Source organism: Mixophyes fleayi, chromosome 3 (assembly GCF_038048845.1).
Source record: "Mixophyes fleayi isolate aMixFle1 chromosome 3, aMixFle1.hap1, whole genome shotgun sequence".
Classification (NCBI taxonomy): Eukaryota; Metazoa; Chordata; class Amphibia; order Anura; family Limnodynastidae; genus Mixophyes; species Mixophyes fleayi.
This window is the reverse complement of record NC_134404.1, coordinates 133,034,157-133,322,514: the sequence shown is the minus strand read 5'-3', so window position 1 is coordinate 133,322,514 and position 288,358 is coordinate 133,034,157. Positions and strand designations below refer to the sequence as shown.

Sequence of the window (288,358 nt, the reverse complement as noted above, 5' to 3'; positions counted from 1 at the left end):
TTGCCAAGGTGAACACGTACCATGCTTGCCACAGAAGGAAATAAATAGGTGCCTTATACGATGCCTTCACAGGAGCCGGTGCCACAGTTGGGATGGTGGAAATAGCAGTCACAAACTGAGAAATAAGCTTTTGGTTATTGCTAATGAAATGATAGTTACAGAATGAGCCACTCCTTGCAGCTCCTCAAATGAACAAAGAGTCATCTGGGGGTAAATGTATCATAGTGCGGGTTGTACAAGTCACCGGAAATCAGCGAGATGACAGCTTAAATTTAAAGCTGCGCTGCCTTGTAAAGGGAAACTTTCCTTTACAAGGCAGCGCAGCTTTAAATTTAAGCTGTCATCTCGCCGATTTCCGGCGACTTGTACAACCCGCACTATGATACATTTACCCCCTGGTCTTATTTTCCGCAAACATTGATCATATGACCACTTTCACCAACCCCAGGTTAGAACAGCAGGCGAGTGCGGGAAGGTGGCTTATTATATGTACATATTAGCCACCTTCCCGAACTCATAACCAGTAACATCACCAGTGATTTCGCTGTACTTTACTTTTAACTTCCAACTCTTGCTTCAAATACTTTGTATGTTCTAGAATATGAGCTCTTGTGATCTTCTGATGAGACTTTATTTAGGATTTTATAGTGGCTTTTTTATTGTTACAACCAATATACTGTTATCTCTTAGCAGCACAGCAGAATATTTTACTGGTTTTTAAATAGAAGATAATAATGTTAGACCGCAGCCTGTTAATGACCCCGAGCACAATAAATGAACAGATGTGGACCATTGTGCTCTGGCATTCTGAGCTCAATGTGAATAAAGCGGTTTCATTTCGGGATCCTTCAACTGTCTACCAGTAAGATTTATTGTGGATAAATCCTGCACATTTCCACCAGTTGCAGTGTCCTCTGACATAAGGGAGACTATTCTTCCGTGGTCTGACACAGGGGATTCTGAACAGCATCTCTTTACAGAGAAGGATTGCTCTGTGCTACTCTTACCACTGTTAATACAACAACAGCACACCAGGAACAATGCGAGTTAGGATCAGCAGCTGCAATTATTATTTTAATGGTGCATGTTATGACCTGTATTATGAGACAACAAAACAATTCTTACTATTATTTGAAATGAGAAATAACCAAGGATGCTAAATCAATCCTTTATAAATAAATAGTAAGCCAATACACATACAGGCTTATTTAATACCATGGAATGTGCTGTAACCCATAGTAACCAATCAGATTATAGCTGTCAGTTTTCAAGCACCCTTTAGAAAAACACATCTGACTGTGGGTTACTTGTGCAAGTTGCACTAATAAATAAACCCTATGGAATAGGTTGAAGCGGTCTGCCCCAATATACACAGGATCTATATAAGACTAGACTACACATGTATTATTTTTGGAGATTCTTGATGAAGCTGTTTCCATATTGCTGTCAATTTATTATTGTTTAGTTCCTAAATCAAGTGTATCATTTAACATGCACTGTGTTCTGCACTACAACCAATTGCATAATTACCAACATTACCAACACATCCAGGGACACGTTGCTGTTGGGCAGGTGTTGTTAACACAACATGCATCTACTGACTTGGCAGACAATCTTGTACTACAATCCCCCTCATTACATGTCTTTTTTGATTTACAAATCCTTTTCAGTATAAATTAGCGTACAGAGCCCAGAGAATAGAGAGGTAGTGAGAATTGAATTACATATACAAAACAGAAATTTTAAGGAGCAGTAAGTCAGAGCTGAAAAATAAGGACATATCCAGGGACAAATCTTTAAAACCTGGGTTGTCCCTGGAAATTAGTAGCAGTTGCCATTTATTTAATCAATAAGGCTGTAAAAATAAAATCACAAGACCTCCTAACAACCGGATATCATTAAGAGTGAAAACCTTAGTTCAATAAACACTTGCTATGACGTGTTGTAGTTAGTATGTCCTAAAGATTAGAGTCTCCTGCTTGTCTTCTGGAGAGAAGTCATAAAATTGTTCCCTAACACACACATGGCCTGGGAAAGGATTTATATTCTGTGTGTCACTACTCCCATTCTTCTTGATTAGGGTCCATTTCCAGGAATTAATCACATTACCACTGTGCTGGGACAATTCTTCATTGCTCTGACAAATATGAGCTGTCTGACAAATTGAACAATAGGGGTACACTACATTATTGTACTATCGTTGAACTCATTTGTACTTTTTTTAAAAGTATTAAAAGTGTGCCTCAAAACAAAAAATGCCTACAGTTTTGCATTGAAAATAGGCATGTATGTTTGTGTGAAAAACTGAGAATTGCATGCCAGAGTACCTTTTTCATAAAGGTTAAATGCTAAGAACACAGGGAAGACATGATTACCTCGCCCCCTGAGTCTCTAACGTGGTTATAGTTCAATGCGTCAACTAAAGGACATTAATCTTGAAAGAGCAGAGTGCGTTACATACAGGTCATCTAGGGCTAATATGTCAAAGGAAAGAGAAACGACTAATCCACCCTATTGTCCGACTAACAAATGGAGCCCATATCCCTATGAGGTTGTCAATTGGAATTGCAGTTCTTAATTAGATCTTTTTGTTTTTATTCCTTTGCCAGACAATCACCAATCTATCACGTCTATGCTTTGTCCTTTACATGCAGAAATGCTCCTTAATGTTTGACATTATTTCTTAATTCAAATGTTAGTTACTTAGGGGTCTATTTATTAATATCTGGCGATAGGTGATTTTCTATCGCTGCGATAAGTGGCAATATCAAATCTACCCTATTGCTCTAATTTATTACTAAAAATGGACCAAGGTAGCTGTGCGATATATAGCCCCATCGGCACTACTATCCCGGAGCAATAAGGGTTAAATCACTGCATTGCCAGGCCAGTCTTGAGGCATATGCCCATGCATGACCCGGACAGAAGGTTCATGCATGTTCAGTGGGACTGAAAACCCAAACTTGGGCTGAGATGGAAGTAACAGAAGAAAGACTGCAGCGGTAAGCATGTCACAGCCACTCTTGTTAAATAGACTTCCCTATGGCATAGAATCTTAATGCCAGAAGGAGGTGACGTATTGATGTATAGGGCAAAGCCAGCTCTCTTGCGAAAAAACCCAGTTTTAATAAATAAACCTGTTAATAACAAGCTGCAGAAGAGAATTAATCCATAGCCAGTAAACACCGCTTACACAGTAAAGATTATTTACATTATACAAAGATAAAAGGTGAAAATTTGCACAAAAGTTATAACAAGCTGTCACTCACCGGACCGTGAGTGCCTCTTCCCGGACATTTAGGAACCGTGGTCGTCCACCATCCTGAGGGTCTGCGCATGCGCAGCCCTTTTCTATACTTCAGTGTATACCCCTTTAACTCAATTGGCAGATCAGGCAACCTCCCTATATTAAGCACCTGTGGTCAACACCACGTTGCCTGATCTTGGAGTCTCATTCCTCATGAGTCTCTGAAGGTGTTCCTGTATTCCTCGTGTATTCAGCGCTGCTGATTCCTGTGGTTTCCAAACCACTTCTATTCCTGTGGTTTCCATACCACTTCTACCATCAACTGTATCATCAGGACTGTTTGCTGATTCCTATCCGCTGCCTCCGTGCACTACAGTCTTCTAAACCACTTCAACGTTAGTTTATATCTATGTGACTGTTTACTCATTGCTATCTGCTGCCTCCGTGCACTCCAGCTTTTACTTCACTCACCTGCTTCTCATCAAGTCTGTTTGCTGATTCCTATCCGCTGCCTCGTGCACTACAGTCTCCTGCTTGCAACTCGCCTGTGTTCATCATCGTGACTGCCAGCTGCTACTATCCGCTGCCTCCGTGCACTACAGTCTCCTGCTTGCAACTCGCCTGTGTTCATCATCGTGACTGCCAGCTGCTACTATCCGCTGCCTCCGTGCACTACAGTCTCCTGCTTGCAACTCGCCTGTGTTCATCATCGTGACTGCCAGCTGCTACTATCCGCTGCCTCCGTGCACTACAGTCTCCTGCTTGCAACTCGCCTGTGTTCATCATCGTGACTGCCAGCTGCTACTATCCGCTGCCTCCGTGCACTACAGTCTCCTGCTTGCAACTCGCCTGTGTTCATCATCGTGACTGCCAGCTGCTACTATCCGCTGCCTCCGTGCACTACAGTCTCCTGCTTGCAACTCGCCTGTGTCCAACATCGTGACTGCCAGCTGATTACTATCCGCTGCCTCCGTGCACTACAGTCTCATTTCATCTTTGCTGTGACTTCCTCGAGACTGTCGCTTTCATGATCATCTGCTACACTTCGTGATCTACAGCTCCTGCCCTGCGCTGCACTCCTGTTTCCCATCGCTGTTGGTTCCTGTGGTTGCTACTGGTTACCTCCGTGGGCTGCTGAGTCCTGCCGCTGTGGTCAGCGCTATCGTCCATCTCCTGCTGATCCACTCTCCACGCCTTCACGTGTTCCACTGGTCTCTACCCTCCTGTCAGCATTGGATTTGTATCTCATCTACTACCCTCTGCTGGATCATCTCCATTCTCCTGGGTCCCCTATGAGTCCAGTCCCACGTGTTGCTGACTCCTGTGGATTCGTGTCCCTGTTGGTCTACTCACCTGTGCGCTGCACCTGCTAGACCGCTGCCTCACATATCCAGGGACTTCCTATCCGGTCGGTCTCCAGCCGCTCAGGTACTGCTGCAATCCCATCTGACTGCTACTGCTGAACCACGGTATGCATACTTCTCATTGACTGTGCTGTGTATTGCATATCTTGCTGGACTGTGTTTGGTTCTCTCTGGAGTCTGCTATCCGCTGAGTCTATTGCCATCATTGACTGTGTTATCATTGTGCTGGACTACTTCAAGAGACTTTCTAGATTGCAGACCTGCTCAGTCATTTATATATATATATATCTATATTGTGCATATTACTGTGGATCGTGTATAAGGTGCCTGTGTATATCCTGTGTTGCTGTCTTCCCCCGTGCACCTCCTCACATATATATTCAGTGGTACAACTTGCTACCGCAGACCACTGACTACCTGGATACCTCCACTTGGATTCCATTCCTTCACTCAGACAGCGGTACAACTTGCTACCCGCAGACCGCTGACTCTCACCACCTCCTTGTTTCTGTTGGACATTCCTCCTCACTATAGCAGTGGTACAACTTGCTATCGCAGACCACTGACTATATTCACGTGTTCTTGTCCATACAGTTCCTTGTGTATTATTATCTCATTATTACCAGTGTTGCTAGTCATAGACTTTCCTGAGCATCTCATCGGCCATCATTTCATGTTCCGTGATCACCCAGCTACCAGAGTACCCTATTACCATCTACATTGCTCTGGTAAGCCTACCATCTGGTGATCCCTGGGTAAAGACTCCTAGTGCCCGTGACAGTAAGATCAGGCCATGACAGATCCAGATACGGAACCTACAGCCAAAGAGATGCTGCGGCATCTGGTTACCCGTATTGAGCAACAGGAAGTTCGCCAACGGCATTTACTGCGGTGTTACCAGGCGTTAGCCTCCCAAAGACCGTCTGTGCAAGATGCCACAACTACTGTTGATGCTCCTGTGCCTTCCTCCGTTTCCCCAGTGCCATCCCAGGTGTTTACAGCTTCCACACTTCACCTGCCTACTCCGTCAAAATACGATGGAGACCCCAAAACTTGTAGGGGTTTTCTTACTCAATGCTCAGTTCATTTTGAGCTCCAACCTCAAAATTTTTCTACCCATCGTTCCAGAGTGGCCTATCTTATTTCATTGTTTTCTGGACAAGCTCTCGCATGGGCTTCCCCTCTGTGGGAAAGAAACGATCCATTGTTACAGGATAGTGCCGAGTTTATTTCCACGTTCCGAAGTGTATTCGATGAACCAGGTCGTGTTATTTCCGCTGCATCTAGCATTCTCCGTCTTCGCCAAGGATCTCGCACTGTGGCTCAGTACGTCATTCGATTTAGGATCTTAGCCTCTGAACTTCAGTGGAACACTGAAGCACTAGTTGCCGCCTTCTGGCAGGGGCTTTCCGATAAAATTAAAAACGCACTGACTTCACAAGAACTACCCTCCTCTTTAGAAGATTTGATCTCTCTTTGCCATCGGGTAGACCTGAGGTTTCGTGAAAGAGAACCTGAGAAAACAACTTCGGTTAAAACACCTCTTCTCTCAAATCCTCAAGTTCACCCAGCTTCATCTCCGGTGATACCCATGGAGATAGGTCGCTCCAAATTAACTTTAGAGGAGAGGGACCGAAGAATAAAGAATAGACTTTGTATCTATTGTGCCGATTCTACGCATATGCTCAATTCTTGTCCCAGGAAATGCCGGGCTCTAACCAATACTGGGGAGATAAGGTTAGGGTTCCTGGAGTCCTCTCCATCTTTTACGAAATTAAAAGCCTGCACTTTTGATGTTACGATTTCCTTTGCTACCAAAGCCTTTGAGTCACAGGCATTGATTGATTCCGGAGCAGCAGGAAATTTCATTTCCAAATCATTAGTGAATCAATGGTCCCTACCAGTGATTACTTTGAAAACACCGATTACTGTGACTGCTATGGATGGATCACGTCTCATCAATGGTCTCATCACCCAGAGTACGTCTCCAGTAACGCTTCAGATTGGTGGGCTTCACCATGAAGATATTTCGTTTTTAATTCTTCCTGTTACTACAAGTCCGATTGTCTTAGGCCTTCCATGGCTTCAGTGTCACTCTCCCCAGATTGACTGGCGCACTTCTCAAGTTACATCTTGGGGAGCTGAATGTCATCATCGTTGCCTCTCTCAAGTGGTTTCATTCAAAAGACAGCATTCGTCTATTCCACCAGGTCCTCCTCCACAGGATCCTTCATCTACGGATCTGTGTGATAAGGTTCAGTCTGAACGCCTTCCTCCTCATCGGGCGTTCGTGACGTCATCGGACGTTGAAGATGGATCTCAGGAGTCATCTTCAAAAAGTCAAGTGCTGGTGGTTCACGGTCACCATCCGTCTTTTCCGGAATTTCCTGCCCTCCCGCCCACCCAAGTTCCTGCGGTGGAGACTGTTTGTCAGACCTTTAAAAATATCTGGTCTCAGGTCAGAACCGGTTTAAAGAAGACATCTGTCAAATATAAATCTTTCGCTGATAAGAAGAGGCGGGCTATTCCACCACTAAAAATTGGAGATCGTGTCTGGTTATCCACAAAAAATATTCGTTTGAAGGTTCCATCCATGAAATTCGCCCCTCGTTTTATTGGTCCATATAGGATCATTCAAGTTATCAATCCAGTATGTGTGAAACTCCTTCTTCCTAAGAGTCTTCGGATTTCTAATGCCTTCCATGTATCTTTGCTCAAACCTCTTATTATCAACCGTTTTTCAACTCCTCCCTCAGCTCCGCAGCCAGTTCAAGTTCATCAGGAGGAGGATTTTGAGATTACCGAGGTACTAGATGCAAAAATTTCGCGAGGAGCCCTCCACTTCCTCGTTCATTGGAAGGGCTTTGGTCCTGAGGAGCGCTCTTGGATCAAAGCTGAAGATCTTAATGCTCCTGCCCTTTTGAAGAAGTTTTACTCCAAAAATCCGGACAAGCCCGGTTCCAGGCGTTCTGTGCCCACCTTTAAAAGGGGGGGTACTGTCACTCACCGGACCGTGAGTGCCTCTTCCCGGACATTTAGGAACCGTGGTCGTCCACCATCCTGAGGGTCTGCGCATGCGCAGCCCTTTTCTATACTTCAGTGTATACCCCTTTAACTCAATTGGCAGATCAGGCAACCTCCCTATATTAAGCACCTGTGGTCAACACCACGTTGCCTGATCTTGGAGTCTCATTCCTCATGAGTCTCTGAAGGTGTTCCTGTATTCCTCGTGTATTCAGCGCTGCTGATTCCTGTGGTTTCCAAACCACTTCTATTCCTGTGGTTTCCATACCACTTCTACCATCAACTGTATCATCAGGACTGTTTGCTGATTCCTATCCGCTGCCTCCGTGCACTACAGTCTTCTAAACCACTTCAACGTTAGTTTATATCTATGTGACTGTTTACTCATTGCTATCTGCTGCCTCCGTGCACTCCAGCTTTTACTTCACTCACCTGCTTCTCATCAAGTCTGTTTGCTGATTCCTATCCGCTGCCTCGTGCACTACAGTCTCCTGCTTGCAACTCGCCTGTGTTCATCATCGTGACTGCCAGCTGCTACTATCCGCTGCCTCCGTGCACTACAGTCTCCTGCTTGCAACTCGCCTGTGTTCATCATCGTGACTGCCAGCTGCTACTATCCGCTGCCTCCGTGCACTACAGTCTCCTGCTTGCAACTCGCCTGTGTTCATCATCGTGACTGCCAGCTGCTACTATCCGCTGCCTCCGTGCACTACAGTCTCCTGCTTGCAACTCGCCTGTGTTCATCATCGTGACTGCCAGCTGCTACTATCCGCTGCTTCCGTGCACTACAGTCTCCTGCTTGCAACTCGCCTGTGTCCAACATCGTGACTGCCAGCTGATTACTATCCGCTGCCTCCGTGCACTACAGTCTCATTTCATCTTTGCTGTGACTTCCTCGAGACTGTCGCTTTCATGATCATCTGCTACACTTCGTGATCTACAGCTCCTGCCCTGCGCTGCACTCCTGTTTCCCATCGCTGTTGGTTCCTGTGGTTGCTACTGGTTACCTCCGTGGGCTGCTGAGTCCTGCCGCTGTGGTCAGCGCTATCGTCCATCTCCTGCTGATCCACTCTCCACGCCTTCACGTGTTCCACTGGTCTCTACCCTCCTGTCAGCATTGGATTTGTATCTCATCTACTACCCTCTGCTGGATCATCTCCATTCTCCTGGGTCCCCTATGAGTCCAGTCCCACGTGTTGCTGACTCCTGTGGATTCGTGTCCCTGTTGGTCTACTCACCTGTGCGCTGCACCTGCTAGACCGCTGCCTCACATATCCAGGGACTTCCTATCCGGTCGGTCTCCAGCCGCTCAGGTACTGCTGCAATCCCATCTGACTGCTACTGCTGAACCACGGTATGCATACTTCTCATTGACTGTGCTGTGTATTGCATATCTTGCTGGACTGTGTTTGGTTCTCTCTGGAGTCTGCTATCCGCTGAGTCTATTGCCATCATTGACTGTGTTATCATTGTGCTGGACTACTTCAAGAGACTTTCTAGATTGCAGACCTGCTCAGTCATTTATATATATATATATCTATATTGTGCATATTACTGTGGATCGTGTATAAGGTGCCTGTGTATATCCTGTGTTGCTGTCTTCCCCCGTGCACCTCCTCACATATATATTCAGTGGTACAACTTGCTACCGCAGACCACTGACTACCTGGATACCTCCACTTGGATTCCATTCCTTCACTCAGACAGCGGTACAACTTGCTACCCGCAGACCGCTGACTCTCACCACCTCCTTGTTTCTGTTGGACATTCCTCCTCACTATAGCAGTGGTACAACTTGCTATCGCAGACCACTGACTATATTCACGTGTTCTTGTCCATACAGTTCCTTGTGTATTATTATCTCATTATTACCAGTGTTGCTAGTCATAGACTTTCCTGAGCATCTCATCGGCCATCATTTCATGTTCCGTGATCACCCAGCTACCAGAGTACCCTATTACCATCTACATTGCTCTGGTAAGCCTACCATCTGGTGATCCCTGGGTAAAGACTCCTAGTGCCCGTGACACAAGCATTCAGAAAAAAGTGAAAACCAAAAAAAGTGAAAGCACAAATGCTCTTTTGTGACATTACAGACCTATTTTTGCAAACATCTGGATTAAGGGGTACACACATGGAATTGTGGGTCAAGAATCCGGATGGGCTGTAGAAGTTTGCACTGGCCAGAGGGAGGAGTTTGACAGAGTGGGGCTTTCCTTGCTGAGTGCACAATAAGGACTTGAGTGTTCTCATTTTTCTACACACATTCAAAAATTAGATTTTATTGTGTGGGACGAAATCTATTAAAGATGCACTACCACTCAGATAAAATGTTTTACTAATGTGTCCTTCCCCCTAGTCAAAGCCCTGGGTACTGCTACATACAGACAGACAGGGATCTGATGGTTCTGTAATACAGAATCGGCAAATCAATTACACTAACCATTGTAAATGGTTGAGGCTTGTGATTGTTCCTCTCATGCAAACCACCCCTCCCCCACCCTCCTAGGGATGGGTGGGGGCAGTAAGAGGAACATATGAGCTCAGGAAAAAACAAAGGCATGGAGCAACCCTGGGAGGCTACGTTAAGGGAGATGCACCCCTTAACGGAGCAGTAAAATGTTTTAATAGGTGGTAGTGCAGCTCTACATGAGATAAAGCGGTGGACAGGATAGATTTAGGGAGCATTCCCAGTTTCTGGGAGCATGTACAGCTACTTTGTACCTGCAAAAGGAATTGAGTTTTCTACCACCTTTAAGTTGGCATGGCTGGCATCCTATACTTTTAATGGGTCATTTTATGAAATGTGCACTAATAAAAACATTCTAATAAGGTGCTATGCTAGGCACAAATTCATCTTTCGAGTGCAGTTTCATGTATCAGAAAGCAGTCATGCACTTTTAAATTCAATAGGAAGACAAGTAGGTGTTCTTGTGCTTATAAAGAAGCAGTGTGAGTCCGCATTTTATGTGGCTCATATGAGTCTTTGTGGTCTGTGACAGGATGGACCGCCTATGCCACCCTGTCTGTTGTTGCGAGGAACTGGCTGGGCTTACTTTGCCACCGTTCCCTCTAAGGATGAGCGGGCTCGGATTCCGCTAATCCGAGCCCACCCGAACAGTGCGGATCCGAGCACTGTTCGGGTGTTTCCGGCGCCAAAAAAATGAAACTGAGGCTCTGATGTCCAAGTCTCGCGTCGGATCTCGCGAGACTCGGATTGCATAAATTCCCCGCTAGTGGCCGCCATTTTCATTTGGGCTGTGATCAGGGTAGAGGGAGGTTGTAGGGTAGTGGTACTCCTGCGTGATCAGTCCAGTTGTGCTTTATGCTTTTGTCCAGTGCTCTGTCCTTGCTGAGTCCAGTGGTGCTTTATGCTTGTGTCCAGTGCTCTGTCCTTGCTGAGTCCAGTGGTCCTTTTCTCCTGTGCTCTGTCCTGCTGAGTCCAGTGGTGCTTTGGCCAGTGTCTGTCCTGCTGAGTCCAGTGGTGCTTTAGTCCTGTGCATTTTTGTGCTAAGTCCATAGTAATTGTCTAATTATTAAAAACTCCAAAAAAAATAAAAAATAAAAAAAAATTATACAAAAAAAAAGTTAAAAAAAATATGAAAAAATTATTTAAAAAGTATAAAAAAATTCTAGAGCAATATATTACTGCAGTCCTGAAATATTAGTACTGCAATACCTACATTCACTGTTTCTGCAGTCCAAAAAATAGGAACTGCAATCTATATTTCTACGTTCACTGTTTAAGCAGTCCAAAAAATAGGAACTGCAATCTATATTACTACGTTCACTGTTTCAGCAGTCCAAAAAATAGGAACTGCAATCTATATTACATTTACTACGTTCATTCTTTAAGCAGTTCCAGAGAATAGGTACTGCAATCTATATTACATTTAATACATTCAATTTTTAAGCAGTGCAAGAGAATAGGTACTGCAATCTATATTACATTTACTATGTTCATTCTTTAAGCAGTTCCAGAGAATAAGTACTGCAATCTATATTACATTTAATACGTTCAATTTTTAAGCCGTGCAAGAGAATAGGTATTGCAATCTATATTACATTTAATACATTCAATTTTTAAGCAGTGCAAGAGAATAGGTACTGCAATCTATATTACATTTAATACGTTCAATTTTTAAGCAGTGCAAGAGAATAGGTACTGCAATCTATATTACATTTAATACATTCAATTTTTAAGCAGTGCAAGAGAATAGGTACTGCAATCTACATTACATTTACTACGTTCAATTTTTAAGCTAAATTTACCAGTTGAGGGCTCAAACTCTTGACCGTGTGGGTATTTATTTACCAGAGCCTGTGGTGCTTTAGTCCTGTGCATTTTTGTGCTAAGTCCATAGTAATTGTCTAATTATTAAAAACTCCAAAAAAAATAAAAAATAAAAAAAAATTATACAAAAAAAAAAGTTAAAAAAAATATGAAAAAATTATTTAAAAAGTATAAAAAAATTCTAGAGCAATATATTACTGCAGTCCTGAAATATTAGTACTGCAATACCTACATTCACTGTTTCTGCAGTCCAAAAAATAGGAACTGCAATCTATATTTCTACGTTCACTGTTTAAGCAGTCCAAAAAATAGGAACTGCAATCTATATTACATTTAATACATTCAATTTTTAAGCAGTGCAAGAGAATAGGTACTGCAATCTATATTACATTTAATACGTTCAATTTTTAAGCAGTGCAAGAGAATAGGTACTGCAATCTATATTACATTTAATACATTCAATTTTTAAGCAGTGCAAGAGAATAGGTACTGCAATCTACATTACATTTACTACGTTCAATTTTTAAGCTAAATTTACCAGTTGAGGGCTCAAACTCTTGACCGTGTGGGTATTTATTTACCAGAGCCTGTGGTGCTTTAGTCCTGTGCATTTTTGTGCTAAGTCCATAGTAATTGTCTAATTATAAAAACTCCAAAAAAAATAAAAAATAAAAAAAAATTATACAAAAAAAAAGTTAAAAAAAATATGAAAAAATTATTTAAAAAGTATAAAAAAATTCTAGAGCAATATATTACTGCAGTCCTGAAATATTAGTACTGCAATACCTACATTCACTGTTTCTGCAGTCCAAAAAATAGGAACTGCAATCTATATTTCTACGTTCACTGTTTAAGCAGTCCAAAAAATAGGAACTGCAATCTATATTACTACGTTCACTGTTTCAGCAGTCCAAAAAATAGGAACTGCAATCTATATTACATTTACTACGTTCATTCTTTAAGCAGTTCCAGAGAATAGGTACTGCAATCTATATTACATTTAATACGTTCAATTTTTAAGCAGTGCAAGAGAATAGGTACTGCAATCTATATTACATTTACTACGTTCATTCTTTAAGCAGTTCCAGAGAATAGGTACTGCAATCTATATTACATTTAATACATTCAATTTTTAAGCAGTGCAAGAGAATAGGTACTGCAATCTATATTACATTTATTACTACGTTCACTGTTTCAGCAGTCCAAAAAATAGGAACTGCAATCTATATTACATTTACTACGTTCATTCTTTAAGCAGTTCCAGAGAATAGGTACTGCAATCTATATTACATTTAATACGTTCAATTTTTAAGCAGTGCAAGAGAATAGGAACTGCAATCTATATTACATTTACTACGTTCATTCTTTAAGCAGTTCCAGAGAATAGGTACTGCAATCTATATTACATTTAATACGTTCAATTTTTAAGCAGTGCAAGAGAATAGGTACTGCAATCTATATTACATTTACTATGTTCATTCTTTAAGCAGTTCCAGAGAATAGGTACTGCAATCTATATTACATTTAATACGTTCAATTTTTAAGCCGTGCAAGAGAATAGGTACTGCAATCTATATTACATTTAATACATTCAATTTTTAAGCAGTGCAAGAGAATAGGTACTGCAATTTATATTACATTTGATACGTTCAATTTTTAAGCAGTGCAAGAGAATAGGTACTGCAATCTATATTACATTTAATACATTCAATTTTTAAGCAGTGCAAGAGAATAGGTACTGCAATCTACATTACATTTACTACGTTCAATTTTTAAGCTAAATTTACCAGTTGAGGGCTCAAACTCTTGACCGTGTGGGTATTTATTTACCAGAGCCAGTGGTGCTTTAGTCCTGTGCATTTTTGTGCTAAGTCCATAGTAATTGTCTAATTATTAAAAACTCCAAAAAAACAAAAAAATAAAAAAAAATTATACAAAAAAAAAAGTTAAAAAAAATATGAAAAAATTATTTAAAAAGTATAAAAAAATTCTAGAGCAATATATTACTGCAGTCCTGAAATATTAGTACTGCAATACCTACATTCACTGTTTCTGCAGTCCAAAAAATAGGAACTGCAATCTATATTTCTACGTTCACTGTTTAAGCAGTCCAAAAAATAGGAACTGCAATCTATATTACTACGTTCACTGTTTCAGCAGTCCAAAAAATAGGAACTGCAATCTATATTACATTTACTACGTTCATTCTTTAAGCAGTTCCAGAGAATAGGTACTGCAATCTATATTACATTTAATACATTCAATTTTTAAGCAGTGCAAGAGAATAGGTACTGCAATCTATATTACATTTACTATGTTCATTCTTTAAGCAGTTCCAGAGAATAGGTACTGCAATCTATATTACATTTAATACGTTCAATTTTTAAGCCGTGCAAGAGAATAGGTACTGCAATCTATATTACATTTAATACATTCAATTTTTAAGCAGTGCAAGAGAATAGGTACTGCAATCTATATTACATTTAATACGTTCAATTTTTAAGCAGTGCAAGAGAATAGGTACTGCAATCTATATTACATTTAATACATTCAATTTTTAAGCAGTGCAAGAGAATAGGTACTGCAATCTACATTACATTTACTACGTTCAATTTTTAAGCTAAATTTACCAGTTGAGGGCTCAAACTCTTGACCGTGTGGGTATTTATTTACCAGAGCCTGTGTTTGGTCATGGACAATTGTATGTCGCATTTTCACGAGTACGGAGAAGCAGTGATGTGAAAGTGCAGGTTATGAATACTGCCCAAGGAAGACTGATTAAGCACAGGGATAAGGTGTTTAGCAGAAACGTTGTGTATCGAGAGGTTTTAGAACAGTAAGACGATGGAGATTAAAGATGTGGCGATGAAGATGAAGGATGAGGTGATGGAGAAGAATGATGAGGTGGTGACATGTGGAGAAAACCACGTTAAAAAAGGGCGCTTACGTCGGGAAGTAACGCTCTACCCCTGAGGAGGCCTGGCCTAGCCCCAAATGCATGACAAGAACCTTTTTAACACCTTAAGTAGCTTGATTTGACTGGAATGCATGAGTATCATGCACGGGTTAGCTTGTTACATAAATAAGTGCCCTGCGCTATTCGCTTTAAATACATTTTTACCCAAAGTTATTTCATAGAGATCCAGTCACAGGGTCTGTTTATAAAAGGGGACTGTTTTTGTATTTCTCAGGTGATAACAGAATAAAATGAAAGAGAAAAAAAATTAAGGAGCAAATGCTTTATATTTCAACAAAGCATTTTTTTTCAATCATCAATAGATTTTTATCTATTTTTTTGCGATTTATTTTATTATTTTTAATTAGCGGCACTAATTTCCACTGTGCATGTGTGAACCGGCTAGACTGACCCGGTGAAGAGGTAAGGCCCTTTTACTGTCTAATTTGCTGATTAATTTCTATGGTTTTAGTGCACATTTGTACCTTTCTGCAATGTTAGTTTAAGAAAAATGATTTCCCTATGGTCTAATAAAAACCCTCCAGTTCCTTTTATGTCTGTTATCTTATCCACATTGTGATGGTGCAGAGAAATTGATTTAAATAATTCCAGGGGTGACCATGCAAAATGCACTGGATGATTGCCAAGTAATTAGCAAATGTGTGGCTTACAACAAAAAATACATGAAGACAATATCCCTAATATTTCTGTAGGTCAATGACATGGGAAAATAGAACATTGCCTATGATTAAAAAAAAGTGTCTGATTATAAAACTAGATGATGTAATGCTTAGTCAGTGCTTTTTACAATAACACAACATGTTATTATGTTACGTCCACTGTTATAAAAAGACAACAATGACATTTACCAGACACAACTTGCAATTCACAATGATTGTGCCTCTGTGCTATTGTTGTCCTTCGATTAAGATGTCCAGACTATGACATCTGTATTTAGAAGGAGTGAGGCTCTTGTCTTATGCACCGAAGAGTGTGTTGTATAGAGAAAAACTAGTGGACTGTTCAGGCACACCTAAGTATTGAATGATGTGCAGGTGTAACTCAGTCAGTAGAGCTGCTGACATGCACAAAAAATGCAGACAGACGAAACACTGCAGTACAATTGCCTTCTTACATTTAAAAGTTGACTTTTAAATGTAGCATTAGCTGATCCTCTTAACAATGTAGTAGTTTCTTTGTGTAACATTTTTGATAAAAATACTGTTACATTCAATGGACAGAGTGATGTAGCATATGTAAGAAAAATAAAGAACATGCTGTAATGATTTGACAAGCTACCTTAGTTCCTTGATCTGCAATATGATCAGGTGTGACCTGAGTTTACCCCCTTTGCTCACCTTAGGTTAAGATCAAGAACCATATATGGTCATTGAACTTTAAAGTAACATGTAATATGTGTAAAATCCAAGTATATAGGTTAAGCATTTAAACATAGGACATGCCAGACATAGTTGATGTTTTCAGACACAGTTTCTCTGCTCTGCTGAGTATACAAACTAGTTTTTAGTGCCTGGATTACAGAAAGACAAAGTAATTTGACTATAGCTAGAATGAGCCGATGGTGGGATTCAAACCAAGGTTCCAGATGGTCTCTTAATGCCATTTTTCCCACTTACTTATGTATTTAGTCAATATTTGTCTGTCATGAGGATAAAATCAAACATCAACCATGGTCTTCCAAATCACTAGATCTAGATACAAGGGCTTTGTACTTTTATGAGAAATTGTGGAACATTTGATGTTTCCGCTAAATCATCAGCGTATTCCAAGAATAATTTAAAACTCTTCCAAACTCACAAGAAAACATAATTTCCCTACTATTTACCCATAAAACTGGCTAAATACCTTGCAATATTGAAAGCAATAAGGATAATTTTGGTCCGAAAACAAGATTGATGCCTGAAAAAAGAAAAAATCAAGGATCCATTTTGTATCTACTGTGAAAAGGTGGTGATGCTCTGATTTATTTAAGGTTACTGGAATTGGAGAATTAACAGTGAGCACAAAGCAGCCAGTATTTCCTGGCATTAAAAAAGAAAATTGCATTTGCACTACTTGCATCACAATATCGGTTGTCAAGGTGAAGATTCGCACCCTTCAGCTGTATTTGCTCCTAACTGTATATGAGACCCAATCTTTCTTACTAATGGTAAGGACCAATGGTAATAGATAAACTTTTAGAACCGAGATAAAGAGGTCTTCACCATTAGCAGCCGCCTTTCATCATCATCAGCTATTTATATAGCGCCACTAATTATGCAGCGCTGTACAGAGAACTCACTCACATCAGTCCCTGCCCCAATGGAGCTTACAACCTAAATTCCCTAACATACACACACTAGGGTCAATTTGATAGCATCCAATTAACCTACAAGTATGTTTTTGGAGTGTGGGAGGAAATCTGAGCACTCGGAGGAAACCCACGCAAACAGGGGAAGAACATATAAACTCCACACAGATAAGGCCATGGTCTGGAATCCAACTCATGACCCAAGTGCAGTGAGGCAGAAGTGCTAACCACTAACCCACCGTGCTGCCCATATATTTCCTGTAGAACTAGAATAATTCAGAGGTATTCGGATGCCCCCAGACTTAAACTCTAAGGTAGTAGAAGGCTTATCATTTTAGCTATAGTGCATGGAGTTGGAAAACCAGAAAACTGTAGGCAAGAACCAGGGATATGCCAAAGATTGTGAATCAGTAGCAAGCAGCATGGTCCAAAGACATGCCAGAGGTCATCACAGGCAGCAAACAGGGAAGTTCAGAAACAGGCAGAGGTCAAGGTTAACAGGCTTACAAACAGGGTCCAAATAAACTAGCCAAAAGGTCACAACAAGCAAGTATCTAGAGCCCAGCAGGTCAGCAATCAGAGCAGAACACTAACACTATAACCAGCAGGGAGGCTAAGCACTCCCTACCTTTTATACATGGGGGTCAATCAGAAGCAGAGGCACAGCAGACACAATCAGCCTCGGGGGCTGTAATAATTAAACTACTTGCACACGTGCCCGACTGCCCCTCATGCTGGGATGCAGATTTACACTGGAAGAGCGTCCCGGCCGTTACCTTGGTGATGGCCGGGACAAAGTGGAAGTGACGTCCCGGTGGTCATAGTGATGGTCGGGACAGAGCCCACAAGTAAACAATAAGCTTGGGGCCCCGCTGTGACTTGTACCACTAATATAGAGAACATCAACCATAAATGTAGAGTTGCTGACAAGTATTCACTGTGTGGCTGGAGCACTTGCTCCATAAACCTTTACAAAGTGGCTGGAGCCCCAGGTATATGTAGCCCCAATATTGAAATGGAGTAGCCTCATAGGAAATGCAAAATCAGTTTGGTATCTGCTAGTATCCATTTGTTAAATCCAGAGTGGTAATATGTCTGACATTTTCTAGCTAGTTCAACACTTTGTCTATCGGCATATACCTTTCTGAAATCTATGCAAGAGCAGTAGTACCATTGGCTTGGGAACTAAGAATATTGGGCTACTCCATTCGCTTTGTGAAGGCTCTTTGCTTCCTAACTTTAACATATCCCAAGTCTCATTGCTATACACATTATTGTAGGTATTTGATAAGGCCATTGGCCTACCACCTCAACATAATGTAATAGAAATTTGATGTAGTTGTTGCTTACTCTTTCTATGCCAACACTTTAATAGTTCTGGTCCTAAATATAAATTATTTGCAATAGACTTCATCAAAAATGTTTTTCACTCTTCCACTTTTGTAGCAAGTTTACCTTATAAATGTGTAGCACATTTTTCCGTGGATGCAAAATGTCATAAGCTACTTCCCCAACATGGCAGGCCACGTGATAAAGTCCTTGCCATTGTATCATTGACCTGCTTTCAAAGCTTTTAGTGGAAAGCATTATTATTAACACCATCTTCTTTCTCAGCTCTCTTTGCATATTGCTTGTAATAATAAGTTTAAGTTAACTTAAGTTTTATGTGCTTTACTGTGATTCTCATTACTTGGTTTATGGTTGCTAACTTTTCTCCTAATTTGATAACATATTGCAAAGCTCTTTTTGTTAGGAGCCTGAAGATCTAAGGTACTTTAATGTCCCATATAAATAAAGCTGCAGAAGAGAGTTGTCCTGTTAAATAACTCAACCTGCCCATCTGAGGAGCAGGGCCAGTGCTAACATTTCCAGTGCCCCAGCTGGAATATTTGTGCTTCCGCAATGAAGCCCCCTAGGGGCTTAACTTTGCGTGCACCTACAACAATCCCTGTTCTGTTCAGAGCGGGCCTTGGAGGCAAAGACGCAGGGGAGGGCTGGCAAATTTTAGCATGGGGGCTAAAATTTTAGCCTATTAGGAACATTTTAAAGGAAAAAAATGCAAGTGGCCCAGCCCAAGGTAGCTCACTATGGGAACGGCCTGGGGGACAGATGCCCCCCAGCCCAGCCAGCCACTGCTAAGATGGAAAGTGCACCAAATGAAAAACAAATTGTAGCACGGGTTGGTTGACTGCGTGGCATGGTAATCGAAGTGTCCCTCTGCCACACTTACCATGTTCCACTGGCCCTGATGATGAGCAAGTCTGATTGACTTAATTTTCAGGAAAACAAACATCTCAGAAAAAAAAAGTGCTTTGGTCCATCACGGTCTATCACTTTGGGTATACCACTGTAGTAAATCAGTATCCACTAAAATAAATAGCTTCTAATAGCATCTAATGTTGTTAAAATACACTGGTTCCCTGTGTCAATTTTGACTAATAGCCCCTACGAGGTTACCAGATTTAATTTTGTCACACTTGCACCCTTTTCATGCTGGATGGCCACCCGGAGGTACCTTATGTGCCACATGATGATACCTGGCACTTTCTAGGGGTTCTAAGGCACTAAGGCAACAGTTAGAAAGTACAACAGTACTTTTATTGTGCAAATACACAATTCCTAGAAAACCCAGAATTAAATAAATGCCAGTTTACCACATCCACTGTCCCTTACCCCACTAGCCAAAGGACTTTGCTCTCTTATCTCTTGGTCCCGGCCAATTGGCCCGATATTCTCCATCTTATACCAAGCCCAGAATGCTAAACTTCAATGCATAGATATCCTCAAGCAGAACATAGTCCCTCAGACTTGATGCTTCCTTTTAATATCCAGTTTGGTTCCCATGGGGCTGGGCTAGGGCAGTCTTACATCAGGAAGCTAACAGGGATTGGCAGCTGTCATAAAGGGGCTGTTACTGGGCTGACCTTTCCTTAACCCACACACCCACCTGCCTTACTGCTGGTATGACTCCAGAATGATTGGCTGGCTACATCCTGGAACAATTGTGTCCCACTTAGACTAACTTAGGAGCTGGGTCTGGAAAGACAGAGCAACTCCCAGTTTAACATCTTCCATTACTTTTCTGAGAATCTGGCTACCAGCGGATTAGGACTTCTGGTCTCCTGGTGGGACATGGCACTGCAGTTCCTATGCAGTATATTTGACAGGGACCCTCCCAACCATTGCCCTAGACCCACATGGTCACATGTAAGAATAGACAATTACAAAGTTATATCTCATACAATTAAATATAAAGGATACAATTTGGGGTACTTTGAACACAATGATACATACAATGCCCCCCATTCCCCTTAGAGTGGGAGAGAGGGTGTTCATTGGGTTATATTATTTAGTTGCACGGACAAGACCTCTGCTCTCAACATAGTCCTACTTTTCTTCCAAATTGAATATTAATAAATAGTAAAAGATGGGATCCAATTTTTCCTTGAGTGTGCTACAAGTTCACAGGCTGAACAGGAACTACATATGTTTGTTACATCCTTATACACACCAGGCCAATAGAATATTGGAAACACAATCTAAGAGACATCAGATGTAAGCTGGGATTGGTACACAGGACTGTAGATCAAGTATAAGTCACACTGAAGTGCAGCTCTGCTCTGGTTAGTAAACCACAATACTAAAGCATTTAGGCTATTTATAAGCTCAGACAGAAAACAGAGTAGCCACCAAGCAATGTATCATTTACCCTGTTGGAGTAGGGCAAAATTAATGAGCAAGGTAGCAGCCTTCAAATATTATGTGCTCTTTTCAATAATATCTTCTGAACAGTGCTCAACTAAGTTTGGATAGGTATAATATAACATACTTCATAACTATAGTTTGTGAAGATTATCCCCTGGTTCTCATGAGTTCTCTCCAGGGCCGCAGTCCTGCCACTGAATAAGGTACTGAAAGATTATTGGGTGCAATAAATTATTCATGTAAATCAACGGATAAAATCTGGAGAGATCTGCCAGGGAAAGGATTGAAAATATATTGTTTCAGAATAGCTTTGTGGAAGACTGGATGAATCTTCATAGGCTCAGTGCATCCTTGAAAGAAGAAACATTGAATTTTAAGCTCAAAGTCAAAATTCAAACTTCATCTTTTAGTAAAAACTGAAGGAGAGATCTACAGGAGTCTGCCTTCATTTCTTTTATATTTTTCCTGGGCTAAAATAAGGTCTTTTTCACATCTATAGGAAAACTTCAATCCCTGATCTGATAGCACATTGTTCAGGTACTACAGAAATTCCTGGCATTGCAAAGGTAGATGCTCCACTACTTTAGTAAACAGACAATGAGCTCATTACTTTTGGCAATTACTGTTCTAATTCATTCTTATGAGGATAGGTTTCTTATAAGAATATTATAGTCCTTGATTACCAGCTAATAGAATGATTATCTGTAGCTAACCTAGGAATTGCCAAGATGATAAGGAATTGTGGAAATTAAATAGATAAAAAAGGTAATAATGATGATTGGGTTCAATCACTATTCCAATGGCTCAGTTTCGTAAGTGACTGGACTAGAGTTCAAAGGTGAAGCAGAAAGTTTCCATTAGAACCAGTGGATGTGTCATGCGTGAAATTCTCGTTGGTTATCTTGAGCAAATTTAATTTCCATAAAATGTCCACTTGCCCAGTATCAAGCATTGCAGCAGTAGAAATCCAGTGAAAACCGACACAGCATTAATTTGAGATTACAAAATCTGAGAAATTATTGCCTTGGTTTTACTATCTTGAAGCTAGAGAGGAGAATTGCTGTGTTATCAGATTCAGTTAAAGAGGTGGATGAGATATTACAGATTCTTGATCAATCAGCTTCTGTTGAATCCCGGCCTGACACGGACACAATTACAAAGTCAAGTACTTCTCTTGAAACCTCTAAAGTGTATATTAAACTACTCCACCCCCCCCCCCCCCCATGTCCTTAATAACCACTCTACCCATTGTCTACTCACCCCCCCATAACTTGCCTGCAAGCTCTATCCTGGTTCATCTTCCATGTCTCGGGTCGGCTCCCTGATTTTCATCACAAGTTACTCGTGAACACATGTCTGTTTTTCCACAGTCACCTATTTCCCACCCCTGTTGTTTAGCAGGATAATAACAGTGTATTTAAATATTTTTGTTTTTATTTATTACTGACTGTAGAATTTGCTACATGTAAATCTCCAAAATTTATGTTAAAATAGGGTAATTTTATATACTCTGATAGAAAGTGTCCAGATTTACCACTATACAGGCATTATGTTTCCTGATGTCATTACAACATCTGTTAATGGCATTCACCTGCATAGGTTCAGACTCTTTTAACTACAGAATTTCTGGAATAGATTGGAGTTGATGGGTACTGTTAACTAGTATGAGTCCTTTTTGCAAAAGACAATTGTGCAGCAGTGTTCCATGTAGTGTCAACCGCCCTTCTGCAAAAGTCTGTTGCATATTCTACCACTGCACATTTTCCTCATTGTAGTTTTAGCAGTGCTGCTTTGTTGGTAGCAGTCTGCTTTGGCACTCCAGTTTGGATCATTAAAGATTTGATTAATTGATTTAAAAAAGGTATATAGGCATCCAGCCCTGCACCTTTTAGATACTACTCCAGAGTGAGACTAATTTTCGAGAAGGAGGCTCAGGAACCCAGTGATAGCAAGAAAAGGGCACAAGGCAAATGACAGTGTAGACTGTTGTTAGCCTGACCTGTCCAGGAGTCAAATAGTGTGAGCATGGAGGTTTGCTCAGGACGACCTCCTGCAGCTACATATAACCTCAATTTGCTCACTCAAAATGACAGAATATGGCAGAGAGAGCAATAAGTGTAGTCCTTGAGCTACGAAGAGAATGAAGAGAAAAGGAGAAAAGAGGAGGAAACCCAAGACAAGGTAAAAACCCACAAAACCCTGGGGGCACACCACTAATCAGGCCTTGATCCGAGGAAGAAATGGTAAAAATCCCTTCGCGCCCCCGCAAAGCGGCAAGCAGCAGAGTCCTGGGTCACTACCGAAAGAAAAGAGGAAGGGAGAGCACATATAAGAAGGCATTAACATACTACTTATCGGGCCTAATATATTTTTTATAAATGTCGGATTTCCACCGTCCTAGTGAATGTAATTCGTGGACTGTGGCCCCACCGGCGACCATTGCAGTGGCTGCCCCTATCCTAAACGAGTGGGGGCCATATAGAGTCGGGTCGAAATTCAGGTGTGCTAAAGAACGCTGTAATAGGAAACCAAATTGGAATTTAGTGAAAAAAGAGCCATCCTTGTGTATGAGCCATATGTCTGAAATATGAGAGCGTGCCTCAGCAAATTTCTGGCATAAAATAACAGGACAGATGTTCTGGTTGTGCTGAGCGGCCAGTGTGACCCAGAGACCTTTCCCCAATAGATCGGACTTGGAATGGGTTATTTTGCATTTTATATGTGTGGACTGGATTATGGTGTGTTTGGCCAGAAGTACGGTGTCTCTAATGTTACTGGATTGTGACACCAGCTCACTCACTCTGAAAGCTCCATGGTAAGCCATGGAAAAAGCCGTGCTAAAAAGCATGGCCTCGTTTGTGTCTTTGGCTACTTTAGGTAGGGCTGCTATCAACTGTGTCAATATGCTGAAATGTATACGACTGTCTGCTGCCACGGGATGAAGCTTTGCCCAACTTCTGAGTGCTTTAGCGATGATGAAAGACTTTGTGGGGTCTGGGAAACCATTGAATTTGGCCATGAATGAAATGCCCACTAACATGGAGGCCATTGAGGTTTTTGTGGTGCCCTCCTTATATCGCTCCCACATGAAACCCCTCATACCGTCATACATAGAGGAGGGGTTGAAGGGGTGCGTCGCTTGGAAATCTAACCATTATTGCCAGGAAGGTACGTTTTCCTAGTGGATGAGGCCAGGGACAATTCTGTCAAGGCCCTTATACTGGCTCTACCATCTGCCAAACATAAAGGGGACATATAAAACCGACAGGCTGAGCATGAAGGGCCAGGGTTCTAAATTGACGCCAGTTAAAACGTGAGAGCTCGTCAGCCAACCCGTTTTCCACCACGGGAATGTGGCGAGCCCGAAAATTGATGTCGTAGTCCAGACAACGAAGAACCAGGGCCTGGAAGAGGCACTCTGGCAGTTAATTGCCTGGACCACGCCAGGGTTATCGCACCAAAAAGCCACATTACCGCCGCTGAGACAGGGGCCCATAATTCCATGGAGACTATTATGGGGAAAAGCTCCAATGCCAGCAGGTTGCGCACTAACCCATTCTTCCTCCAAGACTGCGGCCAGGGGGAGGCGCACCAGTCCCCTTGAAAGAAAGCACCGAAACCTTTTGCTCCTGACGCATCTGTGTGCAGGTCTAGGGCCTTGTCGGATATTTTTGGGGAGGGCTATATTCTGCTACCATTAAAGTGACAGAGAAAACAAAGCCAGATGTTAAAATCGCCTTTAATTTCCATGCTTAAGTTAATGTGCACATGGGGGCTTTGGAAACTGGACGTGGCCATCTGGAGCTTCCTGCAGAACACCCTACCCATTGGTATTACTCTGCACGCAAAGTTAAGGGAACCCTGCAGGGATGTTATCCGACGCAGTGTGCTGGAATGAGAGGACATAATCTCAACGATAAGCGTTAGGAGCTTTTCAATTTTATCGGGAGATAATCTACAGCAACCCTCGACCGTATCTATTATGATGCCCATGAAAGACAGCGGAGTCAATAACCCTTCAAACTTGTCCTGTACAATGGGAATCCCCATTACCTGAAACAGAGATTGAGCCGCGAAAAGGGTATCCTGGCACTTATCTGATAACGCAGCACCCATGAACAGAAAGTCATCCAAATAGTGTGCAATCCCATGGTGGCCCGTTCCTGCTTGGATGCACTAGTGCAGGAAGGAGCTGAAGGTCTCAAAGAAAGCACACGAGACAGAGCAGCCCATGGGAAGGCACCTATCCACATAAAATCCTCTGTGTATTTTAAAACCCATATATTTAAAGGAGGGTGGGTGCAGTGGCAGCAGCCTAAAGGCAGACACTATATCTAATTTCGCCATAAGGGCTCCTGCCCTGAAATCTCGCAAGGCTTCATCGAAAGATTGATATACTATGGAGCTAACTTCTGGGTCTATGGCGTCATTGACCGAGCTACCTGAGGGGTGGGATAGATGCTGTATCAGCCGAAATTTACCCATGGTTTTCTTAGGCATGATGCCTACAGGAGATATCACTAAATCCGGGAGGGGGGATAGGGAAAGGGTACCGCTATGTGTCCCAAGAAAATCTCCTTGTTGACCCTTTCCAAAAGGATGTCCGAGTGAAGGTAGGCAGATTGTAAGTTTCTGACCGGGCCCGTTGTCACTCCCCCACTGATGGGCAACCGAAACCCATTCTGAAACCCTTCTAAAAGGAAAGTAGCCTGCTGTAATGCATGAGGGTACCACTGGAGTACTCTATTGAGGACTGATGGGATGATAGGCGAGCACGCTTTATGCATCACCTCCTGGGTTCCCGCATCCCCTCCCTGACACTGGCACATTTTTTGGGCAGTCCTTGAAGGGGTGTGCTCCACAACAGCTCGAGCATGTATGTCTGTATTTACAGTTCTCAACTACTGCTGCACGATGATTTATTACATGCAAAATTCTTCTGGAATTGGGGAGCGCCACGTCTCCCCGATGGGGGAAACCGAGTTGTCTGCACATTCTGCCCTTGTGGCCCTTTATTCCGGTTTATCTTCATCAAATTTACACATCTTTGAACGCCAAAGGCATGTCTACCCACCCGTTAATCTATTCACTCCCAGGAGAGCAGGGCAACCTCCCGGATCCCGGACAGTTTGGTAGATTAAATGGAGGGGGTGGGGCTTAGTGACGCAATTCACGTGTCAACGTGGCCCCACCCCCTGCTGGTATAGGGCAAAATGGTGGTGACAGCTTAGGAGGTAGGGCTTAGTGACGCAGTAGGCAAGTATGAGATGAGTCATGTTATAAAATGGAAGCAACCATCTCAAACATCTGATTGGATACTGTCCAATCCGTGGCAGCCGTTGGTTCCGTCCCTTCTCCCGCAGCGGCCGACGAAGGATGATCAGCCTCATGCTTGGCAGGTAACGTTGTCTGCGGCAATTCTGAAGACCGGTGAAGATCCCCGACTTGGCAAGCAAACTGGACCTGTGAAACTGTATGAGAAGACACGTTAGCATCCAAACCCATCATGGGGTAAGGACAAGGGATGAGAGGGGGAGGGAGATGTAAGGCGGTAAGCTCAGCGATGATAAGAAATCCGGGGCTGGACCCATTGCCCTACAATGGCTGCTGAGATCGAGGGGGCAAACCCTGACATCCGGAATCGTGCATTTACCTGGGCTTGGAAAGTGGAGGGTAGGGTGAATGTGAACGTACTGACCCTAGGGCGACAGATAAAGGGCGTTCCAAGAGGTATGAGGATGGTTAGTAACCATGGATTCGGGATAGGATAAAGTCCAGGCCATGGGTAGGGAGGATGTGGTATTAGGTTGTTGGAGTGCAGCCGGTGGGAAGGGCCAAGCGTTCGCTTGATCCGAGCTGCTGAAGGGGCGTGACATGTGACTGACGTTCAGGGCGCGATACGGGCCCCGATGCCAGACTGGAAGAGACGGCTGCCATGCCGGAAGTGCCAGGGACCGCTCCCTGACGATCTGCGGCACCTGGCCCAAACTCCTCCACTGTGGTGCGGATTGTCCCCTGGGGTGTTCTGGACGAAGGGGAGGGGTCAGCTGCGAGTATCTCGCTGGGGTAGTGCAGGTTCCCCAATGGTCACAGCATTTGGATTAGCTGTACGGGGAATGAGGAGTCAAGTGGCCGGTGGTTGAGCTAACAAGAAAAGAGGGGGGGTATAACGGAAGGGGGCGAAATGGAAGGGGAAGAGATTAGAGAAATTAGCTAAAATATGAGGGGAGATAGGTGCAGGAAAAATAACTGAGCAGGGATATGGGAGCTGACAAAGGAGATCTGATGGCGAAGGGGGAGTTTGTATGTTCTCCCCGTGTTTGTGTGGGTTTCCTCCGGGTGCTCCGGTTTCCTCCCACACTCCAAAAACATAGTGGTTGGTTAATTGGCTACTAACAAATTGACCCTAGTCTGTGTGTGTGTGTGTGTGTGTGTGTGTGTTAGGGAATTTAGACTGTAAGCCCCAACGGGGCAGGGACTGATGTGAGTGAGTTCTCTGTACAGCGCTGCCTGCGGAATTAGTTGCGCTATATAAATAAATGGTGATGATGATGATAATGAATAAGATGAGATTGAACAAAACGAGAGAGTGAAATAAATGTTTTTCTAGTTTAGATACTGAGCCTGAAATATTCTCCTGGAAATCGGATCACAGGAAAGAAGGCTATCTCCCAGGGATCACAGGATTATATAGAGCAAGCCTGGACACTCCCATTGGATCTTATTGGCTGTCTTTTCCAGAGCTTACCTCCATGAGGGTAAGTGCTATGACAGATACCAACGAATGATTTTAAATACGTTAAATACATTAAGTACTAGTCATACTTATAGAGCACTTTTTTTTATAACAAGCATAAGTGTGGATATATGAAGTAATTATCAATAATACTACCATTATTTGGCAGACTAGATGGGCCAAGGGGTTCTTATCTGCCGTCAAATTCTATGTTTCTATGTTTTACCAGGTACAAATGCAATATTTGTTGCTGTACAGTTCTTCCAGGTCTCCTGCTGTTACATTAATGCTATACATATATGCAAATAATGCTGTTTAATAGTGTGGAGGAGGGAGCTGTCATCTCAATGTCCTCAGAGTCACCAGAAAATGCAATGACCAATACTTCTCTTGAAAATGAGTGACAGGGGCTCACAGAGACCTATTTTATACCAGCTTGTAGCCTCTATCTATTATTCATTAGCATGAATGGATTTTTAATTGGAAAAAATGAATTGTATAAGGAGGCTATGATTGATGGTCGGCTCTCGCTTACTTATGTACAAATGAGAAGGGAGGGTAACAAGGAAGAGCAAAAAGGAAGGAATGGATATAACAAGACGAGTTGTCATTTTCCTGGACAACTGCCAATAGTTAATATATAGTTAATATGCAATCCTCATGTTCTTACAACCTGGACCTGAGTTCTTTACACGATCACCATCAAGTCTGCCATGTAGGGGTAAAATAAGGTAGAATAGGTATTTGCTACAGTAAACAGTGGATGAAGTTCTTGTTCTGTTGCAAATTTTCACTTCCTTAAGTAAAAATAATAGATTGGTATACAGTTGCTAATGTCTTATTAAATATGTTTATATATAAATATTTACTATAGATGTGTACAGCATATGTGTTTATGGCAGAAATCATGATGGAGTCCCCTTATTACAATTTCACATGCCCCATTGCCAGTCATATTGCACAGCCACATTGAATATACCACATAGTCATCTACATTAGAGAAATCCTGTTGCACAAAACACCCATCGTATTCACCCCCAATTATTTATTATTTTTAATTATTTTTAACCCTGCCCCCTCCATCACTGTTGTTGGATAGTAGTTATGCTGCCACATTAAAAATAAAAGATCAGCAACCCCCACTATAGATTAAACCTGCAAATTTTCAATAGTTTTTCATGAAGACAGCATTGCTATACAGTATATTCACTGAACCTGAGTTGACTGCATAAGCCCACGCAGCAGGTTTCAGATTCAGATCTGGTTCAGCAAGCAAATAGCATGTCAGGCGGGCTCCAGACACACTTAAATTATTACTATTATCCTGTACCAACAGGTTATGTAGAGGTGTACAATTTGCAAGAGGTACACAGACATTACATACTAAACAAGCTGGGCTTAACATATTTGTACAAAACCTAGATGGCAGCTCTGAAAGTTAGGAGCCATTATATACTGAGCAGTATCTGGTGTCAACAATAGTATGCTGAACCTTATCTAATAGCAAGTGTGAGGATGTGCGGTTTTTTTTTTAATCTCACTCAGACTGACACCAAGTATAAATCAAACAAGATTTTATTTAAGTGTTGAAGGTACACTCAGGGCTGCCATCAGGAGGGTACAGGGGGTACTCTTGTACCGGGCCCGGGCTCACCGGGGGGCCCGGTGGCACACACATACCAGGGGGCCCGCTGTCCTCCAGTCCCGGCGTCTCCGCTGCTGTCTTCAGCCTGGCTGTCACGGTGACAGCCAGGCTGAAGACAGCAGCGGAGACGCCGGGACTGGAGGACAGCGGGCCCCCTGGTAAGGAAGAATGCAGAATGCGATCGCAGGGGCGGAGCAATCATTTCCCTGCGATCATGTGATCTTCCTGTGACAGTCAGGCAGCTGTCAATCGTGATCGCAGGGGAATCATTGCTCCGTCCCTGCGATCATGTGATACTCCCTTCTCCTGTCGGTGAGTGATGTGTGGTGTGACCTGACGTCACACTGATGTTCCCGCCGCCGCTGAAGAAGGAGCAGCAGCTGCAACATCTTGGTAAGTATATTTTAAAGAAATGTTATTATCACCTTTTTTTGTTTATTTCAACTAATTATTAAAAACATTTTGAAAATACATTCGCTAAGTGGGTAACAGAGCCCTGCAACTGGCAGGTTACAGTTCCCAAAGTAGATGACTGGCCAAAAGCCCGGCAGCACCCAAATCTAACGGAGTCCTGGTGGAAAGTTTACACTAACCAGACCATTATCTCTTAGGTCAGTCTTTACCAAAACGAACACAGCTCTGGTCTCTCAGGTCTCCTTGTTATCCAACACTATGGGAACTGACCGCCCCAACTGCCATGAGGTATCCTCTGATAGGGCAAAACATGTTCCTGGCCAAATCTTCCCACCTCCCCCATGTGATATGGGCTAGGTACACCTCCACACACACACTTTTAGGACTCCTTGAAGGAACTTTCAGCTAATGGAGTCTAAATTATCATGTGGTTACAGGACATAATCCTGGCGTAATTTAAACATAACATTGTTATACACACAGAGTCTATAAGAGAAGTCTAGCAGGGCACAATTGCAATGGTCAACCTACTCTCTTGGTTCCTGACACCTCACTTCCCTCACACCAAGTATATAATACAGGAAAATATCTGGAGCAATGTATGTTATACAGAACCGTATCTAATGCAGATATACAAAGCTAAACCATAAGAGTGGCAATTATAAAGTGCTTATACATGTGTTGTGCCAAATATACAAATCTAAACTATGTCTAGCACCCAGTATAATGAGCTGAGTAATGCCTTGTACACAAATGTGCTGCCAAGTATAACATGCTCAGTTATATCTAATTCCAAGTCCACAAAGTTGAGCAATATTGGGTGCAAAGTATGAATTGCCCTGAACTTCCTACAAATAAGTTTTTGTGGATGAATATTAAAATGTAGTAAGTAATAATAAATTGCATAGAAAAGTTACATAATATATTATATTTGATGTTAATATGCTAGACATGTCAAATGTTCAATTTACAAATTGATTGTGTGTAATAAGTTGTATCATTTGATATATTACTATGTAAGTTGCTTCAATAACATCCGGGGCAGTCTGGGCTTGGGGGCAGGGGAGTATTTGCCGACAGGGATGGTCCCATAGTGGGCTACCATGGGATGGGTCACCTGCATTTTTTCCCCTTTAAAATGTTCCTAAAGGGCTGCTGAGTCGAGTCTTGCCCCCTGGGCTACAATTTGCCAGCCCTCCCCTAGTAACATCTGATAATCAGCAAAAGCAGAAAGTTATAGATGGACAGAGAGCTGACAGGAATCAGCTGTACAGAAATAAAGCTGACAAGAGTCTGTGATAAAAGGTTAAGAGAATCTCTACAGAGAAAGGAACAAAGCATAACCAGAGACTGATCCAGTATCTAAAGAAAAGGCATCTATATACATATAGTAGACAAGGATAGACTAGCCATATTGGTAAAACTGCACTACATAAAGAGACTGGGCTCAAAAGTGAAGGACCATACCTTCAAACTCCAGTTTATTTAGTAACAAAACAGAACTGTGATACTAAGGACTTAATTGTGTACTACAAGAAGTCCTACAATTCTGAATAGACAGTGATTATACCATTAAGAAATTACCTAATGTCATAGTTTGATTTGTTGTGATCATCTAAAGAAATCAACTTAGTTTAGATTAATGTTCAAATTGCATTGATTGCTTTATTGTTTGATTGCTTGATTAATTTATTGGGTAGTTTAAGAATACCACATTTTGTTTTTGTTTGTTTTTTTAAGCAACTTCAGCATACAACCTCAGATGGTGACATCACAGTAAACAATAGTCATGTGAGCAATGAAAGATAGTAAAAAAATACATAACATATATAACAATTAAAGCAGAAAAATAGACCAGGAACACAGAAATGTCATTGAACAATTACTTGGGGAACTAAAACAGTAAGTGCTAAACCATTTTTTTGGATAGAAGAAAAGAACAAAGGGGAAGGAGAAAGGAAGAAAAAAAGTGAGTTCAAGTAAGGAGGCAGTGTGGCTTACCGCCGAAAAGGAGAAATGAAAGGATAAAGAGAAAGAGAAAAAATAAAGCGAGAGAGGTGGAGTGCGGGTGAGGGGGTAGGGACCAGGCGGATTAGGACTAAGAAAGTAGAAGATTAAATGAAGAAGTGTATTTGAATATAGAAGCAAGAAACTCATGGTTCCCAAACTTTGTTAAACGATTTGGACGTGTTGTGAAGAGTGCTAGTCGTGTATTCCATTTTAGATGTATACAAGATTCTGGTAACGATTGTCTGCAATGTTGGGGCATGAGGTTGTTTACAGTCTGTAACTATTTGGCACAAGTTGGCCAAGACTATATGTCTGAACATTTTAATCTGGTGGGCAGTGGCAGATGGGATCCCAAGCGGCAGGAGGAAGAACCTGGGGAAGACGGGGATATCCAGCTGCAATAGCTGGAATGCAAATTCCTTAGCTCTAGCAAGAACTGCATTAGTTTGGGGCATCGCCACCATATATGAAGGAAGAATCCATCCTTCATATATGCTTTAGTCGAGCAACCCCTCCAGCATCTCCTGGATGAGTCAGGGAAAATTCTATTTAATTTAGTTGGAACGAAGAACCATCGATATTGAAGTTTATATGCCTTTTCTTTAATTTTACCACAAATAGAGCTAGAGGCATTGTTAGTTATTTATTTATTTTTTTATTTTATTTTTTCAAGGTTACATGAGAAATAGATTACAACTGACATTGGGCCGATTCATTAAGAAACTTAAGCAAGAAATTGAGTAAGTTTTCTTACTTAAGTTTTCTGGACAAAACCATGTTGCAATGCAAGGGGGTGTAAATTCATTTATTATTTTGCACATAAGTTAAATATTGGCTGTTTTTTCATGTAGCACACAAATACTTGATAGCTTATTTGTACACTGAAATTTAAAGTTGCCATTTGTGTGCTACATGAAAAAACAGCCAGTATTGGCACTGCGGTTCATCCCGCAGCACCAGTTCTGCTTACCAAAAGTGGCCCACTGGGCGCTCGCATTCCACCAAGAAGTGAGATCTAGCTTTATTTGGGCAAGAAGACATGGAAAATTTGCTTGAAAGAGGTGTTGTTAATGTTTAGTAATAAAGACCCCCAAATACTTAATTTTTTGGAGATGCCATTGAAATGGAAAGGAATGCTCCAGAAAGACCATGTAACCTACTGGGAAAAGTCCCAGTAGCCGATGGCCTTGGGAGGCCGACTGGTGTCTTTTTAGAGGTTTTTTTTTTAAATAAAAAAATAATGTGATGGGGATGGGGGCAGTGTGGTACTAAGTGGCTGGCCCCACCCCCTGACCAGCCACTCACCTTAATGTGGCCGCTGATCCCTCTGCCGATCAGTTCCTCCTCCTATCTGTGGCTGCATTCTCCTACACAGGTCACAAGGGACGTATCACATGACAGATGCCGTCCCATGTGTGCAGTGAGAGGAGTCTGCAGAAGGAACAAGGTGTGTGGCTGCTAAAGTGTGTGTATCTCTGCTAAAGTGTGTGTCTCTGCTAAAGTGTGTGTGGCTGCTAAAGTGTGTATGTGAGGGGGGCTGCTAAAGTGTGTGTGTAGGAAAGGAATGGGGGCTACTAAAGGGTGTGTAGGATAAGAGTGGGGGCTGATAAATGGTGTGTAGGATAGGAGTGGGTGCTGCTAAAGGGTGTGTAGGATAGGTGGGGGGCTGCTAAAGGGTATGTAGGATAGGAGGGGGGACTGCTAAAGGGTGACATGAGAGGGTCTTAATATATTGTGTGATATGAGGGAAGGGAGGGGGGCTGTCTTAATAGTTCATGGGTGGGAGATAGGGTATAAATTTAATGGTGGAGTTTAGGTTGGGGCTAATAATTTAATGGGTGCTATTATTTGTGGGGTGATGGTGGGGCAATTTATTTTATTGGTGGCCAATTTCATTTAATACTGGGGCCTATTAAATAAAAATGGAGTGAAGGGACCTTTAATTTAATGCTGGGACGGTTTGGGGCTATTAATTGAATGTGGGGCTGAGTTTGGGGAGGGGAGCTATTTATTAAGTGTGAATATTAATTATTTAATTCCGTGATATTTGTGGAAAATGGTTATATTAAATGTAAATGCTATTAATTATTGCTGGGGCTGTTTGGAGGAAGGGAAATAGGCCTAATTATTAAATGTGGGTGCTATTGATTAAATTCCAGAGATGGTTGGCGTTTTCTAAATTTCATGTACCCAATTTTTTTTCCAAATAGGGCCTCCAACATTCCAGGATCCAGAAAAGCAGCAACTGATCCAGCAGCCACAGGTGGTGAAAGTGACAAGAACAGGTAGGAGAGAGCCGGACAGCCTGCCAACTGTCCTGATTCTGATTGGGCAGTCCAGAATTTTGGTGACTGTCTCGCTTAGGATTTGGTACGACTGAAAGGACAGTTGGAAGGTATGTCCCACTTCACACTGTACTACTCGTGAATTGCTGAGCCTCCATGAGTCATAAAGACTGGGATGGGTAAACAGCATAGCCAAGGAGGTGGAATCTGGGAAGGACGGAGCGCCCCGGCAGGAGGAGGAGGGAGGAGACCTGTCCAGGACGAGATCAAGAATTACGTTGAAATCACCACCAATGATAATGTGACCCTGCGCCAACCACTCAATACATTTTAAAATTATGTTTCTGGTTTAGAGCATAAACTGAAATCAGAGTGAAAGGAGCAGAGCGAAGGATGCCACTCACCAACAGAAAGCAGCCCTCCAGGTCTGCATAAGTCTTGGAATGAAGAAAGGAGACTTTACAATGAATCAGAATAGCAATGCCACTTTTCTTGCAATCTGCTGAGGCAAATAAGGTCTGCGAAAACTGCTTGCCCTGAAGTTGAGAGTGGACTCCAGTGAGATGAGTTTGTTGTAGAAATATGATGTCAGCTCTCTCTCATCCACAGGTGCCCAAGAGAATTGTGGGCTCAAGTGGGGAGTTGAAGCCGATTATGTTGCCGGAAAAAAATTTCAAAGCCATGGCAGCGTTGAGGTGGGGTATCTCGAGTGAAACTAAGCACATACAAGAGGAATATAAACAATTAGATTGTCCCTGAGACAAATGGTGTAAGAACAAGTAGAGAGATGGATCATAGCCACTAGAAAGAGAGGAGGTAAGGAAAGGAAGAAATAGCCCAATTGGGAAAAGGGATGGTTAGTTCTTAATTCTTCTCAGTCGTCATCATCCATCGTCACCCTCAGGTCCTCCTCCCATTCCCGTATATGAGTCTTTCACATCCATGTTTGTGGTTTTAAGTTCCCAATAAAGAAGGGATGGGTGGTATGTATTTTCAGCTGCAATAATGCTGACAACAGTTAGCCCAACGTAAAAATTGCGATTGCTATAAGCTCGACAAGGAGGAAATAGGGACTTACCATATAGCGGTCATAGCTTTAAAACCGGCAATCTCACGCTGGCCATTGTAACTGATGTCATTTCTTGCTGGACACATCTTAAAAAGTCACATTTGACATGTGCCGGCGATTAAGCGTGTAGGGAAACTCCTGTGTCTGATATATATGGTAAGTCCCTATTTCCACCTTGTTGGACTTACAGTAATCGCAATTTTTGTGTCGGGCTAACTGTGGTCTGCATTATTGCAGGGGAAATACTGACTACCACCGGAAGGGATATGAGACCTTTTGTGGAGGACTGCCTAAGGGAAAGTGATTGAAAACAGGTCAATGGTCTGGTACATAGATTTGGTTTGTTGGTGGAATGGAAATTTCTTAGCTGTAAGTATTGAAAGAAGTATTTATTAGGTTTAATATATTTGGTTTTAAGGTAATCAAAAGAGGGAAAGCAGAGGTCTTTAGTGATGTTGTTTAAGTGTTGAATACCTATCGTCTTCCACAGTTCAATGATGTGAGAATGTGCTCGGGTGGACAATTGGGGTTATCAAAGAGTGGAATGACTGGACTGGTAAGTGGAGGCAAATTAAACATAGTATTTGTTAAGAAGGCCTCACAACCTTCTAGAGAGGGAGTTATGAAAAGAATTTGGCACACAGCATCAATGGAATATGTGACTAGTCTCCTCCATGACACAGTTCCCACGTTCCACAAAGTGTGCGACCCTTGGTATAGCTTTAACAACAGTACTATGCCAGGCCTCTCATAAGCCTAAGCTGCTTTTCCTTCCTTTTCTTTCTTCAATCTCTATAACTTTCTTTCTCCTATCCTCTGTGTGCTCCCTCTATCCATCTCTCCCCCTCTGTCCCTCCCCCTTCCTCCCTCCCCCTCGCACCTCCCCAAAAATAAAAAATCATAGCAGTGTGTTCTATTCGCTGGATATGCACAATGGTACAAGATGCACCTGTGGTATTGGGAAAAAAAAAATTCTATCTCAATTATTCATTTTGCAGATCCCTAACTCCCTGTTGGAATGTACATGGATGAGAAAAATGTATCTATATTTTGTCTGTTATCTTTTATGTATTTCTCAGTTTTCTTATCTGATGTCTTTACATTTAGTAATATTGGTACTTGGATAATATGTATGACCTGTACTATTGTGCTTTATACAAATATCTGCTGTTATAAATAAAAAGTTAAAAAAAAAAAAAAAACCATAGTATTTGTTCTGTCCCAAAGGATCAAGCTATGTGCAACCACTGGGTGATGTAGAGCCGACCATGAATGGCTAAGTCGAGGGGAGGCACAGGTGAGAGGAGACGGAAGAAATGCCCTAGCTTTCTGCCTGAATCGAGGACCAGGCTATAGTGGAACCAGAAGAGTTCCATAAGACACATTTGGCAAGTTGTGCTGCTAGGTAACAGTGCTTGAAATTGGGAACTCCTAGCCCTCCGCCATGTCCCGACCTCTGGAGGACACGAAGCTTAACTCTGGGTAGTTTTTGCTACATATGTATTACAATGTACAGTGCTGTAAAAAATTAAATACGTAGGGGGGATGCGAATTGGTAGAGCTTGTAACAGGTAAAGAAATCTAGGAATATGTTCATATGTTCATTTTAACTGCATTTATACATCCTATCCAGGTGAAGAGGTGTTGGTTCCAAGTTTTCACAACAATTTTAACCTGGGATAGCAGATTAGGATAATTAGCTTGGAAAAGATGGATATTATTTAGTAATGTGGAATCCTAAGTACTTAAATTTCTTTTGGCGCCATTTAAAGGGGAATTGTTGGGCGAGATTTGTGTTAATGGAGTCTGTGAGATATAAGTCTAGAATTTCTGTCTTTTGGGGGTTACTTTTGTACCCCTGAAAGATGGACTATATCATCTGTATACAAGGAAAGTTTATGGTGCGATTCCCCCACTTTGATAGCTCTATTGTACCATATTTTTGACAGGGGGCAGCACAATTAAAAATTAGAAAAGGGGGGGAAACAATGGCATTGATCAGTATTGTGGCCTTGGGGATTGATATAAAGCTAGTAGTCCATCTAAGAATTTTTCAGTAAAGCCCATTGACCTCAAAACCGTAGACATAAACGTCCACAAAATATGATCAAAGGCTTTTTCAGCCTCAAGCACCATAAGCAGGAATAAACAACAACAACAGAGTCTCTAGTGCACAAAAGTAATTAAGATCTATATAGATCCAATATGTCACAACCAATCTTAGGGGTGCCAATCCCTGAACAAAACAGAAGTGCTAGAAAATATATATAGCAAGGTACGCCAATCATGAAATAAGAAAAATTATGCATAAAAATATGGTGGAAATATAAACATTTATTGAAATATAATAACCAATAAAATGAGAATGCAAATGCAATTATAATGGTATAGCAAATAGTGCCTAATAAATACAATAAGAAATAATAAAATAGTAGTATTATAGTATAATACATACACTAGATATAAATAACATTATATTATATAATAATCGTCCTTTGCATATTGTTATTTATATCTAGTGTATGTAATACACTAGATATAAATAATAGATGGAATGAAGGAAGGAGCAGCTCTGGACAAATTTATTGTAAATGATGTATATAAAAAATGTAAAGAGTTTGTAAGTAAAGCTGGGTATAACGATTTTACCAACAACTGAAAGTCCCTATCAGCATGCTGGTTCATGCATACATACTTACAGGATTTACTGATCCATGATTTTCGTCTGCCATAACCATCGGCTCAAACTATCCTGAAATCCTTACACACTCTACAGATATCTGCTGTCCCTGCAGCAATATGCAAATATTATTTTAATACAGGACTGAACCTCAGTGCACACAACACCCACAAACATACATCCAGAAAGAAAAAATACCATCATTGCCATTCATTACTTTGTTCTGCTTTGTTCATAGTGTACATTTGGCAACTCTGTTCACAACTGTACACTTGTTACAATGTATTGTAATATAATGAGCTGCTTAAATAAGTGAAGAGCTTGTGATTTGTTGCTTATCGCCATGGCAGCAATGCTGCAAACACTGAACCATAGGGAAAGAAGAAATAAGAATTGGACTGGTTGCCGAGAGACTAATTTTCACATATGCCGCTGCTACAGGATATACGGAACAAGAATCCTGATGACTTCAGGTATTTCCTGTGGATGAATGATCCCACATTTTCACACTTTCGTCCACTTCATGCTAGGGGTGTGCACCGGCCACTTTTAGTGTTTTGTGTTTTGGGTTCTGATTAGCTTGAGGTTTTGGGTTCTGATTTGTTTTGCCAAAACACCTGACGAAAGGTTTTGGTTCTGATTTAGGGTTTTGGGTTCTGACTTATTTTTAAAAAAGCATAAAAAGCACTAAAATCCAGTTTTTTTGTTTTTTTACACTCCTACGCTATTATTAACTAGGGATGTGCATCGGCCACTTTTGGTGTCTCGTGTTTTGTGTTTTGGATTCGGATTTGCTTGAGGTTTTGGGTTCGGATTTGTTTCGCAAAACACCTGACGAAAGGTTTTGGTTCGGATTTAAGGTTTTGGATTCGGATTTATTTTGAAAAAAACATAAAAAGTGTTAAAATCAAGTTTTTTGGTTTATTTTCACTCCTACGCTACTATTAACCTCAATAACATTCAATAACAATCATTTCCACTAATTCCCAGTCTATTCTGCAGAATCAGTGAACTTTGTAATATAGCAGTACCACTGGACTTATACTGCTGAATCAGTGAACTTTGTAATATAGCAGTACCACTGGACTTATACTGCTGAATCAGTGAACTTTGTAATATAGCAGTACCAATGGACTTATACTGCAGGATTGTTTTTGGATATATTTTTTAATTTCTTTTTTTTATAATTATTTTTTTTATAACTTTTTTTGGACTGAGCACAGCACAGCACAGCACAGCACGAGATATAGCAGGACAGAGGACCACCTAACACAACCTCCCTCTACCCTGATCAATGCCCGAGTGAAGATGGCGGCGGCTAGCGGGGAATTTATAGAATACGAGTATCGCGAGATCCGACAGCGGGATTATGACTCAGAGCCTCGGTTTCAGTTTTGCAATTGGCGGGAATACCCGGATCTGTCTCAGATCCGGCTCGGATCGGCAACGTTCGGTTGGGCTCGGATTTCAGATATCCGAGCCCGCTCATCTCTATTATTAACCTCAATAACATGCAATAACAATCATTTCCACTCATTTCCAGTCTTTTCTGAACACCTTACACCTCACAATATTGTTTTTAGTCCAAAACATTGCACCGAGGTAGCTTTCTGGACTGCGTAGTGGAGTGGCCCCGGTACCAAATTGGGTACCGGGGCCACAATACCTCCTCCAACTGGTCTCAATTCCACTGCACATATGGCTGCTCCTCCATCCTCTGCAGCATATAGAGGGTGGAGTTCTAGCGTGTCAATACCTCTTGTTTTCGATCATGACAGTGCATTTTAATTATTTTTGGATTTGGCCCCAACACTGAATGTAGTTTAATATCTGATACGCAGCTATCTGGACTGCGTAGTGGAGTTGCCCCGGTACCCAATTTGGTACCGGGGCCACAATACCTCCTCTAACTGGCCTGAATTCCACTGCACAGATGTCTGCTCCTACCTCCTCCAACTGGTCTAAATTCCACTGCACAGATGGCGGACGTCTAACACCAACATAGCTGTTAAGGCCGCAATTCCTCTTTTTTGGAACTATAAAAACAAAGAACATAGTAATAGAAATGGCAGTTCCTCTTTTTTGGAACTACAGAAACAAAGAACGTAGTAATAGAAATGGCAGTTCCTCTTTTTTGGAACTACACAAACAATGACCGTAGTAATAGAACTGGCAGTTCCTATTTTTTGGAACTACAGAAAGAATGAACGTAGTAATAGAACTGGCAGTTCCTATTTTTTGGAACTACACAAACAATGACCGTAGTAATAGAACTGGCAGTTCCTTTTTTTGGGAACCACAGAAACAATGAATGTAGTAATAGAACTGGCAGTTCCTATTTTTTGGAACTACACAAACAATGACCGTAGTAATAGAACTGGCAGTTCCTATTTTTTGGAACTACAGAAAGAATGAACGTAGTAATAGAACTGGCAGTTCCTATTTTTTGGAACTACACAAACAATGACCGTAGTAATAGAACTGGCAGTTCCTATTTTTTGGGAACTACAGAAACAATGAACGTAGTAATAGAACTGGCAGTTCCTATTTTTTGGAACTACAGAAATAATGAACGTAGTAATAGAAATGGCAGGTCCTTTTTTTTTGGACTGCAAGAATATATTGCTCTATAATATTTTTTATACTTTTTCAATTATTTTTTTATATTTTTTAAATCTTTTTTTTTATATATTTTTTAGAGATTTTTTTTTTTTTTTTTTAAAAGATTTTTGGCTGATTAACAAATTGCTATGGACTTATCAGAAACAAATACAGGACAAAAGCCCCACTGGACTCAGCAGCACAGACACTGGCCAAAGCACCACTGGAATCAGCAGGAGAGAGCACTGGAAAAAGTACTACTGCACTCAGCAGGACAAAGCATCACTTGACTAAATAAATCATCAGGACAGAGCACTGGACAAAGTACTAATGCACTCAGCAGGACAAAGCACCACTTTAGTAAAGTTATCAGCAGGACAGAGCACATCAACCTCCCTCTTCACTAACCACAGGGAGAATGAAGATGGCGGCCGCGAGCGGGGCATTTATGAGTTCCGAGTCTAGCGAGACCCGACGTGAGACTTGGATGTCATAGCCTCGGTTTGGCTTCATTTGGCGCCCGGAAGTTCCCGAACAGTGCTCGGATCCCGTCGGATCCGCACTGTTCGGGTGGGCTCGGATTAGCGAAATCCGAGCCCGCTCATCTCTACTTCATGCTGTGGCACAGATGCAGGATGTACACAGGTGTACTGAACCTACGGACTTATCCATATGTTTAGGTCACGAAATTTAGCTTCAGAGTCAGGCCCGGTGCTAGGGTCCGTGGCACCCTAGGCACATTTTCAAAATCGGTCGCCGCACAGTTTTAAAGGAATTTTTCATCTGTGGCGCCCTCCAGAGCCCGGCGCCCTAGGCAACTGCCTAACCTTGCCTAATGGGAGTGCCGGGCCTGTTCAGAGTGAATATATATATATATATATATATATATATATATATATATATATTTATAATTGCAAAATACAAGATATCAAAGTGACGCTTCACCTAATATTTGGTAAAAGTCTTTATATCAGTTTATCTTGAGAACACCTCCTCATGCCCGACTGACAGCCAACCTCTAATGACCAGCTGGTTAGTCCTAACAAGTATCTAAAGGGATTTTCCGTTTCATTTAGTTAAAATAAATAGCTAGAAAAGAAAAAGAGAAAAATATGTTAAACAGTAAAAAAACAAAAAACTGAATAGGTAAAAATGTTTTGTTCAAAGAATAAAGCATGTTTTCATTAAGTCCATACCACCTGATCTTTACTTAGCACCTACTTTTAGCGATCTGTACAGCGTTTTGGTGACCAGAAACCATAAGTAAGGATGCCTGACCATTTCCCCGATACTTGTATGATTGACAGTCGGCTCTGTACATGGCCAATATTGAGAATACATAAAGGTATGCCTGCTCAGTCAGAGGCAGGCGCACCACGGAGATATACCAACAGAGGGTGGGAAGAGGGTTAAACCTTTATTGGTACCTTAACCAATCCATTTAGTTAATGTCACATTTATGCTATTTATTATCTGTTTGTGAATGTATTGTTAAGAAAAAAGTTAAATCTTTTGTCATCATTTTTTTGTAAAGAACTCCACTTTTACAAATAGTTTGCTTCATGAGTTCTTCTAGATTTATTGGGAGATTTACTGGATGATTTTCTGGGTCAAATAGAAAATTAGTGAAAGTTTTGTTATCCTTCCAAATTTAAATGTTTAGTTACCACCTGAACAACGACATCAACAACTGACAGATATGAGCAACACTTTTGTAGAATAGATGATCCTCTCATTTTAAGAAGGGAATTTACTGTGTGATTACACCCAATTACAGCTCTTGATTTAATATGCACGTCTTCTGAGGGAGATATTGCTCACTCCTGCCAGAGGACAAGTTCACAGGAAAGTTAATATAATGTGTTTGAGCTCTGAAGAGCCATGTAATGTAACAGGATGTCAGCTGCAATTAAATAGGATGATAAGGTAAGTGAAACCCCAGAAGGAAAAAAGACAATTGTGACACGATGACACATTTAATTGAAGTGATTGGTGTTTCTTTGTAAGCTGGGCAGGCAGTCTTTGTTGGCTGACAAGTACCTGATTATGAAGCAATGAGGAACATTTAGGAACACTAATCCCAATTTTTAAAGGTGTTACATATGATTTATCATGTGGAGTTAGAAAGTTACATATTTATATAAAAAATGTATATAAAGGCATTTGCACGCATAGGTGCACAAGTATGCATAGTTTTGCATTGAAATGGAATTTAATTTTGAGGGTTGCGATTATTGAAATCAGTTAAAGGAGCAGGTGCTTTTACAGGGGTATTCCCTGCTTTGTAGGTGGATTATAAACTTTTCCTCTTCCTCACATTCACTTTCCTGCACACAAAACAAATAAAAAAAATATAAAAACTTAAGGTAAGTGTTCCTTTAAACTATTTACAACCAGATCGTATAACAAAGTCTTGCTAAAAAAAAAACAATTGAGCTACAACTTAGTGGAAGAAGAAACATATCTTAAGTAATATGTAACCAATTACGTAACATACAACAATGATTGGAGCACATCTATCATGCAGAACCTCATATGTATTGAAGAGTCATTAGATTCTGTGTGTCAGAGGCAGGGTAACTGAGGGATGAGTCTTCTCTGATCACTTGCATGTAGACAAAGTGTGTGTGTGTGGTACCTGTTTGTCTGTTCCTTTGCAAATATCTTCCACAGCTCTCAAAGTAAATCTTACAATATTATTTAGTATGGAAAAAGTAACCTATCGGAACACATAGCAACAACGCGACAGAGCAACAAATATTGAAAATATAATTTCTTTGTTGTAAACAATTGTTTGACGGCTGGAAGGAAACCTCACAACAACACAACATCACTACAACACCACAAAGCAACAAATCTTATTTTCTAAATTGCATTTTAGGTCTACTTACCAAACAATTTGCTAATATATAAAAACAATTACATATTACAAGTCAGAGTCACGCAACACTGCTAAATTATATATATATATATATATATATATATATATATATATATAGTGGAAAGCAGTGTTACTTTATCTTTTCCAGGTCATGACAATGTTAAGAAGTACCATAAAGTGGGTTGGCTCTCTGTACCAGTCCAACAATGAGATCCAGTATGTTGGTGCCAGTGGTGTATCTGGCAGAAGAGGAACGACTGATGGCTTATCTCTGGGTGCAGATGCAGTTCTGTGATGTAGAATGCCTTTTCAGGAGTATCCTGGGCTGGGTCGGGTCAGCTGCCCAACCTGTGATTCATCCCGCCTCTCTCGCTAATGTGGAGTTTCCAGGAACACCTACAGCATCAATAATGGTATCTTCCTTACCAGAAATGGCATCAGCAGTCTCTGCAGAATAAGCTTCCACCTCTGCAGGGAAGTCAAGCTGGATAGTTGTCCTTTATGAAGGCTAAAGATCAGGTAGGGGAACTTCTTGGTATAGGGGTTTTGGGGTTTATGACAGGGTAGTGAGTGACTCACTGGCTGATCTATCGTGGTTTGGGATTAAGGGAGGTCTTCTAGCACATGAGGTAGGATGGACAACAGGACATTGAATCAGAATGGGGTAGGGTCTTAGTAGTCCATACAAGCTAGGAGAACTAGTGACAGAGTGTGGACCCTTGTGGATTGGGTACTACTAGGAAACTCATAGTTGGGTGACATGGTAGGGCAGACTGACATTCTGTTGAGAAGCTGCCGACAGCTCTGCTGGTAGCTCCTCATCTGGTGTTTCAGTAGCGAAGGCTTACTTGTCTGTAACCCTGGTTTAATGGACTCCAGTGGGTTTGCTCCTTTTCAGTACTTTTAAAGACAAATATGGGAAGGTGAGTATGTGGATAGTTTAGTGGTTTTACCAGATTATAGGGAGCACCCTAGTGAATAGGAATGAGGAGAAAGAGCCATCAGATACATAAATTGTTTATGGAGTCTATATAAACAATGGTAGAGTCAAGGCAAAAATTGAACAGTCTGTAGCAAACCTTTAGTTTAGACTCATCATTCTTTTATGATTAACTGGATGTTTCTAATGATAGCAAAGTTGTCCAAAATAGGTGAAGGATCTACCAATTTACTGAAGCCCAACCACACTGTTGCAAAACATGATGGAGCAATGCATTAAACAAACACAATCCAGGAATAATCATAACACAGTCCAGTTTTAACAAAATCTGGGAGTGGTTGGATAGAAATATACAGTCTCTGAGCATAAACTGGATAACAGGTAATTTGCAGGAATTTGAAAGAAGGAAACTTACAATGAAATAGATTACTAGGCATAGGCAAATGCTGGGAACCAGATGCTGAAGGTATATAGGTAAACAGGGCCGCCTTCAGAAATCATGGGGCCCAGTACGGGCCCAGGCAGATCACATGATCGCAGGGCGAATGATTCCTCCACCCCTGCGATCGCATTCTGGTACCTGGCTGTCACGGTGACAACCAGGCTGAAGTATGTGTTGCGCTGTTGTACCGGGCCCCCTGGTGAGCCCGGGCCCGTTACAACAGTACCCCCTGTACCCCCCTGATGGCGGCCCTGTAGGTAAACTGTGAGTGTGGAATGATGGTAGACGGTAGAGCCAAAGTTACACAGGAACAAACAAGCGAAATGTCCAGGGCAAAGGATAAGGTAAACAACAAACAATGACCAGCAAGCTGCATGTTGAGGGGCAGGAATAAATAGTCAGGGAAGCATGTGCAGGTGATCCAACAGAGGAAAAAGATTAACTCTTGCAAGTAAAGTCATAACAGCAGCACATCTGGTGATACAGAGTTACTGCAGTCCTGATATAGAATAAGGTCAGAGTCCTAACACTGGCATAGACAAGGAAATGGCAGAGAGGCTGACACAGAGAGGGAAAGTAATAGGGAATGGCATAGACAAGGGAATGGCAGAGAGGCTGACACAGAGAGGGGAAAGGCATAGGGAATGGCACAGACAAGGGAATGGCAGAGAGGCTGATACAGAGAGGGAAAGGCATAGGGAATGGCACAGACAAGGGAATGGCAGAGAGGTTGGCGCAGACAGGGGAAGGTTATAGGGAATAGCACAGACAGGTGAGAAGGTAAGAAAGACTGACACATAGAGGAGTGAGTGAGTGATAATCCATAGAAAGATGTGTCTATTCCGACATACTTACTGTATTTGCATTTAGTCCTTTCCTAATGTACAGGCGGGAGAAGGAGGAGTGCTCAGACATCATAAACCAGGAGAAGTAAATAGAGGTGGGGGACAGCAGCACATTTTGTGGCACTGGCTGACCCCTGACCCTCTCCAGATAAACAGTGCCAGACATAGGGCACCGGCGCGGAACAAAGCCACACCAGCACATAGCGTAATTTTTCAAAAATTTTAATTAAAACCTGAAGCATTGGGTTGCTGTATTTATCTTGTTTTAAGCAGTGTTCAGTACACATATTTTGGTAGGGCTAGGTTGCTGGCTATGGAGTGTGGTGTGGGGGCAGAATTGGCTAGAATGGATTTAGGCTCAGTATTTTGTTTGTTTCCTCTTCATCTTTCCTGTTTAATTCGCTAGGGTTTCCTTTAAGAGATCAGTTTTTTGTGTATCTGTGCCTGTTGATGGTGTGTTCAATTTCAAGTTTTGGGTTGAACCTATTAAACCTTTCTCATTAATGGGCTTTGGAAAGGACCCAGTGGTTGGTGGTAGAAGCCATGGAAATGAAAGTGATATAACACCCTGACCATGGTGGTGATGTTTAGAAAGAGAAAAATTTAACCAATCCGCTCCAAGGCCTGGACAAACCTCAATTAAATATGTTTAATTATAATACATGCTTTGAGGGGGTGCTCTCATAACTAGAGATATCTAGAGAGTATCAGATACAGGTGATAATAAATATCAACTGAACAAAGTAGTGTGTGAGGCACTCCTGTCCGAAAAAGAATTATTTAATATAAAATCAACTTTATTGATGTATACTTAAGAATGTTTGACATAGACAAATAACTAAATCCCACCTGGATCGGTGAATTAAAATATACAAGTGAATAGAGTTGAAAAATGTGTAAAGAGAATTAAAAAATGACCCGGAAAAAAGGGGGGATAGCCGATCAATATTTACAAATGACAGGCTAGTATTGCACTATAGTTGATATTTATAGTTGAGGTCTGGTCCTATATTTATATGTTCCTATTTTGGCAATTCATAAGACCATCAAGACCTGATATAAAATGTCTCTCCAGAAAAAGCCTAGGCAATTATCACTATGGCTAACATAAAGTGGTATGAAATCCACATAAATTGAGATCCGAGCGTGTCTTTATGTATGAAACGCTTCCATTATTTTGGAGTCTCTCATAATATATGGGTAAGTGGAAATACCAAGTATGTTGTACTAATATTTTAATTCAATAGTAATGGTAGTGGGCGATTTTGTTGGATTGGTATATCATCAGAGGGACATAGCATACAATACGATGCCTATATATAATTACTTCACATATAGTCCCACTCTAGATGTAAATAACCAAGCATTGAAATCTGTGTCTAAAATTGGTACACATGTCACAATGTATTTAAACCTTTATTATGTTAGTGGAATCGATCTAATTTATTGAACCATTGTTGCTAGATAGCTTAATAAGGCTGTGATCCACCAAGATAGTATCGGTATGTTTTCTCTCAAATGTATCTCTACGTGCATTGATAATGCACGTGACCAATATTATGAGTTCCAAGAGGTTCACATAAATTATATTGCAGGGATTCCTCTCGGATATATCCCTTCATGCAGCGGTATGGCTGTGTTATAATCCCCCATGGACTATCTAATATTGTGAGAGATAGTTATTTTATAAGCTAGCGACAACAGAACTGTGTAGTATAGCAGGTTGTATTGTGCAGTGCACTAGCAGACACATATGCTTGTGCAGGGGTATATATGAGCTGTCTGTTGGAAATCACACTAATTGTATGTGACTCCCATAGAGAAAGCCTGCGCTACCATTAGATAAAAATCGGCACTTTCCATAGGGACTAATGTTATCATTGATATCAGGCCTATGGTTGTGCCTGGATATATTGCCTACTGTTTAGCTTTGTAATATTCATCTGGATTAAGAGACACAATCGCGGAGAGTCCCGCTGATCGGCTCCCTATTTCCGGGTCTGTGACGTCATGCGTCACGTGCCCGACGTACGTTTCACCAATTAGGCTTAGTCATGGGAAATTACTCGTTTGAGATAGGACTGAATCTTTTATGTTCCCAGCGGCCAATCATCTCATCTTTGCCATGATTGATGTTTGTCTTGGCCAATCCGATGTTCGCCCATGTAAGAAGGGGATGAAATCATTCACAGGAGCAGTTATTCCTATGACAAGATTCTATATCCCTTCATAAGAGGATTATTATGTAAGAGGATTATTATGTGAGATAATATATCTAAGGTATGTATCAAATTCTGGCAATTATGTAGTATCCAAGTTGTTTTATGTGGAACATAAAGTGCCAAGGTCAGAGTTTGGAAAGTAAACATGGAAATGCATATATAATTCACACACACTACTTTGTTCAGTTGATATTTATTATCACCTGTATCTGATACTCTCATGGTGGTGATGTATAAGGAAGGCAAAGTTACCTGGCCTGGTTGGATGAGGGTTTGGAAGTTCAACTGGGTTGGGGAGGTTCTCATGACTTGGACTCTCACCAGCTAGGGGTGGGTGACCTCCTAGGTTTGTCTAGGGGCCTTCATTTGAATCTTGAATGGGCATGACCATGGCTACTATGGTAATCACAGAAACCTGGCTGGGTCCTCTGAGGTGTTATTAGCACAGTATTCTGCTGAGGTTTTGTAGGCATGATGTTTTTGCTGAGGTGTTGTAGGCACAGTGTTCTGCTTAGGTGTTGTAGGCACGGTGCTCTGCTGAGGTGTTGTAGGCATGGTGCTCTGCTGCAGTGTTCTGCTGAGGTGTTATAGGCATGGTGTTCTGCTGAGGTGTTGTAGCCACAGTGTTCTGCTGAGGTGTTGTAGGCCCCGTGTTCTGCTGAGGTGTTGTAGGCCCCGTGTTCTGCTGAGGTGTTGTAGGCAGTGTTCTGCTGAGGTGTTGTAGGCAGTGTTCTGCTGAGGTGTTGTTGGCCCCGTGTTCTGCTGAGGTGTTGTAGGCCCCATGTTCTGCTGAGATGTTGTAGGCCCCGTGTTCTGCTGAGGTGTTGTAGGCCCCGTGTTCTGCTGAGGTGTTGTAGGCAGTGTTCTGCTGAGGTGTTATAGGCAGTGTTCTGCTGAGGTGTTATAGGCAGTGTTCTGCTGAGGTGTTATAGACACAGCGTTCTGCCGAGGAGTTATAGGCCATGTTCTGCTGAGGTGTTATAGGCCCGATGTTCTGCTGAGAAAGCATTTTTATTTGCAGGTGGTCAGAGGTAAATGTAACTGATGAGGATGTCAAACACCTGACTCTTGAACTGCTTGTAATTAGAGGTTTGTGAATAATTCTGAGATTTTTATTAAGACTTTGGTCATAGATTAGGATTTGCCAAGCATTTTATAGCCAGTATAAAATCATTATTTTTTGTTTTGTTTTTGTCTGTTAGGAAGTTGTTCCTTCTGTATTAGCTATGTTATTGAAGTTCAAATGATGCTTCATAACAATTGCCTTTGTAACATAAAATAAAAGGTTTTTGTTCATGTTCGCAAGTAGGACATAAGTGTCTGAAGGGTGTGTCTGTTGTTACTTGAACGTATTTGCCATTCATTCAACTCTGAATACGCCATATATATTCATACATTTGCGTCTGCCTTTTTCAATCGCAAGTGACGATTGAGTTCCACTATGAATCAGGGCTTTTTTCTCCACTTGCTGCTTCCAGACAAGACTTACCAGTATAGCAGTAATCTTGGAAAATGCTGTGTACATGCACACCTTCTATGCTGATCTTATATGTGTTGTTAAATATATAGAGGCGGTATAAGTAAGGCTCCAGTCCTGTACTGAAATACATAATAAATAAAAATACGATGTGTAGATAGGATAGAGGTTTTTAAAATACATAAACCTTCATGATTTGATCTGTAAATCAGAGGGCAGTGATAGTGGAAAGCAGCCCAGGGGCTGCATGCACCCATCTTCAGCCACATTATTTTTCCATTTTGATATTAAACTACTTACTTACTTACTTCTCTGGTTGTGGGAAAATGATACTGGAATATTATCCTGGAATAGAAAAGACACAGGAATGGTTACTTTTAAATCTTTTGAAAATATAATGTTTCTAATCACTGTTATAGAGAAATAATATGTTTTTAACCAAAATATGGCTAATGACTGTGGTGTGATGGTGCCAGACAGTTCACCAAGATAATTTGTGTACTAATTATTGCATTATAAAATACATTTTCTCTTAGTGTTTATTGACGTGTACTGATTTTAGTTAGAGATGCTCTGGCTCGGTTTTCCGAAAACAGAGCCCACCCGTACATTGCAGATCCGAGGAATGTGCCGAGCTGGCTCGGTACTTTCGCGCGTACCCCAGAACTGAAAACGAGGCAAAATATCATTGTTGCATCGTCGGATCTCGCGAGTTTTTGATTCTATAAGTACCGCCCTCCACGGAGATCTAAATCTATTTCACAGAAACAGGAGGGGTGAAAGTGTACTTGGCAGTTGCCAGTGACATTGTACTGTGCCATAGCTCACACTGAAAGAGGAGGAAAGGCAGTGTTTTTTTTTTTCAGTCTCCAGTGACATATCTATGTGCTATTGCTCATAAATAGACAGGAGAGGTGGTATGTTCTTATAAGTCTCCAGTGACATTGCTCTGTGCCATAGCTCATACAGAAACAGAAGGCTTAGCAGTGTTCCTGTCAGTCTCCAGTCTCAGTGCCATTGGTAAAATAGAAACAGGGGTTGCAGTGTTCTTGTCAGTCTCCAGCCACATTGTTCTTGTCACTCTCCAATTTCAGTGCCATTGGTCACACAGAAACAGGGGTAGCAGTGTTCCTGTCAGTCTCCAGTCTCAGTGCCATTGGTCACACAGAAACAGGGGTAGCAGTGTTCCTGTCAGTCTCCAGTCTCAGTGCCATTGGTCAAACAGAAACAGGGGTAGCAGTGTTCTTGTCAGTCTCCAGCCACATTGTTCTTGTCACTCTCCAGTCTCAGTGCCATTGGTCACACAGAAACAGGGGTAGCAGTGTTCCTGTCAGTCTCCAGTCTCAGTGCCATTGGTCAAACAGAAACAGGGGTAGCAGTGTTCTTGTCAGTCTCCAGCCACATTGTTCTTGTCACTCTCCAGTCTCAGTGCCATTGGTCACACAGAAACAGGGGTAGCAGTGTTCTTCTCACTTTGCAGTCTCCAGTCACATTGCTCTGTGCCATTGATATGGTTTCACATCAGTCCACAGAAGCCCAGGAGCACCAAGCAAAAAAGTGGTGCCCAAATACTTTTATGTGTAAAAGCTGAGCTGGAAAAAAACAGTAAGGCATTAGAGGAAACGTATGTTCAGATTCAGAAATGACACAAATCCCTGAGGAGAGTCCATCCACGAGTGCTGTGTGTAAGCCTGACCTTTCTGATACTGTACTCATAGAAGCCTCCTTTCAGCATTTCTGTAGATGTGTGGATGAGCAGCCCAAGTGTAGCAGGTGATACAAAAATTGAGGATGTCACTTTGGAATTGCAACAGGATGAGGAGGATATTTTTGTAGCTGACATTGGCGCTAATGAGGATGTTGATGATGATGATGTTGTTTGTGTAAGTCCTGTATGCCTCAGAAGAACTTTTGGAGGTTAGTCCTGCTGCTGCTGCTGGGGGTGGATCTTCATCCCAAAAGCAGACCAAGAAGAAGACTACTAGTAGTTTACAACAATTGACTGTTAAACAATCCTTTGCAAAAGGAAGCAAGTATGAAAGCTGTCACCCAGTCGCAAAGCGGATCACAGATGCCATGGCGACTATGTATTAGTATTAGATATGTGTCTAATATCCACTATCAATACAGACAGTTAATTGAGGTCTTGTGTCCATGTTACCAAATACCATCACAACACCAGTTTACTAGAAAAGTTATTTCTCACCTCTACCAAAAGATTTTTTAAAAATGTAATTATTGGGCTACAAAATGCCATTCTACCCACTGTACACTTAACCACAGATATGTGGGCAAGCGGAACTGGGCAAACTAAAGCTTATATGAATGTGATAGCCCACTGGATTGGAGATTCTCCTTGACAAGCAGGAAAAACAGCAGCATGTACCCAGCAGCTGCAATAACAATTTAATTTGACCTGCCACCAACTGAAACAAGATGTGGTAACAAGGGGGAATTCCATCCTATATATGCTTCTGAGGATGGAGGAACAGCGAAAAGCCATCCACGCTTACTCCACAAGCCATGACATTTGGAAAGGAGGGGGAATGTATTTTAGTCCAGCGCAGTGGAGAATATTTTCTGTGTTGTGCAAGGTGCTGAAACCATTCGAAGTAGTCACCTGTGAAGGGAGTTCATTGCTAGCTTGAGCCAAGTGATTCCCTTAATTAGACTTTTGGAAAAGCAGCTTGAGAAACTGAAGGAGGAGATTAAACAAAGCAATTATGCCAAGTATGCCGGACTTGTAGATCAAGTACTTTATTCGCTTTGCCAGGATCCAAGAGTTAACAAAATCTTGAAATTGGATCACTACATTTTGGCGACTGTGCTTGATCCTAGGTTTAAGAGCTATGTCAGGAACCTTGTCAGCGATCGGTGCAGAAGGCTACTTCCTAAAAATGTGGAAAAAATGATGTTCATCAATATGAACTACAAATTCCACAAGGAAGGCCTTTACTGGCAATTACATAAAAGTACAGAGACTTCTCTATTGGTGGATTTCTGCGGGGATGAATTAATATTGTGTGAGGCTGATGTACACACTGATGAGGGTGAGGATGAGGACAACTTCATCTTGCCACTGTAGAGTTTATTGACAGCACTGCTAGTCTTAAGGCAGCTAAGCTATTGGCAGCTTGTTTTGTGGGGGTCCAAACAAACGAAGCACTTCAGCCACAAAATTGGCACTCCTTGTCACTGGAGTGCTTGGTTTGCTAACCAAGTTTGTTAGGATGGAAATTAGTGTTATTGATGTTAACAATAACGTAGAAGCAAAAAAAGTGCCAAATTATGTGATTTTAGCATATTTTAGCAATTTTCCCCCAAAAAAAACCAGACCAAAACATAAATACGCAAGGGCGGTTTTGCCAAAAGCAAAACACAAAGTTGATACAGATCCAAAACCAAAACAAAAACACGGGGGGGGGGGGGGTCAGATGAACATTTCTAATATTGGTATACCTCATAACTTTTGAACTTTGGGAATTGACACATTCTGCTCGAGCTGCAGCATGCGAGAAGGGGTGTGGCCACATCTCCCCAGGGGATGTGCCAGGGCTTCCAAGCACTAGCCAACCCCCAAACACCTTCAAAGCACCCTTTCAATGCCACGCACAGATGCTATGTAGAGCTTCGGTGAAGTTCCCCACTGTGGGATAAAGCTGTTTGCAGACCCCTCAAATCGGGTTTGTCTCATCTAAATCAGAGCGTTCTCTACCGTAGATATCAAACTGAGTGGCACATATGTAAATTCTTCGCTGAGTACTAGACAAATCTGTTTAAGATAAAGATGTTTTAGAAAGTAGGGGAAAACTATATAAAAAAAATACCAAAACACTTTAAAAAGCTATAAAAAACCACCCTTCTAGATTTTCTGTCAGAGTTGCCACATAATGCTAATGCACATGCAAATGTCTTAATGTACATTTTTGTTAAAAGCTTGGAGTCAGTCTCCACTTTTCGAATACATTTTTTGATTTACAATTACATTTTATTCATGTTAGAGCTCAGAATCATTAATTCACTATTTCAGAGGAATACAGTTGTTATAGTGTGCAGCTTCTCTCAGCACACTTACTATTTGGCCAAAACAAATGTGGATTCTGTAAATCACATGAGACAAATTCTAAGTCTTTATGTTCATAGGTTGTGCCATCATCATCATCATTTATTTATATAGCGCCAACATATTCCGTTGCGCTTTACAATTGGGGACAAACATAGTAAACTAATAAACTAATAAACAAACTGGGTAAAACAGACAGAGGTGAGAAGGCCCTGCTCGCAAGCTTACAATCCATGGGACAATGGGAGTTTGACACATGAGGTTAAGTCTACATTTTGCATTTCGGCCCAGCCAGACTGCAAGGGTAAAAGTGACTCATAAGCTAAATGATCCTGTCACATAACAATGTTGGTCAGGGGGTAGTTGTTATGTGTGAAATTGTGTAACGGGTGGTAATAGGGTAATGTAGTGAGGTTAAGAAGGTGGTTGAGGAATATTATACGCTTGTCTTAAGAGGTGGGTTTTCAGACAACGCTTGAAAGTTTGTAGACCAGAGGAGAGTCTTATTGTGCGAGGGTGAGAATTCCATAGAGTGGGTACAGCCTGAAAAAAGTCCTGTAACCGGGAATGGGAGGATGTATTGAGGGTGGATGAGCAACGCAGATCTTGTGCAGAACGGAGATGTCCAGTTGGGAGATATTTTGAGACAAGAGAGGAGATGTATGTTGGTGCAGTTTTGTTGATGGTCTTGTACGTTAGCAAAAGTATTTTATATTGGATTCGGCATAAAACAGGAAACTAGTGTAAAGACATACAGAGTGATTCAACAGAGGAATAACGATTTGCAAGGAAAATCAATCTTGCCGCAGTGTATAAAATAGATTGTAGGGGTTTGAGTCTGTTTTGGGGAAGACCAGTAAGGAGGGAATTGCAATAGTCAATGCGGGAGATGATAAGTGCATGAATTAAGGTTTTTGCAATGTCTTGCGTGAGATATGTGCAAATTCTGGAAATGTTTTTTAGATGTATGTAACATGATTTAGATATAGAGTCAATGTGGGGAACAAAGGATAGGTGTGAGTCAAGGATCACACCTAGGCAGCAAGCTTGTGGGGTGGGATTTATGATCATGTTATCAACAGAGATAGAAATGTCAGGTATGCGCTTGTTGGTGGGTGGGAATATTATTAACTCTGTTTAAGAAAGATTAAGTTTAAGTTGACGAGAGGACATCCATGATAAAATGGCAAAAAGACAGTCAGTTACACGGGACAAAACAGATGTCGAGAGATCAGGATAGGATAGATAAATTTGGGTATCATCCGCATAGAGATGATACTGAAATACAAAGGAACTTATTAGATTTCCAAGAGACGTGGTATAGATATAAAATAGCAGAGGACATAGCACTGACCATTGCGGTACTGCAACTGATAAAGGAAGCGGAGCAGAGGTGGCCCAAAAAGAAATTAACAGTGAAAGAGCGATTAGAAAGGTAGGATGAGAACCAGGATAGAACAGTAGGGATTGCAGCGTTTGTATCAGAAGAGAGTGGTCAACGGTGTCAAATTCAGCCGAGAAATCCAGTAGAATTAGGAGAGAGTAATGGCGTTTAGTTTTAGCAGTGATCAGATCATTGACAACCTTAGTCAACGCAGTCTCTGTGGAGTGTTGAGAACGAAAGCCAGACTGAAGGGGATCCAACAGGATGTTTGCAGAAAGGAAGCGTGTGAGGGGAGTGTAGGCGAGTCTCTCTAGAAACTTGGAGGGGTACGGGAGCTGAGAGATGGGACGGTAATTTGAGAGAGTTAGGGTCGGAATCTTGTTTTTTTAGGAGTAATCACTGCGTGCTTGTATAGTGATGGAAGGATGCCAGTAGAGAGCGAGAGATTACAGATTTTAGTTGGAGGTGAAATGCGCACAGGAGACAGGGATCTACCAATTTGCGAGGGAATAGAATCAAGAGGACAGGAATTAGAGTAGGAAGATAAGAAGAGAGTAGAAATTTCCTCTTAAATTTGTGGGGTCAAATGAAGAGAGGGTGTCAGAGGGTAGTAGGAAGGAATTGAGCCGATTGCTTGTCGAGGAAGAGGATACCATTTCTAGTCTGATCTTATCAATCTTGTCCTTGAAGTAGGAAACAAGATGATGGGCACTGATAGTAGACGGAGGGTTCGGGGTGGGAGGATTGAGAAGAGATTTAAAAGTATTGAAAAGGCGTTTGGGGTTAGAAGCATGAGCATAGATAAGAGATTGGAAGTATGTTTGTTTTGCAGTATCCAGAGCATTTCGATAGGAGCAGTAGATAGAAGTATATGTGAAGAAGTCATTAGAGGTGTGAGATTTACGCGAGTGACGTTTTGCTTTACGGGAAAGTTTTTGAAGATTTTGCGTTGCTGTGGTGTGCTACGGCTGACATCAAAGTCGACGTGTAGTATGTAGTGTCGCTGGAGCCACTTGCTCAAGGGCTGTTGCTAAGGTTTGGTGAAAATGAGGTACTGCCATCTCAGGGGAGGAGAATGTAGAGATAGGGGAGAGAAGGTGTTGGAGAGAGGTGGAAAGTTGTTGAAGATTAATAGAATTAAGATTTCTGCGGGTATGAGGAGGCTTGGTAGAGTTAGACAGTAGAGAGGTTAGAGCAGTGGGGGTGAGTGTGTAGCTGATAAGGTGAGGATCCAAGAGGGGGAAAGGTGTGTTAAGAAAATTAGAAACTAAGCATAGTCTTGAGAAAACAAGATCAAGGCAATGGACATCCTGATGAGTAGATGATTCAATCCCCTGGGAGAGGTCAGGTGAGTAGGTTAGAGAGAGTAGTTTGGAAGCAGTTTTGGAAGGTGGGTTATCAATGGGGATGTTGAAATCACCCAGAATGAGGGTGGGGATGTCTGAAGATAAGTGAGGGAGCCATGCAGAGAAATCCTCAATAAATTGTTGGTGTGCTCCAGGGGGACGATAGATCACTGCAACACGTAGAGAGAATGGATTAAAAATGTGAACGTGAGTGATGGGACATTTGGTAGAACTGTGAACGTGCACTGTGGGGAGAGAAGTAGTCCAACCCCACCTCCTTGTCTGCTTTCAGGTCTGGAGGTGTGGGTGAGATGGAGACCACCATGTGAAAGTGCTGCAGGTGAGGCAGTGTCTGATTGCATGAGCCATGTTTCTGTTATTGCCAGAAGGTTGAGTTTTTTTGAGAGGAAGAGATCAGGTAGATGGAGGTAAGTTTGTTACAAACAGAGCGTGCATTCCAAAGGGCACATTTAAAGGACTTTGGAAGAGAGGGGAAACAGGTGATGTGTTTGAGGTTTGCTATAGAGCGGTAGTGTTTTGATGTATGCGTGTGTGAGAAGTATTGGGGACCTAGATTAGGTGATATATCATTGGCTAATAGAAGCAGAGAGAGAGAAAGATAGGTAAAGGGATTGTAAGATGTGTGGCCTTTTATTTTCTGGCGACAGGTGGAGGCTGTGAGTGGAGTAATGCAGGTGCAATGTGGACAAATGTTTGTGTTGGTGGAGGGGTGAAAGATGATACAGTCCTAAAGATAATGCCATGAAAAGAGACCAAGAAAAGCAATTTGTTAAACATTTTGATAAAAGAGTAAAAGCAAAAAGTAGGGTTTTAAAGAATTACCTATTTGCAGTACAGATAGACAAGTATTGCAGAAATAGACTGTGTGCAGATGTAGCTTAATCCTGGAAGTACTCAAATGTTGTCCAATGTTTGTCTCCAACTGTGTTGTCTAACTGTGCATTTTCATACACTTTGTGAGAAAACTCACTTAGTGCAGGAAACACACATACGTCTCACCCCACATACGTCACCCCATAGACTGAAGCTAATATGTAGCCAGTGCCATTTCAATAAAGGAGCAAAAAGGGGGTTCACAAGGAGAGGAGCCCACCATTATGCTGTATTTCCTAGTAATGATACCTTGGTTGGAGAGATCCTACAACAAAATAACTCACTTCTGGTATTGGAATCGTAAAATATTAAATAAAGCTTTTCATTGCATCCCTGATAAGTGTTAGATGTTTGATTAAAGGTGACACAGATCAAACTCTGTGTGATGGTCTTGTCCTATAGTAAAATCTATTTTGGAGCAAGTCAGTAACTTAAGCTATACATTACTGCATCATGTTAGTCCATCTTTACAAATAAACAAACAAATCAATCAATATAAGCTGCATAGCCACTGGGTAAGTTATTGGTTCTTGCTGGAGCACAACCTGCATTTCTTGGTGAAAAAAATTAAGACAAACTGAAAATATATATTTAATGGAACACTAGATTGCAAATGATCAGGATCAATATAGTTATATAATTTTACAATAATATGACATCCATTAGATTAGTAAATATTGTTCTCGGATTGGTATTATTTTATGACTGAGATTTTGTGTTTTCTTCTGATTGCCTCAATGTTCTTAATGCATAGGTTATTATAATATATACATTGTTAAAATAAATTCACCTATATTTCTGTAAATCTTTGTAATTAATATGTCTGTAAATGTAATTGTACCACCTCTTCTACATGTACAATTATGCAACTGTCTCAGCTTCATAGTTTGCTAGGAAATCAAGAGACTCCTTGATTTAGTGTACTCTTCTCTTTCAAAACAAAGCTCAGGAAATGTAAGTTTTTTGTCAGGTAATTTCTTTTTAACATATTTCTTTTAATGAGAACGTATTATTGTTAAGGTGGTTTTATATGTATCCTCAATTCTAGAATATACTAGATGATATCTAGAATTTGACTAGCTGCTACCGTGTTTCCCCGATAATAAAACCTACCCCGATAATAAGACCTACCTTTACTTTCCCCGAACGGTCCTAAATAAGCCCTACCCCAAAAATAAGCCCTAGCTAAATCCCCATTTTGCCCGCTCCCTGTGCTACAATACAATGCCCCCAGGCCCGCCCCCCCCCCCCCCCCGCATGAAATGGATGCTCCTGTTAAAGATTTAACAGTGACATCCAATCACAGCTGCAGCGTCTCACGGTGAGCGCGCACCCTCTCCTCGTTTTCTGTGAATGACACTGGCGTGCGTGCCACAGTCATTTACAGCAACGCTGCGGAGGAGAGTACAGAAAAAGAGGAAAGTGAAGAAAAAAGAAAAACGGTAAGTACGGTAAAGTATATGTTAATTAAAATAAGCCCTACCCCGAAAATAAGCCCTAGGCAGTATTTTTGCCCCCCCAAAAAATAAGACAGTGTCTTATTATCGGGGAAATACAGTATGTGCAACACTTCCACATTTCCTTTTTAGAAGTGTGAGGAAACGGTGTCTACCAAGGCTGAAGAGCCTACCGTGTTCCCCTGTACCTGGGTAAATACTGACACCCAGGCAGATATCCAACTTAACAAATGGTAGCTTTTATCAATGGAACAGCAACAACAGGCACTAAACCAACATATGTACAGGAGTAACAATTACAGGTACATGAGAGTACATACAATAAAATACCGGTCCTATTATGGCCACCTTGGGAAATCCGAATATAGGCTTAGGCTTTCCTGGGAGTGCGAATCCCCAGTGACTTCCAGCAGGGCAGTGGTCCGGCTTCACTGTCATCTCACTTTTGGCAAACACAGAGATTCACAAGACTGGGGGTAACTTATCCAAAGGAAGAGGAACAAGGGTCCTCGCAGTCCTTCTCCCGATCTCCGTCAGCTGGCAGGAACCATTACCTCCTACACCAGCCTGATCTTTCCTCTATCAACCCCTCCTGACAGTCCACTGCTCTTTCATATACCATCAGAAAAGCCTCAGGCTATAGGGGTGTGTTGACTGTCTGCTGTGTCTTAGGATACTCAGGCATAGGAATACAATACACATTTCCTAATTAAGGTGCTTAAATCAGACACAGAAAGCCACCAGGTCTGGCTTGTGAATACACTACTAAACATTATCTTGTTTGCCTACAGATGTGGGTAAAAGTACAATATTACAGATTCTCATGTTTAGCCTGTAATGTGTGGTTAACTAGCAATGTAAATAGCAGGGCCAAATATACACAATCTATATAAATGGTTACAGCCTAATGTAATTGTGACTATTCACTCCATTGTGTTTTAAATGTAACACTTGTCTGACTAGATTTTAACAGAGGAGGGGACACTACCCCTAGATAGATCTCCTGTTTTAGGTAAACAAAAATAGTTTCTATTAAACAATAGTCTGGTCTACCTGATAATATAATTATTAATGTATTGTTTCTGCAAGCCTAGAATACACATAGACTTACTCTGTTAGCATTAATAAATAATAGGAAGCCTTAGGACTAGCATGAATACCTCACCTACAGTGTAATAGATAATATGACACAATCTCATATATTACCAATCTTAAAGTTAATATTCAAACACTGTATGGGGGTGAGCACAGACATGCTATGGGAATGAAAACACACATACTGAATACACAGTCATAATGTGCGCTAGAGCTAACACTCTAGGGGAACATGGGGATAGAAAGTACAGGTTCAACGGTATTGTGACAGAAAGGTTCAGTAAATTGACCCCCTGATGCAAGACTTATTCAAAAAGACTCACTGCTATAATAAAAGCAGAAGGTGCTGCTAGATGTTTAGGGGTATGTACACTTATGCATACAGGGTATTGTAGGTTTTTTATTTCACTTCTTTTTCCTAAAAATGTATTTGCTTTTTACTTGAATTTTGTTGCAAGGTCACATTAAAGATGGAAAAACGTCCCTTTACAAGGCAGCGCCGCTTTAAATTTAAGCGCTGAAGACGCTGAACTCGCCGGAGTTGAAGAATCCGGAGGTTTACCCCCAGGTGTTCAGACTCAGCATGTTTAGCAAATGTCTCACCCAAGATGGCAGCTTCTGGTAGTGCAGACAGAAGTCACGCTTGTCCCAGGATAGAACACTGCATTCGACCAGGAGGGAGATGTACGGTGATATGGTATCACCGAGTGGTGTAAACAGGACTAAGACCCCGATTCGTGAAATTATCCCTCACCGCGAAGGGTGGCCACTGGGCACCTAACATGGGGCTTAGCAGGAAATTTCTGATGGAATTTTCTGACTGAGGCGGGAGCATGAACTTCAGAGGATTTGATCCAAGACCTCTCCTCAGGGCCATAGCCCTTCCAATCGACAAGATATTGCAGATGATTATGTCGAAAGCGAGAGTCCACAATGACATTTTATCTCGTATTCCTGGCCTTGTTCAGTCAGAATGGAGGGTGAACCAGCTATAGGAGAAAAAAATCTGTTCAACACCAGTGGTTTTAGAAGGGAAATGTGAAAAGTGTTTGGTACCTTGAAATACTCGGGCAACTGAAGTTTGTAGGGATCAGGGCTGATTACTTTGGAGATTGTTTCAGAGACTGGAACAGAAGTTGCAGGTAACGGAGAAAATACTGGCACTCGAGGATGCAGTCCATAAACAGTAAAAAATGGAATTTCTGCCAAGGGAAGCAGAGCTGACCAATCGTTTTGAGAGGAGGACACATAGGGCTAGATTTACTAAGCAGTGGATTTGAAAAAGTGGGGATGTTGCCTATAGCAACCAATTAGATTTTGTAGAATGTACTAAATAAATGAAAGCTAGAATCTGATTGGTTGCTATAGGCAACATCCCCACTTTTTCAAACCTGCAGCTTAGTAAATCTAGCCCATAGAGTCATATAAAGGTTTTTAGATCCTGATTGACTCTTTCAGTCTGACCATTGGACTGTGGATGGTATGATGAAAATAAGTTTAGTTTAACTTGGAGGGCCTGACACAAAGAACGCCAGAATTTAGCTACAAACTAAACTCCTCGGTCAGATACGATCTCCTCATGACATCCATGTAAATGAAAGATCTCTTTGATGAAAAGCTGGGCAAGTGTAGGAGCAGCTGGAAGGTCATGGAGTGGGATGAATTGTGCCATTTTTGAAAGTCTGTCAACCACTACCCATATAGTGTTAAAGTTGTTAGAACTCGGTAGATCAGAAATGAAATCCATGGATATGTGAGTCCATGGACAAGAAGGAATCGGCAGGGGTAGTAGCAAACCGGCTGTAGCTTGCCTGAAACTCTTAAGTTGGGCACACTTAGAACATGCTGCGACAAACAGTTCAACATCTTTAAGAAGAGTAGGCCACCAATAACTCCTCTGTATAAAAGAGCATGGGTTTTCCGCACACCAGCATGTCCTGCAAACTTAGATCAATGCGCCCAGTGGAGACGTTTCTTGCGTAGAGGTTCTGCCACATAAGTTTTGCCATGAGGAGGAATTGGCTCAGGTTTGGTGGCAGTGATGCATGTAGGACTGATGATAGGTCATGGTTCAGAAGGATTGGGATCCTCATTCTCTACTATTGACTGTGACAGGGCATCTGCCTTACAGTTCTTAGAGCACGGATGGTAGGTAACATGAATGTCAAACCGAGAGAAAAACAGCATCCAGCAAGACTGATGGAGTTTCATACACTGTGCAGTCTTCAGGTACAACAAGTTCTTATGATCTGTATAATCTGTCACTGGATAGCGAGCCCCTTCCAGCAAATATTGCCATTCTTCTAGAGCCAACTTAATAGCGAGCAACTCTTTGTCTCCGATGGCATAAATCCGCTCAGCTGGGAGAAATTTCTTAGAGAAGAATCCACATGAATGCCATTGTTCATCATGAGACTTCTGGGAAAGTACGGCCCCTCCACCAACCGAGGAAGCATCAACCTCCAGATAGAATGGGCTGTTAATGTCAGGTTGCGCGAGGATAGGAGCCAAAACAAAGGCTTGTTTCAATTGCTGAAAATCTGTATGTGCTTCAAGAGACCACTTAGTAGGGTTGTAACCTTTTCGGGTTAAAACGGTAATAGGTGCTACTACCGTAGAGTAGCCTCAAATAAACTTTTGGCAATAATTAGCGAACCCAAAGAAACATTGTATTGCTCTCAAGGTGGTAGGTTCAGGGAAATTTATAATGGCTTGTACCTTGTCTGGATCCATACGAAGACCGGTTCCTGAGATGATATAACCCAGGATAGGAATGGAGTTAACCTCAAAGGTGCATTTTTCCAGCTTACAGTACAGCTTGTTCTTACGGAGACGTTGAAGAACCTCCTTGATAAGGGCTCTATGAGACTTGATATCTGGAGATAAAATAAGAGGGGCATAACGAGATATTCATAATGTCCATCCCTGGTGTTAAATGTTGTCTTCCACTCATCACCTTGTCTAATCCGGATCAAATTATAGGCGCCATGGAGATCCAGTTTGGTAATGATGGTAGCTTCCTTGACCCAATCATATAGAGTTCTGTGATGAGAGGCAGTGGATATCTTTTTTTGCAGTGATGTAGTTAAGTCCCTGATAGTCTATACAAAGACGAAGGCTGCCATCCTTTTTTTTTTAACAAATAAAAATCCGGCCCCAGCTGGTGAAGAAGATGAGCAAATGAAGCCCCTTTCTAAATTTTCCTTTATATATTCAGACATAGCCTGTGTCTCAGGAACAGAGAGTGGGTAAACCCGTCCACGGGGAGGAATCTTCCCTGGTATCAAGTCTAATGGGCAGTCCCAGACCCAGTGAGATGGCAAAGTTTCTCGGTAGGGCACAGGAATAACAGGAATCTCTTTGTTGGAGGTATTTCGATGAGGCAAAAATTTTTGAAGACAGGTTTTAGTGCACTACAGGCCCCTGGAGAGCACTTGGGGAGACAAGTTAATACGGGGGTTGTGGCATTGAAGCCACGGGAAACCAAGAACAACAGAAATTGGTGGGCTCGGGAATCACTAGGAATTTAATGATCTCAGAGTGCAGGACCCCTACCTGCAAGGTTACTGGAAATGTTAGGCAGGATATGGTGCCACTAGGGATACGACTCCCATCTACAGCTGTTAGAAAGATGGGTGGAGATATCTGGACCAGAGAAATGGCTAATTGCTTAGCTAACTGAGCTGACATGAAGTTGCCCGCAACTCCTGAGTCCAAGAGAGCAGAGATGTATACAGAATTTTGAGACAGTCTCAACATCACAGGGAGAACACAGTCTCTAGCTTGAGGAGGATGAACAGTAACTCCTAACCCAACCTCCTCACTGTTGGTTAGGAGGTGGCATTTTCCCGACCTGTTGGGACAAGATTTCAAATAGTGGCCAGAAGCACCACAGTAGATGCATAGTTTCTGCTTGACCCTCTGCTCACATTCAGTGAGCAAGAGCCGGGCCCTGTCCAATTGCATGGGTTCTTCTTGAGGGGGAGAAGGAGACCGGATTTGAGGTGTCTGACGTGGCTTGATATACTCTGAACCCCTTTTCTCTAAATTTCTTTCTCGGAACCTCAGATCAATCCGATTGCACAAAGTGTTCAGTTCATCCAGGTCAGTGAGCAAGTCTCGTGTGACTAACTCATCCTTAATGCGGTCGGAGAGACCTTGCCAAAAGGCTGCCACTAGTGTATCATTGTTCCTATTGAGTTCCGATGAAAGGATGATTGGCCCTGTTGCTGCCACAGGATGTCGGCAGTGGCAGATGATGATCTCCCAGACTCATCAAATATTCTCCAGAATAGGGTAAGGAACCCCTTGATGTTGGACAGAATGGGATCAGACTTCTCCCAGAGGGGAGATGCACAGGCTAAGGCTTTCCCTGATAGAAGGGAGATAATATAGGCAGTCTTAGTTCGACCTGTAGGAAAATTAGCCGGCTGTAGCTCAAAGTGAATACTGCATTGGTTCAGGAACCCTCTACAGTTCTTTGGGTCTCCATCGTATTTGGCTGGCATAGAGAGAACCAACCGAGGCGGTGGACCTGGTAGAACATTGGCACTGGTACTCTCAGAAGAGACTTGTGTAGGAGTCTGTCCTTGGGGTATGTTCCCCTGCCGGATCCATTGGGCCAATGCAAACTGTCACAGCAATAGGGTTTCTGGGATCCGTCTCGGGATCCTTGGGACTAGCTGTGGCAGGAGGGTAGTGGAAACTGGTAGGCCGGATGAATGCCTTGCTCATAGAGCTTGCTCTAATCCTGTGTACAGCATGTTAGGAGGGGGAACCACACAGAAGGTAACAGCTGGAATCTGTACACAAGCAGGTAGAATGAAGGTTAATCCACACGAGGAATAACCAAAGTATTTATTTCAGCAGGCAGAATGAATTCACGCAAGGGTTAATGGTTTTCAGTACATATAACAGCTACAAGATAAAGCAGCTGAATTCTCACAGAGGGTTATTGGTTTGCAGTTCATATAACAGCAACTAGATGAAGTTGAACTCAGACAGAGAAGTCCGTAACACAGCTGCAGGATGTCGCTGAATTCTCTCAGAGGATAAATGGTGGAGATCGGTATATAGCAAGAGGATTGAAGCAGCAAAACAAGCAACTGTGATGATCTGGAACCAGGATCTAGGAAAGTGTTGCGCTGGCAATTTGCTGAGAGTAGGAGGAGACTCATATAGTCTGCAGACGAAGCCAATTGGTGAATGAGATCAGGGGGTAAATGTATGAATCTCCGGATTCTTCATCTCCGGCGTGTTCAGCCTCTTCAGCGCTTAAATTTAAAGCGGCGCTGCATTGTAAAGGGAAACTTCCCTTTACAATGCAGCGCCGCTTTAAATTTAAGCGCTGAAGAGGCTGAACACGCCGGAGATGAAGAATCCGGAGATTCATACATTTACCCCCAGGTGTTCAGACTCAGCAGGATGTTTAGCAAATGTATCACCCAAGATGGCAGTCTCCAGTATTGCAGACAGAAGTCCAGCTTGTCCCAGGATAGAATGCTGCATTCAACCAGGAGAGAGATGTACGGTGATATGGTACCGTTGAGTGGTGTTAACAGAACTAAGACCCCGATTCATGACACACACTACATGGTTTTCAGCCAACCATCGGTCCAATCACACGATACACAACTGTTCGGCTCAATATCGTATTAGTGTGTACACTCCAATGATGAACGATTATCGTTCCAAAGCATATTGTATCGTTTCATTTGATTTTTAAACTGAACTAAAAATCTCATTCAGTGATGTAACAATGTTGTGCAGATTCTGCAATGTGTATGCACTCAGGACAGGCAGTGTCCATAAATATCTATGGAGTGTCACAATCTCTTCAGCCGATGGTTATGACAGATGCAGAGCACAGATCTGAAGGTAAATCTTGTACAATGTGTTTAGTGTGTACACATGAATCAGCATGCTGAACGGGACTTTTTTTTTCAGTCGTTTGTAAAATCGTTAACGATATCGCATTGGGAAAACTTTTCTGTAGTCTGTACCCAGCCTTAGGCTTCATATCCCATACACCTGTAATTAAGAGTGTTTATACTTTTTATATCCAATGTATATTCCCCAAGTCAATGAGAGGTTTTCAGGTGAAAGCTAGATTGATTGAAAACGTTATAAGCAACAACACAATTAATACGATATTTCTAATAGCAAATTGAAATATTCTAAGTACAGATCTGATCAAAATGTGTTTATGTATTTTATTGCAATATACATACTTCAATCAAAATGCAAATAATTCTACAAATAAGCAAGCAGTTTGTTTATGTTCAGTTAGAAATGTTTGCATTATTTCATTCATTTGATGTTTAAAGCTACACAAAAATATTTAAAGCTGTTTTGCACTTTTGTTGCACAATTTAGGAGTTTAGACCACAACATCATGATCTTGTGCAAAATCTGGTTATGACCAACTGGAGGTTTACTGAGTAAAACTCAGTAGGCCAGTAAACATGACAATATACTAAATAGACAATCAATCAAAGTTACAAACACAAAATAACAAAATCACTCACGTCATATGGAATATGCCTATTTAATAAGCAGTAATCAATATTATTCTAATTAATTATTTTATACTAATTAGGTTCCTATTTGATTCAGTTGCTTGTACTGAGGGCTAAATAACTGGCTGTTTTGAATTTGGTCATCTCCATATGTAGTCAGTTTATTGATTCAAATTATACTAGTCTTAAAGGATTTTGACATTTTTTCTTCAAGTCTTGAGATGAATGTGCAAATCCCACTTATGACTACCTTGTTATTCTGGGAAATGTTCCCAATAAAATAAAAAAATGACTTATGTAAGGCAAGAAATATACATTTTGATTTTAACATGTATATTGCTATTACAAACAACCCTACCATTAATTGTGTGGTTGCCCGAAGAATTTTTAATAAGGAAATAAATAAGATTTAGTATTAGGGAGAGTACTAAACGTTTCTATTCAACCAACAAGCAAATAGTGATTTACAGAGTGCAACAATTGCAGAGCTGCACTGGTTCTTTGTGTGTGCAAGTGAGCCCACCTGTTCGTCTAGCACATTTCAAGGTGCATGTCGTTTCCTGGTTCTTGGAACTGCTCCATGAAAATCAATCTGCCCCTAGTTTTATGGATGCACCTAAAAGTGCGCATAGTGGATAGAATGTCACTTCAAAGAACTGTAGGGCCACCCCAGTTGATAATTAAAAAATTTCATTTTCTCCTAAAATTCTATAGATGCTGCTATCTTTGCCTGCAAATCCATTGCAAATTACAGTATGAACGGGCCTATTTGTTTAAAAAAGCTGGTGTTTACTAGCACACATCGCTTTTATTGAACTTTATTAAAATATATAACAATTATTCTGCTTACATAGATAAAAAATTTAGCGACTATACAAATCCCTGAATCTTGAGACCATTGATATATATATAAATGTCTCTATTCTTTGGTACATTAAGTGAAATGATCCCACGCAGGGTTAATGAGAATCACAAACAGATGATTTCTGGTGTCAGAAAATGGAGGGAAGAAGGCAGAAAGTAGTTTGTTGGTGCAACTGTATTCCTGTGATTTCAAAGTTATAAAATAATTTAGTTGAGGACACAAAAGAAATTAAAGAAACTAAGTGAACATATTACCAAGGCTCGAATGAGAATGTAATTGGTCCATAAGGATTCAGTGACACCATCAGATTCAGTAAAAGATGAGTCTGTTGCAGGCATTACCCAAACTACACATCAATTCAGAATAAGGGTATGGGAGATGCATCTGTTTCACTGACACATCAGACCTTTTAGTTCAAAGAACATACACAGAGATCTAACACATTATTATTATTATTATTATTATTATTATTATTATTATTATACCATGGCTAGTAAAGGAGGATTTAAAGCTGCACACTCACAGTCTGTTTAACTATCATCTGACCCTTTCTGTAACTAAAGGATCATGGCTGATATTTCTGAACCAGTCACCTATGCTAAGAATTTCGCATCATAGAATTTACATAGAAACATAGAATTTGACGGCAGATAAGAACCGCTTGGCCCATCTAGTCTGCCCATCTGTGTATCAGTCCAAATGTAGAAATGTTCAAAAGAGATTTGGGGGTAAATTTACTAAAAATCATGTTTGGCGGCGGCTATAAACCACCGCACATCCTCGGCGGTGCTCCAAACCACCACATTTACTATAGGGCGGTTTGAGGCTGCTATGTAAAATGCCTGGCTATGTGCGATGGGTTGAAAACAGCTAAACCACCAGCAGTTTGGTCAAAATCGCCACAAATCCACCAGGAAAACGACAGGTTTTTCTATATCTGCTTCTGATTGGCTTGATAGCTCAAACATGCTGTTTGAATTATCTTGGCATTCAGAACATAAGTGGAGGCACAATTGGCATTTAAATTATGGGAGCAATCATTATTTATTGATTAAGGAGCAACATTTATTTCTTATTAATTTATGTGGGTAAATTTGTTTTTTCATTATATTAAGGGGATAATATTATTGTATTATTATATCATGGGGGCAATATGTAGTGCCACATGTGTGCATCATAAATAATTATTGCCACCATTAGCAATCAGATAGTTAATGTGAATATATATTTATATTTCCCCCTATAATAATACCATACATACAATAATAGTGTCCCCTTAGTATAATGAAAAATAAAATTTGCCCTATAAGTTAATTATAAAGTAATTTTGCCTCTTAATCAATAAATAATGATGCCCTCATAATTTGTAAGTCAATGGCGCTTCCTCTTATGTTCTAAATGGCAATATAGCTCAAACAGCATCCCACAATCATCTCTTTTTCTGTCTGTTTATGTCAGACAGCAGCTTAGTAAATCTATCTGTTTGTATTTTGATCATGTTAAAAATTAGGACGGCGATTTGCAAAGTGATGATTTGTAAAACTGTGATTTTCAGCCTTTTAACTGGCAGTTTGGCCTCTAGTAAATCCGGCAGTTTTAAAACAGCCGAAAACTGGCAGTTCATCAGACCACCCTTAGTAAATCTAGCCCTTGGACTCTCTCATTGGCCATGGACATCAACTAATGTGTTGAATGATCACTGGCCTCTAATACATTTTCACACTTATGAAAACCAAGATCAGGTGGCAAATCCATATCAACCTCCATCATATATACTTTCAAGATGTGTGGCCACAGTAGTACATTTACTTGTAAAATTGCTAAAATGTTTGGAGTCTATAAATTTGATGAGAAAGCTAGACTCAATCTTGAGGTAACCAAAAGCTAGCAATACCTAAAGTATCCTTATATCACAGTGACTGGCACCAGAATAAGACAAAATTGATCCTTCATTCATGTCAATGTTCATGCTTCAGACAATGTATAGTATATCTGCCTGTAATACAGTGTGGTAAGTCTCGGTTTCTTGGCAATGGTAGAAGTGCATGAATATAACTAGCTCCTCGTGTCTGAATAGTTTATATATCTGCTCTCCAGATGTTTCAGAGCTCAGTGCTTATGACAGGAGAGATCCCATGGATAAGCAGTGTGGGTCCCAAATTTCTGCTTATTTTCTCTACCTGGTGAAGGAACCTGTTATAGACCGCTGTGTCTGCAGGTGGACAGGGGAGATACAAGAACCTGACAGCTGGAGGAGACATAGGATTTTGCTCCAGAATCATTTGATTGACAGCTTCCAAATAGTCAGTTGATATCCTGATGGAGTTGTTTGGGAAATTCAAGTAAGTTTCTTCTGAGGTATCTGAATTTGTAGCTATCTGCTTATGCCAATGGAGAGCAACTACAGAGTCCCAATCTACTGTCTGGATAGAAGCCTTGATTCGAAGGTCTTTAAGTAGCTGTTTAAGTTTTACTTCTTGGCCACATAGCCCACCGTCTCTTTCTACACAAAGAAACAGACGTAACTTGGCTTTTTTCCAAGATCTCACCATGTTCAACACACATGCCATTTGAAGAAGAAATAAACTACAAGTGTTCACGTATGTAGCACTGTCTGGACGTAGAAGATTTAATGGCCAGACATCGATATAAGTCTCTTTACCCTGCAGGTTGCAGACAGAATTTCTGTCAAACTCTGAGAAGTACCTTGCTAGCACCACATTTTTGGACATCTTAATTGAATCTGATATGATGGCAACATATTCCCAAGGAGAAAAGTTCTGAGACGATGGCCTCCTGCCTGCTGAGTTATACACAAGTGGAGGAGATTTATCTTGGTCTTTTTCGAGTTCATTCTTTATAAACTCATCTGGTGAGGAGCGGGTGTAGAACCCCAGAATAACAGTGTTTGGCCTCATTCCACCTGCAAGACAGAATAATAATGCATAAAAAAAACACCCTGCACTCAATAACTATACAAATCTAAAGTATGTGTTTTAGAACTAGTGCAATTTCCACACAATGCTAGGTTATTACAGTAATCAGAATTCTGAGTGTAGGCAAGTTTTAAATTTAACAGTAAATGCAATTTTTAATGTCAAATGGTTGACTAAATCTACTAACTTTTATTATGATCTGGCAACCATTTGGCCTATTGCAGTTTAAATCAATGCATTTTGGTGAAACATAGTGGAAGAAAAGGTAGGTAGGTTACCGGCTTTTTTAAAAACCAAAAAAAACCAAAAACAATACCTTATGGAAAGACTTTCATGTCTACGGTTTCTATATTCTATTGTCTACAGAATCTCTTAAGGATTCTGTGAATGCAGAGACTCTTACCTAATCCAGAGATGAAGAGCAATTGCTGGGCCCCATATCTCACAGAGTCAGACAATGTTAAGTTGACAAAGGCCTTGATATTGAGCTTATCAACTAGCTCAAGCCAGGAGTCTGTCTGGGTTTGCAGAGGATCAGACGGCAGCACATCTGCAACAAAAAGAAGTCCCAGTAAGCATTACTATACAGAGGTATTGCTGCCATGCACTAATGGTCAGTGAAGGCAAGGATTTCAGAATGAGAACCGTAGTGATTTAAGTGTATGTATTGAATTTAGTAGATTTAATGTGGGAAAAATACAATGATTTCTATGCGCAACCAAAAATGTAAAAGTAATGAAAAAGTAAGTAACATGAGATATTGTACATCTACAACTTCTCATGCATGCGGAATCTTGGTTGTTTTTACACTAAGCTGGCCACAAATCCCTGGATATGTAGGTCCAAAAAAACTGGTGGAAGATATGGCTGGATATCCGTAATCTGACAGTGTGTAAAGACATCATGAATGACAATCATCTTTCTTGGTTGCCACGTACAGCTATACAAATATGTCTATTTTCACTAATCCTAATGTGTCCTAATGTATTAGGATCTGGTTTAAGTGAACATAATTTTGAATTAAAGATTGTCAGTGGCTGAAGCATGGACAGTCCTGGGACATGCAATTTCCTTCTTTTTTTTGCAATTTTTTGCTATTGTATGTTAGTAATATTGGGAGGACAGAAGAGACTAGTTTAGTACAACATATATTTTAGTATCTTAAAAAGTAAAGATGGCACCTTGTACTTCAGATTTGCAGAGATAAATGAAGTAAAATTACAAAAGTTAATTTGGTTCATTGCTATTAAAATACAGTAAACTATGCATATCCCTACTTGTTTTTTTCTATGTTACAATGTGTTTATTAAAGAGTGAAGAAGAAACATATACATTTGAAATGTTGATCATATAACATATTTGACATGAAATATAATAAAATATATACACATATATACATAAATGCTGTAAACTAATTCACGGTCTCTTCCTCATCATCATCATCAGCTATTTATTTATATAGTGCCACTACTTCTGCAGCGCTGTACAGAGAACTCATTCACATCAGTCTCTGCCCCATTGGAGATTACAATCTAAATCCCCTAACATACACACACACAGACCGAGGGAGGCTAAGGGCAATTTAATAGCAGCCAATTAACGTACCAGAATGTTTTTGGCGTGTGGGAGGAAACCGGAACACCTGAAGGAAATCCACGCAAACACGGGGAGAACATACAAACTCCACACAGATAAGGCCATGGTCAGGAATCAAACTCATGACCCCAGTGCTGTGAGGCAGAAGTGCTAACCACTAAGCCACTGTGCTGCCCACTCTTATGTTGTACTGTTTAAGGGGTACCCCCTTCACAACATCGATTACTGTGTCGCGGTTATCAGTGACGTCATCAGCTGCTGCCAGCTACTTCAGGGATCACCATGACTTCCAGTCGGTTTACACAGAAGTCGTCCTGCACACTGGTCGGGGGAGAAGCCCTACGGTCTCTCCACGTCGGGATAAGTAGTGTCGGAATAATGTGGATCATTATTTCGTACCCAATCTGTCTACCCAGTACCTTCTAGGATTCGAATAGTCACTCAGTCAAATGCAATTAAAAAAGTACATTTATTGTAACAAAAACAATCACTAGATTATTATGTACACACAATAAATAAATGCCAGGCAGGTTCACCACATCATCTGTCCCTTACCCCACTAGCTTAAGGAGTTACAGTCACCTGACTGTCCAGACTTGACGACCCATGGATCTGCCAATGTATTTCACTGGTAAAGCCACCAGCCACCCTGCAGCCATCAATTCCGAGAATGAACATCATCTCCCCACTCCCCTGGAGTGGCTCCTTATATCTAGAGTAAAATTTCCACAGTGCTTTCCCCTCCCTGGGCAAACCCCCGGGTCTCTACCTGTCAAACATTGGTGGGTCCTGGACTTGGAGAGTGGAGATGAGCTGTACTTCCAGAGAAACTCCTCTGCCAGATTGTAGACTAAACGTCTGGAGTAAGTCTTGTGAGAACAATGGATACTAATTAGCCTTCCCCCTCCCCAATATCTTGCAACCTGATCTCTACCCATAACCCACCTGGCTTTACTTTAAGGACAATGAATAACAACCTCACTGCCACATCATCAATATACAATAAAAAATATACTTATTTCCAATGAGCTACAATGTCCCCTTATCCACATGTAGTTAGACACTGCATTTGTACTGTGTTGAGCTGGAGAACAAAAGTATAATCTACATTTTGTGAGAAACAAGGGACAGGCTGTTTATCAAACTCATTTTGTCACACTATTCAATTTGCATTTGTCTGGTACCCTCTGGTCACTTATGCCCATTGACAAGGATCTAGGCAGGGCAGAGACAAAAGCACAAATGAAGAGGTGTATTACCTACCCATGCACCCCAAAATCATACACAGGGGGTTACATAAAAGTCCCCCCTTATTACAGCATTACGAGCACGTCAAAGCTACACTTAAATCTGAAGTATCATTCAGGTCAAAGACGTTCTGAAATGTTTGTTGTTTGTTTTGTTTCTATGGATTGAAATAAGTCATTTTGAAGTTTTCAATTATATGAAGGGTGTCATCTATTGGAAGGCCATTTAATTTAAACATAATCATGATTAGAACAGGTAATAACAGGAATATTAGTGGAGAGAATGTTTTGAAAGAAATCATGTACCGACAAGGATAATATCTATTATTGAGTAAGTATAGTGTGAGCGGGAAAGAAGTACATTCTGTTGGATGATGAATTCTTCAAACATTGTGAGGGTCATAGGGGTATATTTACTAAACTGCGGGTTTGACAAAGTTCAGATGTTGCCTATAGCAACCAATCAGATTCAAGTTGTCATTTTATAGAATGAACTAAATAAATCAAAGCTAGAATCTGATTGGTTGCTATAGGCAACATCTCGACTTTTTCAAACCCGCAGTTTAGTAAATATACTCCATAGTCTTTAAGCAAATTGTATAAGGGGATAGTTAATGAGATTTCCGATTGGATGAACCCAGAGAAGTACCATATTAAAGCCTCCTAAAAGTTAATGTTACTCGCCCTGTTTTGTTCTACTATGTTGAGTACCCTTTCTAAGTGAGTGTAATTGGGAAGCTATATATCAAATGTTTAACTTCATTAATGAAACAAAGAAGGATTATATTTCTTCAGTGTTGTGTAATAACAACATTTGTTGTAAAATAATATGGCTATTCTGTTTATATTATGGGCCACTGGACAGAAATATCTTAGGAAAGAATTTGCTAGGCAATGTTGGCGGGTTAGCAGCCTTAACATGAGTTTCTTGAATTGCTACTATGCCGACTTTTTACTTTTGGACAAAATGCAATCCCAGTAAACTTTTATTAGTGAATTAGGCAACTGGCACCGATAGATATTACATTGAGTGTCATGTGTTCATTATAGAGAGAGGCCTGCTGCATACTTGTTGTGATGACAGAAGTAAGTATTATCTTCATAAATCTAAATCTTATTTAATCAAAATAAATTAACTATATACATAGCCCACAAGTGCTGCATCACGCTAAATCACCTGAGCGAGACTATTGGTGAAGAAGAGCAAAGTAAGGAGGTAGGGGTGTAAAAGCAGGTATGGGAGCAAGAAAGACTCCTCAGGAATCCCAGGATTCAGTGTCCCCCATGTAAATTTCCTATCTATATTACAATAAGAATCAGTAGAGGTGTTACAACTAAAACTATGTTGGAAAATTAAAATTTTTAAAGATTACACAATCAGGGGCGCACGCAGGATTGTCAGGGGGTTTTCCCCCCCCTGACCCCAAAAAAAAAAAAAACACGAGAGAGAGCTGCTGCGCATGCACCCGCGCATGCGAAGCAGCTCCGTTTCGGCAGCGCTGTCCTATACTGCAGCCGCGGCGCTGTCAAAGAAGCATCCGCGGCGGTGCTGTATACAATACAGCACCTCCTCGGACGCTTCTTTGACAGCGCCGTGGCTGCTGTATAGGACAGTGCCGCTATGGTGGGCACTAAGTTAGCGCAGGGGGGGGGGTTTCTGGAGACTCAGAAACCCCCCTGCGTGCACCACTGACACTAATAATGTTTTTTATGCTTATCTTGGTGTCCTATTTATAAACCGTGTTCTGTGAAAGTGTGCTTTACTATTGTGCAGCAATGCTTGTGGATTTAGCATTAGAGTTAGAACCATAACACTAGTTTCTAGAATAATGTACAAAAGTCTCTTCGGCTGTTGTGGAATTCAGACGGTCATACCAAGGACACCTGATGTACCTGTCACTCCAGTGTTTTGGTACCTCCACACATTTATAGGAGAGCACAGCATTATCGGAACAATCTGTGTCCCTGTTCATTGAGTGAGCTCTTGGGAATCTGTTAAATAGTTGTTGTAATTTGCTCTCTTAAAGTGCCAACTCTGCCTAATGACAAGGTGAGTGTGATTGCAAAATGAAAAGCACTTTATGATATACCCTTTTAATGTTCTTTTTGAATTACACTGCTTATTAACCTTACAAGGTTGCTATGGCAACTTGGGAGATCAGAAATCTCTTTTTTTTCTGTGAGAATAAAAATGACTGTCCAACTCATATTCTCCGATATGGTAATTACTACAAGTCTGTAGTAGCTACATTTATTTGGAGCACATTCACTTTTGCATTTTTAAGCTGTTGTCCTTACTTGCAGATTAGCGATTGTAGGCAGTAATTTACTCCATTAAAAATAAACTAAAAATATCATGCTATTATGTAACGTTATATAATTCTTGGTGACTGATATTTTACCACTACAGCATAGCATATGGTGAAGGAAAACCATCTTTGAGCATCACACTTTCTAAAGTGGACAGTGAATGATTAGACCTGCACATCCAAAGAGAAGTGTGCTAATTGCTTACACAGCAATCCCACTGAGACAATCAGTAGTATCATGACAACAGGTTAGAATAGCTGTTCAGGATTTCATCAATCATACAAAAGTAATGTAATAGGAGTGAGAGTAAACAGGTTGGTCTGCACAGTACACTAACCTATATACTGTACAAAACAAGTGTTAATAAAAAAAAAAGTAAAGAATATCATGTTTGCATTTTAACTATTGACAGAATGCTACTGAATAACTAATGAAAGATGATCAGAAAACTAATTTTCTTAGAGTTCACTTACCCAACTGTTCCAAACTCACATGTCCCAGCACAAAAAGCCCACTTTTCTTCAGATCGTTTGCAAATGTGATAAGGTTTTTGTGGTTGTGTGGGTCGGAGACAAGCAAGAGAATCTGTGGACGCCAAAACTTGACGTGATCCTTACGTACATCCAGCATGAGCAAGTACTTCCTCACCTGAACAAAGGAGACGTTACATCTGTTTACATCACATGGAGAATTTTAGCAAACTCAGCAAAGCCAAAGAATCAAAGATAATAGACTTTGTATGAATTCTATTTCTCATTGTAACGTTTTTTTCTACTGTATCGCTATGTTAAGAATAATGAAACCAGGGCCGGATTAACCATAGGGCTAACTGGGCTACAGCCCAGGGGCCTATGGCATCCAGGGGGCCCTTGAAAGTGCTCAGCAACAGTATTGATCGGTCGGGGGCGGGGGCGATCAGTGCTGCTGAGCACTTTGACTGCAGTCCTTCTCCGGCGCGCTGTAGTCTCCTTACTGAGGAGATCTCGTGAGTCTCACTCTCACAAGATCTCCTCAGTAAAGAGAGTACAGCGCGCCGCAGGAGGTAAGTGCCGGGGGGGGGGGGGGGTGCGGGCAGCTCCGATCACGGGGGGGTGGGCCCTTACGGGGGAATGGAGGCCCCCTTAGCCCAGGGGCCTCCATTCCCTTAATCCGGCCCTGAATGGAACTGACAAGACATTACAGATAAAGAGAAGAAACTATATGCTTAACATATGCACAAAAAAAGATATCTGAAAAGACAAAATAGAACTAATAATATGCCATAGTTCCATATGGTTTATACTCTGTTCACCGGTTTTACACGCCAACATGAGGTATAGACAGATAAACAGTCCTCAGCTGTCAATATAGGCTCCTGATTGGTTGTGAATGATCATAGAAAATTAGTGTCATAGGATCTTCAGCCCACACCTAAGCTAACAGCTCATTGTTTTAAAATGTCTAAGAGAATTTTATTAGTAAGATAGAGAGGAAGAGGTTCAGTTTCCTAACTGGTTTCCATAAGAATGCTATTTGTATTAATAACTATATTGCAATTAAGCTTTTATTCATGCTGTACTTTTAATGTTAGATTTTTCACAACTGCATAAGTCTACTTTAAATACTGAAAGATGGATGGCATAATGCATTTGTGACCGTAAAAAGGACAAGTCTGTAGGCAGAGTGCTTTTATACAAGCAGTGGATCTCTGAGGTTAATTTAATATAGTTATTCAATCTGGAAGTGTTCTGTACTACGTATCAGAATTTATTTTATGTATATTTATGTATGCATTTGTACAGTTTGGGGCTGATGCAGAGATTGCAAAATTCGAGTGTAAATTACTCTTAAAAAAGTGCACGCAAAAGTAGTATATTTAAGTTCATATGCAGAGCTGTACACATCACGAGACGTGTCCATTTCTGCAATAGCAGCATATGTGCCTGCTTTACACCAAATCATCATCAGTGTATATTTGTACCTGTCCTCTAGCAGGTGCAAAAGAAACTCCTCCTAACAGGCGTATATGAGCCTTTGTACACCCTTCCCTCTCCAGTTGTAAGGAAGAGCAAGTGCCATATACGCGCATTGGTGCATATGCGCAGTTTACGCTACACAAACTGCCATATTGTCAGATCAGCATCAGGCCCTTCACATGTAATAACAAATTAATGAAAGTGTATACTACATTACAGAACACATTACATAGGAAAGATGATACACAGGGCAATTAAAACAAAAGTATAGGATGGACAGAAAGCTACATACTAAATCTAAGTGTCACAATGTGTATGAAAATGTCACACAATAGTGGTAAAAGGGAATTTGTCATGTATTGTGCTCTTTTTCGATGCTGTCAAACACAGCACAAGATCCGTGAGAACACCACGCTTGCTCTCTCCCTCTCAGGCTGGTGAGCTCAACCGCATGGACATAATTGCTGTTTTTATAAGTGGCAGTTTCTTTTGTACTTGATTATAGGTACAGGCACTCAGAGGAAATGATGAGCTATTAATAAAGGTTGTGCTTTGGCCTCATAGAGATGAATTGGGGACAGAGAGGAGGAGGCCAGCGTGTTGGAAGAGGGTGAGATTGTAGGTCACAGTTTGAAGGGCCACACTACATTCAAAGTAAAATAATAATCTTCCAGACAGAAAGTAGCATCGTTTTTTTTACCAAAGTTCTTCTAAAAGTATCCATCCATTATGATACTGTAAAGTATCACTTGCTGAAACCCTTCTCACATTACTTTTGCTAATTTTTTAAAGCAGCACTTCCAGATAATTGTGGGAGCTATTTCTGTTCAGCGCTTTAAAATGGCTGTGGTGGGGGATGAGAGCAGGTGGACCAATCAGAAGCCTTAATCTTATTGTTCCATGCAGTCACACCTCCCTCCGCAGCAACACAAAGCCCCGTTTTTCTTTAAACAGTGTTAAGGATGTGGGGCCTGATTCATTAAGGATCTTAACTTGAGAAACTTCTTATTTCAGTCTCCTGGACAAAACCATGTTACAATGCAAGGGGTGCAAATTAGTTTTCTGTTTTGCACATAAGTTAAGAACTGCCTGTTTTTTCATGTAGCACACAAATACTTGATAGCTTATTTGTACACTGAAATTTAAAGTTGATCTTTGTGTGCTACATGAAAAAACAGTCAGTATTTAACTTATGTGCAAAACAGAATACTAATTTGCACCCGTTGCATTGTAACATGGTTTTGTCCAGGAGACTGAAATAAAAAGTTTCTCAAGTTAAGATCCTTAATGAATCAGGCCTGTGATGTTTCTTTCTCATTTATACTACGTCACCTTACTGCATGTTGAGCACTCTTGCCTGCTTTTAATTAACTGTCCAACAGGGTCAGAGAGCAAATAAATTGAATGAATTTATCATTGGAATGAAGGAGACATTATAAATAAAAGCTGCTCTCTTGATGTCTGTTGTCAATAAAAACGTTCACACGTTCAGAGATGATTTAATTCCCTGACACGGCCCAGTTTTTTTTAACAATATCAATCATTACGTTTTAATCTACTATACTTAGAAGGAAAAACCAAACTGGAAAATATGGGCTATATCTGTGTAATTGTTTTAATAAATAGGTTTGTTTATGCTGTTTGTTAGTTTTTGCTGACCTTCTAAAGCACTGCTGGAAATAGGATCTCATATTATGGCATCAGAGCTGGAATCAGCAATACAAAGCAGAGCTGAGAGATGTTTGTTGTGTTAATAAAACTAGCTAAACTAATGTTGAGTGTGAGTACAACATTACAACTAGCATAGCAGAATACAGCAATCATTACATCTGTAGCTTTGAGACATCTACATCTGCTATAGACCTGTGATGATATTTCTAAAACTTTACATTAGTGAACCAAAGGCTTGGCTTGACTGTGGTAAAGTACAGACTGACCATTACATATATGTCATAACTGAATTGGCTTCAGCCATGATATAAGCATGGGATAGATGATATAATGACTGGGCTTTCTATGTTCTACCATTTGTTCAAACCTTACTGATGTGCCAGGTCTGTAGGATGGACCAATGAGAGCCAAGGTCAGAGATCCTGCCAGGATGTACAATTTGCTCCTGCACAGCACTGCATGTAACCAGATGCAGCACGTCACAGTGATGTCTACCCCATTAACTTATTTCATATGTCAGCCATATGATGGCTATATGGCTATTAGATAAAAAACATACATAGTAAGAGGAGGGAGGAGAAAGATGTTTGTTTTGTGCATGTAAATATCAAGCCTTTTCATCTTATTATTTTATTAGCAAAGCAAAGGATTAGACAATACTATTTACTTAAGTTTGTTATACACAGGGAACTGTCAACTAGTTATTTTCCCCATTTCTCTGTTGTATTAATCAATTGCACAAACGTGTGTTTCCAGCTTTAATTTATTAAACATTGTGCCCTAGTCTTATATGATTGCAATCAGGGGCTGGCTTGGCTGGGGGGTAGGGTGACATATGCCCTCCCACCTGGGTCGGGCCCATAGTGGGTTACCTTAGGCTGGTTCACTGAGCTACCTGCATTTTTATTCCTTTAAAATGTTCTTAATAGTCTGCTGAGCCGAGTCCCGCTTCCAAGCTAAACTTTGCCAGCCAGCCCCTGATTTAAATCCATTTATTGTTATAAAACTGTGTCAGAATCATCACATGTGTGAAAGCAAGTGCAGACAGCTGCAATATGGCCCTCCATCTGTGGGGCCAAACTGATCATAGATCCCACCACTCTCAGGTTAGCATAAGATAAAATCTTCTCCTTGTAAAGTAGGGGTGAGCGGGTTCGGATTTTTGAAATCCGAACACCCCCGAACAGTGCCGATCCGAGCCCGGATCCGAGCACTGTTCGGGGATTCCCGCCCGACGCAAAACTCAGAATGAGGCAAAACGTCATCATCCTGCCGTCGGATCTCGCGAGATCCGGATTCATATTATTCCCCGCTGCACTCCGCCATCTTCACTCGGGCACTGGAGAGGGAAGAGGGAGGGTGTGTGATGGTGTCCTCTGTTCTGCTCAGTCCAGCGGTGAAACACACAAGACGTCTAGCGCTGGGAAGACCTCACTTGATAACTGAACACTATAAAAAGGATATGATATGGCAACAATTCCAAAGTGCAAACAAAATTTATTAAAATAGGATGATCGCACGGTGTAATCCTTCTAATGTATCACATAGTATTGCACAATAGTCGACTGTATTAATTAAAAAGACAATTGATCCACATAAATGTATCCTATTGTCCTAATTCAAAACAAACCTGCACTACATATAACGTGGTCTCTGGGCCACTATGGAGAGAGGCAAACCATGAACAGGTCAGAGTAATGCCAGTAAAAAGGTGTACACTCTTAGAAAATACTAAAGTTCCTGGATGGCATAGAGATTGAATACATGCATGATTCAAAAAGGGGATCAATCTATTAATTTTACAGTCCAGTGGTGCTGTCCTGCTCAGTCCAGTGGTGCTGTCCTGTGCTCTGTCCTGCTCAGTCCAGTCCAGTGGTACTGCTGTTTAATTCCACTGATCCTGCCGTATAAGTCCAGTGGTACTGCCGTATAAGTCCACTGATCCTGCCGTATAAGTCCAGTGGTACTGCTGTTTAAGTCCACTGATCCTGTCGTATAAGTCCAGTGGTACTGCTGTTTAAGTCCACTGATCCTGCCGTATAAGTCCAGTGGTACTGCTGTATAAGTCCACTGATCCTGCCGTATAAGTCCAATGGTACTGCTGTTTAAGTCCACTGATCCTGCCGTATAAGTCCAGTGGTACTGCTGTATAAGTCCACTGATCCTGCCGTATAAGTCCAATGGTACTGCTGTATAAGTCCACTGATCCTGCCGTATAAGTCCAGTGGTACAGCCGTATAACTCCAGTCCAGTGGTACTCTCCTGTGCCGCATATAATTTTTAAAGGCTTTGCCGAGTGTGTATGGTTTAAGGGTACGCTCTCTTGTGCTGCATATAATGGAGAACAAAAATTTGGAGGATAAAGTAGGGAAAGATCAAGAACCACTTCCTCCTAATGCTGAAGCTGCTGCCACTAGTCATGACATAGACGAGGAAATGCTATCAACGTCGTCTGCCAAGGCCGATGCCCAATGTCATAGTAGAGGTCATGTAAAATCCAAAAAGCCAAAGTTCAATAAAATGATCCAAAAAAAGAAATTAAAATCATCTGAGGAGAGACGTAAACTTGCCAGTATGGCATTTACGACACGGAGTGGCAAGGAACGGCTTAGGCCCTGGCCCGTGTTCATGACAAGTGGTTCAGCTTCACCCAACTATCTAAGCCCTCCTCCTCCTCCCCCCTCTAGAAAATTTAAGAGAGTTAAGCTGTCATCAAAAACACAGCAAACTCTGCCTTCTAAAGACATGACATCACAAATCCCCAAGGAGAGTCCAATGGGGTTGGTGGTTGCGATGCCTGACCTTCCCAGCACTGTACGGGAAGAGGTGGCTCCATCCACCATTTGCAGCACGCCCTCTGCATATGCTGGAAGGATCACCCACAGTGCAGTTCCAGATTTTGATAATGAAGGTGTCAATGTTGTACACCAGGAGGAGGATATTGATGTAGCTGGTGCTGAGGAGGAAGTTGACGAGTAGAATGCTGATGTGGTTTTCTTAAATAAGGCACCAGGGGGGGGGAAACAGTTGTTGTCCATGGGATGAAAAAGCCCATCGTCATGCCTGGGCAGAAGACCAATAAATCCACCTCTTCGGTCTGGAATTATTTCTATCCCAATTCGGACAACAAATGTATTGCCATATGTAGCTTTTGTAAAGCTGCAATAAGCAGGGGTAAGGATCTTGGCCACCTAGGGACATCCTCCCTTATACGTCACCTGAAGACCCTTCATAATTCTGTGTTTAGTTCAGGAACTGTTGCTAGGACCGTGAGCAGTCCAGGGACACCTGAATCCCTTGGTGCCGTTGTATCCACACCAGCAACAACCTCCTTGTCAATTTCCTCCTCGATCTGGATCGGAGATAGTCCTGCAGGCCATGTCACCGGCATGACTGAGTCCTCTTCAATCCGAGATTCTTCCGGAGGATCCTGCAGCGGTACGCCTACTACTGCCGCTGCTGCTGTTGCTGCTGGGAGTCGGTCATCTTCGAAGTCGTAAGACCGCTACGTCTTTAACTAAGCAATTGACCGTACTACAGTCGTTTGCCATGAGTACGAAGTACGACAGCAGTCATCCTATGGCAAAGCGGATAACTGCGGCCTTGACAGCTATGTTGGTGTTAGACGTGCATCCGGTGTCCGCCATCAGTGGAGTGGGATTTAGACGGTTGATGGAGGTATTGTGTACCCGGTACCAAATCCCGTCTAGATTCCACTTCACTAGGCAGGCGATACCCGGGATGTACAGAGAAGTACGAAAAAGTGTCCTCAATGCTCTGAAAAATTCGGTTGTACCCACTGTCCACTTAACCACGGTCATGTGGACAAGTGGTTCAGGGCAAACTAAGGACTATATGACTGTGACAGCCCACTGGGTAGATGCATCGCCTTCCGCAGCAACAGCAGCAGCAGCATCAGTAGCAGCATCTCCGAAACGCCTGCTCGTTCCAAGGCATGGAACGTTGTGTATCACCGATTTCAGTAAGAGGCACAACGCCGACAACCTCTTAGAGAAACTGAGGGAAATCATCTCGCAGTGGCTTACCCCACTTAGACTCTCCTGGGGATTTGTGGTGTCGGACAACGCCAGTAACATTGTGCGGGCATTACATATGGGCAATATCCAACACGTGCCATGTTTTGCCCACACAATAAATTTGGTGGTGCAGCATTATCTTAAAAGTGACAGGGGCGTGCAGGATATGCTTGTGGTCGCCCGCAAAATTGCGGGACACTTTCGCCATTCTGCCACTGCCTACCGAAGACTGGAGCACCATCAAAAAAGCTTGAACCTGCCTTGCCATCACCTCAAACAAGAGGTTGTGACGCGCTGGAACGTCACTCTCTATATGCTATAGAGCAGGGGTGTCCAACCTTTTAGCTTCCCTGGGCCACATTTGAAGACGACGAGTTGGTTTGGGCCGCACATAAGATACACTAACAATAACGATAGCTGATAATCCAAAAAACCATAGAAAACATAGTTAACATATATATATATGAGAAAAAAGTGATATATATATATATATATATATATATATATATATATATATATATATTTATATTACTTTTTTTTCCAAATCCCCCTATACTTACCTTTCAATCACCCTGTTCAAAAAATCCTCTCTAGTTATTATACTATAATCACTTTTTGTATTGTTTCGATGCAATATCAATAAAGTGCATTTATGCCAGGCATTGTATATCAGGGTGCCCTGACCAGGCCTGCGGTACCTGACATATACATCACTGTGACCCCAAATTGTGACCTGTTTTGCTAATTACACCACTATGTTAGTTAAGGGATAACAACTTATAATGGGCCAAAGAGAATATTATATATAATGCCCCATTAGTATTACAAGTAGAAGTATGTAGCAGGGAGATAAGGTCCATGATGCTCCAGGACCAGGTGACTTTTATTCACTGGTCAGCGTCCCTTGAAATAATAAAAAAAAATCCCCCTTAACTTACCTGTTAATCGGCTTGTTCTCCTGTCCTCTTCTCTTCTTTTCTCTAATTCTGTGCTGCTGATTGTTCTTCTCGCGCGGGTGACTCCTCTGTGCTGCGCTCCGCAATGGATGTTGGGCGTGATGACATCACGCCCGACATTCACTGCGAGCACCGCACGGAGGAGGAGACAAGGGAGGGAGCCCAGGGCCCTCTTAACAACTTCTTGGGCCCCCGGGCACAGCAGTTAACCGGGTCCCCTATATACATATATATATATATATATATATATATATATATATAAAAAATAATTTATATATATGGGCCCTGCAGCCCAGGGGGGCCCGTCGGAGGCAGCAAAAAAAAAAAAAAAAAAAAAACTGGAAAAAAAAATTCAATACTTACCTTGCGGTCAGCTGGCTATCTGGCTCCCTCCATGGTCTCTACCGTCGCGCACCGCAATGGATCATGACATGAACAATGACATCACGCCCGACATGCACTGTGAGCGCGACGGAGGAGGAGACCATGGAGGGAGCCGGATCGCCAGCTGACCGCAAGGTAAGTATTGTCTTTTTTTTTTTTTCCAGGTTTTTTGGTTTTTTTTGCTGCCTCCGACGGGCTCCTGGGCACCTGCCCATTGTGCCCAATGGGAAAGACGGCCCTGAGGGAGCCTGAGTACCAGCTGATGTGACCGCAAGGTAAGTATTTTATTTTATTTTTTTTGCAGGATTTTTTTTTTCCATTAAAAGTGCTGCCCCCTTGCCACAACCAAAACTCCTTCTGGGCCACATTTACAGGCGTGCTGGGCCGCATGCGGCCCGCGGGCCGCGGATTGGACAACCCTGCTATAGAGGATGGAGGAGCAGCAAAAGGCCATTCAAGCCTATACAGCCACCTACGACATAGGCAAAGGAGTAGGGATGCACCTGAGTCAAGCACAGTGGAGACTGATTTCCGTGTTGTGCAAGGTTCTCCAGCCGTTTGAACTTGCCACACGAAAAGTCAGTTCCGACACTGCCAGCTTGAGTCAGGTGATTCCCCTGATCAGGCTGTTGCAGAAGCAGCTGGAGAAAGTGAGGGAGGAGCTGGTAAAGCATTGCGATTCCACAAAGCATGTAGCTCTTGTGTATGAAGCCCTTTGTACGCTTTGCCAGGATCCGAGGGTGGTCAGTCTTTTAAAGTCAGAGGAATACATTCTGGCCACCATGCTCGATCCTCGGTTTAAAGCATATGTTGTGTCTCTGTTTCCGGTGGACACAAGTCTACAGCGGTGCAAAGACCTGCTGATCAGGAGATTGTCATCTGAAGAGGACCGTGACATGGCAACAGCTCCTCCTTCATTTTCTTCCACACCTGTGGCTGCGTGGAAACAGCTGAGATTTCCTAAACGACCTGCTGGCGGGGATGCAGAGCAGGCAGGAGCGAATTTGAACATCTGGTCCGGACTGAAGGACCTGCCAACGATTGCTGGCATGTCTACTGTCACTGCATTGGATGCTGTCACCATTGAAAAAATGGTGGAGGATTACTTTGGTGACAGCATCCAAGTAGACATGTCAGACAGTCCTTACTTGCACTGGCAGGAAAAAAAGGCAGTTTGGAAGCTCCTGTACAATCTGGCTCTATTTTACCTGAGTTGTCCCCCCTCCAGTGTGTACTCCGAAAGAGTTTTTAGTGCAACGGGGAACCTGGTCAGTGAGCGGCGAAGGAGGTTGCTTCCGCAAAATGTGGAGAAGATGATGTTCATCAAAATGAATTATCAATTCTTCAATGAAGACCAGCAATGGCCTCCAGAGACTACAGAGGGACCTGTGATTGTGGAGTCCAGAGGGGACGAATTGATAATGTGTGAGGATGAGGAAGTACACACTGAAGGGGGTGAGGAATCAGAGGATGAGGATGAGGACGACATCTTGCGTCAGTAGAGCCAGTTTACTTTGTACAGGGAGAGATGAATTGCTTTTTTTGGGCCCAAACAAACCAATCATTTCAGCCACAGTAGTTTGGTAGGCCCTGTCGCTGAAATGATTGGTTTGTTAAAGTGTGCATGTCCTTTTTCCGCAACATAAGGGTGGGTGGGAGGCCCCAAGGACAATTTCATCTTGCACCTCTTTTTTTTCTTTGCCAGCTCGTTTTGTGGGGGTCCAAATGAACCAATCATTTCAGCCACAGTTTTGTAGGCCCTGTGGCTGAAATGATTGGTTTGTTAAAGTGCGCATGTCCTATTTACCCAACATAAAGGTGGGTGGGAGGGCCCAAGGACAATTCAATCTTGCACCTCTTTTTTTGGCATTATGTGCTCTTTGGGGCCTAGTTTTTCAAACTGCCATCCTGTCTGCCACTGCAGTGCCACTCCTAGATGGGCCACGTGTTTGTGCCACCCACTTGTGTCACTTAGCTTAGTCATCCAGCTACCTTGGTGCAACCTTTTGGCCTAAAAACAATATTGTGAGGTGTGAGGTGTTCAGAATAGACTGGAAATGAGTGGAAATGAATGTTATTGAGGTTAATAATAGCGTAGGAGTGAAAAAAAAATAAATCTGGATTTTAGCAGTTTTTATGCTTTTTAAAAAAAAAATCAGAACCCAAAACCCAAAACCTTGAGGGGGGTGTTTTGGCAAAACCCATTAGAACCCAAAACCTGAAGGTAATCAGAACCCAGAACCCAAAACCCAAAACGCGAAAAGTGGCTGGTGCACATCCCTATTGTAAAGACATTTATTCCAAGAACAAAATAATATAAATAAAGATATTTTACTTCAATTCAAATAATACAAAGAAGAATTACAGACATTTTTTATGTATCTATTTAAGTTGCCTTAGTTTCTACTAAAAGAATAAATCAATTAAACTACAGCTGCTTGGAAAAGACACCTGGAAATAAAAGAAACACAGGCATATAATACCAGACCTGAGGATTTACATAGAGGAACCTGTGTAAAGTGTTGTGGATGGGCTGGTAGTAAGCTGCTGCCGTGACTGCCTCGCTCTTAGATATCTTTTATTATTGTCTCTTTATTTAAAAGAGGAAACAATTACAATTCAAATGAAAAGAATAAAATTCATGCATTAAAAGGCTCTATATTTTACATCTCTCCTGTTAAACCTTGGATTAAAATTCCGTGCAGATGTTGAAGAGTTAACAAGCAAACATAAAATGACGAAATTCAGAATAAATGGACAGCTAACAAGCTATGTAAAAACAGCATTCTACCTGGTAAGTGTCAAAAGCTTTGTATTAAACAGAAAGCCGGCTATGAAAAGATAAGTGAGCTCAGTAATAATATTACATTTGAGTCTAATGCGTGTGATTTCACTGCAGAGATGGAACAGGTGGTGGGCTTTGTGTCTGCACAATGAGACCCCACTATCAGCAGCACAAAAAAAGAGAAGATATTATTCCCGATGGGATTTTGCAGACAAAGCATAAATTTGGTATAATTCATAGCAAATTCTATTACTCTACCAGTGCTGGCTGCATACATTGTAGGAAAGGCTTGTTATGTGTGTGTATATGTAGTTATATACGTTTTGCTATACTCCATGGCAGACACTTCATGTATTTAATCGCTCATGTATAAAATGCATTCGTTTACATTGGTCTCTTCTCACATAAGTTTTCTTATTACTATAGTCTTGTTTATGTTATTTTTGCTGCATGTACTATTCTTGTCCCAATATCCTTTTGTACTGTCCATATTACATTGCTCATTCCTTCTAAATCAGCCACACCCCACCACTCTCACTTCCCAAGTTTAAATTCCCATCCCCACTCTAAAGTGTTGGACATTTATGAAACTGAGTAAAGAAAACTGGAGAAACACAAGAGTTACTGACAGTTCCTGACAATTGAAAATTTGTTATGAAAGGATTCTCAAATAAACCAAAATTTTACTCCATTCTTCTTACTCCACTTCCAAAAATGCTTTTTCTTCAACTTGTACATTTCTCTTCCTCCCACTCCCTAATATTTGACACTTCTCCAGTCTATCCACTATCGTTATTATTAATGTTATGATGTTAGGTGATCTAGAGCTTATACAAGTATACAATGATACTTGCTTAAGTAAACATGCTGAACCGGGGAAGCTGGCCACAGTTATGAACTAGTAGTTGCCTATTTATTTTATACTACTTCAAACCTTTAAACATATTCTCATTACAGTCTGAACACAAGAACCTACCAATAGATTATAATGCGCAATAGACAGTATATATAAATATATCTCACCTGATGGAAGATGAGGGCCTGAGAGATAAAACCCCAACTATGACTGGGAGACAAGTAATGTAGGCACAGAAGTAGGATCAACATGAAGGCGACACTGGCAGAGGCATAGATAGGCTGGATAAGGAACATCATGGTCACACAACCCAAAATTCCCAAGACACAGGTGTGCCACGTGAAGTAGTGAAACGTTGGCCTGTGGGTGGAGAGAAAAGAACATGATGCATTGGGGTGGTCACAGACTACAACATTACAAAAGTATGATAGCATGTAACAGCCCTCTAATGATGCTGATTTCTCTTTATGTCAGAAATAGAAAACTGATGTTAGATTCAGGAGAAAGTCAACTGTAGGAGCCAGCAGGATCTTCTAAGGAACCAGGAAAGATCTGCATCCATTGATCTCAAAAGAAATTACTCCCAAAAGTTTGGCACCAGTAGTCATATTTTAGGCTCATTGGCTACCTTGCTCCTGGGATTTGTCCCACTTTGCTTTATTTTATACAGTAGTGTGTACAAAAACTTTTATTGCACTTACATAAGTGGTGAGGCAAGACACAGAAGCATAATAATGTAATTGGATGCACATTTCCTTTGTACCCTGCAATGCTAAGCATCACATAGGAAATCATCCCACACCACAATATTAATTTTATCTATTTGGGTGTGTGATGTATTCTTCCCTGTAAGAGAGTGCAAATCACTGCATTTAAGGCCATCCTGACGCATGTTGGAAATACGGCCACAAAGCAGTACTGACAGCTGATTTCAGTATAGGATTATATAAATTAAAAACAAGCATTTGGGAATGATTCATAATCACCTAAGGTGGCAGAAACACTAAATACAAATCTGATAGTTTCCCCCTAGGCATCGTTTTAATATATTAAGTTTCAGGGACACTTTGATGCTGGGAAAGTGCTTCTACTCTACACCCCGCCAATGTATATGATCGTAATACATTCCTATTGTAAATACCCTCTTGTTAATTAACAGTAACTTATATACCCCACTGGATAAGAATTCAAGCACACAGATGAACAGTGAATTACAAAGCAGAGAGACTCTCCTATGTGATCCCTGTGTACAAAACCATGACTTATTTCCCAAAGCGTTGCCTCAGATGCATCAGTGCTATATAAATATTGCACATGTATCACACACCCCTTTGCATGGATTTCTGGTACTAAATAAATAAAAGACTGAATTTTCCCTCACAAGTACATCACTGGTCTAAATGAGGAGCCGGCCGCAGCATGCATTTTTCCTGCAATAAGTAATAATACTGAACTTCACATGGAGTCTGATAATAAAAACTTGATTTGCATATTTTAGCACCAGCAGTGCCTGCAATAATCCCATGATTATATAATTAAGACCCATCTTTAAATGTTTTTTTTCTTTTCTCTTTTTGATTCAGATATAATTTGACCCTTTTGAATATTTGTTTCACAGCTTGGATGCTCAGAAAGAGAGATTTTTTTTTTATTTGCATAAAATTCTTCGTGTCCTTTTCAATACTCGTTCCAATGTCTGGTTGATGTAACTAATACTTACCAACTTTTATTTCCTCCCCTCCGGGGCACGGGGCAGAAGGAGACGGGGTGCCGTGAATCACATCATTTCATTGCGGGCCACAATGACGCGATTTGTGACGAATCGCATCATGGAGGCCCACATTCTGCCCACCTTACCAGGAAATTTGCATTGTGCGGGAGAATAGATTTCTCACCGGGAGTCGGGTAGACCTACTTGCAATTTGGGAGTTTTTTGACCATTCCGTGAGAGTGGGTAGGTATTATGTAAGCATGAAAGAAATCTCATTAGTATCTCATGCTACCAATGTCACAAAGGTTATTATGAATGCAGACAAAGTTGTACAACAGTTTCAATAACAAGTTAAAAGGATTAAAACAGATTGTCCTGCAATTAAGATTTTTTTGTACATTATACTAATGAATCATTATAAAATTGCTGATCATTGCTACGGTTATTTGGCATTATAGTCGAGTGACAGGATCTGTAGCAAGGTCATAATCAAATCACCAAAAAACCATTTGTTTGGTGGGGAAGTTACACAGTGTTTCCTGTCAGCTGACGACAGCACACGTAGGTCCATACAGCTGACAAGAAACACAATTATTTGCTTTCTGTATACTGAATGCAATTCTCCCTGTCTACTCTTATTCTGTAGGCTTTACATATTAATGCTTATTGTTATGGCGTATTATAAATGGCATTATAACCAAATTCCGTAAGAGGGGTCTGTATCATCAAGACAGTACGGTACTAAATGCATACTTGCCTACTTTCAGTAGGCGACGTCCGGGAGAGGGGCGTGACTAGAGGGCGGGAGGGGGCGGGGCACCTTGAATCGTGTAATTTTGGCCACGCCCCCATGAGGGAAATGACAGTTTGTCCCAGGGGCGGGGCCAAAATGGCGCGATTCTCAGTGAATCGCATCATTTTAGCAAGGGAATTGCGGGATGCGGGAGAAATGCCAGCTCTCCCGGGAGTCCACTCTCCCGGGAGTCCGGGAGTTGGCAAGTATGACTAAATGGCACTTATTTATTAAGCACACCCTAGGCCTTAGTTAGCGTTAGGAGTATGTCCAGCTAGGTGTAAGTTTGCACATTGGCAAAAACATGTTGCATTGCTGGGGTACAAATTTAAAATTAGCAAACAGATTTAGAGTTGGGAGGGGGTCACGTCCTAGCTCAGCTCTAAATGGCAGTGTAAGCAGAAATCTGCTCTGTCTTTGTGTGCTGCATGCACAATTCCCTGTTTGCACCAAAATGGTTTGTCGTGGTGAAAATCTATACTCTTTAGCTGTATTTGTTCCTTACTCTAATTGCGCTTTTCCACAGTAGTGCAAATTCCAGGAGAACCCAGAGGAGAGGTCCAAGTGAATAAGTGTAAGCGTGTGGTGGGGGGGGGCATGGTGATGAGATTCACATCATCATTGCCCTACCCCCCACTGTGCAATGAAACGTGGCATCACTTGATTTGCTGTGAATTGCCCACTTCCCTAAGGAGGGATCCGGAAGAGGGAAGTGTGGTTCTGGGAGTCTGGGAGAACTCACAGTAAATCGGGAGAGTCCCAGACATTATGGGAAAGTATGCTCCAAAGAGTGCCTCAGTCTGTTTGTGCTTAGTAAATGAGATCTAATGTATCATCACCAGTTATTTATATAGCGCCACTAATTCAGCAGCGCTGTGCAGAGAACTCATTTACATCAGTCCCAGCCCCATTGGAGCTTACAGTCTAAATTCCTAACACACACACACAGACTAGGGTCAATTTGTTAGCAGCCAATTAACCTAAATGTATTTAGGTTCTCTCATGCAGCATTACAGTATTCCTGGTAATGATTATAAATGTAATTACTATGGTAATTCATTATTTTGATGTTCCTATCACTGTTTATTTTAGTCCTATATAACTCTCTGAAACTGTTTGAAAAACATATGGACATATTTGTTCCTCAGGACACACTATGATCATATCCTAACCTGCAGCAAATAATACAGAGGGTTAGAATCCTATACCATCAGTAAGACACCAGCTGTCACTAGTGCAAACTAAAATAATGAAAGCTAATATGTGATTGTTGCTATGAGTTACTGTTCCCTGCACCATTCTAGTAGAGTACTGAACCAGCAATTGTACCACCCATATGGTCTTTACTAAGGTGAAATATTTTCTACACACAGAAATTCTCCACTGCAGTTTGAGTCATCTCTTAGTGAGAAGATTTCATTACACTGTACAAAACGAAAACAAGCGATTTACTTTCAGAGTATTACATGAGAATGCATTAACAAACTATCTCTGATGTCCTCTTTTAAGCTATGAGATCTGTATTACTCTAGATTACTCTTTCCTCATTTTCTATAATTGTGTTTTGTGCTTGTCCTATAATCATGAGTTTTTGTGATTCTCCTTCAAATTACGCAAAAATGTGTTTCTTCTAAAATGTCCAGTTTATTCCCTGATTGTTTGTGATACATGTATAGCTTAAACTCACACTGCATCAGGTGGCCATGGCAGTGCAGAGGTTAAGAGATCATAGCTCCTTGGAGTCAGGATTATGTGCAATTTTCAATCAGCATCCACACTAGACACTCTGATACCAAAGTCCAATACGAGGGGTGATGGATTGGGAAAGCTTTTAACAGACTTATGTCCTGTGGCTCTCACCTGTCCATAATCAAGAGTTCACTGGGATCTGACTGAGTATGATGTTACCCTGCTGGGGCTACATGCTGAGACAAGCCACAGCCAACCAGACTCTCTGGTAATGAGGATATAATGTACAAGGAAAAACCCAAACAGTCTGGGTGTTACATAATACATTTTGCTGGATTAACTCATTAGCAGTTAGTTAGGTACATTAACCTAAACATATTACACATAATTGATAAGCCAAGTGCTAAAATATCTTGGGTGGACTTATAAATGAAGGAACAGATATAATTCCAGATCACAACATGAACATTTTATTCTGCAGACCTGCCAACTTGTTTTTTTTTCACTGGGTGATAGCCATAAATAACAAAGCTGCAAAATGAATATGTTAAATTAGTGGCAAGATTTTAATTAACACACCATTAGAATGAAAATGATATAAGTAGAGCAAAATACACTGTAAAATGAATGTGCTATGAGCCTCGGTGAGATTCTAAATCAGAAAAAAGACATACTTATTGCAGCATATAAGTACATGCTTGGCTTTCTTGAAACCAAATAAAAACATATTGAAATAATCAAAAAAGTGAATGTTTAATTTACTCCATATTGCCTATATGCCTTTATATTATATATGATATTCCCTCGCAGCCCACTTGCAAGGTGAGGTCACAGTGTGATGTGTCTATGGGACCGATTGTACTGAATTCAGCTCCGTAGCTTGAAAACGAGCACTCCAACATCTTGACTTTGCAAATGCCAGAATTATTCTATGGCCTGTATGTTAACCATACCTCCATGTTATTGAGGAGCTTGTAGTACTATTATAATAATAATCACTTCACACACTACCAATTACCTTATAGCTTATAGCTGTTTGATTTGTCTAATAAGTAAAGCTACAGAATCTCATCCATAGAGGCCAAGGGATTAACCGCCGGGCCTCATACCTACCCTCTAAAATGCCTTACTCAAGTAAATTAAGGGGAAACAGGTGATGTTTGCCCTTAACTGTTCCAGAAACAACAACTTTACATTGTTATATATATATATATATATATATATATATATATATATATATATATATATATATATATATATATTGACCCTGCAGGCCTTTACAGCAAGACTTTCACATGAATACTAATGTCGTAGCATTGTTTCATTTCACTCAACAACAGAAGCCAGAGATGGAGTTGGTAAAGAAGAAGAGTTATTTTTAATTTCTGAGTTGCAGGGTCAATCACACCCTACAAAATACTGCTTCAGTCTCTGAGACAGTACAAGTATCATCTTGTCTCCCTCTATCTCCCTAGACTTAAGTGCATGGACATTCAGTTGCTACTAATCCCAGTCCTCATTCATTGTACACCTAATATTTTATAAAGTACAAGACTACATACAGTTTTTTTTCTCTTTACAATGAGAAAAACTACAGTGACAGAGAGATACACTTTGCATTCTTGAAGATGGACCATCTACAAAGCTGGTCACAATGAAGAGAAGCAGTGTAAGATAGCTGGCGAGGTTGGAGAAGTTCCTGTCAGGAAGGTCCATTGATAAGAGTGATAGACCAGGGAATGCTGAATGAGTATTGTGGAAATTGTAAGAAATAGATGGATAACAGCACAATACAACAATGAAGGCCGATATAGTTTTCTGGCCATTTCAGAGTTCTCCTCTAGCTATCTCTCAACACACTCATCCTCCAAGTTTACAATACAGCACTGTTAAAAATCCAGTTGACACTTTCTACCTGCCTACCCAGAACCGATGTCTCCCGTCATCTATATAGCGCTGGTCTTATCCATCCAGTATACATATCCCCCTACTCTATCTAGTGTCCATGCAGAACATAGGAGTCTCCCACCAATTTAGTGCAGACTTATTGCAAGTGTATAAGTTACATCTGCCTATTCAGTACTTGTCTGTCTGCCCAGCACTGAGCATCGTTCATAGATAATAACAGTATGTATATATTCAGTGTATAGCCCTAATCTTACTAGATCATGTTACACTAAGCTTATTAAGAACCCCACTTTCTGTGACTACTTCCCCTATAAAGCATCACCTATGATCTTGGCTGCATACCAACATGGTGTTTTGTATAACATGGTGTTTTGTGTACAATTTAAAAGAAAAAAAAAACCACTTAGCAAATGCAAATGACTATTGTTGTTTTTATCACCATTATTATTAATAGTTCTCTTTAGAACAATGGCATATAGAATAATGTGCTCCCCTTTATACTTTTCTTTCGCTCTTTTAGCGACAGCTCTTATTCTTCAGTATGACACCTCAGCTGGAGCCTGTGACATGGTGGCATGCAGGGGCTGGCTATTAGGAATGTAATTGCAGAGGAGGAAAGTGGCATTGTTACTAGTCTAAAGGAGGTCTCGCATGCAGGTGGGAATTATAGGGAGAAAAACACCGAAGCCAACACAACAATTTAACCATTTCAGTCACATAACAATGTGTGAGAGAAGCAAGTCTGAGACATGGCTGACACAGAGCTACAGGACTAAGAGAACCATTAGGATGCAGACAGAGGAGAGGTAAAGGGTTACTTCATAAAGGAACATAACAGCTGCCTTTCAATGGTAACTTAGATATTTTTGTAAATTGGTGTTGGGTTGTCAACTCTTCACATCCAACTCTGAATATCAGCTCTAGATGCAGGAGATGATAACAACTCCTGAAGTGGTGTATACAGTATTAAGGGTTTAAACTGATGTAGAGTAATAAGAGAGCAGGAGCCAGGTGTACTCTACTCCTGCATAGGAGAGTGTACTGGATATGTGGTGCAGTCAGATTACAGGAGACAGACGTGAACAAGGCACATTGTGGAGTGTGGAGAGAAGTCTAGGAGCAGACAGGGAAGAGAAATCAACAACATAAATGCTGACAGGGATCGTCCATTCACTCCCCCATTAAAACGCAGAAAGATAATTATGATTAAAGTCACATATCACTGCTAGTGCAGTATAATAACCAAAGGAGGCAAATCTCCATTATTAACGGAAATTATATGCTAAAAATTTGCTAGATTTAATTGCTTCTATAAATGATGACGACTTTCCTTTATTTTCCATACTGACAGCCAGTGAACATAATAGATGAAGCTGCAAAAAAGCAGGTCCACATTGCAGATGATATTTTGAGATTAAATCCCTATATTTGAACTGTTGTGAATGTTTGTAGTTTGCCGAGAAGTCTACGGCTGGTGCAAAATGTTGCTCTTTCTAAAAGAAGAGCTTGTCAGCTGGTAGTACTGCTTGCTCAGTGCGACCTAGCCAAAGCCAAGTATTGCTCCCACTTGCAAGAAATACACTTTATGTTGTGGGACAAGATATTTAAATGAGCTTTAAGGTGCATATTTTACAGTTTGTAACTGATTGGGTTTTTAATTTCATACTTCATATAGTGCATTTACAATTGTTAATATCTAATATCATTTCTGAGTTTTTCTGCTTTAATACTTTAAACCACTTTAAAATGTTTTATTTGGAAAACATTTTATCTATGTACTATTCAAAACGTAAATTATATTGTATTTGTATTCTTGTCCAAAAATAATAATAATACATGAAAACACAAACCCCCAACCCCATCTATATTGTTATAGCGGCTAAATCCCACATGAAGTTTAGCCACTACTAACCAATCAGAGCGGCTTTCTCACGACCAGTCAGAGTGAAGCTTTGTTTGGCTGGATACTGACAAGGAGGCTTGTCACTCACTTTGCGGCTCCTGGTGGAGCACTAGGTGTCATCTATTGGGGGGGGGGGGTTCTCAATTAGATTAAAAGCTGAAAGACAGAAGAAGACCCCATCTATGGATGTAGGGGTCTAATAAATTGGAATAAAAGGGGACTGTTATAGCCTAGTGCTGGTAGTGCGTTTTTTAAATATACATTAAAATGATTGCCATGATTGGCATCTCAAGAGCAACATGTTACACTTAAAGCATTTAACATACAACGCTGAGTCACACATATCTTAAGATATACAAATAATTGTCTTTTTGTATGCCTTTTAAACCTTGTATTTTAGGCACAAATATGTTTAAGCACCTGTGTTTTTTATGCTTTGGATATTATCCACTAGATATGGAATGTTCCTAAAGAAAGAGAGAAAGATCTTTGAAATTTGATGTTCTTTGAATGCTCCAACTCTGTGGGTGCTTAATCACCCCCAATATTTGTCTTGTTTGTGATGCCTCATCTTCTATCAGTTTCTAAGCAAGACATTTTTTTTAAACATCTGTTTTATTAAATGTTGTCAACAAAAGTACAGGGAAGGGATCAGCACCGAAAAAAAATAAAAATAAAATGCAAACAAAGAGTCACAATACAACAAACAGAAAGAACAGTAATCAGGCAACAACATCACTGTGTTGCAAACAAAGGTAATATGGCATGTTGCACATGACTGCCTACTCTTCCGGAATGTCAGGGAGACTCTTGCATACTGCTCACATTGTTGGTGAAGTGGGTGGGGACGGGGCTAATCATGGCATATTGGCCCCACCCCCTGCTGTAATAGGCTGAATTTGGTTCAGTTTAGCAGATAGGCGTGGCATAATGATGCGCTTAGCGTGGCCACGTTCCAAAGACATAGCATGGAGATCTCCCAGAGGCGGGATTTCCAAAGTTAATAAGTATGATGTTGCATTGGATTCTCAATCTAACACAGGCAATGTCTTTCCTACTGTAATTACAGATATCACAACTGGGAAAGAATTAAGATGGAAAGGCGTGAGGGAAATGCACCCATAAAGGGGGGAGGGTTGGAATACAAAACAAATTAAATAAGAAACAAAAAATGAAAAAGAAAAGCAACCACATTGACAGACATCAACTAATCACCCGACATTTCAACAAAAAAAGATCAAATGCAACTGTGTCTCAGCAACGCATACCCGGAATAAATTCTCAGGCTGCGCAATCTAAGGCGGGGGTAGGAAACACATATAGCAGAGCCACATGTTAATTATGTGTTAAAAACACCCAGATGACTATACAGATACCAAGTAGTGGATTCAAATATTTTCCTTATGTTATTTTGAAGATCATCCTCCAAGTTTTCAATAAAAGGGCCCCAATTTTCATAGAACGTGGCAACCCCTCCTCAATGTCTGGGAGGGTTGACCACCTATCAAAATATAGGGTTTCCTTAAGTTCAGGTTTAAGATCAGTTAAGAAAGGGGGGAGGGAACAATCCAATTAATCATTAATATTTTTCGAAGGAAGGAAGGAAGGAATGCAGTTATCATAGTTACATAGTTAAAAGGCGAAAGGGGCGCTGGTCAAAGGGATTCCAAGAGAAGTTAATGAAAACTAAAACCTTGTGCCAAAACTTCGCTATTTTGCGGCATGACCAAATGTTATGAAAGAAGGAGGCTGAAGCAGTTTTACATTTTGGGCAAGATCCAGTCTCTCCCTCCGCATAATGTTTCTGTTGAAATATAAGCTCTGTTAGAACTTAAATATAAGGTCTATCTCCTCATCCTACTTGAGGTGGACTTCTTGTAATTTGGTTAAATACAACAATAATTTCATTATGTTCAGAATATTTATATAGGTCTACGGAGGTATACAGTTCTAAAGAGTCCCTGATCCATGCGGTATAGGTAGTCTGCCACAACTGCCACAAATGTCATATTTATTGCATTTAGAAAAATGGAGCAGATCATCTATAACACCTGAAGCCGGCAAGATTAGTTTATAACATTATATAATGGTGCAATTGTAAATACATTAGAAATTGGGAGTTGCTTAGAGTAGATTTGTCTTTTAGTTATTGAAAAGAGTAAAGTGTGACCTCTGAGCCAAAAACATCCCTGACTGATACGATACCCTTAGCCCTCCATATGGAATATGCTTTATTGTCCAAACCTGGTAAAACACAGGATTGCCCTATATCTTGGTATATTTTGCAACTGAATGAGGATATTTAAGTTTTGTAGCCCAAAATCATTTTAAAAAATGTCTCCCATGACTCCAGATGAGCACAATATATTTTTTAAACTTTTTTATTCTATATTGTTTTTTCACAACGGTGTGCACTATATTGGACAATTTCTTTCTTCCCATATGTTTTCCGGGAATCTATCACAGAGCTGGATCACAAGTATAGGAACACTACAGACACAAGCAATTATGTCACAAATGTTTTACGGATATGAAGCTTCATTTCAACAGGTGAGCATTCACGTATTCTTCACTTGTTAACAATTTAAGTTCTAAAAACAGTAGACACTAGTTTCCTTTCTCTCTCCCATCTTCCAATTTGTGCCTAGGAACTTTTGCTACATCACTGACCACTTATCCAATGAGGTGGTTAATCATCTCCTTCGACAGACATAGGATAAGTGTTGCTCGATATACACGCACCATAAGTGGTGTATAATATCTAGCCGGCTGGTGTTCTGTGAATGTGGTGAGGAGCAGCCAAAAGTTCTCATATGATGCAGACACCGACATGTGAGTTTGATTTTATTGCTATATTTTATCAAATTATTTTACATTTAATGTACGGAAGCAATTTTGTTTCTTATGGCAGCTCACTCCTGATATCAGGTGATCAATTAGATCCTACCAGTGTGGTGTGTGGGACTAAAGTGTATGTAATCTGTGCCCACAATAATTACATAAAATAGGATCTTGTGGTAAAGTGGATTTTCATATATATTGCATAAAATGTTTATTTACAAAGATTGTGTGATAAGACTTGATAAAGGTCTCATCAGGGGAGGGCTGGCAAATTTTAGCCTGGGGGGCAAGACTCGACTCAGCAGCCTATTTTAATGGATAAAAATGCAGGTGGCCCAGTGACCCAGCCCAAGGTAGCCCACTATGGGACGGGCCGGGGGGCAGATGCCCACCTGCCCCCCAGCCCAGCCTGCCCCTGGGTCCATGTACAATGTGATTAGAACAGAAGATGGGTTGCTCAACTTTTACTTCTGGTTAGTAAGACTGCAACCTAAGGAAGAGACGTGTTGTCACCAAAAGGCATTAAGTGGAACCCACACAGTTGCCCACTCTGTGGGTTCCCCTGGTACAGGAGTGGTAGTGACTGTGTTATCTATTACTCTCTATATCCCTTCTCCTGTCCCTGCTTTGGAAGAAGCACATCATTGAAATAGTGGGGGTCAGTGCAGCAGGGGTCACACAGTCTCTTAATGAGAAGAAAAAGAGAAAAAATACTGATCAGGGGAGTTCACAGCTCTGGTCACAGTTAAGCTGAGTACACACTACAGAAAATTACTGCAGACACCAACATCATTTACCTTCAGATCTGTACTCATCATCTGTCATAATCGTCTGCTAAAAAGATTGTGACTTTGCACATTATATAGAGATCTCTCTACACCGCTGGCCGTGAGTGCATACATATTTTCACATTTGCCCGACAACGTTCCATTGTTGCTAGTGATTTTTAGTCCAGTTATAAAATCAAATCAAACAATATGATGTGCTTGGTATGATAAAACATGATCGTGGGAGCGTACATGACCTAATGCTCATTTATCGTGTGATTGGTATGATAATTGGTTGAGAAACCTGTAGTGTGTACCAAACTTTAGACCAGGTGACGCAATCTTAGTCCTACAGCACAATGTTGAAATCATCACTTTCATCATCATTTATATAGCGCCACTAATTCTGCAGCACTGTACAGAAAATGTACTCACATCAGTCCCTGCCCCAATAGAGCTTACAGTCTGAATTCCCTCACACACACACACAGACAGACTAGGGTCAATTTGATAGCAGCAATTAATCTATTAGTACATTTTTGGAGTATGGGAGGAAACTGGAGCACCTAGAGGTAACCCACACAAACACAAGGAGAACATTCAAACTTCACAAAGCTAAGGTCATGGTCAGGAATCAAACTCATGACCCCAGTGCTGTGAGGCAGAAGTGCTAACCACTAAGCCACCGCGCTGACCTACTGATGCCTTTTATACAAGATACCATGACAGATAGTATGACTGATGAGCTGAATATCTCACCACTGCCTTTGTCTACTGTGTGCAGCTGAGAGCTCCTGCATGGCCCTAGCATCAATTACATTGTCTGTACATGATACATGTGGAGAAGGAACGTCTACACTAATATGCTGCAGGTACACAGCAGAGAGGATTACATAGAAGAGCCAGGTCACTGCTGCCAAAAGACTGATCTGTTTTAAAGTACACGCTGACTTACTGGGTTGGTAATAACAATCACTGTATGTGTCATTTACATGGTATAGTGAATAACTATTTCTATTTATATCATGTCTATTTATACATTGACTATGCAAATACATCCAACATGGCACCATTTATCTGCAGCACCTAAAGGGCAATCCCAAAAGCATCTGTGTCAGTTTCTTAGTGTTTACTCATAAAAATCAAACCGAGTAACTGCTCAGTAATTAGAGATGGGCGGGTCCGGTTCTCCGAGAACCGAACCCACCCGAACTTTGGGTATCCGAGTACCGAGCTGAGCAGCTCGGTACTCTCCCGCCCATTCCGAATCCAAATCGAGGCCGAACGTCATTGTGACGTCGTCGGATCTCGGGACTCGGTTCTCGCGATACTTCAACTTTATAAATACACGCCTCCACAGCAATCCATCGCCATTTGACAGAGGGAGAGAGCAGGGTGTAGTCATAGGCTAATTAGAGCAGGGACAGAGAATACCATATTGTTCTTGCAATTGCTCTAACCAAAATCGCTAGTGCAGAGAGGAGGATAGAGGTTTATTATTTTTTCTTCATATTTGGCACTCCCCAGCGCTTTTGGGGTGTCCCCCATAATTGTGCATTAATATTTCTGGCTGTCAAAAGTCATATCTGTCAGCATTATCTACTAAATAATTTGTAGCACACCTCAGTTTTTTTGGGGTGTCCTCCCTAATTGTGCATTAATATTTCTGGCTGTCAAAAGTCATATCTGTCAGCAGTATCTACTCAATAATTTTTAGCACTCCTCAGTGTTTTTGGGGTGTCCTCCCTAATTGTGCATTAATATTTCTGGCTGTCAAAAGTCATATCTGTCAGCAGTATCTACTCAATAATTTGTAGCACTCCTCAGTGTTTTTGGGGTGTCCTCCCTAATTGTGCATTAATATTTCTGGCTGTCAAAAGTCATATCTGTCAGCAGTATCTACTCAATAATTTTTAGCACTCCTCAGTGTTTTTGGGGTGTCCTCCCTAATTGTGCATTAATATTTCTGGCTGTCAAAAGTCATATCTGTCAGCAGTATCTACTCAATAATTTGTAGCACTCCTCAGTGTTTTTGGGGTGTCCTCCCTAATTGTGCATTAATATTTCTGGCTGTCAAAAGTCATATCTGTCAGCAGTATCTACTCAATAATTTTTAGCACTCCTCAGTGTTTTTGGGGTGTCCTCCCTAATTGTGCATTAATATTTCTGGCTGTCAAAAGTCATATCTGTCAGCAGTATCTACTCAATAATTTGTAGCACTCCTCAGTGTTTTTGGGGTGTCCTCCCTAATTGTGCATTAATATTTCTGGCTGTCAAAAGTCATATCTGTCAGCAGTATCTACTCAATAATTTTTAGCACTCCTCAGTGTTTTTGGGGTGTCCTCCCTAATTGTGCATTAATATTTCTGGCTGTCAAAAGTCATATCTGTCAGCAGTATCTACTCAATAATTTGTAGCACTCCTCAGTGTTTTTGGGGTGTCCTCCCTAATTGTGCATTAATATTTCTGGCTGTCAAAAGTCATATCTGTCAGCAGTATCTACTCAATAATTTTTAGCACTCCTCAGTGTTTTTGGGGTGTCCTCCCTAATTGTGCATTAATATTTCTGGCTGTCAAAAGTCATATCTGTCAGCAGTATCTACTCAATAATTTGTAGCACTCCTCAGTGTTTTTGGGGTGTCCTCCCTAATTGTGCATTAATATTTCTGGCTGTCAAAAGTCATATCTGTCAGCAGTATCTACTCAATAATTTGTAGCACTCCTCAGTGTTTTTGGGGTGTCCTCCCTAATTGTGCATTAATATTTCTGGCTGTCAAAAGTCATATCTGTCAGCAGTATCTACTCAATAATTTGTAGCACTCCTCAGTGTTTTTGGGGTGTCCTCCCTAATTGTGCATTAATATTTCTGGCTGTCAAAAGTCATATCTGTCAGCAGTATCTACTCAATAATTTGTAGCACTCCTCAGTGTTTTTGGGGTGTCCTCCCTAATTGTGCATTAATATTTCTGGCTGTCAAAAGTCATATCTGTCAGCAGTATCTACTCAATAATTTTTAGCACTCCTCAGTGGTTTGCGCTCAGAATGGATTCAAAGCAGTCCACATATGATCTAAATGAGCAACCAGGTTCTGTCACCAGTCCTGATGTTAGTGTTCCCAGTACGTCATCTGGCCAAGGCGATGTCAAACAACAGAGTGTTTTCAAATTAGTGCAAAAAACAAAAACCAAAAAAAAATTTACTGTATTGAAGCGAAAAAGAAGTGTAACTGAGCAAAAGTTAAGTGACGATAAAAAAAAAATTGCAAGCATGCCATTCTACACACGCAGTGGCAAAGAGAGAATGAGGCCTTCACCTTTGGCTATTAGTGGCAGATCCCAAAAAGTTACCCAGGCTACAATTGGTGCACAACTACTGTTACGCGTCAAAGCTGAGCTGCAAGATACCAGTGAGGCATTACAGGAGAATATTTGCTCTGATTCACAAATGACAACAATCCCTGTGGAGTGTCCATCCAACAGTGGGATGTCTAATCGTGAGCATTCTGCTGATGTGTGCCTTAATAGCCCGAGTGTAGCCGGTGATACCCAAATTGAGGATGCCACTTTGGAATTAGAAGAGGATGAGGGGGAGATTTGTGTAGGCGACGAGGGCGCTAATGAGGATGTTGATGAGGATGAGGTTGTTTGTGTAAGTCCTGCACCAGTGGCAGCAGTTCTGGCACGTGACAAGAAAAAGGCCATTGTCATGCCTGGGCATAAAACAAAAAAATCCACTTCTTATGTGTGGAATTATTTCTACCCAAATCCAGACAACAATTGTATAGCCATTTGTAGTGTATGTGAAGCCACAGTCAGTCGAGGGAGGGACCTTAACCATCTTGGAACCTCGTCTATGTTACGCCATTTAACGAGAGTTCATGGCAAAGTGTTGGGAAAAGCTGAAAGTTCTTCCCAAAAGAATACAAGCACTCCCTCATCAGCTAAGACCCTCCGCTCACCGACATACCGACGGCTACAAAATACACCCACCACACCATCCTCATCAATATCCTCAGTAGCGCTCGGAGTTAGCCCGGCATCCCACTTAAGGCTGGATGACTCCGGCACTATTATTGATTCCTCTGAAGAAAGCGTTAGTCCTGCTGCTGCTGTTGCTGCTGCTGGGGGTGAATCGTCATCCCAGAGGCAGGTGAATAAAATGAGCAGTCCTACATTTCAGCAATTAACTGTGAAACAATCATTTGCGAGGGGAAGCAAATATGACAGCAGTCACCCAGTCGCCAAGCGAATCACAGACGCCATGGCTGCAATGTTAGTGTTAGATCTGCGTCCAATCTCCACAATAAACGCAGCTGGTTTTTCACAGTTAATTGAGGTTTTGTGTCCGCGTTACAGAATTCCATCGCGACACCATTTCTCCCGTAAAGCTATTCCACAACTATACCAAAAAGTGTGTAAAAATGTAGAGATTGCGCTGAAAAATGCCATTCTGCCCACTGTTCACTTAACCACAGATATGTGGACAAGTGGAAGTGGCCAAACCAAAGACTATATGACTGTGACAGCCCACTGGGTTGGTCATTCACCTTCACCAGCAGGAACAGCAGCAGCATGTACACCACTACGTAACATTTGTCACAGGCAGGCCACTCTTTGTATCACCGGCTTCACTAACAGGCATACGGCTGACAATTTGTTACGCAAACTGAGAGATGTGATTGATGCATGGCTTATACCACTCGGACTCTCCCCAGGGTATGTCATTTCAGATAACGCCAACAATATAGTGCGAGCATTACAGCTGGGTGATTTCCAACATATTCCCTGTTTTGCTCACACCATCAACTTGGTGGTGCAGAGCTTCCTACGAAATAACCGTGAGGTGCAGGAGATGCTTTCGGTGGCCCGTAAAATTTCAGGCCATTTCAGGCATTCAGCCACAGCATGTAGGAGATTACAGCAGCTCCAAGAGCAGTTTAACTTGCCCTGCCACCAACTTAAGCAAGAGGTGGTAACTCGGTGGAATTCCACCCTGTACATGCTTCAGAGGATGGAGGAACAGCGCAAAGCCATCCAAGCATATTGCACAAGTCATGACATTGGGAAAGGAGGGGGGATGTATTTCACTCTTGCACAGTGGGGAATCCTTTCAGTGCTGTGCAAGGTGCTGAAACCATTTGAAGTTGTGACATGTGAGGTCAGTGCAGACTCTGCTAGTTTGAGCCAAGTCATTCCTTTAATTAGACTATTGGAAAAGCAGCTTGAGAAAATGAAGGAGGAGCTGAAAGCAAGCAATTCAGCAAAGTATGTTGGCCTTGTCGATCAAGTACTTAATTCGCTTCACAATGATCCTCGAGTTATTAAGATCTTGAACTCGGATCAGTACGTTTTGGCCACTGTGCTTGATCCAAGGTTTAAAACCTACATTGAGTCTTTACTTGTAAATGAGCGAGATGTGAACTTTTGCAAGGAGCTATTGCTCAGCAAGTTGGCCGCTGAACTGGGCCTCGGCTTGACGACGTGTCCTCCTTCACTTTCTCAAGCTGTTGCTCGTAAAAAATTAAATTTCCAAAAAAGAAGCAGGGAAGACACAGGGGGCAGACGAGAACAATTTAACATCTGGGCTGGTTTGAAGGATTTTTCAAAAAAAAGTGTCACTTTGCCCATAAGTCCATCCAATATGAGTATAAACATGCAAAGGATGGTGGAGGATTACTTTCAAGAGGTAGTTGATATGGAAATGTCAGACAGTCCCTTTCCTTACTGGGAAGAAAAGCAAGCCATTTGGAAACCCATGTACAAACTTGCTTTGCAATACCTAAGCTGCCCACCCTCCAGTGTGTACTCTGAACGAGTGTTCAGCACAGCAGGGAACTTAGTCAGTGATCGCCGTAGAAGGTTACTTCCCAAAAATGTGGAGAAAATGATGTTTATAAAAATGAACTACATCTTCCACGAGGAAGGCCTTCACCATCCAAGACATCCAAGCACTGACTGTTCTCTAATGGCGGATTCAAGCGGCGATGAATTGATAGTCTGTGATGATGACGTACACACTGATGAGGGTGAGGATGAAGCTGAAGATGATGCCGATAACATCTTTTTAAAACTTTCTATGTAAGTGTAGGGTGCAATCTACCCCCAAAGAGGAAAGGGACTTGTGGCATTTCCATATCACATACCATCTTGAAAGGCTGCTGTTAGGGCAATTTATCCTTAAGGGTAGGGTGTCATAGACAGAGTGACCCTAAACTGGCTTTGTCCATTTTTCATAATATTGTACAGTCTATAATGGCTGAATTTTTTAGTATTTTATACAAGTGGAGGGGGGCCTAGAGAGACAGAAACCAAACTGGCTTTCTCCATGTCAATTAATATTGTACAGTCTATAATGGCTGAATTTTTTGGTATTTTATACAAGTGGAGGGGGGCCTAGAGAGACAGAGTGACCCCAAACTGTCTTTCTCCATGTCAATTAATATTGTACAGTCTATAATGGCTGAATTTTTTAGTATTTTATACAAGTGGAGGGGGGCCTAGAGAGACAGAAACCAAACTGGCTTTCTCCATGTCAATTAATATTGTACAGTCTATAATGGCTGAATTTTTTGGTATTTTATACAAGTGGAGGGGGGCCTAGAGAGACAGAGTGACCCCAAACTGTCTTTCTCCATGTCAATTAATATTGTACAGTCTATAATGGCTGAATTTTTTAGTATTTTATACAAGTGGAGGGGGGGCTAGAGAGACAGAAACCAAACTGGCTTTCTCCATGTCAATTAATATTGTACAGTCTATAATGGCTGAATTTTTTGGTATTTTATACAAGTGGAGGGGGGCCTAGAGAGACAGAGTGACCCCAAACTGTCTTTCTCCATGTCAATTAATATTGTACAGTCTATAATGGCTGAATTTTTTAGTATTTTATACAAGTGGAGGGGGGCCTAGAGAGACAGAAACCAAACTGGCTTTCTCCATGTCAATTAATATTGTACAGTCTATAATGGCTGAATTTTTTGCTATTTTATACAAGTGGAGGGGGGCCTTGAGAGACAGAAAGCAAACTGGCTTTTTCCATTTCTTTACATATTTAACTATAAGTGTAGGGTGTAATATACATTCAAAGACGATGGCTGCATTGCCAATATGCATAGATGGAGAGGAAGACAATCTGTTTTGTGTGTAGAATAGGCCTACCAACGAAGAATTAAACTGTTTTTTTGGATGATTTATTACCTCAACAATTAGATTACTTGTCTCTAAAACAGTTGGAGCACTAAATTGGGTTAATTTAGGCCCAAAAACATGGATTTTCCCAAAAAATAGCAAAACAAAACCAAACAAAACCAAAACCAAAACCAAAACACGCAATGGCGGTTTTGCAAAACCAAAACCAAAACCAAAACACGACGGTAATCCAGATCCAAAACCGAATCCAAAACCAAAACACGGGGGTCAGTGACCATCTCTATCAGTAATGTAACAAATACTATTTTAGCAACTCCACAACAAATGGCCAACTTTTTGTTCTTCCTGTTGTGCTAGTATTGTTTTTATTTTATTTTTTTAACTTTCCAGACATTTGTTACCAATAACATATTAATCAGGCAGACGGAAAATCTTCAAGGATTCCCATTTTTTTTTTAATATTAATAGTGGGTCACCCATATAACATGAGGATTGCTTGGCCAAATGCTTCCATTTGGGTGTCAAATACAGTAAAACAGTTATGTGGATTTATGTCAACTAAAACCAACAATCTTGTTGTATAAAGAGTATAAATTTGGGTTAGATAAGGTTTTTCAGCTAAGAAGTTCCAGCTGTAAAAGCCATTGCTCTCCCAGAACAACCAGAATACATGGTAGCCCTAATATAGGTACAACTTCAAAATGGGCAATATTGCCAAAAGTGGCAACTATCCATTCTATTCAATAATCAAGCTACGCTGCTTTGTTTGTCCTAAAAAAGTTATATTTTCCTATTACTTTAGTGTAGCACAATATACAATTTAGTCCCAGTACTGTGGAAATAGATGTCTTTTATTGTTTTCATTGAATTCACTTATCTGGCAACTAATAGGTTAAAAACCCACTGAAACTGTGCTGTGCATTATAAATAAAATATAATATTGTGCACATCTCTACAGCGCTCCCCGCAGGTGAAAACATCCCCCTCACTTTCACTATGTACCTTCCTTGCTAATATCTCCTAATCATAACATGCAGCCGGCAAGGTCCATAGCTGGTAATTACCATTCCAATCAGCGGCCCCCTCCATCATTAATGCATCCAGCTGGGAAAATATACAAGCCACTTAAAAGGCAGCTCTCTATTCTCTCGCTTAGCCTTGCCCTCCAACAAAGAGATAGTGGAGAGAGGGGATGAGGGGTAGCAGAGAGGTGAACATCTGTATATGTCTGTTGCTGAAGATGAAAATTTACTGTGTTACTGGTATTCAGTGCTGGAAATCTAACTGTGTAGAACAGGTCATGGGGTAACCAAATGGCAGTCAGATATCACTGAAAATCTAAAAATAAAAGTAAACTAGAACTTAAGATGCACTTGCTCATTTTTTCAAGTGTAGGAAAAAAGCCTGGTCCATCTTATTTACAAAATGTTCAAGACTTGTGCTTTTTAGATTGTGTGCGAGGCCCTGAGGAGAAGGCAGGTGCTGGTGGAGTGGGGGTGCTTGAAGGAGAAGATGTAAAGTATCTGTGGAGAGAGGCCTTACAAAGGGTCAGAAGTAATTATTTTAAAAGCATGTCTAGCATGGATGTGTTACAATCTCGCCTTTTTCCTCTGTTCCACTGAACACTCGGATTACTTCACAAACAAAACGATAATAAGGAGATCACGGAGGAACCCAGACAAAAAGAAAATTATTTCAGCAGTAAGTCTCTTTTATCAACTTCTCCTTCTCGTTTTATGTAGTAACGATCTGGTACAGATAAGCACTTAGAATCTTATTACAGAGAAACATAGAAGAGGAAACTATAGCCCAAAGAGCTCACATTTAATCAATAACGAAAATAAAACAATAAAACACAATATAAAATGCAACATAAAGGTTGGACTACAAAGATATTTGTAAAATGCATAAATACTATATAGACAATACAATCACTCACATAGACTGGTAATAAGAACTCTGGCATAGTAAAATTTAAAACATGCTACATTTTGTATACAGAGCCTGGGGTTATACAATGAATGGCTGGCAGCGAAGGAGTAAAAATGAGTTTCTATCATACGTTGTAATGCATTTGGATATTAGCATTTGGTCGAGGCTTTGATTAGCTCTTGAAAGGCTGCAGACACATTAAGCATGAGCTGGGTTTGTAGGTGGAGTAAATGACGCGGGCGGTATGAGGCGGGAGTAAATGCTGTAATTTTCTCTAATTGTTGTTTTTGCAGAAAGGTAATTAAAATCCCTTTTATTTCACACGTCAAGGGCCCCAGCGGTAGAAGGGAATGAGGCTCAGCCTGACACAATATGCTGCCCAGTGGGGGAGCTTGGCACAGTTTGCCAACCAGTGCCCATCACCTCTGGCTTCATTCCTTTATATACACTTTTTTGGGTCTGTTAACCGTGTTGTAAAAAAAAAAAAAAAGAACATCTTAATAGACTTTACACAAAGAACAGTGCCAAAATGGCTATGCGGTTCACTTTCCAAGTCCACATTAAGAACAATTTCCATAATCAATATCTGAGAAGCTTGTGTTGATCCCCAGGAGTAAAACAGGGAAGTTACAATTTTGTACCCTACCATATAAAAGACCAGCCTGTTCTTGCACAAAGTGAATATATATCAAAAACATTATTGATCTTGTTGTATTTGATACTTCTAGAAAGCTTTTAGCCAGAAATATTGCCATGACAAACAATTAATGGATTAACTAACTATTTAGCTGTTGGTGAGTTAATGATCTGTGACATTAAAAATAAAGGTTGGTAGAAAACTATGATTTTGTAAACAACTTATAGGTTTATTTAGGGATGCTCACTGACCCCCGTGAACTGGTTTTGGTTTTGGATCTGGAGTGGCTTCGTGTTTTGGTTTTGGCAAAACAGCCCTTGTGTGTTTTGGTTTTGGTTTTGGATTTTTTCTAGAAAAAATCCTAAAATATGCTATAATCACATAATTTTGCTCTTTTTTTGTTCATACATTATTAGTAACCTCAATAACACTAATTTCAAGTCATTTGCAGTCAATTTAGACCACCTCACAGGTCAGAATATTATTTTCATACACTTTCAAACAAAGACTGCAGTGACCTGGCTGGATGGTCAGCGACAGAGAAATGACACAAACACGGCACTTCCTAGCACATCTAGGAAACATTGGCACACAGCAGTGGCAGAAAAGATAAATAGGGGTCCAACCTCCGTCCCACATGTTGTATCTTTAAAAGGAATTCAAAACTCCCGAGATCCCAGATCCAACAACGTCGCAATGACGTTTTGCCTCGTTTTCAATTCCGAGGGCGCGCGACTCGGATCCCCTAAGTTCGGGTGTGTTTGGTTCTCGAGGAACCGAGCCTGAGCATCTCTAATATAGAGTTACACTTGTTATAAAAAGTTCCCAGTTTAACAGGAGCTTCATATTACTATTTTGATAGTGGAAGAAGTAGTCCTCCAATAGAACTCTGTCTGCAGCTTCCTGCTTGCCTCCATTTCTTTTCTATCTATGACCCTGCCCCTGCGACCTATTCACACTTATACTATTCCATGAGTGGAGAGGACATGGCTTCAAACAAAATCAGCACACTCATTTATTAATTATTTATATAGCACCTATATATTACATTGTTATCAGAAGACAATTAACCTACCAGTATGTTTTTTGATTGGGGGAGGAAACTAGAAACTAAACCAGGCAAACAAGGGAGAACATACAAACTACACCTGGTAGGAAACAAACTAATGACCTCAGCGCAATGCTACCCACTGTGCCACCATGCTGCCCTTCTTTAGATATATATATATAATCTGTGCCGTTGTGAACATCCTTATCTGATTTGCTATAGGTGAACTTATTGCTGTCCACTTCAAAGCTAGGGTCACATGGACATGGAAGAGCTGAAGATTGATAACAAAAAGTTGCTCTGACTGTAGTTAAACAAACCATAAAAATTTTGCTGTAACATTCCAACCAATAATATCCTAGGGGTATATTTATGAAAAGCCAGCAAATATGAGTGTTTTTGCCTAAGACTGATGTGAGTGAGTTCTCTGTAGAGCGCTGCGGAATCAGTGGCACTATAAAAATAAATTGTGATGATGATGATGATGAAGATAGAGCTTTGCCCTATACATACAAAGGGGTACTGCCACTAGCGATAAGATTCTTAAATGTAGCATAAAGAGTTAAGAGAACTTTTTTTTACAAGGGCGAACAAATACAACTCTGTAAAGTGTCCTCTGTGATGAGAGTAATTGGGCAATTGATAAAGAGTGCTTACAATGGCCTTTATACTGTAATATACATCTAGTACAGTTAAAATTCAAAAGTTAGCCACACACTCTATGATATCAAAGCCGCAATCAGGTAACTGCCACAATATTGCAGTGCATGTGGGCTAAAAACTACATGGCATTACCAATAATGAACCTCTTGGATATGGAAAAAAACATTATTGGGCATGGCAGAAAATGTGGTTAGTAAATGACTGCTGTTGGCTTGTATATGCAATCATCTTCCTAGTGCAATGGCGGCAGAAGTAATCTGGACAACTGGCTCAAGTGGTCAAAACTCATCCAATTTGGCCACTGGCAAGATGGACTAAATTGAAAAATAATCCTGTTGCTCAACCCAGGTAAAGCAGTAGGATTTACTGGTGTAGTACTGTCATGCAGTAAATACAGAAAATGCTCTATATCCACAGAGAACAGCTCACAATAAAACTGCCTGTGTCAGTCCTCCTGCACACAGAACAACCCATGACAAGGCTGCCTCTGTGTAGAGGTCACTACAGCCCCCATTACTGGCAGGGCCGGATTAACCATAGGGCTAACTGGGCTACAGCCCAGGGGCCTATGGCATCCAGGGAACCCTTGAAAGTGCTCAGCAGCAGTATTGATCGGTCGGGGGCGGGGGCGCCCCCAGCCCGATCAGTGCTGCTGAGCACTTTCACTGCAGTTCTTCCCCGGGGCACTGTATTCTCCTTACTGAGGAGATCTCGTGAGTCTCACTCTCACGAGATCTCCTCAGTAAAGAGTGTACAGCGTGCCGGGGAAGGAGGAGAAGGAGGTAAGTGCCGGGGGGGGGGGGGGTGCGGCTCGGATCACCGGGGGGAGAGGGGCGGCTCAGATCACGGGAGGGGGCCCTCACAGGGGAATGGAGGCCCCCTTAGCCCAGGGGCCTCCATTCCCTTAATCCGGCCCTGATTACTGGTAACTGTAGTAGCCTATATAACCATACGCCTGGCACATAGTTTTATCATAAGCTACATTGTATACATATAAATCCCCCCCCTGTTTTGGAAAATTACGAAGGGCAACATGTTGGGGAGTCCAAAATGATCATTTAAAGGATGAAAAGGGGCTACAGAATATTCATAGTAGATATGGACATGATCATTTGTACCATGTTCTCAATTTGTAACCCACATTACTAGTCATGTTGTTGCACTGTAAAACATAATGGCAATGGCATCTGATCATTCACAGCATTTTGATAGTATACAATTAGAACCAGTGTTGTTTTGCACAGTATGATGGGAGACTGTGATCTCTCACTGTAGAAACACTCTGGATCTTAGCTCTGTTTATATTGGCAGTGTGGTTAAGTAAAATATAGGTGTAGTTATGGTCTTTTCAGATTGGTTTGGAGATCTTTTGTAAAACATCTGATTCATACATAATAACATTAAAGGCCCCCAATTTATTGAAATAATAGGCCCCATGAGAATAACAGATTGGTGGCTTTTCATTTCTAATATTGTTATGACATTGAAATCTGATTGTTTCAAGGCTGTAGCTGCAATCAATAGTAATCAATACATTATGTAATTTGTTCAACTCAATTTCATGAAGCCGTATTTGTGAGTTCTGAACTCCTTGCATTAACCTCTTCATGACCGGAGCACTTACTACTCCCAAATAGCAAAAACGTTAGGTGAACTGTATCGCTTTCAATTAGGTGTTACAATGACTAAACAGAATCAAGACACTTTAGAAACCAGCAAGAGAATATCCATCACTACTGAAAATGATTTGTAGAGTGTTGCTTACAGCTGAATACAAATTACATTCACTAGAACCCTGCATAAAAATACATTAATCTCATGTAATATGACAGATAGATAACATAAATTTGAAAGTGTAACTTTTTTCATCTGTCACTAACAGGCAGCATACCTTCAAATATGAGCCATTTCACCCAGAATTCAATTACCTCCTCCTGGTTTTTCCCCCTAATTTTCCACTTGCAATTACTTGTGCAGGATTAATAGAAAATAAACACTTTTAGGGCCTGATTTATTAAGGAGGGCAAAGCAAAAAAAAGGAGTAACTTTGAACCCTTGGCAAAACCATGTTGGATTGGAGGGGGATAGACATTTAAAATGTGGGGACAGATTTATAGTTGGGGTGGGGCATGTCCTAGATCGGTGATGGCTAACCTGTGACACTCCAGGTGTTGTGAAACTACAAATCCCAGCATGCTTTGCCAATATATAGCAGCTTATTGCTGGAAGGGTATGCCATACTTGCCAACTCTCCCGGAATGTCCGGGAGACTCCCGCATTTTGTGAGAGTCTCCCGGACTCCCGGGCGAGTGTGGCAATCTCCCGAATTCTGCCCACTTCACTAGGAAGTGCCCCACTTCCTAGTGAAGTGGGCAGAATTAGATCCCAAACGCCGCGATTCCCGGTGAATCGCGGCGTTTGGCCCCGCCCCCGCTGTCAAATGACGCCATTTGCGTCATGACGTCACAGGGGGCGGGGCCGAAATGACGCGATTTCGGCCACCCCGCCCCTTCACGCCCCCCTCCACTGGCTGGCTCCCGGAAGGGAGCTGAAGAAAGTAGGTAAGTATGGGGTATGCTGGGACTTGTAGTTTCACAACACCTGGAGTGTCACAGGTTAGCCAACACTGTCCTACATCAACTTTAAGTTTCAGAGTAAAAATAAAACCATCAAGTATTTGTGTGTATCATGGGTTGTTCTGTGTGCATGAAGGCTGACACGGGCAGTTTTATTATGAACTACATATATTTGTGTACTCTTCTTCCCCCCTCTTCCCTTTTCAATTGGAGTCCCACAAGGCTCTGTCTGTCACGAATGCCAGATAGTTGGAATAGTCTTTATCTCTGCTTGAGTGACAGCTTACCCCCAGAGAGGTGCGGAGTCTAACGAGGATAGGTATTCACCAGGGATTCCTGCAAGGGAATATGGTCTTAGCTGCTCTGAACCGCAGGTCTTGGTTTACTAGGGGGTGCAGAGCAGATAATTTGGAGAACCACAAAGTAACTGTAAAGCAGAATGAAATGAAGCCTCAGGTGTATCGAAATTCAGAAACTGTATGGATGCTGTGCGATGAAATATAGTGACAGGTCTTAACAGCAGAATAAGCTGAACGATGATGTTGTGAAGCGATGAGCTGCAGGACTCAGAAGGACTGAGGTATACGCTAGTGTAGTACTTCAGGAACAGGACGGATACTGAGCGAAGCACTATAGTCACAGGACTTAACTGCGGAGTAAGCTGAACAGGTAATAGTGTGAAGGGATGAACTGCAGAGAGCAGAAGCACTGAGGTCCACACAGGTGGTATAACTCTGGAACAGAACCGATGACGGGTGAAGCCGCAGCCAAAGAATGAACGGCCTAACTCACGAAGACTGGAACAGGGTAAGTATGAGCACGGACAGGAATTATTATTATTATTATTATTATTATTATTATCATTTATTTGTTAGGTGCCACAAGATTTCCGCAGCGCCGTACACAGTACAAACAGAAGACTATACAGGGTGAAACAGTACAGAACAATAAACAAAAATACCAATACTTCAGAAACTCCAGGCAGGCTGCTGCAATAAGCATGGAGCCGAAGAACAGGTGAGGAGACAGGAGGGAAGAGGGCCCTGCTCATGTGAGCTTACATCCTAAAGGAGGGTAGACAGAACCAGGCACAAGGGGAGCCAGAAGAGAGAAGGGAGAGCGAGTGGAGGAGGTGAGGTGGTTAAGTAGATGGTTGGTAGGCTGTCACGAGCCGCGGCGGTACTCACAGCCGCCGCGGCTCGCTTCCTACCTGCTCCAGTGTCCCGGCCATCACCATGACGACCGGGACGTCACTTCCCCTTCCTACCCGGCCGTTGCCAAGGCCTGTTACATAGCGCTGCGTCCCGGCGCTGTTAGAAGCCGGGCGCATGCGCAAAAGTGGACACAGCCTGTGGGCTAATTAGGGGACTAGTTACAGGCATTAGCCTGCATCTGGGTGCACCTATCAGGGATTAGCCCTGATTGGTCTGGTGCTATGTTCTCATTAGTCTGCAGGGGTGCATGTAAGTTTTGATTGGGCCAACTATGTATTTAAGGCAATGAGGTCTGCTGCCTCATTGACGGTTATAGCGTTCTGTCCTCAGTCCTGCTGCCTGCTTGTGCTATCCATTTAGGTTCCTGTTACCTTAGATTTGACCACCCGTGTTTGACCCCTGCTTGTTATTGGACCTTTGACCCTTCTCTTCTGACCTTAACCTTTTGCCTGGAATTCGGATTTGGCTTCTCTGCCTGTGAGTTTGACCCTTTTGCTTGCCCTTGGATATTGCTTCTGTGCCTGTGACCTTTGGACCTTGGATTTCTCTTATACTACAGTCCACCAATCACTCCACTTCTGGGAAACTCCTTTAAGTCAGTATACGCTACTCGACCCTCAGTCGGCCCGCAGCCCAGTCTGTCCCCACCACTAGGGGCTCCAGCGAACACCTGGCCTTCTGAGTAGTTACCGAGTTTCACTGTACTGACTTGGGAGTTCCTAACATTATAACCGGCCAGGAAGATTGGTATCGTACGGCCATGGACGGAGAGGAGTCGAATCTGTCCCCAGCCCAGATTCTGGCTAACCAGATACAGGCGGTTTCTCAAGTGGTGCAGGCTTTATCCCAGCGCCTGGCAGTCCAAGAAGAGGCTTCCAGAGGCCGGCAGCCACAGCAAGTTCCCGCTGGTGACACACCGGAGCCTAAGATGAATTTGCCTGACCGATTCTCTGGAAGCAGGCCAGCCTTCCGTAATTTCAAAGAGAGCTGCAAGTTGTACTTTCGTCTGAAACCACGTTCCTCTGGTTCCGAACAACAGAGGGTAGGGATCATCATCTCATTACTCCAGGGCGACCCTCAGTCTTGGGCCTTCTCCTTGCCTTCCACAAGTCCAGCCTTACAGTCTGTGGATGCCTTTTTTCAAGCGTTGGGGTTATTATACGATGACCCGGACAGGGTAGCCTCAGCTGAGGCTCATCTCCGTACGCTAAGGCAGGGACGTCGCTCAGCGGAAGAGTATTGTGCGGAGTTTCGGCGATGGTCCACGGATAGCGCTTGGAATGACCCCGCATTGCGAAGTCAATTCCGCTTAGGACTTACCGAGCAAATTAAGGACTCCTTAGTCCAGTATCCGATATCCGACACGCTGGAGAACTTGATGCAACTTGTCATAAAAATTGATCGTCGGATCAGAGAGAGGAAGGCTGAACGGGAGTCCTCTGTTCCAATGGACGTTTTCACTAGCTCCAACAACACTCTGCCCGATTCCTCTGAACCCATGCAATTGGGCGCTTACCGCTTGCCTCCGGAGGAGCGCTCCAGAAGACGCTCACTAGGCCTGTGTATGTATTGTGGTCAGACAGGCCACTTAGTTCGCTCATGTCCCAATAAACAGGGAAACTCCAAAGCCTAAGTGCAGGTGAAGAGGTGCGCTTGGGTTTTCAGATTACCTCTTCAGAAAACTCTTTATTAGTCCCTGGACGTTTAACTTTCCGTGGGAGATCCATGGACCTGAAAGCTTTTCTTGACAGTGGTGCGGCTGGTAATTTCCTGGATATACATTTGGCTCAGACGCTTGATATTCCGCATATCAGGTTAGGATCAAGCATCACCACGTGTGGTTTGGATGGTAACCCCTTGCCTGAGGGAAGGATTCTCGCTAGGACTCCAATGGTTCGGTTGACTGTAGGAGTTCTCCATACAGAGGAGCTCTCCTTCTATCTCATTAGTTGTCCCTCTGCTCCTTTGATATTGGGGTATCCCTGGCTTCGCAGTCACAATCCCCTTATCAACTGGAAAAGTGGAGAGATTACTCGTTGGAGTCCCGAGTGTTCCACGTCTTGCTTGACCCTGCCGCTTAGAATCTTACAGCCTAGTCCAGACTTGTTGCCGGTACCCTACCAGGACTTCTCTGATGTGTTCTGCAAAAGAAAAGCTGAGTCCATTCCACCTCATCGAGAGTATGACTGCGCCATTGATTTAGTCCCGGGTTCCAAGTTGCCCAAAGGGCGGTTATACTCCTTGTCTATTCCAGAGACTCAGGCCATGGAGCTATATGTGGAGGAAAACCTGAAAAAAGGATTCATACGTCCTTCTAAATCTCCCGTAGGCGCAGGTTGTTTCTTCGTGTCAAAAAAAGACGGCAGTCTTAGACCGTGCATCGATTTCCGTGGACTGAATAACATCACTATTAAGAATATGTATCCGTTACCATTGATTTCGGTGTTGTTTGATCAATTAAAATCTGCCACTATATTCTCGAAGATTGACCTCAGAGGGGCGTACAATCTTATTCGAATCAGGAAGGGGGATGAATGGAAGACTGCCTTCAATACCCAGTCGGGACATTATGAATATCTCGTGATGCCATTCGGGTTATGCAACGCCCCGGCGGTTTTCCAGGACCTGATCAACGACGTTTTACGAGAGTTCCTGGGTAAAACGGTAGTTGTGTATCTGGATGATATTTTAATCTACTCGGAGTCTTTACTTCAGCACCGTCAGCATGTTCGACAAGTTCTGCTGAAATTGCGGGAACATCACCTTTATGCAAAAAGGGAAAAATGTGAATTTGAGGTGGGCACCGTGTCATTCCTGGGATATATCATCTCCTCAACAGGATTCGCCATGGACCCTGCCAAAGTTCGAGCAATCCAGCATTGGGTCCTCCCGACTAATCTGAAGGCGATTCAGAGGTTCCTCGGATTCGCGAATTATTACCGTAGGTTTATTGACTCTTTTTCCTCATTAGTAGCTCCTATCACTGCTCTCACTCGGAAGGGAGCTAACCCAGCGAAGTGGCCTTCGGAGGCATTGGCGAGTTTCTCGGCACTCAAAGCCGCGTTCATTTCTGCTCCAGTGCTGAGACATCCTGATCCGGAACTTCCATTCATTGTAGAGGTGGACGCTTCTGACATCGGTGCTGGCGCTATCCTTTCTCAAAAAGACCCAAGGAGCAAAAAATTACATCCTTCTGCATTCTTTTCTAAAAAATTTCTAGCGGCCGAATGTAATTAGGATGTCGGCAATCGTGAATTGTTGGCCATTAAGTTGGCACTGGAGGAATGGCGGCATTGGTTAGAGGGAGCTACCCATACCATCACCATCTTCACGGACCATAAAAACCTCCAATACATTCAGACCGCTAAAACTCTGAATCCTAGGCAGGCCCGCTGGGCCTTATTTTTCACCAGATTCAACTTCATTATTACATACCGTCCAGGTTCAAAAAATACTAAGGCCGATTCCTTGTCCCGAAGTTTTTTGGCCCATCATCCTCAGTCTCCGGAACCATTGTCTATTGTTCCTACAACTGCTGTTCATCTTGGTCTCACCCAGGACCTAGTAGCAACCATCCGGCGCTTCCAGAGAATCGCTCCAGTTCAGACACCGGTCAACAAATTATTTGTCCCCGTCCATTTAAGGAAATCTGTTCTCATTGAAGGCCACAACAACTGCTCTGCTGGCCATCCGGGAATCAGTAGGACTATTGAGGTTCTTTCTCGTTGGTTGTGGTGGCCCACCTTGTCAAACGATGTGGAGAATTATGTTCGGGCTTGTCCTGAGTGTGCTAAAAACAAGATCGATAGGAACCGTCCTTCTGGGCTATTGTTACCTTTGCCGGCACCGAGCAGACCTTGGACCCATCTGTCGATGGATTTCATTGTTGACCTACCAGTATCCGCAGGACATAACACCATCCTGGTAGTTGTCGATCGGTTCAGTAAGATGGCACATTTTATATCTTTGCCCAAGCTACCGGATGCCAGGACCCTGGCCACCTTGTTTTTGACGCATATTTTTCGTCTTCATGGGACTCCTGAAGATATAGTATCAGATCGAGGATCCCAGTTTATTGCCCGATTTTGGAAAGCCTTTTGTAAGTCCATCGGGATCTCTATCAGTCTGTCTTCAGCATATCATCCTCAGTCGAATGGACAGACAGAGAGGACGAACAAGCTCTGGAACAGTTTTTGCGCATTTATGTGTCTAAATTTCACGACAATTGGTCCTCTCTCCTGCCCTGGGCAGAATTTGCGTACAATAATTCTTGTCATTCTACTATTCACACATTCCCGTTTTTCTGCAACTTCGGGTTTCACCCAAAATCCAATTCATTTTCTACTACTATTCCCTGTGGAGATTCCGGAACGCCTGCTTTTATGGCCAGGCTAAGGTCAATTTGGAAAAAGGTGCACGCTGCACTAGGTCAAGCTTCCCGAAAATCCAAGATCTTCGCTGACCGTCACCGTAGACCCTGTTCATTGAAAGTGCGGGATCATGTTTGGTTATCCACACGGAACATCAAGTTGCGGCAACCTTGTAGGAAGCTGGGGCCCCGATACATCAGACCGTTTCCAATTGAGAGGAAAATTAGTCCAGTGGCATTTAGATTGAAACTACCCACTTCCTTGAAAATACCTGCGACCTTTCATTGTTTACTTCTGAAGAAAGTCGCTGCTCCCAGCAAGTTTAATCGGTCTCTCTCTAACAGGCCCAGGCCTCTGATGGTGAACGGGGACCACGAATATGTTATTGAAAGAATCCTTGATTCTAGGAGGGTTCAGGGTCAAGTCCAATTCCTCGTTCATTGGAAGGGTTATGGCCCTGAGGAGCGTTCTTGGATACTGCAGAGACGTCTGCACGCTGGAAGACTCATTAAGGAATTTTTTAGGAAGTTTCCCACTAAGCCTGGATGTCGGGGTTCCTTAACCCCTCCTCAAGGGGGGGGTACTGTCACGAGCCGTGGCGGTACTCACAGCCGCCGCGGCTCGCTTCCTACCTGCTCCAGTGTCCCGGCCGTCACCATGACGACCGGGACGTCACTTCCCCTTCCTACCCGGCAGTTGCCAAGGCAACGGCCGGACGCCTGTTACATAGCGCTGCGTCCCGGCGCTGTTAGAAGCCGGGCGCATGCGCAAAAGTGGACACAGCCTGTGGGCTAATTAGCGGACTAGTTACAGGCATTAGCCTGCATCTGGGTGCACCTATCAGGGATTAGCCCTGATTGGTCTGGTGCTATGTTCTCATTAGTCTGCAGGGGTGCATGTAAGTTTTGATTGGGCCAACTATGTATTTAAGGCAATGAGGTCTGCTGCCTCATTGCCGGTTATAGCGTTCTGTCCTCAGTCCTGCTGCCTGCTTGTGCTATCCATTTAGGTTCCTGTTACTTTAGATTTGATCACCCGTGTTTGACCCCTGCTTGTTATTGGACCTTTGACCCTTCTCTTCTGACCTTAACCTTTTGCCTGGAATTCGGATTTGGCTTCTCTGCCTGTGAGTTTGACCCTTTTGCTTGCCCTTGGATATTGCTTCTGTGCCTGTGACCTTTGGACCTTGGATTTCTCTTATACTACAGTCCACCAATCACTCCACTTCTGGGAAACTCCTTTAAGTCAGTATACGCTACTCGACCCTCAGTCGGCCCGCAGCCCAGTCTGTCCCCACCACTAGGGGCTCCAGCGAACACCTGGCCTTCTGAGTAGTTCCCGAGTTTCACTGTACTGACTTGGGAGTTCCTAACATAGATGGTGGTTTTGTTGACGACAATAGAGAGGTCGTGATGGGATGGGAGTCTGGGCGGAGGAAAGACAATGAGTTCCGTTACCCCCAGAGGAATCAGAGGAAATACTTCTTATCAGTTAGTTAGACCCGATGATCTGACACCCATAGAAAGGAGGAGGACCCTTATAAAGGGAACTGGCTGGTGATCCTCCTATCACCGTGGAGCAGAGGTTTTTAAAGGTTCCCGGGTTTGCGCATGTGCAGAATACTTGGCAAGATGGCGTCCAAGAATAGAAGAACGCCAGGCTGTACAACAGATAGGAGTAACCATGGGAAACCCATGTACACAGGTATCAGAATGGGACTAAACCGGTGAGATGCATGATACTGTCCTTGTCCCTCTGCTTTTCTCTCTCTACACCACCTCTCTTGGTGAACTCATTCAATCATTTGGCTTCCAATACCACCTCTATACTGATGACACGCAAATCTATCTTTCCTCCCATGACCTCTCTCCTGCTGTCCTAACCCAGGTATCTAGCTGTCAATGCTGTAACTACCTGGACAATACAGCGCTTCCTGAAGCTCAACATCTCCAAATCCAAGCTCATTATCTTTCCTCCTGTCAGTGTTGCTATTCCTCCCAATATCTCCCTCTTGGTTGACAACAAAACTCTTTTTCCTGTCACCCAAGCCCGTTGCCTTGGAGTCACCCTTGACTCAGCCATCAGCTTTGCCTTCATTTCTGCGTCCGTAACATTATGAAAACCTGTCCCTTCCTCACATGGAAAGCAACCAAAATCCTGGTCCATTCACTCATCATTTCTTGTCTCGACCATTGCAACCTCCTTCTCACTGGCCTTCCTCGCTCTCGCATTTCTGATCATCAATTCATACAAAATGCTGTGGCTAGGCTCATTTTCCTCTCCCACCACACCGCTTCCACTTCTCCTCTGTGTAAATCCCTTCATTGGCTCTCTATCTGTTTCAAAATTCAGTTCAAGGTCATTACCCTCACTTACAAAGCCCTTTCAAACACTTCTCTCCCTTACATCTCTGACCTTGTCTAGAGGTACATACCTACCCGGCCACTCCGTTCCGCGTCTGACCTCCACCTCAATTCACCTCTCATTACCTCTTCCCATGCTCGCCTCCAAGACTTCTGCCAAGCTGAACTAATGTTTTGTACTCCCTACACCATCTCACTCGACTCTCCTTCAAATGCTCACTCAAAACTCACCTTTTCAAGCTTGCCTATCCTACCACCTCCTAACCATTCTATCCATCACCTCCTCTTCCTCGTCTGCCATCTCCATTTTTCTCCCAGTTGGTCCTACAGTCTCTCACCACACCTCCCTTTAGAATGCAAGCCCTCGTGGGCAGGGTCTTTTCTACCTATTACTATTCTCACATCTGTCTACTGTCCCTTGTACGTCCTGTCACATCTTTTGCTGCACTCTGTGTGAGGCCCCATAGCATTACTCACACTCATCTGTACTACTTAGATGTATTACCACATCTATTTGTTACTTGCTTTTGTATTCGGCACTATGGAATCTGTGGCGCCTTATAAATATGTTATTAATAATAATAATAATAATAATAATAATAATGAAAAAGCAGCCAGTATTTATATAATATTAAAATCATTTGCACCCCTTGCAGTGTAACATGGTTTGTCCGGGATCAAATTTACTCCTTTTCTTTGCCTTGCTCTTCTTAGTGACTCAAGTCCTTAATGTCAATTTCATCATTATTTGCAGGTAACTATATAGTGATTGCAGAGGAGTAGCAAGTCCTGTTGCAGAGTGGAAATGTCTATGTGTCCGTCAGCACGGCAAGGAGCACCCCGAAAAATGTGGCCACTGCACCATTTATCTCATTCCAATAAGCTTGCTCTGCAAATAGAGACCTCATGTTTGTACGGCTGCATAAAACTAGGCACACCGCTGCACCTATGAGCGCAGTGGGCCTCATGCACAAAGTGATAAATGGTCAAGGCGCCTAGCTTTGAGGAGCGGTACAAAAATGAGAATTCGTAATGCAGGGCAAGATTATTAAAATGAAGACTGAATATTTTTACGAAATTCCTTGCTATGTGCATGTCCATTTTTATATGGTATAATAGGTTCTAGGGCGCATGAACATGCATAATGGCAGGTATGTTACAGATAAATAAACTTTAATGTGATAGGTAAATGGTCCCATAAAAATGAAGTGCAGATATGCAATTTATATCTATGCAAAAGTAGGTCCATCCATTGGATAATGCAAAGTATGTGAAGATAATTCAGAATGGTTCAATAATATATAGCTCCATATATAGACTGTTGAAGTCAAACTTGTCCAGATGTTGTTGTTGAAATATTCCCAATGACTGACGTTTTGTGAAAAGATGTTGCTTGTAGAGTAGTGACGTTTCTCTCCTATAGTCCGGGCACTCCTTCCCTCCCCGAATGTGGGTGGTGCTGCTCGCATGTGGGTCTCCGCGGAGACGTCTAATTAAAGTTTATTTATCTGTAACATACCTGCCATTATACATCTTCATGTGCCCTAGAACCTATTATACCATATTGTGATAACCTTTAGAGGGTGGGAACTCCTCCTATCATCATAAAGGCTCTACTTAGCGGCTGCACTTACATCCAGTAGGAAGCGCAGCTTCTCCCACTACCATTGTTATCCCCATGTCCATTTTTATTCTGCAAAAACTCTATTTTATGTACCAGCTCTAACATCTGATGATCATTGATGGATTAGGAATAAAAATATGAACCATGCTTAATCCATACTACAATATTCATAAATGTATCTTTAAATGAACAAAAGTACATATCACTAATCAGTATTCTTGTGACAGAGTTTAACAGGAACGGTTAGCACAAAGCATGATCTGTAGTATAGACAAGACTCAGAACCTGTCTGTTTCTGAACAAAGGACAGACCGCAAACTATCCCTCTTCCACATGTTCCGCTGAGATACATAGTAAAAACAGGAAAGCCACAAACATTTTTATATAAGTTGTACTATTCTTGCCACTGTCACATGAAATGAGCTCATTCTGTAATTCTGCATATAAATGTATAAATATACTAGTGAAATGCCAGCTAACCAGAAACACCTTTGCCCCTCACCTGATGAACATTACATGAACTGTATTCTAACTCTATTATATGTATTGCTGGGCTTGCCTTGGAATACATGCTGTCATTAAAGACTAACACTTGGTGAAGTTTTTCTGCTACACCTTAAGTGAGGAGGCTGTCTCAGATATCCAGGTATCTAACAAGCATCGGGTCTCGTCCTATGCCTTATGTGTCAACCACACAAAAGTGTTGTGAGTTACTAAAACAGTAGCGATGTACCCTTACTCTTATGATTATTAATACAAGCCATACATAAAGCTAAACCAGACTGTATTTTAGGAGAAAAGAAGTAAAAAAATCTTTTCATTCTAAGAAAGGGGATGTTCTATAATGGTCAGTGATTGTACATTAACATTTTGCACAGCCATAGAGCGCACTTCTAATTTGCATCTACTAAGATTTTGTAAGCGAGGTCCAGGTTACTGACTGTATAAAAATGAATATCAAGAGACTGGCTTGGGACCCAGATTCAAATTCTAGTATCCGCTTTTTGGCACCATGGACAAGCTGCTTTGTTTTCCTGTCTCCCATGTTCAAAAAAAAACCAAGCAAGCAAGTTCAAAACGTGTGCCTGAAGAATAATGTGTACTGTATAGAAGGAAAGTAAATCAAAATAACAATTTTTTATTTTTTTATTTTTTTTTAATGAACGAATAGAGCCATGTGGGGTAGAATGTAAAAGATATTGCTTATTTACTAAACACCATCATATTGAATTACCTACAAATACATAGGTCCTTTGAGTACTGTAATGAGTCTGCTTGGTTCACTTATAAACCTCCTCGGGAGAAAATGTCACTTGCAGTCTCTAGTTATTGATTTACAATGATGGAATTTAAAATACTACATCTCAGTTGTGCACTGGGTCTTAAAACACACCATCAGTGTTTATCAGTCTTGTCTCTCATATATACTGCAAGCATATATATATTTATTTGGTTATAGTGTAACATTAACTTATTCTTACAGAAGAGTTTTATCGCACTATTACCTTCCAACCTGATTTATTTCACCTACTTATTTTACAACTGCAGTCACTTGGACGGAATGATCTAATTGACGAAAACACCTTTTTAGCATGAATGAATACATTCAGCACAGGTAACTATGATCATAAAATAAGCAGGAAGATTGGGAGCAGTCAATTTAATAAGAGTATGTTGGAAGATATATTACCATAATACCATAATCGCCTTATAATGGTTCAGTCGTACATAGAAATACATTAAATATAAAATCTTGTCTTGCTACTTAATAATCAAGGCTGAAAAACACAGAATAGGACAGGATATCTTTTTACCTATCTGAAAAATTCCACCAAGCACCCCTGAAATTAGTAGAATAGAGCAAAATCTGAACATGTATCTCTCATTATATTATTTGACATGGCCAAGATCAGAAAACAAAATATGTTAAAATAAATGTAAAAGACCTCTTGGATTACTAGGTGGTTGAGAAACACTGTGTCAATGTAAGGGAAATATATGAAATAACATTGCTACACACACATGGATGGGAGTTGCTCAGCAGACTGAGAAAGGACTAAGGGGCTCATCTAGAGTTGGACGCAAATAGCTTTTTTTGCGTATAATATGCTTTTTTACTTTACACATACCAACAAAGCACCAGTTACAATCATGACCATATGAAGGGTGTGGCCGCACATTCTCATTTTAATACTAAGCTTTTGATTCATCTTTTAATAGGTTTATTTTTTTTTTAAGTTTAACTTTTTGTTGTTTTTGTTTCTTAACCTATTTTGATTATGGGAATTGCAATGAATTTTATCCCGCAGCGCCAGTTCTGCTTACCAAAAGTGGCCCACTGGGCGCTCGCATTCCACACCCACATCCACAGGCGGAATGGGGGAAGGGGGCGGCGTGTTGGAGCAAATGCGACATGTAGACTAAGGGGGCTACTTCTATGGGGTGCGAGGAAAAATCAGCGAAGATTTCTGTTAAAATCCTGCAGGAACATCGCAGCTAATTGAATTCCATCCTAAGATTCAGATGCCTGCCAGGAGACAGGAAACTTGTGTGTGCTCGATCACTGGTGTAAGTTACGAACTAATAGTGACGATGATCAACTTAGATGCTTCTGGCTCTACATACACTATAGAGACCAAAGTATTTGGCCAATCCTGTTAATTATTGAATTGAGGTGTTTCAATCAGACCCGTTGCAGGTGTATAAAATCAAGCACCTAGCCATGCAGTCACCATTTGCAAACATTTGTGAAACAAAATGGGTCATTCTGAAGAGCTTATTGACTTCAAGCCTGGTACTGTGAAAGGATGCCACCTTTGCAATAAGACGGTTCGTGAAATTTCATCCCTGCTGGATATTCTATGGTCAATTATAAGTGATATTAGAAAGTGGAAGCATTTAGGAACAACAGCAACTGAGCTTTGAGGTGGAAGACCACATAAAATCACAGAACGGAGTCAATGACTGCTAAGGTACATGGTGCGTAAAAGTCGCCAACGCTCTGCTGATTCCATAGCTGAAGAGTTCCAAACTTCCACTGGCAATAATGTAAGCACAAAAACTGTCTGGCAGGAGCTTAATTGAATGGGTTTTCATGGCCAAGCAGCTGCATGCAAGCCTCACATCACCAAGATCAATGCCAAGCGTTGAATGAAGTGATGTAAAGCACACCAACACTGAACTGTGGAGCACTGGAAATGTGTTCTGTGGAGTGTCGAATCAGGCTTCTCTGTTTGGCAGTCAGGTGGGCGAGTCTAGGTTTTGAGGATGCTGGGAGAATGTTATTTGTCTGACTGCATTATGCCAACTATGAAGTTTGATGGAGAAGGGATAATGGTATGGGGCTGTTGTTCAGGGTTTTGGGCAGCACGGTGGCATAGTGGTTAGCACTTCTGCCTCACAGCAATGGGGTCATGAGTTTGATTCCTGACCATGGCCTTATCCATGTGGAGTTTGTAAGTTCTCCCTGAGTTTGCGTGGGTTTCCTCCGGGTGCTCCGGTTCCCTCCCACACTTCAAAAACATACTGGTAGGTTAATTGGCTGCTATCAAATTGACGCCCGTTATACTGAGCGGCCCGCTGCCCCCCTGCCCCCCGGTCCAGCTCGCCTCTGGGTGGTAGTCTGTTGATTGATGACAGTGTGTATCCGAAAGACCTGTTTATTGTATTCAACATCACTGATGAAGGAACCTAATACCTGGAAACCTTTTCTGTGGACATTAGTTTCTGCCAGCGCAGATTATAGTGGTGCCCACCCCTTTCAGCAAGACGAGTGTGTACCGGAGAGCTACATTTGTAAGACATAAAGAGAAGACTGTGGGGTCTATGCATCACAAAGTTGCGGTACAGTTAAATATGCATCGCTGCACATCGAAGTGATGCATATTTAGGTACCTTTAAGATGCACCATGCCGGGGCTACTCTGCGAGCTCCAGCGAAGTGACCCCTCTCTTGCGGTCTTTGTTTCCTGCTTACCGGCAGCTCTTAAGCAACATCTCCACTTTTTAAAACCCGCAGTTTAGTAAATATACCCCTTGGACTGTTATGATCAAAGTAGAGGAATGTAGTGGTGGACCATGCCATTAAGGTAATAAGCAAACGTTTATGATGGTGTGGTTATAGTGGTGGAGGTAGGCCTCAGTGTGAAATGAGCAGTGGACAGGCTGGCCTGCAACATTGAGTGCTAAGCAGGAAGCAGGTCACCGCTATTCCAGAGGACATGGTGATAGAAGGCCCAAGGCTCCTAGTACACCCTGGCAGACTGTTTGATGATAGTGAGGTAGCAGGGGTTCAGAGGGAATCCAGGCAGAAAGGTGCATGTAAGCTGCAGAGTGATCTGGTGGCCATTGTAACTTAAGGGCTTGTGCACACATGAATGCTGCCCAATTGCAGAAAGGTAGTCATGATAATCAAAGGAGTGACATCCAAACTGCAGCTGTAGTAACTGATAGCTTATAAGGTTTCCTAGGGGCCACTGGCAGGTTTGATGGTGTGGGAAACTATAAGCAAGTCAGAGCCTGTCATGTATGAATGGGTTGCAGGTGAACTCACCCAGCTAGGATCCAAGGGGGGCTGGGCCAAATGTTCTACCATCTGGTGGCTTTAATGGAGCACAGGAACGCTGCAGCCCCTATTAAGTAAGGGGCCTTTCTCCCACTGCAACCCATGTGGAGATTGGGCTGAATGGAGAGCAGCTGCTGCTTATAGACTCCAGTGGTACAGGAGGGCAGTTTATGTCAGCAGGATGGCTGGAGAGGTAAGGATGCGGCCCACCTGAAGAAGTTAGGCTACAAACTTTCATTCCCGGCACTAAGAGTGCAGCATCATGTGAGCATCTACTACGCTCCTTGAGAACAAGTACTGTGAGTTCTGGTAAAGAGTACCTGGGACAGCATATGCAACAGTCATTGCTACAAAGACCGGATGAAAGTAGGAAGATTAAAAAGCCTGATGCCAGACAATATGTTAGAATTGAAATCTTCAAGCATTAACACAATATATGTTTAAATGTTTCCACGTGTTAAAAACATTACAACATGCCACTTGCATTGCTCTATGGGAGAACCTTTGAGTCCCACCCCCTGGAAAGCAATGTAAGTACATTACACACTGCACACTGTGTGTGCTGTGTCTCAAAGTCTTTTACTACAGCTGCCTGCCTAGCGCTGTTCTGTCCTTTTCTTGTTAGTTAATTACCACTAATGGAAAGAAAAGGATTACTGGCAGACTGCCAGGGAAATCAGAGGCAAGTTGGGAAAAGTTTCATAAATTTAGTGTAAGTATCAATTTCAGAGCTCGCTGTCAGGGGAGTGGTACATATATATATGTAGATGTTGTTTGAAGGGCAAATTCAAAAGAAGAAAAGAAATTGCACACTCAGAGAAGGGAGTCAGTGCCAGGGCTTAGCAGGGAGGGAGTAATATCCTATCAGACACTGAAATCTTTTATTAGATTTATAACATGGCTCTAGGTTGTGTCTGGATAAAAGATAAGAGCTATTCTGCACCTTCTGATAAAATCTGTATTTTTCTAGATTAATACATTAATTTGAGTTATGCAGTTATTTTAGCACAGTCTTCTCTCCTCTTTTACCGATTGTTGACTCCCAATATGAAGTGCGTAATAGCTGCCAGAAACTGTAATCTAACAGTTGGAGGGCCTCTAGTTGTTGTCTATGTACAGAACAATATATATGTATATATATATATATATATATATATATATATATATATATATATATATATATATATATATATATAATCAGCTATATCAGTATCTTGTGTATAAGCCTCCCAAGTTATACCGACTGTATATTCCCATGTACTCAGACGAGATTTAGCAAGAAGAGGTATCGTAAATATATGTTCCCCAATGAACATTAAACCATCAACAATCTGATACACTGTAATGTTTCCTCTAAAGTGTGAAAGATAATGCATTCAATGGAGGCATTTTACCCAAAGAGAACACTGACTACTTCTGCTATATGTAAGGTTCTGCCTGAAATGTAAATCAGGATATCTATGCATCAGTGCCTCAACCACTAGTTTCTACTGCTGGAGTAGGTACTGTGATTTGCCTCTCTCCCTACTCTCCTGTTGTGTATTGTGCTATGCTGTGAATTCTGTATGTTAACGAGTTCATTTAATTCCAAGCAGCCTCCAGGACTATATAAGGCCTGTTTATGCATCGGACCTCATTTAAGAATAGGGTCGTTGATTTAGAGATGGACCTAAGTCCATTTGCAGCTCGTAAAAATGCACTTTACCACACTGCATATTATAGTAGTAATAAGGTAACTTGCAGGCCTTTGCACCAGGAGAGGTGTATTAGAGGTGTGGACGTGCAAGTTCAGTACAAGAAGGACGTGCATACATAAGTGTAGCACGTACCTAAGGGCTGGTGTGATAATAGGTACTGCTAAATAAGATGATGACATTATCAACACCATACAGAGGCACACTGCTGACTAGATACCATACAGAGGCACACTGCTGACTAGATACCATACAGAGGCACACTGCTGACTAGATACCATACAGAGGCACACTGCTGACTAGATACCATACAGAGGCACACTGCTGACTAGATAACATACAGAGGCACACTGCTGACTAGATACCATGCAGAGACACACATTTTTGTCTAGATACCATACAGAGGCGCACTGCTGACTAGATACCATACAGAGGCACAGTGCTGACTAGATACCATGCAGAGACACACTGCTGACTAGATACCATACAGAGGCACACTGCTGACTAGATACCATGCAGAGACACACTGCTGACTAGATACCATACAGAGGCACACTGCTGACTAGATAACATACAGAGACACACATTTTTGTCTAGATACCATACAGAGGCGCACTGCTGACTAGATAACATACAGAGACACACTGCTGACTAGATACCATGCAGAGACACACTGCTGACTAGATACCATACAGAGGCACACTGCTGACTAGATAACATACAGAGACACACATTTTTGTCTAGATACCATACAGAGGCGCACTGCTGACTAGATACCATACAGAGGCACACTGCTGACTAGAGGCACACTGCTGACTAGATAACATACAGAGGCACACTGCTGACTAGATACCATACAGAGGCACACTGCTGACTAGATACCATACAGAGGCACACTGCTGACTAGATACCATACAGAGGCACACTGCTGACTAGATACCATACAGAGGCACACTGCTGACTAGATACCATACAGAGGCACACTGCTGACTAGATAACATACAGAGGCACACTGCTGAGTGCTGACTAGATACCATACAGAGGCACAGTGCTGACTAGATACCATACAGAGGCACACTGCTGACTAGATACCATACAGAGGCACACTGCTGACTAGATACCATACAGAGGCACACTGCTGACTAGATAACATACAGAGGCACACTGCTGAGTGCTGACTAGATACCATACAGAGGCGCACTGCTGACTAGATATAATACAGAGACACACTGCTGACTAGATACCATACAGAGGCGCACTGCTGACTAGATATAATACAGAGACACACTGCTGACTAGATACCATACAGAGGCACACTGCTGACTAGATACCATACAGAGGCACACTGCTGACTAGATACCATACAGAGGCACACTGCTGACTAGATACCATACAGAGGTACACTGCTGACTAGATAACATACAGAGGCTCACTGCTGACTAGATAACATACAGAGGCACACTGCTGACTAGATACCATACAGAGGCACACTGCTGACTAGATACCATACAGAGGCACACTGCTGACTAGATACCATACAGAGGCTCACTGCTGACTAGATACCATACAGAGGCACACTGCTGACTAGATACCATACAGAGGCGCACTGCTGACTAGATACCATACAGAGGCACACTGCTGACTAGATACCATACAGAGGCACACTGCTGACTAGATACCATACAGAGGCACACTGCTGACTAGATACCATACAGAGGCGCACTGCTGACTAGATACCATACAGAGGCACACTGCTGACTAGATACCATGCAGAGACACACTGCTGCCAGGGCCGGACTGGCCATCTGGCACTTCTGGCAAATGCCAGATGGACCGATGACCAGATGGGCCGGTTGCTAGCTGGCCGGCCCCATTGCTCAGCGCACAGACTGTCATGCCGGAATTCGGCATGACAGTCTGTGCGCTGAGCACGATGGGGTCGGCCCTACACTTACTGATTGCCGCGTGTCCCCTCCTACCCTCCGATGAATGGATCTGCCGATGACTGTCACATGGGAAGTGCCCCATGTGATAGGTGCCGTCCCATGTGATAGAAGACTCAACAGAGCGCGCCGCAGAGCACACAAGGTAAGGGGGGGGGGTAGTTTGTGTGTACAGGGGATCTATGGTATGTTTTGTGTGTGTACATGGGATCTATGGTAGGTTTTGTGTGTGTACAGGGGATCTATGTTATGTTTTGTGTGTGTACATGGGATCTATGGTAGGTTTTGTGTGTGTACAGGGGATCTATGGTAGGTTTTGTGTGTGTGACAGGGGATCTATAGCATATTTTGTGTGTGTGACAGGGGATTTATGGTATGTTTTGTGTGTGTGACAGGGGATCTATGGTATGTTTTGTGTGTGTGACAGGGGATTTATGGTATGTTTTGTGTGTGTGACAGGGGATTTATGGTATGTTTTGTGTGTATGACAGGGGATCTATGGTATGTTTTGTGTGCGACAGGGGATCTATAGTATGTGTGCGACAGGGTATCTATAGTATGTGTGTGTGTGTGTGGACCAGTGTATGACTATAGTGTGTGTGTTACAGTGTAACTATAGTATGTTTTGTGTGTGACATGGTATGACTATAGTGTGTGTATGTGTGTGACAGGGTATGACTACTATAATGTGTGATGGGGAGGGTCTTAATATAATATGGGAGGTAGGCTATTAATCTAATGGTGAAATGCAGGTAGGGGCTAATTATTGGGTGCTATTTTATTTGTGGGGTGATGGTGGGGCAATTTAATAATGGGGCCTAACAATTTAAGATGCTGTGATTGGATTTTTAATTTAATGCTGGGGTGGTTTGGGAGCTATTAATTGAATGTGGGGCTGTTTGGGGAAAATGAGGTCTATTTATTAAATGTGATTATGAGTGAATGCCTGGGGTGGTTGTGGGAAATGGATATATTTATTAAACGTAAATGCTATTTAATTTCTTGCTGGAGTTGTTTTAGAGAGAGGTAAATAGTTTTATTTATTAAATGGGAATACTATTTAATGTCAGGGCTAGTTGGAGGGAAATTTATGTATTTATCAAATGTGAATACTAGTATTTTAATGTTGGGTCAGGAGTGAGGCCTAATTTTAAAACGTGGATGCTATATTGATTTAACACCGGGGCTAAATTTCATGTACTCTGTTCTCTACTCTCTCTCTACACTGTTTTTTTCCAAATAGGGCATCCAACATTCCAGGATCCAGACAAGCAGCAACTGATCTAAAGACACCAGCAGCCACAAGTGGTGACAATGACAAGACAGGAAGGAGAGACCAGGACAGTCTGCCAACTGTTCTGAATTTGGTGGGTGACTGTCCCGCTTAGTCAGGATTTGGTCTGACTACAAGAACAGTTGGGAGATATGTCCTGCTTCACACTGTACTGCTTGTTAAGGCAGAACTGCGTGCACCTAACAGTAGTGCACACAGTATTGCCTGTGTATTTGTCAAAAATGTGTCTAATAGCCAAATTACGTCATAGGAGCCCCCCTGACTTAAGTGCCCGGGCCCCACGAGCCTTAATCCAGTTCTGGTCGGCAGGAGGAATCTGAGCTCCCAGTCCAGGGCAGGACACAGCCTGCAGAGCAAGCCGAGGACCTCTAAGTTGCATGAGATTTATTAATCTCGTGAGACTAAGAGCTTCCCTGCTCATTCAACAGGAATGTCAGCAGCATTAGAAGCATTGATAAGTACAGTGGGCTAGGGGTGTCATAATGTGTCTGGGGGGGTGGCGTAATGTGGATGGGGAGGGCCTGATAAATGTAATGTTTTATTATAATGTATGTATCAATGCACCATTTTGACCATGCCTCCAACATAATGTAGCCACGCCCTTGGCGGCGCACCAAATGCGCTGTGGCACGTGTTTTTTTTCCTGCTCATCAACAGAGGTGGGCCCGTGTGCTTTAAATGCCAGGGCTGATTTTTAGTCCCAGTCCGGCCCTGCTGCTGACTAGAGGCACACTGCTGACTAGATACCATACAGAGGCACACTGCTGACTAGATACCATACAGAGGCACACTGCTGACTAGATACCATACAGAGGCACACTGCTGACTAGATACCATACAGAGGTACACTGCTGACTAGATACCATACAGAGGCACACTGCTGACTAGATACCATACAGAGGCACACTGCTGACTAGATACCATACAGAGGCACACTGCTGACTAGATACCATACAGAGGCACACTGCTGACTAGATACCATACAGAGGCACACTGCTGACTAGATACCATACAGAGGCACACTGCTGACTAGATACCATGCAGAGGCTCACTGCTGACTAGATACCATGCAGAGGCACACTGCTGACTAGATACCATACAGAGGCTCACTGCTGACTAGATACCATGCAGAGGCTCACTGCTGACTAGATACCATACAGAGGCACACTGCTGACTAGATACCATACAGAGGCTCACTGCTGACTAGATACCATGCAGAGGCACACTGCTGACTAGATACCATGCAGAGGCACACTGCTGACTAGATACCATACAGAGGCACACTGCTGACTAGATACCATGCAGAGGCACACTGCTGACTAGATACCATACAGAGGCACACTGCTGACTAGATACCATACAGAGGCTCACTGCTGACTAGATACCATGCAGAGGCACACTGCTGACTAGATACCATACAGAGGCACACTGCTGACTAGATACCATACAGAGGCACACTGCTGACTAGATACCATACAGAGGCACACTGCTGACTAGATACCATACAGAGGCACACTGCTGACTAGATACCATACAGAGGCACACTGCTGACTAGATACCATACAGAGGCACACTGCTGACTAGATACCATACAGAGGCACACTGCTGACTAGATACCATGCAGAGGCACACTGCTGACTAGATACCATACAGAGGCACACTGCTGACTAGATACCATACAGAGGCACACTGCTGACTAGATACCATACAGAGGCTCACTGCTGACTAGATACCATGCAGAGGCTCACTGCTGACTAGATACCATACAGAGGCTCACTGCTGACTAGATACCATGCAGAGGCACACTGCTGACTAGATACCATACAGAGGCTCACTGCTGACTAGATACCATACAGAGGCACACTGCTGACTAGATACCATGCAGAGGCACACTGCTGACTAGATACCATACAGAGGCACACTGCTGACTAGATACCATACAGAGGCACACTGCTGACTAGATACCATACAGAGGCACACTGCTGACTAGATACCATACAGAGGCTCACTGCTGACTAGATACCATGCAGAGGCTCACTGCTGACTAGATACCATACAGAGGCACACTGCTGACTAGATACCATACAGAGGCACACTGCTGACTAGATACCATACAGAGGCACACTGCTGACTAGATACCATACAGAGGCTCACTGCTGACTAGATACCATACAGAGGCTCACTGCTGACTAGATACCATACAGAGGCTCACTGCTGACTAGATACCATGCAGAGGCTCACTGCTGACTAGATACCATGCAGAGGCACACTGCTGATTAGATTTGGGCAAAACTTGTTCTTAGAGATACTGCCGTTTTAAATTTAGCTGTCAAAGTCACAGAATATTGTTAATTTGCAGAAATCACAGTTTAATACATTTACCCCTAGGTCTTGGTTGGGAATTGAACTCATCACCGCAGATGACTCCTGTGGGGCAGAGGTAATAACCACTAGGTCACCGTGCTGCCCATTTCTTTCTGTTCTAATGGTAAAGAATGTGATGTGCTTCCACTGAGTTGACTTGGAGTCTGGGGTTGTTGATATTAGACAGATTAAAACACAATATCACTCTGCTTCCCTTTGAATAGTCATTGGAGGGCAAAAAATAACATATGATCAAATCAAGCTGCTGTAATTGGCCACTACAGTCTTAGTAGGCTATTTGATTCCTTTATATGTTAACTACAACTATATTAATATGGTAGATATGTTGCTATATTATAGTATGGTGAATTCAAGATTAGAGAGAGGCCATATATTTCAAGTATAAGCATGAGGGTATTATATATAATACTGAAATGATACCTGCAGAATTACCTGCGATCCACGCAAGCCCAAAAACCTTGAAGAAAGAGAATGACTATACTATATGTGCCATGTATGCCAAAGCTGGGCCATGTACACTAAGCTGATATTTAATTAGTAACAACGCAAGATTAGCTCTGCTGACCTCAGTTCATGGGAAATCCCCTGATTATAAAAAAGACTGAATAAGCACTAAGAACTCATTCTCAACAGGAGCTCTTTGTGATGCTAGTCTTGCTTTGTTTCTTTTGGTTTGTTATTTTGCCAAGATGTGGATGTATATTACAGAAGGGGATGCCAGTATGAATCTAGGTGAGAAATAAAGTGAGTGAATGAGGGGACTGACGAGGTGCTAACAACTGCGGTGCTAATACAATAAGCGCCGGCATGCCCAAACATTTAATGGCAGCCCTCGTATGTAGTAGTCCACCATCAACAATCTAATATTTTTTTTACCAAATTAACCCACACCCACCGCCCCGCAGTGTGGAATAGCCCTAGTGATATTCAGCACAGGGTTGGCCACACCTATGGGGTGTGGGAGGAGATTAGACAGAGGCCACTGCCAATTAAATCAGGTGCCCCATATAGAGCTTTGAGCTTGAATCTCCTGCCCATTTTGCACAGACAGAGATCTTAGCTTCCTGAAAATATGGCTATCTCCTTTAAATACAGCAGGGGCGGATCTAGAAAACTATTGTCCCCGGGGCGATTGGGGGGGGGGGTTTAGGCCCCACCCCCTTTCTAACATCTAAGGCTGCCGGTGGCTGCACACTATGTGCAGGTCCGCTCGGCAGTGACAGGCAGGGACAGTGTGCTGTCCGGCCGCTCTGATTGTGTTTAAAACACAATCAGAGCAGCCGGGCAGCACACTGTCCCTGCCTGTCACTGCCGAACGGACCTGCACATAGTGTGCAGCCGTCGGCAGCACATCTCTGCTAGGGGGGGCGATTGTCCCGATCGCCTCCCCCCCCCTGGATCCGCCACTGAAATACAGGGTATATTACTTAGATGGAGTTAACCAGGATATAATCAAATAATATGATTCAAGGTAAATATTACAAGCCTATTTAAGGCTTATTTGGGTGTGACTTACAAGCCAGCCCTTGCTAGATGTAAGCCAATATAACTGCGAGGTGAGTGCATCTGATTTTATCTGCATTTTAATGGTGTTTGAAGCATATAGGTTAGTTTTGGACCTGCATAGAATGAGACACCCTTGACGCTGGGATGCAGGCTTAAATGTTTTAATCAAAATATCAACTAATATCTCATGGTTTTTATTTTGCTAGCTACACACAGATATGCAGTGTTAAGGATAAGCTCTGACAACAACTGTCTTTTTGAGTTTTACAAATACCTGAAGTTTGGTGCAGATGCCCATTCCAGTGCTAGACAGGCAAGGCCTATAGCAGCATAGACCAAAAGGAAGAAGATAGTCACAATTGCTGCAATGGTGTTTAGTTTTCCTGCAAATAGCACCAACTGGAAGACAAAAAGACCATTATTACAAATTATAGTCAAGTACATAAGAAAAATGACAAGAGTATACTAAACTAAGCTGAAAGTGAAGGCGTTGTCTTTATTAGAATGTCTGGTAAGTGGGATTGGATTGGCCATTAATGATAGCTGAAAAAAAATAGATCTCCCCTTCCCCTGCAGAATGCTCCTCAAACTGCTCACCCTCACCTACAAGGCCCTCTCCCATTCCACTGCCCCATACATCTCCAACCTCCTCTCCATTCACACTCCTCTTCCCTGCAATCAGCCAATAACAGTTGCCTCTCCTCCCCTCTAATCACCTCATTTCACTCAAGAATCCAAGACTTCTGCCCCCCTCCACTGTAACAACCCTCCATGCTCCATCCAACAGTCCCCTAATTTATGCACGTTCAAATGGGCACTTAAAACTCATCTGCTCCTAAAAGCCTACCAGCCATCCACCTAACATTCTCTCCATGCTTGTTGTCCTCATCTCTCCTCCCCTGTCCTGCTTCTTGCTCCACATATGATTGATCCCCTTTTGCCTCCCGTCTGTTTATCCTCCCTTTACGATGTAAGCTCTTACGTGCAGGGCCTTCTTCTCTCCTGTCTCTCTACCTATTCTTCTCCTCCACTCCACTATGCAAGCTATAAATGGAGCGCTTGAAGTCCTGGTATTTTTTGTTTACTGTTCTGTACTATTTTACCTTGTATGGTCCACTGTGTTTTCTGTACGGCACTGCGGAAATTTTGTGGCGCCTTATAAATAAAGATTAATAATAATAATCATCAGCAGCAGCAGCTATTTATATAGTGCCGCTAATTCTGCAGCGCTGTACAGAGAACTCACTCACATCGGTTCCTGCCCCATTGAAGTTTACAGTCTAAATTCCCTAACATACATACACACACACAGATAGACTAGGGTCAATTTTGATAACATCCAATTAACCTACTAGAATGTTTTTGGAGTGTGGGAGGAGCCGGAGCGCCCAGAGGAAACCCACACAAACACGGGGAGAACATACAAACTCCACACAGATAAGGCCATGGTCGGGAATCAAACTCATGACCCCAGCGCTGTGAGGCAGAAGTGCTAACCACTATAATAATCATCTGATAGTTTATTGGATGTTTTTCATATAAAATTACAGTAATATATAATATTGTGGCATATTTCCCAACTGTCGAAAACTTTATAGCTAGTACTAAAGTGGTATGAGGTTGGACATTGATGTAACATTTAAACTTTTGTACAGTGCAAAGTGTCGGTTGAGCTTCTTAACCAGCTTCCAATGAACGGGAACTTATATAAAATAATAATAAATATAAACAACAGTAACAGTTGATAGTACACAATAAGGGGGTCATGAAGAGTCAACGCAAAGTGAGGAAAGCTGCGTATAATACGCTTTTTACTTCTGTGCATACACACAAAAACTAGTTACAGTTTTGTCCATATCAAGACTGAGTTGCATCTTGTGCTTACGACCCTTTACGATTGAAGAGGTAGAACAAGCAAGGAGGGGGCAATTAAGTGTAGCCAAAATACATTATGGGCATGTTGTAGCAAATGCATTCATATCCACTCACATCTAAATATTGCTAATATTTTCTACCATGGTTTTTCTCTAAATAAAACATTCACATACTTTACACAGTATTTCTACAGTTATGTTTCAAACTAGGCAAAGGCAGTCATAGAACAGCAGTCATTACTGTTAGGCTGCCGGTCTGATAACTGATGGAAGAGGTCTTCGCCTATAGCAGCCGCCTTTCCCGTAGAGCTTTATGTGCTCACAGGTACTCGGATGCCCCCAGGACTTTACTCTTAATGTAGTGTAAGTTTATTAACAACACTGCAGCGGCGGGGCAGAAGGAGGAGGCTGTATTGATGGTAACGGATGGTCAGACGTAAGTCGAGGTCAGGGGTTGGAAGCAAGCAGAGTAGTCAAATAACACGCCAAAGGGTCAGGTTCTCCAGCACGAGAGCAGAATCCAGAAACAGAGCAATAAGGTCACAACAGGAGGTCCAATAGTAAACGGGCAGAGTATCCACAGGAACACTGGGGCAAAACAGGAACAGGACAGGAGCAGTTCAGCAACAGAGAATCCACGCTATAACCGGAAGGGAGGCTTAGCCCTCCCTGCCTTAAATAGTCAAGACAGCCAATCAGGGACAGGCAAGGAAATGGTATAATGAGCCCCCCAGGTGTGGCCTAGTAAATGTAATTAACGTTAACAGCCCCCAGACTTAATGGCGCCTGCCCTTTGTTCGCCGGGGCTCGAGAAACTGACAGCTTGGCGTCTGACCATTACCCTAGCAATGGTCGGACCGAGAAGCGGAAGTGATGTCCCGGTTGCCATAGGGGCGGCCGGGACGCCAGAAACTGAAGCGAGTGAGTCGCTGCGGTGCCCGCGGCCGCCACGACTCGTAACAATTACTATCTATGGTGTGCTATATTATGCACTCACATACATGTATTCAACATTCAAAAAGCAACACAGGTACATCCCAAATAAAGCCATGCGTTATCTTTTGCATAACTATATCCACCAAAATTTGACTTTATATCACTGCCAACGTGTGTACTCGCAATAGACAATTCCGCTCACATGTTTCATCTGGTGCAATTGGAAGTGATTTACTAACAATCATACTATTTTACAGGATTTAGTACTCTGTAATGTGTGGGAGTAGCTTGGTTCCTGAATAGACCTAAATGGGTTAATGACTTAGTTTTGCTGCACACTGACATTTCCAGGGATCTGGAGAAAAATGCCTGGATAAATAAACAAATTAATGAAAAAAGATAGCAGTGTCACTCTCTGTTTGGAAGAATGGACTTATTTAAGTAAAGCTGACACTGGTGATTTATCTGTGAGGTTCATGGCCATAACCCATTGCCTGCTGATTTTGGCCCTCAGTCTGGGAGCATCATTCTGGATTTTGATGACTCTTTAACTGAATAACAGAGCATGGAGAGCAGACACCATCTATCAGAATAAAGCCCGCTATCCCTCTGCTCACAATCCTATTTGTTCATAAAATCAGTTTCAGTGTACTGGGATTTGGAGAGAAATAGAATTTCTCTCTCCTGTAGTACCGATAAAGAGCAATATGTCTATTACATACCTAACATGGGGAGATACCATAATTACTGCATTTAAAAACCTGTTTGAAATGTAAGAAAAGAGTGTATAGATTACTGGTTCTATTGAGAACATTATTGTCATGATACTGGGCGTGCTCCAGCTAAGTGCACACCAAAAAAACTGCACATTTTGTACACTAGTAGCTCAGGTCATTCAACCTGACGTAATTCAGAGTAATGGGTTAAAAAAGAAGAGTGTATCCTTTAATAATAACAGCATATCGGGCTAAACCTTATATTTTATTTACACCACCTATTCTGTTTTTTGAATTGTTACCATTAACATTTATGGAGCATGAGAACACTCCTTAGTGCTTTACAATTGGCAACAAACACAATAATAAAACTGGATATTAACAAAGAGGTAATAATGGCCTAAAAACCTACAGGAAAAAATCAGTTTGTTATATGAGGTTGTGCATCACAGCTTGCAGATTGGTCCAGCCAGATTACAATGAGAAAAGTGCTTTGTGGGGCTATATGATCCAGTCACACAGCAAAGTTGCTTTGGAGGTCATCATCATCATCATTATCATCAACATTTATGTATATAGTGTCAGCAAATTCCGTAGCACTTTACAATTGGGAACAAACAGTAATAACACAATACTGGGTAATACATACAGACAGAGAGGTGAGAGGGCCCTGTTCGCAAGCTTACAATCTATGGGACAATGGAAGTTTGATACATGAGGGTAAGTGATACATATTACTATATATTGGTTACGGCAGATAACAAAGGTAAAAGTAATGGGCTATATGATCAGTCACACAGCAATGTTGGTCACAGGGTTGTTGTCTTGTGTTAGTTGTGTGAGGGTGGTAATAGGGTAACCTACAGAGATTAAGAGGGTGGTTGAGGAATATTATAACCTTGCCTGAAGAGGTGGGTTTTCAGAGAACGCTTGGAGGTTTGTAGACCAGAGGATAGTCTTATTGTGCGAGCGTGGGAATTACACAATGTGGGTGCAGGCTGAAAAAAGTCCTGTAACCGGGAATGGGAGAAAGTGATGAGAGTGGAAGAGAGATGCAGATCTTGTGCAGAATGGTCAGTATAGAATAAATGTAAATTTATTAAACTGTGTAGAGAAGTTGTAATATTGAAGAATAGCATGGGGGACCAGAGTAAAGTCATAGAGTGGGTGCAGCCGAAAAAAGTAATGTAATTGTGAATCGGAGCATCTTTGTTGGGTTTGTATGTTAATAAAAGTAGTTTCGAAAGTACACGCAACAAACGTAGAGACTGCGAGAGCAGACTAGCAGAACCTTTGGTGAGAAAAATAGTCTAGATCAGTGGTGGGGAATATGCAGCCTTTTGTAGCTTTGAGTGTGACCTGCATGCTGCTGGCCCTTTAAGAAATTGATGCCTCAGAATGTCTTGCATTCATTAGCAGCAATCGGAGAGCTTGGCTGCTCAGAGAGGAGGAACTTAGAGGAGGAACTTCCTCTCTGATCAGCTGAGGAGCCAACAGAAGTAGCAAAGGAGTACAGAAGCAGTGAAGGAGGGTCATCTGGCCCAAGGTAAGACCGACTGGTCTACAATTATAAAAATTGCAATGGTGTCCAAAACCAGAACATTAGCAGGTAATAAGAAACATCTTCTGTACCATTCCTAGGTGTGCTGGTTGTCTCAATGACAAGTATTACAAAAAGTATTAGATTTAAGAAAACAGATCACAAGTTTTTTTCAAAAAAAGAAATGCAAACTTTCATAAAAGGATTTAGCAGAAATGCAGCCTTCTTATGTGACTAACAGAACAAAATTAACTGATTATTTCTTTACAAGGCATAACAAAATCTATGAAATATTTGGAGAAAATTCAGTCGTTCTGGAAAATAATGAATTTTGTTAAATTTGCACTAGTTAAGTGAAATGTTTGTCCAAAACATTTTCCCAAGTTTGCAAAAGTTTTAAAGCAACAGAATATACATAATATGCAAAATAGGGATATAAAGGAATATGTAGGTGCTTTTGATTCACTCATTGAGGAGTACAATTAGAGATTTAAAGATTTTTAAAGGCATGATATCAAGATTGGCTTTTTAGCCAAATCTGGGTATAAATCTATCAAGCTGCGAGTTTGAAAAGTGGAGATGTTGCATATAGCAACCACTCAGATTCTAGCTATCATTTATTTAGAACATTCTACAAAATGACAGCTAGAATGTGATTGGTTGCTATAGTCAACATTTCCACTTTTCAAATTCTCAGCTTGATATATTTATCCCATGGAGTTTGTATGTTCTCCCTGTGTTTGCATAGGTTTACTCTGGGTGCTTAGATTTCCACTCATACTCCAAAAACATACTGGTAGGTTAATTGCCTGCTGACAAAGTTGACTGAGTTGAGTGTCTATGTGTGTGAAGCAAGGGAATTTAAATTGTAAGCTCCAATGGCGCTGGGACTGATGTGAATGACAAATATTCTCTGTACAGCGCAGCGGAATTGGTGGCGCTATATAAATAAATGATGATGATGTCTCACATGCACCTGAGAACTTACAGATGGAGCTGTTCGTACTTTCGGAGGACAACATTACAAAGTCACTTTTTAATAACAAAGTAGATCCTGTAAAATATGTAATAATGCTATATAATATGATATTGTATTCTTCTATATTTCTACAGGATCTACTTTGTTATTAAAAAGTGACTTATGTCAATATCCTTGATTACGCCAATATGCTCAGCATTTACTCTCTTTGCTAGGTGTCCACCTTTTCGCACATGGGAAATCAAGACTTGTCTAAGCTCACAGATAACAGACCAGCACCTGGATGGTCAACTGGGGCTAATGTCACATCCAATCTAGAACCAAACTTTAAATTCCTAGCACAAAGCAAACAGGGAAAAAGGTTACTAAAGTTTTTAAGTGTCTTTTAATAAAATGAATAACTTACATCTGTATGCAACGCCCATGACAAAATATGATGAAGACATAAAAGAAATGACTAGAAAATAAACATTTCTGGAAAAAGTGGATAACATGGCACACTGAGGTCCTTTCTGACGTACGAGGGCCTATGTTTATTTTAAAAACAAATCTTAGTTTTTTTCTCATTGGTTTAGGTCACAGAATTAATATACTATTTTCTAGGATCTGCTCCCAATGTGCTATTGTAATGCATTTTACAAGTGATGGGGGCAGGATTAGTCCTGCCTGATTACACTAAAACCTGCTATAAAAGTATTGCTCAAAATACGATTAATACAAATAGTGTGATTATCCTATCATATCTGTGTGCATAGTTTGAATACACCAGCCCTCACATAGTAGACTCCAGTAAGAACATAAACAATGCAGTCCTATGCAGTCCAATTCAGGATTCTGACAAGGCAGCTTTAAATGAGCATATGTGTAGAACAAATATACGGATTATATGTTCATAAAGGAAGGTTTACCACTAAGGTTTATTTTTTGGTGGAAGTGCAAAACTGATGAATTGGGCGTAATAGTGTCACTATACATTATTGATGCTAATAAAACAAACTGAGGTGTGCATCGAGCATAGGACAGCTCATTACATTAGCGCATTCACAGGTCTACCTGTATCTCATTTAGAGTGACAGCCTTCAGGTGCCTCCTAAGACCTGAGCATGAGGGTAAAGTATCCGATATGATGGAAAGACTATTTTATTATGTCACTTTTTACTCTCTCCTCCATGTATCTTCATTTCTTCTGTTATATTAAATTACATGGTACGCACTGAGTTTTGCAATGTTCTGTATTTTCTAGCAACAAAGACGAAATGTCTAACCTAGGGTTAAAGGGTTGATGCATGCAAAGCCCCCTGCTCTCACTGATTATTACTTCTGTGTCTTTCCACCTCTCTTGTTTATCTCCTCTCAGCCCCTCCAGGCCCCCTCACCTCATGTTAGCCTGCAGCAGTTTGCCCTTGGTGGATAATATGCTTAACAATCCATCAAGTTAAGTGAGACAGCATTACATGAAAATCTGGAATAAATAAAATTGCAGGTGCATGGGCATAGAGGAGACAAGGTACGGCTAAATGGTCAATTATCTTTATCATTAGAAGCCATATACATGAAGAGAGATATCAGATAACCTGCACACAAGAAGATGTCATTAAGCATCCTCTTAGTCTCTTCATCCACATTCCTAGTTATGTTCATCGGACACTAAACAGGATATGTAAACTGTGTCCGACAAAATGATGGGCGTTGTTGTTCCACGTCACATTTCAGTACACGTGACAACTATAGAGCCACGAGCAGCCAAAGTGTGATACTTGTATGATAGGCAGTTGTTTAACAATTTACATAAAGCGTGGTTCACTATGTAGCCTTGAAATTAGCTACACAAGATTCATATCACACAGAATACAATTCTTTCTTTTATGTAACAACATTAAGTGAAATGCATTGTTCTTTCCTAGCTGTGTATTTCAAGGTAACATTCATTTAAAAATGATTACAAAATATATCCATATATTTGTCTTACTGTTGAGGAAACAGATGTACAATGTATATTGTTGATGTCTTGATGTTCTGTGACACAGAAACATGCATTCACCATGACTTCTACTAATGCAAGAGGGAACAGAAGCATGATATCACTGATAATATGTCTTGACTGACAATATTGTTTATCCTTCCACATTGTACTAGCTACATTTTTCAGTGGCCATGGAATTAACTGTTTATGGGGAATCCTGTGAATATCAAACCATTGGTAAAACACTTTATTTACAGAGGAATTCCCTACTAGAAGGATGTCGGTGGCAGCATAGAAACACGGATTCTTTCTAAATAAATTGATAACTCCCTAACAGCTTTATAGTATGGGTTTAATGGAGTGACAAAGTACGTAATGACATCTTGATTTTTTACTTTTATTTCTTTTTCTTTTACTGACCTTGTATGCCTCTTGCAATGTACCTCTATCATTTTTATGGCTGCACACTTTTTTTTGGTAAATCAATGGTTTACAGAGAAATAAGTGCATGGCAAAACACATAGTCAGTGCTACAATGTGTAAAATGGCAAGTTGGCCAATCCATTTTTAACTAACAATATAAGCACAGAAGTAGATTGGCAGACCATTACAAATGAGCAAGTTCTTCCAGCACTAGGATGCTAAATGCTAACTGGGAAAATGAAAATAATAATATAAAAATGAAATCTACATTTAAGAAATGGAAAAAAGAAAAGTTAGTGACATAATTTTCAAAATTTGTATAAGCCACCTACACTTTCCAGGTGTCTCTGGCAATTGAATGTTCCTATCTCTAATCAATGAGAATACTGAGGCTAAGATCAATACATATAGTATTTAGAAATAGAGGACACAGCTTACCTGGAGGCTACAATACATTAAGGTTATACTTCCCATGTGAGGCCTAGAGCTAGAGAGCTAGAAAGACATGTTACAGAGTGACATCATGATAGTTTATTCTTCAATTGCTTTTCTTTTACTGTTCTTTTATGCCTCTTGTAATGCACATCTGTCATTTTTATAGCTGTACAAGCATTTTTTTGTAATCTGTTGGAATCACTGAGAAACAGGTGCACAGCATAATACTTACTGAGCCTACCCTTTGGGGTCTGTGCATTAACACAGGGAATACCATTTATCAATTGCAGGTTTTCAGACAAAGCTGAAATGGGTACTGGAGTGAAAAAGACAGGGGCAGAAATCTGACCAGTCTGGATCATTTTGTTTGCAGTATGCGCTAATTGTATCTTCTAGCTACAATGGAATCATAAACAGGCGACCTTTTATGGTGAAGTATAAATTCTGCACAGCATGTTATGCGTTCTGGTTCACTTCTAGACAGCTACAGTACAGGACGTCCTCCCTCAATTCAATACCTTTCACAATAATACCCCCACACTTAGTGCTGTTAATTACTTTGATGTCAACCCCTGCTTCTGTTCAGCAAGTGTAATACACTACTAACATGCACATGTCAACACTTCCCACCAATGCCCACCTGCCATTAGCCTAAATCACATCCTCTGCATTATTATCTATCCAAAAATGCTAAATGCTCATAGCTGTTAAATACTCATGTAGCAGGAAACCGTAACCTAAGCAGGTTATCATTGGAGGGAAATGTACAGACTACACATGTCAGAGTTTGACATCAACAATGGTATATCTTCAAAAATATCATACTTAATAGACCAGTACATTCTTGCAGAGAAAGTCTTCGCTTTTTAACCTATATCAAATTCTATTGGGACGCTGTTTTAAGATGTGTGAGGGCTTTCAGTTGTCTCTAAACATATCGCTCAACATTTTAAAATGCAAAATAGGGACAAAATAAGCCCGGCCCATACAATGTCCCAATCTCTCCAAACTCCGCTCAGATCAACGCAAAAAAAATCCACATTCACAAGTGTCAAATTCACTTTCCATTACGGCACACACCCTTGGGGTAGAATCGAGACCATTGGGAACTTTCTGTAGCTTTCTGATCATCAGTGGAGAGTCAGATTAATACTAAAGAATGTATTTTACCTGTACATTACTATTTATTCACACGAGAACATTTACATTTTGGGGTTAAGTGGTTATTTAAGATGATCAAAGAATACAATGTACAACACTGGAGCACATCCAAATATAGAAATGTTATTTATCTACTTACATTACTCCAAAGTTATAGCTAAGTGAGGGCAAGTTTGCAGCAATATGTAAGCAAATAAATAAATTGACTTGATTTGCATTTGTGCTTATATTCTGTATGCTTCACTTAGATTTTAATATATCAAAGTAACACCCAAGACATGTAATAGATGTCAAGATATCCCAATGATCAGAGGCTTTAAGATCATATTTCAGCATAACTACAGGGCAGCGTCGCTGAGAATCTCTGTCTACTTCTACAACCAAGGCTTCTGTTTCAGTGTAATGGATTTGTTCACATGCAAATTATTTATTTGTATAGCACCACCAGGTACAAGTGGGTTTATTTATTTATATCACATGCATTACAATAAAAATACAATCAAGGGAATAAATAATCTAAATGGGATACTGTAAATGCACAAGACAATAATATAACATAGTTTCACACATTAGCATTTTTTCCCAATAAAGCTTCTCCCTTCATAGGCAGCTGCTGACTTGAGATATTCTATTTCATTTTACTGTTCACTTCAATTCCAGCTCCTTTTTAACTGTGTTTTCTTTATCCCTTTAAATATTCTCCTTTCTACATTCTCTCAGTAGCAGACAATGTGACCACTAGTTTGTCAAGACACTCTGCCTGAACATCACTGATCTAGGTAATCGATGCTATGATGTTGGAGGTAAATGATGAGCGTAGTGTGTGATAGAGCCGTACTTGGCACACAGTCACCCATGGCCAGGAGGGAGGACTGAGTGTGGGGGACAGCTAGGAAGGCGTTAATCAAGTATAATTACTATTTAACAGATCAATTAGTCAACCTTGGTTTCAAATGTTCTGTTAAAACCAATTTTATATACTAAACAAGAACAAAATTGGATATTTTTCCATAAATGGAAAATAGGTTCCAATTTATGGAAGGTTATTTGCCAAGCACATCTGATGCGCACTGCAAAACATTGTGGTTTTGCACTATTACTCCTCAATGGTCCACTTAGCTCACATGATGCACCTCCGATCTGCACTGTGCAAAAGTGCAAAGGCCAAAGTGCAAAGTCCTACCACTTTAGCTCCAGCCCTAAAGTGTTTAGTTTCCCCTAAAATACTGCTCAGTTTAGCATAATTTATGTCTTAAATAAATCATGAAGTTCCACTGCAATTGTTCAAAAACATTTCTAATTCTATCCATTAAAATAAAATAATGGTCAGAGAATTAATTCTGAAGGTATGAAGACAATGTGAAGTGTCCATGTCTATATATAAAAAAAACTGTCAAAGTACTTGCCTATACATGAGGAAAGCATAAAAAGACCATTCACATTGCCACTTTCTAGCACTAGGTGGATAGAAGAAGCCTCTCAGATGAGATGACATTAGATTGTATGTAGCACAGCACAATCTAGATTATAAGTGAAGGCATAGCCGGATTAAGGGGGGGGCACAGGGGGCAAGTGCCCCGGGCCCCCCTCTCTCTGAGGGCCCCCCGCCGCCGTCGGCCGCACGCTGATCGGATCACCTGTCAGTTGGTGATCCGATTCTTTTTCTTGTGAGACTGTGGGGCCCCCTAATGTAGGCGCACACCCGCCCTCCCCCCTCACAAAATGTGACAGCAGGCTTGATGTACAGCAGCACCGCGGCTGCTGTACATTCTAAGAGGCCGAAATAGAGCTGCTGCGCATGTGCAGCCGCAGCAGCTCCTAATTCCAGGACGGCTTCATAGACAAGAGAGCCAATGGTGCCCCAGGGGCTGATCAAAGCGGCCATGAAGAGTGGTCAGCTAAACCTTCCAACCAGAGGCCTGACCAAAGGTGACTGAACACGGGGGGGAGGGTCTGTGGGTGACAGGAGAGGGAGTGGGTGTCTGTGGGTGACAGGAGTGGGTCTGGGTGTTTGTAGATGGCAGGAGTGGGACTGGGTGTCTGTGGCTGGCAGGAGTGGGACTGGGTGTCTGTGGGTGACAGGAGTGGGACTGGGTGTCTGTGGGTGACAGGAGTGGGACTGGGTGTCTGTGGGTGACAGGAGTTGGACTGGGTGTCTGTGGGTGACAGGAGTGGGTCTGGATGTCTGTGGGTGACAGGAGTGGGTCTGGGTGTCTGTGGGTGACAGGAGTGGGTCTGGGTGTTTGTAGGTGACAGGAGTGGGTCTGGGTGTCTGTGGGTGACAGGAGTGGGTCTGGGTGTCTGTGGGTGACAGGAGTGGGTCTGGGTGTTTGTAGGTGACAGGAGTTGGTCTGGGTCATAATCATTAATCATCTAATCATTATTATATATATATATATATATATAATATACATATATACACACACACACACACACATATATATCCACCCAGCTCCCCGTCCCAGCCCCCCAGCCCGTCCCTGAAACTAGCATTGATAACGCACATAAAAAAAAAAAAGAAACATTGATAACATGACACCAGTTTTGATATATCTATCTATATAATATCTATCTATCTATCTGTGTATGTATATATATATATATATGTATATATATATATATATATATATATATATATATATATATATATAGTCAAAACTGATTTCATTTTATCAGTATTTCTTATTTTTTTAATGTGCAGTATCAATGCTAGTTTCAGGGGCAGGCTGGGACGGGGAGCTGCGTGGCATATGCCCGCTGGGCTGGACAGAAAAAAAAGACTATTTTGGGCCGGTCCCTGCACTGGCCCAAGTCTCTATTACTTGCTATTATTTGGTGGCTGGCCCCTCCTCCGAGACCAGCCACCTTCTATTATTGGCCGCGGATCCTTACGATCCGTTCCCCCCCATTCCCCTATGCGTGGCCTGCTATTGGTGTCACATGGGACGTGCACCACGTGACAGGCAGTGGCGGATCCAGGGGGGGACGATCGGGGCGATCGCCTCCCCTAGCAGGGGCTTGCTGCCGGCAGCTGCACACTGTGCAGGTCCGTTAGGCAGTGATAATGTGCTGCCCGGCTGCTCTGATTGTGTTTTAAGCACAATCAGAGCAGCGGGACAGCACATTATCACTGCCTAACGGACCTGCACATACTGTGCAGCCGCCGGCAGCCTTAGAAGTTAGAAAGGGTGCGGGGCTTAAATCGCCCCCCCCCCCTATATCGCCCGGGGTAGAAAAAATTTCTAGATCCGCCCCTGGTGACAGGTGCCGTTCCATGTGTGAAGAGAATAAAAGTCATACAGCGCATGGATAGAACAAAGTTAGTGGGGGTAGTATGTTAATATAATGTGTGAGGGAGAGGGGGTAGTATGTTAATATAATGTGTGGGAGAGGGGATAGTATGTTAACCTACCTCCCACATTATATTAAGAACCTCCCTTCCCTCACACATTATATTATTAATTTAATGGTGGATTGCAGGTGGATGCTAATTATTTAATGGGTGCTATTTTATTGTGGGGTGATGGTGGGGCAATTTAATTTAATAGTGGGGTCTATCAATTTAAGATGGGGTGATTGGACCTTAAAATTTAATGCTAGGGTGGTTTGGAAGTTCATAAATGAAGGTGGGGCTGTTTTGGGGAAAATTAGGTCTTTTTATTAAATGTGAATATGAATTATTTAATGCCGTGGATGTGGGAAATGGTTATATTTTTTAAACGCCTTTTAATTTATTGCTGGGGCTGTTTGGAGGGAGAGAAATATGTTTATATATTAAAAGGGAATACCATTGTTTTAATGCTGGGGCTGGTTGGAATTTTCGAAAATTTCATGTACCCATTTTTTTTTCCATATAGGACCTCCAACATTCCAGAATCCAGACAAGCAGCAACTGAGACACCAGCAGTCACAGGTGGGGACAGTGATAAGAACAGGTAGGAGAGAGTAGGACAGTCTGCCAACTGTCCTGAATCTGGTCGGGCAGCCTTGAATTTGGGTGACTGTCTCGTGTAGTCAGGATTGGGTCCGACTACAAGGACAGTTGGGAGGTATGTCCCGATTCACACTGTACTGCATATGAAGGCAGAGCTGTGTGCACCTAACAGCAGTGCACACTGTATTGCCTGTGCATTTGTATAAAATGATAACCATGTTACATCATAGGGGCCCCCCTGTCTAAAGTGCCCCGGGCCCCCCAGAGCCTTAATCCAGCTCTGAGTGAAGGGCAACTTCTGCATGACAAAAAGTAGTAGGGGTGCTTCTTACAGCTACTAGCAGTTGGCAGACAATATCAGTAATTTGCAGGCTTACTGTCTTTGCTTGTGCCATCATGTGGCAGCTTTTGTGCCATGCAGGTGGCTGATATGTTGGCTTCTGGGCTGTAGTTGTGCCTATATGCACATACTAAATTACAGCCTGATAAACAAGTAAGAGATAAAAAAAAGTTGGTCAGTATCTGTCAGTATCTGTTTGGCTCTTTTTAAGCTGCCATGTTCGAGAGGTTATTCATTCCGCTGCTATTTCTTGCATTCCACTATGTTTCATGATAGTTTGAAAAAGGTTTCGACCCAAACACATATTAATAGTAAACCAAGTTTTAGAATGGCATAGTTACATTCCTTAGGACCCATGCAATCAGGCCCGGCGCTCCCATTAGGCAACGTTAGGCAGTTGCCTAGGGCGCCGGGCTCTGGAGGGCGGCACTGAAGTGGGGGACCCAGTGATAATTAAATAAATGCTCCCGCCCGCCCTCCCGCTCGCCCGCCCGCTCGATCGCTATAATGCGGTGCTGCACTGTAGCAGCACCGCAGTTTAAAATTTACCCGGCGCCTGGCAGCGTCGTGACATCACGACGCACGACGCTGCCAGTGTAGAGGAGACAGAGAAAGAAGACAGAAGCGAGGAAGAAGAGAAAGGAAGGAAAATAAAGAAGTTAAGGTGAGTACAGGAAAGAGGAGGCTACAGATAACAGGAGGGGACGGGGGACGGATGCTATACATAGGGGGAGAACGGAAGCTACAGAAAGAGGGGAATGGAAGCTACAGTAAGGAGGGAGAATGGAGGCTATACAAAGGGGGGGAATGGAGGCTATACAAAGGGGGAGAATGGAGGCTATACAAAGGGGGGAGAATGGAGGCTATACAAAGGGGGAGAATGGAGGCTATAGAAAGGGGGAGAATGGAGGCTATAGAAAGGGGGAGAATGGAGGCTATACAAAGGGGGTTAATGGAGGCTATACAAAGGGGGGGAGAATGGAGGCTATACAAAGGGGGGGAGAATGGAGGCTATACAAAGGGGGTGAGAATGGAGGCTATACAAAGTGGGGAGAATGGAGGCTATACAAAGGGGGGGAATGGAGGCTACAGAAAGGGGGGAGAATGGATGCTACAGAAAATTGGGGGGGGGAGGAGGAGGCTGGAGCAAATAGGGAGACGGGGGATTACACTTAGAAATGTCCTTGAGTTAGAGACTATGGGGTCTTTATACTAAAATAGTGCCGTGACAAAATGCAGCGATGCATAATGAAGCACAGCTTTAATTCACCTTGCTGGGGCTACTCTAGGATAGTTAAGGAACCATTTATGTGTATTAGTATTTGCCCTCTATTTGGCTCACCTTTGTTGCCCTCTATTAGTATAATTAATTTTACATCTGCAGAGTACATTAACAAATGCAAATAAAATAGAACGGTCTGGATTATCTGTCATTTAGATTACCTTTCTCTATTTATTTGCATGTGTTAGTATATTTAATATATCATCTACAGAATACATTAATAGACAGCAACAGAGGAGAGCCAAGTAGTGGCCAAATACCAAAAAAAAAAAGCCAAGTAGTGGGCAGGGGGGCATGTGAGTAAAGCTGGTGTTATGTGGCTAGCATATGTGACACAAGCTGATGGGCAAGGGGTGACATATGTGAGAACAGCTAGTGGGCAGATGGGCATGTGTGAGTGAAGTTGGTGGGCAGCGGCGTACATGTCAGTGTGTAACAGGTGAGTGATGTCATGTTTTCTTTTCTTTCATTTGTTTTGTTCTGAAGTCTAGCATTTGGAGCCTCCCCTCTAGATATCCTGTGCTTGCTCCTGGGCAGCAGTGAAGCCTGGACAGCATTCTGTATCAGACATCAGTGCTGCGTCAGACATCTGGACTGCATTGTAGCCAGCCAAGAGGAGGTAAGAGCTATTATTTTTAAGTGTGTTAGTGGCTGGGAAATTAGAATTTTTTTTTATTTGGGGGGGGGGGGGGGGGGGCGGCAAGCTTAAGCTTTGCCTAGGGTGCCGGGCAACCTTGCACCGGCCCTGCATGCAATCCTCCCTAACCCCAGAGCTTCTCTGAACCATTTAGTTTTCTGCTGACAATTGCAGGAGAATTTTACAATTCCTCAATTCCAACACAAAGGAACTGACCAATCGGCACTCTGGTCAAACAACAAGCTGTGTGAGGTGCGAAAAAGCAACATTCTCTTGCCACTGGCTGCAACATAACTAACCCTTAGGAAGGTGTTGGGAGAAGAATGGTATAAATATCTCCCAAAAAGCATGTTCCATGAGCATAAAACATCCGGGAACCTATGGTGTTGAACTCATCTATTGCCATCTATGGATTACATATCATTTTACTTTGGCAAAGCAAGCAATTCAGAATATTCCACATATTAATAAATCCAACTATATATATAAATAGAAATTAAGTTTTGTGAGAGAAATAACAAAATGACATATGTAGAAGATATGAAGTTCTTGTATCAGAATCCCCATTCTGTGTGAGCATGATAAGAATTCAATGCAAATTATGTCACAGACAAAGGATAGAAGACATATTAATATATCATTGTTACAAGTTGTGACAGCTGCGGTACTTCATATTTTCTACAATAATATGATGAATTCTACATTGTTTACACTGGTCATTACCTGAACCAGGAACCAGGACATGATGACAGACACCCATGGGTTGCCTCCTTTAGATGTCATTTTTGCTGGTATTAGGAGCTTTCCTGTAGGGAATATGCAAAATACATTATAGTGAGCTGTTTGTATTAGTTTACAAATTTTAGATATATTTCCCTAATTTGACATCATAAACATGATTAATCCCATTATACACAAAACTATTTATGGCTTAGTAAAGAATATACGTATCATTCAAAATAATTTAATTCAGTAAATAGCACAAATGTGCTAGAGTCAATAGCAGCGAATCAGAGCGTAACCTTTTCAAGACTAATACAAGCAAATGCCTTCTTGTGATGGTTTATAGTAAATTTATGTCATATTATGTATTGAAAACAATCTTAAATTATGAAACCAAACAAAAATAAAACATTTGACTGATTAAAAAAACATGTCAAGTTATGAAAAACACTTACAGTATAACAATATGAAACTCACTGAAACCAACAAAAATGTTGTTCCAGGAGGCCATAAAATGCTAGGTCACCAGTGTAAATAAGACAATGAGGTTCATTTAATAAAAACAAAAGTGAAAAAGTGCATTTGCCATCATGTGCCAATTTTTGTGCAAATGCTCCAATTTTTATCATGACAATAACATTCCAAAAAGGAAATCTCCCAGTTTCATATAAATAAAAAGTACCTGTTGCCTGTTCTAGCCATAAACATCATCAAAAGCTAACTCCAACTTTATAGTGAATATTATAAAATGTACCCCTCACACCCCCATAATTTTCCATAACCACAATTATGAAGATTCCTTTCAAGAGATCCACTCCTATGTTCTATTTTTTACATTTTATCTTATAGCCAAAATGAAATAAAATCTGTTGTGTGAATAAGTTGAATGGTGAACCATATTACGGCTCTGCCTCTTGATCATCATTATCATCATCATCTATTTATTTATATAGCACCACTAATTCCACAGCGCTGTACAGAGAACTCATTCACATCAGTCCCTGCCCCATTGGAGCTTACAATCAAAATCGACTAACATACACACACAGACCGAGAGAGACTAAGGGCAATTTAATAGCAGCCAATTAACCTACCAGTATGTTTTTGGAGCACATGGCGGAAACCCACGCAAACACGGAGAGAACATACAAACTCTACACAGATAAGGCCATCACATCAATGCACTGCTGACATTTGATCTATAACATCATTAGTCTGAACAACAGCAATGAAGAAAGCAGGATACAAGGCTGATCTAGGGCTTGGGTGCTGCCTACTTGCACATGTCGCCTTCCATTATTGAACCTAACACTGGCAAATTATAATGGGCACAGATATGGCGAACACCAATGGACCAGAGCAATAGGGGGGACCAAGTTCCGAACCCATCCACATTACGGTACCAACCGTGGATGGAAATACTATGCAGTTTGGGGCATACCTTCTTCCAGCAGTGTCCAGTGGAGGTGGGGTCAGAGGTGACTACTGCACTCATGCTGCTGGTCCATATAGGCTGTCTGTGCAGAATCCCAGTGATGTCACTAGAGCAATAGTGCTGTGAGCTGCTGTGAGGAAGTCTAGAGCCCTCCTTCAGCCGTCACCTGCAGGAGGAGCTACGGTAGAGAGGTGGTAATTGTGGTGGTTGATGGACAAAGTGAGGTAATCACGGAGTAAGTTAAGTTGGGGCCAAGGGTAGAATCTGAATATGTAGGAACATATGGAAAAGGGTGGAGTGAGGAAGACATATGTGACAATGGAAGGGAGGCTGGTGGTATTTTTGATAAGGACATAGTGGGGGTATAATTGGCAAGGAGTGTTAAGGTGGGCAACATATGTGACAAGGGTAGAGTGTGGGGGGGGGGGCATGTGACAAAGGGAGAGTTGTGGCCAATGTCAATTATTTTCTAGGACAAGACGGTTGTGGCTTTAGAGTTGTCAGCTCTTAAAATACCTAAATTGCATTAGCATGTCTGATAAATAGGACTACTGCAGATGTATAGCTGAATGTGCTGCACAATGTATTACAATATCAGCTGGGATTAGCGTGTACAAAGCTATTATTGTCTAAGTAGAGTAAAAAGAGCATATGATAATAGGACTGAAGAGCTATTAAAAGCAGAAATTACTAGTTACGCCCAGCCATGGCATAGAGCAAAATAACAATCTTCCTAATTGTAATGATGTACAGTGTGTTTGATGGGTCATTTACAAGGCTATGTGGTGATAAATCAGCAATTGGTAAATGCAGAAAGGAAACATTACAGCTCTATATTAATGTCTTATCCCAGACACTTTCTGATATAAGCAGAGTTTGGTGCTATGCGAATGGTTAAATGGATTAGATGAAGGAATACTGTTGTGCATTAAGTGTGTAAAGTGGCCAATATTTCATACACTGATTTACCAGAGGGGGCTGCATTGGGAGCTTTAAAAGCTTTTAGCTGTTCTCTTTTATTGTTACAATTTTAGATATTTGGGGTATGGTTATAAAATGGGAACTTAGTCAAAGAAAAGTGCTGTCCTGAGCTGAGGTCAGCAGGCTGCTCACTTACAGAGTCTCCTATCCATTTTGCTGCTTCCATTGGCAGACACCAGAAATGTGATGTGTTTGTACAAATATAAGATACAGCTGCCTGATAGTATATTGGGAACTACATACTGACTAAAGGGGGTGAAATACACCAATATATGGGAGAGACCCAACTTCTGTGATTTAGAGAGCTCCTAAAGCGCTTACTTTTGTAATCATATTGTAATCTACAATAGTAATTGTGAAAGTTGTTCTAGGACCTCTTTTTGCATAACGGAACGTGACTGGACCCAATAAGAGCCATTTATAAACAGTTCCTGCCATTACTTCTTCTTTTGTGATGTTATGTGCCTGTTTCTTCACACTTGTGACCGTTTTTATGGGTACATGGGTAATTTACAACATCAACATGTGGTGCGTGGCTGGGCAAACCACAATGTTCCATGCTTAGTGTAGGCAGCTATAATTATGTGTGATTCTGTGGAAAAACAATAATTACATTTTGTATAAGACATTTTAACTTCATGTCATGAAGAGCACACAGTTTGGGGGGCTTTACTGGTGTAAAGTATGTCTTTAGATCCTTTTTGGACATATAAGAAAACATAACGTCGGCGTGTCCTTTAACAAATTTTTGCTTGGGTGCTGGACTGTTCTTTTGATGTGTTTTTTGTTGTGGTTGTTGTTTTTTACAAAAAAATCAATGGAATTAAAACATTAACATACAAAGGCAACATATGAAACAGTTTTGATATCCCTGCACTCTCATGACTTATTTAAGACATACACAAGTCTTCCATGAGCAGTATTTTAGAAGAAAGAAAAGGAAAAGGGGTGGTCTAAAAGTGAGAGCAGGCAGTAATGTAAAGTGGTTATTTCTTTTGGTGACATATGTATTCCTATCAAGGACTGCAATCCCTCAAACTGTTGTACAGCATCAGCACAGAAGAAAAAGTCGCATATGCTCATAGCGGAGAAAGAGTTGGGTAAAAGAGTTAGATTTGTGCAAAACAAAAAAGTCTAGAGCATCCCCCATGTTTTTACTGGTTTGCAAATGGCCCCCACATCCTGTACCAACACAAACACCAATAATCAGCTGGTCACTTTGTGAAGAATGATCGGTGTACATGGTTGTACGATCTTCAGCTCAGCGACCGGAAGATAAAGTAGTATATGCAAAGATTCTGCAGTCGAAAAGGTGTGGTGTATGTGCAGGGGAGGTCTGGCAAATTTTAGCCCAGGGGGCAAGACTCGACTCAACAGCCTATTAGTAACATTTTAAAATGGAAAAAAATGCAGGTGGCCCAGTGACCTAGCCCAAGGTAGCCCACTATGGGACTGGCCTGGGGGGCAGATGCGCCCCTGCCCCCCAGCCCAGCTTGCCCCACTGTGTGTTGAAATAAAGAACTATCGTGCGGGAGTGCAGGTAGTTGCTGCGTTCAGAAGACCCTACAGAACAGCCAGGTGATTTATACTTTTGAAAAAAAAGGGGGAGTTTATTATCTTCCCCTATAAATTACCCAATGCCGCTTTCTGCAACCATTCATAGACCTGATTCAATGTTCTGCTTGTCTGGTTTTTATATCCATGCTTTTTAACCTAAATGACAGTATAATGTGCAAAACCATTGTATTATACTTTTCAAGTCATATTTCCCCAGAAATAAAGAAACAAAATCAGCAGGGTTAATGATCCGATCAAACAGGAATCCTCCATCCCCCGTTGCAGGAATTTGCAATCGGCACGTCTGTCTTCTGTCTGATGCTGATCTCTTAGGACTCCAAATGGGCTGTTGCTTAATACATATGTATTTTAAGCACTTATTTTACTGGAATGTGCATTAATATGTAGCATCCTCATCATGTAAAATAGCATCCCAGTTGTGTCGCTGAGATGAACATTAGGGTTTTTTCTTAACAAAATATACAAGACTCTAGAGTAATGTTTGTGTTAAGGATTCCTTTCTAGCTGGTATAAAGAACCAGTTCAGCCAGCACAGATATCAACATGGTGTGCTGTGATGAGTCTAAATTATTCTTGAATTATAACAAAAATGTGATAATACAATACTTCATCGGACCAAGCAGCCCATGGAAACCAGGATCTTGAAAATAGGTGAATCTATTGTTTGTTAGTAAGAGGGAGATCTCCCCTTCCCAGTGGTTTGTTTCTCAGAGTCAGAAATGTCATTATTCTCTGCACAGGTCTGAACCAAATAAGCAACAAGTGAAAAATGGTGCTACAAAATTCTCAAAGCCCCAGAAAGCCAAAGAAAGGTATTTCATAGCAGCTGGGGACATCGGTGCTGTCATATATTTTCACCATTGCTCAGAGAGCATACAAAGAATGGGAGTCTTACCACTAATGCACCCCGTCTCTGTTTTCTTATTATCACAGACAGTCAAGACAGGATTTCAGCAACAGGCTGTCAGAGAGAAGGACAGAAGATGGACACTGCTGCACAGCGCTGACTTACCAAAGCCAGACAAAAAAAAGCATTGATATTCCTATCGCTGAAGTGAGAGCTGGGAGACTCTGCCAAGGATAGAGAGGACTTGACAATGACGTCCAGCGGGATGAGTGAGCCGCACTTGGAGAGGATGGGAGAAATTAATTCAAATGGAAGAACAGATAAGGGGAAAACTTTAATTAGAAAGTGTCAGGAGTTTAAAAATAACATACGCACTAAATAAATCAGAGCACACTGACATGTACAGCTATCAACTCATACAATGTTATTATCATACAGTGCATAGTGGAAGAGTCTAGGAGGGTCTCCAAGCATGTCACATTCACTCATGGTTAGATGTTTTTCATCCTATTCTTATATTATCTGGGTGCATCATATCTAATTTTGTGGTGATGTGCATTTATGTAAGATACAGTTGTTTTGAAAATGGCATGCTGGTTTTTTTTGTTTTGGTTTATGTGCATTTCATTTTTGCTCAATAGGATCCCTCGCGTGTGACTTAAATGAACATACTTTTCAAATACTGGTTATGCAGTGGATGCATACTGGGATATTGCTTATAAAGTGGATTTGGTAGTAGCTATAATGCAAATGCATACTGCCTCTGTAGTATGTGAGAGTAGCTACACAGTGGATGTGGTAATAGCTCTGCAGTGGATGCATTGTGCCTATAGTGTGGGTATGGTAGAGACTGCACAGTGCAAGCAGTAGTGTTTAAACAGTAGCACTTGGTTTACAATAGACTAATATCTACTATGCACAGGGCCGAATTAAGGGAATGGAGGCCCCTGGGCTAAGGGGGCCTCCATTCCCCCGTGAGGGCCCCCCCCCCCGTGATCCGAGCTATCCGCGCCCCCACCCCCCTCCCACCCCCACCGGCACCCACCTCTCTCTCCGGCGCGCTGTACGCTCTTTACTGAGGAGATCTCGTAAGAATGAGACTCACGAGATCTCCTCAGTAAGGAGACTACAGCGCGCCGGAGAAGGACCGCAGTGAAAGTGCTCAGTAGCACTGATCGCGCCGGGGGCGCCCCCGCCCCGGCCGATCAATGCTGCTGCTGAGCACTTTCAAGGGCCCCCTGGATGCCATAGGCCCCTGGGCTGTAGCCCAGTTAGCCCTATGGTTAATCCGGCCCTGACTATGCAGTAGATTGGTACAATTTCACAGTCTTCTGAGAGTTCATGGTATGTTGCATCTCCTGAACCTGCTTTTGAACTGTCTGGAAACTCCCAATTTAACAGTTTAAGCACCTTGTAACAAAAACTATCTGCTTGTAGTGTTAGTCATGTGCAAGTGCCAGCCCCCTGGTGACATCAGTGCCGGGCTGTGCCAAGAGGACTTTTGTAATTGACTCATTGCTGCTTGGGAGAGTTGGCAAGTTTTAGCCTGGTGGACAAGCACACACATGAATGAAGTGTGAAATAGAAGTCCCCAGTGAAGGTGGAGCAACGTGTACATAACAGTAGTGCGCACAGAATTGTCAGTGTGTTTGAAGGGGAAAGGGAGAGGTTGGTGGTCACTTTGCGCTGTCTAAAGATATATCCGTGCCATTTCATACTGACAATGCCCATGTTCCTGCCACAATGCCCATGTTCCTGACACATGAAACAAATAATCAGCTGGTCACTTTGTGCCAATGTGTTACCAACTGCTTATAATTTAGCCCACTCTATCTTAACGAAGGCACAAAGAAATTACATTGCCTCCAGGCAGTATATAACTTTGCTACACCACTAACAACATCTCCACTATTCACTATACGATAGCACAGTAGCTCACATTGCTGCCTCACAACTGGCTGGGGCCATGGCTTCTATTTTGACCAGGGCATGTGTGTGTTCTCCCCGCGTTTTCTTGTGTTTCCTACAGATACTATGATTTCCTCCCATAGTCCAAAAAGCAGACGGGGTAGAGAATTAAAATTGTAAACTCCATTTGGGCAAAACGTGATGTGAAAAGAATCTCTGTAAAATTCTGTGTAATATGTTTGCACTTTAAAAGTAAAGAATGATAATAATATTCAAAAGTATGTCCTACAATATTCTTAGCGCCCACCACATTATCCCAATCTGCTGCATAATAGCCGTAGTTCTGACCATATTACTCCAGAATACCCTCAATGTCCATCACATTAAAGCAATTTCCCTCTAGGTAGAAGGGAGTGCCACAATACCCACCTGTCTCACAATTAAAATTGGTAAACTGTTAAACATGATTAAACATGACTGCAGCAAATGATCATGGTCACTATAATCAAGAAATGTTTCTTGAAAAATCCATTCAACAATGTATTTCGAGCACTGTTGAAATATTACTCAGTATGTGTTGGTGTTGCATATGTGAATATCTGTTTGTTTTATGGGGGGGGGGAGGGGAGCTCATCTTGCCAAGTTACCCTTAATTTATATATATATATATATATATATATATATATATATATATATATATATATATATATATATATATATAGACAGAGAGTGCAGAGTATCCCTGTTTTCTTGTCTATACAATGTGGGCAACCCCCTCTTGCACCCCAGTCTGTACATGGTGAGTGCAGAGGATCTATGTCTGTTTTTGTTTATACAATGTAAGTCCCATGACTCTTGCACCCCATTCTTTACATTAATTAATTCCAACTTGTGTCAGGTGAGTCCCAGGTCTCCCATGGCTGCTAGTGCTTGGGAAAGACTTGCCTTTAAAAGCTGTGTGCAGGTAAGCCTTAAGCCCAGATAAAATAGCATAGCATTTGATCATGTTAGGACTGACCAGAATGGGAAGACTTTGGCGTGAGTTGGTCAGCTTAACATATATTGCAATATGTGGAACTAACATTCCCTGTTTTTAATATAGAACAATACTTGATATAGCATTAATTATGTGTTTGGAGAGTGCAGAGTATCCCTGTTTTCTTGTCTATACAATGTGGGCAACCCCCTCTTGCACCCCAGTCTGTACATGGTGAGTGCAGAGGACCTATGTCTGTTTTTGTTTATTTATACATATATATGTGTATATATATATATATATGTGTGTGTGTGTGTATATATATATATATATATATATATATATATATATATATATATATATATATATTATTGATTTATGAAAACCGGATCTTATAATGGAACTGTGGCCGAACACAGCATGACTGTGCTGTAGTAACATTTGTTGAATTGAAATAGAGAAAAAAATCAGATATTTCAATACTTCATTTGACTCAAGAATGTCAGGATCTTGGAATAATAATGACTTATGATGTCTGATCAATGTGAAACAGTTTGTTCAGCATATGCTAATGATAAAAAAAACCCCTCCTCTTTCCAAAAATAAATTTTTTTTTTGGTGTAATGTCTACTTTTCTATTGCTGTACATATAAATGACACTTTGGGCTAGATTTACTAAGCTGCGGGTTTAAAAAAGTGGGGATGTTGCCTATAGCAACCAATCAGATTCTAGTTTTCATTTATTTAGTACGTTCTACAAAATGACAGCTGGAATCTGATTGGTTGCTATAGGCAACTTCCCCACTTTTTTAAACCCGCAGCTTAGTAAATATAGCCCTTTGTGTTTTTGTTTAATACAACATAGTGATATTCTGTGCAGCCATATATATACTACCTTTTAGTCAATGGGACAAAAAAATATAAAAAAAAAACTTAAACTAATCAAGCAATCTAGCCAGCCCTAATCCAGCTAGCAATATGCCGGGGCAGGTTGGGCTGGGGGGCATCTGCCCCCTGTGCCGGTCACATAGTGGACTACCTTGGGCTGGATCATTGGGCCACCTGCATTTTTTTACATTTAAAATTTTCCTAATAGGCTGCTTAGTCGAGTCTTGCCCCCCGGGCTAAAATTTGCCAGACCTCCCCTGGCAATATAGGATGTTATGGTGAGAGCCTGATGTTATTCATCTGATTCTGTACACTGTGGACCACATTTAGAGTTGGACGCAATTTTCACTGAAATCGTAAGTATAAATCGCTTCCCGTAAGTTATACAGTATTTAGAGTGGCACTTGATCTTTAGATCCATGCGACTTAGAATACTTTGCAAATTGCCCAAACACGCATCTTTATCGGCCTTATGGGCCACGGTGCAAGTGTATCATGCACAGCGCTCTGTAAAGCAGATAATTAAATAATTTATTTAGAAAAAAAAAAAAAATAGTTCCCCCCACCCAAGAGCACAATGGTTGGTTATGCTGTTTGGGAGGGGGTGCATACCTTTTTAATTATGTTTTACTTTTTTACTTTTTTAATACATTAAGTTCTCTTGCACCAGCTGACAGCACCCGCAAAAGATACGTCTCCTAGAGACCTATCTGTGGTTGCTTTCAACACAAAATAGCATATAAAGAGCGTGAGCACACCTTTACATTGCCTGGCTCGCCCACTACCTCCCCCGTTCCACCTCGCTAAGCACAGAGAGGTGCAACGAGGAGATCCATCTCAGTCGGGGTGCAAACTGAGACAGATCTTTGGCCAAAAGTGCTTGCGTCTAAATCAGGCCCTGTGTCTGCAGTTAGATCTACACCCATGTCCAAGACCTCTATCAATCCTTTCACATGCTTAACAGCAATGGTAATGGGGAAGCATCTCTTCCACGTGCATATGACAAACATAAAAACGCAAAGCACATTATAAAACGATCAGCCACATTAACTGCTTGGAGAGAGACAGAGAGAGAGAGAGAGAGAGAGTCAGGTAGGAACACAGAGAAAGTGTGAAAAGGGTCCAAATATTAAGCCTAATTTAGGCAGTATGTTGTGGCAGACTGCAATTTAGGGGAAGTTTTGCCTATTTGGACCTCACTCGCAGTAGTTGTAACATGTGGACCTCACTCGCAGTAGTTGTAACATAGAACAAGAAATATATACAAGAAATAGTGCTGTTGTGTTTGAGGAGACAGCGCTGTAGGATGAGAAAGCAGCAAAGAACATTTTTAGCCTGAATTTACTGTGATGCTAATAATTGACATTGATGCAATCATGCCATTTCACATGTTGCATGTTGTTCTCAGGTTGACCTGGCTGATCCTGTCCCTAAGTGTGCAGCATGACTTAGGCAGCGATCTCCAGGTATCACCTCCTCTAGTGGGAGTTATTTCAACTACCAAATACTGGAATGGTGCCTAACTCTAAGATTGTGACTTGTCTCATCTGCAATACAGTTTGACAGATCAGATCAGGAAGCCACTTGGGGGCTGGTGGTCAATGTCAGATTTGAGCAACTCACACCTGGACAGGCTATTGAGTCTCAACAGAGAGTTCAGCCCTGATATCTCTTCATAAGAGTATGTTACGGGTCAGTAACTGAGTCAGCGCCTCTCCTTCCACACCTTGGAGAACGGTGAGCTCCTTACTCTATGAATGTTGCATTAAGTGGAGACAGGGGACAATGTCACATCTAGACAAAGGGTACAATTCATCACATCACATAGTCACCAACACCACCAGCACAGAGAATGCAGGACCAGTTAGAGTTGGAAGAACTTGTAAAGTGCACACCTACCAACATTTAAAAAAACAAAGATTTGGACAAACTATAACCTACTTATGACCCACACATGACACAGCCAATCAACCACGTCCACAATCCGCCCAACCATGCCTCATTTTGAGGTCCACAAATTGGTAGCTTTTTGTAACTATTGGGAAGTATGTTAGTGTCTCTTGTCTGTGATATCTCTGTTCCTAGTGAACGGATATACTGCATTCTAATAAATATTGTTTCAGCCCACCAAATGGTTGTCTCCATTGTATGTAGGAGACAGGTACACATAAATTCACAGTCCTCCAGCAATATAAATTGTTTACATTGCGTATACATGAGAACAAATTTTATATCACATATAAGTATGAACCTGTTTTGTGTCTAATTTGCAGTTTATACAATACATGAGAAACATCAAAATACAACATAGTATTAAAAAGATGGTTTCATTTCCATATGTGACACATGCATCATAGCAGATGAACCTCAAGAAGTAATATATACATTATATACGTGTAAAGTGTACATGTATAAAATATATTTAAAAAAAAAATCTCAAATGCGTTTGCTTTTTAAAATACACTTGTAGCGTTGGCAAGAGCTTTAAGTATTGCAAATTATTTTAGCTTTTTTCAGTCTGTACGTGGAATTAAAGCATGCATCTAAAATCCAGGATCTCTTGGAGGTAATCTCTCTAAGGGTACTCTAATCAGAACAAGAGGTCTGAAGAAGCTGAGACGCAATGCTGTGTTATTATCAATGCTTGTTCTTAAAAAGGAGGAGAACTCATTTCCTCTACAGTAATAAGAACTCGCCTTGGCAGACAGACCCCCCAGAGGGGTCCTCAGGCTTAAGAGAGTCAAACTTTTAGTAAAAGAATATGTTACATCTTTCTTACAGCAGCAATTGTACATGTTATATAGTTTATTTTTTATTTCATCACATTAGCACAACCAATAAAGGTTTGCTCACGCGCAGCTTTTAACCAATTTCTTGCTACAACAGACTAAGCTACTGAAGCAAATTTAGTTAATTAATGAAATAAATAAAAAGTAAAGGACTTGTAGTGGGAAAGTACAGTTTAATGTAATTGTCTCAAAATGTTGTGAACTATTTGTTATTGCTATCTATGGGGAGGCATATTTGGATGAAAAACAAATAGTATTAAAGCACATACCACCAGCTATAGGCTAATAGAAGGTATTACAATATAATGAAATTGCACCCAAAAGGCCTATCACTAAGGACAGTGGAATAAAACTATTTTGATTTTCCAGGTGCTTCACTGTTCCTAAGCGTGGATTAAATTGATGTAGTCACACCCAAAGGGCACTTACCAAATAGCTCATCCTTTGCCAAAGCGTAGAGAATGCGGGATGCTCCAATCAAATTACTCATGGAAGCTGAGAGAGTAGAGCAGCAAATTCCGATAGTGACAAGGGGCGGCCAGACGTTAATATCCTGTAAGAAACTGTAATCGTTCTGCAAGAGAGTCCTAAAAATGACAAGATATAAAAATCACTGCATATTAGGAGTTTAATTACAATCATTTTACAGCTTCGGAAGCATGTTGAGCAACTACCAAACCACAAAGAACGCATGACAAGACCTCCTACTAAATGCATATGGCATGTTCTTCAATAATGTAAACTACCCTAAATGGTGTGAATGATATCTGCATCATATTTTTTGTTTCTTAACACCTCTATGGAATAGAAATGATTTCACACACTAGTAAGCTTTAAGAAAAAAAAATCCATGTGGATTGAGTTGAGAAACTGAATATCCATTATATTTTTATTATGCAGTCAGAGCATTCAACTTGTTTATACTATACACCTTTTCATTGACACATTTTATCAATGAACCTCAGTTCATTGACTCCCTCCCTACATGGGGGCTTGTACAGCTAAGAAATCAGAGTGGCTTTCAGATGTTTCGACCAATGTGAGCGATGCCATTCTAGATTTGTTAGTTGTGGATAGACGTCAGATAGATGTGGATAGATGTCAGATAGATGTGGATAGATGTCAGATAGATGTGGATAGACGTCAGATAGATGTGGATAGATGTCATTCACATCGGGTCTCTAAAAGAAGCAGGCTTTTCCATTCATATGTTGTTGTTTTTTGTACTCCATAGATTGTAAGCTTGTGAGCAGGGCCTTCTCACCTCTTTGTCTGTTTTACCCAGTCTGTTTATTAGTTTACTATGTTTTTCCCCAATTGTAAAGCGCTACGGAATATGTTGGCGCTATATAAATAAATGATGATCATGATGATGATGATGATACTCCCTTTGTATTAGAACTAAGAAAGAAGAGGATCCCTTTAGAATTAGGTAAATAATAATGTGGTGGAACAAGGACTGGAGTAGTATTTATTTTAAATAATACATTTTTTGTACACTGTGTGTGTTGTGTGCTTTTTTTACAGTATTTTTCTATGTGGCACTACAGGTCTTAGCAGGCTGTTGATGATGGGACAAGCTCAGTATAAACAAGCAGTTTATGGCAGACCAGTATTACCCCAACAACCAAGAGCATTGGGAGATGCACAAGTGCTTTCAGCACAGGGCTGTTTTTCATGGGGGCAGCGCATTTTTGGGGGGACTCAATTGATTAGTGTTAACCAGCCCAATTGCTTAGGTAACTGTTTTTGGAGGGGACGGGCACGTTCACTCATCAAGTTGATGATGATGTTATGGAATGTCATCTTGAGAATGCCACCACACCAGGATACGTTTAAAACATTTCTTGATGGCCTTTATACGTATCTTCATGCAGTGTCTTTACGTGTTTATTACGAGTTGCATGTACTGTGTCTTAAGATATGTGCAACATAAAATAAACATGCAAATGTGCCACTCTTACGCATTAGATGTCTGCGTTTTGGACGTAAATGCATCCAACTCTAAATTGCCCCTTAATAAGGAGGAGAATGTCAGACTGTTAAAGTTGGATTTATAATAATAATAAAATGTATTGTATGCCACCTGATTTGCAATGTGCTAGATAGATAGATAGATAGATAGATAGATAGATAGCCACAGCAGATGTTAAGAAAGAAGATCCGTGAAGCCATAGTGATTGTTCCGTTACAGTTTCTGCATCAGTCAGCTGAATGGTTAAAGGGAAAGTCAACAATATTATTGTCCGGGCATATTTGCTTATTCTCATTGCACTTAGACACAACAGATCTGCTTTATAGCCGCAACCAATGCATGGGCCTGAGCTCTTCTGTTGCCATTTCTAAGGACAAGTAAAATAAATAAGCCTGGACAAAAGAATTCTCTGAATCTGGACATCCCCTTTCAGGCTCACACAATGAGTATCTAAATTAGATTGGTTTGCTGTATGCTGTCCTATGTTGTCTACCCATGTATCAAAGTCCAGATGACCTTACGGGTTATCCCATCTATTAGCATGTAGCAGTCCTTGAAGGGGCTATACATTTTTTACTATTAGATATAATACAAGGTCTGAGGCAGGCCTCTATTTTATATAATCTACAGAAGAAATCGTGGAAGCAAAATCACATTAAAGTACCGTATTAACCATTAAACACGACTCAAGGTCCCTTTCTGCAGGTAAAAGGTTAAATACAAGAAAATGTGAAACCTTTTACTCCTAACACAAATATAAATATGAATGACACACACAGGTCCTTGAGTGTTGGTGAATTATTACTGTGCATTAAGATATTAGGATGTGACAGCTATAATTGTGACACATTTCAGTCCCTTTCTTGTTAATCAAAAGTGCAGAAATAAATGTTATTTATGAGTGCACTTTCCAGCTCTGGAAATTGGTGGGGGGAGAAGAGTCCCCTCCCCCAACACCTTTACCACCCACTCATGACATGATGAAAATCACATTGCCCCCTCCACTGGAGTAAGGAAAATTATGGTAGAGACCAATATAATGAGAGCAATGTAAATGACATTGGAGGTACTTAAAATGATACAAAATACAGATCTTACATGCAGTCCTCCAATGACCTGACAGCTATTTACTCACAGTCAAATACACTAGAGTTAGGGAGCTACCTGGTATTTTATGCATAAATAAACTAGGCTCATATAATTTATCTATCAATTACTACTTGTAGGTGCATAGTCACGTCAACCTGCATACCACCTATAGAAGTACACTCAATACCAGGGGAGGGGGGCACAAACAAGCTTATTGGAAGGATAAAAAAAAAAAAAATACTAAAAATTAACTATTCTTAATTTACTATATTTATAAGTTTAAGATCATTCTAAGAACAAAATTGTTACTTAAAGCAAACAGACTACCATCCGCCATTGCTGCCAGCCAGCTGGCTGAACTTGTGCCCTGGTAGCAATTAAGATGGCTGTGAATGTATAGTATCAGATAACTAACTAATTAGGATAACTCTAGGTACATTATGTATAAGGGTTCACTCAGATAAGTGGTATCGAAAGGCTTGTCCTCACAAGCAGATAACTCATGTTGTGTTCTAAATGGAATGTGTCCCCAAAGAATACAGCTTGCTAAATGCTATTCAATACTATCTTATGTAGAGAGCATAAGTTATATTTACCTTTTGAGCAAAGATGATACAATACTATATAATACTGGGCAAAACTCTTCTAAAATAAATGAGCTACTGACAATATAACCTGATAACCATATGTAGTATACAAACATTTCAAATAAACAACTAAATTGCTTTCAGATCATTTGTTTTATTTACCAAATATGCAAGTGAGATTACAGTGCAAGTCCATATAAGGCTCATTCCTGACTACAATAACCAGTAATAATTGCTAACAAATTTATTTGGAAGTAAATTTGTGGCATAACTATACTAGCTAGAATTTATTTTTGGGAATATATAGGGCAAAATAAAAATATATAATCGAATACTAGAGAAATAAGATAACAGATAACTATTACAGTTATAACACTGTATTTTTTTTCTTTTCCAGTGTAGTTAGTACTCTTTTGTTTGGCCTGCTAAATACTGCCAGCAAGCGATCTATTGCTTACTTACCAACTTTGCACTCTTTCCCTCTGGGAGATCCCGAAGGGGATATGTGAGGACGGATGGGAGCAGGACGCAGTAAATCGAGTCATTTTGGCCTGCGACGCAATGACACAAAGGTTTTATTTTCCAGGGGGTGGCAAAATGACGTGATTCATCGTGGGAGAATGGTTTGCTCTCCCCGGAGACTTACCTGGAATTCGAGAGTCTCCCAGACATTCCGAGAGAGTGGGTAAATATGATATATATATTCCTATACATCAATGAAAGACACTGCACAGAAGTAACCGTGTAAAATGATGTAGATATGGTCACTTCTGTGCAACATATTTCAATGCTGTCCATTTGGACAGAGTAGTGGCACAAGATAGGAATCGATAGATCCTTGCAAGTCGTGTTTACCCAGCAGTATACTCAAACTCTATTCCTATATTTTGTTTGTATGAGGTTTTTCAACAGCACTCGCACCTCTCCTGGTGCAGAGAAAGCAGGTGCATGTAAAGTGCTATTAATTTGCGACATGCAAGGAATTGTTGACCCCAATGCCTAAGGTCTCGTCCACAGCAGCACAGTTCTCATGTAGCATTATAGTACACAACCAAGTAAATGCTGAAAGCAAGGGATGTATTGGATGTACATTGATATCATAAAGGATACATTGGTACTGCCTTCTCTTTTTCGGCTCCTGATCCACTGATCCTGATCCTTTGATCATAAGGAAGCCTACTTACCTGCAGGGCCGCTATCAGGGGGGTACAGCCAGTACTGCTGTGAGGGGCCCGGACAGACTAGGGGGCCCGGACAGACCTCTCTGTCTGTCCAGACTCCCTGGACTGTCCGGGCCCCGCAGTCACTGACCGTGCCTCCCATTTTTTTTTTACTTACCTTCTCTGCGATGCTGCAGCTCTGCCTCTCAGACTCTGATAGGCTGGGAGCACGGAGGTGACGTCATCACCGCGCGCCGCACTCCCAGTGTATCAGTGACCGGGAGGCAGAGCTGCAGCATCGCGGTTGAGAAGGTAAGTAAATAAGCTCTTAACGCTGCCCATCTCTCCTTGTTCTTCCCATAACGCTGCCCATCTCTCCTTGTTCTTCCCATAACGCTGCCCATCTCTCCTTGTTCTTCCCATAACGCTGCCCATCTCTCCTTGCTCTTCCCATAACGCTGCCCAACTTTCCTTCTTCTTCCCACTCTCAGCTGCTTTCTATGATTGTTTTCCCTCTACAATTCAGGATTATTTTTTGCAATACATGCTTTATGTGTTAACTCTTGTTTATATGCCACTGGTTACATTATAAAACATAAAATACTAAAATAAAGGCCTGTACTCTCAGTGACATAGGTATGTGATAACTTGTTCATGAACTTTCCGGTCCCTACTGGCCACCCGGGGTTGACAGAATGAAAGAACAGAGTACATACAGTATAAAACAAATGTTAATGTCAATACTTGGACAGCAGTGACATAGTCGATTATATATTATATTATATATTCATTTTGAATAAGAGTCTGTCCAGACTCCCAGGACTGTCCGGCCCACGCAGTCACTGACCGTGCCTCACATTTTTTTTTACTTACCTTCTCCGCGATGCTGCAGCTCTGCCTCCCAGACTCTGATAGGCTAGGAGCGCGGCGTGCGGTGACGTCATCACTGCACGCCGCACTCCCATTGTATCAGTGACCGGGAGGCAGAGCTGCAGCATCGCAGAGGAGAAGGTAAGTAAATAAGCTCTTATTTTTTTTGAGGGGGGGGGGGGAGAGGGAGAGCCCGGGGGACCATAACTGTGGATGGAGGGGGGAGAGGGAGAGCCTGGGGGACCATAATTGTGAATGGAGGGAGGGGGGGAGACAGGGAGAGCCTGGGGGACCTGATCTGTGGAGAGAGAGAGGGGGACCTTAACTGTGGAAGGGGGGAGGGAGAGGGGGACCTTAACTGTGGAAGGGGGAGGGAGAGGGGGACCTTAATTGTGGAAGGGAGGTTGAGGGGGACCTTAATTTTGGAGGGGGAAGGGAGAGGGGGACCTTAATTGTGGAGGGGGGAGAGGGAGAAGGGGACCTTAACTGTGATTGGGGGGAGAGGGGGACCTTAACTGTTATTGGGGAGGAGGGGGACCTTAACTGTGATTGGGGGGGAAGAGGGGGACATTAACTGTGGGGGGTGGAGGGGGACCTTAACTGTGGGGGGTGGAGGGGGACATTAACTGTGGGGGGGGGAGAGAGGGGGACATTAACTGTGGGGGGGAGGGGGACATTTACTGTGATTGCGAGAAGGGGAGAGGGGGACATTTACTTTGATGAGGGAGTGGGGGGAATGTACTGTGATGAGGGATGCCTATGTATGGCGAGGATGGAGGGGTGCATATGTATGGTGAGCGGGGCACATGTATGATTAATTAGTACTGGACCAAGGGGGGGCCCCGCCAAATTAATTAGTACTGGGCCCCACAGTTTCTGATGGCAGCCCTGCTCATCTGCTATAGCCTAGAAAATACCAGGGGGTAAATGTATCAATGTCCGGATTCTTCAACTCCGGCGAGATCGGCGTCTTCAGCGCTTAAATTTAAAGTGGAGCTGCCTTGTAAAGGGAAACCTTTACAAGGCAGCGCCGCTTTAAATTTAAGCGCTGAAGACGCCGATCTCGCCGGAGTTGAAGAATCCGGACATTGATACATTTACCCCCAGATGTGGTTAGGTATTTGATGGAGCATTCATAGAGACAATTTTATTTAGGCGTCAGCCCAGTCGGGTAGGGTTGGAAAGTGTGGCTCCGTAATGAGGACCAGTCAATTAACCTGTGATTTAGCCGTATCAGGTACATCTGGTAAACTGTATTCTACTCCCTAGCAGGTTCTTCTACTCAACAATCCCTCAAGACAAAATCCACAGAGCCAATCCGCACAGCACTAGCACTGTATCAACTTATATGGGTGCTCTGTTGAAGGAATCATCTGTACGTGATCTCCTGCTTGGTGAACTTTGTCGAATCATTGGTAGCGGCAACTGCTGGAACAAATGTAAAGTTCATGTCTCCAGCTTGCACTGTCTCTCCCTATTTCAACTGTACCACACCTCCGGAAGCTATGCAAAAATGCCAGCCGTCAATGGCTTCTTTAGTATTGGAATAGTTACAATTGTTATTTCGATACTTTGTATATCAAGTTTTCCGCAAAACTGTAGATTGTAAGCTTTTTTGGGCAGGGTCATCTTTTCCTTTTGTTTCAACTTATTGTACATAATTGTTTGTCATGAGCATATAATATTAATTTAGTATATTTAATGCCTAAGGTTTAATCTCGATCTCACTTGCTGGTGCTATACTGTCCACAAAAACAGCGATGACATAAGCACCTTTTCTCGTGGTCTATTCCTGACACACACTTCACTGCTGTCTGTGTGGACAGGATAGCAGCACATCACAGGGATCAATAGATCATTTGCAGGCAGTATTTAACTGCCTGTATACTCATGTTGTGTTCCATTTGGAGGAGACCTTACAGCGTGTTCACCTCACAAAACACCTATTAAAAATGCAGCCTTGACAAAAAGGCAATAAATACTGTCTGCAAATGCACAGTGCTGTACACGTGTCTGCATTCTCTGCAGTACGCCAGGATGTGCAAGCGCTGTTAAAAATATTAACTACCACTAGTCTGAATGAGCCCTTCATTTGAATGGTTTTCTAAGCTGATTTCCAAACAGGACGCAACTGGAGGAAACCTCTGGAGAAATAACACGCCATCAAGATCTATTGATCTTTGGGCCAGAGTAATGTATGCAGCTCAGAGAAGACCATGAGGAAATTGTGCCTGCTGTATATGCAGACAGCAGTAATATATGGGGCTTGGATAAGTCCATGAGAAAATGACAAGTTTGTAGCAGTGTCATGCACTGCTTTGAACATTGGCTACTCTAAATATGACATTTTTCATAAAGGCTTACTCCCAACTACAAGTAGAGTTTCCTCAGTAGTGTCTCTAAAAAACTTGAAATGCAATACATGCTTGTTGCTCGCAAAATGAAAATGGCACTAGCAAGTGGGTGCAAGAAGCTGTCCAGACACTACTCTCTGTTGTGTATATGACACTTCATGGCATTATTGTATATTGTACTGTACAGAGCCTGATCAACCAATAGGCTGATCAGGTTGCAGCCTGGGGCCATGGAGCCTGGGGGACGTAGTGTTATCGAGAAGTCATTTTTTTTTTTCTTCATTATGGCTGGCGCTGGAGTCATAGGGACCGCCCCTGGTCTAAAGGAGCGGTCCTGACTGTCACTATCACATGACAGGCAGTCTGACAGCGATCTCCACAGCAACGACAGCAGGTAAGTAATTTTTAATGTCTCGGGGGAGGGGCGGCAGATGAGCAGTCTAAAAGGAGCAGGTGAGATGGCTAAAGGGGGCAGGTGAGGTGGCTAAAAGGGGCAAGTAAGGGGGCAAGTGAGGTGGCTAAAGGGAGCAGGTGAGGTGGCTAATGGGGGCAGGTGAGGTGGCTGAAGTGGGCAAGTGAGCAGACTGAGGGGGGCAGGTGAGCAGGATGAAGGGGGCAGGTTAGCAGGCTGAAGGGGGCAGGTGATTGTTAGCAGACTCTCTGTGTCCTCCTGCTGGCGTCCCGGCCGTCGCTATGACGACCGGGACATCATTTCTGGTTTCTGTGTCCCAGTTGCCTGGGCAACAACCAGGACGCTCTAGGCTCCCTGTCGCCGCGCCCAGCCAGCTGGCTAACAGGCGGGCGCGCGCACACAGGGCTTGCAAGGTATAGCCAATGCTGGCTAAACAAATGTATACTTGGAGGCACTTTATATCAGTTTAAGTATTATGCAGCTGAGCACTGCAGTTTTATTGGTCAACAACACTACTCTCCTTAGGCTGAACCTGGGGATACTTTGAGGGCTTCTCCTGATTGGTTCCTAGGACTATTTAAGGCAGTGAGGACTGAGCCTAACTGCCGGTTATAACGTCCTGTCTCCAGTTTTGCTTTCTGCTCCTGTTCTTTTGTCTGGTGTTGAACCTGAGATTGATTACCTGTGTATGACCTTTGCCTGTCCCTGGATTCTGAACCTGTGCTAGTGACCCTGACCAATTGCCTGTCCCTGGATTCTGAACCATGGCCTGTGATATTGACCTTTTGCCTGTACCTGACAACCTCTCTGGTGCTCTGTCCAGTCCGCTAATCTCTGGCCTGCCACCACTCCGTGTGCTACCTCCTGTACCTGAGCACTGCCGTGTTAGCATAAATTCATACTACTCTGAGCATAAGACCTGGGGGCATCCGAGTACCTGTGAGCATAAGCAGTCTCTACGGGAAAGGCGGCTGCTAAAGGTGAAGACCTCTTCTACCTGTTCTACGAGTTTATGCCACATTGGTGGCCATAACAGTGAGCAGACTGAAGGGGTCAGGTTAGCAGGCTGAAGGGGGCAGGTGAGCAGGCTGAGGGGGGCAGGTGAGCAGGCTGAATGGGGCAGGTGAGCAGGCTGAAGGACAACATGAGCAGGCTGTAGGGGGGCAGGTTAGCAGGCTGAAGGGGGCAGGTGAGCAAGCTGAGGGGGGCAGGTTAGCAGGCTGAAGGGGGCAGGTGAGCAGGCTGAGGGGGGCAGGTGAGCAGGCTGAAGGACAATGTGAGCAGGCTGAGGGGTCAGGTGCGCATGTTGAAGGGGGCAGGTGAATTGGCTGAGGGGGAAAATGAAATGGCTGAAGGGGGCAGAGGAAGGTGGTTGAAAATACTGCTGAGTGGGTTTATTTTAAAAGTAGAGCAGCTTTGGTAGGGGGCATGATCTCTGTATTGTGTAGCAGCTATGAGGATGCTCTTTGTGGTCTCTAGGGTCACTAGAATACTAAATAATAGTCAGGTGGGGCTGGTAAAGGTTTGTATTTGATTATAGCTCTTTGACAAACATATTCATATATTTTATTGCCTACATATGCCTGTACTATAGGGTAGTTTTATTTGACCATAATGGACTATTGTGTTTGGACTAAACCTGATCATTCAGGGTTTGTTAACATTTTGCATTATAATACAATTGTTGCATATTTTCAAAACAGGACCGCGTAGTTCCACAAGCCAGCTAGACAGGCCCGGCGCTCCCATTAGGCAAGGTTAGGCAATTGCCTAGGGCGCCGGGCTCTGCAGGGCGCCTCAAAATTTAAAAAAATGGAAATCCATGGGGAGGAGAGGAGGGAAGGGGCTATTGAATCTTACCTGCATGAAGCTGCTCCTCTCTGCTCTGTCTTCTCCCCTCCGCTCACTGACAGTGACAGGCCGTGATGATGTCATCATCACGGCCTGACAGTGTCTGTGAGTGGAGGGGAGAAGACAGAGCAGAGAGGAGCAGCTTCATGCAGGTAAGTTAAAGAAAGACATGGGGAGGGGTGGGGAGGGGAGCTGAGGGGAGGGAAGCGCAGCGGCAATTTTTAAAGGGGGGGGGCGGCGATTTTTAAAGAGGGGGGGCGGCGATTTTCACACTGTGCCTAGGGCGCCAAGAACCCTAGCACCGGCGCTGCAGCTAGAAGACAACAAAGCTGCAAAAACAGGGAATAGAGAAGAGCAAGAATAGGTAAGATAGAATGTGCAATCTGTCTAACTATGAATATTTGAGAATACTCCTGAATATTCATATTCAGGAGTTGTCCTAAACGCCTATACTGGGGGGGGAGTAGGGGGTGCTTTATGGCTGCAATAACCTAGGGCAGCCGGAACCCTTGATCGGGCCCTGGTATTGTACAAATAGAGTAATGCAAAAGTTGTATTTACTACGCACACTGTCAAGCCACATCTCCCCTTTTCTCTATGCCATCCTGATGTACACCAGGTGCATATGCTAGAAAGGTACAGCTGGACACTTCTTGAGATGTATCCGACTGATCATATGCATGTATATGCGCTTTTTCATGCACGCATCTCTTCCTGAGTGTGGTCAGGGCGAAATGCGTCCAACTCTACATGAGTTGCTATGACATTCCCCCTGTCCTCACTAACAAGACTAGAGGTTAGGTAACTACCTTCATATAATCAGTACATTCATATGTTAAAATATTCTTTGCTACAGTGATCTGGTTTATTTCCTGCAAAAGGTATAACATCGTGGACTGCAGAAAGTACATAGCCTTGAAACTTTGTGTGTTTTGTAATGTATGAAAGACTCTAAATTACTATCAATGTTATAACTGAAATTACTAATTTATGTTTAAATGTACTGATATGGAAATTATTTAGCGTGTTAGTGTTCAGTATGATCATATGCTGTGGTTGCAGATGTAGTCCAACAGAAAATGGTAAAAATACAATAGGGAGCAGGAGATTAAGGGGGCATTCATCAAGGAACCCTTTTGCCAGCTAAAAGATTTACCGGGGCAATAAAAAAATCACTAAGGGTTAACTGACTGGCTTCGCCCAGCCACTACCTGCAGTATACATTAAAGAATGCTTTATTCAAAAAATAAATCATTATTTGATTTATTTGAAATATATTGATCTATTATCACCATACTGTGATGGTAACAGTGTTATCACCAGAGGTAACCCTTTCATATATTGGGCAAAAAGAAAAAGGCCTATGGATTCTCTACAACTGATAAATCCATCATTATGTCCTTTAGTTTCAACAAACAGTTTAGTATGGGCGAATGTAACCAACCTAACAATACACTAGATTGAGGAGCCAGCAATTAGCAGAAAGGCAGTTATAGGGTTAACCAGACGTGTGAGTGGATAGAGGTTATGAGATGCTGTGCCCAGGAGACACAATGTGCACTTATGCGTATTGTGACCAATTTTGCTAGTGATACAGACGCTCTGAGTTATCTGAAAAATACATCATTTTACAACTTGAAGGCTTTCTCAACCCTACACATGCGTGCAGGAGATTACCTGTTGATGTCTATCATTTTACTGCTCAATCTTGCCACCAGCATTTTATGATTTCTGCTCTGCTGGAACACTTTTTCCCCTTATTCTTAAATGACAAAAAAATGAAAAAAGATACGTGTCTGATTCCAGATGTTTGTTTGTTGATCTTCCAGATAAAATTAGGATTTAAGGAAACAAATTGTTTTAGCTTTAATGAGGCTGCTGAATCAGGAAGTTTCATTCCCTCCCAAATATAAAAGAATATCTGACAAATTGTCAATTAGTTTTTTGGGTTTTTTTTCTCTTTAAAACCTTTACCCCGAAGCAGGAAAATAAATGAGGAGCGGCGGCTAATGATCCAATCGGTGGGTCACAGAAAGCAATGAAGGATGCATGATCTATTCTCATTCCCTTTATTTATTTTATTTATTTAAATGCTGTAGTAATTTTCTGTATGACACAGACAGATTCTTATACACATTATAGCGAATAAAGTATTTTTGAAATGAAAGCTTTATAATTTATTCATCACAGGCATTTGCGGTTCCGATTTCCTTTGGGATTCAATGTTGCATGGGAAATCTAGCTCTGCAATGTACAGCTGCTACGCATAAACAGTGGTGCTCTCTTATACTATTTGTACTTGTTGGTATATCATGTGTGTAGCTGTCAATCAAGCAGCAATAGTAAAATTTACAGTTTTATGGACACCTATGTACTCAGTAGAGGAGAAAGCAATACAATGGTGATTGATATAGTGCTATACTATGCAAGTAATATGTATAGTCTATTAACAGTCCAGGTATGTTCTGCCTCTGTTGTATGCTCTAGCTTCCTCTCTAACCTCACTCTCTTGCCATCCTGTATATTCCGTTTAACCTTCCTCTGTGTGTGATGTTGCTGTTTCTTTATGCAGCAACTTGTCTGATGGTAAAGTCACTTTATCGACCAAGAGCTGTTAAACAGCCTGTGATTATCTGCATGAAAGTCAGCCAGCCTTGAAGTGATGTGACAGGAATGGCTGTATTCTAGGTGATCTTTACTTAATAAGAATTTGACTTCACTCAGTCAGGGGGCTTTTTTTCTGTCTTTTTTGTGTCTATGCATTTACGCTACAATAGGACTGTTCAGTAACAGCAGTAATGCAGGACACATATGCATTAAACTTTAAAAGCTACAAACAGAATAAAGTTAAGTCATTAATTGTTCCATCCTATTATACTTTTTATTATCTTTATGGTCAGTCACTTAAACATATAAAAGTTATGCCTTTAAACCATGAGCCAGCACCTAGACTCGCAGGGCTGTAGGATGCCTCTCCAAGGTTAAGTGGCTTTATTATTCAAATTATTATTATTTTTAACGCCTTTAATTAAGATTTAAAATATAACAAGACAAACACATTACAGACAGCAGGTATACACATATAGGCCACAATTACATAAAGAAAACTTGAAGAAGAACAACAAAATCCAGAGAAACATCAAAACAAAGTTTTGGAATAAAAATAAACATGAAAAGGGCTGCATGTTGTGAACGTGCAAGCCACAATGCCCAATCAGTAAGGATAATTGGGCAGGGGGGAGGGGTATGAGGTGAGGCCCATCCCCAGGGGCCCTGCAAATACCCTAGAAGACAAATGTCTGAGAAAGAATCATCAAGGACCACATGTGCGATATACTTAACTGTAACTACCAAGTAAGATAAGTTATGAGTTTTGTTGTATGTGCACCTTTTAATACCAATTAACTTTGCCTGATTGTAGTTGCTTCAATACCAAGGCAAGTGCATAATAAAATACATTTCCAATAGCATTTGCCAACATCATTAATAAAGTAATTAATTTTTAATAATATTTCATTTGCAGGGCTTCCCTTTCAGATTATAATAATAAAATATGCAAACTGGTTCCTCTAGGCAGCAATTAATACTACAATATTTTGCCTTTGTGCTGCTGTCTTTGATCCACACTTAACCTCCCAAAGTAACTTAATTCGTATAGATAGGTAGAGGTCGAATGTGGGAAAAAACAGGTTCAGTGACCCGAGGCAGAAAGTGACATCACAAACATAGGGGGAAACTATTCTATAAAATAACGGTCTGCTCCATTTTCCCTGGAAAGAGCCCAAATATTTACAAGTCGAGAACACTTAAATAAATATTAAGTTACTGACTGTTAAATTTAAACTATATGAGCAAGGTCAAAATATGAATGATATGTTGCAGAAAATCAAATATATTGTAACATTACCATTGATATCCCTAGACAAAAAATAACTACTTGATTAAAAAGCCTCTGATAGGAAATAGCTGTCGGGCCATGACCGCAGTAGGGAGCCTGTCGCCGGTCACGCTGCCATTATCTCATTTTTGCAAAGCGAAAAATTGTGAGTATTGTGAAATTAAGTGCAACAGGAATCAGTAAAAGAGGGTGGTGGAAAGAAGGATGTTGGACGGATCAGAGGCACGTTAGAAGGCAGCAATGGATGTGTGAGTGCCAGATTGAGACTATTATAGCGGTTGTTCCGCAGAGGTCGGGAATCCGGTACCCAAGAGATGTCACCTGGATGACTATCATTCCAATATGGGGATCTCCAATGAGAGGGCCATGACACAGCTAAAAGGAAGTAGGGTTGAAAAGGGGGAGTCCTCTCTATAGTTTTTGCAATGTCTCTTTGCCAGTCCTGGGGTGACAGAGTGGAGGAGGACCTTTGTGGAAGTGTAGTACAGTTGCAGCAAAATAAAGAACCTGGTTCAAGTGAGACATCCAGGGTCTAAGATACCAGAAAGGGGATGAAGGCAAGAAAGTCTCAGTCTCAGGGCTAGGGCCTAAGAGCAGTTTAAGGAGCAAGCAAATGAGAATGTTTAGGCCTCCAACGTGTTGGAATCCTGAGAGTGTTAAGGTTGCAGTAGCCAATAGGTGGATTTCAAGTTTACAGAGAACGGGTAGCAGGGACATCTCCAGCCTTAGTTTAATCAGAAGTGCCTACATCACCCACTGCAGGGAATGAAGTAAGCTTGCTGGGAGATGGATGAAGTAGAGACAGCAGTGGCCTCAAGTAACAGTAACATTGATGGAACACATTTGTGTAAATTAAATACAGTGAAACTTAGAAAGATCTTATCTGTAGTGCTGTAAGAAAATAAATCCTATTAATAATCTGTAAATACATCAAATTAAAAGGATATTAATCGTATTAGCATATTTTAGTTTAATACATAAATGTAGATGTGACGAAACAGGGTCCCACTGGACTGAGCACTTTTTATTCATAACCCGTTTATCACAGTTTACTTTTTTTATCCTTGGCCCAGTCTAAGTGTCCACTGATAGACCCCTGTTGAAAGGGGGAGGATTGGGACATATTGACCCTACTCCCTGTGGGAACAGGGAGAGCAGAATGTCATTAGATGCATTGTGCCTTGAAAGATCCTGGTGTATGTAACACTGGCACAAAGGGCTCTGGACCAGGCATCATATTTCCGCAGGAGGGAACCATACCAGGACAGGGTCTGTGTGAGCCAGTATCCCAGGCTGGGCGACATAGAAACTGTCTAGCTAAACGGTAGCGTTAATACTGCGGGAGGATAAGACTCTGATGGATACTGAGATTGTTACATTGGGGTGTTGACTGCAAGAGGCTGCTGGAGGGTACACGATACCATTTACCCTGTACCTTGTGAACGTCTTATGGTGTTGTGCTGTCATAATAAAGACTTATTTTGGATATTTTCTGGTCTGCCCAAGTGAGTTGAGTCCCACGGAGGGTAACCATCGTTCCAGGGTGGTATCCTCACAGCAGACAATACATAAATTATTTTTTACTTATGGTAATAAGTAACAACAATAGCACCTTTTTCATGTAAATGAGAAAATCCGACAAGTTATGTTCAGTACAAACAATAACTAGCATGTTATTATAAAGCATGATTGATGCAAAACAAATTGCTTATTATAATCTGCTTAGTGTATAAACATAATCTTCCAAGCGTATGCTCCTGAAGACCTAGCTCGTGATTTACTACAGATGTACCCTTCAACCAACTTACTGAATAAGTGTTCACCTCCATCCTGTCCAATCGGGATTATGTCTTCCTGCCTGGGCAGGATGGAATCCAACATGAATCAGACAAGCAGTTTATAAAGCACATTTTGTTTTCCTGAAGCCAGATTCTAATGCAGTACTATTTGAAACTATTGTAATATTTTTGCTTCAACTTGATGTGAACAGAAATAAATTCAAAAGCAAACATAAATTATACCAGCACACAGCTATATCCTTTCCTTGCTGGATTGTTTGGAATTTGGGGTTATGTGCCCCATCATAGTTGTATGGCAATGTATTTAAATGTTGCTCTGAACATTACACTTGCTTCAAAGGAAAACTGATGTCTTTCAATTCCAGCTGAAGGGTTACCGCTCTATCAGTAAACTACAGAAAAGAATCAAAATTTACTACTTTTACACTAAATGAATTTCTGACCAAAAGAGCGAATCTTGGAATATCTGCCTCGTTACCCAGCTCTGCCCAAAGAGTCAACTTCCCCTAATTAATTCTCTGCTCAGCCAGCCAGCAGATGCTGCGTTTGACAGCGTTGTTGGATTTCAATCTACAGAATAATAACCAAAACAAGCAAAGAGATAGCCGAGTCTGTGGGAGAGTGTTTAGTAGGTGAATGCACACGCACAATCATATGGAGGCCAAAATTACTTATTCTAAATTGCCAGCGAATTCAATTTAAGAAGAAGCTGCTTTTCCCCGGCTGATATTGACTCTCTCTGGCCCAGCACTGCGTGATGCTATCTGAATAAACTCACATAGCAGAATTAATATTCCCAACCCTTTGGTACATGCATATGATGTGCAGACAATAAATCAACATGTTTAAAAAATGAGTTCGCAAGAGATGGACTGTTGAAATCATAGATTCATCCTATAAGAATGATAACAGTTGTGTGTTATTAATTGAAATCTATGCAAGCATGCAAAAGAGGAAATGCAATTGTACAGCTCTACGGAATTCGCTAGCGCTATATAAATAAATGTTGATGATGATGATGAAATACAGAGGATGAAACTACTCCATATTCGTAGTTCAGTCTCTGCTAACTGACAATTTTCCTCCCTCCCATAAGATTTATATGGTAAAGTGGATGTGGGCTCACATAAACTGCTTTTGTGCCCCCCTACACACCTAGCACAGCCTCAGGCCTGAAAATGCCCCTCTGAGTTGCACTTGCTGCCATCTGCTTGCGCAGATCTGAGAATTGTGGCACAGCTAGAGAGACAGAGACTGATATGTTACCAGAGAAGTGAGGGTTGTTTCTGGAGACATCTCTTAACCCTTTGACTTCCTACGATGCTGCACAGAAAACGTAACAGTCAGTGATGTTCTCACACAGAATGTGAGGAGAGCTAGTACAGTATGGGGTTCACATATAAAACGGAACATTTCAGAAACGCAGCACGTTGTGGTACCATGCACCTATTTTCATGCAGTTGTGCCCATTTTGATGAGTAAGCACATATATAATATACCATAAGCCTGAAATATGTTCATATTAGAAGGAGGATCAGATTTGTTTTCTCTATATGATGGATGTAGCCGGCCGGAGACATAGGTGGATTGGAATGTTCTGAAGATTCTGCACATGAATGGAAGGGCAACATTTTGCTTTTCTGGATAAATTTTTGAAATTAATTTGAATATGCCAAACAAAATGTAAACAAAAACTAAAAATGGGACGCATGAAGTAAAGGGTACCACAATACCCCTACTAACATGACTTATTCATGAGATTGAAGTGAGCACTATTTTAGGAAAAAGAGAAGCTCAAATAAACTAAATGGTTGGCCCATATCATCATCATCACCATTTATTTATATAGTGCCACTAATTCCGCAGCGCTGTACAGAGAACTCACTCACATCAGTCCCTGCCCCATTGGGGCTTACAGTCTAAATTCCCTAACGTACACACAGACTAGGGTCAATTTGTTAGCAGCCAATTAACCTACCAGTATGTTTTTGGAGTGTGGGAGGAAACTGGAGCACCTGGACGAAACCCACGCAAACACGGGGAGAACATACAAATTCCTTATAGATAAGGCCATGGTCGGGAATTGAACTAATGACCCCAGTGCTGTAAGGCAGAAGTGCTAACCACTACACCACCATATGTGGAAATGTGATAGTAAGCAGTACTCTGTGGTGACTTATATTGTTTTTCAGACATGTACATTTCAGTCTCAGACCAAACACTCACAAAATGTTGTGCAGAACGCTTGCTGTGATGAACAACAAGCAGAAAAGTGTCTGCAGCAACATGCACTTTGTATGGCTTTCTACTCCATGTATTGCAATGTGTCAGGGCAGTAACTAGGACTGTGCGAAAGGGGCAACTGCCCAGGGGGCAAAGCTAATGGGGGACAGGGACAGGAATATTTTAGGTTAATTGGTTACACTTGAAAGCTAAGGGACGTAAATTTTCCTTCTTGCCTGAGGCAGTATAATTTCTAGTTACGGCTCTGTAATGTGTTAGATTGCATTGGGACTCAAAACTGTTTTTTAGATGCTACTACCACCCTGCAAAAAAATGATATTAACTTTACATATGATATTCGTTTCATTGTCTTCATTAACTCTTCCCATGATACCTGCAATGCTTTCTCTCACCTGTGGGCCCCTACTACCTGTAATTTATATATGTATCAGTGGTAGCCAGTTCTCACAAGTTCTCTATGCTTCTGTTTCTCCTTTTAATCACCCTATCATCGATCTGTTGCACCAGCCCTCTTAGATGGTAAACTCCTATGCTCTGGGTCATCTCTCCATTTGTATATGGGCATATTCAATATATTCCATTCTATCTGTGTGCAGTTTTGTGCAGAACTGCAGAATGAGTTGATGCTATGCAATTATCTGACACTAATAATCACTCAGAAGAACCTCTATGATGCATAAAATCTATTACATTACTTTGCCGTAGCTCCCAACTGCCGGCACAAGGAGTCATTAAAACCAATACGTTCCATCTCATACCTGTTTTCATGCTTTTACTAATCAAAGCATGATTTTAACATCAGAGGGTAACTGATCTAAAGACGGTTGTATAACAGTAATGGACAACTGGTGTAGCTTCTATTTATCTAGTGACACACAAGCTGTTTTATGTCATGTATAACCCAGGTCTGAGAGTTGTAGTCTGGGAATTCTCTGCTGTACTTTGGAAGAACTGAACAGTTGATCTAAGCTGTCCAGCTCCATCGATTTTCATAATAATTACTTTTTAACTCTTTCACATTACCCAATAAAACACAAGTTCAGAAGAAGAGTAATTACTGTTTGATTCAATGACCCTCAAAAGACCTTAAACAGCAGTAGACATCCAGCGCCCACTATGAATAAAATCCTGCAACACCACTGCTTTCAGGAGAAACCTTGAACAAAGCAGACCCCATTAAACAAGATGTCTTTTGTATTAATAGGAGCCAGCAATGGGCATGTTGAATATTTAATAAGAGCTCTAAAAGCTTGCTTAAAATTGCTGTGAGTGCCCATTCCAATCCACAATACATCTTCCTAGACAAGGTGTCAGAATTCAGCAGAAATTAGAAAACAGCATATAAGGCACTCTCCAATTTACCTATTTATTTTTAATCTGGGTATCACAAAGGAAAATGCTGCTATATTCTTACCCACAGTAGAAATAATCCATGCTCCCCACTAAATTAAGTCATATTTTGTTCTGTTAATCATATGACGAGGGAGAGACTACTCATAGAGAGATTCAAGCAGAAGAGCGTGGCAACTGAGAAGTTATTGGTCTCTGTAGGAAGAGATGGAATGCATAAGTACATGTAAGGCCAGATGTGATTAAGACTTTGTAAGTTCGATGTTGTTGAAGTTTAATACTTGGATGAAGGTGGTAATCAATATTTTCTGTACACTAATATTAGTTGTAATGCGATTAGTTTGCAATTGAATTATTATTTTAGCAAATAACAACATGAAAATAAGTTTAATCTATTTATTTTAGTAAATATAGCAGCATGATGGCTTAGTGGTTAGCACTTCTGCCTCACAGCACTGGGGTCATGAGTTTGATTCCCAACCATGGTCTTATCTGTGTGGAGTTTGTAAGTTCTCCCCATGTTTGTGTGGCTTTCCTCCGGGTGCTCCGGTTTCCTCCCACATAAACGTAATGGGGCAGCGACTGATGTGAGTGAGTTCTCTGTACAGCGCTGCAGAATTAGTGGCGCTATATAAATAGCTGCTGCTAATGATGATGAATATAATATATAATGTTGTGAAAAAAAAAATCGAATTAATGTTTCCAACATATTAATTACATTGAGTTTGGTCTCGTTTGCAATCGCATGAGAACGTATCCATTGTTATTTATGTAGCATTCGCGCCTTGCGAACACTAGTTATAAAAAATATCACTTTTCATATATCAAATTGCCAGTTCACAGGGATCATAAACGAACCATTTATTACAAGTCTAGAGGCGAGAATCTGAATAAGGACACCCGGCAATCTCAAGGAACAACAACCAGAGAAATCATCCAATGACATGTCGAGTTCTTGGGAGGTCAAGACCCTTCGACCTATGAATTTGAATCTTAATACTGTAACTGTGTATCTTTGTGATGTCACTGCTTTTTACAACTGTAAAGTGTATAAATTGTTCACCTAAGGCTTTGGAAACTGGAGCTTTCTGATAGAAGCTAGTATTAGTTCTTACAAGCGCAAGCATATTCATGCCAAACTTTGCCTTGGAACATATTTTGCAAATAAAACTTTTGTGCTTTGGAACCACGGCAATGGCATTGGAGAATCTTTATTGCAAACTATACATACAAACGTAACAATGTTATACCTGTTAAACCACCCACCCATTTATTTGCAACCTAATACTGTGCTTTAGTGAGATGTAATAAAGTTGTCATGTTTGTTTCATCAGAGAGATGGTCAGCCACCCATCACTTCATGTGATATCGGGATTTGCTGCGCTACTATGTCTGTGTCTGCACTACACCTGCTCTAAAACCTGTCTGTACACCCAGTATTTCCTGTGATGAGGAGCACATAGCTAGACCTGGGTGTAAGAGAATAACCAGAGGTTAGTGCCAGGGAGTAGGTCCCTACACCAGCCCACAGACAGATAAGGGGCTTCATTAATATGTACACCTTGGTCCTGATTTGGTGATGAATATAAGTCCATTTGCACCATATAAAAATGTGACGTGTAAAATTTGTTGCCCTGTATTTTGAGCTGAGTGAATCTTATACTTTGCCCCCCCCATGTACTTGGAGAAATGGATTGGGGGTGTTTACATGTAAGTGCAGTACAGTAGGGACATGGAGACAGACATAAGTCAATCACACAAACCTCTTACAGATGCACTCAATTTTTCCTCACACATATATTTAAGATTCGACTTTTAATAGGCATTCGATAGGTCTCGTGTAAGTGTCCGAGTTGATTATGGAGACGGACACATTTTTGAGCTGTATGTATCAATCAATACAATAAATTTTAAGTTGCACATATTTTAAGACCTGAGAACTCAAGATACAGCTTGTGAAACATAAGTGTACACTTTACTTCCAATAGCACTTTACAGACTGCATGGATAAACAGAATCATATCGAACCTAACATATCTTATTCATGTCATAACTAGTATATAATCACACATACATGGTGGCAGCATGGTGGCTTAGTGGTTAGCAATTCTGCCTCACAACACTGGGGTCATGAGTTTGATTCCCAACCATGGCCTTATCTGTGTGGAGTTTGTACGTTCTCTCTGTGTTTGCGTGGGTTTCCTCCGGGTGCTCCGGTTTCCTCCCACACTCCAAAAACTTACTGATAGGTTAATTGGCTGCTATTAAATTGCCCTTAGTCTCTATAGGTCAGTGTGTGTGTGTTAGGGGATTTAGATTGTAAGCTCCAATAGGGCAGGGACTGGTGTGAATGAGATCTCTGTACAGCGCTGCGGAATTAGTGGTGCTATATAAATAAATAAATAGATGATGATGACATACATACATAATTCTCTGAGTGCCATATTTGTTAAACCTGGAAAGACAAAATGCAGGCTCAGTCAAAGAAAGTGCTAAAAAAAACCTCATCTTTCTTTTTATTTTCCTTGATTCACTACACTGATATTATAAGGACTGAATAATCTTTTTTGCAAACAGTAAAAAAGCAGAGCAGCAGCCAGCCACCACTGGTTAGTATTTGTTAGACATTATAGCGCCACCTAGGGCTTGCTGTTCATTTTCTTGTGTTATTGTAGAACAGTTTTAGATGTATTTCCATGCAATTAGATTATTTATAGTAATTACATTTTGTTACTGCTCATTTTTTTGCTTTGCTATTAATGCTTAGTAAATGTTGTAGTACCGCTTGTGGAAATGGTTTATGCAAAAAATGTTCAGTGAAATAAAATGGTCTTTTTTTGGCAATACAGTTGTGCACAATTTGAGTTGCCTATGCAGATTAAGGTATTTATGTTTAGTGAATTAGAGGTCTATATATCAACCTCTGCTGAAAAGGCTGATTTTTCACTACAGCTGATCCAAAAACTCCTGTCCCACCCCCCCAGAGGGGTAAGGGTCAACTTACTCTTTCGACGTGCTAGTCTCTGCAGATATGCGCATGCATGAGCTGGCTAGCAAATTTAGGCTTTCATTCCACTTGTTAAAAAAATGTTTAAAAGTAGATAAAAAAGTAAAATAAAAAACACTTCTAAACTCACATGTTTATAGGTTTTTTTCTTCTTACCTCTTCTTAATTACACCAGTGTAGGCCACTGTGTCCATGATATGAAACACAATATAGCCCTACAAAACTGTTGGTTAGTTGATGTGTTAAAAATAATAAATGTATCTAATTTAATACTAATACTATCTTAGGAATTTACTTACATTTTTCAAACTGGGAAGAAATCAAATACAAGCTGTTGTGAGTGTGACTTTAGTCCCTTATACAAGAAACCTCATCCTTACCTGAAGACTTTGGCCAGATGTTGCCACATCTATTAATGACAGATCGGTCAGACTGATACTACTTTGTACAAATAGGTTGTTAAAAGGAATGGCACACTGATAAAGTCAACTTGCAGTAAAATATAAACAGTCAATCCAATAGACTCTCATAAAACTGAACTGAAAATCTCATCCATTCCCCAGTGTTAAAACCAGGAAAGCAGATACTGCAGAAACAGGACACTCTTTACTGCAGGCTATACATCTGTCAATATGCTACATTTATACATATATTGCTCCATGTCACTTTTATATCACAATAGTGTATTGTATAGGATCCATATTCTCCAACATATTTTTTATGTAACCTTTTAAAAGTAAAGAATTGTGTTTCCTTCCTCTAAATTTCCTATTTTAATTGAGTTGTATCTTTCTTGTGATTTAAACTACAGTGATGTAATAAGCAATTTCAGATGATGTCAATGAAACTGCATTTTGCGTAGAGGGGTAAAGTAGCATTTATTATCCCAGTTATTATTATGACACCTTGCTTATAAAGCTGTGCCTTATAATGAGACATGTCATGCCTGGGTATGCATAGCAGCTATTGAATGAATATTCAATTTCAGGGAAGTATCCAGTTTAGCCAGATGCCACCTTGCTGGTTAGAAATGGTGGCATAGTCTTTAATAGGACACAGATAAAAGGATGAGATATTTTTATTTCTCTCTTTGAATTATAAGGGGTGATTCAGTCCCTAACTACGTGCCTTTAGAACAGTCATGATTGCACTCCCTGCTGCTGTAACATCACATACTATTCCTCACACCACATAGAAGGGTGCAATAATATCTGTGATGATCGGGTACCCGATAATGAGTGTAGTAGGACATTGCGTGATGTCTGTTGGCTCGTCGCTAGGAATTGAATCGGCCCCTAAGAATCCTGGGGGTAAATTTATGAAGCTGCGGATTTGAAAAAAATAGAGATTCTATAGCACAGTGCCGTAATCAGGGAAGAACATAAGAATGAAGGGACCCCTGACTATTTTTGATCCTGGGTCCACCTATCCTTGAGAGATGAGTTCAAAAATGTTATAATTAATAAAATAAGTTAACTGCTATTTGTATGTGCAACATAAATGTGTTTTCTTTTAATATGTTTCGTACAATTACTTTAATTTTCCAATGTAATATAAACAATATACTGTCGATTATGTACCAACATGTGAAATGCTATAAAGATTGTTCTTCCCATTATTCATGTTATTCTATATCCAGTGCAGATTTTGAGGGCAGAGGGGGGACAAAGAGGACAAATAGTCAGAGCCAGCTCCATTGGACCTCAAAGACCTGTGTTTCATTTTTTTCACTTATCACTGCACCAGAGACACAGAGCAGGCCAGCGAGGTGACATGTGCATTGAAAACCAATGCACAGCTATAAAAAGAGGTTTGGGCAACTCGAGCGCTGTCTATAGTTACTCAATGAATCCCAGTAGCCAGTCAGAGCTAAATAAAATGTACTGAATTCTGTTTGGCTGCTGAAGTTACTTGAGTAAAGGCAATGTATCCTTCCTCTTCATCATTACATCCTCTATTGTATCACTGCCACAATGCTGCTTCATAATGTAGCTGCACTTTAGATTTTGCCCCCTTAGTAAATAAATAATGATTGCCCCCATAATTCATAAGTTATTGATGCCATATTCAGAATGGCTAGCCAATAAGAAACAGATTTTAAAAAACTGCCTTTTTATTTGCTTTTTTTCTGGTGGTTTTGACTATAGTGTAGTCCAGTGTTGGCTAACCTGTGACACTCCAGGTGTTGTTAAACTACAAGTCCCAGCATAGACTTCCAGCAATAAGCTGCTATATATTGGCAAAGCATGCTGGGACTTGTAGTTTCACAACACCTGGAGTGCCACAGGTTAGCCAACACTGGACTATACCATTTGACATTTCAGCCTCAAACAGCAGTATAATAAATGTGGCGGTTTAGAGCAGAATGTTAGTGGCGATGTGTGCAGGTTTAAAAAAGGCCACAAAGTTGATTCCTTAATAATTCTACCCAATTGTCCCTTACGCTTTACTTTTTTTGAACACAACAGCTGTTCGTACTACATAAACTTGGTGCTGAGCAATATTGGGAATAAAGATTTGCTTTCATTTATCATCTTGTAGTCCAATACCAGATTCAATAAGCGACCAAGCATGGGAAATCTTTTTCTCCATGCTATACAAAAAAATGCAAATGGAAAACGAAGTATTGTACTAAGTATTGTATAAGTTCATTAATTAAATAACAGAAGATCAAGCTTTAGTACTTTCTGCACTAATTGCATTACCTGCCAGGGACTGCAAAACTTGTGCATGAAACAGGGCACGATGTATCAGTGTGTATGGAGCAATGTACAGCGCAGCTCTGTACTGTTACAATATTACAATTCACCAGTCTACAGTAACATCTAGATATAATTTGTATTTACATTGATATGCTACCAGTCAAACCATATCAACCAAGTCTTGTATTTAGTTTTTCCAACAATGCTTTGCAAAAAGGTTAATAATTGTTCTATTGAAACTATCCTCATGGTGAACAAAATGATGGAAATTATCATATTTAATGTAATAAGCTGATGAGAGAAGCGCTAAATGATGCTGAAGTTTTAATTGCCATGCTGGTTCCATATGCCTGCCCACGAGCAACGCACTGACAAACAAGTCAGATTATAGGAAAAGAGCAGGGTTCCTCTGCCAGGAACCTCTTATAGGAAGTGGCAGCTCTCAGATTAAGTATGTGTAAAAACTGTATCTGAGTGTCATTTGCAAAATGTCAGAACTGCCTGGTAATGGGAAGCCGGATATCAAAAAATAGACAAAACAAAAGAAAACCTCATCAATTTTAACTCAAATTCAAAGCAAGGTGAAATTTACTGTCCAGGGATATTTGCAGACAATCAGCAGTTGCTGAACATGTTATGTTGTCCACGTCTTTAATACATATGAAAGCATTTGCATTGCAGACGTAGATAATGTACAGGAAAAGCAGTTTTATATTTAGGAAGCTGTTTAGACAAAGTTTTGTCTATCACTCTGGAATAGTGTGGGAAATGGTTATGGAAGTCTGGGTTGTAGTGTGACGGGTAACACATATACTCTACTCATGTAGGTGGATTCAGAGACAGTGGTATGGTAGACCAGATTTGTTACTGTAAATTTGAAAGGTAATAGCAGCCAATACAACTCTATTTGAGCTTTTTTGACTCAGCATTGACAATCTGGCTATGAGATGTGTCTTGTTGGAGAAAATACTAAATCACTAAATCATGCTTTTCAATGTAAAGAAGAAAATGTAGACACTGACTGAAGAATGTCCAGGTTTGTTTACATGGGTGTGATACGACATGTGATCGACATTTATATGGTCGCCAATAATGAAACGACAGTATTTATTAGGTTGACAATTCAAATGTAGACAGTGTCATTAGGTCGACATTCAAATGTAGACAATATTATTAGGTTGACAATTCAAATGTAGTATTATTAGGCCAACAATAATATCCATAATCCTAACCCTATTACTAACCCTAGCCCTGACCTTAACCCTAGTCATGTAGTACTTTCCACATTTGAATTGTTAACCTAAAACTAATGTCTACATGTGAATTGTTTACCTAATAATACTGTATTGAATATATGAATTTCCAACCTAATAATACTGTTGATATTTGAATTGTTGACCTTGCGTTGTCGAGTTTCTGAATATCAACCGTATACCGTTTAGATGGGATCATTCTTAGGCATCATGCTCATTGGCTGCGTGCATACATACTGACCAACATTCAATGAGTGTTTGTATAGATTTTTTGTATTTTAAACACCTATAAAGCCTTGAGAATAAGATAGTAAGATTACTATCCAACATAATATGAATTGTTCTGTACAGCTGGCCTATATAACAAAAAAAAAGCAAGGGACAAATCTTTGAAACTTGAGACTGTTCCTGGAAAAGAATGGCAGTTGCGGTGAGCATAAGACTGAAGCATGTCACTGGTGATCTTCTACAATGATCTTCATACAAAATGGTCTGTAATCAATGTAGCTCTTTTGTTTCTTCAATTAATAATGTTGTAAACTACATGGATATTAGACTTCTATCTTGAATAATTCCAGATGGTCATTCATTAGCCTTTCAGAGTTGGTTAGTTTGCAAACATGCTGCTTGAGGGAACAATTAAAGTAGGAACTGTCAAACCCTATCCCTTATAACTCAGCACAAATATAAAGTGTATACCTGTAAGCAAATGTTTTCATAAAGGATATCACAGATATTTCTTTACTTTGTATTTTGATATATATATATATATATATATATATATATATATATATATATATATATATATATATATACATATATATATATATATATATACATATATATTCCAATGCAGCTCTGCTAATATCTATTTTCATCACTGCAGACAGTTGATGCCCCTTCCACTCCTTTAGGAGAGTGGCCTTATGAGATGTGATGTAGGCAAAAAAATGAGAAAGCAGTCATTTGAGATGCTGTGACATCACATTCGTCAGACGCAATGGACAAAATTGTTTCCATCCCATCTGCCACTGAATGTTATAAATGGATTATCCAAGCAGTAGCCACTGTCTCCTACCTGTCACATGTGCAGCTGATCATCAGGGACAGCACACTGTAGATTATGAAGGTGAAGATTACGGCAGTGATTGTCCCTCGTGGTATAGAGTAACTTGGGTTCTTCAAATCTCCTGGAAATAAAGAAAACAGTAGGATGAGAAGAAAAGATATTTGGATACCAACAACAAAACATCTTTTTAACCTTCCCAGAAATTATTAATTCACTAAATATATATATCTATAATATAAATGTCTAGTGGCGTGTGTTAGTCTGTCTGTCTGTCTGTCTGTGTGTGTGTGTGTGTGTGTGTGTGTGTGTGTGTGTGTGTGTGTGTGTGTAAAATATAAAACCAAGCTGCAGCACCACCTGCTGGGCGGAGTTATACACTGACCTACTAAATTCTTAGTGTGTGTGGGAAAAAAAATTCAGAAAGGGCTGAAATTTGGTATACTAAGATGTTTTAATTTGTTAATTTAATTTGTTAATTGCTAAAAGTGTTTATAAAGATTTAAAAAAAAAAAAATATATATTTCTTGAAGGAGAAGTGACAGTGGGGAGTGGTTGGTGGTTGCTGGGGGTGACAGTGGGGAGTGGTTGGTGGTTGAGGCCTGGGCTATGGCCCAAATGCATGACAAGAACCTTTTTAACACCTTAAGTAGCTTGATTTGACTAGAATGCATGAGTATCATGCACGGGTTAACTTGGTTAACTTAGACAGACTAACACACGCCACTAGACATTTATATTATAGATTCGGTTCTGGAAAAAATATTTTCCCTGTGTCCTATACTCTTAATTGTAGATAAATGACATTGAGCTCACTGTGAGTTAGGCTCATTATCAGCCACTTCACATCCACTAATAATACTAGTAGGAGATTTACTAAGGGGCAGTTCTGTATGCGGTTTGCTCTCTACCACACATTGCATACCATTTTCAGAGCCAAACCGCCCGATAGGTGGCTGAAAACTCAAACTGCATTCGGTGTGTGGTGGTTTGCAAACCCATAAATCGCATGTAGTTTAGGCCAAACTTCATGGTAAAACCAGATATAAATCATCCTATTTTACTTTGCAGTTTGCCGATGTGCAGTCCTGGAGGCAAATGTATCAAGCTGAGAGTTTTCCAGCAGGTTTGAAAAGTGGAGATGTTGCCTATAGCAACCAAGCCGCCGGACAACTCTCAGCTTGATACCTTTACCCCTGGGAGAGGTGTACTGTGCCTGGCCTGAAAGTTGTGTGTGAGCAACCCAATTGTGTAAAATAAAAAGAAAGAAAGAAAGAAAAAATCCTGCCTAACATGCTCAAGTTCTGGCTACTCAGCATCAGGTCCAATCCTCACCATTTAGAAAATGAATACAGAGTAGTGACCCCTTTATAATGGCATTATTTTTTACCCTATAGTTTTTAAGCAAATGTTGCTTCCCTAATAAATACTTTCCTAAAACCTTCTTCCTTTCTTGGTCTCACGTAATCCAATGAGAAGAATGAAATACATATTGGAAATAAAAAATACCACTATGTACTGCATGGAGCACTGCCAAGGAGCACCTGACACCAAACTAATTAGGCACCAGTGAGCACAACTACTTAACAGCCAGGCAGCCAATCAAGAGTAGGTTCTTCAACACTTAGCCAATCACCGAAAAGAATGCTCCTGATTTGCTGCCAGGCTATTAAGTAGCCAGACTTTCTGGAGCTTCATTTTATGTTGTGTGCCTCTCAGGAGCAGTCCGTTCTGTACATATGTTTTTTTTTTAATTTCCCATGTGAATTTTCTTTTGTATTACATTGAACCAAGAAAAGATTTTAGGTATACTTTTTTATTGCTGAGTACATGGGATGACTTGTATATCTTCCATGTATAAAAATCAGGATTGCAAATTTAGACCTAGTGGTTTAAATAATGCGTTTTGTAAAACGTATGGTTTACAAACTGCATATCAAAGCACAAGAAAACATGCGCTTGACAAAACCACACTTTGGTGTCATTAGATTGCCTTTGCATTCACTGGTGACAATAAATCTTTATAGAATCTATTCCCACTAATTTTACTAACTACTTAATAACTGGAGTGTTTTGCCCCTTTATGAACAGACCAATTTTTATGTTTTGAAGATATTTTGGCTTTACTTGAAATCATTTTTCTTTTTCCTGTCTCCCCTAGAAAATTTTATATAGTGCTTTTAGGGACAGACAATGCATATTAGAATAAATTTATTTATCTTTTTATTTTATTGACTTTATATAGGGAAAAATGGGCAAAAATAAATTATCTTTAGATAACTCTTTTAGGTGATCAATGAAGGCACAGAAATTAACCTCAACATTTAACCTGCTAGCTCTGGTGTGCTCTGTACTTTCACTCAGCTATATGGGCCAGAAAAAAAAAGCATACATTTTAGTTTTGGAAGCTTTTTTTTCCTTTAAATATATGTTGTGTGCCATTTATAAACCGTTTTTTTGAAGCCCAAGCTTCCATTTATATATCAGGAAGTGGTTAATCTATTGCAATGGTTTGCAACCCTGGCCTGAGACCAGACCTCTCCCATTGTGCATTTGATTATCTTGTTACAACAACACAGACTAAACAGAGTTTCAACAATGTGATATATCCATCCTCTGTGCTCTGGGGAAGGCACATACTACAGGGTTAAGAACTACTGTATTGTGGGTGTGTCAGGATTGTAAATTGTTGTAAAATTTGCTTTTGGAATAATATATTCCCAGTGATAAAAACCAGGATAGATCCATATAAATGACATCTGATTGTCATACTGATTAGTGAGTGTTCTCTAAAATTATGGAAAGAGATGAGAAAACAGAAGATGGAATAAGACATGCTGTCCTTACCTGACATGTTTGATCCTGCCATAATCCCAGTGCAGCCATTGAACATAATAGCAAAGACAGTGGTGAAACTCATCATTTTTCCCGTAGTGTAGTCTGTGGCATAATGTGCTATGATAAAGACATTAGATATAGCTATTTAAACACAGAGTTATAGTAGCATTGAAAGAAAGTGGAAGACATTTGCAAAAATAATATTGGCAAATTATACATAGCTCCCACATGTCCCGAGTTAGGCAGGACAGTCGTGATTTGAGGGCACTGTGCGATATTCCTGATCATCACGACTTTTGTCCCGACAGTTGAAAGATATGTCGCGTTGAATGATGCCCCTTCAATGCCACATGTACCAGTGGCAGATGCACGCAGCACTGAAGGGGCGTTATTGGGGTAGGGGAAGTGGGCTGGGGACTGACCAGCATTTCTGAAGCGCTAGACACATCCCCAGGGAATATGACATGTCATGACTGTGACACGGCACACCCCTATGAGACATGGCCACTTGCCTTCATGTGCGTGTACCACTGCTACATAGCAGTACACGCACTCTGTCTCCACTCCAAATAGATTCACACATGCTGGGAAGTATGAAGGTGTCATTTACTAATGAAACACAGCATAATTGTCCCACAAATACTATTTAAAGTCTGTTTGTGAAACTGTCCACCTATTTCAACAGAACTTCCATGGACATGGATTATGTGCTAAATGAATGAGTCACTTTTGCACAGTAGTATGGTTAGACCATGGGTGGTTCTCACTTCTGCAAGACAGGCTTCATGAATTGCCATATGTTTAAAATCCACAATAATGAGATTTTAGTTTGTGGGATGAGATATTTAAGTAAGCTGCTTATTTATTAAGGCATTGCTCAACTTATATAGCACTGCTTTTAAGCTTTGCAAAGTGTTCAGAAACTGTCACTAACAACAAACTGTAATTTTCATGATAGTTTTACTAAACCCAGGTATACATAAGCAAAAATGCAAACATATACACGTGCAGGGCCGGATTAAGGACCCTGGGCTAAGGGGGCCTCCATTCCCTGTGAAGCCTCCCCCCCTGTGTGCCACGCGCCGCCCCCCCAAGAGCTTGCCTCACTGTTCTTTTGACACTGTAGTCCTTCCGCGGCGCGCTGAAGGACTACAGTGACTTGGTCGGTAGCATTAATCAGGCTGAGGGCGCCTCGCACCCTGCACCGATCAAAAATACAGCTGAGCACTTTCAAGGGCCCCATGGATGCCCGAGGCCCCTGGGCTTTAGCCCAGTTAGACCTCGGGTTAATCCGGCCCTGTACACATGCACATCATTGTATTTAAAAAAGAAATGAAAATATTTAACATCTGAAATATAAGCAGGCCTAATATACCCTAATTACCAGACATTATATGAAACATATATAATGTTGAAAAATGTACCTTAACAATGGATTAAATGTGATAGCAGGTTGATTGAGGACCTTTTACAACATATATGGAAAATATGAACTCTGAAATCCAAACAACAATGATCGTATATGAGATGTCCCAAAACATTACTGGTTTATTTAAACCCATGTTTGCACTAGTGCAGAATCTCCTGTCCTGCAGTATGCATTTGGTTTGGCATTGAACTACTAATACATGGCATTGTTAGCATGTACACCGGCATCTTCTGGAAATACCAGACACCTCTGGAGTTCTCCGAATAATTGGTAATGATAAAACTATGTAACGTTCTGTAATAGAGACATCATAGAGGCAGTAGTGCAGTATATGCATAAAAAGCTGCTTACCATTACACAGAAAATACATGCCACTTAAGTCTATTGTTGTTTTGCATTGTCTTTTGCACATTGATACAAACTATTGTGGCATGACTGAGTGCTTTCACTGTGAAATGAAAACCAGCAGGAAGGAAGAAACCGAAGGTAAACTCAAGATATTTCCTGCCCTGTAATTCAGAATACATCTTCACAGCTTTTTGTTCTACAAATGTCCTTATTCTACAGGTCAAAACGACTCACAGGATAAGTGACATCAGCCTTTTTGCAAGAAATTGATGATTACTGAATCTTTCCACTTCTTGCCAGAATCCCTCAGTGGACTCCTTTAATTTCATTTTCTCCTGACCTTTACACTGCCGTAATGTAAGATTCATCAGGGAAATGAAATTTAGCTCTTTGTTCCACAAATGCCATAGAGAGGCTGGAGATGGTTCAGATGCCGCAATGTGGTTCAAAGCATTTAATCACATGTGGATATCTGAATGGAGTATATAGTGTTATGGGCAACATACTACAATCACACTAATGAAGACACTTGGTGAATTAATAGACACAATTCTCTTGAAATAGATGGACCCTAATTTGTAGCTGCTTCCCTAACACACTTAAAAACAACATATTAAGTTGGTTACTTACGGTACACATTGACCTTGAGGGTAGAAAACTTGAAACCGGTAAAGGTCCCATTGTGCCAGTGTGTGCCATTGGCATCTGTGAAAGGAATCGGGACGACCTTTTCTTTCACAGCAAAGAAGCTGATAAAGACAGTGATGAGAACGACCATGACGATAATGAAAATGAGAAAGGTGGCCTTGGCGTAGATGCTGGCTCCAACCAGGCACACAAGGAGGCACAAAAAGAGCAGGACTGAGCCATAGAGAAACTCGTACCAATAGCTCTCAGGAAATATATGACTGCCACCTTTGTCATGACCTGGAAAAGAAATAGAGATCAGTCATCAGATCTCTGCTAGCCACACACATAGTAAATGAATAAAACAGGCTAAAAACAATGTAAATAAAATAAAAGAAGATACCTTATTAGATGTAAAATATTATAGCCAAGATACTGACTGTTTTTTTTATACAAAGAAGCCTTGGTAATAGCACATGTTGTGCAACTCTGACATTCTATGTTGTAATGGAGTTATCTTTAAGTATGGGAGAAAACCTGTATCCTAAATCAGAGACAATACTCAGTGTCAGTGCCCAACAGGTACGGGCTAAACCCGAAAGGTAACCCTGGAATTGGTCTACGCAATACTTATTGAGGTGAATGCCAGCCCAGACAGCAAGATTTGGTAGCTCCATTACGTCATGCATTTGTATTACTTGAAGCAATACCCTTTCTATAACACATAGTAAAGGTCACATTTGCCAAGACAGGTTATATTCATTTTGATATATTAAGTAGCCAGTCAGGATGGAAACAGGGAGCTACACTGTTAGTGCAGCAAGCTTCCCTATTCCCTTTTATTTCTCAGCTTCTGCACTATTAGAACCTGTATTGCACATATAAGTGTGGATGTAGCAAAAGCTGCAGAAGTCAGTAAAGAATGGGTTAAAATACAGTGCTCATCCTGACAGCGACGGAACCGTCGCTGCTTCCATCTCAGCATCATATTCATGATTACGTTCCGTCCATCTCTAGATTGGCGTGAAATGAGTGGAAAATTAGAAGTAAACAACATTTTTAAGAAGGGACAGCGAGCCGTGATTTCCGAGAGCAGATCAGAGCGCTCTGTACTTGTGTCTCGGGGGAAGAGAGGCAGAGAGTGTGTTTATCTCATGCGTCTTCATCAAGGCAGAGGAATCACTGATGAGCAGAGGCAGCGGTAGCAACTTTTCAAATTTCACTTCAGGGAGACTTTTCTGCTCATGCAAATTGAAGAGCATCAGGAGCCCAGTAAAAGGAGTTTGCAACAAGAGAAATAGAGAGCTGGGAGAAGGAAAATGTCTGATCAAACTAAGAATTATACAAAACATCATGCTTGTTTCATCTTTCAAACTATGAGACCATTGCTGCCCCTTAGGGAATAGCAACATGCTAAAAAATAACATTCCAGGCAAGTGTTGTTGCTAAAAAGGAACAATAAGATGTTTAACAGTTCCCTAGGCCAATAATTATACCGTTTGTGTTGCAGGAAAGTTGGGAAAAAATGCATAATATAATTATTAAAACTTAAGAAGTAGCATTTATAAATATATATATTGTGTAAATTTACATTTGTATACTGCATAGTATCATACCCATCTCTCACCTGAGATTCCAAACATAGCCATGATGGTCTCTACTAGGCCAAGAATGTATAGAGCGCTGCCACACACATTAGCAAAGAAGAACATGATACCAATACTGCCACCAAACTCAGGTCCAAGTGCCCGGCTGATCATGTCTGAGTGTTTGTGTCAAGGGTACTATAGACATATTATGAGAAGCAAGCAGTATAGAGATATACAATACAATAGCACAGTGCATCATATGAATCACCATTAGTTGATAAAGATTAGTTATCAAAGATTATCACATGTCTGATATAGCGCCGTACACGGGGGGTTAGAACGCACAACAAAATTACAAATAACATACGTACAAAAGACATTTACAGAATTATAATAATTAAGAGCCCCACATTTACGTAAGATAAACACTAGGGGGTAAATTTATCAAGTTGCAGGTTTGAAAGTGGAGATGTTGCCTATAGCAACCAATCATATTCTAGCTGTCATTTTGTAGAATGTAATAAATAAATGATAGCTAGAATCTGATTGGTTGCTATAGGCAACATCTCCACTTTTCAAACCCACCGGAAACTCACAGCTTGATAAATTTACCCCTAAGAGAGAGGACCCTGCTCAGGAGTTATATTCCGGATGGCAATATGTATTTTAATTTGCCACATAAAAACTGTTGTAGACTAGTTTTATGCTTTACAGACCACATTTCAAGAACGTTTTTGTCAAGCGTTGCCTGCGGTGCGCAATATAATACATAATGAATTGTGTGTCAAAGACCTGGACACAATCATTCTGGATTTGAGGTGCACTGTAAGTTTTAAGACAATCTAATGAGATATTATCAAGATTTCAAAAGGCAAGAAAATAAAACAATAATGATGTGATCCACTATTGGAATGTGTATTATATCTTGCTGCATAGTTACAGTTGGAAGTGACTGGCCTCTCCAAGCTTTATCGAGTTCTGTCAAAGATTTGGCAATAGCGTTGTATTAGTTGCTCCTTAGCATGTCAGAAAGTCATTTGTAAATGCAAAAGTAACTCCCTCGGCGCAATATATATCACAATGAAAATGTAGATAAAAATAAACCTATTATTTATTCATATTTGCTACATGGATACTAAAAGTCCTGGCCAGAACTAAATTAGTCCACATACAAACTGAGCAATCTGCCCCCTTTCTACCATCTATGGGGGCAGATTGCTCAGTTTTTATTGAGCCTCACTGGAATCCCACTGTTACCAGTGTTCATGTCTACGTTCTGTGCTATGTATGTTATGGTTGCCCATTTGTAATTACATTTATATGGGTCCTCTGTTCTTATTTATGTGGACTAATTTAGCTCTGCCCAGGACTTTTAGTACTCATGTTGCAAATATGAATAAATAATAGGTTTATTTTTATCCACATTTTTCATTGTGATGTATATTGCGCCAAGGGAGGTACTTTTGCATGTACCATATACTGGGGACTGCGGAATCCCTCACTCCCGCTAGTGGTTGCAATCTTCAGGGAGCGCAGTTGACCCTATATTTATATAAAGTCATTTGTAACACTTTTAAATTTCAAAACAGGCCTCCCATTTACCTAAGGAACAACATATGTTCAACCCATTTGTTTTATTAAGCAGCTATGATGTTTATATGTTTCTATAAAATCCTGCACCTCTCACCTATTTTGACTTAGCCTATTTTGAACCAATTTTGAGCCTATTGCAAGTTAATTTGAGTTATAATACAAACACTACTAACTCCCTTTTCTTTGTGGATGACAGGTCCACCTTGAGCACAGCAAATTTTATATTTTGTTTTAGCAGGGAAAAAGACTGCCTTTTGCAAAAGGGAAATTACTTCAACCTGATAGTCTTTAAAGAGTAAATCATACTGTTGATAAGTAACGATGTTCTACTCTCCAACAGGGAACAATCTTTCTCCCACATTTTAAGACACTGTAATAGTGAAAATTATATCTTTTCAATGATTTCTGCCTCAACACAACAAAATTGCAGAAAACAGAAACTGACAATAGATATACAGTATATCCTCTGATTGCCCATGTCGAGCAAATCAAATGGTATACAATAAATAAGGATATATAGTTTTGACTATTTATTACCGCAAAGAAACTGTTCAATTATTAGAGGATGCGCTTACTAATGTCCCCTCATGTGGACAAGATACAGTAGATTTCTGCACATCCTCGGGATGTTAAAAGTGATATATTTACAACAAGCATAATTTGTGGTGCCATTCAGACAAGGCACATCTGTCACCATTCACCATGCCTAAATGAACAGTTTTATGAGCAACCGAGAACTAGAAAAGATAACTGGGATTATTACATCATCATCATCATCAACATTTATTTATATAGCACCAGCAAATTCCGTAGCGCTTTACAATTGTAATTACAGATTGTTAATAAATTGCAGAAGGTGAAATTAGCAGAATGAATTGAAGGAGATGTCTGCTTTCAGGCACCCCCCCCCCCCTCCCCCATGCAGCAGTCCACCATTGATTGCAATTTCGTCCTTCTGCAAGCTACTAAATGACCAGTAAGCAAAAAAATTTAAATCTATGAGGCTCCCGAATTTCAGGGGAGTCCTTCTGGACTAGCGGAACAGTGGGCAATCTCCTATATCCAGGGAGGGGCGTGGCTTAATGACACAACTCACGCAGTTAAGCCCCCCCCCCACACACACAACACATTACAGCGCAATTGTGACCATGAATGGGGCTACTGTGACGCAATGGGGTCACCACTACCCTTGCCACACTTGCCAGCTGACCTCCCTCCGGGTTTTCCCAGAGGGGAGACCTCAAAAGTTGGCAAGTATGGTCTAGTCTAGTTCCGGAGGAGAGAGATATAATGATTTGTGGGCAGGGCTAACTGTTTAGTAGCTGATATCTGATATTGCTGTAATTCCTGTGTACCTGTTACCCTCATATAGTGAATGCAGCCCTTTTGTGATCTTAGAAAATATTCATGAGAACGCAGCCAGTCACTAGGAATACAGCTGAGTGAACATTTCAAAACTGTTTGGCTATATTTCTGCCTTTTGCATTTTATCATGAAATTTTTTACAAGCACAATTTGGACTTCAGCATTTCCAGTCCTACCCCAACCTCATCATATAGTAGAATGAATGACTAACTTAGCTCTATTCATAGAATGTAAAGTCTATGAAATGCAAATTTACAAATACAGCGCAGATCAGTATTTAACAGAATGGAGAAACTCTAAGTGTGTGTTGCTGAAAATGGCCTATTCTACCATAAACATCTATTCATGCAAAGGTCTGCAACCAGAAACCAGGGACATCGCAACGATATGAGGGACAAAGCAGATGCTTTCTCTAGACTTTAAAGTCAAACTATTAATATAAAACTTTTTTTTCCGGAAACCACATCAGAAAATTAGCATTTTCATAAATAATACATTATATGAGATGCGTACATAAGTTTTGTACAGTCCCTAACACTTACCGCTCCTACCTGTGTGCCATTTATTCACCTGTGAGAATGATTAGTAAAATATCTTTTAGATGAAGCACTGCATAAGTCTGCAATCATTTACTAATCAACCCACGCTCGCTCTTCCCAATCATCTTTGCCAATCTCTGCAATTCACTGAATGATTTTTATTATCTTCTCTATAAATCTCTTCCATTTTCATTCATTACATTTAATTTTTATTTTGTATGTTGCCATTTGTCATGCACAGCCCCTCTAATTTTGATCTAAGGACTTGTTCATTAATACAAAAAAGCAAATCAAATTACCACACTGCTACACAATTGTGAAAATGTTTGTTTTTCACAGTGCATTGTACAGATTAATATGTTTGCTATAGAAAAAAGAATATGACAAGACTACATACAGTGATCGCTCCTACTAACAAGTGTCAGCATTACAGGTCTGGCTTTTCCTGCGTGTCCTCACCCGTGTCTCTTACACCTGATATCTGTACAGCATGTAGTCCACAAAGGCAATGTGAGTTTACATAACCAGGAAGTTTTCTAAGTGTCCATGTTACTAGAAGTTCACTTGCTGCAGGGACATCATCTGGAATAGGTATCAGCAAAAGACTAAAGAGAAAATAAGGTGCATAATAAGTAGCCATAAATGGTAAAACCCCAATGATAACGCAGCATCCTTAAGACAAAGTACAAAAACAATATTAAAGCGAAGAAAGGAGGCTCTACACAGGGGAATCCTCCTCACAAAAGCAACATAATTTAGGGAACATCATCATCATTTATTTATATAGCGCCAGCAGATTCCGTAGCACTTTACAATTGGGTACAAACAGTAATAAAACAATACTGGGTAATGCATATATACATATAGGTAAGAAGGCCCTAATCGCAAGATTACAATCTATGGGATACTGGTTGGATACACAGGGGTAAGTGCTACATCATATTGAATATTTTTCCAGCTAGAATGCAAAGTATTAAGTAGGCTGTATGCTCAGTTACACAATTATGTTGGTCAGAGGGTTGTTGTTTTGTGTTAGCTGTGTAGAGGGTGGTAATAGGGTAACCTAGGGAGATTAAGAGGGTGGTAGAGGAATATTATAAGCTTGTCTGAAGAGGTGGGTTTTCAGAGAACGCTTGAAGGTTTGAAAACTAGAGGAAACTATTGTGGTGTGAGGGAGGGAGTTCCTTAAAGTGGGTGCAGCCTGAAAAAGTCCTGTAACCGAGAATGGGAGGAAGTGATGAGAGTGTAAGAGAGACACATATCTTTTGCAGAACAGAGGTGTCGAGTTGGGAGATATTTTGAGACAAGTGAGGAGATGTAAGTTGGGGCAATTTTGTTGATGGCCTTGTATGTTAGTAGAAGAATTTTATATTGGATTCATTGACAGGCAACCAATGTAGAGACTGACAGAGTGACTCAGCAAATGTAAAACAATTTGTTGCATGCAAAATAGATTGTGATGAGGAGTGCATGAATTATAGTTTTTGCAGTGTCTTTAATGAGATATGTACGTATTCTGGAAATGTTTTTTAGATTTAAGCAGCATGATGTAAATATAGAGTTGATGTGGGGAACAAAGGATAGTTGCGAGCCAAGAGGGAACAGAAGATCACAGCCAAATAAATAAATATCTTTATTATATATTTATTATATGATACATATGACGTACAAAGCTGTACTACTAAATCAACAAATCTTTCACATAAGGAGATTCCCAAGATATAAGATAGTGATGAGGTGGTGGATAACCAGAGCACTTTCACCGCAGGCACTCAAACCTGAGCAGCTCGGGTGACCACAGTAAACCCAATAAGTATACACAATTTATGTTCACTACAACAAATATCATTATACACTCACAAACTGCCTTAGCAGGTGCAGGTATACGTATGTTAGTGGCAATAAATAGCTTATTACATACTTGTCCTCACTAGTGGTACAAGCCATGTAATAAATAGTGTATGGACTCCAGTAGAATCTCAAAACAGGGTGAAGGCCAACCCACTGTGGAATAGTGATCATTTATCACTGTGTAAGCATACAAAAGGTATCAGCACTTGATTGACCATCACTGCATGAAAAGCAAGTGTCCCTCCATGTAGCATTCAGTATGAATGCTTTGTTTACTATCCACGTACCTCACTGGTCATAATACTACTAGATGTGTATATTTCATTTTGCAAGCTGCTGACTGAAACTCAAGATGATAATACTGTAGGCACATACAAAGCACCACAGGTACACAGCCTTAGGCTGATGCATATGCTAATGCAATGGTTAATCTGGGAAGTGTGCAAAGTGTGCACACCTGGGCTGCAATGCAACATTGTGGGGGTGCAACATTTCTGGGGGTGCGAGTCATCATGGTCAATTGTTAACAGGAAATCATTTTTAACATCTGAATTTGTAGATCATATAAATAATTAGTTAAACCAGTGTCCAAAATGATCTGTGGAATATAGCAGTGACCCAACTAATTAATATTATATACATAAAAGTAATTTTTTGCTTTCCTGACATAACAATCTGAACATTTTGTTCAACTTTTTTTGAGAATCAAAGAGGTGCAGACCGCCAAAACCGTTAAGAACCCCTGGAAGGGACAGGTAGGGGGAAACAAGATAGACTTTCCTTTAAGCATATCTCTACTTACTTTGATATTGCAGTAACTTGTGCTGAATTAATTTGCTGCCAAATGTATTTTTAACATCAGTTAATTCAGTACAGGTAGGAAATTATGTACCAGATAAATACAATTGGCAGTTACATAAAATAAAACAATTAAATGAAATGCTTTCTTAGGAAAAACTGGGTAAAGTGGTTAGTAGTTGCACTGACTAGCTAGCTGGGAAATTATATACTGGATACGCTGTCTCCTCTGCATAGTTTCTCCAGTCCACGTCTGGTCAGTTTTCTTCTGAGGCTCTATAATTACTGATACATGTAGGACATTATAAATGTGTGGGCTGCTCAATTTAAAGCCTTGGATAATGGTAAGATGAACAGTTTTTCTTTAGGAAAATGAAAGGCTAAAATCCCTTTTCCGTGTTCCATTGTGCGGAGCGTGGTGTAGTTTTAACGCTGCGGGTCTCCTTTGTTCCATTCCCTCTGGGGTGCGTCTTAAAAGGCAGAATGGAAAATGAGTATCGTGGAAATAAATCCTCTGCACATTTCTGCACTCTGAATATGATATGAAGGACCCATTGTCTCCTGTGCAGTTTTCTATCCGACATGTACAGTGCCATGGCAGAAAATAATTGATGCAGATTTAAGAAGAAATAGTCCAACTTAACCCATATGTAGCCGGTTTTAAGCATTATTGTGAAATCCACTACAGCTTCTCTAAGTATAGGGTTTTACCCACGTTCTGAAAACAGATAATTTATCCCGGATTGAATAGCTTGATTTGCTAAAGCTGTAATTCTAAATCCATTTGTAAATGTTTTTTTTCAACTCTAATAATTTTTAAGCAATTTCAGCTTGTGCACCTGATCTCCCTGCTAGCGGCTGAGCTAAAAGTGAATATACTTTATTAGCATGATAAAAATCCAGAATAGGTGCACTGCTCTGACACTGTACTACACAGAAACTCTGATAATGTGAGATAGCAGAGTCAGGCTCCTAACCTCTACTGCATACTTGCCAACTCTCCCGAAATATCCGGGAGACTCCCGCATTTTGCTCCCGGGCGAGTGTGGCAATCCCCCGCATCTGGATAATTCTGCCCACTTCCTAGTGAAGTGGGCAGAATTAAGTCCCAAACGCCGCGATTCCCGGTGAATTGCGGCGTTTGGCCCCGCCCCCCGCTGTCAAATGACGCATTTTGCGTCATCACGTCATGGGGCGGGTCCAAAATGACGCCATTTGAGCCCCCCCCCCGTTACGCCCACCTCCTCTGCAGGCTCCCGGATTTCACCAACAGAAAGTTGGAAAGTATGCTCTACTGATCTGCATGGAGGAAACTGCTGCTATATGGAGGACCATATATTCCACACACTGCAGCACAATGGAACTGGTAAGATATAATAAATACTTGGCATACAATATATAATAAAACAGGGGTATGTATAATAGAGAAGCTAGCACAGTGCCTGTGATTGCCAGCTGCCTAGAGCCAGGAACTAGCACACAACCTGTGGTCATATTCTGCCTGGAGCTACCACTAGTGCCTGTGCAAACTGGCAGCCCAGAGCCAGGAAATGGCACAATGCCAGCGTTTGCCAATTACCCAGGAACTAGCAGTGTCAGTAATCACCAAATGCCCCGAGGCAGGAACTAGCACAGTGCCAACATAACTATATAACTATATACATTGTTTGCATCCGATTATAAGTATACAATTTCAAAATTTAAAATACTAGTAATAGTATTAGTCAGTAACATTTATAATTGTACATGTAAAGTTTTAAATGAGTTAAAGGGGGTTTCCAGCATAAGTTTACTTAAATGTATTGCTTTGTACACTTTTAGATAGCTTTACTATCTATCTTCCATACAGCTGTGGTCAGCATTAATGGCACCCCTGAATTGTAAGTACATCATATACATTATTTCCTGAAAAAAAAGAATAAAGTGAAACATTTTTGGTCTATAGACATTTATGTTTGGCACCGAACAGCTAAGGATAAAACAATAACAATTTGAATAAGCAATAGAAGGAAAAACTATAAAAGCTAAAGACTGCCATGATACAATTTAAGCAATTCAAATCAATTTGAAAAAAATAGCTAGATTAGACTATAGTGTGATAAATTAGAAACTCTAGTCACCTATGATAACTTGTGCACATTACTTGAATTAACCAATAAATGATAGATTTAATGTTTAAAAAGGCTGCTTTTTATCCCCTGTTACTTTGTCACAATGGTGAAGACAAGAGAGCTGCCTGAGAGTATTAGAAGTGCTACTATCACCAAACACCTCTTAAGAGTACAAAGTCATCTCCAAAGACCTGGGCATCCCAGTTTCAACTAGGGATGTGCACCGGCGACTTTTGAGGTCTCGTGTTTTGTGTTTTGGATCCGGATTTTCATTATTTTTGGGGTTCGGATTTGTCTCGCAAAACACTTGACGAAAGGTCTCGGTTCGGATTTAAGGTTTTGGATTCGGATTTTTTTTGGAAAAAACATAAAAAGTTTAAAAATCAAGTTTTTGGGCTTATTTTCACTCCTATGCTATTAGTAACCTCAATAACATTCAATAACAAGCATTTCCACTAATTTACTGTGTATTCTGAACACCTCACAATATAGTTATTAGTCCAAAACGTTGCAACGAGGTATCTTTCTGGACTGCGTAGAGGAGTGGTCACCACAATATATATTAAAAACCCTGAACTTGTATGATTCGCACCAATAAATGTACCTGGACTGCGTAGAGGAGTGGGTCACCACAATATATATTAAAAACCCTGAACTTTTATGATTTGCACCAATAAATGTACCTGGACTGCGTAGAGGAGTGGGTCACCACAATATATAGTAAAAACCCTGAACTTTTATGATTCGCACCAATAAATGTACCTGGACTGCGTAGAGGAGTGGGTCACCACAATATATATTAAAAACCCTGAACTTTTATGATTCGCACCAATAAATGTACCTGGACTGCGTAGAGGAGTGGGTCACCACAATATATATTAAAAACCCTGAACTTTTATGAATCGCACCAATAAATGTACCTGGACTGCGTAGAGGAGTGGGTCACCACAATATATATTAAAAACCCTGAACTTTTATGAATCGCACCAATAAATGTACCTGGACTGCGTAGAGGAGTGGGTCACCACAATATATATTAAAAACCCTGAACTTTTATGAATCGCACCAATAAATGTACCTGGACTGCGTAGAGGAGTGGGCACTGGGCACCACAATAAAATATATAAAAAACCTTCAACAGGTCTGCATTACACTACACATACGGCTGCTCCTCCATCCTCTCCATCATATACATGTTGGAGTTTTAGCGTGTGACAACCTCTTGTTTTTGATAATGTCAGTGCATTTTGAATATTTTTCAATTTGCCCCACACCACTGAATGTACTTTATCTATGATACGCATCTATCTATCTTGACTGCGTAGTGTGGTGGCCCCGGTACACAATTTGGTACCGAGGCCACAATATAATTAAAAAACCCTCCACGGGTCAGAATTCCACCAAAAAAGGGTATGGACTGCGTAGTGTGGTGGCCCCGGTACACAATTTGGTACCGAGGCCACAATATAATTAAAAAATTGGGCATCAACTGTCACCGTTGTTTAATATCTGATACACCTAAATATGGACTGCACAGTGGAGTGGCCCCGGTAGTAAATTTGGTGCCGGGGCCACAATACCTCCTCCAACTTCCAAGTGTAGTGTTTATAAAGACAGACAGCGTCGAAGTGTTATTAGTTGACTTTCTTAACCCTAAAATTGTCCCTGTTGCAAATATTCGTGCAATGGACAGTTACTTTTTTATTGAAAGACTCAAGCTTTCAAGTGTAGTGTTTATAAAATATAAACAACAATACAGTAGTTTTAGAGCACGTCAATACCTCTTGTTTTAAATTATGACAGGGCATTTTACTTTTGGTTTAATTTCTTGAATTTTTTTAAATTTGGTTTTACTTTTTGAACATGGCAAACGACTGTTGATTGGTCATATAATGCAAAAAAAAAAAGTTCCAAGATGGAATTGTCCTTGGGCCCTCACACCCACCCTTATGTTGTTGAAATAGGACATGCACACTTTAACAAACCAATCATTTCAGTGACAGGGCCTACCAAACAACTTTGGCTGAAATGATTGGTTTGTTTGGGCCCCCACACCAAAAAAGCTATTCATCTCTTCCCGTACAGTGATGGGAAGGTCAGGCTTGACAACCACCAACATCCTTGGACTCGCCTTGTGCATTTGTGATAATTTCTCTTTAGAAGGCAGAGTTGTTTGCTGTTTTGTTGCTGACAGCATAACTCTCTTCAATTTTTTGTAGGGGGGGGGGGGGAGGAGGAGGGCTAAGATCCGTCTGTGAAGCTGAACCACTAGTCATGAACACGGGCCAGGGCCTAAGCCGTTCCTTGCCACTCCGTGTCGTAAATGGCATATTGGCAACTTTACGTTTCTCCTCAGATGATTTTAAGTTTCTCTTTTTGCTACTTTTTCTTAACTTGGGCTTTTTGGATTTTACATGCCCGGTACTACGAGATTGGGCATCGGGCTTGGAAGACGACGTTGATGGCATTTCATCGTCTATGTCATGACTAGTGGCAGCAGCTTCAGCATTAGAAGGAAGTGGGTCTTGATCTTTCCCTACTTTATCCTCCAAATTTTTGGTCTCCATTATATGTAGCACAAGATACTGCAGAATGTGTGAACTTGGTAATATTGCAGTACCAATGGACTTATACTGCTGGATTGGTTTTGCAAATTTGGTTATAATTATATATTTTTTTTTTAATTTTTAATTTTTAATTTTTTTTTACTTTTTTTTTATTTTTTAAAAACTTGGGAATAATGGGGAAATAACTATGCCCTTAGAAGCACAGAGCACAGGACACAGCACCACTGGACTGAACAGGACACGGCACAGGACCCAGCAGCACTACGGAACTCAGCAGGATAGAGCACAGGACACAGCACCACTGGACTGATACTGCAGAATGTGTGAACTTTGTAATATTGCAGTACCAATGGACTTATACTGCTGGATTGGTTTTGCAAATTTGGTTATAATTATATATTTTTTTTTTAATTTTTAATTTTTAATTTTTTTTTACTTTTTTTTTATTTTTTAAAAACTTGGGAATAATGGGGAAATAACTATGCCCTTAGAAGCACAGAGCACAGGACACAGCACCACTGGACTGAACAGGATACGGCACAGGACCCAGCAGCACTACGGAACTCAGCAGGACAGAGCACAGGACACAGCACCACTGGACTGATACTGCAGAATGTGTGAACTTTGTAATATTGCAGTACCAATGGACTTATACTGCTGGATTGGTTTTGCAAATTTGGTTATAATTATATTTTTTTTTTTTAATTTTTAATTTTTTTTTACTTTTTTTTTATTTTTTAAAAACTTGGGAATAATGGGGAAATAACTATGCCCTTAGAAGCACAGAGCACAGGACACAGCACCACTGGACTGAACAGGACACGGCACAGGACCCAGCAGCACTACGGAACTCAGCAGGACAGAGCACAGGACACAGCACCACTGGACTGATACTGCAGAATGTGTGAACTTTGTAATATTGCAGTACCAATGGACTTATACTGCTGGATTGGTTTTGCAAATTTGGTTATAATTATATATTTTTTTTTTAATTTTTAATTTTTTTTTACTTTTTTTTTATTTTTTAAAAACTTGGGAATAATGGGGAAATAACTATGCCCTTAGAAGCACAGAGCACAGGACACAGCACCACTGGACTGAACAGGACACGGCACAGGACCCAGCAGCACTACGGAACTCAGCAGGACAGAGCACAGGACACAGCACCACTGGACTGATACTGCAGAATGTGTGAACTTTGTAATATATATTGCAGTACCACTGGACTTTTACTGCTGAATGTGTGAACTTGGTAATATTGCAGTACCAATGGGCTTATACTGCAGGATTGGTTGTGCAAATTTTGTGGTAATTGAAAAAAATTAAATTAGTTTGTGGTATTTTTTTAAATAACTTTTTTTAATTTTTTTAAACACAGGGGAATATTGGGGAAATAACTATGCCCTTAGAAGCACAGAGCACAGGACACAGCACCACTGGACTGAACAGGACACAGCACAGGACCCAGCAGCACCACTGACCTCAGAAGGACAGAGCACAGCACACAGCACCACTGGACTGATACTGCAGAACACAGCACAGCACAGCACAGCACAGCACAGAACTAAACAGCACAGCACAGAACTAAACAGCACAGCACGAGATCTACCAGGACAGAGGACCACCTAACACACCCTCCCTCGATCAATGCCCGAGTGAAGATGGCGGCGACTAGCGGGGAATTTATAGGATCCGAGTATCGCGAGATCCGACAACGGGATTATGAGTCAGAGCCTCAGTTTCAGATTTGAATTTGGCGCCAATACCCGGATCTGTCTCGGATCCGACTCGGATCGGCAACGTTCGGGTGGGCTCGGATTTCATAAATCCGAGTGCGCTCATCCCTAGTTTCAACAGAGTGTAATGTTATTAAGAAGTATGCTACTCATGGAATTGTGAAGGACCTCCCTGGACGTAGAGGAAAAAGGAAAATCTATAAGAGAAGTTTTCACAGGTTTGTACAAACTGTGGAAAAAACACCATGTAAAGTATCCAAAAAGCTGCATGCTGACCTGGAACAATCTGGAATGATGGTTTCAACCTGTACCATACACTAAACCAAGAAGGGCTTTATGGGCAAAGGCCAAAGACGACCCCCACAGCTGAAAAAAGACATAAAAAGAACGACTGATCTTGGCCAAAATGTACCCAGACAAATCACAATCCTTCCAGACAATTGTTCTATGGACAGATGTAACCAAAATAGATCACTATGGCACTGCAGACCAGCGATTTGTTTATAGAGAACAAAATAAAGCTTTTAAGGAGAAGAACACTCTACCTACTGATAAACATAGTGGAGGATCTATAATGATGTGGGGCTGCATTGCTCCCTCTGAAACTGGAGGCCTTGCCTATATTGAAGGTAGTTTTGGTTGCATGTTGGGTAAGAAAATAGAATATTCTAGCAATATTTCGGAGATGGAGGAAACAGGACTGGCAGAGAAACTGGATGTAAGAATAAAGCAGAGGGCTGAGTCAAGTGTGACACCAAGGAAGTGTGCTTGGGAGATTGAGGATTTTTTTTCGGTTGCTGATGATGAGGGGGGTTTGAGGAAAGGTGGCAACTCTGGGAGGAGAGATGATGATAAGCACTCTTGTAGACATGTTGAGCCTTAGGTAGCATTGGGACACCCATGTGGAGATAGTATAGAGAGATAAGTTACACAAGATAGCACAGAAGATGTGAGGTCAGGGAAGGAGAGGCAGGTTTGGGAGTCTTGGGAGAAAAGTGAGATAGGCATTTGTACACAAGTTGCTCAAGTACTTTGAAGGCAAATAGAGAGAAATAGGGAGGTAGTTAGAGAGGCTGGGTCAAGCTTGTTTCTTTAGGATTGGTGAGATGAGCATGTTGTTATATGGGAATATGGCAGTGGAGAGGTTATATATATGAACTAGAGGCAGGCATGCAGTGGGGGGATAAGAGCTGAGAAGATTGGGATGGAGTGGGATCAAGGGGACAGGTTTTATATGGTGAGATGACAAAATTAATGCAGAGACTTCGTCTTCAGTAAGTGGAGAGAATGAATGGATAGGAGATTGTAGAAGGTTGGTGGGATGTACAGGAGCTAGCAGGAGGAAATATCTTGTCAAATAGTGTTAAATTTATTTTTGAAGTAGGTGGCAAAATCATGGGCTGTGAAGGCCAGTGCCGTAACGAGGGTGGTGCGGACGGTGCCGTCGCCCAAGGCGCAAAGCCAAGGAGGCGCAGAAGCCGCCCGCTACCTGCCTTCAGCCCTTAAGTTCCGCTTAAGGGCTGAAGAGAGAGAGATTTTAACTTACCAGAGTTTGCGTTCCAAATGCACGGCGTAACTTAACAGCTGAAGCATCAAACTCTGGTAAGTTAAAATCTCTCTCTCTCTTTCTGTCCTCCTACCAACCCTCCGCCCCCCCCCCCCCTGCTTAGATGGGGGGTGCCGGTGCCCTGTCTTGCCCAGGGCACCAAAATTTATAGTTACGGCACTGGTTCAGGCGGAAGGGGAGGTGGTTTAGGCGGGCAGAGAAACGAGTTAGAAGTGGGAAAGAGGCATCAGGAGTTAGAAGACTGTGCTCGGCTATATGTTAAATAACCCCATTCTCTGTTACAGTTGGGCACACAAATATGGTCATGCTGACCCCTAACTTGTGTGTGAATTACACATCAGGAGTGAAGGACTGAACTGGCACATGTGTGTTCAGATCAGGGAAACATTACAGTAGTCTCTCCCTTGGAGGGGTCTCAGGACCCAAATTCCCTGGCTTATTAGGGTTAGTGGAATGAAATCTTTATCACCAGACCATTAATGTGTCTGTCTTTGGCAGGAACATGCCTCATAACCCATACTTATTCAAAAATTGAAGATGTTAGAGTGAACTTGACCTTTAAATAGCCCAAACTGCCTTTTGCACATCGTAGAGGACTAAAATGACATCTGTTTCCTGAACCTCTGAAAACAGCTATCTGCAGTTCATACAAAAGAAATGTGAAGTAACTGTGGTTGACTGAGCAATGTTATAATAATAGGCAAATCTGGCTCAAGGTAGAAATTCTGTCCAATTTAATTGATTCTATGAAACATGCAATAAATAACTTTAAAAAACATAGCTCTATTGCTCTGTGTCCATTTCCATATATGCTTATATTAATTTCTCCTGCATTCAGTGCAATAGACCAAATATATCCTAAAGAAGCAGCTTCCAAGTTCTCAGGGACATCCCCCAAGAGTGACTGTTCTTCAGATTGCATAATAGGAGGTGTATAGACAAATGGATTAGTGTCCTTGCAATACTCCATCATAAGATGCCACAGCGTAAGATTCATCTCCTTTCCAAACCAGCGAGAAGATGGTTATGTTATGCCAGCTATGCACTGTGGTCTTCCTAATTGTATCATCATTATTCAGTAATGCAAACGGAAACAACAGTGTTGTATATTTCTCCATATTTGCTCCAATATTAAATCTTATATTATGTTTGTAAATCTCTACTATAATGAATATATGGGGAATTGGGGTACAAAGCTGGTAAATGATGGTTCAATTGGAAAGAATAAAGTAATGAATTTTGAGAGATTATGTCTGTACAATTTACACTTTAAATAGAAATCTCTAGTGTGAATGTTTGAAGGATTTGGGAGTGAGTGTAGACCACAAACTGTGTAACAGCAAGACCAAAAGTTAATCAGCGACAGCTAAAACTAGAACAATATTATCCTGTAGAAATAAAACATGCTTCCTGGAGGAAAGTATAATCCTCACTAACACCTTACCTACCACATGCAGTCAATTTCTGGTCAACAAGTTTCCAAATACCATAATACAACTGGAAAAAGTCCAGGGGAACGCAAACCAATGATTACGTTTATATTAAAGAACTGCAGTACCAGCAACAGTTGTTCAAATTGGCCTGAATTTTTTTTTTCATTAGCTTGCCAAACTTAGCTGAAGCAAAGAAGATTTAAGTTAGAAGTACAACCATATGCATTATAACAGTGAACTGTGATTACCTGGTTATTCAGCTCTACTATTTGGATAATGTTCCTCTTATATACACACTGTATTGTGTTCCTAATTGAAGGGCTTTTATGGCAGTTAGTACGTGATTGCTATTATGTCAAGGACTTTATTTTGCATTTTGAGACTGTGCTTTGGTTCCTAATGTGTCAGAATTAGTCTGGTTTTTAGACCTATAGCTGTCTAGTCTACCTCCAATTTGTATTGGATAAGTGTTGATTTTATATATACTTGTTTAAATGCTATAAATGCTATTCATTCAATCAATTTATATTTTTATGCTAAAGAACATTTATACAACTATAATCTGTATAAGTGAGCTTACCCTATTTTCTTCTTTAAAAGCTATTAATAGATGTTATTGTTAATTGTTTTATTTATTTACAATTATTAATTGTTGCATGTATATACATATTTACATACTAGATTAATACATTTGTATTGAATGGTCCCAATAACCGATTAGCGATGCTTCAATTTTGTGCAATATGTTAAATAGAGACTTCATAATACCGTATATTATCATCTCTTTAGATAAACCGAGACCTCCTACCGCTACACAGCACAAATCCCTCACTAAGGACTAGCCTGCCCTCCAGTGGGAAGTACAGGTAACAGCAATATGACAGTCAGTACTAACTTAGGTTCACTGATGAAAATTCCCAAACACCTAACCCTCCAAAGGGAGCACTGGCATTCAGCCCATTAAATAAATTCAGTAGAATAACTGTATGCAGAAAACATTCTTATGACTGCCTCATCCGACAATGTTATTATTGTTATCATTTATTTTATGCAGCACCTGACATTATCGGTAGTGCTGTATTAGTTGGAAAATTACAGATATTGACATAAGCATGTAAACTGATTTACAATTACAAACCGTCTGAAGGGAGAGATATTCTCCTGCGCATTAGAGCTTATAGTCTAACAGGGCAGGGAAAATATGAGACAAGAAGACGGATTAGGACTTGTGGTTTATAAAATTGGTCAAACAGTGGGGGTGTAAAATAGACAGGTGAGGTTGAGAGGGATTCAAAGGCAGATTAAAGAAGATTTGGATCTTAAGTCAATGTTTTGAAGGATGCAGTGACTAGACAGATCTTGGAAACTGCAGAAATTAAGTGCAGTAGAGAAGTAGCCTTGGAGTTGTGAGAAAATGAAGGAAGATGAGAGTAATAGATCATTTCTGAAGCCTAGACATCCTACAGGAGTGATCGGTTGTGAAATAAGGAGGAGTAGAGTTAATGAGTTTTTCCAGGCAAGCAAAATAATTTTAAATGTACAATATTATTAAAGAACTATGGAATAAGTTCAATAATAATATAGGATAATAATATTAATAATAATAGTAATAATAATAAGAATATTACTATTATTATTATTCTATAGCACCAGTGCATGGACTAGTACTATAGAAGCACAGATATGGAGCAAAACAAGGTGTGGATGAGCCTATGAGACTGGACAGAAGGACAGACTAATGAACAGAGTGGAAAGTAATTAAGAGAAGTTGCAATAGACAATGTGGATTAATACAAGGCTGGTTGAGTGTATAGAATCTGGTATATAAATAGGTATATTCTTGTGTTATTACATTGGTTGAAGTAATAAGACTTGGAGAAGAAATGTAAGGAGTAATGTCTAATATGGCTTGACATGGTATGGAGAATTGGAGAAACAGGGATGGAAGTGAATAGTGGGAACTGTATCTGTCATAGGGATCCTTTTCATGAACACCTGGATCAAAGCCAAGTGAGCTCCTATAGTAGGCGATTGTCCCTTAGAGCGTAATCCACTCTCCAGGTTTTATGATTAAAAGCCCCAGTAGTTCCTTATAGGAAAGACAAGCCACATTCAATATCAGTACAGACATGAAGGTTCCAAGCTGCAGAACAAGTATGACGTGTGCACCTATGTACATTCCTGAAAAGATTGGCATTTATTTAAAAAAAAAGAAATAACAGGAAAGGAGAAAGGCAGTCTGTTCATCTAGGTAAACATAGGGGTTGTATATGGAGAAGAAAGATGGATTTGGGAATCATCTGCATACTATAACCCAGAAGATATTTAGGTAACCATGAGAGGCGTGGTCCAAGACTGAGCCTTATGGCACGCCAACAAAGTGGAACTGAGGACATGTGGCATCTCCCACACAAGAAAGCACTGAATTCCTGATGTGAAAGATAGGTTAAAAAAGAAAGAAAAATGTGTCCTGGCAGCCAAAAGGTTGACATATTTGTAATAGCATTGAATGATCATCCATGTTACAAGAACAGAGATCTAGAAAGAGAGAATTGGTCCCAGGAATGGCTGTAAGTAACTAGTTGGTAACTTTCCAGGTATTGTCTGGTTGTGGTGTTACTCTAGTCTCTAAACTGAATATTTTGCATACAACAGAGTGACCAGTGAGAGAAGTATTGAATAGTTATACTAGTATATTTGCGCTATTATAGGGAAAGTTATTATAACTCTAACCCCTGACACTGGGGTGACATATTCTATGTTCATCATAAACCGATAATGGTAACATGCATATTCCTTGCACATCCATCGGTAAATCAGAATTTAAACCGTCACAGGGAAAAAACACACAGATGCAATAATATGCCAACTAGAATGGAATTAGACATTTAAAGAGAAATTAGTGCTGCGTTATGTTAATTAAATGCAGCATAGTAAAGAATTATCTTGACATGTCCCAGTAATGGAAGTGAAGGGTATTTTGCATTCAGTGTGCATGTGTACCTTGGATAATTGACCCTGTGTTGTCATTTTAATTATGCCACATGGCCTTTTACACTATGATAATATTACACAGCGTAGACAGCTCTTTGCAATTTGCAAAACTACACAGAGTAGAGAAACAGAAGGCGCTAGAGACAACATAGAAAGCCACCACTAGCTGGATTATATTAAAAATAACATGTTACATGTATCATGCTACGCTTTTATATGTAGAGGCAGTAAAATGTGTTATATTGCGAAACATGTGGAAAAGTCAGTAATCACTCCCAAAGAGAGTGCAGCTATTTTGTCAATCCAATGCCTTAGTATCCTAAACAAGTATGTATTATGTTTTATAAAGCATTACAATGCCTGCCTTCACAAAAGCACAAACAGCACACAAAATAGTGTTATTCAACAAATGCTCTGTTCACTCTGCGTGAGGCTGTACAAATAAGAGATATTATTATTGTCAACAACATCACAGGTAAAGTAATACTAGCAATTAATACAGCAGAGTACTTTTTCTCACAATAACTTAACCTTATTGTCATTTAAACTCCTTGGGAAACCAAACAGAAAATGAAAGGAGGAAAGACAAAGTAAATTTAAATAAATACTAAAAAAGTATCATTTACAATAACAGTAAGCCCCACATGCAATATGCTGTTTTGGGACGTCAGGCTTGAGTCATTAAGGAAAGTAAGGCAAAAAAAATGAGTATAGTTTCTCCGGGATAAACCATGTTACAATGCAAAGGGTCCAAATTAGTATTATTTTGCACATAAGTTAAATACTGGCTGTTTTTTCATGTAGCACACAAATACTTGATAGCTTTATTTTTACACTGAAATTTAAAGTTGATCTAGGACATGCCCTACCCCAACTATAAATCTATCCCACATTTTAAATTTACCTCCCCTCCAATGCAACATGGGTTTGCCAAGGTATAAAGTTACTCATTTTTTTTGCTTTGCTCTCCATAATGAATCAGGCCCATCATATATAGTAAACACAAGAATTAGCGCATCAAGATGGCAACGACTGCAGGGTTGCAAGAATTTGCAATCCATTCAGCACAGGAATGATACTGTTACGTGTTACTTTATGTTCACATAAAACAACATGGTTTTTAATGGATTACAAAGGAATACTAGAAAGCAGTCTAGAAATACCAACATTTTTTCAAACAAAGTGTTTGGGTTTTTTAATTATTTTGGTGTAACCAGTAATGTTGCATTATTGGTAATAATCTTGCATTATTGGTAGCTGCTCTTTTATAAAGGATACAGTAAGCTCCGCCAGCATCCAGGGCTCCATTGGTTGAGATGGCACAGACTGACAGCACAGTCATACCGATGATAAAATAAGACAAGACCAGCATGCCTATCGTCTCGTACAGGCCAGACTGTCCCACCACGAACCCTGCAAGAGAAATGGCAGGGAAGATTATTCAACATAGCAGAGATGTGGCTTTGATTTTCTTACATGAGTATGCATACATTGGAGCCAACTCACTTATGCACCAGGGGTTAATGCACGCTGTTCAGAAATCTTCGCTTATTTTTCCTTCGTATCTCTATGAGGTGTGAGCAAAAATAAGCAAAGATTTTAACCCTGAACATACCATGGAGTAAGCTCGGGTGGGGTTCCGACGGAATTTCACCGGTAACGGAATCTCCCCCATTAAATGAGAGGATGACATATACATTGAGAGGATACATACACATTATATTTAAAATATGTCCCATTTAATAGCCATTTACATGAACAGGTATCTGGCAAACAACTGATTCTGTATATGAGATAACTAATCTTAGGTGGTTATGTCAATTAACACAGATAAACACAGGTCTTTTCACACTTCAGGCATGAATGAAACACACAAAATGCAGTAAAGATAAAACACACATTGGCAGCTGCACTGTTGTCAGTGCAATATTCTGCAGTATATTGGATGGATATTTCAGTGTACACATATTTTTAAAGGAAATCACATAAGCAGTTCTTAAACATATAAACAAGCACGTTTTATAAATGCATTCCAGTTGCGTTCAGAGTGATAAAGAGTATCGCACATATAAACAATGTTATAGTTCGTATTATTTATCAACATAAACATTATATAAAGTTGACCTGGGAGTTTAAGTATATAGTATTTCATTAGTGATAAAATGTTTTTTTTGTCAAATTAATTGGTTTGTTATGAACTACCGGGTATTTTGATTATTCTGTTTTATAAGTTATTTCTGTTCATTAAGAGACTGAGGGGTATATTTACTAAACTGTGAGTTTGAAAAAGTGGAGATGTTGCCTATAGCAACCAATCAGATTCTAGTTATCATTTATTTAGTACATTCTACTAAAATGACTGGTAGAATCTGGTTGCTAAAGGTAACATCTCCAGTTTTTCAAACTCGCAGTTTAGTAAATATACCCCTGAGCCTTTGATTAAAAAGCTTTCCATGCTTTTAGATAAGATACCAGAGAAGTAACATCAGAATAGACATTAAGGGGGAAATTTAGTCAAGATTTTGTTCAGTAGTTTAAAACTAATCAAAATGACCACAATTCACTACAACCATGGATTCACTGACAAAACTATCTAATCTAGTAAATAGTGATTTTATTCCTAATCAAGCGACTTATGACAATTGTGAACAATTTTCAGTGATTTTTTTTTACAAAACTTATCAATATCAGAGCGTTTCACATTCATTTCATTGGTTTGTGCTACATGTAGAAAAGCCTGTTAAAATGAACAAGCCATTGAAATGTATGGAGCTCTACAGCATTGTTTATTGTTTTTTCCCATCAATAGAGATTCAATTTAGTCTCTACTGATGTGGTCTCAAATAAGGGAGTACCTGGGACTCCCACTGGCCGCCATCCAATCACAAGCAGCCATTGTTAAAAACCGCTTGTGAGTGACTGATGGTGAAAGTGAGGAGGATCTGATTTGATCATATAGTGTTGGACATAACTAGTGTGTGGCTGTGTCACCTTTTCTCATGTTTTTTTTGTTCCCCATTGGACTACAACAGATCTAGACAGAAGATGTTTTTTTATCTAATATTATTATCGTAGATTTGTAAGGCGCCACAGTCAGGGCCGGATTAACCATAGGGCTAACTGGGCTACAGCCCAGGGGCCTCGGGCATTCAGGGGGCCCTTGAAAGTGGTCAACAGCATTATTGATCGGTCGGGGGCAGGGGCGCCCCAGGCACGATCAATGTTGCTGAGCACTTTCACTGCGGTCCTTCCCCGGTGCGCTGTAGTCTCCTTACTGAGGAGATCTCGTGAGTCTCACTCTCACGAGATCTCCTCAGTAAAGAGCGTACAGGGCGACGGAGAAGGACTGCAATGCCAAGAGAAGGAGGTAAGTGCCTTGGGGGCAGCTCGGATCACGGGGGGGGCCCTCACGGGGGAATGGAGGCCCCTTAGCCCAGGGGCCTCCATTCCCTTAATCCGGCCCTGGCCACAGTGCTCCGCAGCACCGTACAGTAGGGAAAACAGGACATATATAAAACAGGGACATACAAGGTAGACAAAATAAATGCAGACATTCACACAAAGGATATGAAGGCCTGGGGCTGGCAGTCTCTGGAAGGAGGGGCATGCTATTTTCTGCATCCCCCCTCCCTCATAAAGGTACCAGGCATGTGCTGGCAGGCCATAATGGTAGGTTTCTCTGTTCCAATGGAAACCACCCCAGGCTGACTAGTGCTGGGGTTGCTTGATGAATTTGGAGGAGGTACACAATACCCTATTTTTAATTACTTATTTATTTGGTAGTAAATTTTTCCCATTCATTTCAATGGTCCATTCACTTCAGCTGGCTGCCAATGGGAAATTGAAAACCCCATTCATCATCCAAAAATTTATTTATATAGCGCTACTAATTCCACAGCGCTGTACAGAGAACTCACTCACATCAGTCCCTACCCTATTGGGGCTTACAGTCTAAATTCCCTAACACACACACACACAGACAGACAGACAGACTAGGGTCAATTTGTTAGCAGCAAATTAACCTACCAGTATGTGGGAGGAAACCAGAGCACCCAGAGGAAACCTACGTACAGATAAGGCCATGGTTGGGAATTGAACTCATGACCCCAGTGCTGTAATGCAGAAGTGCTAACCACTTAGCCACTGTGCTGCCCAGATTGATGAAGATGGGCAATTGGAATGATCAGGAAAGCTTTGTGTATGCATAAAAGTTTTTTCTTTAATCATCCTGCTTATGTCACTGTTTTTGATGCAAAATCATCTGTCTAACATTGATGCATTCATTTTTGGTGATTTACTAAATCACTGCTTATACTTTACAATGAAGTATTAATGATTTCTGTGATTTTGTAATGTTTGGTGGAGGTTTCAAAAAGTGTCAGCCTCTCGTTTTAATACATTTGGTGATTTGGAAATCGCCATGCGCAAAACAAAGCAATGTCTGTAAATTACTCTTTAGTGAATCCCTCTCTGTATATCATTAAACAACTATTTAGGTTTTTTGTAATCAAATAGACTGCAGTGTTTAGTTACAGCTTATTGCAAACAACTTACAAAAGCCTTCCGAAGATGAGGATTTATATAACTATGTCTCATAAATATTAACTGGGCGTAATCTAGCTAATTCTAGACTAAGGGAGATATTAAGTCACATGCATGCATCACACACTCTGTTGTGACAACCATCAGGGCAGGCCATATAGAGGTCACAAAGCCATACAATAGAGATCAAACAAAGATCATTGTTTCAAGTTATACGTAGTGTAAAGCTGGGTACACGTCTTTGCAATCTTACTTCAGATGCATTTTCTGTAACAGTTTCACCAACGATGGAAAGTCCCAATGAGCATGGTGATTCATACATATACACCTACACAATTTACCTTCTGATCTGTGATCTTTATCTCTTATAACAATTTAGTAATATTTTAGGTTCATTTGGTTAAAATTGAGGGCTAGGGGGGCGGCATTTGTCTTTCTCGCCCCAGGCGCTATAATTCTAAGTTATGGCTCTGGTTGTGGGAGCATACACACTTGCAATATCTGAACAAACAGTCGTGAATCCTGTGATCGGCAGAATAATTGCATAGGCGTGTACCCAGCTTAATACATAGGTATATGACAGGACCATGATTCAATCTAGAAAAGTTAACAGTTAAAGTCAGGTTTGTGGACAATTAATACTCCCCAATACCTTAGCATGTTTTCATGTGTATCCCTCTCTTTGATTAGCAATGGGATATTTTAAATTATACTTAAAACCCAAAAAATTTAATTTTCATATATGAAGAGTGTTGTCCTGTTTTACCCTAACTTTCCACCTTAATGGAGTTAAAAATGAATACAAATTATGTAATTTTCCATTCATTCAGACATATCTATAGCTACATCCACAGCTGTAATGCACTGATGTAGATAAAATGAGAAAACATAGCATGTCAGTTACTCTTCTTGTGACATCAGGGCCATATTTACAGCCAAAACAGCCTTAGGCATTGGGCATAAATACACTTTAAATTAGTACGGTGCACTCATACATGAATAACACAGCACACACCACCACCTGGAGGCTGAAAGGTATAACTGCATCCAATGCTATTACTTATTGTATATCCCCCAACTCTTGTTTAAAGAGAACCTGTCATGTTGACTTAAAAACTTTTATTCATAGTGCCTAGAAACAAAACAGTGTTTTTCTATCTGGATGGTAGAAAGCATAAAAATATGCTAGTGTTGGGACTCTGTCTAAGAATCACACTAAATTCAGTCCCAAATGTTGCTGTCCTAAGTCACAGCTTCCCTGCCTTGCAAGCACTCCTGAGGAGAGGAATACGAAAGAGGGCGGCACTCTGATATGAGCCAAGTACAATGAGAATAGAGATCCAGGATCGTAGAGTGTGTGACTGGCATTAGTGGCAGCTGTGCGTTATAAGTTTGTCCATGTGAAATGTGGCATATACAAAATTCACTAGAAATGAGCCTTAAGTAGGAAGGCAGTTTCTGGGCTTGCTGTTAGAGTAAGTCCTGAGATCTAACAATCTGTGTATATATGTTTGTTTAAATACTGTTTATATACTGCACCAGTACACCCTAACTACTGTTGCCTGTCATGTGCCATAGCTGGAGGAAAACTACTTAGCTTGAGTCATGCATATATGACTACAATAATAGAATTTGCCTATGGGGGTTGTTTATAAACAGTGCACCACTATTCTCATGTCCCATAGAGCAAATAAATTGTCCTTCTTCTCAAGCACTTTTGCTGGCCACTGCACCGTGTATGTTGTGCCTTCAAGATGTAAGGAATGAAATTGTGAAAGAGAGGTCACAGCCTAGCTTACTTCTCTATTAAACCTTCTTCCTCGTTAACCTGATCTCTTCCTGTTTTCTTCAATTGAAATGGGTAATTCATAGCGAGCCAGTTATTACGTAATTCAGGAAAGTAAGGCGGACAGCTTGACCAGCTTTATCTGTGTATTGCCTTAGTTGCTGTATTAAGGATTTTGCATTTTTAAATATGTTGGTTTACTTAAACCAAACTGTGCACTTGCTTTATCTTACACATCCAGAATGATAAAATGGTGCCCTACTAGAAGTAGCAGACATCTCTGATTGTTGCAGCTCTGAGATTCCTTCCATATTAGGGGCCTCATCGTTAACTATAAATATGCACAGAAAATCCAGGTGCAAAAACGTGTTTTCACATTTGCATTTTTATGTCTATATTCTGTATTCAGGATATTGAGTAACTACACCAAGCACAAAGTATGATTACTCAAGTTGTCTATTATTCCCGTTTACTATTGCTATGCATCTTAATATACGTTCAACTTAAACTTTATCACATAGATGCATCTGGAGAAACATACAGCAGTCATCATCATCATCATCAACTTATTCCCATCCCAAGCTGTTTCACTGTTATATAAAATACACAAATAATAACAAAAGGAATGTTAACCTCCCTGGACCAACCTCAGTGCTAGATGGAATTACTGTGAACTGAATTGAGCAAGCCTGGGCAAGCTTTCAATGCTCACACACCAGTTTCCCTAGCTCCAGCCAATCACAATTGACTAGGTGGTATAACTCTTGTGCTTGGTTGAGGGGCTGTTGAACCTGTCTGTTATTTGAGGACATGGTCAATCAGTGCTAGGGCTCCAAACGGACCAGTCGTATCATATTTTATGCTATGCACATGAAAGACCCTTTCTGCTATTCCAATAGCAGCAAGTCCAAGATACTTTTAACTCTTAATACAAACACGAGTTCTGGTACATGCTCAGTGCATCAAAACGTATTTTTACACTGCATAAATGTACTTACATCCAACTCTAAATGTCAGTAAAGCATCTTAATTTGCTTCTGAAATGTTGTTTCAGCAACACAAGCACACTTAATGGCTTATATGATAATTGGGACAATATTATTATACATAAGATATGGCCATCATCATCAGCAGCAGCTATTTATATAGCACCATTAATTCTGCAGCGCTGTACAGAGAAGTCACATCAGTCCCTGCCCCATTGGAGCTTACAGTCTAAATTCCCTAACACACACAGACCGACAGAGAATAATGTCAATTTAATAGCAGTCAATTAACCTACTAGTATGTTTTTGGAATGTGGGAGAAAACCTGGAGCACCCAGAGAAAACCCAAGCAAAATATTATTCCTTTAAAAAGACATCTTCTTTCTGCAAAAACCATATGCTACTGAGGATGAGGTATATGGTCCAGTAGGCATTGTCCAATGCCTGCCGTTTCAGTATAATCTTACTGGTCAGGATATTTGCAAAAAGTTTCACATGCGTGTTCAAGAAGGAAATTGAACAATCATTTGCACAGCTTTTTGATAGATGATAACCCTCCATTCTGTTTCTGAATACTTAATTTTTATATTACTTATACTTTTGATCAAATCATCAAAATATATGAAAGTGTTAATTCTGTGACTTATATTTCAATAAACTTCTTTAGTAACCATGACACAGTGGTTTATTCATGCTTCTTTATTGCAGAACTGCAGGAAACATATTACACAGAATGATAGATTCATACACCAACTAAAACACAAAAACAAGATCCAGTGTATCCCTCTGCCAAATACATATAGTAAGATAGGAACTACATACATCACACTAAGATCATAAGTGGGTTTTGTAAGACATTTAAACACTGAGACACCCGAGGAGTTGTTTGAGAAAAATAAAAGGTTTAATAATAGAGTTAAGTAAAGGACAAAAATAAATAATGGAAGCATAATAATAATGGTTAGCATACATGCAAAAAATATTATAGATAATTGCTTAAGGCTAGTAAAATATACCTTTTATAGTAGAAACTGTTGAGATCAGAATTCACTCAATCAAACATCCTGTATGAAGACTTCATGCTGATTGAATTGCTTGTTACATTATATTGTGCTATGGCTTGGAAAGAATAAAAGCTTCATGAAAGATTGTATTCAAATCTCACTACAGTTCCAGTTTCCAAAGCTTTATTTTGGTTTAAGGATCACTTTGATTTGACGCCTGCAATGACTGGGTGGAAGTGACCCCCTGTGAGGACATTATCATCATCATCATCACCATTTATTTATATAGCGCCACTGATTCCGCAGCGCTGTACAGAGAACTCATTCACATCAGTTCCTGCCCCATTGGAGCTTACAGTCTAAATTCCCTAATATATACACACACAGACGGACAGACAGAGAGAGACTAGGGTCAATTTTGATAGCACTAGATAGTTACTAATATGATATATATCCCTTCAATTCATCATCATCATCATCTATTTATATAGCGCCACTGATTCTGCAGCGCTGTACAGAGAACTCACTCACATCAGTCCCTGCCCCATTGGGTCCTACAGTCTAAATTCCCTAACATACACAAACACACACACACACACACACACACAGACAGAGGGAGACTAGGGTCAATTTTTGATAGGAGCCAATTAACCTACCAGTATCAATTTGTGGATAGCTGCATGAAGCCTGTGATTTTTTTTTGCAATAAATAAAGGGTTTTGGATTTCATGGAATAAGTTTAACCAATGTGTTGGAGAGAGTGGCACTTATGTAAGATTTGAAAGTACTAGACTATAAGAGTGATTCTAAAGTTAAAGGAGAGGGAACTGTGTCTCTGCAGAGAAAGGCATAAGGTGGATGAGAGGTAGTTGGTATAAGAGGGAACACAGAAGTCTTTTTATGTGGTTGTAGCCTAACAACATAACATATGGGAAAGAGAGGACCACCTGTATAGAGACCTGGAGAGGGAAAAAATGTACTAGACTACAAGACCAAAGAGAGGAAGTAAGGTAGGGCTTAAATGAAGAAGATGTTTTGGTCCATAGCCTAACAATAGTGAAAAACATATTCTTAGTAAAACATTGTAAAAAGTGCATCAATAATAGAGATGCTCAGACTCGGTTTTTTGAAAACTGAACCCACCCAAACTTAGGGGATCCGAGTAGGCTCGTGAGCCGGCTCGGTACTTTTGCGCATCCTCGGATCTGAATCGAGGCAAAACGCCATTGTTGCGTTGTCGGATCTCGCAGGTTTTGGATTCCATAAGTACCTCCCTCCCCAGGAGATCCAACGCCATTGCTCACACAGAAACAGGGGTAGCAGTGTTCTTGTCACTCTCCATTCTCCAATGACATTGCTCAGTACCATTGCTCACAAAGAAACAGAGGTAGCAGTGTTCTTGTCACTCTCCAGTCTCCAGTGCCATTGCTCATACAGAAATAGGAGGGGTAGCAGTGTTCTTGTCACTTGACAAAAATTGACTGGAAATTCATGTTATTATGGTTAATAATAATTTAGGAACAAAAAAAGAGCCAAATTTTGTGATTTTAGCAAAAAAAAAATAGGGATTTTAGAAAAAAAAAATAGGGATCCAAAACTAGGGTGGTTTTGCCAAAACCAAAACACGAAGTTAATCAAGATCCAAAACCAAAACCGAAACACGGGGGTCAGTCAGGGGCATATCTAGAAAACTATTGTACCCGGGGCAATTTAGTGGGGGTGATTTAGGCCCCACAGCTTTCTAACCTCGAAGGCAGCCGGCGGCTGCACACTATGTGCAGTTCCCTAGGCAGTGACAGTGTGCTGTCCGGCCGCTCTGATTGTGTTTAAAACACAATCAGAGTGGCCGGGCAGCACACTGTCCCCTCCTGTCACTGCCGAGTGGACCTGCACATACTGTGCAGCCGTCGGCAGCAAGTCTCTGCTAGGGGGGGGTGATTGCCCCGATCACCCCCCCCCCCCTGGATCCGCCACTGAGGTCAGTGAATATCTCTAATCAATAGTAGTATGTTAAAATGACTACAAATAAAGTGTAAAGTGACAAATGAAATCAGCTAGTAACCTTGTATGCATGCAAATTTATTAATCTGCTAATTGTTAAGAGGACTCATGATTCTATCTTTTGGAAATATGAGCATAACAATAGCTGCCCAATGTAATCTTATCTAATACAAATTCCCATATACCTATGGTCCTATGAAAGATAAAATTGTAGTAAATTAATTTCATATATGTGTAGAGCCTCAAAATGTAAAGTGATATTATATAAAAAGCAGAGGAAACAAAATGTGGAAGTAAACTCTCCTTTAAATGAAGGCAAATGAACTCCGAATTGTATAAATTACCACGCTATTCAGCAATGGTAAATGCAGGATTTTTGGAGGGGAGATAGCATGGCAGTTAACAAATGCTAGCCCTCCTTCAGTTTGAGCCATTCTCCCTTGTAATACCGCGTGCAACCATGTTTACCATATATGGCTCGCCCTTTGTGCTTTCCCACATTGCAGAGCAGGGGACATATGTCCCAGCTATCGGGACAAATTCATAGCTGTGCAAAAAAAAATCTGATCCTCCCTTTTCCCACCCTCCCTCTCACATGCAATTAATTAATCACTGCATTTACTTAATTTCCCTTATTTAATTTATTTATTTTTTCAATTCCTTTATTTGCACTGTGCATTCGTCTAGCAACAAAGTGTGAAAATTCATTGCTTGTATTCGGAAAGGTGGCAACAATTATCTAATGTGTACTCAAAACTAAATTAAATAATATATGGAAATGTTGGTAGAGAAATGGAGAGTGGAAATAGGATATGTTATTGGTTTATTTTTTTATTGGTAAATAAACATTTGTATTAAGCTAATTGTGCTCGGCCTGTTTAAGAACTGCAACAGAAATAAATGTAACAGTATGGTTTAAAATTGTGAATGATAAACCGATCACAAGCGCATTGGACACTTTGTGTTGTGAATATTGAATAGTTGCCTACTCTCCCGGAATGTCCGGGAGACTCCCGAATTATTGTGAGTTCTCCCGGACTCCCGAGAGAGCAGGCAAAAATCCCGGATCCAGCTGTCTCCACTGTTGAAGATGGGAGGGGCGGGGCTAAATGCGGCATCGTGGCCCCAACCCCTGGTGCGATTGGCCGAAATTGCATAGGATTGACAAGGGGTGGAGCCTAACATCACACCACACGTGGCCACGCCCCTTCGACGGACCCCTTCCTGGACAGCTGCCTTCAAAAGTAGGTAAGTAGGGAATATTGTTAGGAGGGTATGTATTTATCAGGAATTGTGTATATATGGTCTATGCATAAATTCTATTCAAACAAATGTACACATACATATTAAAAAAAAAAATAGTGAATGTTAAAGAACTGAACTCAGAGTTAGAGATGGTGATATAAATGAATGTGGATGAGGTAGGGAATCCTCACTACTTATCTAATACAGCGAATAGGTAATTTTTATATAGACAATCCCTACCCTATATGCCAGGCCTGTCCAAACTGCGGCCCTCCAGGTGTTGTGAAACTACAAGCCCCAGCATGCTTTGCCAGTAGACAACCAGTTGATAGATGGAAGGACATGCTGGGACTTGTAGTTTCACAACACCTGGAGCAGGTTGGACAGGCTTGCAATATGCTGTTAGTGGTGAGCAGAGAGGGGTCAGGAAACAAGCTGTGGGGAGCAGCCCTGCAGAGTGAGTGGATCACACCACAGGCGCAGACACCATTTCCTGGTATGGCAGTCTGGAAGGCTCAAACTTCTTTTAGTCATACTTACACTAACTACATGTGAGAAGTGCTGGTTGCAGTAATTACTGTAAATCTAGTTAATGTGCTAGTGTGCTGGTGAGTTGGCGGGAGAGTGGTCTACCAGGAAACTGAACCGCCCTCCCTCCTACATAAGTGTGCGCCTGGTCAGTTATAAATAAGGTAAAAGTAGTGGTATTTTTATTGAATATTTCCCTCCATTGTAAGGACCTTTTACCTCAAGTTTCTGCTTCCTCCAATTTTAGTTAGAATATGTACTTACTAATTTAATGGCATTTTGAGACATGAATCAAATATCAAATTACTTTAAAATTGTTAATTTATAACCTATATTTCTTTATTTTATAAAATAGAGTAACTATTTTAGGCTAAGATAATATTTTAGCACATTTTCCTTCACTTACCAACCTACTCCATGTTTAAAGATTACACGCTCTGTGTTAGAAAGATGCTGATCTGCAAAGTTTTAATCCAAACAGCAGAGGTTAATACCTATGGGGCCTTGTGTATAAGTCATCACCAGTCTTGTGACTTTACTCACAAAATTCTCTGCTACACACTAAATTCTTCTCTCAAACTCTGCACAGCCTAGAACCTGAATAATCTCTTCTGACTGCAAAATTACAATCGTTTCACAACATGTCTTTCAGCACATGTGAGAGGTTGATAATCTGAGTTCAATGCAATAACAGAGTTGCAATGAGTCTACCACCAAACAGTGACATATTTGATATTTATTCACCATTTAGAAAAGTCAAAAACAATAACTTGTTACAAAAGCTGACAAACGATTATAAATTATTTACTGGAAGAATGCTGTTTGTGTTTAAATTGAAGTGGTTATTGATTACTTTATCAAGGGTTAATGATTCCTTCAGATGATTTTAACAGCAATCACAGCTCTATGTGGAATGGTAACATTCAGAATAACAACACTATGTTTTTTAAGGTGACAGATGCACCTTAAATTTTTTAGCGAGGAAGGTTGCATGTGATCTAAGAAGGCCTTTGACAATCTGTCTAAGGGCAGTACTTTAATGTTTATATTATTCTGTTGGTGTAGGAGCACTGTGTCGCCTTACATATTTACAATAATAATAATAATAATAATAATAATAATAATAATAATAAAAGGAATAATCTGGAGATGGGACTGTATTGTATATATATATGTACAAGCTCTAGGAAATACCCGCTAACATACCAAGTTTCCTGCTTGAGAAAATGTGATAATTCAATTATTCTGCTGTTGTAAATGGATCACCTGTAATAAGACAGGGATTTTTTACTTCGGATATCTGGGTTCTGTATAACTCCCAAGTGGTGGCAGTCAGTTTAACGATACTGACTACCCCCACATGGACTACTACGACATGAGAATTCTGAAGACTACTACCCTGACCTGAAAAAAAAATTACTTACCATCACCCAGATGACTTGATGTACGACCTGATGTGTTGCCGAATGTGGAAAATGATGTCACGTGAAGCCGCGACTCCTCTTAAAGCGGCGATGGACGGACCCGGATGCCATTCATGTAATGTAAGTATTATTTTAAGGGTTAGGGGTTAGGTTTAGGAGTTAGGGTTAGGGTAAAAATACTAACCCTTAAAATAAAACTTACCTTAGATGAATGGCAGCCGGGTCCATCCATCGCCGCTTTAAGAGGAGTCGCATTTTTACGTAACGTCATTTTCCACAGCGACCGAACATCGGGTCATCACATCAAGTCATCTGGGTCATGGTAAGTCGTTTTTGTTTCAAGTCGGGTTAGTAGTCTTCGGAATACTCATGTCGTAGTAGTCCATGTCGGAGTAGTCAGTATCGTTTTATGGTACTACACCCCCTCCAAGTGTCAAGTGTCAGGGAAAAATATCATCACATATGTATCTGTTCGCTTGCTATATTATAGTATTAGAACATAATACATAGATTTTACTATGCTTTGTTTTGCGCTGATGTTCTTCTGGCTTAGTATCTTGTTTGTTTATTATAGAATGCAGGAGACTGTTGAGACAATCCATGAAGAGGTTTAATCTGTAACCAGGGCCGGACTGGCCATCTGGCACTTCTGGCAAATGCCAGAAGGGCCGATAGCTAGATGGGCCGATCAGCTGTCCGCATCTTCTTCTTTTTTTTTCCAGCAGTCACAGCGCTCACTCCGCTGGTGACTATTTCGATGTGGAACCACCCCTGCACGGCAGCCCAATGGACCTGCAGACAGGACCAGTCACTCCCCGGCGTTCTTGTCAGGAGTCATATGGTTTGACTCATAACATATGCACCCCTCCCTGGCTTGGTTGGTTGGCTGTAATCACATGGTCTGAGTGGGGGGAGTGGCAGCTGCAGCGTGGACTTCGGGTGTATGTGTATTAGCAAGCAGACAGCAGAGCAGTCAGTTACACCTCACACACACACCATGCTAACTGTGCCCTGTGCTGTGAGCAGGAAAATAAGGTGAGGTTAGTGTACAAATAATATTTCATGTGTCAGCTCTGTGCCTCTGTATTATAATCTGCCATGGAGCAGTGTAAGAACATTAGTGAGCCTAGAGAAACATTGGATGGATGTTAGTAAAGATTAAACATGCATTGTCTGACTATTGGTAAGCAAGTAAATGAGCACTGTGTATGTATATTATTTATTAATGATCATGCAATGTGGGTAAAACTTAGTGATCAGATAAAGTGATCTATTTTTATGATAATTACCATTTTTTTATATCGCCGCTTATCGCAGTTTCACTGCTATTTATGAACTTTATCTCTGGAAGACCAGCAGTAAAAATTGACATTTTTCCGAGCAGCAGTATGTTAATATTATGTGTGTGTGTGTGTGTGTATGTGTCCGCAGTATGTTAATATAGTGTGTGTGTGTGTGTGTGTGGCGCGCAGTATGTTAATATAGTGTGTGTGTGTGTGTGGCCGCAGTATGTTAATATAGTGTGTGTGTGTGTGTGTGGCCGCAGTATGTTAATATAGTGTGTGTGTGTGTGGCCGCAGTATGTTAATATAGTGTGTGTGTGTGTGGCCGCAGTATGTTAATATAGTGTGTGTGTGTGTGGCCGCAGTATGTTAATATAGTGTGTGTGTGTGTGTGGCCGCAGTATGTTAATATAGTGTGTGTGTGGCCGCAGTATGTTAATATAGTGTGTGTGTGTGGCCGCTGTATGTTGATATAGTGTGTGTGTGTTTGTGTGGCCGCAGTATGTTAATATAGTGTGTGTGTGTGGCCGCAGTTTGATAATATAGTGTGTGTGTGTGTGTGTGTGTGGCCGCAGTACGATAATATAGTGTGTGTGAGCGGCCGCTGTATGTTAATATAGTGTGTAAGGGAAGGGAAGATCTTAAAAAAAAAAAAAAAAAAATGTGGGACGTAAGCTATTTAATGGTGGAGTGTAGGTGGGGGCTAATTATTTAAGGTGCCTTTAATTTAATTTAATGCTGGGGTGGTTTGGGGCTATTAATTGAACATGGGGCTGATTTTGGGGAGGAGGGCTATTTATTAAATGTGAATATGAATTATTTAATGCCGGTGATGGTTTTGGAAAATGGGTATATTTATTAAAGGTAAATGCTATTTAGTTTATTGCTGGGACTGTTTGGGGGGGGGGGGGGGAATTGGTTTTGATTAAATGGGTATACTGTTAATTTAATGTTGGGGCTGGTTGGAGGGAAATAGGTCTTATTAAATGTGATTATTATTATTGTTGAGAATTGAGGGAGGCATAATTACAAAACGTGGGTGCTATTGATTTAACACTGGGGCTGGTTGGAGTTTTCTAAATCTCATGTACCCATTTTTTTTCCAAAATAGGGCATCCAACATTTCAGGATCAAGACGAGCAGGAACTGAGCTAAAGACACCAGCAGTCACAGGTGGTGAAAGTGACCAAGACAGGTAGGAGAGAGCAGGACAATCTGCCAACTGTTCTGAATCTGGTGGGACAGTCCTGAATTTGGGTGACTGTCTTGCTTAGTCAGGATTTGGTCCGACTGCATGGAGAGTTGGGAGGTATGTCCCGCTTCACAACGTACTGCTTGTGAAGGCAGAGCTGTGTGCATCTAACAGTAGGGCACACAGTATTGCCTGTGTATTTGTCTAAAATTTGTCTAAAATGATAACCATGTTACATAATAGGGGCCCTGCTGTCTTTAAAACCCTGGGCTCCCCCGAGCGTTAATCCAGCTCTGGTTAGCAGGAGGGAGCTGATAGCTGCTCCCAGTCCCCTGACAGAACACAAACTGCAGAGCAGCTCTAAGTCTCACAACATTTTGTAATCTCGTGAGACTAGGAGCTTCCCTGCTCACTCTACAGGAAGTTCCCACCCTGATGGACGTCAGCAGCACCAGATGCATAGATAAGTACAGTGGGCTGGGGGTGTCATAATGTGTCTGGGAGGGTGTGATGTGGCTGGGAGGGCGTGATAAATGTAATGTTTTATTATAATGTATGTATCAATGCCCCATGTTGACCACAACCCCAGCACAATGTGGTCACACCCATTTTGGCAACGTCGCACAGCGGCGGCACACAGTTTCTTTGCTACTCGTCTAAGGAGGGGAGTCCCAAAAGTTCACTGTAACCAGGCCCCAAATTTCTCTTCCTGTCCTGTACATACCATTATCTGATACTGGTAAGCCCTATGCTGCAAATAGAGAGTCAAGCTGCGTATAATATATTTGTATCTCACGGGACACTGTATAAGAATGACCTTTGCAAAAAGTACTGTAATATTATTATCATCTGAATCTGAGGTGGGCCTGTGTGCTTTAAATGCCAGGGCTGATTTTTAGTCCCAGTCCGGCCCTGTCTGTAACTTACATGCATACAAGCTATGTCCAAACAGAATAATTTTTAACCTATCTGAAGCGCTTCAGCACTTTAAATATCCTTCCGTAGCTACTGGTGAATGTAATAATAACAGAATTATTATTTTCCATGTTCTTGAATGTAGCTCATTTAAAAATGATCCAAATGGCTGCAGCCTACGGCACACAGGGGTCTTTGTTACATCCCAAGCTCCACTGCATTTCATTAACAGAGATTGAAATAGGGATTATTGATCTGAATGGAAAACAATTTGCTTATGCTATATAATAGTTACAATAAATGGACGACGGAGCATGCAAGTCTTTGATGAGGCTATATATCATCTTCCATTTTCTAATAATGTCTGTCTGTAGAGTTGATAATGAATTGAATGTGGCTCAGGTCATCAAAGTTTCTCTCATCACCGCTCAAGTCATTAAAGGTTCTCTGACCACTGCTATGGGACCAGAACATTCATTGAGCAGATAGAAACACCATGGCTCACGCCCTCATTTACACAGTATATAGGTCATTCAAAAGTTCAAATGTTAAAAATTTAAAGACAACTATATGGTTATGTTTCTAATTTTTATTATATCCTTTATGATTGTTTCATTTCCTCACTCTACATTGCAGTAAAATATGAAAGTTCCTTATAAATAAAAGAGAATGACGGATGAAAGAACTTGTTCTTAATTACTCCGCCACCACCATTTGAAAACAAACTCTAGGTGCATTTATTTCTGCACCTATGTTATGAATTCATGCCACAGGAATCATCATCAGTTATTTATATAGCGCCACTAATTCCGCAGCGCTGTACAGAGAACTCATTCACATCAGTCCCTGCCCCATTGGAGCTTACAGTCTGAATTCCCTAACATACACATACACACACAGACAGCGAGAGAGAGACTAGGGTCAATTTAATAGCAGCCAATTAACCTACCAGTATGTTTTTTTTGGGAGTGTGGGAGGAAGCCAGAGCACCCGGAGGAAACCCACGCAAACACGGGGAGAACATACAAACTCCACACAGATAAGGCCATGGTCGGGAATTGAACTCATGACCCCAGCGCTGTGAGGCAGAAGTGCTAACCACTAGGCCACTGTGCTGCAGGAATGTCATTGTCTCAAATGTATTCAATCCATTTTTCCTGCATTATGGACTTAAGTATTGTTTCTTAGTAGATGATCCACAATCATGACAGTGGTACACAAAGGAGCTGTGTACAAGGTCAAAAAGAGCATTGTGGAAGGGGACCCGTATGGTATAAACCTTGGCAGCACCGAGCACCGGTTCTACCCAGTATGCTGCTTATATACTCATAGGGAGGACTCTCATAGCCTTATCAGTGGCATCTAACTGACAGCTCCCAGATTAACAGTTTTCAATCTGGTGCAATCTACAAATTAGCATCCCCGCTGGGGGCTGTATGCTAGATGTTACTGATGGCTCTCATCAGTCTTCCATATAAATATGAAGCAAGTGTCAGCCAACAGATGGTAAGTAGATACATTAGCCACCACACTGAAAGTCTACCATACACTAACCACTAGACTGTAGGCCCTGCCATAAGCTAGCCAACAGATTGGAGGCCTTCTTTAAACACAAACCACTTTGTTGATGTCTGCTTTGTATATTACTCACCAGAATGTGCTCAGCTTTGTATAGTGACCACCAAAAAGAATAATTTTTTGTTCCCCAGAAGGTGCTCAGCTTTGTATAGTGACCACCAACAAGAACGATATTGTATTCACCAGAATGAGGCGTGAGACAGACTGGTACTGTAATATTTCTGATGGCCACCAGTGGCGCACGCAAGGGGGGTTTTGAGTCTCCAGAAACCCCCCCCTGCGCTAACTTAGTGCCCACCATAGTGGCACTGTCCTATACAGCAGCCGCGGCGCTGTCAAATAAGCGTCCGCGGCGGTGCTGTATTGTATACAGCACCGCCGCGGACGCTTCTTTGACAGCGCCGCGGCTGCTGTATAGGACAGCGCTGCCGAAACGGAGCGCATGCGCAGCAGTTCTCTCTCGTGGGTTTTTTTTTTGGGTCAGAGGGGGGTCTCTGACAATCCTGCGTGCGCCCCTGGCCACCCTGTGTACAAGTAATGGAATATTGGTACAATCTACTGAAACTCACATCATATTTACTATTTGTACTATAAGATATTTGAATAGTCTTACTTTATTATAGTAACTAAAGAGTTTGGTAGTTAGGCCTCTTTCCTACTAACAATTTAGCTGTGATTTTGACGCTTGTAAAAATACTAATAAAAATTCATACGACATGTGTTTGATATGCGTTGTTAGTAGCGTTTTAGAGATCACTGAAGTGTTAAACAAAATCTATACCGCAAAGCAAGAAAGATGCCAACGATGCTTTCTACAATCATACTTATTTACATAGCATATTTTTAAAAATGCTAGGGACTTTGAGCCCTATAAAGATTATAGATTGATTATAATTATGTATTCAATTTCTAAGGAAATTTTATTAGCCTTATCCTTTAATTAATGTATTTCCTTTATTTAATGGGCATAGGCTGTGCAAAATTTCAGTGTGATGAAAGAAGGGCCACAGTGTGATGAAGGGGAAAATGTATGACGAAAAGGGGGCATTTTTTTCTCTTCTATACTTCTCACCAAATGAATTTGCCAAAAAATAAATATTTATTACAAAGAATACATATTCTTCATTTATATTATTCATTTAACAGTAAATGTTCACTGTTTAATGTATTTATTTGTATTACACTCTTTAATAAAGTTTATTGCATGATTTGTATTAAAATAAGAAAAGAATTATTGAATGAACAAATGGTGCAAGTGTATTTTTTGAAGGGGGGCACCAGATATGCCAGCACCGGCTCTGCCTAAAGTGTTATTAAAAATATGGGTATGTTTTGCAGGACCAAAAAAGCTCTACGTATGCTCTGTCGGGCCTGGCCAGCTCCACTACTATATAAAGCTAAATGTGCTGCTCCCATGTTATTGTCATTTTGTCCTGCTAACCTGTGCTGATGCAAGAGTGTAAAGAGAGGTAATGACATCACCATCACGGGGTAATCACTTTTACACTCAGCCTCCATCTTTTTTTACATTCATAACTGACCCTCACTATGTGCTCACAAAACCAATTCTGAAGTTACAAAAAGCGTCATTTAAATGATTTCAACTTGCTATTTTTTGTTTTAATTACTTATTGCTTTTGGTTAGTTAAACATTTTATTTCAAATATGGCACAATTCACAAGGTCACAATAATATGACACTTAGGGGGTATTCAATTGTAAGCGAGAGGGGTGAAAATCCCGCGCTCGAAAAATATTACCGTTAATACGGTAATTTGCGCGTAAATACAGTAATTTACTCGCTGGATTTCAGCTCGCAGTTCAGGGAGCTGCGAGCTGAAATTCAGCAAGTAATTACCGTATTAACGGTAATATTTTTCGAGCGCGGGATTTTCACCCCTCTCGCTAACAATTGAATACCCCCCTTAAATTGTAATGAAACCTATTAAGCTGAACCAGAAAAGACATGTGTGCCTTTTAAAAATCAAAAGCCCACTAGATAGGAGCTTGATGTATGTCCGATTAAAAGAGCATATTTGGAAAAATGGTTTTTAATGGTTGAGTAACAATCATTTTTTTCAGATTCTCTGCAACAATAAAGGTTAATTAACTGTTTTGCCGAGTAATGCAAAATTGTTTTAACAAAGTGGAAAGCTAGCAGTAGTCATGGCTGCCTGTCCATACAAACTGTAGTGAATAGAGAAAGATACATTGCTGTGAATAGGGAAAGAAGGGGAATGAGAGAACAAACACAACTCTTTTTTTTCAGATTCACTCCAATTATGTCAGCTGATTATTCTAGCACACAATTAAATCTAATACACAGGATAACCCTATGTCTAAGTTATAGATAGTAAGGATATTATAAACCACAAGAGGAGTTGCATAACCATACAAAGGTATAAAGTAAAATCTAAAGCAAAGGTAAAATATTGTTCAAATCGAACTTCATGGCTGAATAGGAAATTTCAGAGAAGTGGAAAGTTATGCCAAGAAATTCTTGGGGTATATTTTCTAAACTGCGGGTTTGAAAAAGTGGAGATGTTGTCTATAACAACCAATCAGATTCTATCTGTCATTTTGTAGAATTTACTAAATAAATGATAACTAGAATATGATCGGTTGCTATAGGCAACATCTCCACTTTTTCAAACCTGCAGTTTAGTAAAAATACCACAGTGAGTTGCACTTTTGCTTCACCTTTTACTCACTGCATTTAGCTGAATCTATAGTGTATGCATAGTGCTATGATGGTGGAAGTCAATTTATTCTGTATGGTGTCATGGTTGGGAAAGCTTAAGGCCAAATACTACAGACAAAACCTTTGAAATTTTGTGGCCAAATGTGGAATGAGGTAAATATTTTGCAGAACAATTTTGAAAATGTAATGTGTCTGTAGAATAAAGCTTTTTATACAGATCATGGACCTCTTATTATAATAATTTCCAGTAGGGGGTGCTTAAATGATACATTTTTTTCTAATAAACACTCAAGTGATAGTATTTAGATATTATACAGATTATACAGATATTTAGATAATACAGATAATACAGATATAGATTATACAGATATATATAGATTATATTAATGTAGATTATACAGATATTTAGATAATATACAGATATTACCAGGAAAATATATATATATATATATATATATATATATATATATATATATATATATACATATATATATATATATATATATATATATATATATATATATATATATAATGTAACCTTAAGGCAGCAAAAAAGTAAATAACAATTTCAAAGTTTATTATTATCATTACTATTTTGGAAATACTGCAAATAGAGAAATGAAAAGCATGGAGTTTCCTTCAAAAACATGTGGAGACTACTAAGGGGTATATTTAAAAGTGGAGATGTTGCCTGTAGCAACCAATCAGATTCTAGTTATCATTTATTTAGTATATTCTACAAAATGAAAGCTAGAATCTGATTGGTTGCTATAGGCAACAACTCCAATTTTTCAAACCCGCCGTTTTGTAAATATACCTCTAGGACTCACTTAGAATGGTACTATGTATAATAAGTTACTTACCAACCCTGAGGAACAGTACAACACTAAACATGGCCAGCAGGGTCGGCACCACGACTCCCAGGAAGGTAGAGAGTTTCCGAGACCCTGAGCGTTGCTCATTTTTCTTGTTGTTCTCAGAGGGTCCATTCCCAGGACTCACCTCTGTAGATATGTTTAGCCGGTACGTGAGCAACGGGCTCCGTTCAGTCATGGTGAGATGTGTTTCCTGTGACAGCTAAGGTTTCCCTTCTGTCTCCTTAACTGTCCCACCACCCCGATCGTCCGCCTCTTTACTAAAAAACTTTCAGCCAGCCGAGAGTGAGAAGACCAATCCTAATTATAAAGTGACAGTGCAGGTAGAGCCTGTCCCCTCATACTCAGCTTGCACCACCTCCTTTGCTTTAAGAAAGAGAAAATAATGCTACCTCTAGTGCTAGCTGAGAGCGTAGCCTGGATAATGTCAGGAGGAGCATCAGCTCTATCAGCTCTACCCACGTGTAGAGCTAGAGAAATGACAACAAGTGTTGTGAACCCACCGTGATGGTCACTGCTAGCTAGAGACCCACGGAGTCATGTAAACCAGAGAGAGATCATATAACCAAATACTTGGAAGTAAAGGAAGAAATCATGACCCTGTGTCACACACCCAGCCTGGGAAATACCAGGAAACGTAATGCTGTGTAGCTGCTTTCAGTTTAAAGCCACACTCTCGTTTCAACTTCCTGATTCTTTTAGCCATAAGGTGTTAAACATTTTTGTGCGTTTAGAGCACAGGCAAAAAAATAAATTATTTCCTCGTACTGTCAGCTGAACTCATGAGGCTGAAGTTAGCCTTTTATTTGGCCAGCTTTTTATTCAGAAAACTTTATTTTTAAAGGATTATATCAAGTTAAATCACTGCTATCACATTAGATTAACAATAAATGGGGTCCCTTACACAAACTGCATTAGTACTTAGCCTAGCCCAACAAAGTTTTGGGCATGAAATCAGGTGGCAATGTGGGCAAGTAACCAATTTGTATTATTTTGAATAAGTAGCTGTAGTTTTACAAGGGTTAAATGCCATTGGACCACATATTTGACAATGGGGATCAACACAGGGTGGTCAGTTACAAACAAAACACTTGTCTTTTGCCTGGCCAAACAACGTTTTGGGAATGAAATCAAGTGGCAAAGTGGGCACAGGTGGCATTTTGATCATTTTGAATAAGTAGCTGTAGTTTTGCTAGGGATGATGTTTTTATTAAAATTTACAACAAAAATAAATCCAATATAACTTTGTCCAAAAAAAAGACCAATAGGAAGGAAACTTTACATTCTCATAACTCCTATAAGGTTTACATACATTTAAAGTTTGTTTTAATTTCTTGACCGTAAAAGGTGTGTGGGTTGTATTATCGATTGGTTGCAGTGTTGTTGTAACACAGAGTATTGTGATAGGGGGATGTCATGTTTCTTTGGTTTATATAGTTATCTCATTTGTAAAGTGATGCAGTAGCTTTTGTGGAGTGATTGCAGGAGAATTTGGTGATACTATAATGTAAAGTTTCCTTCCTATTGGTCCTTTTTACCCTTTGATGTTGTATACAGTCTATTTTATTTTGAACAAAGTGATATGAGATTTATTTTTGTTGCAAAGTTTAATAAAAGCATGGACTCTTGCAAAAACTATGGTTACTTATTCAAAATGATCAAAATGCTATTGGTGCCCACTTTGCCTCCTGATTTCATGCCCAAAATGTTATTGGGTAAGGGACACCCTTTAGTGTTAATCTAATGTGCAATCAGTGATCCAACTTAATTTAATAATTTAAAAATAAAGTTTTCTATATAAGAAGCTGGATTATGACTAAGAATTAAATAAGAAGCTGGCTGTATAAGAAATTAACTTCAGTCTCACGCATATACATATGGAAATTCCTTGTTTATGCAACTAGAGTGCTGTTGTGAGTCATATACTAATGCTAAAGAAAGCCACTTGATTGTATGTCACAATATTTCTGATAATTTAAGGATATTTGGGTTTTTCATAAAAAGACTTACATAGTCAGGTTGAAGAAAATATTCAGGAACATTTATAAAACCCGACATTCAGTGACAATGAAAAACAAAGTAAACTACAGTTATTTGGCATGATATATGGCGTTGGGACAAATGTGCGTTAATTTGGATATATTCTGACTGAGTGACTAGATCATATGAGGCATTATAAATGCAGTTGGCAAACGGTAGTCATCAGCCTACTGACTTTTTTGCTATGATTGCTAAATATCCAGTGATCAAGGAAACCCACAAATGGCACTTTGAAAGCAATTTGGTCTAAGTCTTAATAGTACAAATATGTTTGTCCCATGCATCCATTAATTATTTTACTGTATACTTTCAGTATAGCTTCAGATTTCAAGTATGTCTCTTGTTCTAGAACTGCTCTTATTTAATAAAAATACCGCCTTCAACTGTATTAATACTTTATATACACGTAAGTGATTCTGTTATCTCTGCTGTCCCTAGGAGCAGGGCCGGCTCTGGCTCTTGCTGCCTTTCCCCTTGCATAGAACTTCGCGCATAGGCAGTGAATCCCCTTTCGGGCTTCACTGCGCATGTGCCTCCCTTTGTACTGAGACGTCTGATCTGCTCTGGTCAGAGCAGGGGATCCAAGACTAAAGGGGAAGGAGTCCGGGCTGCAAAAATAACATATTTTTCCTGCGCAGGTGGGCTGGCGGGGCACCCTGGTAAACATGGTACCCTCCTCCCATGCTTAGTGTCTACCACTGGCCCTGCCTAGGAGGTGCATGCAAAAATGAACAAATTAAGCTCTATTTTCAGGGCTTGTAATTAAATTATTCTCGGCACATTCCACATAGAAAAATAAAGTGCAAGGATCTTGCCCCCTCTGTCTACTGACCTGCAGCCAAACTTCTGAGTCAAATACAAAGTTGTTTAGTTTGTTAATCATTTTATTTTGGAATTGTCTTACTAAAGTTCAAATCCAATCCAAAGATCTACTTTGATCTATCACTTTAGTTACTAGGTCACAATCAACTCAATTTGCTTGACATGACATCCCATGCTGCCTTTTAACTTGTAATTTGCTTGACTGTACATAGTCAACAATTTCTTTTTTTAAGTATTTCCATTAATTTCCCTATAATTGCCATAAGACTCATAGGTCTATTGTAATCATATTCTTACTTACTGCCTATTTTGCGTAATGGAAACATATTTGCCTTTCTCCAACAACCCCTTAGGAAGCATTGGCATATTCTTTTGAAAGATGATATTCTAAAGTTGGGTACACGCCTATGCAATTATCATGCAGACCACACGATAAACGACTGTTTGTCTGACATTGCTAGAGGATGTACGCACCCACGATCATGTTTTATCAAACCAAAACTCATTGCATTGTTTGATTTGATTTTATAAACTTCCTAAAAATCACGCTCAACGATGGAACGATGTCTGAGAAATTTAGAAGTGTGTACTCACTCATGAACGCCTGTCCAACACTTCTGCTGATAGTCCCTCTGAATATCTGTAGAGTGTGTACGGAGTCACAATCTATTTAACAGATGTTATGAGAGATGTAGATCCCAGATCTGACGGTAAATCGTGTAAGTATGTGCGCATGAATCAGCATGCTCATCGGGACGTTGGTCACAGAAATTGCATCTGAAGTAATATTGTATAGGTGTGTACCCAGCTTAGACACATTCTTCCCAACAGACCAATGATTGTTTACAACAGTGAGGGGCAACATGAAGTAGCTGGAGGGCCGCAGGACTGGCAACTCCAGCCTTCAAGGGGGCCGCACAGAGGAAGGAGGGAGAGTACAGTGCTCTCCCTCCTTCTCTGGGTATGCTGTGTTACCTCCATGCACTGTGCAGAGGAGGTCATGTGACGCGGAAGTAGGCTACCCTCATTATAATAAGATTTGAAGCAGATGGCTGGGGGTCCTCAAGAGAAGGCTCACAGACCACTTGTTGCCCACTGCTGGCTTGCAAGAAAGCACAGAATTTAAAAATAGACTTGTAGCAAGAATTACTTCTACTAACATACAAGCTCGTCAACAAAACTGTACCAACATACATCTATTCACTTGTTTCAAAATATCTACCAACTCGATAGCTATGTTCTGCACAAGATCTGCATCTCTCATCTTGCTCCCTTTCCCGGGTTACAGGACTTCCACGTCATGTGACACAGTGAGGTCATGCTGCATAACGGATGCGGCCCTCTATGAACAAAGAATTGCCCTTCTGTGCACCATAGAATAGGGCAAGATGTTTTCTGCGATAGTGAGGGAGTGGCTTACCTCATTTAGGGCCTCATTTAGAGAAAAGGAAAAAACAAAGAACACATTTGCTCCTGGACAAACTATGTTGCAGTGCAAGAGGCACAAATACATTCATTTTTTTACATGCAGGGAAAATACTGCATACACATAACATACAGATACTGGACAGCTTTATTTTTACACTGCAATTTAGAGTGTAGCTAAGATAACCCCCTCCCAAATCTAAATATGTCTGTACATTTTATATTTGATGTCCCCACCCCCCTTCAGTGACCTTGTTTCCTTCAGTATGTAGGGTGTACCAAAGGTAAACATAAAACCTGCATAGCTGAAGACATACGGAATGTAAACTATGGTTCATCGTCTGATAGATTGTCAAATCATTTTGTAACAAAATACAATAAAGATCCTTCTAACCCTTTCTTTGTGGAAATTAAGTTGTTTACTAAAGACATGGGGGGAGTGGTTATTTCCAGAATCTCCAAGGAAGAACCTAGATGGATATTTATATGACAAACATTTAACCCCAAAGGTCTTGGGGTTATTGACTTTGACCTAGGCTGTTTCTTTACGTAGTAATTCCCTTTACTTTTCCCCTGATAGAAATCAATATTTGCGATAGGTTTTTGTTTTATTGCAGAAATGGATTTCTGTTTTTTAAAAGTGTATTCTATTGAGTAGATTATAAAAATGAATGTTTTTAGATTGTTGTGCTTTAAACTAGTTTATTTCTTTGGTAACAAAATTTTGTAGGCTCCTAACTATTAAACAGTGTCATTTTACTATATTCTTTCATGGATGGACCCACACAACTTATGCGTTTTATTTATTTTTCACATGTATCTCATTTATTTATTTATTTTCACATTATTATAATAATTTTATAATATTTTTCCTCTGTGCTAAGGCATTCAATTACCTTTTTTATCATCAGTTACACTACTACACTACTTGTATTATCATCAGTTACACTACTACACTACTTGTATTATCATCAGTTACACTACTACTCTACATTTATTATCACAGAAGAATACTCTCTTCCTATAACAGGCTAATTAGCTACAAATTTCCATTCTAAATCCACATTGTGCACGGTTGCATTTATGCTGAGTGGACACTGACAGAAATGTCCAGGTTCTATACTAACATGTACTACAGACAGCCTAGTCCTGTAATGTGGAGTGCTGCTACTATGAGGAGAGAACATTTCAAGTCTCTCTGAAAAAGGTCCAGTAGCTTTAACATCTAGGAGACCACCAGGCATTACTTTTGGACAGTTTATATGTTTTATAAAAACTGGCTTTAGGGGCGCTTTACTCTCCATGACTGTGATTGAATCTTTCTAGTCCAGGAAGCAGTTTGATCTCCTATAAGCATCATCTCACCTATATCTGCATGTTATGAGTCAGTTATAGAGCACCTCCTTTTCCCACTTATTGGTGTTTCCAAAAATTGATAAGGACTTTTACCTCTTTCTCTGAAAGACTCTCCTCTTTCAAATGAGGGTACCTCTGAGTTTATTGAAGCCAGGATGAGGGAGATCTGGGCTTTATAACAGTGCCCTCCTCCCTATTCCCAGACTGTGCTAATGCTTTCTGTAGTGTAGGGTCTTACTGTCTGGCGACCACACATGATCACCAGAAAAAAACTCATAAGGGGCCCAAGATTTTCAAACAGTAGAAGGGTGCCCCTTGTCAGGCGCCGCTCGGCGGCCGCCCGCCCGTCCATACAAGAACGTCTGGTTGCCTAGCAACCAGACGCGTCATTTCCCCTTCCGCCCGGCCAGCCCAGACCCAGAAGCGTCCCCGTTGCTAGGCAACGGGACGCTGCAGGAAGAGAGCGCTACGGCGCTGCCTAATGACTAGCGCTACGGCGCTACAGCTATTACAGCACCACTAGTGCTGAGGGCATTGGTTAGCAGCCCTATTTAAGTCCCTCTGACCTCACCTCCTGTGCCAGAGTTTCAGGTCCTTTCCTGTCCTCCAGCGTTCCAGTGTTCCTGTGTCTATCTGTTTCCTGACCCTTGCCTTCCTCCAGTTTATTGCCGTTTGCCTGTGACCATTGTGACCCGGATTGCCTTGACTACCCCTTTGGATCTCCCTTTGTACCTCGCTGTCAGAACGTTATCGACCCGGCTTGACTCACACCCCGTTTGAATTCTCCTTGTGTACCTGCATTACCCGCATCATTGCTGAACCCGCCTGTCTGATATCCCTCTCGTGCTTCGCTATCTGACTCGTGGAAGGACCGCGACCTGCGTGTTTCCTGCAGCCAAGTCCATACCTCCTTGCGGGGGTCCCTGGTGAACACCAGGGGCACGTTAGACTCCGCGCCTTCCTCCGAGTAGTGCCAACGATAGCAGGTACGCTATACTAGTCGTGACACCCCTGAGTATGCCAGGATGGGGTATGTTGGATGCTTTTAGTGCCCTCATCCCATCCCCTGGCTTTTAGATTTTTTTTTCAGCAGTGTAGGGATATTCTGTGATGGTATTACTCACCGAAATAATAATGACATCATCATTAGTGGAATCTTCTGCCCCATCGGAAAGAAATATAGGTGTGGTAAAGGTAAATATTGTTCTTACATCTTTGAACCCCATAAGTGTTAAGGACTAGTAGGAATCATCCTAAGCACTTTAGGGGTATATGTGGAGGATAAGACCCACTTGTCTTTAGCACTGAAAAGGATAACTAGATTAAATGAGCACTAATGAAATGTCTGAATCTGTTTCCCTACTACCAGTATGCAAAGAGACTCTTGTGAACAATGAACTTCCTTACAAACTCTGTTGTCAGGGTTCTGAAACTCAAACCCTTCCCCTTGCACCATCCAAGTGTTAAGGGTAGATGTATGTGATGATACCAGGGTGTTAGGGCTTAAGCCCACTAAGTGACCATGATATCCAGGGGCTCTTAGATCACACAGACAAGGAAGACACTACAGTATCTTTATTACAGAAGTGCAAAACACATCAATAAAACAATAGCTATAATAATAATAAAATAAAAAAACACCCAGAATATCAACAGACCTCACAGGAATCTCCCAGCATCCCAAAGTCAATAATATGGCAATTGCTATATAGATAAATAGAAAGCAATTAACCAGAGTCTCTCCCAATGGAACTGCAAATCCTGTCTCTCACCCTTAATAGTCCAGGGTGCTCAATCAGTGCTCTCTATCAACGTTATAGCAGGCTCACCAGCAGGGGCGGGCTGGGCCGGGGGGCAGGGGGCATCGGCCCCCCAGGCCGCTCAGAATCACGGCTGTTAGGGCCGGCCGCCCCCCGGAAGCAATACAAATGTGATGCGGCCGTGCAGGCGGCCGCGCATCACATGACACGTGTCATGTGATGCGGCCGCCTGTGCGGCGTGCGCCCCCCGGGCTGACGGATGTCAGCCCACGTCTGCTCACTAGATACACAGACCCATGAACAACCCAAGATGGAGCAAAGATTCTTGGCAACAAGAAGTGAAAAGTAATTGCAGGTCAGATGCAGGATCAGATGCAGGAATCATGATGGAGCTGGAGAGAGGGAGTTCAGGAAATAGTGTTGTAGCCATCTTATTTCTCAACTGTTCCATGTGCAGCCCACCTGGCTATATTTAAGAACTTGAGATTGTTGTCGATATGTTCCCAGGCAGAGGCTTATTAATAATAATAATAATAATAATAATAATAATAATAATACTGATAGGGCCTATCAGAGTTCTTTCTCCTACATCCATATATAAGGAGAGTACTAACACCCTCGCTTCTGGGACTTTGGGGCAGTGGGAGTTCTCTGATTAACTCCACAGGGTGAGAGGTCCTGTGTGGACCTCCAGGATGTCATCCTGGGCTCCCAGAATCAGAGGTATGGCTGTAGGTGGGTGCTGCACAAAGGTTGAGGCTGGTCGTCCCCACTGAGGAGCAAGAGAGCCCTCCAACTCCAGCTTCTCCCTCTGAGGAAATAAGGATGATACACATGATATCTAAAGGCCCTCTCCGCCAACAAACAAGATGCAGACAATGGATAAAGGCAGGCAAACTTGTAAATCCCATGGAATTCAATGGCTCTGCTCAAGAATCATTACCCACTGCATCCACAGATTGACCCTCCATTGATAATCCAGTCAAGATAATCTAAATATAATGTATTTTCTTTCATTGTATAAAGTTAGTACAAAAATACTAGGTAGTAAATACATTTAAGCTGCAGTCTATCAAATAATAATATATACACATAATGCAAGTTCAATAAATAATGATACCTTTTATTTACTCTACAGTTAAAATTACTGTGATTGTTAAAATTGTTGTTAATCATAGATGCATCTATAAAACATATTTCCATTGATGTGTTCTTGCAGCGAGGTCCATTATGTATTTATAGCAGAAATACATAATGGACCCCGTTACCATATTGTAAAAATCTGCTACAATACACTGCAACAGTTTACAAACAAAATGCAGAATACAGAAACACAATAATAATAACAACTTATTATTTATTATCAAATGCAAACGGGCAAATAGCCAACTTATAGCAAATGCTGGATTCAACATTTAATTGTAGATGTTTGTTTTTCCCATTGTGAAGTATTTTTAATTAAGTTTTAATTTCAGGAATATTACCCCTACCAGCAAGAAAAAGAAAAAAGCATACATTTGGATCACTGAAACACGAAGAGCGACAAGAAGCAGATGATACCCAAATTTATCTTTCATCCCCTGACCTCCCTTTCCCTTCTGTCTCGTGTCTCCTCCTGTCTCTCATCCATCTCATCTTGGATGTCCCAACGCTTCCTTAAACTCAATATTTCCAAGACCAAGCTTACAGTCTTCCCCCCTGCCAGGACTCTCCCACCTTCCCCCTCTCTATTTCTGTTAATAACACTACCCTCGTTTCTGTCCCCCAAGTCCGATGCCTTGGGGTCATCCTTGATTCCTCCCTCTCATTCAAGCCTCACATTCTGTCCCTCTCAAAATCCTGCTACTGCCACCTTCGGAATATATCTAAGATACGTCCCTTTCTCACCACGGAAGCCACGAAAACCCTTGTTCACTCGCTTGTTATCTCTCGCCTTGACTACTGTAACATCCTTCTCTCTGGCCTAACTGATTCTTGCCTTGACCCTATTAAGTCTATGCTCAATGCTGCTGCCCGCCTCATTTTTCTCTCCCACCGCTCTGTCTCAGCAGTCTCCCTCCAACAGTCACTACATTGGTTCCCCATACCGTACAGAATTAAATTTAAACTCCTCACCCTCATCTTTAAAGCTCTTAGTCAATCTTCCCCTCCCTACATCTCCATTCTCATCTCTACCTACACTCCTACCCGCCCCCTCCGCTCTGCCTGTGACCGCCGCCTCAATACTTCACTGATCAGCTCCTCTCACTCTCGTCTTCAGGACTTTGCCCGGGCTGCTCCCCTGCTGTGGAACGATCTTCCACGTTCCATCAGATTAGCATCTACTCTCAAAGGTTTTAAGCGTGCCCTTAAGACTCATTTCTTTATTCAAGTCTATCAGTCCTCCTCCTAACTTCCTTGTCCTGGCTCTCACCACCCTATTTGTGTCTCCCCCTTCCCTTTAGGATGTAAGCTCTCATGATCAGGGCCCTCTTTCCATGTGTGCTCCTTCTACTGTTCCTTCACCCTCTGTACCACTTGGCCTGCTTCGCTAGCCCTGTTTACCCTGTCTTCTTAAGCTTTGGCCTTCTTCTCGCTGATTTCTACCATCCCTTTCACTATCTGTCCCAGAAATAATCTGATTTGCTTTACCCTGTCACCTGTGCTTGTATACATTTTTGTATCATGTTGTGTCTTGGTTCTGTTTTCTGTATATGTAATGTGCGGCGCTGCGGACCCTGTGTGGCGCCTTATTAGTCAAAGATAATAATAATAAAAAAGACTGGAAGCATCCAAGCGATGCAGGTCTATTACAGATATTATAATACCACAACCACCATCCACATCAATGTACATGTCACGCGCCGGGTGATCGGGCAGCACACCCGACACCCGGCAGACTTACCTGCCTCTGGTGCTCTGCTCCGTCCTGGGTGCCGCCATCTTGGATCCGGGTCTGCGCATGCGCATACCCGCCGGCTGTATTAAAACCTCACCCCCTCTCTCGTTGGTGGATGGTTGTAGCGCCCAGTTTAGAAAGCACCTCCTCTCTACCTACAGTGCCTGTTCTTTGAGTCACCCTCTGGTGATAGAAGTGGCTTCCCTACGTGTCCTGTCTATACTCTGGTCTGCAGAGCTGACGCTCCACCTGCTGCATCTACCATACTCTAGTCTGCAGAGCTGACGCTCCACCTGCTGCAACTACCATACTCTTGTCTGCAGAGCTGATGCTCCACCTGCTGCAACTACCATACTCTTGTCTGCAGAGCTGATGCTCCACCTGCTACATTTACTACACCGTGGTCTGCAGAGCTGATGCTCCACCTGGTGCAACTACCATACTCTTGTCTGCAGAGCTGACGCGCCACCTGCTGCATCTACCATACTCTAGTCTGCAGAGCTGACGCTCCACCTGCTGCAACTACCATACTCTTGTCTGCAGAAGTGACGCTCCACCTAGTGCATCTACCATACTCTTGTCTGCAGAGCTGACGCTCCACCTACGGCATCTACCATACATTTGTCTGCAGAGCTGACGCTCCACCTCCTGCATCTATCATACTGTTGTCTGCAGTGCTGGCGCTCCACCTGCTGCATTTACTACACCGTGGTCTGCAGAGCTGACACTCCACCTGTTGCATCTTCCATATTCTGTTACTGCAAAGCTCATGCTCCATCCCCTGTTCCTGGGTGTCTACCTAGCTTCCCTGGACCGCTGACTAGTCCTCCTACAGTCCTTTCTCCTGTAGCCTTCCCAAGGGCTTCCTTTCAGTACTTCCAGTGGGGGTCGCGACCTGCGAAGCAGACGCAGCTAAGACCATACTGCTTTGCAGCGGTTCCTGGTGAGCACCGTCTCCTCATTAGACTCCGCGACCTGCTTGAGTAGTGAAAAACTGTACGAACCCTAGGATTCGCTTCATTAGCTTGATACCTCGTGTGGAGCCTTGAAAGTACAGTTCCACAACCAGTAATCAAGAAGCAAGACACAATAATCATGGTGATGATGCAATGACTTGTGAGTTACAAGAACAGGAAAGAGCTACTTTGAATGTAGAAAGATACAATAGCATCCTTTATTCACCAACCCAGGCCCAGTGCTTCTTCTGGCTTCATTGTTCCGGTTCCTGTAGCTATAGTTACAACATCTAAACCCATAGCTTCAACTAGTTACAGGGAATCAGATATACCTTCAGGCATAAATGATTTGGGGGTATATTTTCTAAACTGTGGGTATGAAAAAGTGAGATACTAACTATGGGAACCAATCAGATTCTAGCTGTCATTTTGTAGAATGTACTAAATAAATGATAACTAGAATCTGATTGGTTGCTACAGGCAACATCTCCACTTTTTCAAACCCGCAGTTTAGTAAATATACACCTTGGTTTCTGAAGCACATCCTATAAATGATCCTCCACAAGAAAATAAAAGATCAGCTGGAATCTTCTACTATCCATCACAAGCAAATCTGAAACAGCTTTCTGCTGAACATCCATTTCCGTCACTTGATGATCTGCCATTTGATGCTCGTTTGTTTGAGAAGAAAAGTTATGAATGACTCAGTCCCAAGAAATTGGCTAACATATAACAAAAAAAAGGTGCTTTTAATGTTCGTACTGCGTGGCCTTTGAATCTCCCAACACTTGTAATCCATCACTCTTGGCTTACGTGGCTTTAGTGACTACAAGCGTATTAGCCAGAGCTTGACTTTGCACTAATCGACAACAACACATGTCAGAAATGTTCAGCAATTTATCAGTGTGGTTAATGATGGCACTTTAGATAATTTTTTTGCATCTTCACTAAATAAAATGAAAGAAGATGTGTTGAAGCAGAGGAGTATTTTTATGAGGATTATAGACATCATAAAGATGTTAGGCAAGCAAGCACTTCCTTTTCGAGGTCACAGAAATGAATTGTTCTACACTCTGGATAATGAGTTTCTGAATCATGGCAATTTTTTTATATACAGTGAAGTTGATGGCAAAATATGTCCCCATTATGGCAGCTCACGTTCCTGCAGTACAAAACAAGTCTACACAAAGAATCAAACAACTAAACAACAAGGAATGGCTCAAAGTAAAGGCCGTGGTGGGCTTGTTACATTCCTGAGTAAAACAACTATTAACATGTTAATCCAAATTATGAAGAATATGATTCAAGAAAGAATTAGTCATGAAGTTTCTCAAGCAAAATATCATCATCATCATCACCATTTATTTATATAGCACCACTGATTTTGCAGCGCTGTACAGAGAACTCATTCACATCAGTCCCTGCCCCATTGGAGCTTACAGTCGAAATTCCCTAATATACACACACAGAGACAAACAGACAGAGAGAGAGAGAGAGAGAGACTATGGTCAATTTTGAAAGCAGCCAATTAACCTACCAGTATGTTTTTGGAGTGTATGAGGAAACCGGAGCACCTGGAAGAAACCCACGCAAACACGGGGAGAACATACAAACTCCACACAGATAAGGCCATGGTCGGGAATTGAACTCATGACCCTAGTGCTGTGAGGCAGAAGTGCTAACCACTTAGCCACCATGAATAATATTATTCTATTCAAGTTAATTCAACACAAGATAATTCATCCATCAACCAGTTTAGCATTATTATTCGGTATGTGCTTAATGGTGTTATCTGTGAGCGACTACTTTCAGTTGTGCCAAGTAATGATAGTACAGAACAGGGACTTTGTGATCTATTGCCTGAAACGTTACAGTATCTTAAAATTTATCTAAAAAAATATTTATCTGATAGTACAAATGGAGCTGCAAGCTACCATGACCATTATAATGGTTTACAAAGTAAAATTACTAATATAGCTGATCAAAATGTTCATATATGGTGCTATTCCCATTTCTTGAATTTGATGATAACTGAAACAACAAAATGCTGCGTTCCTGCAGTTTCTTTTTTCAAATTGCTCCAGAATTTAGCAACTATTGTGAAAACATCATACAAGAGAACGGCTGTATGGATCGAAGTTTTTGGAAAACATCCTGCACAAGAAAATATGAAACGATTAAATCTAATTGGTGAGACGAGATGGTCAGGAAAATCCAATGCAACAACAACTATATTTGGACAATTTGATGATGCCGCTGTCAGTACTTTTGTAAACCTATTGCTGTGCTTATCAATGATACAAGATTCAGAAAAGTATGATGCAAAAATAAAACAAGAAGCAAATGTTTTACTTTAAGGCCTTCTAAAGTTTGAAACAATATTGACAGCATTTAGTTACTTGTATATATGTGAAACTACAAGTTATTTACAGACAAGTGGTTTAGATATGTTCACTGCATGGAGTAGATTCAGCTACAACAAAGCTGAAGGAACATATGAGAACATTTGATAATGTTCTCAACAAGGCATTGGAATTTGTAAATAAATGTAATAACAAGATTTCACAGTTGAATATGGATAAAAATCAAACATTGGAAATTGACTGTTTGAAACAACGTTGCCAGTGAAGAGGCAGAGGAAGAAGAAAAGACTGGCAGATGAGTTTATAGATGATGAGGGAAACTCCTCAGATTCTCCATCTGATTTTGTACCCTAAAGGTCTCAATCTTGATTTTGATTTGGGTACATTTCTGGATACTGAAAATTAAGTACTTCACACTTCTTTAACACTGCACGTTGTCAATCTCTGTGGCGGAGTGGGGAATAGGCCCTCTTGTATCTTAAAGTAATGCTGTAAATAGCACTTTTCCACCACCTATATACCAACTATATGGATTTATATGTAATCAAGAATAAGGGGTTGTTCCTATTTGAAGTTATGAGATCATTATAAGAATTTTTCAATTTTGTGCAATTTATTCCACATTTATGTGCTTTTTAAATATACACCTTTACTCCTATTCAGATGTGTCTCAGTATTTTTCATGTTTGAACCATATGTACCGTATATATTTTCTTTCTGAATTTACTCAGAAGAAAATACAACTTTATTTTACATCTAGTAATTGATTGTAGCTTTTGATTAGCATCTCATTCATTAGATATTTCCATCCTACTTCATGAGAAATGATAATTGTATGCAAACTCCTGTGATCTGTCAATCACTGTCAATCGGGTGGATCTATCTAGATCGAAGCTACGTAAGTGCTCATCATTACGAGACTCCTCAAATGATATCACCCCGGATTAACCATAGGGCTAACTGGGCTACAGCCCAGGGGCCTATAGCATCCAGGGGGCCCTTGAAAGGGCTCAGCAGCAGTATTGATTGGTCGGGGCGGGGACGCCCCCGGCGCGATCAGTGCTGCTGAGCACTTTCACTGCGATCTTTCTCCGGCGCACTGTAGTCTCCTTACTGAGGAGATCTCGTGAGTCTCACTCTCACAAGATCTCCTCTGTAAAGAGCGTACAGCGCGCCAGAGAAGGAGGTAAGTGCCGGGGGGGGAGGGGGACGGGCAGCTTGGATCACGATGGGGGGGCCCTCACGGGGGAATGGAGGCCCCCTTAGCCCAGGGGCCTCCTTTCTCTTAAACCGGCCCTGCCCCTGTTGCCTTTGCTCTGAAATGGCGCTGGTTCCTACATCTCAGTTGCAGAAGGGGAATCAATAAGACTGGAGCTCTGGCTCTGACACGGGCTTTCATAGAGCCGCTTGTTATTTTAACACCACAGCAGCAGCAGAGCAAATTACTGCTGTCAACAATTTTCTTCTTTGTTGGAATCATTATGACACCTGAAGAACCTTTTCCCTACCAGGAAACAAGGGGCAACTTGGAGATTACAGCCACGCTGTAAGGTTGAAGGTTTTGTGATTTATTCATGATTTTAAAGACTTGTCACTTGGATTTTACCGTGGATGATATCTTGTAGTGCACTACAATTAACTTGCAATTATTGGAATGATTAGATTGCGTCTTTATAAACAGTATTTATTGACATCTAAACTTTAAAGTTAAAAGACATGTTTTTTTGGACTTGGGCTCTTTATTTTGAATATATGTAATGAGTATGATATCATCTTCCTTGATTATATGGATTTTCTGGCCAGATTTTTTTGTGATTTATTAAAGTGTATGTTATTCAACATGTCTTGGCATATATTCCGGATTACTTGATGAGTTATTCTCTCTATACTTACACTGTATATACTAACGTATACAAACAATGCATGTAGGTTCTAACTTATGCGCCTAGGAGATTACTGTTTATTCATCTATTTTTTATAGGTTTTTTCCTATCCTCCTTACTGGCTGCAATTTACTGCCATATCCAAGCCTATACAACATATGGGTCAGCCTCACATAACCCGATTTAGAACTATTTTTTCAGAGAAAAGTTATTTATTACATTCTTAAATATAAAGTATCCTCGAAAAATGATTTTATTAACATAGTAATACAAGGCAAATTTTAGTTGCATACATTAATAATATTGAAACTTCTATTATATTTTTAAGCTACTAAAAGGTCATTAACATTTTTACCATATTATCTTATGTTTAAAGGGGCCCACTTCATCAGGGACCCACAGGGACCATTTGCCATCAGACTGTTAGTGGTCGCGGCGGCCGCGGGCACCGCCCTGACTCTCCTGGGTCTGCTGGTGACGTCCCGGCCATTGCTACAGTAACCGGGGCGTCACTTCCGGTTTCTGGGTCCCGGTTGCCTGGGCAACAACCGGGACGCTTTGGTCTCCCTGACGCCGCGCCCGGCTGTTTGACAGCTGGCCTGGCGCGGCGTTAAATAGTACAGATTGGCCATTTTTACTATTTAAGGCAGTGAGGACTAAGCCTCACTGCCGGTTATAGCGTCCTGTTTCAGAACTGCTGCCTGCTACCTTGTTCCTGTGTTTGGTGTTTAACCTAAGATTGATTACCCATGTATGACCCTTGCCTGTTCCTGGACTCTGAACCTGTGCTTCTGACCCTGATCTATTGCCTGAACCTGGATTCTGAACCTTTGCTAGTGACCCCTGACCTTGGTTTGTTCTCCGACTACGTTGTCTGCTGCCGGAACCGATTCTGACCTGAACCCCACGCTGCTGTCTATCATAACACTCTATTCCTGGGTTCTCCTTAGCCGGTACACATCTCTTGACCCTATGTGTGTCTGCAGTCAAGTCTGTCCCCACCACTAGGGGCAACAGCGAACACCAGACTTCAGAGCAGACTCCGGGTTTTGCTGTACTGGCTGAAGGAGTTCCTAACACAGACAAGCTGACACCCAGTCTGCCACTGCATGTATCTAGTACATTCTAGAAAATGATAGCTAGTGGGAGGGTGGGGGCTAATCACAAGTCACAAGTTTTTCATTGAATTACATATAGGTACTGTAATAGGCTTGCAGTAACTGTTTAAAGTTACAGTGTGCAGAATGCTGAATGAGTGCAGGGGTATTTTTCTGTTTCTTTTTTAATCTTTTATTTTCCATACCACCGATTCAAATAAAAACATATTTATTTTCATGTGCTAATAAAGGAGAATCCTATTGCTCCTGGAAAAAACATCAAAAATGCACTTTGTAAAACTAAGACAAATATTGCTAATAAAAGTTACTCATTGCAAAAACTCTCTTACCCACAGAAGATAATATGTGCAAAGATTAAATATGCAGACCTAGCTACAGTGTATCAGAACATTATTCTCAAGTTGTTCACTACGCCAAGTGAAACTGAAATACTTTTATAGCTAAAGAGGAACTATGTGAGGACCTGCATACTACAAGTGAAACTTAAATATTTTTAGAGCTAAGGAGGAACTACATAAGAACCTGCAATACGTGTCCTTATTCTGGACTTTTGGTATAGTTGAGAAATCAAAATGACAGTAAATGCATGATCTCCAACCATAACGTGAAGAGACGTTCTTCATAGGTTCCTATTTACTTGGAAGTTATTAGCCAAATGAGGAATCAAGTTAACCCCAAATATTGTACAGTTATTCCTGTTGAAAATAGTTATGTAAAAGTGTAAAGAATAAATGTAGATTGATGCATATTAGCTGTTTCTTAATGTCTATAAATTTAGATACACTGGTGCCAGTCTTTTGACAAATGCATCCACCATCCAAACACAAGATGGATCAGAAGAGCAGCACGCATGATTTTACATCACTATTGTTCCAGTCTTCATTTTATTAAATACTTAAGTGTACTGAAGATCTGTTTTATATTGGAAGAAATTATGCTGTAAATTAGCTGCCATATCGCTGCAATCATGAAGGGCTGAAAGTAGCGGTCAGATGTCAGTCATGTTGAGAAATAGCGCATGTGGGCCCAGAGATCACCCAATACCTTTCTAAGTATCACCAGCTCATGTTTGTTGATAAAAAACAACATTTTCCGGGGGTCTTATGAGATCAAGAACTCAGTAAATATATTGAAGTACAGGAGGGACTTCCCCATTTTAGAAAAGACTTCATGGGTAGGAAGATGGCACACATGGGATTGATTCCAATAAGGTCCTAGCTGTTTGGAGTTTGTATGTTCTCCTTGTGTTTGAGTTGGTATCCTCTGTGTGCTACAGTTGCCTCCCATAATCCAAAAAATACTGGTAAGTTAATTGGTTTGCGATAAAAAAAGAACCCTAGTGTGTCTGTGCGTACTGGTATTCCTATACTTGTGGGGACATTGACCTGATTACACACCAACACTGTGGGGACATCAGTCAACATCAGTCAATGCAGGAAACCTTGCTGATATACTCAGCATCAAAATCTAGCATGTCCCTTTTTCTAGGACAAAAAGTGTGAGTATATGTGTGCGTGTGTTGCCATGGAGGGGGAAGTGTGTGCACTCCACCACTGGATATCAGTGGAACGGTAGGTTCATATGCACATTCGACAACATATGTGCCAGAAGTGAAGGAGATAGCAGTTCTCCTGCCCTTTAACATTCAACGGGAGTGGTGTCTCCAATTTTAGCCTGGGAGCAGAGAAGACAAGTATGTCCCTGACCCTTCAGGTTTCATGCACTGTGCTGCTTGCCAAGATTTGTTTGCAAGAAAATACCTGTGGCGAAACATGAAGACAAATAAACTAAACCAAAGGTGCAATAAACCCAAACTTGGCAAAAACAGAGTCCAATCTTTTTGCTCAGCCTGTTCTTCCTGACATCAATGGTGGCTTTTGGAAGCTCTTGAGTGACATGACCGCAGATAAAATTTTAATCACAGTCAAAAATGACAGATGCATCATGCAGATAGACACCGACTATTCAACTGGGTCGGATCAGATGTTAGAAAACACGAGTACATCCGTCAGAAACTTAATGATGAAATGGGAAGGCTACTGTTACATGGCAGAAGAGCTAACAATTTGGAGAAAATTGTGAGTCTCTACCATTCCATCTAACTTTCTGCATTTAGTAGACTTGGTGAAGCTGGTATCTGGCTATGACAATGGTACGTTCAAGACACCCTCGCTGGAACTGAAGGTCGGACATGACTTGCAAAAATAATTGAGCAATGCTGAAGGACTGCACTGCTGCGGTGGAAAATGCACGCAAGCTCAGGAAGATCGATGAGGCAAGATGGAGCGAGCTGATCTGATCGGCTGCTTGAAAACTGAAGGAGGTGAATTGGAATGTGTCTCAGCTCTTAATTTTCACTGAAAATGTGAAAAAGATGTACTTGCATCTCGATGAGAAACAGCAGGCGTACCACAGCAATTTGTCCACCGAGTCTTCACTTACAAACTGGACATTATTTGCAAAGGTCACCTTGGAACAGCTGATCTTACTCAATCAAGAAGAGAAGAGGAAGTTTTCAAGATACTGTTAACTACCTTCACTTCGAGAGATACCTTGGATCTCCCATGAAGATGTTTCCCCAGCGCTTTCCGAGCTTTGAGATGAATCTCTGCCGGCACTTCACATGGATTGAAATCAGGTAAAGATTAGGGGAAAAATTCAAATCCTGCTGACACCAGCAATGCAAAGAACAATGGGACTTCTTGCAGAGAATTGGCAGATCTAATTGGAAGAATTGTATCAATTGGCAGGTTTCCTTGGGAACGACATCAGGGTGCATCGGCAGTATTACCGGTTCCCAGAAGGTATCCTCCAACTCGCCACGATCAGCAAACTTTTAATGGCTCTTGAGAGAGGAAGACTGTCTGAATTCAAAGGCAAGAATTTGAAGATGGACTTTGATCTAGACAGTAGGTCAGAAATCTCGTATCTAATGTATTGTTTTGACTTTTTCCTCAGTCATTTACATATCTGGTTTTTTTTTTAGAAACGGCCCAGCTACATACTGAAGAGATAGAGGATGAGCACCCCATGAAACAGCAATGGGTCGACACGTTCCTTTCAGAAGGGAGATGGTGCATATATCTGGCAACACGGAAATAACGCCCAGCCAAGGTTTCCAAATGTTGCATGGCACACGGTTTTGTTATGCAAAAGCATTTTGATTTCTCTGTTTTTCTCAGATTTGTAAAGGGCAACTCTGTTTCCCTTTAGGTCACAAAGAAGTGTGGAAGAAACCCTGGGACACAGATAAGATCCAAGCTGTGGAGAAGCACATTCTGAAGTTTATTCAGACATACAAAGTGCCCAGAAAGCATGTATCATGGCCGCACCATCCACACTGAGAGATCAAAACTGGTTAGATGTGAAATTCTACATAAAGAACTGTATAACAGCTGTAAAGAGATATACAAATTAGTTAAAATTATATGCAGTGGTTGACTATGACTGTAACCTGTTTGACTAGCCATGGCTACTTGTCAGTGTTTTCGGGTGTATGGATCATCATCATCACCATTTATTTATATAGCGCCACTGATTCCACAGCGCTGTACAGAGAACTCATTCACATCAGTCCCTGCTCCATTGGAGCTTACAGTCTAAATTCCCTAACATACACACACACAGAGAGACAGAGACTAGGGTCAATTTTGATAGCAGCCAATTAACCTACCAGTATGTTTTTGGAGTGTGGGAGGAAACCTGAGCACCCGGAGGAAACCCACGCAAACACTGGGCGAACATACAAACTCCACACAGATAAGGCCATGGTCGGGAATTGAAATCATGACCCCAGCGCTGTGAGGCAGAAGTGCTAACCACTTAGCCACCGTGCCGCAATACATGAAACCTTCCCAACAAGGTAGTCCATGTCAATTCTTTGATCTAGGTCAAATTAAAAATTTTAAGTGGCAACTGTGGTAACAAATAGCTTCTAAACTTACCCATATGACTGCCCTGTTGATAGGGCATTAGGAAAGGGGTGTCCCTATATGTCATGTTCCAGATATAGGTACTCATAATGCAATAAAAACAAGTATGTATTGTGTGTTTGTGTGTGTGTCATTACCCCTGATCATCAGTGTGCTTAAATTTCCTATAGTTCATTCAAAATCAGGTTTTATAGGTAATTATTTGTGAACTCACTGAGTACTTTCTTATCTTTACCCCTGACTCCACTATAATGTTTTTGACTTATCCCATTCAAAGTACCCAAATTGTTGGTAGCACAGCTTCACTTGTAACTAGTATTGGCTCAAGGCATGGTGGTCTGACTTGGTGGCTGCCCATTGGCTAACATTTAAGTTCCTCACATTCTTTCCCTTTCTACACCCTTTCTATTCTCTCTCCCCTCCCTTCAGTCCCTCTCTCCTTCCCATTTGGAACTGAAGAAACTTTACTTCAGGAGGTAGAAAGCATTCTACAGATGAGGACGTTTGTTTGGGGGTAGTTCTTCTGGACCCTAGGAGAGCAGGTCTTTCTGCTGGATCCCATCCAGTTTCTAGTGCTGATAGTAGGATGGGGGCCTCAATGATGCTATTTGCTGCAAACCTTTTATCTTTATTTAATGTTTTGTCATTAATAACTATATTATTACCAGGTGACATTAAATGAATATTTTTTTTTGTTCATTCTTTTGTGACTTTATATTCTATATATGTATTGGACGTATCCTGCAGTGTATTGTTTGTTAGAGCAGTGCGCACCTAGGCACATATTCAACAAAAAACATATCTTCAGGTCCGCTCCAAGTTGAATATAGACGGGCTTATGCCCAATTTACGTGTGTTTAAAAAAATGCGATTTACGTTCGTTTTGCATGCCTTATGTAACTAATTTTATAGAACTGTGCATGGATGTGTGCAGGAAAATGTGGAACAGAGTGATGGGAAGATTGAGGTGTTTCTCCCTGCTGTGGAATTAGTGCAATGATGCACCTAACTATGTACAAGATCCAGGTGGGGCTGATACAGATTTGGTTGTAATAATGATACTCACTGTTTGGACCAGTAATGTATATGAGAAATTATAAAAATGAATACAGAACCATATATAAATAAATAAATTAATGTGTTTTTCCCATTGCTAAAAGGGACTAGTATTATGATATGTATATAATCAAAATCACTATTATTTCACCTTATTTGTTTAATATAATAGAATGCTCCTTGAATCTTTCCTATCACATGACCTAATTGTTTTTATTGACATCGTAATTCACCCCATACACATTTTTCACTAATTCATAAATTTTATTTTATTTTTCACAGTTTATCTTTATTTTGTCTGTCAATGGGTTTGTGTAGGAGGAATCCCCTGATAATAAATAGGGATGAGCGCACTCGGATTTATAAAATCCGAGCCCACCCGAACGTTGCGGATCCGAGTCGGATCCGAGACAGATCCGGGTATTGGCGCCAAATTCAAATGTGAAACTGAGGCTCTGACTCATAATCCCGTTGTCGGATCTCGCGATACTCGGATCCTATAAATTCCCCGCTAGTCGCCGCCATCTTCACTCGGGCATTGATCAGGGTAGAGGGAGGGTGTGTTAGGTGGTCCTCTGTGCTGTTTAGTTCTGTGCTGTGCTGTGCTGTGTTCTGCAGTATCAGTCCAGTGGTGCTGTGTGCTGTGCTCTGTCCTTCTGAGGTCAGTGGTGCTGCTGGGTCCTGTGCTGTGTCCTGTTCAGTCCAGTGGTGCTGTGTCCTGTGCTCTGTGCTTCTAAGGGCATAGTTATTTCCCCAATATTCCCCTGTGTTTAAAAAAATAAAAAAAAGTTTTTTTTAAAAAATACCAAAAACTACTTTAATTTTTTTTAATTACCACAAAATTTGCACAACCAACCCTGCAGTATAAGCCCATTGGTACTGCAATATTACCAAGTTCACACATTCAGCAGTAAAAGTCCAGTGGTACTGCAATATTACAAAGTTTACACATTCTGCAGTATCAGTCCAGTGGTGCTGTGTCCTGTGCTCTGTCCTGCTGAGTTCCGTAGTGCTGCTGGGTCCTGTGCCGTGTCCTGTTCAGTCCAGTGGTGCTGTGTCCTGTGCTCTGTGCTTCTAAGGGCATAGTTATTTCCCCATTATTCCCAAGTTTTTAAAAAATAAAAAAAAAGTAAAAAAAAATAAAAAATTTAAAAAAAAAAAAAAATATATAATAATTATAACCAAATTTGCAAAACCAATCCAGCAGTATAAGTCCATTGGTACTGCAATATTACAAAGTTCACACATTCTGCAGTATCAGTCCAGTGGTGCTGTGTCCTGTGCTCTGTCCTGCTGAGGTCCGTAGTGCTGCTGGGTCCTGTGCCGTGTCCTGTTCAGTCCAGTGGTGCTGTGTCCTGTGCTCTGTGCTTCTAAGGGCATAGTTATTTCCCCATTATTCCCAAGTTTTTAAAAAATAAAAAAAAGTAAAAAAAAATAAAAAAGTAAAAAATAAATAAATAAATATAATAATTATAACCAAATTTGCAAAACCAATCCAGCAGTATAAGTCCATTGGTACTGCAATATTACAAAGTTCACACATTCTGCAGTATCAGTCCAGTGGTGCTGTGTCCTGTGCTCTGTCCTGCTGAGTTCCGTAGTGCTGCTGGGTCCTGTGCCGTGTCCTGTTCAGTCCAGTGGTGCTGTGTCCTGTGCTCTGTGCTTCTAAGGGCATAGTTATTTCCCCACTATTCCCAAGTTTTTTAAAAATAAAAAAAAAGTAAAAAAAAATAAAAAATTTAAAAAAAAAAAAATATATAATAATTATAACCAAATTTGCAAAACCAATCCAGCAGTATAAGTCCATTGGTACTGCAATATTACAAAGTTCACACATTCTGCAGTATCAGTCCAGTGGTGCTGTGTCCTGTGCTCTGTCCTGCTGAGTTCCGTAGTGCTGCTGGGTCCTGTGCCGTGTCCTGTTCAGTCCAGTGGTGCTGTGTCCTGTGCTCTGTGCTTCTAAGGGCATAGTTATTTCCCCACTATTCCCAAGTTTTTTAAAAATAAAAAAAAAGTAAAAAAAAATAAAAAATTTAAAAAAAAAAAAATATATAATAATTATAACCAAATTTGCAAAACCAATCCAGCAGTATAAGTCCATTGGTACTGCAATATTACCAAGTTCACACATTCTGCAGTATCTTGTGCTACATATAATGGAGACCAAAAATTTGGAGGATAAAGTAGGGAAAGATCAAGACCCACTTCCTCCTAATGCTGAAGCTGCTGCCACTAGTCATGACATAGACGATGAAATGCCATCAACGTCGTCTTCCAAGCCCGATGCCCAATCTCGTAGTACCGGGCATGTAAAATCCAAAAAGCCCAAGTTAAGAAAAAGTAGCAAAAAGAGAAACTTAAAATCATCTGAGGAGAAACGTAAAGTTGCCAATATGCCATTTACGACACGGAGTGGCAAGGAACGGCTTAGGCCCTGGCCCGTGTTCATGACTAGTGGTTCAGCTTCACCCACGGATCTTAGCCCTCCTCCTCCTCCCCCCCCCTACAAAAAATTGAAGAGAGTTATGCTGTCAGCAACAAAACAGCAAACAACTCTGCCTTCTAAAGAGAAATTATCACAAATCCACAAGGCGAGTCCAAGGATGTTGGTGGTTGTCAAGCCTGACCTTCCCATCACTGTACGGGAAGAGGTGGCTCGGGAGGAGGCTATTGATGATGTAGCTGGCGCTGTGGAGGAACTTGATGATGAGGATGGTGATGTGGTTATTGTAATTGAGGCACCAGGGGGGGAAACAGCTGATGTCCATGGGATGAAAAAGCCCATCGTCATGCCTGGTCAGAAGACCAAAAAATGCACCTCTTCGGTCTGGAGTTATTTTTATCCAAATCCAGACAACCAATGTATGGCCATATGTAGCTTATGTAAAGCTCAAATAAGCAGGGGTAAGGATCTTGCCCACCTAGGAACATCCTCCCTTATACGTCACCTGAATAACCTTCATAGTTCAGTGGTTAGTTCAGGAACTGGGGCTAGGACCCTCATCGGTACAGGGACACCTAAATCCCGTGGTCCAGTTGGATACACACCAGCAACACCCTCCTCGTCAACTTCCTCCACAATCTCCATCAGATTCAGTCCTGCAGCCCAAGTCAGCAGCCAGACTGAGTCCTCCTCAATACGGTATTCATCCGAGGAATCCTGCAGCGGTACGCCTACTACTGCCACTGCTGCTGTTGCTGCTGTTAGTCGGTCATCTTCCCAGAGGGGAAGTCGTAAGACCGCTAAGTCTTTCACAAAACAATTGACCGTCCAACAGTCGTTTGCCATGACCACAAAATACGATAGTAGTCACCCTATTGCAAAGCGTATAACTGCGGCTGTAACTGCAATGTTGGTGTTAGACGTGCGCCCGGTGTCCGCCATCAGTGGAGTGGGATTTAGAGGGTTGATGGAGGTATTGTGTCCCCGGTACCAAATCCCCTCGAGATTCCACTTCACTAGGCAGGCGATACCAAAAATGTACAGAGAAGTACGATCAAGTGTCCTCAGTGCTCTTAAAAATGCGGTTGTACCCACTGTCCACTTAACCACGGACATGTGGACAAGTGGTTCTGGGCAAACGAAGGACTATATGACTGTGACAGCCCACTGGGTAGATGCATCCCCTTCCGCAGCAACAGCAACAGCTGCATCAGTAGCAGCATCTACAAAATGGCTGCTCATGCAAAGGCAGGCAACATTGTGTATTACAGGCTTTAATAAGAGGCACAACGCTGACAACATATTAGAGAAAATGAGGGAAATTATCTCCCAGTGGCTTACCCCACTTAGACTCTCATGGGGATTTGTGGTGTCAGACAATGCCAGTAACATTGTGCGGGCATTAAATATGGGCAATTTCCAGCACGTCCCATGTTTTGCCCACACCATTAATTTGGTGGTGCAGCATTACCTCAAGAGTGACAGGGGTGTGCAGGAGATGCTTGCGGTGGCGCGCAAAATTGCTGGACACTTTCGGCATTCAGCCAGTGCCTACCGCAGACTAGAGGCACATCAAAAAAGCATGAACCTGCCCTGCCATCACCTCAAACAAGAGGTTGTGACGCGCTGGAACTCCACCCTCTATATGCTGCAGAGGATGGAGGAGCAGCAAAAGGCCATTCAGGCCTACACAGCCACCTACGACATAGGCAAAGGAGTGGGGATGCGCCTCAGTCAAGCGCAGTGGAGACTGATTTCCGTGTTGTGCAAGGTTCTGCAGCCATTTGAACTTGCCACACGAGAAGTCAGTTCCGACACTGCCAGCTTGAGTCAGGTCATTCCCCTGATCAGGCTGTTGCAGAAGCAGCTGGAGAAAGTGAGGGAGGAGCTGGTAAGCCATTGCGATTACACCAAGCATGTAGCTCTTGTGGATGTAGCCCTTCGTACGCTTTGCCAGGATCCGAGGGTGGTCACTCTTTTAAAGTCAGAGGAATACATTCTGGCCACCGTGCTCGATCCTCGGTTTAAAGCGTATGTTGTGTCTCTGTTTCCGGCGGACACAAGTCTACAGCGGTGCAAAGACCTGCTGGTCAGGAGATTGTCCTCTGAAGAGGACCGTGACATGCCAACAGCTCCACCCTCATTTTCTTCCACATCTATGGCTGCGAGGAAAAAGCTCAGTTTTCCCAAAAGAGGCACTGGCGGGGATGCTGATAACATCTGGTCCGGACTGAAGGACCTGCCAACCATTGCAGACATGTCTACTCTCGCTGCATTGGATGCTGTCACAATAGAAAAAATTGTGGATGATTACTTTGCTGACACCATCCAAGTAGACATGTCAGACAGTCCATATTGTTACTGGCAGGAAAAAAAGGCAGTTTGGAAGCCCCTGTACAAACTGGCTCTATTTTACCTGAGTTGTCCCCCCTCCAGTGTGTACTCGGAAAGAGTTTTTAGTGCAGCGGGGAATCTGGTCAGTGAGCGGCGAAGGAGGTTGCTTCCTCACAACGTTGAAAAAATGATGTTTATAAAAATGAATAATCAATTCCTCAATGAAGTACAGCACTGCCCTCCAGATACTACAGAGGGACCTGTGGTTGTGGAGTCCAGCGGGGACGAATTGATAATGTGTGATGAGGAGGAAGTACACACTGTAGGGGGAGAGGAATCAGAGGTTGAGGATGAGGACGACATCTTGCCTCAGTAGAGCCTGTTTAGTCTGTACAGGGAGAGATGAATAGCTTTTTTGGTGTGGGGGCCCAAACAAACCAATCATTTCAGCCAAAGTTGTTTGGTAGGCCCTGTCGCTGAAATGATTGGTTTGTTAAAGTGTGCATGTCCTATTTAAACAACATAAGGGTGGGTGTGAGGGCCCAAGGACAATTCCATCTTGGACCTTTTTTTTTTGCATTATATGACCAATCAACAGTCGTTTGCCATGTTCAAAAAGTAAAACCAAATTTAAAAAAATACAAGAAATTAAACCAAAAGTAAAATGCAGTGTCATAATTTAAAACAAGAGGTATTGACGTGCTCTAAAACTACTGTATTGTTGTTTATATTTTATAAACACTACACTTGAAAGCTTGAGTCTTTCAATAAAAAAGTAACTGTCCATTGCACGAATATTTGCAACAGGGACAATTTTAGGGTTAAGAAAGTCAACTAATAACACTTCGACGCTGTCTGTCTTTATAAACACTACACTTGGAAGTTGGAGGAGGTATTGTGGCCCCGGCACCAAATTTACTACCGGGGCCACTCCACTGTGCAGTCCATATTTAGGTGTATCAGATATTAAACAACGGTGACAGTTGATGCCCAATTTTTTAATTATATTGTGGCCTCGGTACCAAATTGTGTACCGGGGCCACCACACTACGCAGTCCATACCCTTTTTTGGTGGAATTCTGACACGTGGAGGGTTTTTTAATTATATTGTGGCCTCGGTACCAAATTGTGTACCGGGGCCACCACACTACGCAGTCAAGATAGATAGATGCGTATCATAGATAAAGTTCATTCAGTGGTGTGGGGCAAATTGAAAAATATTCAAAATGCACTGACATTATCAAAAACAAGAGGTTGTCACACGCTAAAACTCCCAACATGTATATGATGGAGAGGATGGAGGAGCAGCCGTATGTGTAGTGTAATGCAGACCTGTTGAAGGTTTTTTATATATTTTATTGTGGTGCCCAGTGCCCACTCCTCTAGGCAGTCCAGGTACATTTATTGGTGCGAATCATAAAAGTTCAGGGTTTTTAATATATCTTGTGGTGACCCACTCCTATACGCAGTCCAGGTACATTTATTGGTGCGATTCATAAAAGTTCAGGGTTTTTAATAGATATTGTGGTGACCCACTCCTCTACGCAGTCCAGGTACATTTATTGGTGCGAATCATAAAAGTTCAGGGTTTTTAATATATCTTGTGGTGACCCACTCCTCTACGCAGTCCAGGTACATTTATTGGTGCGAATCATAAAAGTTCAGGGTTTTTAATATATATTGTGGTGACCCACTCCTCTACGCAGTCCAGGTACATTTATTGGTGCGATTCATAAAAGTTCAGGGTTTTTAATATATTGTGGTGACCCACTCCTCTATGCAGTCCAGGTACATTTATTGGTGCGATTCATAAAAGTTCAGGGTTTTTAAGATATATTGTGGTGACCCACTCCTCTACGCAGTCCAGGTACATTTATTGGTGCGATTCATAAAAGTTCAGGGTTTTTAATATATCTTGTGGTGACCCACTCCTCTACGCAGTCCAGGTACATTTATTGGTGCGAATCATAAAAGTTCAGGGTTTTTAATATATCTTGTGGTGACCCACTCCTCTACGCAGTCCAGGTACATTTATTGGTGCGAATCATAAAAGTTCAGGGTTTTTAATATATCTTGTGGTGACCCACTCCTATACGCAGTCCAGGTACATTTATTGGTGCGATTCATAAAAGTTCAGGGTTTTTAATAGATATTGTGGTGACCCACTCCTCTACGCAGTCCAGGTACATTTATTGGTGCGAATCATAAAAGTTCAGGGTTTTTAATAGATATTGTGGTGACCCACTCCTCTACGCAGTCCAGGTACATTTATTGGTGCGAATCATAAAAGTTCAGGGTTTTTAATATATCTTGTGGTGACCCACTCCTCTACGCAGTCCAGGTACATTTATTGGTGCGAATCATAAAAGTTCAGGGTTTTTAATATATATTGTGGTGACCCACTCCTCTACGCAGTCCAGAAAGATACCTTGTTGCAACGTTTTGGACTAATAACTATATTGTGAGGTGTTCAGAATACACTGTAAATTAGTGGAAATGCTTGTTATTGAATGTTATTGAGGTTAATAATAGCCTAGGAGTGAAAATAAGCCCAAAAACTTGATTTTTAAACTTTTTATGTTTTTTTTCAAAAAAATCCGAATCCAAAACCTTAAATCCGAACCGAGACCTTTCGTCAAGTGTTTTGCGAGACAAATCCGAACCCCAAAAATAACGAAAATCCGGATCCAAAACACAAAACACGAGACCTCAAAAGTCGCCGGTGCACATCCCTAATAATAAATGTCAGTGAATGATATTAAACTGCTAATTTTGGGTGATTCTTAACACTACAGCAGTAGTTCCCACAGGGGTGCCGCAGCCAGGGCCAGTGGTAAGCAAGGCAGGGGACTACTTGGTAATTATTTTGGCTTAGGGGTACCTTGAAAAAATTATGGAGACCCTAAGGGTGCCTTGAACTGAGAAACTTTGGGATACACTGCACTACAGTAATATATTTGGCTATCCTTATTGACACAACAGTGAGGGATTTGCTTAATCAGCATTTCTATCACTTGCAAGTGGAAGATCTATTGGGGTGGATTTAACCTCTTATTGTTATTGGTAAATCTAAGCCAATGTAGTAATCCCATTTATAAGAAAGGAAAGGTAAGCGGCTACACTAACCATTGAGAGACCACCACAAGTCCGATATAGGATAATTTCCTTATATGATCGAATATACATTTCCTATACAGTATAATAAATAAACACACACAGACGGAAACACTTTAATTGTAAGCTTGCGTGCATGGCCTTCTCATCTCTTTGTCTGTTTTACCCAGTTTGTTTATAAGTTTACTATGTTTGTCCCCAATTGTAAAGCGCTACGGAATATGTTGGCGCTATATGAATAAATGATGATGATGATGATGATGATGATGATTGAATATCAATGCATCAAAATAAATATTAAAGGATTAATAGTTTATTATTGAATTTCAGGGAGTACAACTTGGCCAGCAGATTTTGCTGCATTTTAATGGTTGTTGATACTTTGGAAGTCAAATTCTACTTATCATTTTTTAATATTTCGCTAGGTGATTTTACTGACAAAAACAGAAACTTTTCAGTATATTTTAATGGATACCGATAAAGTTGTAAAGCACATTTTATCTAATTAAATGTAGAATTTCAGGAGTGCTCCGAGTTGGCACATTTTCTTTTTTCCTCTCTCATTCTTAATGAAGTATATTAATGTGAGGGTGCACTCCCCCAAGTATTATTCTATGATTTATTTATGTTTTATGATAGAAATTATGGGGTTTTGACTATACCCGGTGCGGTATGTAATCCTTTTTGAAACTGAGAGTAAATTACTCTATAAAAAGAGCAAAGAAAAATAGCGTACTTGCACCCAAAGTCTGAGGCGTACACATCTCATGATGCGTTCATCTCTGCAGAAGCAGCAAATGCACCAGGTTTAAGGAAAGTCTTCGGCATCAGCAAGTATTTGCACCTGCGTTATGGTAGGTCCTAAAAATATGCCTCCTAACAGGAGTATATGAATGTTTCTGCATAAGAGCCAGAATCGTGTATGTCTGCATAAGTCTGCATGTGCCACTTTCAGAGCAATGTCACGCAAGATACTCCAGCAAACTTGTGTACATGACTTTCTGCATCAGACCTAATCAGGCATGCCCTAGGGGGATTTCCAGTTGTACAGAAACTCTGTTCCCTCCCATCCAGCAGCTTGAATCACTGCAACAACAATAGTAGTAGTAGTAGTAGTAGTAGTAGTAGTAGTAGTAGTAGTAGTAGTAGGCACTGTTTTCAAGAGCTGTGGCTGCTGCATACAGTGCAGGATATAAACTAGCCAAAACAGAGCTGCTGCACATGCCCAGTTCCAGCATCTCCTCCTACCTTGTCTCCTGTGAGGACCTGACTGACTGATCAGTCAGTGCATTGGATTGGTGAACAATAAGGTTTGTTAACATTATAGAAAACTCAGCTCTGCTCACTTATACTATCTTTATATAATGCTTATGTTAACCTCTTCCTGATTACTCATGTTATTAATATGAAAAAGTAATGTTTGATATAAATTTATTTAGGGGCCTATTTATTAAGCCATAAACCAGGCGTACACAGCTTTTCCGCCATAATTTTCAATGAGGACTGCAGTCTGGGGATATTTAACAAAAGCCTAGCTTTTCAGAGCTTGAGCGCATTGGCTAATGCCATTCTTCCCTATGGGGAGAGCAGCCTCACCACAGCCTTTCTGTTCTCCCCTCCAGTTATTATCGCAAAATGGCTCAAAGCCAGAGGAGAGAGACAGACTACTGCAGTTCTAAAGTAAGTAATGTCATTGCCGGGACAGCCTCCTATCCTGCCCCATTATGACTTTTTAATAAATGCATTTGAAAAGCCATATGTCATCGTTGTGATAATTAACGGGGCAAAATTCTGTTAATAAATTGGCCCCTCTCTGACATCACAGCCATTATAGGGAGTAAAGCCTTGCAGAAAATGGCGCACAGACATAAAGTGAATCCTGGTCACAATGTAATTATTACATTTCATTTACAGTAACTGTAATATCTGTTGGCAGTGCCCAAAAATGACACTTGCATTAAGTTTAACAGCACTATTATTGTTGCTATAGCCGATTTTGGTGTTTTTACAACTAGTAAATGTCACATTAATGACACTATAGATGCCACTGGTATTGGATTGGCGCAACTAAACAAGGAGGCGCAGAGTTTAATGCACCCCCAGTGTTCACCAGGGACCCACGCAAGGAGGTATGACTTGGCTGCGTAAGGTGCGCAGGTCACAGTTCTCCAGGATAGTTACCAGTGCAATGAAAGAAGTGCAGGAGTCAGGAACCAGATAATAACAACAGGAACAGAGAAACAGGAGGCAGGAACGCTGGAGCTCGTGAACCAATACTCTGGCACCAAACTGAGGTAAGGAAGTTGAATAGAAAAAGAGAGGGTGCAAATGGATATATATATAAAATATAATATGTCAAACATGTATTAACATATCACTATTGATATAGTAAAGATTAAGGATTAAATAGATCGCAATATAGCCAAAATTCACAGTAGAGGAATGTGACAATGTTTATAGCTCCTTCTGTGACAGCATGATTGTAGCGTATGCAAGTCCACGGTAAACATGTGGCAGATTTTTCTATATCAACGAAATTCAAAGAGACGGTAATAAAAGTTAATCCTACCCTATATATCCCTATTGAGTGTGTCCCGGGACAAGAAGATCCTTCTATTTACTGTCCTCCATGAAAATGAGTAATATTGTTTAAGCGCTTTGCCGCGTATGGAAGGCGGAAGTGAGACGGAGATTCGCACAGCTACGGTGGCTTGGTAGAGTCAATAATCCAACGCTTTTCGTCCGATATAGGGACTTTATCAAGGATAATGTAAGCAAGTGTGGGGGATCTTAAATAGAACCTCCTTTTTCTTTATTGGCTAAAATGGAAAGTAAATGGAAAGTATAATTGAAAGTTCTATAAACAAATTTCAGGGACTGCGATGGGTACCCGTTTTGCCCCAAAGTAATGCCAACTTATTTGTGGCAAAATGGGAGGATGACTGTATATGGACCAACAACCCCTTCACCAAAAATTTAAACGAATGGTGGAGAGATATAGATGATATATTTTTTGTTTGGGAAGGGACTAGTGAAGGACTTAAACAATTTCTTAAATATATCAATAATAATAGCCTGAATATGGAATTTACAGTTGAAGTTAGTACTCATCAGGTTACATTTATGGATCTCACTATTTATATTGAAAAAAATAGCATCAAAACCAAAAATTACATTTTAACCCCATTTTAACTTTTTCTATTCAATTTTAACCCCTTAAGAGGTGCTGCATTTTAAAAGAGAGCGCTTTCCTAGTTTTCCTAAGGAAGTGCTTAATGTAGTGGTGACCTGAGTCTGATAGGATGGTGCTGATTTCGGAGACAGAAATCAGAAGAGGAAAGCGACCTTGAAAGGCCGAAACTGGAAGTATGTCCAGTTGCCAGTCCCTACAGGAGTGCAGGCATCTGTCCCCAGCACCTATGGAAATGTGTTCTATTTTTTTACTACATGTGTACTATCAATACTATAGATCATCTATGGTGTCCTATATATACGGTGTAAGAGGTGGGAGTGTATACGATGGCATGTCATACCGTTACTTCTCTTAATGCCTTCTTTATAAAACTATAATATTCCACTCACTTCTATGCCCATTATATATTCTATACCGCCACACACATATATATATATATATATATATATATATATATATATAAGTGCCACCTCCATGGACTGGACACACTCATTTCAAAATCAGCATTTGGAAACTAATAGTGTGCAAATATATGTGCACATAAAACAGGTATTTAAGAAAAGGAAATTCTAATGTGTCATTTTAAATTAAGGCTCCTCCTATGTTCCTTTATGTCAGTGATTGTATAAAACACAAATGAGGGTAAGATTAGCTCTGTTAGAAGACAAATTCAAAAATCTCAATTAATAATGTTGTCAAATGTGATATTAGACCGCTCTTAGTGTTAATGTTCACATTTGTGCAACACACAAAGATAATACGCATTTATGTGCCGACAAACCATAGTTGTGGTTAATGTAAGTGTACACCAGTGCCGTAACTAGACAGTTTAGTGCCCTGGGCGAGACAGGGCACCGGCGCTCCCCATCTAAGTGGGAGTGGCATTTGACAAGTGGATGTGGCCAACCTAATGTGTGTGTGTGGCTAGCACTTTACTGAAAGATGTTACACATATATGTTACACATATTTGCAAATGCATGAATATATATACATATATATATATATATATATATATATACCTCATATATATATATATATATATATATATATATATATACACAAGTTAACCCGTGCATGATACTCATGCATTCTAGTCAAATCAAGATACTTAAGGTCTTAAAAAGGTTCTTGCCCAGGCCTCCTCAGGGGAAGATCGTTACTTCCCGACGCAAGCGCCCTTTTTAATGTGTGTTCATGAGGTAAAATTACCTCACGAAAATGAGTTTGACCCCTCAACTCGTAAATTTAGCCTTTACTACCCCTCCCACGGGGGGAAGGGGGGATGATGGAAGTTAACTGACTTGACTATTCTAATTTTTTTGTCAAATAATGTCAGTATACCAAATTTCAGGTCAATTGGATGAGCCCTTTCTGAGAAAATAGTTTTTTCCACACACACACACACACACACACTAACGCACGCCTCTACACATGTGTGTTCATGAGGTAAAATTACCTCACGAAAATGAGTTTGAGCCCTACCAAATTTCAGCCCTTTTTGAATTTTTTTCCCCACACACACTAAGAATTTAGTAGGTCAGTGTATAACTCTGCCCAGCAGGTGGCGCTGCAAGTTGTTTTTTTTTTTTCAAACACACAGACGCCACTAAGCATTTATATATATATATATATATATATATATATATATATATAAAAAAATTGCTCCGCGGCGGCGCAAATTTTTTTAACTTGCAGAATTTTTTACATTTTTTAACTTGCAAAATTTTTTACTTTTTTTAACTTGCAAAATGTTTTAACTTGCAAAAATGGAAGTGGGTGTGGTCATACAATTGGGGGCGTGGTTATGCATCATTGGGGCATGCCTGGTGGGGAAAAGCGCTAGCCCCTGAATTCACCGGAACATCACATATGTCCAAGCACTCCTGACTTTCAACACATCTAGCACCACAGTGTAATACACAAAGAATGCAGTGTCTACACACAGTTCACAGTCTTGGCCTATACCTTACATGGGGCAGAACACTCACCAAAAATTGACATTGTCCCACTAGAATCACAATATTTTACACACTCTCCTGCTCTCTCCTACCTGTTCTTCTCACTTTCATCCCATGTGGCTGCATGTTTCTTTAGTTTGTCTGGCTCCTGGAATGTTGGGGGACCCTATTTGTAAAAAAAATGGCTTCATTTAGAAAGTAACAACCAGCCCCGCCGTTAAATCAATAGCACCCATGATTAATAATTAGGCCTTCCTCCAGCCCCAACATTAAAATAATAGTATCCCCATTGCCCCGCAAACAAAATAGCAACCATTAATTAGTCACCATCTACCTCACACACAATACATTGCAAAAAGCTCCCTGTGCCATCACACACATTACTGTACCCCTGCATCATCACCACGCTATGCCCCCTTATTATCGCACTGCGCCCTCCATGCTGCTTTTGCCCCTTTCTTCATCCCCCTGTGCCATGCTGCCTTTGCCTCCCCTTTCTTCAACCCCCGTGCCATGCTGAATTGGCCCTCCCTTCCCTCATCCCCCTGTGCCATGCTGAATTTGCCCCCCTTCCTTCATCCCTCTGTGCCATGCTGAATTTGCATCCCCTTTCTTCAACCCCCTGTGCCATGCTGAATTTGCCCCCCTTCCTTCATCCCCCTGTGCCATGCTGAATTTCCCCCCCCCTCCCTTCCTTCATCCCCCTGTGCCATGCTGTATTTGCCCCCCCCCCTTCCTTCCTTCATCCCCGGTCCGCAAAAAAAAAAAAAAGGAGGGCCCCCCCCCTTCTTATACACACACACACACACACACACACACACACACACACACACACAGTATAGCAGGGCCCTCCCTTCTTGCACTCTTACACACACACAGTAAAGCAGGGTCCCCCCTTCACACACACAGTATAGCAGGGTCACACACACACACACACACACACACACACACACACACACAACATCACACCACCAACCCCCCTCTTCTCTCACACTTACCTTACCTTACAGGAGCTGCAGGAAAATTCTCTGTCTTCTCACATGGGACGGCACCTGTTACATGGTGCGCGTCCCATGTGACATCTAACATTACGGGGATTGGAAGATGGAGGGAGGGAAGGATCTATAGATCCACGGCCACAGAGGAAGCACAAGCCACCCAGCATCACACTGACCCCTCCCCCCCCCCCCCCCGCCGGCACCCATTTTTGTTTGTTTTTTTAAACTCCCCCAAACAAACATCAGGTGGCCACCTGTGGCCACCAGCCTACCAGGAAAATTCCTGGTAGTCTCTATTATTATTATTATTATTATTTATTTGTTGGGCGCCACAAGGTTTCCGCAGCAACGTACATAGTACAAACAGTAGACCATACAGGGTTAAACAGTACAGAACGATAAACACAAAGTACCAATGCTTCAGTAACTCCGGGACAGACATATGGAGTAAGGACAGAGCAGAAGAACAGGTATGGAGACACAAGGGAAGAGGGGCCCTGCTCATAAGAGCTTACATCCTAAGGGAGGGTGGACAAATCAGGCATGAGAGGGAGCTGGTGATGGCAGGGGAGAGAAGAAGGGGCCAATCCGCTCCTGGCTGAGATCCCAGTAGTCATTCAATAGCTGCATTGATGTCTCCTCCAGTTGCTATTAAAGCCTGTAAGTTTGCTTATCTGTTTATGAATCCCATTGCACTGAGCTGTTCCAGTTGTTGCTGAAAACTTATTTCTGTATTCTGAATCTATTGAAAATTTGCACCAGATATTGCCTGAAGCATTTGCTGTACAAACTGCTGGTGACCTCATTCAGAGATTTCAGACAAAGGACTTGTGTTTTCAGTTTATCCAGAGGTAGGCACGGGTTGGGTTGGAAGGGCCTACGATACCAGTGCTACCTGGAATAAGTGTTGGAGCTTCTGTTGCCAACATCTGCAAACCCTGATTGATCTGCAATAGAGCTTGCATTGCTCTGGTGTTTGACATTGCTGATAATTATTATTATTATTATTATTAATATTTATTTATAAGGCGCCACAAGGCATCCGCAGCGCCGTACAGAGACAAACAAAATTACAATACAATGGGAGACAGCACAGTACAGTAAACACAGCAACTCAGTAAGCTCAATGCACAGCTAGAGAGGGCGGGGAAAGGGGGAGGGAGGATCCGCAAACGACAGGGCCCAAGAAGGAGGGCGCGGAAGACAGGGAGACCCCCAGGGGGGAGGAGGGAGCGAGAGTGGACGTGGGGTGGAGGACCCTCGAGGAGGAGGGCTAAGTAGCTGGAGAGCAGAGTTAGAAGTGGTGGAAACAGGAGGAGAGATGGCCCTGCTCAGAGGAGCGTACAATCTAAGGGGAGGGGATAATGTGTCCAGGTTCTGCATCTGCAGTAGGAAAATTGGCATCTGTCGTCACATTTGATCTTGAAGCTGAGGATTCCCAGCAAAGAGTGGATTATTGTGCATCATCTGTGCTGCAAGTTCTGGATTGTGGCTAAGAGACTGCATCATGCTTCCCATGTAAGGAGTGGACAACATATTCTGCCTTAATTGTGGATTTTCAGATATTTGCTGCATCAAGCTCTGCATACCTGGTGAATTGAACATCCCAGTTCCCACATAAACTGTACTGTGGGGTGGGGGGGAAGAGAGAGAGAGAGACTTTTACTTACCCGCAGTGGAACGCATGTCCGTTCCACCAACAGGATTGCAACTTTGTGTTCCAAATGCCGAACTTCCTGTCTGTAGAACGCACATGTGTTCCACTGCAGGTAAGTAAAAGCCTGTAGATCGAGCCAGGTAGCAGGCGGCTGCTGCGCCCCCTTGGGTTTGCGCCCTGGACGACGGCACCGCCCGCACATGCCTAGTTACGGCTCTGGTGTACACATCTATATTGAGCAGATCTGGTGCAACTTCACATGGCCAAAGGTTTTGAGAATGACACAAATATTGGTTTTCACAAAGTTTGCTGCTGCAGTGTTTTTAGCCCTTTTTGTCAGAAGAGCACAGCCATGAATAAAGAATGGTACCAAAACATACTCCATGAATGACTTCTCCCAACCATCTAAGAACAGTTTGATGACAAACAATCCCTTTTACTGCATGATGAAGCACCTTGCCATAAGGCAAAAGTGATAACTAAGTGGCTCAGGGATCAAAACATCGAAATTTTGGGTCTATGGCCAGGAAACTCCCCATGCCTTAATCCAGTGGTGGGATTCAAATAAATTAACAACCAGTTCACTGCCCTAATGACCGTTTTAAGTATACAAAAAGGTAGTTTAATATTTCATGCATTTAATACTCAAATAAGAACAGTTAAAGAAGTACACAAAACTAGATTATGTTATAAGAAAGAGTTTTGTGCCCTGCTGCTTTCACCCCCCTTCACTCTGTGCCATGCTGCTGTTACCCCCTTCACACTGTGCCATGCTGCTTTCACCCCCCTTCACTTTGTGCCATACTGCTGTTACCCCCTTCACATTGTGCCATGCTGCTTTCACCCCCCTTCACTCTGTGCCATGCTGCTGTTACCCCCTTCACACTGTGCCATGCTGCTTTTGCCCCTCCTCATACTCTGCCATACTGCTTTTGCCTCTCTTCACACTCTGCCATGCTGCTTTTACCCCCTTCATACTGTGCCATGCTGCTTTTGCCCCTCATCACACTCTGCCATGCTGCTTTTGCCCCTCTTTACACACTGCCATGCTGATTTTGCTCCCCCTTTCTTCCATTCCTTCACTTACCTTTTCTATCAGCTTCTTTCTTCTCTTTTCTTCTTTTGTTGTCTTCTGTCTTCTTGCTTCTTGCTTGCAGACTCCTCTCTGCGCCGCTCCTCACTGAATGTTGGGCGGGATGACGTCACACCCGACATTCAGTGTGGACGGAGCAAGAAGGAGCAGCGCCGACGGCGCGAATAGGGGAGTATTTTTTTTTTTAAAGGATCTTACTCCCCCCACCAAGGAAGAGGGTGGACTCAGTCCGGAGCCACCGGTTCGCCAAACTGACCTTAAAATTTGGTATCAGTTCAGGCGAACCGATGCGAACCAGCTGAATCCCACCACTGCCTTAATCCCAGGGGCGCACGCAGGATTTTGAAGTTTCCCCCCCACCCCAAAAAAAAAAAGAGAAAGAGCACTAGCGCATGCGCAGGAGCTCAGTTTCGGCAACACTGTACTATACAGCAGCAGCGGCGTTGTCAAAAAAGTGTCCGCGGTGGTGCTGTATACGCTTCTTTGACAGCGCCGCGGCTGCTGTATAGTACAGTGCCACTATGTGGGACACTTCTTTAGCGGAGGGGAGGGGTTTATGGAGACCCAGAAATCGCCTCTGCGTGTGCCCCTGAATCCCATTGAGAACTTGTGGGCAATCCTTAAGAGGCAGGTGGACAAACAAAAACCCACAAATTCTGACAAACTCCAAGCATTGATAAAACAAGAATGGGCGGCCCTCAGTCAGTATGTGGTCCAGAAGTTGACTGACAACATGCCAGGGCGAATTGCAGAGGTCTTCACAAAGAAGGGTCAGCACTGCAAATTAGAGATGAGCGCACTCATGAAAACTTGAAACCGAGGCTGTGAGTCATAATCCCGCTGTCGGATCTCGCGATACTCGGATCCCATAAATTCCTCGCTAGTCGCCGCCATCTTCACTCGGGCATTGATCAGGGTAGAGGGAGGGTGTGTTAGGTGGTCCTCTGTTCTGGTAGATCTCGTGCTGTGCTGTTTAGTTCTGTGCTGTGCTGTTTAGTTCTGTGCTGTGCTGTGCTGTGCTGTGTTCTGCAGTATCAGTCCAGTGGTGCTGTGTGCTGTGCTCTGTCAATTTTGAGTTCAGTGGTGCTGCTGGGTCCTGTGCTGTGTCCTGTTCAGTCCAGTGTTCCTGTGTCCCGTGCTCTGTCCTGCTGAGTTCCGTAGTGCTGCTGGGTCCTGTGCCGTGTCCTGTTCAGTCCAGTGGTGCTGTGTCCTGTGCTCTGTGCTTCTAAGGGCATAGTTATTTCCCCATTATTCCCAAGTGTTTTAAAAAATAAAAAAAAGTTATAAAAAAAAATACAAAAAAATAATTTAATAAATAATTAATTACAACAAAATTTGCAAAACCAATCCTGCAGTATAAGCCCATTGGTACTGCAATATTACCAAGTTCACGCATTCAACAGTAAAAGTTCAGTGGTGCTGTGTGCAGTGCTCTGTCAATTTTGAGTTCAGTGGTGCTGCTGGGTCCTGTGCTGTGTCCTATTCAGTCCAGTGGTCCAGTGGTCCTGTGTCCTGTGCTTCTAAGGGCATAGTTATTTCCCCATTATTCCCAAGTGTTTAAAAAATTTAAAAAAAGTTATAAAAAAAAATACAAAAAAATTATTTAAAAAAAAATTAATTACAACAAAATATACAAAACCAATCCTGCAGTATAAGCCCATTAGTACTGCAATATTACCAAGTTCACACATTCAACAGTAAAAGTCCAGTGGTGCTGTGTGCTGTGCTCTGTCAATTTTGAGTTCAGTGGTGCTGCTGGGTCCTGTGCTGTGTCCTGTTCAGTCCAGTGGTCCAGTGGTCCTGTGTCCTGTGCTTCTAAGGGCATAGTTATTTCCCCATTATTCCCAAGTGTTTAAAAAATTTAAAAAAAGTTATAAAAAAAATACAAAAAAATAATTTAAAAAATAATTAATTACAACAAAATTTGCAAAACCAATCCTGCAGTATAAGCCCATTGGTACTGCAATATTACCAAGTTCACACATTCAACAGTAAAAGTCCAGTGGTGCTGTGTGCTGTGCTCTGTCAATTTTGAGTTCAGTGGTGCTGCTGGGTCCTGTGCTGTGTCCTGTTCAGTCCAGTGGTGCTGTGTCCTGTGCTCTGTGCTTCTAAGGGCATAGTTATTTCCCCATTATTCTCAAGTGTTTTAAAAAATAAAAAAAAGTTATAAAAAAAAATACAAAAAAATAATTTAAAAAAAAAATAATTACAACAAAATTTGCAAAACCAATCCTGCAGTATAAGCCCATTGGTACTGCAATATTGTATTACCAAGTTCACTGATTCAGCAGTATAAGTCCAGTGGTACTGATATTACAAAGTTCACTGATTCAGCAGTATAAGTCCAGTGGTACTGATATATTACAAAGTTCACTGATTCAGCAGTATAAGTCCAGTGGTACTGATATTACAAAGTTCACTGATTCAGCAGTATAAGTCCAGTGGTACTGATATATTACAAAGTTCACTGATTCAGCAGTATAAGTCCAGTGGTACTGCTATTACAAAGTTCACTGATTCAGCAGTGTATAAGTCCAGTGGTACTGCTATTACAAAGTTCACTGATTCAGCAGTATAAGTCCAGTGGTACTGCTATTACAAAGTTCACTGATTCAGCAGTGTATAAGTCCAGTGGTACTGCTATTACAAAGTTCACTGATTCAGCAGTATAAGTCCAGTGGTACTGATATTACAAAGTTCACTGATTCAGCAGTGTATAAGTCAAGTGGTACTGCTATTACAAAGTTCACTGATTCAGCAGTATAAGTCCAGTGGTACTGCTATTACAAAGTTCACTGATTCAGCAGTATAAGTCCAGTGCTACTCTCCTGTGCCGCATATAATTTTTAAAGGCTTTGCCGAGTGTGTGTGGCTTAGGGGTACGCTCTCTTGAGCTACATATAATGGAAAACCAAAATTTGGAGGATAAAGTAGGGAAAGATCAAGACCCACTTCCTCCTAATGCTGAAGCTGCTGCCACTAGTCATGACATAGACGATGAAATGCCATCAACGTCGTCTGGCAAGCCCGATGCCCAATCTCCTAGTACAGGGCATGTAAAATCCAAAAAGCCCAAGTTCTCAAAAAATAGCAAAAAGAGAAACTTAAAATCATCTGAGGAGAAACGTAAAGTTGGCAATATGCCATTTACGACACGTAGTGGCAAGGAACGGCTTAGGCCCTGGCCCGTGTTCATGACTAGTGGTCCAGCTTCACCCAAGGACCTAAGCCCTCCTCCTCCCCCCCCTACAAAAAATTTGAGAGAGTTATGCTGTCAGCAACAACAACAAAACAGCAAAGAACTCTGCCTTCTAAACAGATGACATCACAAATCCCCAAGGCGAGTCCAAGGGTGTTGTTGGTTGTGAACCCTGACCTTCCCATCACTGTACGGGAAGAGGTGACTCCATCCAGCATTTGCAGCACGCCCTCTGCATATGCTGGAAGTATCACCCACAGTCCAGTTACAGATGTGGCTAATGAAGGTGTGAATGTTGTACACTGGGAGGAGGATATTGATGTAGCTGGCGCTGAGGAGGATGTTGATGATTATGATGCAGACAGATACCAAATTGCCTTTCTCAATTTCTATTTATATTCTAGATTATATAACGGCTGAAAAGTTTTCTGTTTTACTCCTAGTGGAGAGGGGATCTGATGCAGACAGATACCAAACTGCCTTTGTCCATTTCTTTGTATATTTGAATTTCTAGTTCTACAGTCTATGCAGGCTGCTTTATTTATATTCAACTACAAGTGTAGGGCGGGGGGGGCATAGATAGCCACCAAAGTAACGTGGTCCATTTAATTTCACTTTCTAGCTCCACAGTCTGTGCAGCCTGCTTTTTTTTATCTTCAAAGTATTTATATTTACAAGCCTTGCAATCTAAATTAACTAGAGGTAGTGACGTGGTAGAACTCCAAAAGGCAGTTTGGAAGCCCCTGTACAAACTGGCTCTATTTTTTAACTGAGTTGTCCCCCCTCCAGTGTGTACTCGGAAAGAGTTTTTAGTGCAGCGGGGAACCTGGTCAGTGAGCGGCGAAGGAGGTTGCTTCCTCACAACGTTGAAAAAATGATGTTTATAAAAATGAATAATCAATTCCTCAATGAAGTACAGCACTGCCCTCCAGACAGTACAGAGGGACTGTGGTTGTGGAGTCCAGCGGGGACGAATTGATAATGTGTGAGGAGGAGGAAGTACACACTGTAGGGGGAGAGGAATCAGAGGTTGAGGATGAGGACGACATCTTTCCTCAGTAGAGCCTGTTTAGTTTGTACAGGGAGAGATGAATTGTTTTATTGGTGTGGGGGCCCAAACAAACCAATCATTTCAGCCACAGTTGTTTGGTAGGCCCTGTCGCTGAAATGATTGGTTTGTTAAAGTGTGCATGTCCTATTTCAACAACATACGGGTGGGTGGGAGGGCCCAAGGACAATTCCATCTTGCAACTATTTTTTTGGCATTATGTGACCATTCAACAGTCGTTTGCCATGTTCAAAATGTAAAAGAAAATGCCAACAAATTCAATAAATTAAATCAAAAGTTAAATGCCCTGTCATTATTTAAAACAAGAGGTTTTGACGTGCTAGAATTAGTGTAGTGTTAAGATGTTATAAACACTACACTTGGAACTTGCAGGAGGTATTGTGGCCCCGGTATCAAATTGGGTACCGGGGCCACCCCACTACGCAGTCCAGATACTTGTTTGATGGAATTCTGACCAGTTGAGGGTGTATTTATTTTATTGTGGCCCGGTATCAAATTGGGTACCTGGGCCACCCCAATACGCAGTCCAGATACTTGTTTGGTGGAATTCTGACCAGTTGAGGGTGTATTTATTTTATTGTGGCCCCGGTATCAAATTGGGTACCGGGGCCACCCCACTACGCAGTCCAGATACTTGTTTGGTGGAATTCTGACCAGTTGAGGGTTTTATTATTATATTGTGGGGACCACTCTATACCACACTACCACTCCCACTCTATACCACTCTATTTAATACTTTAATTCTATTTAATATTTTAATTCTATTACTAATTCCCATAAAGAGGAACTGCAGCTTCTATTTAATACTTTAATTCTATTAGTAGTTACCATAAAGAGGAACAAATTAAACAAATTTTACCAAAAGTATAATATGACTTACAAACACTACACTTGAAAGATGGTGCCTTTAAATGAAAAAGTCAGTCTTCATTGCACGACTATGTGCAACAGGGATAGTTTTTTGGTTTACAAACTCAACCAATAACACTTCGACCCTGTCTGTCTTTAACATACTTGATGGGATCTCAATGATGAATGGTCTGTACCATGGTTGTAGGAGGTTTTGTGGCCCCGGTACCAAATTGGGTACCGGGGCCACTCCACTATGCAGTCCAGATAGAGGTGTATCAGATATTAAACAACGTTGACTGTTGCTGCAAAATTTTTAAATAATATTGTGGGGAACACTACACTACGCAGTCCATAAACTTTTTGGGTGGAATTCAGAACCGTGTAGAGTTTTTAAATAATATTGTGGCCCCGGTAAAAAATTGTGTACCGGAGCCACCCCACTACGCAGTCCAGAACCTTTTTTTGGGGAATTCAGACCCGTGGAGGGTTTTTTAATTATATTGTGGTGACCACTCCTCTACGCAGTCCAGGTACATTATTCGATGCGATTCATACCAGTTGATGGTTTTCTTATTATATATATTGTGGTGACCCACTCCTCTACGCAGTCCAGGTAACATTATTGGTGCGAATCATACAAGTTCAGTGTTTTTAATTTATATTGTGGTGACCCACTCCTCTACGCAGTCCAGGTACATTATTCGGTGCGATTCATACCAGTTGATGGTTTTCTAATTATATATATTGTGGTGACCCACTTCTCTACGCAGTCCAGGTACATTTTTGGTGCGAATCATACAAGTTCAGGGTTTTTAATTTATATTGTGGTGACCCACTCCTCTACGCAGTCCAGGTACATTATTCGGTGCGATTCATACCAGTTGATGGTTTTTTTATTATATATATTGTGGTGACCCACTCCTCTACGCAGTCCAGGTACATTATTGGTGCGAATCATACAAGTTCAGGGTTTTTAATTTATATTGTGGTGACCCACTCCTCTACGCAGTCCAGGTACATTATTGGTGCGAATCATACAAGTTCAGTGTTTTTAATTTATATTGTGGTGACCCACTCCTCTACGCAGTCCAGGTACATTATTCGGTGCGATTCATACCAGTTGATGGTTTTCTAATTATATATATTGTGGTGACCCACTTCTCTACGCAGTCCAGGTACATTTTTGGTGCGAATCATACAAGTTCAGGGTTTTTAATTTATATTGTGGTGACCCACTCCTCTACGCAGTCCAGGTACATTATTCGGTGCGATTCATACCAGTTGATGGTTTTTTTATTATATATATTGTGGTGACCCACTCCTCTACGCAGTCCAGGTACATTATTGGTGCGAATCATACAAGTTCAGGGTTTTTAATTTATATTGTGGTGACCCACTCCTCTACGCAGTCCAGGTACATTATTGGTGCGAATCATACAAGTTCAGGGTTTTTAATTTATATTGTGGTGACCCACTCCTCTACGCAGTCCAGGTACATTATTCGGTGCGATTCATACCAGTTGATGGTTTTCTTATTATATATATTGTGGTGACCCACTCCTCTACGCAGTCCAGGTACATTATTGGTGTGAATCATACAAGTTCAGGGTTTTTAATTTATATTGTGGTGACCCACTCCTCTACGCAGTCCAGGTACATTATTCGGTGCGATTCATACCAGTTGATGGTTTTCTTATTATATATATTGTGGTGACCCACTCTTCTACGCAGTCCAGGTACATTATTGGTGCGAATCATACAAGTTCAGGGTTTTTAATTTATATTGTGGTGACCCACTCCTCTACGCAGTCCAGGTACATTATTCGGTGCGATTCATACCAGTTGATGGTTTTCTTATTATATATATTGTGGTGACCCACTCCTCTACGCAGTCCAGGTACATTATTGGTGCGAATCATACAAGTTCAGGGTTTTTAATTTATATTGTGGTGACCCACTCCTCTACGCAGTCCAGGTACATTATTCGGTGCGATTCATACCAGTTGATGGTTTTCTTATTATATATATTGTGGTGACCCACTCCTCTACGCAGTCCAGGTACATTATTGGTGTGAATCATACAAGTTCAGGGTTTTTAATTTATATTGTGGTGACCCACTCCTCTACGCAGTCCAGGTACATTATTCGGTGCGATTCATACCAGTTGATGGTTTTCTTATTATATATATTGTGGTGACCCACTCCTCTACGCAGTCCAGGTACATTATTGGTGCGAATCATACAAGTTCAGGGTTTTTAATTTATATTGTGGTGACCCACTCCTCTACGCAGTCCAGGTACATTATTCGGTGCGATTCATACCAGTTGATGGTTTTCTTATTATATATATTGTGGTGACCCACTCTTCTACGCAGTCCAGGTACATTATTGGTGCGAATCATACAAGTTCAGGGTTTTTTATAATTTATATTGTGTTGACCCACTCCTCTACGCAGTCCAGGTACATTATTCGGTGCGATTCATACCAGTTGATGGTTTTCTTATTATATATATTGTGGTGACCCACTCTTCTACGCAGTCCAGGTACATTATTGGTGCGAATCATACAAGTTCAGGGTTTTTAATTTATATTGTGGTGACCCACTCCTCTACGCAGTCCAGGTACATTATTGGTGCGAATCATACAAGTTCAGGGTTTTTAATTTATATTGTGGTGACCCACTCCTCTACGCAGTCCAGGTACATTATTCGGTGCGATTCATACCAGTTGATGGTTTTCTTATTATATATATTGTGGTGACCCACTCCTCTACGCAGTCCAGGTACATTATTGGTGTGAATCATACAAGTTCAGGGTTTTTAATTTATATTGTGGTGACCCACTCCTCTACGCAGTCCAGGTACATTATTCGGTGCGATTCATACCAGTTGATGGTTTTCTTATTATATATATTGTGGTGACCCACTCTTCTACGCAGTCCAGGTACATTATTGGTGCGAATCATACAAGTTCAGGGATTTTAATTTATATTGTGGTGACCCACTCCTCTACGCAGTCCAGGTACATTATTGGTGCGAATCATACAAGTTCAGGGTTTTTAATTTATATTGTGGTGACCCACTCCTCTACGCAGTCCAGGTACATTATTGGTGCGAATCATACAAGTTCAGGGTTTTTAATTTATATTGTGGTGACCCACTCTTCTACGCAGTCCAGGTACATTTTTTGGTGCGATTAAGACCAGTTGATGGTTTTCTTATTATATTGTGGGGACCACTCCACTACGCAGTCCAGAAAGATACCTCGTTGCAACGTTTTGGACTAATAACTATATTGTGAGGTGTTCAGAATACACGGTAAATTAGTGGAAATGCTTGTTATTGAATGTTATTGAGGTTAATAATAGCGTAGGAGTGAAAATAAGCCCAAAAACTTGATTTTTGAACTTTTTATGCTTTTTTCAAAAACAATCAGAATCCAAAACCTTAAATCCGAACCAAAACCTTTCGGCAACTGTTTTGCGAAACAAATCCGAACCCAAAACATCGCGGAAATCTGAATCCAAAACACAAAACACGGGACACCAAAAGTCGCCGGTGCACATCTCTACTGCAAATATTGACTCTTTGCATAAACTTAATGTAATTGTCAATAAAAGCCTTTGACACTTATGAAATGTTTGTAATTTTACTTCAGTATACCATAGCAACATCTGAAAAAAGGCCTAAAAACACTAAAGCAGCAAACTTTGTGAAAACCAATATTTGTGTCATTCTCAAAAAACCCCTGTAGATGCATTGTTCCTTGTTAATCTTGTCTTCAGCAGTGTCAATTCATTATATACATTTGATTTGTTATGTATATTTGCACTGATGCTATCTTGGTTTTCCCATTTGATCTTGTGCTAGTTTATATGTGTTAAAAGTAAAAGGACCTTGTCAGGCATCTTCCATTTGTTTGCAAGTTTCTGCACACCCATGTTAATAGAAGTGCTATTCTAGCCTGTCAGTCACTCAAGCAAACAGATTCATTACAGTACTTTGAAAACTGAATTTAAAGTTAGCTTTATAGAATGTAATATTCTTTTTTATTATTATTAAATGGGGAAGCTTTCAAGGCTTCTTGACTATCATATATGTGTCTGATCACTCCTACAATATCTTTGTGGTCAGTCTGAAGCCGTAGTTTTCAAATCGCAACTAGAGGGAACATGAATATGCAAGGAAACATGTATATGCAAAACCAAATGGGCACTTGATGCCAGTATGTTTCTATGTCCTGTTAAATATTTAGAGGTTTCAATAAGGAAATGTTTTTTACAATGCCATGGGCTGATTCCTCAGGTGTGTTGTGTATATTGAGAGAAGACTGTAAGCTCTAAATGCCTGGTAAAGCTTTATGGAAAGTTGAGTATTGAGTCTGTATCACACATAACAGCAGTGTGCATATCACCTTAGTAGAACAGTATGTAATAAGCAGAGGGGGGAGGGAGTAATTCACCTGTGTCTAGTATAATAGGGTATTTTTGTCATATTTAATATTAACATTTATAAAGCACCAACAGGGCCGGCTGGGCCGGGGATCAGGGGGGCATCAGCCCCCCGGGTCGCTCACTCTAACCGCTTTTAGGGCCGGCCGCCTCTCCCCCCCGTGGATGCCATATTACTTGAATATTACTGGCGGCCGCATCGCGTGTCATGTGATGCGGCCGCCTGTGCGCCCCCCCAGGGCTGAAATTTGCCAGCCCGCGCCTGAGCACCAACATATTACACAGCGCTTTATAGATAACGTTTTTAAGCATTCACATCAGTCTTTGCCCAAGTAGAGCTTACAGTGTAGAAGGCATATTTTATTGGCAGAAACCTATTATCAGGGCAATTGTGCTGTTATATGTAATAGGTGTCAGCAGCGTTGGTGGTAGATGTTAAACCACAAGAAACTTTTAGACATAACCAATTTTTTGGTTTTATTTCAGAACTTGTTGTAACAGATGCTATATACATATATACAGTTGCTCACAGTTGATACTGACTGTAGCAGACAGGCAGTATGACAAGCTTATGCCGTTAATGTACTTAATACTATTATAGTACATTAGTATATGCAGATGGTAGTAAGCTTATATTGTTCGCAATGTCAGAGAAAAGGTTGTGCAGCTTTAGTTATATATGTCTTTACAGTTCATCTGTCACTGGAAGAATCAGCTAAGCTACGAATTTCCTGTCTGAGCATGCTCAGTAGAGCGATGTGGACGGCTGGAGGCTGCCCCACTTCCTGTCTTCACTAGATCACACGGGTCTCGATTACCAAGATGAGAGACAGAGCATAGCGCTCCATATTAACATATTTATCATAGGGATAAACCATAGTTGCCTACTCTCCTGGAATGTCCAGGAGACTCACAACTTCCTGGGA

The 288,358-nt window shown here is 41.1% G+C and overlaps 1 protein-coding gene across 1 annotated transcript; it reads right to left on the bottom strand.

Moving 5' to 3' along the window:
* Positions 1 to 65,585: 65,585 nt before the first annotated feature.
* LOC142144014 (solute carrier family 12 member 9-like) lies at positions 65,586 to 240,102 on the bottom strand. Its single transcript, XM_075202355.1, has 13 exons — positions 239,470 to 240,102; positions 218,701 to 218,835; positions 198,907 to 199,041; positions 197,283 to 197,579; positions 194,885 to 194,992; positions 192,050 to 192,161; positions 164,850 to 165,007; positions 153,019 to 153,101; positions 136,350 to 136,474; positions 87,671 to 87,863; positions 75,333 to 75,507; positions 70,110 to 70,256; positions 65,586 to 69,693 (listed from the first exon to the last, which is right to left on the bottom strand). The coding sequence occupies exons 1-13, from the start codon at positions 239,657 to 239,659 to the stop codon at positions 68,873 to 68,875; spliced, it is 2,679 nt and encodes an 892-aa protein (XP_075058456.1). The 5' UTR covers positions 239,660 to 240,102; the 3' UTR covers positions 65,586 to 68,872.
* Positions 240,103 to 288,358: the final 48,256 nt, after the last annotated feature.

Excerpts from the sequence above, each read along its gene's own strand:
- LOC142144014 (XM_075202355.1), bottom strand. The coding sequence starts at position 239,659 with ATGACTGAACGGAGCCCGTTGCTCACGTACCGGCTAAACATATCTACA. Across the intron at positions 197,580-198,906 it reads GGCTATGTTTGGAATCTCAG|GTCATGACAAAGGTGGCAGT; the intron begins GTGAGAGATGGG and ends TTTCTTTTCCAG. Across the intron at positions 70,257-75,332 it reads TGTGAGTTTGGAACAGTTGG|ATGTGCTGCCGTCTGATCCT; the intron begins GTAAGTGAACTC and ends TTTTTGTTGCAG.